At 50.2% G+C, this 232,335-nt stretch overlaps 14 protein-coding genes across 38 annotated transcripts; 5 read left to right on the forward strand and 9 right to left on the reverse strand.

Annotated features, from left to right (window-relative positions):
* Positions 1–4,401: 4,401 nt before the first annotated feature.
* On the reverse strand, positions 4,402–72,013 carry Ptk7 (protein tyrosine kinase 7 (inactive)). The gene is made up of 20 exons (XM_041655712.1): positions 71,822–72,013; positions 26,860–27,147; positions 26,227–26,329; positions 25,692–25,882; positions 25,448–25,598; positions 23,426–23,574; positions 22,925–23,191; positions 18,760–18,893; positions 18,468–18,603; positions 18,229–18,348; positions 16,233–16,382; positions 15,987–16,137; positions 15,762–15,889; positions 14,126–14,329; positions 13,177–13,332; positions 12,523–12,755; positions 11,591–11,671; positions 7,903–8,054; positions 5,955–6,133; positions 4,402–5,230 (listed from the first exon to the last, which is right to left on the reverse strand). Exons 1-20 carry the CDS (start codon positions 71,874–71,876, stop codon positions 5,073–5,075), a joined length of 3,186 nt encoding a protein of 1,061 aa, XP_041511646.1. The 5' UTR covers positions 71,877–72,013; the 3' UTR covers positions 4,402–5,072.
* A 1,167-nt stretch (positions 72,014–73,180) lies between these two features.
* Klc4 (kinesin light chain 4) lies at positions 73,181–87,649 on the reverse strand. Of its 12 annotated transcripts, none has more exons than XM_041655435.1 (17): positions 87,578–87,608; positions 86,588–86,665; positions 85,658–85,943; positions 84,082–84,312; positions 82,592–82,673; positions 81,882–82,101; positions 81,405–81,492; positions 78,674–78,775; positions 78,374–78,547; positions 77,964–78,063; positions 77,780–77,832; positions 77,546–77,616; positions 77,189–77,297; positions 74,820–74,960; positions 74,423–74,538; positions 74,226–74,289; positions 73,181–73,609 (listed from the first exon to the last, which is right to left on the reverse strand). In XM_041655435.1, exons 3-17 carry the CDS (start codon positions 85,913–85,915, stop codon positions 73,559–73,561), a joined length of 1,860 nt encoding a protein of 619 aa, XP_041511369.1. In that variant the 5' UTR covers positions 85,916–85,943; positions 86,588–86,665; positions 87,578–87,608; the 3' UTR covers positions 73,181–73,558. The 12 variants fall into 12 exon arrangements, with proteins under 12 accessions (XP_041511369.1, XP_041511364.1, XP_041511365.1 ...); XM_041655430.1 differs by having other exon boundaries at positions 85,658–85,967; positions 87,578–87,602; XM_041655431.1 differs by lacking the exon at positions 87,578–87,608 and adding an exon at positions 87,115–87,399.
* Positions 87,609–91,665, forward strand: Mrpl2 (mitochondrial ribosomal protein L2). Its single transcript, XM_041655441.1, has 7 exons — positions 87,609–87,994; positions 88,958–89,123; positions 89,688–89,829; positions 89,942–90,057; positions 90,130–90,240; positions 90,702–90,775; positions 91,416–91,665. Exons 1-7 carry the CDS (start codon positions 87,899–87,901, stop codon positions 91,626–91,628), a joined length of 918 nt encoding a protein of 305 aa, XP_041511375.1. The 5' UTR covers positions 87,609–87,898; the 3' UTR covers positions 91,629–91,665.
* A 289-nt stretch (positions 91,666–91,954) lies between these two features.
* Cul7 (cullin 7) lies at positions 91,955–105,985 on the forward strand. Of its 2 annotated transcripts, none has more exons than XM_041656157.1 (26): positions 91,955–92,246; positions 92,959–93,639; positions 93,999–94,150; positions 94,262–94,759; positions 95,285–95,423; positions 95,511–95,707; positions 95,944–96,202; positions 97,000–97,237; positions 97,331–97,436; positions 98,442–98,669; positions 98,880–98,970; positions 99,064–99,235; positions 99,341–99,446; positions 99,722–99,817; positions 100,054–100,229; positions 100,511–100,644; positions 100,894–101,076; positions 101,293–101,399; positions 101,489–101,671; positions 102,779–102,939; positions 103,086–103,302; positions 103,379–103,676; positions 104,826–104,971; positions 105,064–105,190; positions 105,280–105,485; positions 105,595–105,985. In XM_041656157.1, the coding sequence occupies exons 2-26, from the start codon at positions 92,967–92,969 to the stop codon at positions 105,916–105,918; spliced, it is 5,217 nt and encodes a 1,738-aa protein (XP_041512091.1). In that variant the 5' UTR covers positions 91,955–92,246; positions 92,959–92,966; the 3' UTR covers positions 105,919–105,985. The 2 variants fall into 2 exon arrangements, with proteins under 2 accessions (XP_041512091.1, XP_041512092.1); XM_041656158.1 differs by having other exon boundaries at positions 91,956–92,246; positions 92,959–93,543.
* Positions 105,986–111,035: 5,050 nt separating this feature from the next.
* Positions 111,036–116,946, reverse strand: Rrp36 (ribosomal RNA processing 36). The gene is made up of 7 exons (XM_041656217.1): positions 116,815–116,946; positions 115,322–115,457; positions 115,130–115,196; positions 114,956–115,060; positions 112,991–113,065; positions 112,769–112,886; positions 111,036–111,499 (listed from the first exon to the last, which is right to left on the reverse strand). The coding sequence occupies exons 1-7, from the start codon at positions 116,897–116,899 to the stop codon at positions 111,366–111,368; spliced, it is 720 nt and encodes a 239-aa protein (XP_041512151.1). The 5' UTR covers positions 116,900–116,946; the 3' UTR covers positions 111,036–111,365.
* Positions 116,947–117,147: 201 nt separating this feature from the next.
* Positions 117,148–123,447, reverse strand: Klhdc3 (kelch domain containing 3). Of its 3 annotated transcripts, none has more exons than XM_041656215.1 (11): positions 123,306–123,447; positions 120,890–121,102; positions 120,364–120,540; positions 120,134–120,249; positions 119,916–119,987; positions 119,605–119,818; positions 119,446–119,532; positions 119,197–119,305; positions 119,003–119,076; positions 118,816–118,894; positions 117,148–117,753 (listed from the first exon to the last, which is right to left on the reverse strand). In XM_041656215.1, exons 2-11 carry the CDS (start codon positions 121,041–121,043, stop codon positions 117,687–117,689), a joined length of 1,149 nt encoding a protein of 382 aa, XP_041512149.1. In that variant the 5' UTR covers positions 121,044–121,102; positions 123,306–123,447; the 3' UTR covers positions 117,148–117,686. The 3 variants fall into 3 exon arrangements, with proteins under 3 accessions (XP_041512149.1, XP_041512147.1, XP_041512150.1); XM_041656213.1 differs by lacking the exon at positions 123,306–123,447 and adding an exon at positions 121,635–121,785; XM_041656216.1 differs by lacking the exons at positions 120,364–120,540; positions 123,306–123,447 and adding an exon at positions 121,635–121,785.
* Positions 123,448–123,595: 148 nt separating this feature from the next.
* On the forward strand, positions 123,596–125,802 carry Mea1 (male-enhanced antigen 1). Of its 4 annotated transcripts, none has more exons than XM_041656221.1 (4): positions 123,596–123,710; positions 124,219–124,499; positions 124,585–124,687; positions 125,430–125,802. In XM_041656221.1, the coding sequence occupies exons 1-4, from the start codon at positions 123,596–123,598 to the stop codon at positions 125,579–125,581; spliced, it is 651 nt and encodes a 216-aa protein (XP_041512155.1). In that variant the 3' UTR covers positions 125,582–125,802. The 4 variants fall into 4 exon arrangements, with proteins under 4 accessions (XP_041512155.1, XP_041512152.1, XP_041512153.1 ...); XM_041656218.1 differs by having other exon boundaries at positions 123,610–123,739; XM_041656219.1 differs by lacking the exon at positions 123,596–123,710 and adding an exon at positions 123,717–123,849.
* On the reverse strand, positions 125,695–148,588 carry Ppp2r5d (protein phosphatase 2 regulatory subunit B'delta). 2 transcript variants are annotated; one of them, XM_041656212.1, is made up of 16 exons: positions 148,419–148,588; positions 143,299–143,376; positions 130,651–130,843; positions 130,255–130,454; positions 130,059–130,169; positions 129,851–129,943; positions 129,383–129,513; positions 129,194–129,253; positions 128,990–129,098; positions 128,764–128,817; positions 128,232–128,402; positions 128,031–128,158; positions 127,366–127,467; positions 127,211–127,283; positions 126,970–127,086; positions 125,695–126,834 (listed from the first exon to the last, which is right to left on the reverse strand). In XM_041656212.1, the coding sequence occupies exons 1-16, from the start codon at positions 148,443–148,445 to the stop codon at positions 126,697–126,699; spliced, it is 1,785 nt and encodes a 594-aa protein (XP_041512146.1). In that variant the 5' UTR covers positions 148,446–148,588; the 3' UTR covers positions 125,695–126,696. The 2 variants fall into 2 exon arrangements, with proteins under 2 accessions (XP_041512146.1, XP_041512145.1); XM_041656211.1 differs by having other exon boundaries at positions 143,299–143,379.
* Positions 148,589–155,804: 7,216 nt separating this feature from the next.
* Positions 155,805–168,640, forward strand: Pex6 (peroxisomal biogenesis factor 6). 2 transcript variants are annotated; one of them, XM_041656374.1, is made up of 17 exons: positions 155,805–156,735; positions 158,347–158,510; positions 158,887–158,970; positions 163,908–164,010; positions 164,084–164,217; positions 164,701–164,812; positions 165,170–165,378; positions 165,697–165,892; positions 166,083–166,159; positions 166,406–166,538; positions 166,611–166,816; positions 166,941–167,002; positions 167,179–167,287; positions 167,541–167,657; positions 167,781–167,858; positions 167,968–168,107; positions 168,282–168,640. In XM_041656374.1, exons 1-17 carry the CDS (start codon positions 155,854–155,856, stop codon positions 168,416–168,418), a joined length of 2,943 nt encoding a protein of 980 aa, XP_041512308.1. In that variant the 5' UTR covers positions 155,805–155,853; the 3' UTR covers positions 168,419–168,640. The 2 variants fall into 2 exon arrangements, with proteins under 2 accessions (XP_041512308.1, XP_041512309.1); XM_041656375.1 differs by having other exon boundaries at positions 155,806–156,078.
* A 134-nt stretch (positions 168,641–168,774) lies between these two features.
* Gnmt (glycine N-methyltransferase) lies at positions 168,775–172,845 on the reverse strand. Its single transcript, XM_041656098.1, has 6 exons — positions 172,608–172,845; positions 170,238–170,365; positions 169,718–169,828; positions 169,393–169,535; positions 169,178–169,299; positions 168,775–169,089 (listed from the first exon to the last, which is right to left on the reverse strand). The coding sequence occupies exons 1-6, from the start codon at positions 172,811–172,813 to the stop codon at positions 168,918–168,920; spliced, it is 882 nt and encodes a 293-aa protein (XP_041512032.1). The 5' UTR covers positions 172,814–172,845; the 3' UTR covers positions 168,775–168,917.
* A 6,630-nt stretch (positions 172,846–179,475) lies between these two features.
* Cnpy3 (canopy FGF signaling regulator 3) lies at positions 179,476–195,308 on the reverse strand. 5 transcript variants are annotated; one of them, XM_041656102.1, is made up of 7 exons: positions 195,069–195,308; positions 190,224–190,347; positions 185,813–185,885; positions 185,631–185,759; positions 181,402–181,524; positions 180,842–180,959; positions 179,476–180,568 (listed from the first exon to the last, which is right to left on the reverse strand). In XM_041656102.1, exons 1-7 carry the CDS (start codon positions 195,214–195,216, stop codon positions 180,354–180,356), a joined length of 930 nt encoding a protein of 309 aa, XP_041512036.1. In that variant the 5' UTR covers positions 195,217–195,308; the 3' UTR covers positions 179,476–180,353. The 5 variants fall into 5 exon arrangements, 4 of the variants coding, with proteins under 4 accessions (XP_041512036.1, XP_041512033.1, XP_041512034.1 ...); XM_041656099.1 differs by lacking the exon at positions 185,813–185,885 and having other exon boundaries at positions 179,477–180,568; positions 185,631–185,727; XM_041656100.1 differs by lacking the exons at positions 190,224–190,347; positions 195,069–195,308 and having other exon boundaries at positions 179,477–180,568; positions 185,631–185,727; positions 185,828–185,846.
* Positions 195,309–197,957: 2,649 nt separating this feature from the next.
* Positions 197,958–205,458, reverse strand: Ptcra (pre T cell antigen receptor alpha). Its single transcript, XM_041655264.1, has 4 exons — positions 205,398–205,458; positions 201,064–201,384; positions 198,753–198,797; positions 197,958–198,127 (listed from the first exon to the last, which is right to left on the reverse strand). The coding sequence occupies exons 1-4, from the start codon at positions 205,453–205,455 to the stop codon at positions 197,958–197,960; spliced, it is 594 nt and encodes a 197-aa protein (XP_041511198.1). The 5' UTR covers positions 205,456–205,458.
* Positions 205,459–208,737: 3,279 nt separating this feature from the next.
* Rpl7l1 (ribosomal protein L7 like 1) lies at positions 208,738–222,311 on the reverse strand. Of its 2 annotated transcripts, none has more exons than XM_041656147.1 (7): positions 221,999–222,311; positions 220,964–221,072; positions 219,881–220,041; positions 218,836–218,973; positions 218,023–218,132; positions 217,663–217,882; positions 208,738–208,901 (listed from the first exon to the last, which is right to left on the reverse strand). In XM_041656147.1, the coding sequence occupies exons 1-6, from the start codon at positions 222,037–222,039 to the stop codon at positions 217,674–217,676; spliced, it is 768 nt and encodes a 255-aa protein (XP_041512081.1). In that variant the 5' UTR covers positions 222,040–222,311; the 3' UTR covers positions 208,738–208,901; positions 217,663–217,673. The 2 variants fall into 2 exon arrangements, with proteins under 2 accessions (XP_041512081.1, XP_041512080.1); XM_041656146.1 differs by lacking the exon at positions 208,738–208,901 and adding an exon at positions 216,757–217,128 and having other exon boundaries at positions 221,999–222,309.
* On the forward strand, positions 213,282–214,767 carry CUNH6orf226 (chromosome unknown C6orf226 homolog). Its single transcript, XM_041655121.1, has one exon. It carries the CDS (start codon positions 213,282–213,284, stop codon positions 213,672–213,674), a length of 393 nt encoding a protein of 130 aa, XP_041511055.1. The 3' UTR covers positions 213,675–214,767.
* Positions 222,312–232,335: the final 10,024 nt, after the last annotated feature.

A 232,335-nucleotide genomic window follows, 5' to 3' on the forward strand; every position in this document is an offset into this window, starting at 1 on the left:
GACGGCCTCCCATCCATGATGGGGGCAGGGCGGAGAGCGAGAGGTCAGTGAAGACTTCCAGCTGCCGGCTGTGCTGAAAGGGGGTGTTTTAGATACAGCACACCCGGGCCAGTGCGGATAGGAGGAGTAAGGAGAAAAGACGTAAAGGTTAAAACGTGGGTGTTACAAAGCCCACGTTAAGGGTCCTAGAGTCTTGAGTCTTTGCTCCAAGATAGAGAAAATAGCTTGAACGCCTGTTACTGAGATTACTCAAATCTGGCTGAAGGGGATGGTGCACACATTTAATTCCAACTTTTCCTGAGGTTGAGGCAGGGGGATTGCCCCGAGTTCAAGACCAGCCTGACCTGTGTAGTGAGTGCCAAGCCAGCCAAGACCACACAGCAAAACTACTCAAAAAAAAAAAAAAGTATTGAAATATGAAGTCTGTCTGCCTTTTGATAGTCCTGTGCTGGAACAAGAGACCTGGTCCATCTCTGGCGTTGTTTACCCATCCCTCAGGTTCTGAGTATAGATTTAACGGGGGTGGGAGTAAAGGAAACCACAATAGTTGTCTGGGGCTAATTACATGGAGCTGCCTGTCGAGAGTCTCCCAGCCCATGAATGAATATCCTGGTGCCCTTGGGAAGAAGATAAAGTGATTGGTTCGTTATACTGGTGTCAGCACAAGTATTGAACAAACAGGTTAGCCAGATGTGGTGGCTGCAACACTGAGGAGGCCAAGGCAGGGTCACCAGAAGGATGACCGTGGGTCCAAAGGCTGGTCTTAGTAACAGACTAATAATAGACTTAGAAATAGACCAGCCCACGAGATTAAGGATTTTGGTGATGGCTCACCACCCCCCCCCCCACACACACACATGAGATTAAAGACCTAGGTGACAGCTCAGTCAGTGAAATGCTTGCTTAGAAAGCATGAAGCTCTGAGTTTAAGCCCCAGAACTCACGTCAAAAAAGTCAGCTATAAATTAGGAGAAGCAGATGGTGCATGTATTGAATCCCAGCACTTGGGAGGCAGAGGCAGGCAGATCTCTGAGTTAGAGGGCAACCCGGTCTACAGAACAAGTCCCAGGACAGCCAGGGCTACATGGAGAAACCCTGTCTGGGGGGCAGGGAGCAGCTATGGTGGCACATAGTTGTATCTATTTCAGTGCTGGGAGGATACAGGCAGACACCTGGGGACCCCAGTCATTCAGGCTACCCTACTTGGCAGTTGAGTGAGAGACAATGTCTTTAAAAACAAGTCTGAGTTGGTGACATGGCTCAGTGGGTAAAGGCAATTACTGCCAAGCCTGAGTTCAACCCCTGGGACAACATGGTGGAAGGAAAGAACCAATTCTTGAAAGTTGTCCTCCGCCCTCGCATAAACACTGTGCACACACACAAATAAAATATAATAAATTTAAAAAAATAAAAAACCCAGTGGGCAGTTTCTGAGGAACGGCAATCAAGACTATCCTACGGCTTCACACCCTCTCCCAGACATACAGAAACAAAGAGCAACGTGAAGTATGGAAGTCTCAATGTTCACAGGCTGGTATTGAACTTACTATAAAGCTGAGGGGGACTTTGAACATCTACTCCTCCCCGACTCCAGCCCTCTAGTGCTCCCAGAAAGAGCGGGAGCCACCACACCCAGCTGCAAAAACCTTCTGCATGGGTTGGGTGTGGTGGAGCATGACCGTGCACCGATCTACAAAGTGAGATCCTTTCTCAAAACACATGCATGCACGTGCGTGCACACACACACACACACAAGTATAAACCAACCACTTTTGTTTTAATTATATACAAGTTGAGCCATATAGAAGTGCTATTTTATAGGTCAAGAAGGTATAAAATTGTTGATTTCATCTTTATGTTTGCACTGGGCGACAGTGTTCATCGCATTGCTTACGATGAATCACAGTCCAAACCATAGAAATATCAAGAGATTTGCGATAAAGTATGTCTATACATGCACAGACAATATAGGTTTAGTCACTAAATCTCTGAAAACAGGAACTAGGATCACTCCTGGCTCCCATTTCCCCTCTAATTTGCTCCACAGGTACTAAACCTAGGAATGCATTAGCTTAAGAGGCAGAATAGGTCAGATACATAGATTCTGGAAAGATTCATGGGCCACAGATAGAGTAGGGGTGGAGGCATGGAGGTGGGAGAGCCTGAAATCCACAGCAGCCCCACTCAGCTTCCAAAGAATTTTAAATCCTATACTGCAAGGCGCTACTCCACCATATCCACAGTGGACCAAGGCATTGTCCCATCACACCCACAGTGGACCAAGGCAGTACCCCACCACATCCACAGTTGAGCAAGGCGGTACCCCATCATACCCACAGTGAGGCAATGCGGTACCCCATCACATCCACAGTGAACCACAGTGGACTAAGGGCGCTACCCCACCACATCCACAGTGGACCAAGGCGGTACCCCATCACACTCACAGTGGACCAAAGCGGTACCCCATCACACCCACAGTGGAGCAAAGCGGTACCCCATCACATCCACAGGGGGAGGTCTGGGAAGAACCCTACCCTGTCCTTCCAAGGAGCTGCTTTCTCCTGGGCTACTGTGTTGTGTCCCAACCTACTTAGGATGACTTCATCCACACTGCCTTTTGTCCCCACTGCCTTCCTAGAAAGGCAGATTCTAGAAAGCCGTGGTGCAAGCACTAGCAGTACTTAGCTCTAGACTAGGTCTGGGACAAAAAGTACATTGTACTTTATGTACACTGTACACCAGTAGGTTTCTCATCAGAATTACACTTTTACCTATTCTCTTTTACGTTCAAGCAAAACTCAAGAAACAAAGCAGAAGTGAGTTAAATGGGTTTTGATGTTGGCTACACACACACACAAAAAAAAAATCAGGGTTAAGATTTTGAATTGGGAATGGCGACACATGCCTGTCATCCCAGCACTTGGGAGGTAGAGGCAGGAAGATCAGAGTTCAAGAGCAACCGCAGCTATGCAGTGGGTTGACGATCATTTTTGGGCCACACGTGAGTTCCTGTCACACACAAACTAACAATACTAAAGTCAGTTTTACCTCCAAATAAGGCTGACTTTCCTAACACTGGTGGCCTTCAGAGACAGTGTGTGTGTGTGTGTGTGTGACACAGAGTCGGTCCATGCAGACCGAGAGAAGGAAACAGCAAGAAGAAAATGGCTGTGGAGACTGAGGTAGTGGTCACGGAAGAAGATCCAGGAGCTACCGTTTTTTTATGTAGCTGATATGTGGGTGTTCTCTGTGTATGCTTGGTGCCATGGAGGCCAGATACTCTAGAACTGAAGTTGGAGATAGTTGTGAGCGGCCAGGTGGGTACTGGGAATTGCCACCGGGTGCTCTGGAAGAGCAGCCAGTATGTGCTCTTAATGGCTGAGCCATCTGTCCAGTCCTTGGCCTTGATCCTCCTGCCTCTACCAACCAGATTCTAGGATTACAGGAATGTATCTCCATGCTTAGTCTCTGGCTGGAGCTCTAACAGGGTTTCATGCATGCCAGGCAAGCACCCTATCAATGGAACGCTCTTATTTTTGTTTTCTTTGGGACAGAGCCTGGTATGTAGCTCAGGCTGGCCTGGAGCTCACAATTCTCTAGCCTCTGCCTCCTGAGGTACTTTCCAAATATAATATCTATATCTATATATGTATATATATATCCATAATATATACTCTAGATATTCTTTACGTATATATACTATTTACATATATATACACACACGCCCGCGCAATTTGTGTATATCAGTGTTTTGCTTGAATGTATGGATGTCTGTCATTTGTGTGCCTGATACCTGAGGAGGACAGAAGAGGGAGTCTTGCTCCCTGGAACTGGAGTTACAGGTAGTTGTGAACTGCTGCTTATGTGGGTGCTGGGAACTGAACCCAGGTCCTCTGCAAGAGCAGCCAGTGCTCTTAACCCCTGAGCCATTCTCTCCAGCCCTGGCCTTCCTAGTTTTAAAGGGACTCAGAGCCTGTTGATGTCATTAACCCCTTTTTCTGTTTTCTTTGATCGTCCTCCATCGTCCATCTACGGATGGTCCCTGGGTGTGGGGACCAAGTCACCGGCTGTCACACGGGTTAAGACGGATCACAAAACATCTGGAAACCGGAAAGCAGGGCCAGTATCTACTAGCCAGTCCTGTCCACACCCGACTAGATGAAATCACACTGCCCCTTCTCATCAGTGAAGAGAAGAAAAAAGAACATCTTTCATGAGCAAAGGAAGTGGAATCTTATGAACAGACTGTAAAAAAGGCTTCTTTATTGAGAGCAGCGAGTGTAAAAAAAACAAAACATAAAACAATAACAACAACAACAATAAAAGTATGAGGCAGGGGTGGCCCACCCTCCCCAATTCCTCTAGGGTTCACCCAGACCTCCCCATGCCCACCCACCCAACGCTGCAGTTACATAAAAAAGCCGCCCACGGTGCATACAAAAAGGGCGGGCTATATAAGTGTCAAAAGCCCCTGAACACTTCATCTGCCAGGCACTTGGGATGAGAAAAGGAGATGGGGGCACAGGGTCTGGTTAGTGTGCACAAGTCCACAGTGGGGAGGACTCAACTTCTATGTCCTCCACAACCTGCTAGACCCCCAGGTGGGACCCATGAGCCAAGCGGCCTGTTGGTCTGGTGTGCCCGAGCTATCCTGGAACTCGCGTATATTAGTATAGTAAAGAAGTTCCCCAAACCTAGCTCGGCCCAAGCCCAGCCCTCCCTAGGCAACATTGGCAGATGAGTGGCAGAGCTGGACCTGGCCAAAAGAAGTCTCAAACCAGAAATTGGGGTTACCTGAGGCACCCATACTGTCCCTGATGAGGAAAGGGGTGGCAAAGAAAGATGCCCAGTCCAATGTCTTAGCCATCCAGCCTGGGTTTGCATAAGCCTCCCCAGGGGCTGAGGCAAAGAACCGCCTAGGCACTCCCTGCCCACGACAATGCTCTGTGCTTGGGTAGGGACCCCAGGCCAAGAAGGACAGGGTACTCTCGTCCATCATGCTTCAGGCTCCCCTCAAGAGATGCTCTTCCCTGTCCATGCCATCCTGAAGCGCAGCCTGCAAGGCTTCCTCACTACTTGCTGTCTGCAGGGCTGTCTCCCAGGGTGCTGGCGATCTCACTGAAGGAGGGTCGGTCCTTGGGGTTCAGGGCCCAGCAGCGCTGCATCAGCCGATAGAGCTTAGAGGGGCAGCCTTCGGGCTGTGGAAGTCGAGCCTTCCCAGCCTGCAGGTCTGCAGGGCAGACAGGAGGCAGAGTGTTAGTGTGGATGAGTGTGCAGTTCCCCCAGCAGCCATGCACGGGTCGCTGCTCTGGGGAGTAGTGGTCATTGATGGGTGGGTACCACATTCTAAGGAGTATGGCAGACATCACATAGCCAAAAGATAACCTGCTCCCCAGTTCACTCTGGTGAAGCTGAAGTGACTGACAGAGGCACTGAAGATAAGTGTTATTTGCTATCCAGTATGAAAGTATCCCAGTAAGTTAGTTTTGTGTTTTGTAGACCTAGGGAAGAACCTAGGGCTTCTCATATTCTAGCCAGGGTCTATCTCTTCCCATTCAACCTGAGCCTGCTTCTCAGTATTTTTTAAAACTACTTTGCTTGTTTGAGACAGGGTTTTTCTGTCTAACTCTGGATTTCCTGAACTTGACTTTGTAGACCAGGCTGTCCTCGAACTCACAGAGATCCGCTTGCCTGTGCCTCCCTAGTACTGGGATTAGAGGCATGCTCCACCACACCTAGTTAAAATTACTCATTTATTGGTGAGCCTTCTAACTGTACCATATTTCCATATTTATGTACTTTTAACAAGTAGAGAAGTCAGATCTTCCTAACTGATAAGTACCACCCCTAAGGGAGGAAGTAGGCTCAATAGCCCTGGGGGCTGAGCAAGCAGAGGTGGGATGGGGAAGGTGGGGTCACATCCAGAATCATCTCTCAGGAACACGGCGACTTACCCGCCAGCACTTCATCATCTGCCTGTCCGCCATGGGGCATCTCTCCGTGAGTGAACACCTCCCACATCAGCACACCAAAGGCCCAGACATCAGACTTAGTGGAGAAATCGCCCTCCAGGATGGCCTCTGGGGACATCCAACGCAGAGGCACCCAGGCCTGGCGGAAGTGGTAGTACTCACTGAAGCAGAGAAGCAACACAGGGAAGGAGGTCAGAGAGGGCCAAGGCTGGCCCGGCCTCATCTCAAACTAGGCCTCCCCCAACACCGACTTCAAAGGAATCAGTAATGCGTACACTGAGCACAGGGGCATGCTGGATCAACTCTGGACGCGGATCCATTTGAGTTGAGGTTTGAAGGTTTAAAAATTCCTTTAAGAGGGGCTGGAGAGAAGGCTCCCTGGATAAGAGCACTGGCTGCTCTTCCAGAGGTCTCGGGTTCAATTCCCAGCACCCACGTGGTGGTTCACAACCTCCACTTCCAGGGGCCCAGCTCAACTCTCTCTTCTGGCCTCCATGAACACAAGATACCACACTGGTGCTCAGACATACATGCAGACAAAAAACCATCATGTAAAATAATAAATATTCCATTAAGAGGGGTTGGAGAGATAGCTCAAGGTTAAGAGCACTGGCTACTCTTCCAGAGGACCTGAGTTCAATTCCTAGCACTCAGATGGTGGCCCACAGCCACCTCTACCTTCAGTTCCAGGGATCTGAGAGCCTCTTCTGATCTTGGCACTAGGCATGTACATGGTACATATATATGCATGCCAGTAAACACTCATAAAAATGGGTAAACATATAAAAAAAAAAAGAAAAACAAAACCCAGGCCTAGTGATATAAGCCTTTAACCACAGCTACTTGAAAGGCTGAGGCAGGGGGATCATGAGTTAAGGCTTGCTTTAGGCTACAGAGTGAGTTCAATCAGACAGTGTCAGTCTGAGACACTTAGCAAGATCCTGTTTCAAATTCTTAAAAATTGATGGGACTTTGTGTAAGATCTTGAGTTTGATCCCCAACACTACAAAAAAGTAATAATAAATAAATATTGATAATAATAAATATTAATAATAAATAAAAATTTAAAGCAAAAAAGGTTTAATTAGTAATAAAGTTAAGACCAAAGCGGACTTGGGCACATTGGGGTGGGCTGTACCTGGGGTGGCTGGGTACCCCACAAAGTGGCATATGTAGGCAATCTAGAGCATCTCTGACTGGTGGCTATACTTCAAGCTCAGGCTATACAATAATAGCTCCCGAATTCAAGAACTTACAGAGGGAGCCATATGCCATATTCACAGTTAATGACATATGAACTAGCTATAAAAAAATTCTCTCTCTCGCTGACCCCTAAAACCAAACTGGTTCCAGGATTATAACACTGGGGTTTTGTTTTGGGGGTGTGTGTATGTGTTGGTTTTTTGGGTATTGTTTTTTGTTTTATAAGACAGGGTCTCACTGTGAAACCCTGGCTGTCCTGGAACTTGTTCTGTAGACCAGGCTGTCCCGCTACCACCTGGCTTTTATACACACACACACACACACGAAATCACTACAGGAAAGTCATGGGTTGGAGAGATGGCTCAGTGGTTAAGAGCACTGGTTGCTCTTCCCGGGTTCAGTTCCCAGCACCCACATGGCAGCTCACAAGTGTCTCTAACTTCTGTTCCAGGGGATCCTCACACAGCTGTACAAGCAGGGAAAACACCGATGTACATGAAGCACAAATAAATAAATAAATTAAGTCATATCCAACAGCGACTTGGAGCCACTCTGGCAACCTGCTGTGCCTTTAGAGAGGGGATGGTTGCCCCTGCCCCTCAGCATCCCCCCCACCTCTACTTTTCAGCTAAGCAGCCATGAGCCCTTTGTTCCCCCTTCATACTGTATCTATCCTGTGTCCCCTTCTCTCTTTGGAAGGAGCCAGCAGCCCCCCAAGCCCTTCTACCTGTTGTATACGTCCTTGCTGAGGCCCAGTGCTGACACCTTCACCTGCCTCTGGGCACTGACCAGACAGTTGCGAGCAGCTAAGTCCTTGTGCACAAACCGGTTGTTGGACAGGTGCTCCATACCCAAGGCCACCTGGGCACACAGGGCCACCTGGTGAGAGAGCGAGCAGCCTGTCAGAATAGCTCAGGACCAGGGATTACGGGAACCACCATGGCAAATCCTTGTCTACTTCTCCCAGTACCCCTGGAAGGCTGTTTAGGAAACCCCACATAACAGCCTCAGCTGCTTTCTCCAGAAAATGGGATCTACTACCTGCTCCACGAGGTTGTTCAAAGGTTTATTACACTAAGGGGCTGAGGAGACGGCTTGGTGGGTAGTGCCTGCTGGGCAAGCACAAGGACCTGAGCATGGATCTCCCTGGCCAGCTGGGCTAGCCAATCGGTGAGCTCCAGGTTCAGTGATAGAGTCTGTCTCAAAAAATCAGGCTTGATGGATCAGGCCTTAGTTCCAGTGCTCAGGAGGCAGAGGCCGAACAATGCATCAGCTCCCCTGGAACTGGAGCTACAGGGCAGCACTGATGTCGCTCAGTGTTGTCAATGCTGAGAGCCAGACTCAGGTCCTCCAGAAGAGGAGCAAGCCGCTGAGCCATCTCTCCAGCCCTGCATCGACACTTCAAAAGTGCACGGCTAATGGACAAACAAACACTAGGCAAGCATAAATGTTTTATATACAACAGGTCCTAGTAAAATATACCAAGACTGGCCAAGATGGGATTTAGGCAAAAAGACAGACTCCAAGAGACCTAAAGACTGCTCCCGGAGAAGGGGACAACGCTAGAGACAGCTCAGCAGGCAAAGGCACATGCCACCAAGCCTGATGACCTGAGCTTTTGGAAGGAAAGAACCAACCTTTTCAAGCTGTCCTCTGAACTCCGCATGCAGGTGTGTGTGCAGATGCAGACACGCACAGAAACACCAATTATAAATGTTTTTCAGAAGAAGACTCAAGGCTAGAGAAATGAAATGGCCCAGTGGTTCAGAGCCTGGCTGCTCTTGCAGAGAATCTGGGTTCAGTTCCCAGCACCAACGAGGTGGCTCAAAACTGTCTACAACTCCAGCTTCAGGGGACCCGATACCCTCTTCTGGCCTCCGCATGCACACATAAATACATGCAAAAATATCCATGCACATCAAGATAGATAAAATTTAAAAGAAGATGTATGCTTCTATCACCTCGACGTCCCATCTAAATAGTGAAAGGAAATGCTAGGAGACACAGGGGCCCTGTAGTGGCTGTGGGGTGGGTGGCTCAGCAGGGCGCCTGTCTAGTGTTCACGAGGTTAAGTCTCAAGTCCTTCACCATTAAGGTGCTTCAGGAGGCAGAGAGAGGTCCCCAGAGCTTATGGTGGGGGGACAATGGCATATGTGCAGCAAGTCACACGAGCACACAATAACAACAAACTTTTGGAAGTGGCAACTAAATATACATGAGTAACAGAAAAGTGGAGAGGTCCCTTTGACCTGTGGAAATTACAGGACATGTGACTGGCTCCTAGCTGTGTCTTCCCTGGCACAAAGATTCACTGAGGACCCCCAAGGGGAGTCATCAACCACAATACAACCACGGAGGAATGAAAATGAGATGGTGGACTAGTGAGGTGACTCAGTGGTTAAGGCAAACCTGAGGACCTCGAACCCCCATAAAAGTGAGAGGGCCAGGCATGGTGGTGCACGCCTTTAATCCCAGCACTCGGGAGGCAGAGGCAAGCAGATCTCTGTGAGTTCATGGCCAGCCTGAACTACAGAGTGAGTTCTAGGTTGTTACACAGAGAAACCCTGTCTTAAAACCAAAAAAGGAGAGAAAAAAAGGTGGCGGGAGAGACCCAACTCCACAAAACTGTCCTCTGACCTCCACACACACACAAATAATAGCAAATTTTTTTTTGTTGTTGTTGTTGTTTCTCAGACTGGCCTGAGATTCACAATGCAGTCTGTATTATCCTCAAAGTCTCACGATGTCTGTGCCATAGTCTCTTGGATGTTAAGAATACAGACTGGAGCCACCAAGCCTGGCTATACCTGCCTTTTCTCATTAAGATTTATTCCCTCTTTATCGGTGTGTGTGTGCCTGTCTGTGTGGATCTGTACATCTGAGTGCCAGGGCCCGGTGATGTGGGAAGGTCATCTGTCTATCTGTTGCTTTCATTGGTTAATTAATAAAGAAACTGCTTGGCCTGATAGGCCAGAACATAGGTGGGTGGGGTAGACAGAACAGAATGCTGGGAAGAAGGAAAGTGAGCCAGACGCCATGCCTCTCCTCTCCTGGTTAGATGTGATGGAGCCAGCCACCAGGTCAGACATGCTGAATCTCTCCGGTAAGACACCACCTCGTGGTGCTACAGAGATTATTAGAAATGGGTTAAGCAAGATATTATGAGAGTTAGCCAAGAAGAGGCTAGATATAATGGGCAGGCAGTGTTTATATGAATACAGTTTGTGTGTTGTTATTTCGGGTGTAAAGCTAACCATGCGGGAGCAGAGCAGGACGAAAAACAGGCCTGCCCGCAGCCCTTTCTACAGCCCAGGAAGGTTGGAGGCTCCAGATCTCCATGGAGCTGCAGTTACAGGAGGGCTGAGTCACCTGATGCTGGGAACCGAACCTGGGTCCTTGGGAAGAATGGAAGGTCTCTTGTCCCAAAGTCTGGATCTATGAAGCGGTTCTCCTGTCTGACCTGACAGGTTCTATGTTCTAGAAGGGCATGGATCCCAGTTTCTAAAAACTTGCTCATCAAACTAAAGATGAAATGCAAGACCATGCAGGACGGTGTTTGGCAAAGGTGATGGTTGTCAGAGCACCTTGGTATCAGACAGAGGTACCAACTTCCTTTCCGTCTGCTTTCCTTTCTCTTTTTCTTAAGTCAGGGTCTCACTATATAGCACAGGTTGGCCTCAAGTTCACCATGAATCCCAGACTAAATTTTGCCTCAAAGCCTTCCTTTGCCCCAACTTCTGGATTATAGATATGAAACATCACACTCAGCTGTCAGCCTGTCTCCATCCCTGTCGCAGCCACTTACCTTGGTCCCCTCTCCTGAAGCCATCCCCTTCCTGTCATTCAGCTACTTCCTGTTCTTGAGAACTGAACTCTGATGGCTTTCTCCATCAGGAAACCTTCTTTGTTAACCACAGCTGCCTGGCTACCTAAGGGCCTGGATGTCTTCCACATCTCCCACCGAGGCCTCCCACTCGCTTCCCGTGTGTGTCATGCCGAGTCCTTCAGCCTGCAATGTCATAGTCTCCACAGGCAAGTTAAAAAAGCCTGCTCAAGGCCACGCCCAACCCAACAGCCTCTGGACTTGGGGTGTTCGCTGCTGCCTTTGCTCAGAGCTGCAGGAATGCACGTGGGGGGGGGGGGTTGCTCTAACAGAAGCTCCCACAGAAAGGGCAAGGGCCGGAGCCGCTACCTCTGTGAGGCCAGCATGACAACAGGCTACCTGCAGGCTACAGAGCTGGAACCTGTCACTTTGTTTCTTGGTCCATGAAAGAAACACATTTCAGGGCACTGCTGTGCTAACGAACACAGGTGACGGACTTGCATGAGGCCCGGCTCCAAAGGACGCTGAGCGAAGGAAGCTCAAGTGTGCCCCTACTGCGGCCCACTCGGGTGATCGGCCTCCTCGTTCTTACCTTCTGCTTGGTGCTGAGGGGCTGGGACTTCAGTTTTTCATCCTTACTCTGGGAAATCCTCAGGAACTGTTTGAGATCTCCCTGAGGGAAGGGCCAAACACCTCTGTTAGACATAACCCAGAGGTGGGCTTTAAAGCATCAGACCAAGCCGGCATTTGCTGGGTCCCTGCTGGAAGACAGCAACAAGCCCTGACCTAAATGCGCACCCAGTCCTCACCCTGGTAGGCATAGACCATATGGAGGGTGCCCTCTCTTGTCCGAGTTGCCCTTCCCACTATGGAGCCAGGAGGAAAACACAAACCCTTCCCCTGCCCTCATGGGCTACAGAAGGGTTACAGTGTAACACACACACACACACACACACACACACACACACACACACACACACGATGCTTGGAAGTAGAGTGAGCATATCCCCACCCCGCTGCTGCCTGGCAGCAGTGGAAGAGCCAAGGAGACCAGGACCTAGCAAAGATAGGGAAGGCAGAGGCAGGAGCGACTCCAGGAATGATAACTTGGTGGAGAGAGGCTGATGGTGGGGCTGACACCTGAGCCAGCAGAGGAACTGGGTGAGGGGAGGAGAGGGGAAGAAGGGAGGGTGGGAGACAGGGAGGGAGAAGAGGCCTGCCAGGTTCTGACAAACTTGTTCTCAAGTGGTGACAAGCTACGGGCCGAAAAAAAAAAATAACAAAGCAAAGAAACCCAGTTGGCAGAAGGACCTGAAGGGCATCCAGGCAGGGTAGAGAATGAGACGTCCCAGAGCTAAGGACTGATCTCCAGAAAGACAGGAGAAACTGAACAGTTAAAGGGTCGGCGGGTACCAGAGAGCTGGGAGGGCGGGTGGCTCAGGTAGCAGGAGGCAGCAAGACCTCAGCCCCCAAACCCTCCTCCACCGGCACACTGCCCAGGCAGTGCTCCAGCCTACAGCATACCAGGTCTACGTATTCCAGCACCATGTAGTGGGGCTCGGCCTCCCGGCACAGCCCCAAGAGCCGCACCACATTGGCATGGTTCAGCTTCCCGAACATCTCAAGCTCCCTCCGGAAGTCCAGCTGCTGCTGCTCGTCCTTGCTCTGCAAGCTCTTCACAAGCACCAGAGTCTCTGCCACGCCCTCCTCTAGGCCCTGCGCCTTCGCGAGGAATACCTCCCCAAACTCGCTTTTCCCTGTGGGCAGAGGGCCATGCTGGTCAGCTGCCTCGCCCAGGCAGAGGGAGACTGACTGGGGGAGACACGAGGGTGGCCTCTTTGCTGTACCCCACCCGTTAGGCAGGTGAGCCATTTCTCCAGGCCCCTAAGTTTTGAGGTACCTTAAGAAAAAAAATCAGTACAAAACCATAATTTCTCACATTTTTTCCCCTAAGGAGGGGGGAAAAGCTAACTTTAGTTCTTTTTTGAAAAGGACCACTTTCGCGAAGCATAAAGAAAATAATACGACAGGAGGGATACGGGACTTGACACCATGTGGGGGTGTGACTCTGCACAGGGGACAACCTGCACCCCGATACCTCTAACATGCTAGGCTGTGAGAACCACCTCAGCCCGTGACCCAGCCTCCAGACCAGTCTTCTGAAGCAAGGCCACATACCCAGGGTGGTGATGGGCTGCAAGCTGGCCCGAGGGAAATGCATCTTGTCGCCCATGCTGTGGCGCTTGTTGGTGGCCATGGGGCCGGAGCCCAAGCTCGTCAAAGCCACTTCCTCCTGGACCTCTGCTGATGGCTGTCCGTTCTGCAGAGGCCCACCTGGGAACAAGGGGTCAGGTCAATATCCTAAGATAAGAACCCTGATTACCAGAGCTCAGTCCCTAGGACCCGTGGGGCAATGTATCTCCTGTCATCATCCACGACGCCCACTTGGCTTCATTCCACAAAAACTGGCTATTCCCACAGATAAACTGCCGGGGTTTTGGAGCAGGTTGAGGCAGACCTTAGAGTGTGGCCATTTACGGACACAGGTGAGTAGGAGCTACGACAGGAGCTTGCTATGGGAATCGAATCTCAATCACAGGCCTGGAATGTCAAACCCACACGAGCTCTGTGACTTGCACTAAACCTTGTGTGCAGAGGGAAATCACTGAGTAGAGTCACGCAAATGCCTAAACTGAGTGGAGACCAGCAATGTCCTCAGGGAGCTTCTGATGATGGGAGGGGCTAGGAAAAAAGATGGACAGATTGCCCCTGCAGGCTGACTATTGGGGGAGGAGTTGAAGCAAGAATATGCATACCAACTGTATCTGTGCTTTAAGAGTTGGGAGAGAAGGCTAGCCCAAGAGGTTCCAATGAGGGAGACCTGAGTCAGAGTTCAGAAGCCAGGCTTGCAGTCAGAGAGACACACCCCCCACCTCCAGCCCTCTATCTCCAGCAGTACTAGGTTCTTCCTCCACAGTTGCCACAGGAGGGCACTCATGTGACCCACCTTCCCCTAGAGGGGGTCCTCACCATTGAGACACCCCATCACTGGTTCCTTGCCGTCAGGCTGCCACAGAAGGGCGCTCTGCACTCATGTGACCCACCTCCCCCTATTGGGGGTCCTCACCGTTGAGACACTCCATCTCTGGTTCCTCGCCTTCAGGCTGCTTCTGCAACCTCTTGGCTTTACATCGCTTCTTGCAGTAGAACATGAGGCCCAGGACAGCGATGATATAGGCCACAGCTGCGCCCACTGACAGCCCAATGGTCTGGATCATCTTGTACGGGGGAGGGCTGCCAGGGCCCTCCGAGTCCTCCATCACTGGCTTGTCTGAGAGACACATGGAAAGGTCAAGCCAGGGCTACTCAAGCAAACCAGACCTTGCTGGCTGACTCAGCACTGTGAGCTAAGCCTGGGAAGCCCCTCCTTAGATCCCAGTTATCAACCAGCTCAGAGTAGGTTCCCTGCGGCTGGCCAGTCACTGGCTTTCAGGAGCCCAGGAGAGAGAAGTCCCATGAGTCATCGGGTGAGCTTCGGGGGAGAGGTTGAGAACACAGACGTCCCACCTCAACAGCTTCAACCAAGGGATCCCTCATTCCATTTTCTACAAGGTAAGTTACTCGGAAAGCAGTGCTGCTGGGTGGAGAAGTGTGAAGAAGGCTGTGGGCTTCCTTCCCCTTCAAATCCTCTCGCCAGCAGCCACAGCAACAACTTCTCAGGGACAGAGATCACTAGGGCAGGTCTGGCCTGGGGCTGTTAACCTGTCTGTCACATCTCCTCTGGTCATCCTGCATCCTGACCTGATTCCCTCCCTGCCTGCAATAGCTTAGAGTTTTTGTTTCTTTTCTTTGGTTTGAGACAATGTCTCATTCTGTAGCCCAGGCTATCTTGGAATTCACTATGTAGCCTTGAATTCATGACAATCCTCCTGTCTCAGCCTCCAAGATCCAGGATTACAGTAATGAACTGTCAAGCCTGGTTTATAAGTTTGGACTTGTTTGTTATTACTTCTAAGTGTGTGTGTATGTGTGTATGTGTGTGTGTGTGTGTGTGTGTGTGTGTGTGTGTGCGCGCGCGCGCACACGCACGCAGATCTGTGCCTGTGAGTGCAGATGCCATTGGAGGCCAGAGGCCTGGGGTCATCGGCAGTTGTGAGTCACCTGATGACGGATGAAAAAGACAGAGCTTGGATCCTCTGACAGAACAGTAACCTCTAAGCCATCTCTCTAGCCCTAAGCTCGGCTCTTAAGTGCTTCTCTCCCAAGGACCACATGTTAAGCCCTATTCCCCAGCCTCTGATGCTATTAGGAAGCGGTAGGAACTTCAGAAGCTGGGGGTGGGGGTCCTTGAAGGGGAAATTAAGGCCCAGTCCGCTCCTCTCTCTTTTGCCTCTCACTCAGCATACGATAAACAAGACGTCCCCTGCCGCATGCTCTGAGCACCATGTACTGTGTTGCCACAGACTCAAGGTAACCAGGCTCTCAGCAGAAACCTCCGAGAGTGTGAGCGGAAAGAGTTCTTTCCATGTGTGCAAGAGAAGGAGGCATTTCAGGAAGAGCATCCTTCAGCCGACCAAACGCATCTCATCTGTGGAATGTCAAGTCAGTGACAGCCAGCCAGGAATCTAGGGCTGTGATGGCACACTGGAAAGGACACCCCAAGTCCCCCCAGTTTGCGTGTCTTCTCTGTACATACAACACTACATGGAAGAGGAGAAAGACTTCTACCACTTCCTGTGCAGGGCGCCCTTTCCTGGCCATACCCACGACAAAGAGCGGGGCCTCTGTGTGCCTGATGTTACAGCTGTTGCCAGCGATGCAGGTGTAGGAGCCCGAGTCCTCAGGGGCCACATCGTGGATCACCAGGGAACCGTTCTGGAAGATGTGCATCCTGCCACAAGAGAAGTCACCTTAACGCTCACCTGCCAGCCCCCAGGGAGCAGCCATGGCAGGAAAGGGAAAGTCAGTGCGGAGGGGAGGTCACCTACCTGGGTCCCAACTTGGTGGGGTCCAGGATTCGGTCTTTGCCTTTCCACTGAATAAGAGGCTTGGGGTCCCCCTGGGCCTCACACCGCAGCAGCGCTGTGTGGCCCTGGTATACGGTTGTACGCTCTGGTTCTACCTTGAAGGTGATGAAAACTGGATAGGGAAAAAGACCAGAGAGCATCATGGAGCTGTCACTTCCCGAGCCCTGCCAACTCTGGCTCCCATGCTACACCGGTCACCGGTCACACCTGCCACGGTTAGCTGGACATGGGCACGGATCTGGCCCTGTGGCTCGTTGGACGCAATGCAAGTGTAGTTGCCAGCATCGTCTCGGGTCACTCGGGCAAAGTGTAGGGTCCCAGCATTGTCTGTCACCCACTCAGGGAGGCTGCTCCCATCTGCAGAGACAATCAGGAGAAATTATGGGATGGGCTAGACTTACATAGATAACTGACAAGGCCCTCAGTTACTCATTTCTACCCCAAACCATCGCTCCTTCCTACTCACGGGCAAAGTCCAAATTCAAAGTCCCCACTATTGACTTGTTTCCCCAACGTTCCAGGCTCACAGACTTCTGACCGGGCCAAGGGCTGGCCTTGTCCTCGCCTCACTCCTGATCCCCCATCATAGCTCCACCTGAGCTCTCCCTTCTTCCAGAAAGATCCCAGACCTGAACGAGGGAGTCCTCTGTAGAAGCCACAACCCGACTTCCATTTCCACAGCTGGCACAAATGGGAAATTGGTCCAGCCTTGTAGGAACAATTTGGCAAGCTGTACAGATGATTATAAAAATGTTCATAACCTAGATATATAAAACCCCACTTCTGGAATTCTTTCCCAAAGGAAACAAACTTAAATCCAAAAAAATAAACCTCAATAACCTTGGGATTAGAGATTTATTAGAGCAATAAAAAGAGGGGTTAACAATCCAAGTCTCTAACTCAGAGAATTTTTAGTAAATGATAATGAATCCAATGAGATTATCATGACAGCAGTTGAAACTGATATTAGGTACACCATATACAGACAGGAGAAACACTAATGTCAAATTAAAAACCACTTAAGTGCTGAGTGTGGTAGCATACTCTAATCCCAAAACTCAAGAGGCAGAAGCAGGGGGATCTATGTTTGAGGACAGCCTGGTCTACAAGGACAGCAACTTCCATGTCAGTCAGGTCTACACAGTGAGACCTTGCGTGTGTGTGTGTGGGGGGGGGGGGGGTTGGGGGTTGGGGGAAGGGGTGAGCTGGAGCGATAGCTGTATTAGTTAAGAGCACTGGCTGCTCTTCCAGGTCTCAGGCTTGAGTCTTAGCATCATTTATAACTCATCCCAATGGATCCAGCGCCCTCTTCTGGCCTTTGCAGCACTGTGCTCACATAGTATGCAGACATGCATGCAGGCAAAACACCAATACACATATGTAAGTAAAAATCAAACAACAAAAACCATCTAAGCTCCAGACGCCGTGATACATGCCTTTAATCCCAACGCTCAGGAAGCAGAGAGGTAGGAAGATCTTTAGGAGCTGGAGGGCAGCCTGGTCTACAGAGTGAGACTCTTGTCTCAAAAAATGAAAAACAAAACAAAAAAGGTCAGGTGTATTGGTGCCTATAATCACAGAACACAGGGAGCTGAGGCAGAGTGATCCTAAGTTAAAGTCAGCCTGGGCTACACAGTGAGTTAGTTCCAAGTCAAGCCAGCTACGACTATACAGCAAGACCTCATAGATGACAAACAACCTAAACTAAGTAACTAAATAAATAAAAAGTATAAAAAGTGGCCGGGGATGTAGCTCAATGGGGCAGTTTGCCTAGCATGTGTGAGGTCGTGGGTTTGAGCCCCACTACCCCCAACAACAATAAACAAAATAAGCGTGTCTTTGCTCGGGAAGTGTAATACATAAAATTATTATGGAAGAGTAAATAGAAAAAGAAGACAGACATAAGGTTGGCAGATGGGAGTTGGCCCACACCCCTCCATGTTTGTCAAAGAGTCCGTGCTACTTTGATGCTGGCAAAGAGGGGTCTCGACAGCACACTGCTGCCTGGAGTCACCATCTGCGCTGTCCCGTGCTGTCCTCGAGCCCTTTGAGGTTACAGCTTCCCCCTCTCTACTGGACTATCAATCAGTCCTACATTTCTGGTTCCCCCCACAATTCTGGGTGCAGGCTGGGCACTTCCCTGTCCCTTAGACACACCCATCTGACAAGCTACCTGCCGTAGTCTATGTCACATGGTACCCACCTGCCCGTACCCACTTAATTGTGGGCTTCTCTCGGCCAGTGGCTGAGCAGGGCACTGTGGCCTCCTTATCAAACTCCATGCACTGCTGTGGCTGCGGCGGGGGCGTGAACTTGAGTTTCTCTGGGTCGGTGAGGGAGGAGAAGAGGAGGAATTGAGACAGGAAGACAGGCCAGGGCCATCCCCGCCGCCCCTCCCCATCGCTCCTCCGCCCAGGCAGGCCAGGTACTCTCCCAACTCACCCAGCACCTGGACACGGGCCTGGGCCTCAATGCTGCCGGCCGGGGTGCTGCTCACACAGCGGTACAAGGTCCCATCATACACCTCCACACTATTGATGCGTAAGGTCCCATTCTTAGAAACCTCAAACCGTGAGTCCTGCAGGACACAGACTTGCGTGAAAAAGGGCTAATAACAAGGGCTCCACACACATCTCCCCGAGACCAGCCTCAGGGGTTTGGAAGCTCTGGGGTAAGCACCGAGACGGGCTGTGGAGGAAAACTCTCCCAGCCACACAAAGCCATCCTCTCTCACCTCCGAGATAAGCATTTGGTTCCTGTACCAGATGACAGTAGGCTTGGGTGTGGCCTGTGTCAGACAGTGCAGATAGCCGGGTTTGCCCTCCTCCAGCTGGCTGTCTTGGGGCTTCTTTAGCCACGTGGGTACAGCTGGGGCGGCAAGGAGAAACCGCAAAAGCTAAATAACAGGTTTGGAAACCAAAGGACCCAGTCCCAGAAGACTAGACACCAGGTTCCCCGGATGACACCCAAACTTTCCAACACCTTCATTTCGTCCACAGTAAACACCCAAGGTGCCTTCCTCCACCCATGCTCCAGCTAGGAAACTAGGCGCTCCAAGAAGCAACATCGACTGCTACCCCAAGGCAGAGGGCCTGCAGCTGGGGTTCACAAGGCCCCACCAGAGCACTGGCTGCTCTTCCAACGGCCCTGGATCTGATTCCCAGCACCCACATGGCAGCTCACAACCATCTGTAACTCCAGTTCTGGGGGTACAGCACCCTCTTCTGGTCTTCACAGACCGCAGACACGCATATAGTACACAGACATACAGACAGGAAAAACCATTTTACACATAAAATAAAAATAAATTATTAAAAAAAAAAAAGGACCCCACCATCCTGGTTCTTTTTCACATCACATACCAGGCCACAGTCAGTGATATAGTTCGAATATGAAATGCTCCCACAGGTTTATGTGTTGATGCTTGGCCCCCAGCTGGTGGCACTATTCTGGAATATGGCAGAACTTTAGCAGAAGCTATGTGGAAGAAGTAGTCACTGAGGGTCTGCAGGTCAAGTCGCCTGTGTCTGTGTCCCACACCCATCCTCCTTGGACCCCACTCTGCTTCCTGGCCTCTTTGAGATGAGTAGCCTCTGACTCGGGCTGCTGCAGCCCTAATATTCTGCTCCCCTTAGGCCCACAGCCATAGAGCCAACAGACCAGAGCCGTACATCAATCCTTGCCCTTTAAACCTAACTCCTCAAACATTTGTCGTAGTGTGACTTGGTCCTTGAAACTGTTGCATTTTAGGGGCACTGGCTCCCTGAATAATCTCCTCTCTGTAGGCCAGCCTGGTCTACAGAGAGAGTTCCAGAACAGAAGAAAACTGTCTCAAGAGGCCTGGTGTGTTCTGTGTGTCTCTCTCTCTCTCTCTCTCTCTCTCTCTCTCTCTCTCTCTCTCTCTCGTATTCTTCCACTTAGAAGCCTACAAGGACTTGCTGTCTGCCCTGGTGAGACAGTGTTTGCAACAGCAGCAGCTGGTAGCCTGTGAGACCCCTTTTATCTCTCATTAATGTCACAGTCACACATTCTCCATCAAGAGGCAGTCTCTCTCTCTCTCTCTCTCCACTTCTTGGAACCTGGGTGGCCTGAGACTGGCCTTGCCTTCTAGAATATACATTTGCCCTCTCGGAATCCAATTTCTATGTGAGGAAACTTGGCCTAGCTAGACATGTGAATAAGACTATCAGAGACCAGCTAGTTACTGTCTGTGGGTTGACTGACCACCCTCCAACAGCCCCGTGCTCTTGAGCCCTCGAAGGTGACTCCCACCTACTTCAGCGGCTGTTCCAAACCACCAGGTTTAAGAGCTGCTTGTTAGGGCGGTGGGCAAGCGGCACCTGAACAAGAGCAGAAGGCTGTGTTCTTACAGGTATCCATACCTCACACAACCTTAGCCACTCTCACTAGTATTCAAATGAAGCCCCACAGCCTGCTGCTGTCTCCCAATTCACCCACCCACTTCTAGCCATGATTCTTCCTTAGTTACCAGCTCAAACGTCACCTTCCACAGAGGTCTCCCCTCATTCCCATCCCTCCGATCTCATCATTCACCAGGTTATTTTTCTATGTAGTTGTACCAAAACCTAAAATTATATATTTAGGGGTCTGGAGAGATGGCTCAGCAATTAAGAGCACTTTGCGCCATTGCGGAAGATCTAGGCTCAGTTCCCAGCACCCACATGGCAGCTCACAAGCAGCATTAAACTCCTAGGGAGGGGATCCAATCCTCCCTTCTGGCCTCTGTGGACACCAGGCATGCATGTGCTGCAAAGACAGAACCCCCATATACATAGATGGAAATAAGGTATTAAAAGTCTAAGTTGTTTCTCACATTTGCTGTCTCCCCTGCTAGAATAGGCTGCATGGGATGCATGTGTGTGCGCTGCTTACTGATACATTCCCAGAACTGGGAACTGTATGCCTAGCATGAAGGGGTCACCCAAGAGATCTCTGCTGACTGAATGAGGTCCCAGAACTCCAGCTCCTGACTCTCCACCCGGCATCTCCACCTGGCCTAGTGTGGCTCCTGACATCTCCACCCTGACCTAGCGTGGATCCTGACTCTCCACCCTGACCTAGTGTGGCTCCTGACTCTCCACCCTGACCTAGCGTGGCTCCTGACTCTCCACCCTGACCTAGCGTGGATCCTGACTCTCCACACCTGGCCTAGTGTGGATCCTGACTCTCCACACCTGGCCTAGTGTGGATCCTGACTCTCCACACCTGACCTAGCGTGGATCCTGACTCTCCACACCTGGCCTAGCGTGGCTTCTGACTCTCCACCCGGCATCTCCACCCCGACCAACAATGGCTGGCCTCACGTGCATACTGCTCTCCTATCCCTCAGGTCCCTCCAGAGCGCGCCCAGCACAGTCTCATCACTCTGCCTCGGGACTGACCACAGCCAGCAGTTCCCAAGCTGAACATGTTTAAGCATGAGGTCCTGAGTCTGTGTGTCCCGAAGTGCCCTTAACAAAGCAGTGAGCCTCGAACCCCGTGAGGGGTGGCGGTGCAATTCACACCTGTCTATATGCTGTTGCATAAACATCCTCTGCATCGAACTAAGTCCTTGGAGATGTCAGTATTTTTTACTTAGAAACAGGGATTCCTTCAGCTGAGGATGTCCTTGAACACCGATCCTCCTGAGGCTCAGATTATAAGCGTGGGCCACCATTTCCAGTTTATGTGGCACAGGGGAGCAAACTCGGGCTTTGTGCATGGCTGATGAGCCCTCTACCAGCGGAGCTACATCTCTAGCCCAATTTCATTATCTCTACAGGAAGAATCACCAAGATGTCTGATTTTTAAAAAATGTTTAAAGTGTATTTGTTTTTATTTTACACAGAGCAGTGTTTTATTTGCAAGGACGAATGTAGACCACATGCCTGGGGCCTGTGGAGGTTAAGGGATGGCATCAGGTCCCTGGAACTAGAGTTACAGAGAGTTGTGAGCCCCCACATGAGGGCTCTTACCCACCGAGCCACCGCCAGCCACAAGCCTGCAAAGTACAATGAACTACAACAAAACTGTCATTTGACCACTGCTAGTTCTCAAAGAGAAAGAGAAAGATGCTGGCCAGCTGGCTAGCTGGCTCAGTGGGTAAAATGCATGTCACATGCGCATGTGGATCTAGTCTGCAGCTATGGGACTCATGTGAGACCCGTTATAGCGGTACACATCTGGAACCCCAGAACTGAGCAGCAAGGATGGAAGGATCCTGGAACCTGATGGGGAAGCCAGTGCTAATAGCAAGCTCTGGGCTCAACAGTGAGAGTCCATGTCTAACAGTGGACAGTGAGAGAAAGGCACACTGACCTCTGGCTTCCACACACACACACACAACACACACAGGTAAACGCACACACACACACGAACACACACACACACCACACACAGGTAAACGCACACACACACGAACACACACACACACCACACACAGGTGAACACATATACACAGGTGAACACACCACACACACACACTACACACACAGGTGAACACACACACATACCACACTGAGAATGAGAGAGATCTTTTTCATCTGCAACATTTGATCTTTCCAACTCTCTTGTTATGGATAAGGAGACAGCCCTGCAGCTCAGGGAACATGATCCCAGTGGTTACTCTGTGCACTGTGTATAGAATGGGATCCAGGTCTCCAGATTCCCAGACAGTGTTCATCCTCTGTGAGCAGGGGACTACTCTCCAGGGAGGGCTGGTTTACTTCCTCTGGTGTACCACCTCTACTTTTGTGTCTGGCACACTACTGCCAGATGACCAACATTCCCAAGAGCCCAGAACCTGGAGCAGTGTACACCAAGGAAACCTCGATCCATCACACCCTCACCCCAGACCTCCTAGGCTACTAATCCTCACCCTTCAGGGAACAAATACTCACTGGCCACAGTGATGTTGACGTCCTGTCGCCGCTGACCAGCAAGGTTGGCTGCATGGCAGGTGTAGATACCAGCGTCACTCTCGGCGATAGCGGCAAACACAAGCTCATGACCCTTCTGGTAGACCTTGCCATAGGTAGGAAGCCGGACTCCGGCATGTTCCCACCATACACTGGGTGCAGGCAGACCCTGTGGGACTAGGCAGGCAACATGCTCCTCACCACCAGCTGTGAATACCCGCGGTTCAAACGGCAACATGTCTTCGATCTCTGCAAGGGCGTGAGGAGAAGGTAGACTGCCTGACTGCCTTGGGCGTCTAGGGACAGGGTGCCTTACAATAAGCCACCCCTCAGCCACAATTCCTCCTCTTGGCATCCTCTTTGAGCCCAGAGTCCTTTTCCTCTCTCTGCACTCCAAGCTGGTGGCTAAGTCAAACAAGGGTCCTAAATCTCCAGGAGCCACCAACACTGGACACAGTGCCTACCTCCACACCAGAGACCCACCTGCCAGGTGAAGCGTGGCTTCCAGGACGATGGGTGGGCCCCTCTGACCCTGGCCAATACAACGGTAGACTCCTGCATTTCGCGGCCGGACCTGGGTCAGCAGCAGAGAGCCATTGGCGAACACCACAGCTTTGCGGAGGTGAGGGGGGCTGTGGAGGAAGGGGGCACTGTTAGATGCAGCCCTAGGCCTCCTTCTGACACAGGATTCCAGGCATCTCAAGGGCCTGTGTTGTGGGAAGGGTGCATATGTGCACTTATTCATGGGTATGTGCAGGTTGTAATTTCCTTTTCTTATTCTTAAATTTTATTTTATGTGTGTATTTGCCTGTGTATCTATCTGCACCATGTGCATGCTTAGTGTCAGCAGAGGCCAGAAGAGGGCCCCAGATACTCTGGAGTTAGAGACAGTTGTGGGCTGCCTCGCGGGGGCTTAGAATCAAACCCAGATGCTCTGCAGGAGCAGGAAGTGCTCTTAACTGAGCCATCTCTCCAGCCTCTCTTTCTTTTCCCCAGGCAGGGTTTCACTGTGTTCCCCTGGCTGGCCTGCAATTTTCCATGTAAACCAAGCTGGCCTAGAACTTACATAGAACCTCCTGCCCCTGCCTCTGAATTCTGGGATCAAGGTGTATACTATCAAATTTGGCAGCCTCTTTCCTTTCTCTCTCTTTCTTTCTGTTTTTATCTTTCAAGACAGGGCTTCTCTGTGTAGCACTGGCTGTCCTGTGCAGACCAGGCTGGATTTGAACTCAGGGTTCCACCTGCCTCTGCCTCCCGAAGGGATTAAAGGTGTGCACCACAGAACCACTTTTTTTTTTTTCTAAATCCTTTTTATTTCATGTATACTGGTGTTCTGCCTACATGTATGTCTGGACTCTGGACCCTACCTTTTCAGATGGACGGCTGGCCAGCCCCAGGTCCACCTATCTCTGCCTGTCACCACTGGGGTTCCATGCACACTGCCACACCTTGCATCCTCACACGGGCGCTGAGGATCTGAATATAGGTCTTCGTGTTTCTCAGCAATCACTTTACCCACCTCTTCAGTCTCTAAACTCCAATTTTTCATCCCCCTGCCTCAACCTCTTAAATATTGGGATTGCTAGCACAAGTTGCCACGCTCAGTGTTAGGTGCTTTCCAACTGCAGAGAGCTCAATTTTGGGGAAGGAGGGTGAAGCAGAATGCAGTGTAAGTAAGAGAAAGTCAGGATAGTGAGGCCACCTTCCTGAAGACACCCCAGCTTCAAGGACAAGCGCCTCCAAGCTAAATCAGATGGCCTGATGATGTCCTTAGGACTAAAGCCCCTAGCCTATGGCACCATGTCATCCCCGTCCCCAGTCCCCCATCCCCGTCCCACCCCCCACCCCCATGACCACCATTATGTTCAGTACCACAAAGGCTTTTTCTCCTCTCCTACAGTCTAGACAAGCATCCTGATAGAAGGACAAACCCTCCCCGAAGTTTCAGAGACATTTGCCTCCTCCTAGAAAGTGTGTGGTGATGTCAGCATCATCTTGGACCTTTCTATGAAGGCTGTGATCACAGGCCCCTCTCCTCTCCACACCCACCTCCCCTCTGGTATTCTAAACTTTCTCAGCTACTTCTACAACTCTCGTCCCAACTCTATCTCCAATTTCTTCTCAAACAGCCTGCTGAATAACGACACGGCTTTTAGCCTGTGTCAATATCCTCTAAAGCACTGAACACGACAAGCAGTCCAGCCAAAAGGGATGGGAAGGCCGTAGACAAAACACAGGATTGGGGTCTAGGTTAGGCAGCACTTGGCCTCTCTGGCAACACCTGTGTTCTCACCCGAGTCTCTACTCTTCATCCCAGACTCACGTGGGCAAGACCTAAAGGTAATTATGACACAGTCATGGCTAGATCATGGAGTGTCTATGTGGGAATCACAGAAGGCACTTCCTAGAACTTCCCCTTTGGGACTCTTTCAGGCACACTGCCATCTGCTGGAAATGTGCAAAAATACAAGTTCATGACGCACAAGTCTAATGTCCACGTCTTACCGGCTGCGGTTAGTGATGGGGGTCTCATCTTCAAAGACCCACTGGAGGCTCGGGGGTGGCTGGGCTGAGAACTGGCAGTGGAACATGGCCTCCTCATTCTTTGCTACGACAACATTCTGAGGAGCCAGCACCACCCTGGCAAAGCTTTCATCTGTGAAAGGGGAAACCCAGAGGGGTGAGCAGGCAGGACAGAGAGCCCCCTCTTCTCTCCCCCTCCACTCTTCTCTCCCCCTGACAGGCTCACCTGCGATGCTCAGGGTAAAGTTCTGACTGCTACAGGCTTGGCCAAAGGCATTGTGGGCACAGCAGGAGTAGAGGCCACTATGCTCAGGGCTGGCCGGCCGTAGGGTCAGGTTCCTCTCCTTGCTACTGACTGTGTGGGTGCTCTGATCATCGGAGAGGGGGGTCCCATCTCGGAACCACTGGTAGGTAGGCCTGTCGTGGGAATGGGGGTCATAAGCAAGCAAAAGTGGATCAGACTCAAAAGTCTAACCGAACACTCCAGTTTACAAGAGGAGGAACGGGGGCCTGAGGAGGGGAGTCATAGTGCAGGGACAGAAGCAGAGAGATGGCAGGTCTGTTTGGTCCTAGAATCCAGGTCTTCCCACACAGTGCTAACCTTCTTCAGCCACTAGAGGCTGCTGGGCGCACTTAGGGCGGGATGGAAAGCAAATTTGGGTCGGAGGGGTTGGTTACGGAATAAAGCAAAGTAGATAAACACAGACGCTAGGACTTGGGGTGACATCGCTACCTGTCTCCCACTCTCCCTGGCTTCTTACCGAGGGTGCCCGTCAATGTGGCAACGAAGCGTGACCTGGGTCTGCGGCTGGATCTCAGATTCTGAGGCTGGATGCTTCAGGACCACAGGACCGGCCTCGATCCCTGGAGCAGAGGCCACACAGTGAGAGAGAGCAACAGGGAAACGTGGAAGGGGAGGAGGACACCATGGAGCCCGCAGGCTCTGGAACCACACAAGCAGGTGGGTACTGTGAAGCTACGGTGATACCACGGCAGACACAGGTCACAGGCCCTGTCCCTGGCAGGTCACATTTAATACATGCCAAGGACATCCATGAAAGCTTCTGCAGATAAATGGAACTTGAAGCAGTTGGGGGAAGACTGGGAAAATAGCTGTGGTAATAGCATATGCTCAGCATATGTGGGACTCTGGGTCCGGCATACAGCAAAGAAAGGGGAAGGGAGGGGCTGGGAGGATGAAGGGGAGAGGACAGGGTGGGGAAGCAGAAGATGGAGAAGGAAGAAAAGTGAGGAGAGAGGGAAGAAGGCAAGTCCCTCTTCTCCACGCAAGCAGTACCACAGCTAAACTCTGAAAGTAGGAGAAACTGAGGCACAAGGCTCCCGAGTCTGCTGGATGCACAGGCACAGTGCCCGCCCTCCACACGGGCTCTCACATTTGATGTTGAAGGAGGCGTTGGCGCTGCGGGCTTCCTCTCCAGTGATGTTATCCCGAGCCACACACTGGAAGGCACCAGAATCCTGAAGCCGGTCCACAGCTGCAAAGCTCAGGCTGCTGCCCTGGGCAAAACGTCGCTCCGTGTCCTGGACAGGCACTCCGTTGAGCAGCCAGTGCACCTCCACTGGGCCGGGGGCCTCAACTTCACAGCGGAGCAGCGCCCGGCGCCCTTGCAGTGCATCCTGGGAAGACGGCTCCTTGATGAAGACGATTGCTGCCTGGGCACCTGCAGATGTGGGAGAAGCAGGGTCAGGAGGAGTTCACATCTCCATCCTAACACAGAGGAGAGGGGCTGTGGACACAGCTGGCCAATGAACACAGGATAAAGGACAAGGGTAGAGCTGCCAACAACCCACTGAGGAGCTCAAATTGCACTGGGTGCTCTGCAGAATCCAAAGACAAACCACACTCTGGTCAAGGGACCTTGAGTTCTGAGGTCACACAGGACCAACACACAAGACGTGACAGTGGCCATGTAAATGCTGTGTAGACAGCACACCTGTGGAGTACAGGTGTGGAAGGGAGCCTCGAGGTCTGGATGGGGGCCGACTGCATCAGGCTTCCCAAAGAGAAGGGCCCCAGACCTACAGGACCAGATCCTAGGTCTTGATGCTAAATGGGGAGCAGGGGACATTACAAGCAACCCAACCCTCCCTTACCGACCCCAGAATCAAGGCACAGAACGAAGTTCAACCTTGACCTAAAGAACATCGTGGAAAGACGGTGACTTAGTCTGAAACACCTGAGAGTAGCAGCAAAAGAGGTGGTCAGAGAAGCTCTGGAGCCAAAGGCAATGCTTTGGGAGACACCATCCTTTCGCTGGACACAAGCCACGGCAGACATGCAAAGGCCGTCCTAGCATCCTCTACTATCTCTAAAGTCCAGGAGCAGCCAGAGCCACAGAGTTCTATGTAAAGATGTTTGCTTTCCTGCACCATGGTCCCTCACCTTTGGTCACAACTAGGGGAACAACCAGGAACAAAGAGGGGCCCCACAACCAAAGGCAGAAGCACGCCAGGGAGAACAGGGGAGATCAAACACCTGTGCTGAGCAGATGGCCTGGAGAGGCGGAGGGCAGGGCTGGACACGTGGGTGGTATGGTTAGAGCAGTTGGGAGGAACACACTGGGCTTTGTTCCTGCCCCGTGTGGGTGCTGTGCAGAGCCCTGGAGCCACTGGGCTTGAACACGGAAGAACTTCTTGGTTCCCAGTCACCAAGAAGAAACAGGCTGAAAACCACGTAAGGGCAGGGGGACAGTAGTAGGGTCACTTTCCAAGTCACTGGGGATCAGTCACGACCTAGCAAGCACTTTCCAAGGACCCCGGAGTGGGGTTTGGTTCTTCCAGGCTGAGACTCTGTCTTCTCATAGAGTCTATGTCTAGACAAGTCCTAGGATCCAGGAGGGCTGGGTCCAGATGAAGGGCTAGTCTGGTACCAGTCCATCTCCCAGTCTCCCCAAATCCCACATCTCCTGACACAGTCACAGGGAGCTAGAGGTGTCCTAAAGTCTCCTTGTTCCTTCTCAATGGGGCCCTGTTGGTTCTCTGGCTAAGAAAATTCTCTACCAAGCAGGGTGATCCCTCCCATTGTGCCAGTTAACAAATATGCCTTCAGGCACGGCTGAGCAGCCCCAGTTACCATGCCAACCCAGACACTCCCCTATACACTTCTGAATACTCCGCAGGGGTGTGGTCCTGCCCCTGCTAGGTATCAGGGTACAACCCCTGTGTCATACCAAACAGTAAGCTCATGCCCAGAAATATGAAGGATAACTCACATGTCCAAAGCTAGGCCAGTAACTCAAAGAAGCCAGGCTCTTCCCAGCCTGCCCTGGAAATACCAGACCCTATAAAGGGGAGTCAGTTTCCACAGTCAGGTAGTGTGGCACACACATCTCCCACAGACAACACCAGGCTCACAAAGACACTCAAAGAATACTGGTTGACCTGAAGAAAATTCCTGTCTGGGACAGGCTTGACATCAGGAACACTTGCCATCCACCTCCTGAGACCAGTAGATTCAGCTGTAAATACAATTCATCAAAATCTTGGGACCTTCAACCTGTAACACCAGGGTGCTCCCCAAAGAGCAGAGAGATCTTTGTGGCAGCCAGGGTATCCAACTTGTTCCTCAGAACAGCATGAATACAGGGCAACACGAGACTGTAAACCTGCTTAAAACATCGTGAGTCTAGAAAAACCCAAATGCGTGTGCTTGTGTGTGTACATGTGCACATGCATGAAGAGGCCAGAGGTCAACCTCAGGTATCATCCCCCAGGAGCGTCTGGCACAGGGTCTCACTGATCTGGAACTCATCAAGTAGATCAGGCTGTCTGGCCAAGGGATCCCCAGGGAGCCTGTCTTATGCCTCTCTGGTCCTAGGATTCCAGGCAAATGGCACCATACCTGGATTCTTATGTGGCCTAGGGACTGAACTCAGGCCTTCACGCCTGGGTGCCAAGCACTGTACTGAGCTGTCTCCTCTGGTTTGCGATTGTTTTATTGATTTGTTTGTGTGGGCGGAGATCTGAGGACAATCCCTTAGAACTGGTTCTCTCCTTCCACCATATGGGTTCCAGGAATTGGACTCAGGTCATTTATCAGGCACGATGACAAGTGCCTTTATCCATTTAACCATCTCACTGTTTAAACCCATGAGAATTTTTTTTCTTTTGTGGGAGGTGGGAGCAGTCTGATTGTGTGAGGTTTTTTTTCCTTAAAGGTGTATTTCCTTTTCAAACATGTGTGTGTATCCAGATTCAGACAGATCAGACTCAGATCTGTCGTCCTCCATGTGATGAGCCATGATGCAGCTATGTATGTAACGTGCCTTGGCCAGAGTTTGCCTTTCGTAAAAGGCAGCTATTGTTAATCCCATGAACTCTCTTCCTGCTCAAGGACCCAAATTCTCAGAACATTAGAAAACTCTCCTCATGCCACGGTCCAGGGATATGCCCAAAGCAGGGGCAGCAGACGGACCACCACCGGAGAGCAGAAGACAACCAGATGGTGGCTAGGACGAGGGAATAGGCCCTGGGGGTGCAGGAACCACAGACCACCTGCCGCAAAATCTGAGAGGACAGCAGCCCAGTCACCCCGACCTCGCTCCCCACATCCTCTCCTGGGGCCGGAGCTAAGCTGCTCTAGAGCAGTGACCAGAGATGCTGCATTCCCAGACTGCCACTCAGAGCGCCCTATCCCGCACCCTATGACATGGCCTGGGAAACATCAAAGCTAGGCCCCCCAGGGGCCTCGGTCCTGACGTCAGCCCACAGCAGGGCCTGGTTAGTGCTTGGCTGGAACAGACTAATGTTTCAAAAACCAGCAGAAAGGAGCCTCCAGGCTTATCTGAGCCCCAGGTCAGTGGCCCCACATTGACTCAGAAGGCAATGGGAATGTGCCCAGACTGCCACCCTGCGTGGCTTGTGATAGGCGTTGTTCCATTAATGTTTCTGGGAACCAGAGCATCCCTGGCAGCAATGTCAGGCCCCAGGGGCTCTTAGAAGGTGTTTGTGCAGATAGTAGGAAATGGAATACAGCCAGGCAGTGGTGGTATATGCATTTAATTCCAGAACTCAGGAGGCAGAGGCAGGAGGATCTCTGTGAGTTTAAGGCCAGTCTGGTCTCCAGAGTGAGTTCCAGGACAGGCTCCAAGCTACAGAGAAACCCTGTCTCAAAACCCAAGTGATACAACAATGACAGAGCGGGCTTTCAGAGACTAAAGGCCTATCTCAAGATGTGCATTTTGTCCCTTACCTCCGACTTGAGGATGCCCTCAGTTCTGCAGTCTGGGAAAAGCCGCCTCTGGTGACTCAACGGTCCCAAGTCTCCTAAAGCTGCACTGTCACAGGGCCTTGTGGTGGAGCTGCATGACAGCAGGCAGCCTTCCTGACACAAAGTGGTCCTATCCTGTTACAATCTGGGGGTGCGGCCTCGCTGTACCCCCGGGGCCCTTTTTCCCTACTAACAATAAAGACACAAGGCTACCATCCAGGCTGTACGTGGATTTATATTTACTAAGTCCACAGACATCATGGTGCATCCAAACGGGAACACTGGCCAGGCAGGACTTTGCCCATGGGCGCAAGCGTCCCAAGAAGCAGCTTGGCAACAACATGCAGGCAGAGCCATCTCCCTCCACCAGGCAGAAACCCCAGCAGAGCCGAGCTGTGACTACCTCACAGGACATTTCCCAAGCCCTATCTTTGGGTGTCTAACAGGCACTATACAGACATGACTGCATTGTAGTCCCAACTTCTCAAGACAAGGCCAGCTTTCACACCTCTCTGCCTGACATCCAGCTGTACCCCATGAACAACCCTGGTCTGACACCCACTCCCTGGATCATTCTCTGAGCTCCAGACCAGTCTGTGTTCATGAGTGTGTACACATACACGTGTTTACACGCTAGCTGCATGGAGCAAGGAGCAGCAGTAAGCTTAGTTTGGGGATTTTGTCTTGTGGTACTGGGGTTCAAACTCGGGGCCTTGAACATGATGAGCATTCTACCATGGAATTACACTCCTAACCATAGAGGTGTGTGCGTGTGTGCGCATGCTTTGAAACAGGGTCTTACTATGTAGCCTTGACTGGCCTGGATCTTGATGTATGTAGACCAGGCTGACCTCCATCTCAGAGAAATCTGTCTGCCTCTAATCTCCCAAATGCTGGGATTAAATGAGTGTACCACCACAGCTGGCCTTAGTTCTTGGTTTTTTAGACAGGGTCTTCCAATGTAGCTCAAGCCAATCATGAATTTGAGATTCTCCTGCCTCAGCCTCCCAAGTACTGAGAGAACACATATATGCCTCCACTACACACTGCCAAGCAACAGGACACTTTACATTTCAGCTCAAAGTAATCGGAGCTAGGTCAACTGCCCATCTCCCAGGGCCAATTCCTCTGACTATGAAGGAAAAACAGCCTCTAGGACCTGAACAGGCTTCAGAACCTGCACATGACCAAATAATTTTAATTTCTTCTTCTCCCTCTTATTAAATAAAATCCCATTCTTTGGACAGGTGTCTCAGGACCAGGCGAAGCTACCGTGTGCCCTGCCAGCCCAAGCATCCAGGAGTATTTGACATGGTGGTGTATGTTCGTGACAGTGACTGTGAGCCCATCCTCAGACTTGGTGCTGAAATCACACAGAGAACCCTCAGAGTAGGTGAAAAGGGTATTTCAACTCCCAGCCACAAAGAACAACCTGGGTGAGGTGAACTTCCCCAAGGCCCACCAGTCAGCCACACACACCTGGCCAGCTCTTGTACACCAGACCAAAGTGGATCCTGTTGGAGCAGATAGCGACAGAAATAAGGGCCAGTGTGCCAAGTTTCCATGTCCTTTCTGGAGCGACAACACGAGGGCACAGGCCAGGACAAGCAGCCTTCGACGTGAGAAGCACAGATGCTCCAGGTACGGGAGCCAGTGAGTCTCCAGTCACACACGAGGACGGTCCCCAACAGACTCTCCATATTTTGTTCTTTCTCTTTAAACTTATAATATGCCTGCCTCTGAGTTATGCCGCATGCATGCAGGTGCCCTTGGAGGCCAGAAGAGGGCATCAGATGTCCTGGACCTGGAGTTAAACATGGCTGTGAGGCACGTGCCTTCTGGAAGCCGAACCCAGCTCCTCTGCAAGAGCCGCAAGCACTCAACTGCTCAGGCGCCTCTTTGGGCCCCTTGTGCATTCTTTTTTTTTTTTTTTTTAATTTATTTATTAAAGATTTCTGTCTCTTCCCCACCACCGCCTCCCATTTCCCTCCCCCTCCCCCAATCCCGGGCTTCATGCAGCCTAGGGTGGCCTGCCAAGCAGTTGAGGATGACCTTGACCTTCCAGTCCCCTGCCTGCTGTGATCATAGGTCTGTACCACCACACTGAGTTTGCAGGGTGTTGGGGGTCAAACCCAGGTCCTTCAGAAAAGCAACCAGTGCTTTTTAACTGCCCAGCCATCTCTGCAGGCCCCACTGGTGAACTTTTGAGGACTGTGTCTCCATTACTGTGGGAATAAAGCACAGGGATGGATGATCACAAGCCCAGGCATCTCCAGCTCCCCCGGGTTGGGACTGGTGGCTGGAGCTGAAATACCCACCTACTCTAAGGGAGTACGTGCAGGTTCGGTACCAAGTCTGAGGAGAGTGAGCACAGAGTACACGGCGTCAGGGTCACTGACATTGGCCCACAGCTAACTTCAAACCCCACACTTCTCTATATGCCCCAGGTCTACAAATGGCCTGTGGACTGGTCACTAGCTGAAGCCCTACTGTCCCCAACAATCCATTCCTGCAGAGCGGAGGGTAACAGGAGAGCAGTGTGTTGGCCTTCGCCCCTGAGCAGGCTCCCTCAGCAGGGACTGAGGACGAACCTAGGGGGCCGGTCCTCCCCCTCCAGCCTCAGAACTGCACGGCCCACCTCCAGGGAGGCCACGTGTCTAGTACCATGTGGATGCTCCACAGCCCCTGGCCACACTACAGGTGTGGCATTCTCTGTCTTCCGGCGCGGGGGGGAGGGGCGCGTGGAACTTGTCAGGTGCCACATCCCGAGAGACCCTCATGCATGTCTCCGAGGAACCAGCAATGCATTAAAACTCAGAGAGAAGTAGTGCAATTGTGAGGAAGAACCATGGTTAGGGAGCCCTGGTTCTAGTCCTCCTAGACTGTAACCCTACCTGACCACCCCCACCAGCCTCCAAGACACAACTCTGAATGAATTAGTTCCAAAGATGGGGAGCATCCGAGACTCAGAGGCCCCACTCCACAGGCTGCTTCCGCACCCCAGCCTCCAACTGTACAGTTGGCTCCCATTTGGCAAATGTGGGGAGGGATTGTGACCCTCTACACGGCAGGTGCATGGAGTCCGAGGCAGCTGGGGACAGAGGAGGATCTGTCATCTCTGCTGTGACCCTCCCTTTCCTAGGCTCAGCCTCCTTATGCTTCTCTATGCCACTGAGGCCATGTGCTACACCCAGAGGGAGGGCTGACATTTGTGCGCATGATAACAACTCTGTGTCCCCCTGGTGACTAGGACATTAGGAAAAGTGCCCATGAGCAAGTACGGCCGTGTTCTCAACCCTCCCAACGCTCCTACCCTTTAATACAGCTCCTCATGTTCTTGTGACCCCAACCATAAAATCGTCTTCATTGCTGCTTCATGACTGTAATTTTGCTACTGCTATGAACTGCAATGTAAACCTGTGCTCTCTGAAGGGACGAGAACAGTCTGTGAATGCCGAGCTCACCTGAAATAGCGGTCTAGATCTATCTTCGTCTACCACAGTCACTGCGAGTTTTCTCTACAGGCCTGAGTTGCCCATCTGGAAGAAGGACGTTTACACCACCCCCATCTTACATGAGGCCGTTTAAATGTAGTTTAATTTGAACTGAAATCCATGTGGGCTGGAGAGATGGTTCTTTTCTTGAGGACCCAGGCTCAGGTCTCAGCATCCACAGCCGGCAGCTCACAACCACCTCTAACTTCAACTCCAGGGACCTGAGCTCGGCGAACCCTCTCGGCACTTAGTGGGGTACATAACATCACGCTGCTGCCGCCGGTGGTGGTACGCACCAGGCAGGCAGAGCTCTGTGAGTTCAAGGCCAGCCTGGTCTACAAAGAGAGCTCCCTCTGGAGGATACACAGAGAAAGCGTGTCTCAAAAAAACAAAAAATGAAACAAAACAAAAAGCATGGTCCCCATACCACACCAAGTTTTAGAATAATAAAAATAAAATAAAATATAATTAAAAATTCTCTTCCTCAAGCCACATTCCAAGTACTCAGAGTCACATCCAGCCTGCGGTCACCATACTGAATGAGTGGTCTAGCCTGCAGTCACCATACTGAACAACCAGAGGAAAATGCTTCACTCTGGAAGAGTGAGCTCAGTGGTCTAGCCTGCGGTCACCATACTGAACGACCAGGGGAAACTGCTTCACCCTGGAAGAGTGCGCTCAGTGGTCTAGCCTGCCTACCGCTGCAGGCTCTGAAAGACGATGTGTTGTTTCTGGCCCAAGGAATTTAACGCTGGTCAGCAGTATTTATTTCTGTATCTGTACATATATGATAGTGTGTGTATTGTGTATGTGGTATGTATGTGTGATGTGTGTATGCGGGTGATATGCATGTGCTGTGTGGTGTGTTGTATGTGTGATAAGTGTTGTGTGGTGTGTGTATGTGGGTGATATGCATGTGCTGTGTGATGTGTGTGTGATATGTTGTGTGGTGTGTGTATGCGGGTGATAGGCATGTGTTGTGTGATGTGTTGTGTGTGTGATAAGTGTTGTGTGGTGTGTGTATGCGGGTGATATTCATGTGTTGTGTGTGTATGGGAGAGAGAGAACACAAACCAGAGGCTGACTCCTGCTATCTTTCCCAATCAGCCTCTACCTTATATATTGAGGTGGAGTCTCTCTGTTGAACAAGAAACTCTTGACTCAGCTTGTGTAGTTAGCCAGCTTACCTCCTGTGCACGCCACACCTGTCTCCCAATTATACAGGTTCTGGGGATCTGAACTCTAGTCCTCATGTTCATGCGACCCTCAGCTGGCTTTTATAGACAAGGACCCTGAAGTTAGGGTCTCTTCCTAAGTGGCAGAGGGAGCGCCTGCTCCTGTTCACATCTGGTTCTCAGGTCCATCTCCTCTTCCTAGTCACCCAAAGAAAGCCATGGCTTCTTTTCTGTCCACTGAGTCCCCTTCAGCACCACTCCCCACCACCATTCTGTTGGGTTCGATATAAATCCTTTTGTTAGGATTATTCTAAACTATAACAGTTGTTTTATATGTAAGTACTTTTTAACAGACTCTTATTTTTAACTATACATGTATGTACGTGGGTGTGTGCATGTAAGTGCAGGTACTAACGCAGGCCAGGAGGGGGCACCCTCCTGGAACACGGGTGCTGGGAACTGAACTCAGGTCTGCTGCAAGAGGGCCAGTTCTCCAGCCATGCGCACAGGTGTTTCTAACATGTAAATGGTCTCGGATTGTATCTTCTCTGCAGGCAGTTTTCACTTCCGTTTACCATAGTTCTGAGGCTCCTTTTCTGTGGCCTGCACCTGCACCCTGCTGTCCTCGTCTGCAGGAGAAGCAGAAAAGGTTCTTGTTTAGAGGGATGAAGAGATGGCTCGGTGGTGACTAAAGAGGACTTGCTGCTCTCCCAAAGGTCACTTCCTAGCACTCACATCGGGCTGCTCCAGGGAATCTGATATATCTTTTGCTTTTGTGGGCACCTGAACACACATCACACACACCACACATACACATCACACATACCACACAAATACACACACCACACACACTCACATGTACATACATCACCCACACATCAATCAATCGATCTTAGGCCTGGCATGGTGGCACACACCTCTTTAATCCCAGCATGCAGGAGGCAGAGGCAGGAGGATCCATGAGTTCAAGGTCAGCCTGGTTTACACAGCAAGTTCCAGAACAGCCAGGGCTATATAGTGAGACCATCTCAACAAAAATTGTTTTTTTTAACAAGCAGGCACTGAGCACAGTTGTCCACACCCTGACATTCAATCTTTACCACATACTTTCCTCCCCACATGCAGAGGAACCCTTGTTTCCCCCGCAAGTGTCTGGGTATCCTCAGGGCCTGAACACACACTTCTCCTGTTCTCCAGTCTCCATACACACACACACACACACACACACACACACACACACACACACTTCTGTTCTCTAATCTACACACACACACACACACACTTCTGTTCTCTAATCTCCACACACACACACACACACACACACTTCTGTTCTCTAATCTACACACACACACACACACTTCTGTTCTCTAATCTCCACACACACACACACACACTTCTGTTCTCTAATCTCCACACACACACACACACACTTCTGTTCTCTAATCTCCACACACACACACACTTCTGTTCTCCAGTCTACACACACACACACACACACACACTTCTGTTCTCCAGTCTCCTCGCGCGCGCGCGCACACACACACACACCCTCCCCCATTCTCCAATCTCCTCGCTCCAAAAGTTGTCTAAGAGGCTTGACTTCAGCCGGATTCAGAGAACTAGAGCATCGTCATTCTCCTATTTTTATATTCAGAAATGTTCTGCAAACCACATCCCCAGCAGCCAAGGGAGCAGAATATGAGGAAATCGCTTTGCTATGTCATGATGTGGAAGGCCTCCGGCAAGCTGCATCTGCCACACGGCCGGGGCATGCAGTGATGGCGAACACATGTGCAGCAGGCCAGGGCACCCCGTGGCAGTCGGGCTGTCCTCTAGAGGGGTCAGTTCACACATAGGCCCTTGCCTGCCTTCCTCCTGGAGAGTCACCCCACCTGCCTTACCAACCTGCCTCAAAGATCTAACAAACCCGGTCAAGTGTCAGGACATCTAGGACACAATGGAGGGAAGGAAAACCAGGGCCGCGGGGAAGTGCTGAGGGTTGCGGTGAGGATGCTGGGGCAGGACTGCCCAGCGCCCTGCCATCCAACACTCTCCTCTCTGCCACTTCTGCTGCCACAGTGGCTGGAAATGGTGACAACGGAGGTGGGCGAAGCCTTTAATGCCATTATATGCAGCATGGCTGCTGTCAGCTGTCACTCAAAGGCAGAGCCCTGCCTGCCCATACTACATTGAGGGACACCTGTGGCCTGGGTGGGCCAGCTGCTTGGTTAGCGTCAAGCCATTGGATGTCTCCATCCACTTCGTGACCGACAAACACCATCGTACTGCTAGTATTACAAACTCTTTCCCACATCACAATGACTTAGGACTTTTAAATTTTATTTATTTATTGGTTTTCTCTGCAGTGCTGGGGATGCAGCCAGGCGAACAGCTTATTACTGGGCTGAGGCATGGCTCTGGTTCCGAGCACTGGCTGCTCCAGCAGCAGGCCCAGGTCCTTTCCCAGCTCCCACACGGAGCCTAAACCTACAGTTAACTCTGGCCCCAGGGATCCAGTGTCCTCTTATTTTAAATCTGTATTTATGTTTGTGTATGTATGCCACGGTGTGCAGGTGCCCACGGAGGCCAGAAGAGGGTGCCAGAGCTCCTGGAGCTGGAGCTCTGTGAGCCACTGATGTGGGTGCTGGGACCTGAACTCAGGTCCTCTAGTCGAGCAACCAGTGCTCTTAACCACTGGGCCATCTCTCCAGCCCCTCACTACTCATGACTTTACCAAAAAACAAAAACTTTCCAGATTTGATCCCCAGCAAAACACACACGCACGCATGCGCACTTTGCCTCCCAAAAGCAACTTTAAAAATACATCATTTAGAAAATGCATTCTGGCTAAAGATGGCAAAGTAAGGATTTTAATTTCTAAATCAATAACAAAAGATGAAAAAATCAGCTGATGAAGAAAGAACAGAAACAACTCCTTAAAATTATTTTTAAAAAGCAGCAAAAGCTTGCAGCGCAGGGCCAGATGCTCTCAGCCTAGGGCGGCCTACCCTGGGGGCAAACATAAGATAGCACACACACAAAGCCCAAGAAACAAGAGCTCTTCAGAGCAGCTGATGCAATAACTGGTTTGAATAGCAAAAAAAAAAAAAAAAAAGACAAAGACCTGAGGTTTACTTTGTGCTTACTCTGCCAGTCTGTAGTCAGGCTCTGGAAGGCCCCAAGGTCTGGCTTTACTTAAGCGTCCCTCGGTTCTTAGAGAATTGCCTCTTACCGACCAGCAAAGCCAGAAATGACAGGCAGACCCAGAGGAGACAGGAGGAGAGGGAAAGGGACAGGGAGAAGCTAGCAGACAGAGCTGCGAGAAGGGGACAGAGAGACTGAGGAAGAGACAAAGAGAAAGTGGGACCAGGGCAGAAAGAGAATGGGGACCAACAGGCAGAAAGATCAGACGGGCGAACTGAAAGACACAGGCAAAGATGGAATATCAGCTGGGGAGACACAGGAGGAAGACAGACAAGTCAGGGTAGTTGTGAGCCACACAGGGCTCCCTGTGTCTGCAGCACTGGTCCTGGTCTCCTAACTGACTCTGACTGCCCCTGGCAGATCTGCCCTGAGTCTCCAGGAAGGGACTCTGCGCAGAGACTGAGAGGGCACTAGACCCAAACAGTCGCTGGCCACAGGCCCCAGGGTTTGTCCAGAGTAACAGCGCACAAAGAAGGTGATAGCTTTGTCTATGGGGGAAACAGAGTTGGGGGAGGATGCACCTGTGCAAGATTCCGACGTTTATAATGGAGAGCCCTTAATTTAGAGGCTCCTGGTGAATAATTTACCAGGAAGAATACAATGCCTTCCCTGGCCTCATTCATTATTCAGCATAAAAAATGTGCCATGTTGTTACACTTCCTGACATCTAAAAGTGGTTTGAGCCATTAGGCCAGGAGCAAGATGAAGGTGGGGCCATTTCTACCCAACTTTCCAGAACCCTTGACCCAGCAGACCCGCAGCTCTGGGACCTTATGAACCACGTCTCAAAGCCACGGCAGCTGTGCATGGAGGCTCAGGCTGGTAATCACAGTTACTTGGGAAGCTGAGGCAGGAGGATTACATTCAAGGTGAGCTTGGGCTGTATGGCAAGTTTGAAACGAGCTTAGTCGACTTAGCAAGACTGTCTCAAAATAAAACTGTAAAAGGCCTGGCAATTGGGGATGGAGAGAGAGTTTAGTGCTAAGAGCACTGGATGCTCTTCCAGAGGACCTGAGTTCAGTTCCCAGCACCCACATGGTGGCTCACAGTTGTCTCTTACTCCAGTTCCACAGGAACAGAACCTCCTTGGGCAGCAGATATATGTTGCGGGAGGTCCTCCCTCCTCCAGCCTGTAGCCACTGAGATACCAGTCCATTGGGGCGTGGTCTCTCTCCCTTTAAAAAAGCGGCCACTTCCCTCTCCTCTCTCTCTTCACTTCCTGCTCCGCTGGCGACTAGACTCCCTTCCTGGTTGCGCAGAGGGCTGACGGTGATCTGTAAGTTTTTTCCCCTTTAAATAAATACCACCCTATTAATCATAATTCCAAACTGGTGTGGCATTGTTTATGACTTACGCCTTCAGATATAGACTTGATATACAGAACATATATGCAGGCAAAGAGCCACACACATGAAAATAAAAAAGGAAGTTAAGTAAATGGCCTAGCATATCCAAGGTCCTGGGTTCAATTCCAGCATAGGGATGAGGAGCGAGAACAACTTATCTTCCAGAGAAGGCCAGGTCCAGGTCAACTGTGAGAGCCCAAGGGCATCCCGGTCCAGGCACCAGGAGCACACAATTGTGATCTGAACCATCAAGAGTTCATCCTCTCCCAAGAAAGAAAATCCCTCACTTGAATCTCAGGCAACAGTTCCCAAAAGGTTTGACAGATCAAGTGAGTGTCCTGGGTACTAGGTGCCCGGCACTGCACACAGTATCTTCTTTAGGCCTCCATTTCTCATTGATGTCACTTGCTCTCTACTTTGCAAACCCATGACCAGGACAAATGGCCTACAGGAAACCCGGAGAGTCACACTTCAACCCGGGGGTGGGGCGGGGTGCACAGAAGATGAGCAAGAGTTTAGAGACTGGTGAGTTCGCAAAGGAGCTCAGTGGGTAACGGTGCCAAGCCTGACCCAAGCCCTGTGACCCATGTGGAAGGAGACAGGTGACTTACACAGGCTGTCCTCTGTCCTTCCTTTCTGCACCACAGCACAAAGTGCCCCCATCTATAACATAAATAAATCTAAAGAAAGAAAAGCTCATGGGAGAGCCATCTCCCCCACACAAGGACAGGAGGTTCTGCCCATAAAACTACCTGGATTTAAAGCACGTGAAACAGTTTCAAACCTACTCACTCACCAACAGACACACACATTTGGTCTCCACTCAAGAGGCAGAACTCAGTAAAAATGGGATTTAGAATCACCTAGGAGATCAGACTGTGGGCGTGTCTATGAGGGTGTTTCCAGTCAGGGGTAACCGACCTTCAGAACCCCACCCTGAATGTGGGCAGCACCATCCCCTGCACTGGGGTCCTGCACTGAAGGAAAAAGCAAGCTGAGCGCCGGCATCCATTTCTCTGCTGGGAACGTGGACATGAGGTGACAGCTGCCCCCGTTTTCCGCACCCATGCCTCCCTACTACGATGGAGGACTGTACCCCCTCAAATTGTGAAGCACAAAACAAAAAAAACAAAAACAAACAAACAAAATCCTCCTCGTTGAAGTTGTTTTTGTCACAGAGAAATGGTACATATTGAGTTCAGAGTTCAATGCCAAAGCCCTGAGGGCGGACCCATGCCAACAGCTGCAGCCCTTGAGAATGCTGAGACAAAGATCAGGCATTTGAGTTCAGCTTGGGCACTGTGGTCCAAACCCTGTCTCAAAAAAAAAAAAAAAAAAAAACAAGCCAAATCAACAAAAAAAATTCATGAATTCATGATAGTATTGTTAATGATGCTGGGTTTTTTTTGGGGGGGTTGGTTTTTTTTTTTAAATATTTATTCATTTATTATGTATATAATATTCTGTCTCTGTGTATGCCTGAAGGCCAGAAGAGGGCACCAGACCTCATTACAGATGGTTGTGAGCCACCATGTGGTTGCTGGGAATTGAACTCAGGACCTTCGGAAGAGCAGGCAATGCTCTTAACCTCTGAGCCATCTCTCCAGCCCCATTTTTTTTTTTTTTTTGGTTTTTCAAGACAGGGTTTCTCTGTAGCTTTGGAGCCTGTCCTGGAACTAGCTCTTGGAGACCAGGCTGGCCTCGAACTCACATAGATCCGCCTGCCTCTGCCTCCCGAGTGCTGGGATTAAAGGCGTGCACCACCACCGCCCAGCTTGCTGCTGTTTTGTTTTTGTTTTTTTTTTAATTATTTATTATGTATACAATATTCTGTGTGTATGCCTGCAGGCCAGAAGAGGGCATCAGACCTCATCACAGATGGTTGTGAGCCACCATGTGGTTGCTGGGAATTGAACTCAGGACCTTTGGAAGAGCAGGCAATGCTCTTAACCTCTCTTAACCTCTGAGCCATCTCTCCAGCCCCCTTGCTGCTGGATTTTTATGCCCAAAAGTGTCTGTCTGATTGCTCACCCATGAAGGATGCTAGAAAAAAGTACGTAATTATTGTGAAAACTGGTGATAAATAGATGAATTTATTTTCCTTTTTTATTTATTTTTATTTATTTTTTTATTTTTTTGAGACAGGGTCTCACTATGAAGCCTGAAACTCTCTTTGTTAACCAGGCTGACCTTGGACTCACAGAGATCTGCCTGCCTCTATTTCCAGAGTGCTGGCTGGGATTAAAGGTGTGGCCACCACAGCCAGCCATTCTCCTTTCTAAAGAACAGCTATATCTCAGGATAATGAAGCTAATAGGAGGTTTGTCTTTGCAGAAATATCTAGCTAATAAATAGAGAATCATCATTTTACAGTCCTCTAATGAGATCACGGTTCTAGAACAATTACTGATGGCTGCTGACCTCAGAAAGACAAGCAGATGTTACATGTCTGCTGAGGGAGACACACACAGAATAAAGAAAATCAAATCCAGACGCAATAAAGCCTGGAGACCCAGTGTTCATTACTAACAGGCTCAGGAATCGCTCTAAACTAATTTGGAAGGAGGAAAAAAAAAGATGTCTCAGTGGACAACCACCTGCCACAAGCCTGGTGACCTGAGTAGATTCCACATGATGGACAGCCGCAATGGACTTCACCACATGCCCACTGTCCACTAGCTACAGGGGAGCACTGTGTAGCCCAGGCTGTCCTGGAACTTTCTACTTAGACCAGGCTGACGCTGAACTCACAGAGATTCGCCTGCCTCTGCCTTGTGTGCTGGGATTAAAGATGTGAGCCATCATGCTAAATTTTTTATTTAAAAAGAAAAAAAAAAGTCAAAGCTGGATGGCAACTGAGGACAGTAATGAGAACTAAGTCTCCACATCTATCCTGTAAGTCACATTCTCCACACTATCCCGTAGTCACACCATCTCCACACCTCTCCTGCAGTCACACCGTCTCCATCTCTCCTGTAGTCACACCATCTCCATCTCACCTGTAGTCACACCATCTCCACACCTATGCCATAGTCACACCGTCTCCACACCTATCCTGTAGTCACACCATCTCCACACCTATGCCATAGTCACACCGTCTCCACACCTATCCTGTAGTCACACCATCTCCACACCTATGCCATAGTCACACCGTCTCCACACCTATCCTGTAGTTACACCATCTTCACACCTATCCTGTAGTCACGCCGTCTCCACACCTATCCTGCAGTCACACCGTCTCCACACCTATCCTGTAGTCACACCGTCTCCACACCTATCCCATACTCACACTTATACAGTAGTCACACCATCTCCACACCTATCCCATAGTCACACCATTCCACACCTGTAACATGGAGGGCCCACTTGGTGGAGTTTCTCTCCTGCCCATTTCCCACAGCCAGTAAACCCCCAAGGAAAATCACACAGAGGTCTACATAAGTTATAAACTGATTGGCCCATTAGCTCAGGCTTCGTATTAGCTCTTATAACTTACATTAACCCATTATTTTTATCTATGTTAGCCACATGGCTCAGTACCCTTTAGAGCGGGGAAGGTCACATCCTGCTTCTTCGGTGTCTGGACAGGACAGCAGAAAGAGCTTCCTTCTCCCAGAATATTCCTTTTTTTTTTTTTTTTTTTTTTTTTTAAAAGATTTATTTATTTTATTAAGTATACAGGCCAGAAGAGGGCACCAGATCTCATTACAGGTGGTTGTGAGCCACCATGTGGTTGCTGGGAATTGAACTCAGGACCTTTGGAAGAGCAGGCAGTGCTCTTAACCACTGAGCCATCTCTCCAGCCCCTCCCAGAATATTCCTGTTCTCATTGCTCCACCTCTACTTCCTGTCTGGTTTTCCTACCTATACTTCCAGTCTGGCTACCAGCCAATCAGCATTTATATAAAACATAATTGACAGAATATAGACAATTGTCCTGCACAACACACCTATTCCTTAGTCATACCATCTCTACACCTATCCCGCAGTCACACCATCTCCACACCTCTCCTGTAGTCACACCGTCCACACCTATCTCGTAGTTACACCGTCTCCACACGCCTCCTGTAGTCATACCATCTCCACACCTATCCCGCAGTCACACTGTCTCCACACATATGCCATAGTCAAACTGATGGAGGAAGGTCATTGGCTAATAAAGGAACTAACTGCCTTGGCCCATTTTATTGGTTAGAAGATAGGTGGGAGGAGTAAACAGAACAGAACGCTGGGAGGAAGAGGAAGTGAGCCCAGACTCCACAGCTCTCCTCTCGGGAGCAGACGCCTGAGAGAGACGCCATGCCCTGCTCCCAGGCAGACACACGCCATGAAGCTCCGACCCAGGATGGACTAGGCTAGAATCTTCCCAGTAAGACCGGTTCTCATAGATTATTAGAGATAGGTTGATCGGGATATGAGAATTAGCCAGTAAGGGCTAGAGCTAAAGGGCCAAGCAGTGTTTAAATGAATACAGTTTGTGTGTTGTTATTTCGGGGCATAAGCCGAGCAGGCGGCCAGGGTGCCAGGGAGGCAGCCCCGCCGCTCCTCTTATTACTACAGATTGGCGCCCAGACGTGTGGACAACTGAATCCACTGAAAGCCTGAGAAAGCTTGGGAAAGAGAAGAGCATGTTTTCTTGGTAGCTGCAATTTAATAGAGGCTTCCTGACTCAGCTTTAGCTGCAAAACCCTGCAGCTCATTAAGAGGTCCTGCCACGAAACACTTAAATGGTGTTGATGAAAAGCTGAACACATGCTTTTCGGTTTTCAGCCATAGCAGGAAAAAAGCTGCGCCGTTTAAAAATGCCAGCTTTCTGAGCTGTCCTGCCAGGGCAAACTCTGACTCTTTTACGCAGGCGGTTCGTGCGGTTTGCAAGCACAGGCTGCTGAAGCTCGCTTGCTGACAGGGACCTTGAAATGCCATAGAGTTGTGGCAGTAAACATGGCTATAGCCAGTACCTCAGCCATGAGGCTGGAAAGCTAAGGAATGGGCTACATCTATCCGGCAAAGCCACGCCTTTAATCCTACTGATATTGCTTGGTAAATTAAAGACTCATGTGGTCAAAAAAAGAGAGATATACAGTAAAGAGAGATTCAAAGACACAGAAAATTTTTAAATGGTTTACAATGTGTTAAAAATATATTCAGACTAAAAGTTAAAGTTCTTAAAGTAACAAAAAAAAAAGGAAGAGAGTTGTTGTGTGTGGTACACACCTTTAATCCCAACACTTGGTAGGCAGAGGAAGATTGACCTCTGTGACTTCAAGGTGTGGTAGCACACGCCTTTAATCCCAATGCCTGGGAGGCAGAGACAGGCAGATCTCTGAGAGTTCAAGGACAGCCTGGTCTACAGTTACTTCAGGTCAAAGATACAGAGAACCTATCTCAAAAAGCAAAAAGTTAAAAGTAAAAATAAACAAAATAGAGGTTAAAATAAAACGAACAAAGATGAAAAATACACAGAGAATCTTGATACTGTATGCTATTATGCTCTCTTTGAATTATTTAAATGCTGAGGAAGGAGCAACAGCTGCTAAAAGATATTTATTTATAAATGCTGCTAAACTAATCCAACATAGATATTTTGAATTTGGATCTAAGGATATGATACTTTGGAAAAGAGATTCTTCTTTTGTTTTCACAGAGGATCAGACCTTATGGATTGCATTTATCCCAATATGGTATGATAGACCACGTCCTCCTGAATGGTTCCTGTGCACGCCTTCAAAAAAATTGCTTCGCTCAACTGCCAACTGAGATGAAACTAGCACACAGGTTATACCATGAAAGACCTAATTAACGACGCCCCCATTCAGCAGAAAGCAGTTTGGAGAGGAAAAAACTGCGCCCATGTTCCCAAATATGGTTTATAAACGTTCTTTTACATTTAAAGGGGGATATGATAGAGATATGAATAACTTACATTGATATGGACTTTGTTTTAGTGATTTAAATTTAAGGTCAATTTTGTTATATGTATATGTGTTTCTGATCTTGATTAAGGAACTGTGATTGTGTAGTTCATTTAAAAATGTAATGTATAATTAGAAATATAGATTGTTAATAGATAATCATAATAGTCAAGTTTGTAGTCATGTTAGTTAAGATTTTCTAGATGTACATAGATATATTTTAGATATGCATTCTTCATATCTTTCAAAGATTATAGAATATGGCATTTTAAATGTTTTAATAACTTAGGACTTTTCATGACAATGAGACACTCTGCTCCTGGCAGCACCAATCTACTTCAAGAGGAAGATGGGCATCGAAGAGGCTCGTTATGGAGTTTGATAGCCATTTGGGCAAGAAACTGCTCTTGCCTGGACTATTGCATAAACTGGACACAGAGAACCCACAGAGAGAGGACTACTGAACTTGCCTAAGGTGAGATGATCTTTTGGGGTTCCTGATTCATGAAAGAGTCTGTGAGACATTCTGCAGGACACAACAGATAGTGACTGAACTGACTTTGAATTTTCCTGCTTTATGGAAATGTCTGCTGGATACCATGGGCCTGAAGGCTGAAGATGGATGCCCCAACGGTACAGAGGAACTTTGGGTGACTGTCCAGGCAGCGAGATGTCTCTGTCATTTCTAGAGTTTTAAAAGTTGCTTTTTTCTTGTTTGCTTAGGTAGTATTGTATCTTTCTGGAGTCTTTGATGGAGTTAAGAATAGTTAGTTATAGTTATAGTTTTCCTTAGTTATGATAAAGATTATTGTAACTTTTACTTGATAACTGTTTTGTTATATGTAATTTTGCTATGTTAAAGTTAAAGCCTTTTTTTTGTTTAAACAGAAAAAGGGGAAATGATGGAGGAAGGTCATTGGCTAATAAAGGAACTGCCTTGGCCCATTTTATTGGTTAGAAGATAGGTGGGAGGAGTAAACAGAACAGAACGCTGGGAGGAAGAGGAAGTGAGCCCAGACTCCACAGCTCCCCTTTTGGGAGCAGACTCCTGAGAGAGAAGCCATGCCCTGCTCCCAGGCAGACACACGCCATGAAGCTCCGACCCAGGATGGACTAGGCTAGAATCTTCCCGGTAAGACCGGTTCTCACGGATTATTAGAGATGGGTTGATCGGGATATGAGAATTAGCCAGTAAGGGCTAGAGCTAAAGGGCCAAGCAGTGTTTAAATGAATACAGTTTGTGTGTTGTTATTTCGGGGCATAAGCCGAGCAGGCGGCCGGGGTGCCAGGGAGGCAGCCCCGCCGCTCCTCTTATTACTACATCACACCGTCTCCACACCTCTCCTGTAGTCACACCATCTCCACACCTATCCCGCAGTCACACCGTCTCCACACCTATCCTGTAGTCACACCGTCTCCACACCTCTCCTGTACTCACACCGTCTCCACACCTATCCCGCAGTCACACCGTCTCCACACCTATCCTGTAGTCACACCGTCTCCACACCTCTCCTGTAGTCACACCGTCTCCACACCTCTCCTGTACTCACACCGTCTCCACACCTATCCCGCAGTCACACCGTCTCCACACCTATCCCAGTCACACTGTCTCCACACCTATCCCACAGTCACACTGTCTCCACACCTATCCTGTAGTCACACTGTCTCCACACCTCTCCTGTAGTCACACCGTCTCCACACCTATCCCGCAGTCACACCGTCTGCACACCTATCCTGTAGTCACACCGTCTCCACACCTCTCCTGTAGTCACACCATCTCCACGCCTATCCTGTATATTCACCGTCTTCTGATGTCCATACACCCTGCACCTTCAGCACTTCCTTAGTGGCTGCTCAGACCTTAGTGGTCCAGTAGCCCTGGACCAGCACGTCCCAGATAATCACCATGCCTGCCCCAGAGAGAGCACATAGAAGGTACGAGCTGTGCTCACACTCACCCAACTCCATGGCAGGCGGCTCCATGGGAGGTGGGTGTACAGGAAACGGCAGCTGCTTTGTGGGGTTAACTGCACCAGAAAACTTGATTTTGTTCTCCCTACCCCATGTGGCACCAGCAAAGGGTCAAAACCTAATATGGGTTCCGGGTAGGCAATTACATTAATTATCATCATTAATTCAACAAACATTTATTTAGAGCCTACCATGTGCCAAGTACTTCGTAAGTCACTGGAGATGCAAAAACACACAATTACTGTCTTTAAGTGTCTCAGCTCCGCGGGGGAGTCAGACAAGTAAGCGTATAATTACAGTAATAGCTAACACTCGCTGACCCTCACTACGCACCAGGCGCCGTTCCCAGCGTTTTAACCATCCTATCTTGTTAAGGCTCGTGCCCACCCAGTGGAAGGGGTGCCATGATCCCCATCATGCAGACGAGGTAACTGAGGCACAGAAGCAAAGCTACTTGCTGAAGCTCACGAAGCTGGTAAGAGACAAAATGCAGGGGTCGGATCTCAGGTCATAGCTAGTTCCCGAGGAAGGCCTACTGTGATCACTAGCCTTGCCTGCTCCGTCACTCGCTTTGATGGGCCGTGCAGAATTCTTAGGGTAGGCTTCTTCTAAGTCAGAGGGAGGGGATATAGAAACAGAGAAAACAGAAAAAAACTAGACATCTTTAACACAAGGTTTTAGGAGGATGAGGCTTGGAAAGTTGAAAGTCAGAAGCTAGAGTGCAAGCGATAAAACTCTACTGTAGAATGTGACCATGCACCAAGTTCTGTGTTCAAGCACCAGCTCAGAACAACAACTAGGAAATACAAAGCCTGAGACCAGAAAGTTCGGAGGTCATGGCCACACTGTTTTGGGGCAGGAAGGCAAAGGAGGCAAGATGGACATTTACCCTGCTCAAGGTGTCCCCAGTGAAAGACAAATGGCCGCCACAGAAAGTTCGCCTTTCCCAGAGGGAATCTGCCACAGCAGAAAATGAACTGAAGCTAAGCTCTGTGACGGGGAGAGAGGCAGGCACAGCCACCGAGGCCCTGACACCACACACCTCTCCTACAGTTCTCAAGGCTATCGCCATAGCGACAACCAAGGTGCTTCAACAACAGAAACGTCCCGGTTCTGAAGCTCAGGAGTTCCAGACCATGGCCTTGGCCAGTGGGTTCCTTCCAGAGGCTCTGTGTCCCATGATAACCCCTTGGTGGCAGCTGCAGTCACCAACATGACTTTGGCTTGTGGCTTTATCACTCCAGTCTCTGCCCCCATCTTCCCTGTGACTATCAAGGGCTGTTTGTATCTCTTCTCTTTGAAAAATGCTACTTTTTAAACCTTATTTTATGTGTGTGTGGGTGTTTGACCTGTATGTATGTACACCACATATGTGCCTGGTGCCCACAGAGGTCAGAAGAGAGGATGTCAGGTCCCCTGGAATGGAGTTACAGATGGCTGTGAGACAGTGCATCGGTGCCAAGAGTCAAACCTAGGTCCTCTGTAAGAGCAGCCAGTGCTCTTAGCCACTGAGTCATCTCTCCAGCCCCTCTTCCTTCTTACTGAACACGGGAAGTTCTGCAGGATTAGCTGCCCACCTCAGTAACTTCATTTTCACCTGAATATACGTGTAAAAGGCAAATTAATTCTAAACCAAATCACATTCACAGGCCCCAGGGTTAGGACTGCAGAACAGGGTTGGGTCCTGGAAATGTAGCTCAGAACTAAAGCAAAAGAGACCAGGCTAGCCCGACTGTGGAGCCTCGGCCTCAACTTCCTGTGTGCTGGGCTTACAGGCTCTGACGGGCACTCAGGTGCCCACTGTGAGCCAGGGGCCACTCTACATGCTGGGATACAGTGGTGAACAGGACAGGAAGGTTTCTGTTCTGTCTTTACACAGCTTCTCTGAAGACAGGAAAAAAGCAGGAGGGTCTGGCCTGGAAAGGAGGAGTCTGCTTCACCCCTTGGCTCAAACACTTAGATCTGTTTGAGAGTCTGTTGAGGGAAATCTACTCTGTTCTTCAGAGAGCGCTGGAAGGTTCTGCCTGAGCAGGGGTGTGGCTAGGGAAGGCGGAGGCCCGCAGAGCCTCACCCAAGGGGTCCAGGATCATCAAGGTTAAAACCTTCAGTTCACAAAGCCAAGGGCACCCATCACAGCATCCCCATCCCAAGAAGAAGGATCACCCAAGTATACCTACCACCTCCCTCCACAGGCCTCTGGGGAAGGGCAGGGCAGGCGGGGGTCTGACTGGCCATGTTTTGCCCTGACTCCCCCCCCCCATTTGGGGAGTAGCCAGTTTCTGCCTGGCTGCAGTCAGTGCATATTTAAGAAGATTTTTTTAAAGATTTATTTATTTATTCTATTACACACACACACACGATACACTAATATATTAATTAACATTTTGCCTTCATATATATCTGTGCACCACATGAACCTGGTGCCATTGAAGGTCAGAAGAGTACAATGGATCTCTTGGAATGAAGTTATATTGTGAACTGCCACATGGGTGCTGGGAACTGGATCCAGGTCCTCTGCAAAAGCAACAAGTGTTCTTAACCGCTGGGCCACCTCCCCAGTCCCTAGCACAAACAGCTGTCACACAGGCAAATGCTGCCTGCCAGGACTTCAGCACAGCGAAGACAAAGGTGAACTCACCTAATTCAAGGGTGACTAGGAGAAATCTGTCCTCTTCAGACTAGGCCTTATCAATCAGCCTTGCCTTGATCATTACTGAAATGCATTCTGGGATCTGCCAGGGTCAGCCTCGCTCCCCACCTCCCACCCTCTCAGTTGGTTTCAAACCCTGGAGGAAGAGAGTAGCTCATGTCTTAGCACGGAAATAAAGGACACACAGAGAATAATGGACATTGTTTCCAGTGTGCTGGACTGGGGATGCACACATTCCCTTACGAAGGCGTTCTCAGCACGGGGCGTCCCCCCTGGCCTCAGCTTTTTGTTTTTGTTTTTCAAGACAGGGTTTCAGTGTTTGGTTCTGACTGTCCTAGAACTCACTTTGTAGACCAGGTTAGCCTCGAACTCCCAGAGATCTGTCTGCCTCTGCCTCCCAAGTGCTGGGATTAAAGGCGTGCACCACTACAGCCCGGCTCAGCTGCATTTTCTAGCCCCATTCCTGCACCTTTGATATCTGGCTGGGAGTCTGGGGGTAGGGAGGTTCCGGAGCTTGAGCTTGTGGCTCCTGCATGCTAAACATGCTTGTCCACCACTGTGGTCTGACACCCTTAGGCCCTGGTGCTTTGTATAGATTTTGATTTTGGACAAATCAGTCAATTTTCTTGATGAGACCTGAGTATTTTTTGAGTTGCTAATTGAATTTGCCACATTAAAAAAAAAAAAAGTCTGTCCCAGCACTCGGGAGGCAGAGGCAGGCGGATCTCTGTGAGTTCGAGACCAGCCTGGTCTATAGAGCTAGTTCCAGGACAAGCTCCAAAGCCACAGAGAAACCCTGTCTCGAAAAAAAAAAAAAAAAAAAAACAAGCCGGGCAGTGGTGGCGCACGCCTTTAATCCCAGCACTTGGGAGGCAGAGGCAGGCGGATCTCTGTGAGTTCGAGACCAGCCTGGTCTACAAGAGCTAGTTCCAGGACAGGCTCCAAAACCACAGAGAAACCCTGTCTCAAAAAACCAAAAAAAAAAAAAAAAAAAAAAAGTCTGCAAAACCCATTTATTTTTATTGTGATGAGGAGGAGGGGAAAACAGGATCTCACTACATAGCCCTTGGCTGGATTGGAATCACCCCATACACCAGTTGGCCTCTATCCCCCAAGATGATTACCACTGCCTAGACTTGGGGTTGTTTTCCGAAACCCAGGAGTGGATTCCAATTGTATTTCACATTCTTTTTGTCTCTTGTGAGAACTGTATGTCTTTATGAGATTAAATAAAGGAGGCACAGAATTTTTTGGACTACATCCTTGTTTGTGGCACCTTAGCCTCTAATGCAAAATTAGATTTAATTTGCCAATTCCTTATATTAGACTTTACAGGGACACCTGGAAGAGGTGTTGTCAACCAATGCCTGGGGACAGGTTCTGGGCCCTGGGACGCACACAGGCTGCTGTCCATCTGCTTCCTGGCTCTGTGCCAGCCTAGAAAACATACTGGGCTCAACATTTTTACAAAATTTGAAGCTAGGTGGTGGTGGCACACACCTTTTAACCCAGCACTCAGGAGGCAGAAGCAGGAGGATCTCTGTGAGTTCGAGGTCAGCCTGGTCTACAGAGTAAGTTCCAGGACAGGCTGGCTCCAAAGCTACACAGAGAAAACCCTATCTTGAAAAAAGAAAAAAAAAAGCCCAAAAAACCAAAGCAAAACAAAAATAAACAAAAGAAAAAACCCACCATCAAATCCACTTGACATAACAAGTTTGGAAGGTAATTAGTAACTACCTTTTAACTTGATTTTTAATAGTAACTAATCTATTCAACCATTTTAACAGTTCTTGAATATATTTCTTTTTAAATTTTTTATTATGTTTATTCATTTATGTGTGCGTGCACCCATGTGTACTTGTGGGGAAGCCAGAGACAACTGTCAGAAGTATATTCTCTTCTCACGTGGTCCTGGGGCTTGAGCTCAGTCTGTCAGGCTTAGCGGGAGGTACTTAACCCACTGAGCCATTTGCCAGACCTTTTTTTTTTTTTTTTTTTTTGGTTTTTCGAGACAGGGTTTCTCTGTGGTTTTGGAGCCTGTCCTGGAACTAGCTCTGTAGACCAGACTGGTCTCGAACTCACAGAGATCCGCCTGCCTCTGCCTCCCGAGTGCTGGGATTAAAGGCGTGCGCCACCATCGCCCAGCTCAGACCTCTTTTTTAAATTCTCCGAGTGTGTGTGTATGTGTGCACACATGGAGGTCGGTAGCCAACCTCGGGTATCAGTGCTCACCATCCTTGTTTGAGAAGAGTCTTTTGGTGTTCTCCGCGTATGCCAGGTTGGGGACCTGCCAGCTTCCTGGACTCTCCCATCTCCAGCTGGGTTTACAACACACACTACTGGGAGTTTGCACTTGGTCTTTCATGGTGAGCACTTTCTCCTCTACTCCATGTCCCCAGGCAGCAGCTACCAGGTACCCATCCATTCTTCTCCTTTGTATTTCTTCACAGCTGCTGGTCAGCTCCAGTTACAACTGTGGGCTTCTAATCTGTTTGCTGTTTAGGGAGGTACTTGCGAAGTTCATATCTTATTAGTTTTTTTAATTTTCTTTTCTTTTCTTTTTTTGAGACAGGGTTTCTCTGCGTAGCCCTGGCTGTCCTGGAACTCACTCTGTAGACCAGAGTGGCCTTGAACTCACAGAGATCCTCCTTGCCTCCCAAGTGTTGGAATTAAAGGCACGCACCACCACTGCCCTGCTCTTACTATTTCTCAGGGAAGAAATATGCTTTTTTTTGTTTGTTTTTTTCTTTAAGTTTTTTTATTTATTATTTATTTATTAAAGATTTCTGCCTCCTCCCCGCCACCGCCTCCCATTTCCCTCCCCCTCCCCCAGCCAACTCCCCCTCCCTCATCAGCCTGAAGAGCAATCAGGGTTCCCTGCCCTGTGGGAAGTCCAAGGACCACCCACCTCCATCCAGGTCTAGTAAGGTGAGCATCCAAACTGCCTAGGCTCCCCCAAAGCCAGTACGTGCAGTAGGATCAGAAACCCATTGCCATTGTTCTTGAGTTCTCAGTAGTCCTTACTGTCCGCTATGTTCAGCGAGTCCAGTTTTATCCCATGCTTTTTCAGACCCAGGCCAGCTGGCCTTGGCGAGTTCCCGATAGAACATCCCCATTGTCCCAGTGTGTGGGTGCACCCCTCGCAGTCCTGAGTTCCTTGCTCGTGCTCTCTCTCCTTCTGCTCCTGATTTGAACCTTGGAGAAATATGCTTTTGGAGACAGTGTCTCATCATGTAACACTGGCTAGCCTGGAACTCATTATGTAGACTAGTTGGCCTGGAATGCAAAAAGAGCTGCCCGCCTCTGCCTCCCAAGTGCTAGGATTAAAGACATGTGCCACCAAGTTTGGTTAAAAAGGTTTTGTTTTTAAGTGTGTGTGTGTGTGTGTGTGTGTGTGTGTGTGTGTGTGTGTAGGTGCCCTCTGAAGCTACAAGAGCGTGTCAGATGCCCTGGAGCTGGAGTTAGAACAGCCATGAACCACCTGGCATGAATGCATGGAACTGAACTTAGACCCTAGAACAGCAGCACACAGTCTGCTGAGCCACCTCTTCAGTCCTTTATTCTAATTTTTATGAAGGTTGTGTGGGAGTGTCCTGGCATATGCACGAAGGTCAGAGGACAACTTGCAGGAGCTGGTTCTCAACTTCTACCGTTAGGTCCTGGGGATCAAACTCAGGTTGTCAGTCTTGGTGCAAGTCCTTTGCGCACAGAGCCATCGCAGCAGCCGGGCTTTTTAAAACATTCATTTTTTTTTTTTCAGAATTCAAAGAAGAAAGAAATTACAGGAGCCAAGCCACATCCAGGAAAATGGGACTAAGAAGGGAACACAGATAAAGACACTCGGGAGGACAGTAGTCAGTGGCTCCAGCCACGTCTGTCCCAGGAAGGGGTCTCTTGCAGCTCAGGCATCCAAAGTCACAACACACTTGAAAAATCCCTTTGAAAACCACCTGGCTAGGCCCTCAGTGTGAGCACAGGCAAGGGTGATAATCATTTCCATGACACAAGAAGAAATGCAAACCCCTCTAAGGTGGGAATTCTGGTCTTTGGAATCCAACAACTTGAGCAACCACGGGGGCCTCTGGGGTAGGGTTGGGCTTGTGGGGAAACAAAGGTAAGGCTGACCCGAATACCTAAGCTCATCAACTTGGGGCAAAGAAAGCTAACACACCTGACAGAGAGGAAAACGCACAGGAGCAGGCAACTCATTGGCTAAAGTGGTGCCCAAAGAGAGATAAACGACCACAGAGATGGAGCAAGATCTGGATGGATCCGGATGGGCACCCAGCCACCGCACCACCTGAAACAACTTGGGCACATGCCGGCAGGCTGGTCTTGATTATAAGTAATGGAGGTGGGAATGTTTGAGGGATAAATACCTGGGCTCCCCAGCAATGAACCGCCCTTGAACTCTCTCTCCAGCTTCCACACACAGAGCCGGTGTGATCTGGACACGCCCACCGTGACAGTGCTGACCCAGGAGCCGGTGAAAGCGCACTGAGAGCCACACGCCTACAGTTGGACTCACACATGTTCACACTCTTTACACACAAAACACTTGTGCGCAATTCTGGTAAATTCATAGCCTCTGACAGAAATTCCAGTCAGGAATGATCCTAAAGACGGACAAGCCCAAGGTGATAGTGGCAGTGTTTAAAATAGGAGACCCTGGGGCTGCAGAGATGGTTCAGTCTCTAAAGTGCACTGAGCTGCTCTTCCAGGGACTGGGGTTCCATTCCCACACCTACGTGGAGGCTGCCGGCTGTCTACAACTCCAGCTCCAGGGGATCTGACGCCCTCTTTCGGCCTCCTCAACACGAGGCACATGGCACAGACATACATGCAGGTAAAATGTCCATACACATTAAAAAAAAAATAAATTAGGAAACCCTCAAAGCAGCCTAAAGAGCCCGAAGGGAACTCATGAAATAAACTAGGGAAGGGGGAGAGGGGTGGGTGGGGTGCAAGCGGTGCTCGCTTTAAACTTCCCCTTAAAAGTGTGTAGGAACCTTCCTGCTTTATCCCATGCCGTGCCCCCCAACTCAGGAAGGTCCCAGGGGAGGAAGGACCTGGAGCAATCACACAGGAGGAGGCTACATAATGAATTGTAAGGGTGTGTTTTCTTTGGCCAGGGCAGTCAGGCCAAGCTCGGAGGCTGCTGGACAAACATTTTTCATATTTTAGTAGTTGGCCTATGCCCAAGGCAGTCAGAAGTTAAGTAAGCTGAATGAGCTGCACCCACCCTCTCCAAGGCCCCAAGAATTCGTAATGAGGCTTCTGCGGCAGCACTTCAACAATATCCGAGGCTCCCACGAACCTGCCCCGTGGCCAGAAAAACGCGAACCCTTCACTGCTTTCAATGAATGCAAATGATCCAGCAGCAGCGACAATGAAACACTAGCCTGGAGAGAAGTCCAACTTTGTGTGGCTGTCTTCATCAACTTACAGCCCAGGCAGATGGTCCTGCGGAGCCTCGAGTGCCCAGGCTAGCCCAGGCAGCCCCCGTATGCGCAGGACAATGGGGACAGAAGGCAGGAAGTGCCCTAGGAGGACAGACCCACCCTCCCTGGGACCAGGTGCAGACCCTCACATCTCAATCTCTTTACGACTCTGCTCCAGGGCATAGAAGAAAGTGTGAAGGGGTGGGGGGCAACAAAAGGTATTTCTTTGATCTGAGCAAGGGACGGATCCCAGGCACCTCAAAGACCTGTCTGGTAACCACACATCCTGCATCCAAGGGCACTTCCCTAGAGACGTGCACACCCCCACTGGAGTCCACTGATGCCAGGGACCTGAGGAACTGGAAGCAACAGCATCACAGACTGTAAATAACCCAATTTACACCTTGTTTGCAGAATTCTCAGTTTGTCAGGAGTCTGCAGAGCAACTCTAAAGCCATTTACTTCCAGCCAGGGCTCAGAGGGATTCTTGTCCCATCTCTGGGGCTGAGGTATTGGCTGGCCCAGAACAGCTACTGTGAATTCAGCTGCCCCTGTCTTCACCTACGGCGACAGCAGCTGGCAGGAGATCCACAGAAGTCCACCCAAATTCTCCTGGCCTCTCCTAGCTGCTGATGTACAGGAGGCTGTAACAGGCTCACTAGATCTAAAATAGGCAGCTAGTTGAGCTCAGGACAGCTAAGGATCCAAAGTCTGGCGTAGTCAGACACAAAGAGCTTCTGGGCTGAGGACGCAGCTCCGCTGGTAGATGGCTCGAAAGTCGGCAGGTAGCCTGCGGGAAGCTCTGGGTTCCGGCTCAGCACTTTATAAACCAGGCATGGTACACACACACCTGTAATCCTAGAATTAGGGAGGTAGAAGAAGATCAGGGTTCAAGGCCATCCTTGGCCACACTGTGAGGTCCTGTCTGTCAGGCCAGCACCACCTGTGACCTTGTCTTCAAAAAAATTGTAAAGAGGGTGGGTGGTAGTGGAGAGACTGTATGGTGGTTAAGAGCACTTGCTGCTCTTGCAGAGGACCCAGGTTCGGTTCCCAGCACACACGTGGCAGCTCACAATTGCCTATAACTTCAGTTCTAGGGGATCTGCTGGCATCCTCAGGCACCAGGTGTGCATGTAGTGCACATACATACCTCCATGCAAACTGCTCAAACCCATAAGAATAAACAAATCTTTGAATAAGGAGGTACAGGGTCTTCAGCATTGGCAATCTATACCTGAGCATTCAACCCACCTCACAGAGATTTTTTTAGGTTTATTTATTTTATTATTTTATGCTTATAAGTGTTTTGCCCCCACAGATACGTGTGTACCATTGCATGCCTGACACATGCTGCAATGAAAGGAGAGCGTCAGATGCCTTGGAGTTGGAGTTCCTGATGGCTGTGAGCTGCCATGTGGGTGCAGGTTCTCTGCAGGAGCAGCAAGTGCTCCTAACCACTGAGCCACCTCACCAGACAGCTGCATTTTTCCTAAATGCTTCTTTACTCAGCATTAATACACACAAATACACACATGCGCGCGTGCGCGCGCACACACACACACACACACACACAGAAAGGGAGAGAGAGAGAGAGAGAGAGAGAGAGAGAGAGAGAGAGAGAGAGAAGGCAGATATCTGTGAGGCTGGGTCAGCATGGTCTATACAGAAAATTCCAGAACAGCCAAGGCTACTCAAAAAACAAACAAAAAAGGTCCTTTGATAGTATCTCTGAATAATGTGATAATGGTATAACGACTCCACTGTGTTAGATAGTAGAAGTGATCTAGACAGGGTTTAAAATCCACAAGAGACTGCACAGGCCCAATGCAAAAATCATGACATTTATTTTTACTTTTTTTTCTAGCTGGTTGGTTTGGTTGGCAGAGCTAGGAGATGACCCCAGGCCTTGTTTACCAAGCACTGAAAAGCACCATGCTAATGAGCTATACCCCCCCACACACACACACACCCGCGCCATTCACTATGATGGACTGGGCACCGATGCCCATGGAGGCTGAGGGCCCACTCAACACTGCTGAGCTTGTTTGATTTTTGGTTTTGTTTATGGGAAATTAAACCCCATACCTCACAGTGCTACGCAAGTGTCCCCCCATTTAGCTGTATTCTCAGTGTTTTTTTTTTTTTTGATGTTGACATGGTCTTACCACACTACCCAGTCTCGGCTTGAACTCACTCTGCAGTCCAGGCTTGCTGACTTCCCACTGTTTTAGAAGCTCTCCAAAAGGAAGCTGTCAGTCATCCAAGGGCATCGCAGGGAATGCGCAAGGAACGCGCATGGAAACCTTCACCTCTGTGATTGGAACAGACCATCTGCAGCTCACGATTCTTCAAAACTCTCCTAATGCTACAGAAGTGGCTTAGTGCAGACGTGAGACCCCAGCACCTACCAATGTTTATTTATTTGTGTTTGTTTATTGGTTTTTTTGAGGCAGGGTTTATCTGTGTAGCCTTGGCTGTTCTGGAACTCATTTTATAGCCCAGGCTGGCCTAGAACTCACAGAGATCCACAGTGCTGGGATTAAAGCCGTGCACCACCACGTCTGGCCACTCTAATTTTTAAAGCTGGCCATCGCTGCACACTTTTAACCCTTGCTCTGGTGGGAGCCAGTTTCAGCGAGAGACCCCGCGTCAAGGGAATAAGGCAGAATGAGAGCAGAGGGCTCAGCGGCCTCCACACACATGCACCCCAACATACACACATCTGTACTCCAGGTCTCCTGGGCCCTAGAACAGCATGCTACATGCTTCCCTTCCAGGTGACCTAATCACCCCCTTACTGGGGAACACCTTCCCAGAGGTAGAATTCTGAAACCAACAGAAAGAATCCATCCTGCAACCCCTCATTTGGTGGAGAACCCAAGCCTTACTGAAGTGACCGGCGTTCTGGTCTTGACACTCAGACAAAAGGGGCAACCTTTCTCTTTTCACCCCACAACCTCTTCATTATATGAATCAGAACTCAACCAAGCTAAGAATTTCAGTAGGAAATAAACCTAGTGACACAGGCCTGTATCTCCAGATACTCAGGAGACTGAGGCAGGAGAATTACACATTAGGGCTTGCCTGGACAAACAGTGAGTTCAAGGTCAACCCAGGCAACTCAGTGAGACCTAGTGTCAAGAGAAAAAAGGGGGAGGAAGGCTGGATGTAGTTCACTGGTAGCTCAGGTGGCATGAGGAAGGTTCCAGGTTCTACCCCAGTGTCACCAATAAAAACAAATGTAAATGCCTTTTTCAAATGACAGCAACCCACCCCAAGAGTTTCCAGAAGGGCTGAGGGTACGGAGCAGTGGTGGAGTGTTTGCCTCACGTGCACAACATCCTGTATGACCCCCCCCCCCCCAGGACACACCCTTCCTGAGCTTTTGGCTACTTTTGGGCTATCTTTCCTTAATGTAGTAAAAATTCAATCGTATAGATTGGGCACCCAAAACAGGGCAGACAGTACCAGCTCTGTCAAGGTCAGCCCCACAAGTGTGACCAAAGGGAACCAAGGGCGCCTCCTGCCTGCCTTAGGCAGGCCTTCGTCAGGTCTTACACTGTACTCCCTGATGCTCATCCTGGACCTCTCTGAAGCCCTGGCTTGTCTACTAATTGCTCTGTTCTCACTCTGGCCTAATCCACCCACAGGACAGTCATTCCTGGAATCAATCTCCAGTCACCGCCAGGAACAGCCCAGCTTTTAAAATGAAGACTGCAGTCACAGGTTGAATCTTAACAAATGGTTTTGCTGGCTTAGGAAACACCCATTTCCTTGGCTGGACATCTCATGAGTCTGGGGGCTTCAGTGTTGTCTGGCTTATCTGTCTATCTGTGTGTGTCTCTCACATACACACACTAACACACACCACACACGTGTGCAGAGCACACTCATACACACACAAACACACACATGCAGTGTGAACACACATACACACACGTGTGCACACGCACACACTCACGTGTGTGTACACACACGTGCGCGCACACACACAAGCACAGACCTTTAGAGGAAGCCTCAGGTTTTCAGGCTCACTTGTTACTTACCTGTCAGATTAGAGGAAACAGCTTCCAAACAGCCTCCTCGGTGGCAGCCCTTCCCTGCCCTCACTAGGCCACTCACACACTAGGTCTGTACCATCTCTCTCAGTTCCATCATACAACAGAGGAACACTAAGTTGGTCTTAGTAAAGAAACCATGGAGCGAAGACTAACAAGCTGTAAAGGCGCTTGCTGTGTGAGCCATGAGTTCAGTCTCTGAAACTGTTGGCACGAGGAGAAAACTGGCTGCTTAGTTACTGTCTGACCTACACGCACGCTGGGGCAAGCAAAGCTCCCCGCTCGTCTCCCTCCCCACAAATATATAAAAAGAAAAACTATTAAAAGAAACCATGGAGCCAGGGCTCAGTTTCTGAACAGATTTCGGCATTTTCCTTGGTGCTGCACGGTGGGCGGGCGCTCTCACAGACCCTTGCGGGTGAGCTGCCCATCAAAGGCCAACAACACTGGTTCGCCCGTTAAATACCAGGTCCTCTCTCAGTTGCACCTTTGCAGATTCTACTTCCAGCAACAACAAAAGGGAAACAGGTTTTGCTAGCGCCTCCCTCCTGGCAGAGCTGGCTGGAAGCTGGGGGGACTTCTCAGCCAACTTACTATATATAAAGCACATTTAACGATCCTTTCAAGTCCTGAGAGTGAGAGGAGGAAGGGTTCATTGGAAACCTGATACTTTGGCAGCTAAGCGAGAGGGATGGGGCCCTTAGCATCAGCCCCAGGGGATAAACACCCTCCCAAACCTCTTTGTCTGCCAGACAGATACTTCCTGGAGGGGCAGGAGACTGCAAAACTTTTTATGGCAAGCCCACCTAAGGACACTCCTCCACCAGAGACCTGGCCGGGATCTTTAGCCAACCCACCTAACCATAAACCTTCTATCTCTCCCAGACCTGCTGGGGTCCCTCTCTCCACAAATACCTGTGACCGCCATAAACGCCCTGAAACAGCCCGGTTTACTGCCCGGCCTGCCTGCTGCTAAATGAGGGCATTTGTTTCAAATCTGCAAATACCGACAGCAGTGGAAACCTAAGTCCACCCCTAAAATGCAATGTTCTGCATTCCTCCGGGCCTGAAGCACCGCGCTTCAAAAGCTTCGAGAGGCCCTGGCTGTTTACTCACTGGTGGGGCTATTGGGTGAGGTACTTCCCTACTCCCTGAGGAGGCTCCTTTGATCCGGGCAGAGTGGGAATGGCAGAAAGGGGTGCCACCCTCGCCCGGGCTAGACCGGGCCCACGCTCTCCTGCCCCTTGGGTCACTCACAGCAGCACTGGAGCGCCTGGAAAAGGGAAATCTCGTGGGAAGGCCCAAGTAGAGACTCGCCTAAAATTGCTGCCTGGAGACAGAGCAGGCCCATCTTCAAAGGGCCCTGGAGACAAAGAAGGCTGGGGAGGCAGGCATGGGAGGACCTCTTCCTCTCCCACAGCAAACCTTCCACCACCAAAAACAAAAACCATGAAGCAAATAGGGTCACTGTCAAAATCAGGCTGAATGTTTACTAAATATAAGCCTCTTGTTTGGAAAAGGCAGGGAGAGAAGGTTCCTCGGGCCTCTGCAGCTCCCCAAGTTCCCCAGGGCAGCTGGGACACTCACATCGGTCTTCCCGCTGTTTTCTAAACTAAGTATTTTCTTTAAGTCGATGTGTTTAACGATTGGTTTAATCTCTTAAATTAACCAAAGTGGGAAAATGAAAGGTTCTTTCTGGCTGGAATAAGGCCCGCAGCACTTCCTTTCTTGTCTGCAAGACAAGGTGTTCTTTGTTTTTAATGGGTTTTGTTTTCAGGTGGCAGGGAACAGACATGGACTCTCAAATGTCACCCTAACCTATCATCTCTTCTAAGGACCCCTGGTCTGAAGGAGCCTTTCGTGGCCTGGGAAACAGCTCGGCTTTGTTTTCCTAAGAGGTGAACTAGCCAGCAGTTCAAACCCCCAGAGTTGCTACTTTTTACAGCACAGAATGTATGCTTCCTGGTGGAACATAGGAATTTCAGATGCCAAGGGCAAACCTCAGCAGAATCCTCTAGAAGGCAAAGGCTCAGCTGAGGAGGGAACTTCCTGGCGCATAGCCTGTACCTCCCAGAATGTCAGAGCCTTTGGTCCAACCTTGACTCTCACTAAGGTCAAAGGGCCCAACTCTAAAGTCACCAGGCCCCTGCTAGGTGTGCCTCGGAGCACTGTACCTATGGCACTGTGACTCCGAGCCCACCTATATGGTATCTAGCCCAGTGTAGCCCAAGGTGCACTCCTAGCAAGCAATCATGGTCTGGAGTTGGGCGGCATCCTACAGCCTCGGCCTTCCACAAGCAACAGGAGAGAAAAGGACGCATGAGCCAAGAGCAAACCACAGTGCTCAGGACGGCGTCCCAGACCTGTACATCACACAGCGTCTGACTGTAGCTCTTGAAACATTTATGATCTACACAGACCTCCGAATGGGTCGTTGAAAGTCTTACCCCCATTGTCTGATAAACAAAGCAGGGAGGAGGGGGCAAAGAACCCAAAAGATCTCTCCAGGAAGGGATTTCTTCATACACTCTTTGTCCAGCAAGAACAAAATTTACTCCACTCTCTGACTGCAGCAGAGTCTTCTTACAGTACTTATAAAATCCGGTCCCCAGACCGCCTCCATTTCATAGCTTCTGGTAACAATGACTGTACCCAGGGACTGACGTGGAAGCCAAAGCAGAGACTTGGTGCTGAGCAGATATTTATGTGCCTCAGTTTACCTGTCAAGTGCACACACTCACCCCTCCAAAGACACCCTTGTCTGACCTACATTGAGCCCTGGTAAGGACCCAGTGTCAGCAGTGGTGAAGAAAGGCAGTCTGTGAAAAGCAAGGGGCAGTTTGGGGCTGTTACAGACGAGGCCTTTCTTGACTTCAAGGCCTACTTCGGATGAAAAGGGGACTAACCAGGTATAAATCTGGGCCCGTGTTCAAAGAAAGGCTCGCAATTTTCTCCCCACCTAAAGAGCTCTTCCCCTGGGCATGGTAACACTTGGGAGGCAGAGGCAGGAGGATCTAGCATTTACGATCAACCCCAGCTACACAGCGGACTCAAGACAAGCGAGCATGTCTCAAAATAGCGCCAAGGCAGTGAGCAGCTCAGAGAGTCAAGTCACCTGCTGACAAGGCTGACAACCCAGATTCCATCCCTGGGACCATCATAACAGAAGGAGAAAACTGAGTCCCACAAGCTGTCCATCACACCATGATGCAAGCCCGTGCTCATAAGCACACAACAAACAACTAAAAAAGCATTTAAAAAATTAACAACTCCCCCATCAAACATCCCCTCAAACACATGTCTCCCAGGCTCAGAAGGCATGGGTATCCCCAAGATCCTGAGCTGGAACCCTCAAAGCCCACATCTAAGACTGTGGCAAACACCTCAGGAATCCCTCTGCTGTCAGTGTATTGCCTGTCCCCAGGGAGAGAAGGGAAAGCCTGGGGCTGCGGAGCAGAATGTGATAAGCTCGAAGCTGCTTCTCTAGACTGAGCCCGCGTTCTGTGCCAACGCCATCATCACAGGAAGCTAGAAGCCTGCATCTGCCAGGCAGCAAAATCTTCTGGCAGGAGAGGAGCCAATAAGCCTGGGTCTCAGAAGTTCCAGACAGAGACGCACAGGGTGGGTACGGTCAGTCCCAGGACTCAGCCCAGAAGTCTCTATCAGAGGCTTTAGGTGGTAGTACCCATCGCACACCATATATGTCAGGCCAACGGTCAGGTCATGAGGAGGGCTCCTTTGACACATCTGAGTACAGGTCACTAAAAATCATCCTTTGTAATCGGACGAAAGACACAGAGCTGCTGATTCCAAAGCCTTCGTTCCAACTGGACAGCCATGAGTAACTCTGGACTGCACGCCACTCAAAACGCCCGGCAAGCGTGCTAACGGCAAAACAGAAACGGACCCAAGTCCAGCGCTCTCCTCCAGGGTTACATTCACCTGCAAGGAAGGAGCCCAATGACTTTCTTTCTTTCCTTTTTCTTTGCAGTGTTGGGAGTTGAACCCAAGGCCCTGTGTGTGACAGGCGAGTGTCCTTCCACGGAGCTACCGCCCCAGCCATAGATACCCATTTCGAATGCACACAGAGACGCTATTGAAGCTGGCTGCAGGGACACCTCAGCAGTCCCCAGAGCATATGTGCACCCTCCTCCCTGCTTCACCTCCACCCCTACTCCCAAGAAGGGGGACACAAAAGAGCCAGTATGTCCCCTGAAGGAGAGCCAATGCATAGGAGTCTCACTCCTACTGGAGGCCTCCATCCCTGACCACAAAGCACCTCCCACCTCCTTGGGCTGGCAGAGAGAAGTTCCCACTTGTTACACAGAGCCGCTGACTAGGGAAACCCACAGAGCCACTGATGACAGAAGTCCTTCCTTTGGGTACCGTTAGCATCTTTCTGGGCTGCAAGAAGCCAGAATAACAACTCCCAGGGTGAACCTCAGCTCAGCGTGCTGAGAGAGATGGTGGCCCTGAACCAGTAACGATGCCCTTAGGACAGGGTCAGAGGAGTCCCCACCAGGAAATAGTGGCTGTGCCCACATTTCTAAACTGCAATTGGAACGTTGAGACCTATTAGAAAAATCAGGTTTTGGGGCTGGGGTACAGCACAGTGGTGACCCCTTCTGAGCATTTGCCTGGCAATCACGAGGCCTGAGTTCCACCCCAGTGCCACAAAAAAATAAAATAAAGAAACTGTGCTGCAAAACAAGGACACCGACCCTAACAGTGGGGCAAGGTTTGCAGCCCTCAGGACGGGCCAGGAGCTGGACACCGACCCTAACAGTGGGGCAAGGTTTGCAGCCCTCAGGACGGGCCAGGAGCTGGACACGACCCTAACAGTGGGGCAAGGTTTGCAGCTCCTCAGACATTAGCACCCTGTATACCTCAAGGATTGCTGGGTGGGTTAACAGTGACCAGGGTGATGCCACTACACAGACAGGGAAACTGAGGCTCAGAAAGGTTAACCAGTTCATGGCCAGCGCGGTTAAGCAGCAGTAGTGAGGACTAGAGTGTGGAAAATAGGTTCCAGCATCAGCAAGCAGTTCTTCCCTTCGCCACACAGAGAAGCTATGTAATCGTGGCAAAGAGCCACCCAAGTTTTCAGAGCCCATCTGACGCCTTAACAGCAGTCTAAGTCCGTGACTGCCGCTACGTCAGCTCTTTCCTTTCTCTTCTCCATTTGCTCCTGCTACTTCTTGGACTTACTATCCCGTACATTCTGGAATGTTCTTCTCAGTCCTTAACCAAATGGTGTCTTTCATTATACTTCACCTGATAAACATCCGCCACCTTTCTCTTTTGCTTTTGTTATTTTTCGGTTTCTCAAGATAGGATCTCACAACATAGCCCTGGCTGTCCTGGAACTTACTCTGTAGACCAGGCTGGCTTCAAACTCATGAGATCTGCCTGTTTCTGTCTCCCGAGTGCTGGGATTAAAGGTGTGAGCCACCACCTTACATCACCTTAGAGATGGCTGACGAAAAGTGTCTCCTCCCCAGCTCCTGGCTCCCGGCTGCCCCAAGCCATACCCAGCCTTAGAAGACATTCAGATACTGTAGCAATTTACTTTCTCCTCCCAAGCCCCTCAAGACCAACAGCACCCCCACTTTGGACTGACAAATCTCCCTCCCTATACAGACATGATGGTACATGCTTATAATCCCAACACTCAGGAAAACTGAGTTTGAAGCCAGCCTGAGCAAGTTTGAGGTTTGCCTGGCCTGTTAATAATACCCTGTCCCAGCTGGGCAGCGGTGATACATGCCTTTAATCCCAGCACTTGGGAGGCAGAGAGAGGCGGACCTCTGTGAGTTTGAGGCCAGCCTGGTCTACAGAGTGAGTTTCAGGACAGCCAGAACTGTTTGTTACACAGAGAAACCCTGTCTCAAAAAAGAACAGACCTGTCTCATGTGGTGGCACTTGTCACTAATCCCAGAACTTGGGAGGTGGAGGCAGGAGATTCTCTGAGTTCAAGGCCAGTCTGGTCTACAGAGAGAGTTCTAGGACAGCCAGAGCTACACAGAGAAACCCTCTTTAAAAAAATCAAATAGAGGGGGCTGGAAAGATGGCTCAGAGGGTAAGAGCACTGGCTGCTCTTCCAGAGGTCCCGAGTTCAATTCCCAGCAACCACATGGTGGCTCACAACCATCTGTAATGAGACCTGGTGCCTTCCTTGCCAGCAGTACATTGTATACTTAATAAATAAATCTTTTAAAAAAAAATCAAATAGATAGATATATAAAGTAAAAGAATCTTTCCCTCTACTCGATGTAAGAATTTTCTAACAAGCTCTTTATAAATGCAATTACCCTTTGAAATCTGGATTGGCTATTCAAAAATTACAATATAAACTAATAAAGAAAAGAAGAAAAAATCCTTTCGTGCCCCTCCCCCAATAATTCTGATTGACGGGTCTGTGGTAAGGCCTACGCAACTCAAATTTTAATAAACAACTTGAGTTACCTACCTCCCCAGATCCACACACTTGCCTTGCTCTTCACCTTGCCACCCCACCTCAGGATCCCTACCACACAATTTGCAACCCCATTTTCAGAAGTTCCGTGTTCACTTGAGAAAGGTTACACACACCCTGATAATGCACTTCCAGGAGGATGGGCCAGGACCGTGCAGGACACCTAGCAGGTAAAGTCCACGCCCCTGTGCTTCCCACTCCAGGCATGCTCAGTTCAGGCAAGCAAGGAGACAAGAGCATGGCAAGCCAACGGGAAGTGTGCAGCCCTAAGACAGCCTTCCCCAGTGCTGCTCAAAGCAGCATTCCTGAGCGGGAAGTGGAAAAAGTGACATGTGCAGAGGGCTTCCTCAACCGCTGATTAGCTGTGGCAACAGCAGCGCCAGCTCCACCAAAGCCCAGGGGGCTCAGCAGTGGTGACTTACGCACTTGGCAGTGAACTAGGAGAAGCCCAGGATGGAGGGCTAACCCAGCAGGCCATAATGGTAGGGCTTCCCTGCTAAGCAGATGGGCGCCAGAGAAGAATGGAGGAGCAGGGTGGGCAGCATCTCCAGGGCAAGTGAGGGCCTGAACCCGCAACCGCAGCCCAGCCTGTAAGCCAGCAACATGGCTCCAGCCAGAGCTAGCGCCTGGGCACAGCAACAGAGAGGCGGCTACTGAGGTTACAGAAAGCAGAGGGAGTTGAGACCAAGGATACCCAACCCTGCTTACACCCTTTCTTCCTCAGGAAAACACCTAAGCCCGTGGCCCTAAACTGCTCTTGGCTCCAGTGGTAACCAGTCAACCCAGATGAGACTCCCAGAAGCTCTGGGGGCTTAAATACCAACTCACACAACCCCCCACCCCTACCCCGAATTCCCAATATGGAAGTGTGAGTCCCGACAACACAACAGCTGCTGAAGCCAGCGGCAAAGCTCCCCTCTATGAACCAAATGGGTCCTGAAAAGTGCCCTTCAACAGCAACGCCTCCAGGAAAAGCAGTAATTCTAAAAGGAGTTAAAACTCATATTATTTAATGTTATAAACCTCCCAGAGTTGACATATATCAGTTTCTTAAGAAAATCAAATTCAAACTAAACCCAAAGTTCAGTCATTTTAAAATTTACACATCAGGAGCAGGAGAGGTGGCCCAGTGGGTAAAGGCACTGTTAGCCAATCCACACGACCTGAGTTCCAATCCCTCGGGGCCACGTGGTGGAAGGAGGCAACCAAATCCCCAAAATTGCCCTCTGACCTCCACAAATACAATAAATAAACAAATAAGTAAACGAACAAACAGTAAAATAATATATGCATGAATCATGGCAATAATTATTCAGAGAAACAAAATTATTTAATGCATGTTTTTAAAACTTCACATACTTACAAAGTTGGCCCCTCTTCCATGGTTGCCACAGGAAAGCCCAGTTTTTGAACTTCTATTATATAGGAAGAATGTCAACACACTCATGGAAACACACACAGCAGTTGACCATGCTCTCGCAGCCCCGCTCTCCCAGCACTTGAGAGGCTCAAGAAAGAAAACCATGGGTCGGAATCAGCCTAGCCTACAAAAAGAAACCCGTTTATGATTCTGACGGGATGCCGATGTCACCTGGCTTGGGACTTTCTTCAGAGCAGCAAAGTTGCAGGCTGTCTGGTCACACATTCGCTGCATGAGTTTCTCCATCCATACCATCTCGGGGCAGGACAGCTCCGCACACAGAGGCGGTTGTCAATGCCCAGAAACATCACATCAAAAATCAGAAAAGTCAACCAGGAACAGGGAAAGAGAGTCTGGCCCCTTGACTGCGCTGTGATGGAGCAGATCAACCCCAGGGGGGCTGGACTGGACACACAGACCTTCATTCCCCTTTCCTTCCCTTTTCTAATGGGCCTGGGTAAGGACCCACCATAAATAAGATTCTGAGCTAAAGGAGTTCTACAAGGGGAAATGCAGCTGGGACGAAAATACAGACGCTATCGTGTAAGGATGAGAGCCTATGGGAGCTCAGTCAGCAGACTGCTTGCCTAGTATGCTGTGAGTCCTTGATTTCAACCCCCGTACTGAATAAAACCGGGCACGGTGGCACACCTGTAATTCAACAGGCAGGAGGGCATCCCTAGCTACACAGCAAGGCCCAGGCCAGGACGGGTTCCAGGAGACTCTGGGGATCTCGGGAGCTGCAGAGGTGGGCGGAGGCAAGCCACACACAAGAGTGCAGGCCTCGAGTGGAGAACACAGGATGTTTTAGGAGATGGCAAACAGGCCAGCTGTTGGTTGTTTATTGTTGAAGATGACTGTAAAGATGGAGATACAGGGGCGGTGGTGGCGCATGCACACACCTTCAATCCCAGCACTCAGGAGGCAGAGGCTTGTTCCAGGGGCAGGGAATGGGAGGAAAAGAGGGGAAAGTGTAGTCGGTATGTAAAATAAATGAAAAAAAAATTAATTAGAAAAGAAAAAAAGCAAGTTCCAGGACAGCCAGAGCTACAAAGAGAAACCCTGTCTTGAAACCAAAATTAAAAAAAGTGAAGAGAAAAAGAAACTTGTCTAGATCACAGGAGCATCATAGTATGAGCTCTGCCGTGAGTCACTGCTGCTCTGATCACACACACACACACACACACACACACACACACACACGAGAGATGTGAAGGGTTAGCCTCGTCCTCCCATTGCTAAAGCCACCACTGATAGAGGCAAGTACTAGGTCTGAATTACAGGCTGCAGCATGTTGAGAATCCAGTCCTTAGAACAGCAGATCCCAGAAAGTGAGGATTCAGTTTCCAGAGATGCAAAAGCCTGGAGATCCAAGGACCAGGACAGGAAAGAGGAGCAGGTACAAATTATATCCGGCCAAAGGTGGGTTAACAGGGAGAGGTACCTGCCACCAAGCATGACAGACTGGGTGTCGTCCCTGGAACCCACATAGTGAAAGGAAAGAACAGATTCCAGTCTTCTGACCTCCACAAGCACGCCGTGACATATGTAACCACGTGAGCACATATACACACAAATAAATGTAACAAATAATTTAACAACAACACAGAAAAGAATCCCGGGTTTGGCCAGGTGTGGACCTCCTATTCTCTAGTCTCACCATTCAGGAGGCTGAGGCGGGAGAATCCAGAGAGGGTTGCACAAGGAGTCTAGGGCCAGTCTGAGAGCATATAAAAAGACTCTGTCTTCAAAAATGGCAGTTGCGGGCGTGGAGGGGGGATTCTAGTTCCAAACCTTTTTCTTTTTTTTTTTTTTGGTTTTTCGAGACAGGGTTTCTCTGTGGTTTTGGAGCCTGTCCTGGAACTAGCTCTTGTAGACCAGGCTGGTCTCGAACTCACAGAGATCCGCCTGCCTCTGCCTCCCGAGTGCTGGGATTAAAGGCGTGCGCCACCACCGCCCGGCTCTAGTTCCAAACCTTAAGCCTTCTCTTCCTCCACCGGGTATTTATCACACCAGGGATCTCAAGGTTTGGAAAGAAACTCAGACATTTACAGCTTCATTACCCAAACTTCAAAATGGTTTAATCCACAAATCCGACCAGGCTAGGTCCCTAGCCCCAGCCTTATTAACATCGAGGTCTGCCTACAACTTCAGTTAATGACACTGTTAAACAAGAAGGAAAAACGTGCTGTGATCTAGTAAAGAAATCCTTGCCCCCTGAAGACATGCATCTGGGGTGGGTAGAGCTCCTGGACTTCCCCAGAACAGCAGGCGCCACAGCACAGGGACAGGTTCCACACCAAGGCACGTTTGCTAGAACTGATTTAAGGCTCTCATTAAAATGTTTCTTTGCAGAGCACAAGATACTCCCAACTCCCTCTGGTCCAACTTCCGGCTCACACACCCCCTCCCCAGGACACCCATCGCTGAAGTTCAGAGTCCTCACAGAAGAAATTCAGCAACTGGTGTGGCCAGGGCCCCATCTCCATCAGACTTCATAAAGATGAACCACAGGAGCAAAGACAGGCACAGCCAGCAGGCAAAACCCACCAGGCAGCCCAGGAGGCCTGTGAGCTGGGGCTGCTTGCCCATATGGCTGCACCCTCATCCTGGCTGTGTTTAAAAGAAAAAAAAAAAAAACTTCCACACTTCCTCCAGGAGCAGATGTGGGACTTCGCCATGAGCAGTAACTACCACACATATACCAGCTAGGAATTCCCAGGACGGGTTCTTTCTGGACTCTGCTTACCTCTTTTTTTTTAATAACTAGAGTGGGAGAGACTTTAATTCTCTGGCCCCTAAACCCTCAACAGCTGGTCAGGGAGATGACAGCAGACAATTCCCTGCCCCTGCCCGCCAGACTGGCACTCTTTAAAGGAATGGTTAAGTGATCACCTAAGACAGAATGGGCAGAATGTCCCCCTAAAGAGGGCTGTTTGGCGGAACACCACAGAAGGAGTTGTTGTCTCGTAAGGTGAGGAGCCGTCTTTTGGTCCTTGCTGACTGGGACCAGCAGAATACGTTATTTGAGTAGCGTGGCGATTTCCGGTTAAATCACTTCCAACATCTTTAGTGGTGACTGACTTTCAGGTGTGATCAGCCGGGAACTAATAATCTGCAGGATGTGGTGCCCCTTGTTTGCCCTGGAGACGTGGGCCACACCCTCATCAAAGTGCATAGGCCCTCCACTAAAAGCCAGAGTTGAGCTTTTCTGCCTTTCTGCCCTTAGGAAGACAGATATTTCTTTCCTCCCAGAGCACCGGCAGGATGGAAATCCAGGAAACAGCAGAGCAAAGCCCGTCCGCACCTTGGCAAGCCGGCCATGCCCGATTTTGGCAGAGGCCTTCAACACATTAGTCACTACTACAGCCTGGGACCCTCCGCTCCCGGGATACGACCCTGGCACCGAGTGGGCTCAAGGCTCGGGCCTAGTTGGAGGAGATGAGGCACCCCTCAGTCTAACCTGCCCTCACGGGCAGGCCATCTGGGGTTCCAGCTTTGCCCCGGAACTTTACGGGAGGGAGCCAGGCGCATCAGGCCGGTATAGGTAACAAAGCTCCGCGCCAGGCGCGCCCTAGGTCAAGTCGGTCGGGATTGGGACCCAGGCCGGTCTCCCTCACCTGGGCTCCAAGGCCCGGGACCCTCCCAGGGTGTCGGCACCCTCTCACGGGATGGGAGGGCGCTGTTCCCCAAAAAGGAGCTCCCCAGCAGGGCTCGGGAGCTGGCGACTCCGGACAACGCTCGAGCAAACTCTCGGATCGGGCGGGCGGACCGGCCGGGAGAACTCGCAGCAAACGCGTCCCCGCGCCCCAGGGCACCGCGCGCGCACGGGGGCGTCGCCAACCCCTGATCCCCAAACTCCCAGCGAGCCTCTCCACTGTCCCAATCGCCCAGCCCACCTCTCCAGGGCCCTTCCAGCTCCCGGGACTACCGCGCTTCTCAAAGCCTAGCTCGGTACCCCTGGTTCTCGGGAGACTCACCGGCCAGCAGCGGCAACAGCAGAGTACTGAGCAGAGGTCGCGGGCGGGCTCCCATCGTGGCGGGCGGCAGGGGAGCAGCGAGATTCAAGGCGCACGGACGAGCGGGAGCGCAGACCGGAGCGCGGGGGCCGCTGCAGCAGCCGCAGCCCGAGCCCGAGGCGTCCCGAGCTGGAGCCGCGCGCGCCCCGTACCTCCGAGCCCTCGCGCGCCACCGCGGCCGCCAAGCCACGCCCCCGACGCCCCCTCCCCTCCGCCCGCACGGCGCCCCGCCCCCTAACGCCCCCCTCCTCGCCGTCGAGGGGAGGAGCTGGCCATTGAGGGAAGGAGCAGGAGAGGGACGGGGGACAGTGGCGGTCCCAGGGGAGTGCCAGAGACGCGGATGTTGTGCCCACCGCCTGGTTTGTCCACCGGGACGCAGGAGAACCAAAGTGACTCTCTTTCTGTGATCATCCTTAGGAAAGATGGTCACTATGGACCTACGTGTAGGTCTAGACCAAAAGTATATGCCCCGTATTCTCCAAGTTGGTGGAGACAAGCTACCCAAAGAGCTGGGATGCAGACCAGCATGGTGTCACAGGCGGCCACAAAGAAGACAACGAGGGCATAACTGTGGTGCCCTGCGGAACAGATGTAGCTAGAGAGAGGGGGAGGGGGCGTGACTGGAGTTAGCTTTGGTGCTGGCCGAATCTGAACCCAAGGTAGAAATACTGGACTCTGGGCGCCAGTGAAGGCTATTAGGCAGACATTCATCCCAAGTCCATCTCCAGGCAGTCTGGGCTGTGTCAGGGCATGGCCAAATCTCCAGCTGTGGGGAGGCCCAACACAGCCCTTGTTCCAGGCACCCTCCACCCCCAGCGCCACCACCCCCACATTCTTTCTTTGTTGTGAAAGCAGCAAGGGGTGTGGGAGGCGGGTCAGGAGAAGTCAAGCTTTAGAAGATGGGCCCCAGCTGCTGACAGGCCTCCAGGATATGCAAGAGGGGATGGGTAGTGCCTTGTCCCCCTTCTGGCTCTGGAGGGCCCCCCAGGCCTGCTTAGACATCCCTTCCCCCAAGCAGCTGGGAGGAGGGAAGGAAGCCACAGAGGGCCTCACAGGCAGGAGAAGTGGCGCCAGGACTCCAGGGTCCTGCCACATGGCCACCACATGTCCCTGACAACCCAGTCCACAGCACCTTCTCCTTGTAGGCCTCCTTCCCCATCCCCCAGATGCCTTCCTCCAGGCCCCACTAAAGAGGGTACAAACACAGGGAGGAAAACAGGAAAAAGCCAAGGATTCACAATCCTGCTGTCCCATGTACCATTGCCCTCACCCTGTCAAGGGTCCCAACACACCCATTCTTCAATCAAGACTCGAGCAGCAAAAGGTTACCTGATTCTTTTATTACAGAAACATCGTGAAATACATGGACCTGAAGTGAGGCAGCAGAGGGCAGGGGATGAAAGAAGCCAGCCCCAAACCCTCTGACAGAAAAACCAGCAGCAGGCACACCCTGGAGGTGCATACCTGCCTTTCACCCACCTTGGAGCCTCAGTGAGCTACTCTAGAGGACTCCAAAGTAGAGAACATAACCTGAGTCCCTTCCAAAGGGGCATTCCTGAGGAAGGAGCCTAGACTCTGGAGGCAGCAATCTTCCGGTTAAACTGCTCCTTCTTCACCTTCCCATTTGGGTTGGGGAAGGGACAGGAGCAGTGGGGGATTGCTGTGAGGGCTGAGGGGAGCATGGGGGTTGTTTGAATGTCAGCTGCTTGAAGAAAGGTCCATCGTGCTGGCACTGAGGCCCCGGGAACCCTGAAACAGATAAGACCAGCCACCCCATGAGCACAGGGAGCTCCTGGAGCCTGCCTGGCCCATAGCTGTCCTTGGCCTCTCTGGACCTGGGCTGGGCCGCCTCACCTCCACCCAGGAGCACTGGCTTGTACTGTGAATGAGCCGATACAAGAGGCTGCTGCGTTGAAAATAGCATTGCTGTTTCCTCAAAGAGATTTAATACCTTTTCTGTTGCTCTGTTTTAATTCCTTACCAGTTTGGAGGTCCTCTCCTGATTAACTTGCTACTGTCTAGCACTAACACTCTCTCTCTCTCTCTCTCTCTCTCTCATTCGCTCTCTCTTTTTAGAGACAGAGCTTCTCTATGCAGTAGACCTGGCTAACCTGGAGCTCCCTCTGAGACCAGGCTGGCCTTGAACTCAGAGAGATCTGCCTGCCTCTGCTTCCTGAGTGCTGGGATTAGAGGCATGTGCCACCAGTGCCCAGCATCTGAGACTGCCCCCCTATGCCCAGCACCTCCATTACCACCCCATCAGCTGGGCTCCTGAAGGGCTCTGGTCTCCTAGGCCAATTTCCTCATAGATAACCCTTTCCCCTTCCTGCTGCCCTGGAGCTGCTTTCTGGAGCCCTTTGCTCACCTGGAGTGGGGCTGCACTGGGTTGATTCAGGTAGTTCAGCGAGGCTGCCCGCTTCATGTTGCTGCTACAGGAGAGAATGAGAGAACTGAGGCCAGTCCACTGTCCCTCCGTGTAGGACACGTCTAGGACATTGCTCCAGCACCAAGGGGAGCTGCAGCCACCGACTTGAGGATGCTTTGCTTAAGCTTGTCACTTACCTGGATGGCCGAGGCTCAGTCCCTTGGAGCTTCCTCACCAGGAGTTCGCTGCTTCTACGAAGCACATCCCGAATCTTTCCCAGAGAGCCGCTCCTCTGCAGGGCGCCACTGCCATCCTAGCAGAGATTGGCAGTAGGAGCAAATGGGGTTCCATGTAGCCTGGCTTCCAAGTCTACTCCTGCCATCTATTCTGCACCTGCCCCCGTCCCTGAGGCCCAGTGACTGAAAACAAGAGCCCCCTCAAAAGCAGATTCCCAGGGACAGACCTAAAAGGATGAGCTAATTGGTGGAGATAATACGATTAATACCCTGTATGAACTTGGAGAAAGAAGCCTCGGAGCTTCTCAGTGCCCAGCAAGAAGGGAAAAGGCTGGGCAGTGGCAATGAGCAGACTTACCCCTGACCACTCGACAGCCACTGATGCATCTTCACCTCCCTCGAATTTCACACTGTCCCTAGGGCCCTCCTGGGAGGTCCTTCTACTATCGCCTTCCCCAAGCAGCTCTGCCACCTTGGTCTGACTGATGGGGTCAGTACCCTGGAAGAGGAGGAGATGCTAGAAGATGGCTCAGCCATAAAAGCACCAGCTGCTCTTCCAGAACACAGGTTACGTTCCCAGTACCCACATGGCAGCTCACAATGCCAGTAACTCTAGAGCCAGGGATCCAGTGCCCTCTTCTGACCTCTGTGAGCACTGCATGCATTTGGCATACAGACACACATGCAGGCAAATTACACACACACAACATACTAAAATCTTTAAAGGAAAAAAAACAGAAGGAAAGAACTTCATATTCCTTAAATCTCAGGATGGGCTTTTGATCTTTCTTCTATCAGGTACTGCAAGGACAGCATTTCCCTCCTTATGATGGCCCTGACACAAACACAGGCAGGACATGCTTTGTGTGGCTAGTGCATCCTAACACAGGCTTCGTGTAGCTGTGTCCCAGAGTGAATGGACGACTTACTAAGTCAGTTGAGATCTGCAACCGAGAAATCCTCAACCTCATCGGCCTGTGGAAGGGAAAGCTGCCCTTCTACAGTTTCACCTAGTGAGGTGAGTCCAGTTTGCATTGTTCTGTTTTCTGTTGTGTGTATTTGAATGCGTTGTTGTAGGGAGCAGCGACTGTCCTCCCGATTGCTCTTCACACTGTCTTCTTTGAGACGAGCTCTCACTATACTTAGAGTTCGCCAATTTGGCTGGACTGGCTAGCCAGCAAACCCCAAGGATCCTCTTGTCTCTGCCTCCCAACTTAGGTCTTCCTGGTTGTCTTCCCACACTACTCACCCCACTCGATTTCATCATTATTGTGCATGATGGGAAAGAGACATACACATTGCCACAGCTTGAGTGTTTGGAGTAACGCCCCTCCTTCCACTTTTACAGAGGGGTTGAACTCAGCTTCTCAGGACTACATAGAAGCTCCTTTTCCCACCAAGCCAGCTTACCAGCTCTGTTCTGTTTTTGAAACAAGGCTGAAACTCTGTAACTGAAGTTAGCCTAGAACTCATCATGTAGCCCAGGCTAGCCTCAAACTCACAGTAATAATTCTGCCTCGGCCTCCTGAATACCAGAAATTCAGGCATGAGCTACCATACCAACTGTGAAAGGAATCTGAATCTGTGCCATGACAAGAACGACAAGTTTGGAGTGAAAACATTCTTAAAAACCACCACAGCTGGGGCTGGAGAGATGGCTCACAGGTTAGAGCACTGGCTGCTCTTCCAGAGGTCCTGAGTTCAATTCCCAGCAACCACATGGTGGCTCACAACCATCTGTAATGAGATCTGGTGCCCTCTTCTGGGTACAGGCACACATGCAGGCAGAACACTATATGTAATGATGATGATGATAAAATTCTTTTAAAACCACTACAGTCACAATACCGCCTCACCCTCTTCAGCACACGCACGAGAAACCCCAGCAGTTCCTCGTGCATGAGAAACCCCAGCAGTCCCTAGTGCCCTGGCCCTTCCTTCTTGGTGTTCCCACTCTGGACTGTCATTTCTGTTTGAGACAGCACTCACATTTGAGACAGCACTCACTCTCGCTCTCTCTCTCTCGCTCGCTCTCAGATTTATTTACTGGTTGGGTGTGGTGGTACAAGCCTTTAATCCCAGCACTCTGGAGGCAGAGGCAGGGGGATCTGAGTTCAAGGCCAGCCTGGTCTACAGAGTGAGTTCCAGGATAACCAGGGCTACACAGAGAAACCCTATCTCAGGGTGGGGAAAAAAAAAGATTTAGGGCTGGAGAGATGGCTCAGTGGTTAAGAGCATTGCCTGCTCTTCCAAAGGTCCTGAGTTCAATTCCCAGCAACCACATGGTGGCTCACAACCATCTGTAATGAGGTCTGGTGCCCTCTTCTGGCCTGCAGACATACACACAGACAGAATATTGTATACATAATAAATAAATAAGTAAACATTTAAAAAGAAAAAAAAGATTTATTCATCTTATGTGTATATGTGTCTGCCTGAGTAATGTATGTGAGTCACATGCATGCTGATACCCATGGAGGTCAGAAGATGGCATTGAATCCTGTGGAATTTGAGTAACAAGCAGTTGTGAGCTGCTTGATGTGGGTGCTAGGAACTGAACCTGGGTCCTGTGCAACAGCAGCAAGTGCTGGCAATTGCTGAGTTATCCATTCCTGATACAGGATCTTACTAAGTAACCATGGCTAGTCTGGAACTCCCTCCTGCTTCAGCCTCCCAAGTGCCAAGATCACAGAGAGGCACCACTGCCCTGTGCTGTGAGCTTCTGACCTGTTTCCGGGAACGCAGGGCACATTCCTCCAAGGTCTCAGCCGCCTCCAGCTTTCCTTGGCGCCTGTACAGAGCCCCTAGGTTTCTTAGAGTAGTGTTCACTGTGGGGCTGCAGGGAGATCGGAGAAGGCAGGGAGAATGATTCAGAGGTGGAGTGAGAATGTGGCCCAACAGCGGAACACTTGGCAAGCATATGCAGGCTCTGCAGAAACCCTTAGCACCACAAAAACAAGAGAACAGAAGAGGCCAGGGGAGGGGGCAGGGGAAAGGCTGAGAGACAGTCGAAGGGAAGCAGGTACTGGCATCAGGAGCCTGGACAGAGAAGGAGCAGAGACTACAATCTCTCCAGCAGCTCACCTGCTTACTTTGCAGGCCTTGTACCACCCTCCATACTCCGCATAGGGTATGCCACTCTCCCGGTGCCGTCTCTGGGGATAAAGTACAGAGATGCTGGGAAAAGGAGAGCACAGGGCTAAGATGCAGACTGGGTTGGGAAAGGCACTGTACACTGAGGGCCGGGGCAAGAAGGGAGTTGCTAAACTAACAAGGACCGAGCCAGAGGTGGTAGTGCGGGCTGGATCCCCTACTCACTTTGCTCATTTCCTCCCGCTCCTCAGCATGCATCCAGATAGGCTTGTGGTCATCTGTGGATGATATACTGAGTGAGGAGGTAAGATAACAGATTTGGGGACTATGTGGGGAGTCAGAACCCACAGGCATTGGAGCTGTCCCTATCAATCTATGTGTGGTCCCCTTCCCAGACCTTACCACTCACCATCCACAGATCCAAACTCCTGCACGTGGGCACGGGTCAGGATCTCTTTGTACAGAGTCTCAGCCTCTGAGTACTTGCCCTGCTTTAGGTAACAGGACGCCTAGAGACAGAACAGACACATAGGAGCAAGAGGCAGAAGGAAGCAGGTCTCAGCCAGACTCAGGGAGTTCTACCTCTTGGTGTCTGTCCCTGAGACCCTCCTTATTCAATCTGTTATAGCTGAGGGTTAACGTTATTCCCACCCAACTCCCAGTATGACCGGGAACCTCTGGTCCTGAAAGGCAGCCCTGGAGATAGGCATGAAGTTGGCAAAGGCATTGCCTCATTCTGATGTTTTCTGAGTCCAGAACCCACGTGGGAGTCCTTTTCCTCCCCGTCTGTCCCCACCCACCTGTCCCTTCCTTCCTTACCAGGTTGTTCTTGGTCCGAGCTACATTAGGGTTGTCAGGCCCTAGCTGGCTCTCATAGATAGCTAGCGCCCTCTGGTAATAGCGTTCCACTGCCTCGTACTTGCCCTGGTTTTGACACAGGAGGGCCAAGTTGTTTAGCTGCTTTGCCACATCTGGGTGGTCAGTGCCCAAGACCTGAGATCGAGCAAAAGAACAGACAAGCGACTATGATTATGTGTGTGTGCACATGAGGAGCAGAAGGAAAAAAAGGAAGAAGGAAAGTCAGTAGCGGACAGGGGAGGGGGAGGATGAGTGTGGCACCTTTTCTCGGATCTCCAGTGCCCGCTGGCACAATGGCTCTGCCTCCTTGTATTTACCCCTTTTGCCATACAGCACAGCCAGATTGTTGAGGGTGGCAGCCACCTGCAAAGGAAAGCAAGCCCCATCACACACCAGTGTTGCAAATGAATCTCCAGTTTTCTCCATGCACAGCAGAGTCCAAGGCAACAAGAGATACAGACTCCATATTGGTGAGATTGCTCAGCAAGGAAAATGCTTGCTGTCAAGCCTGCAGACCTAAATTCACAGAGAAAGGAGGGAACCAACTCTAAGAACTTGGTTGTCCTCTGACCTCTGGACTGTGTTCATGCTCTCTAAAAAGGACACAGTCAACTACCAGAGCCAGAGGCTAGAAAAGGGGAAACTACAGAATGGCTGGAACTCTTTGAGGGTGAGGGTATCGCCCTCTAGAGGAATTTCTAAAAATTTATAAAGGTGGTTTCTGGCAGCATTTCAGTGCTATCCACAAAGGGAGGCAGGAAAGCTGTGGATAGTGTGTGTGTGAGTGTGTGTGCGCGCGTGTGTGAGTGTGCATTGTGTGTGTGCGCGCGTGTGAGTATGCATGTGAGTGTGCGCACGCACTGTGTGAGTGTGCATGTGTGTGCATGCGTGTGTGAGTGTGCATGTGTGTGTACGTGTGTGAGTGTGCATGTGTGTGAGTGTGTGCGCATGCACGTGTGTAAGTGTGCATTGTGTGTGAGTGTGTGCGCGCGTGAGTGTGAATGTGCATTGTGTGAGTGTGCGCGCGCACGTGTGTGAGTGTGTGCGCGCGCAGAAACACTGCTATCACTGGGAAGGGGGTCAAGATCCCAGTGCAGCTGAGATGCAGCAGCCCTGTCTAACTAATGTTACATCTCAGGGACTGCTCTCACAAGGTCACCTCATCTCCAGAGACGTTACTGCTCGCTTTCTCAACCATGACAACCCGCCAAATGCTGGCATTCTGTCCCTACTCAAGGCTAGTACTAGAACTTTCTCCTTTTAAAAAAAACTCTTAATGAGGGGCTGGAAAGCACTGGCTGCTCTTCCAGAGGGCTGAGTTCAATTCCCAACAAGTACATGGCGGCTCACAACCATCTGGTGCCCTCTTCTGGCCTGCAGGCATACATGCAGACAGAATAAATCTCAAAAAAAAAACAACAACAACAAAAAAAAACACCTCTTAATGAAGTGGAGACCAGAGGCAGAGGTGGCAGATGCTGATTGCTGTGAGCCACCTGACCTGGGTGCTGGGAACTAACTACAGTCCTCTGCAAGAGCAGTACACTCTCTTAAGTGCTGAGCCACCTCTCCAGCCCCCAACTCCTTCTTTACAAAACAAGAAAAAATTCTAATTTTTTTGTTTGTTTGTTTGTTTTTGTTTTTGTTTTTTTTAGACAGGGTTTCTTTATGTTGCTCTGGAACTCACTCTGTAGACCAGGCTGGCCTCGAACTCACAGAGATCTGCCTGCCTATGCCTCCGAAGTGCTGGGATTAAAGGCATGTACCACCGTGCCTAGATGGCTTTCAATTTTTGTCTTAGCACTTCTATGATAAATCCAACGTTAGATTATTTTGTTTTATCTTCTAGTATAGTCATATTCAGCTATTTATTTTACATCATATTATATGTACTATGCAATTAATTACATTCTGTCTCTTTTGCTGTTGTTTATTTTTTCCAGACAGGGTTTCTCTGTGTAGCTCTGGAGCCTGTCCTGGAACTCGCTCTGTAGACCAGGCTGGCCTCGAACTCACAGAGATCTTTGCTCCCAAGTGCTGGGAATAAAGCATGCACCACCACCGCCAAGCCGTTCTCTCTTTTATATTCACTGGAGTTATGTTTTAGTCCTGTTACCTTTTGGGGGAAATCTTATGTATGGGTAGGATATATTAGTTATAAGTTAAATTTCAAGAAAAAAACATTGTCATAAAAAGAGCATTGCCAGGCGGTGGTGGCGCATGCCTTTAATCCCAGCACTTGGGAGGCAAAGGCAGGTGGATCTCTGTGAGTTCGAGGCCAGCCTGGTCTACAAGAGCTAGTTCTAGGACAGGCTCTAAAAACTACAGAGAAACCCTATCTTGAAAAAAAAAAAACAAAAGAGCATCAAAGGTCTAGGGATACTGAGTCAAAGTTCAGTGGTAGACTGCTTCTCTAACATCCTAAGAAAACATGAGGAAAAGGGGAGAATGAAAAGAGAGGGAATAGGGAGGATGAATGCGGTCAGAGTAATTTATATATGTGCATGAACTGACTACCAGGGGCTGGAGCATGGCTCGGGGGCTAACTGCAACCTGCTCTTCCAAAGGACCTATATTATATTCCCAGCACCCAGATGGAGGATCTGATGCCCTCTTTAGCCTCATAGGCACTATATACACATGGTGCACAAACATACATGCAGGCAAGCTACCCATACACATAAAATTAAAATAGAAGAAAAAGATTTTTCTTCTATTTTATAAAATAGAAAAAAAATGATTTTTTCTAAGAAAATGTCATAATTAAACCTGTTATTTGTACAATTACTATACACTACTATAAAACGTAAGCAATGCAAAAGGAGTGACTAGGTCTCAGAAAACTGAGAAACACTGAGATGGCTGGACAGAGCCTGGAAGCCCTCGAGCCTCCTTATAGCAGCTGGGGTGAGCAGACCCAGGGCAGCACACAAAGGACTGAGAGACCCAGACAACGGAGATGAACGAGAGTGAGTGGACCAGGAATACTGACGGCTGGGTGGTCCCGGCCCAGGGTGCTCTCCCGGATGCTGAGGGCATCGTTCAGCAGGTGGGCAGCCTCCTTGTACTTATTCTGGTCCCTGGAAAGTAGCACAAATAATGTGTGTTAGCATGCACTGTCCCCATGCTCTCTCCTTCCCTCCCGCAGTCCTTTGAGAGGAGATTAGGGACTCCCCTGAAATCAGGGAACACGCTGGGGCAGGAATAAGCTTGATAACACACACCAGGCTGCAGAATACTACAGTCCCAAGAGAAAGCCAACAACCTGAATGAGACACACACACATACACACACCCTTCAGAGAGGCCAGAGAAACAAAGAGCCTGAGAGATTAGTATTCTCTGAGGTCAAGGGTTTGGGATGGAGAAAGTGGGGGACACAGCCTTGCAAGGTGTCTCTGGCAGGCCAGCAGAGAGGAGGGGAGACAGCAAGTGAGCTGTTGTAGACAGTGGAGGAGAGCAGTGCTCACCGGTACACCAAAGCCAGGATGTTGAGCATAGTAGCCACATCAGGGTGTCCTCGGCCGGAGGTGCGCTCCAGGTCCTCTAGTGCCTGCTTGCAGAGGGGCACAGCCACCTCATAGCGTCCTTGAGCTGCATACTGGATGACCAGGTTGTGCAGGGTCCGCAGCCTTGCTGGGATCTCATATCCGGCCTGCTGGGCTGCTGTAGCACCCTGGCCACGGGACACTAACTCACCGCAGAAAAGACAGGGCATTTCCTCAGAGGACTCCTCCTTTCCCTTTACCACATGCCTTCCCCTCTGCCCACCCTTTGTCCCAAAGGAGACCTGCCACCACTGCTGTCCTTTTGCCCACACCCTTGCTTGCACCTGTGCCTGTCACAATCCTATTTATTCTCCCAGTAAGTCACTAGGCTAACATTTACTCAATAAGCATATGCTAGAAATACCCAGCAAAGCATATAGGAGAGGCTGGGGGAATCCATGGGGCTCCAGCCTAGGGTTATCTTCCACAGACTGTGAACTTACTGATGGAACCAGCATCTTTTTCGTCTTGGAATTGCTATTGCCTGACACGTTAAATGTTGATGGGCACAAAGAAGGAGGGGAACTCATGTCCTAGCCTGGGACCCACCCAGTCCCCAGAGGAAGTGGAGACTCTAGTCAGAGTGGACTACAGCTTGAGGCAGCTTCCGGCAGTCCCACAGGCAGACTCACAGTCGTTGTTGGAGTCTTCCTCCTCCTCGTTGGGGAAGAGGTCATCCAGGGAATCCTTGGTGGCATCTCCTTCCTTCTCCTCCTGGAAGAGAAAGGACAGCATGCCAGCCACAGTGGCCTCTTCCTTTTTGTTGTTGCTGCTGTTTTGTTTTTCGAGACAGGGTTTCTCTGTAGCTTTGTACCTTGTCCTGAAACTAGCTCTTATATACCAGGCTGGCCTTGAACTCACAGAGATCCACCTGCCTCTGCCTCCTGAGTGCTGAGACTAAAGACATGCACCACTATCACCTGGCTTAGGGGTTCTTCTAAGCCACAAAATCAACAACAGGGGAGCCAAAAAGACTCTGTTCCAACCTCTGCCCTGGGAAAAAAAAATGGCTGACCAAGTCACACAAGGCCTCTGCCCCTGGGAAGGACCAGTAACTGACCCAGCCACACACAGGTGTCTTAGATGTAAAAGCCAGAGACATCTTAGACAAAATTTCATGACTCTGCTTTTCATCCAGAAAGTTCTCTCCCTAGCACCCTTATTCTCAGCCTCCCTGCCTCCGACACGCACCTCTGGTGATTATAGCCCTGTGCCAATCCCTCCGCGTTTACACTGATTATACGTCTCTCCTGAGGAGGAGTATGTCTGTCTGCTCTTACTGACACGTACCCAGAGTCTAGCTCAGCCTGGGGCTCCCTGGTTCCCTTTGCACAGTGTGGGCTTAGGGCCCAGCCCTTGATATCTAACACATTTCCAAAACGAAACATCATTTTTCTCCATCAGGGATGACAACCTTACACAGAACCTTCAAACCCTCCTATCAGACTGTCGTGTGTCCCAGGCAAATTATCTCCTCACTGTCCCTGGACAGAACAGCACTCTGGCCCTGGAGCCTTAAATGTGACCCCCTCCATCCCAGAAGGTTCCTCTTCTCCACACGATCTGTCAAAATCCAGCACAACTCACTTCCATGAACCCGCCCTGCTGTCTGAACCCTTCTGACTGTTCCAACCCTCAGGGACCTATCTCTGTGGAAGTCCCTCTGTGCCGACTAGGCCACATGCAGGCTGTGCACTCCTGCTTTGTCCAGTCACACCCGCATCCTCGTGAATGAGCCCAGCTCTGCACAAACGCTAGAAGCCTGAGAAGGCAGGTGCTTTTCTCTCCTCCTCTGTACCCATAAGCACCTGCTCAGGGGAAGTCCCCTGCTAAAGTGGGCTATGCCTTCCCCGGCCATAGATTCCCGGCTTGAGTTGTCCGGCTACTTATCTCACCCCACATCCTGCTTACTGGGGGAACAAGAACTTCCACCCAACTCTCTAGGGGAGTACATATTGAATTAAAGTTGACTGAACAAGTCGAGATTACTTCCCCCCTGCTGTCATCTGGAGCTGCTATCAAAGCTGAAAATAAAATTTCTTCAAGTGGGAACACGCTAGCCATTGGTGATCCCCGTGGGCCCTGCCTGTGGTGCCAGCCAACCCTAGCTGTGTGTGCTCACCATGCTGTGCCCATCCTCGTCGTACTGGCGCAGCTGCCTCAGGAACTCCAGGTGCTTCTTTTCCTCCTCTAGCTGAGCCACAGCCTGCTCACTGTACTGCAGCCGCTGCTGAGTGCCTGCCAGCTCGTCCCGGAGCCACTGGTTCTCCTGGCACAGCCGCCGGACTTGAGCCCGCAGCTTCTGCTTCTCCGACTCCACCATGCTCAGGTGGCTGGCCAGAGCCAGCATCACCTAGGTGGGAATGTCACATGAGCTACAGTCTCTTGGAGAAGAGCACCCAGGGGACAGTGGCCTTCTGAGCGATGGCCTGTCCAGGAGAGGCATCAAGGAAGCAACAAGCAGGAGTGAGTAGCCACAGCTCTACCATCAAAAGATACTCAGGGGCTGGAGCGGCGGTTCTCAACCTTCTTAAGGCTGCTGCCCTTTAATACAGTTCCTCGTGTTGTGGTGACCCCAACCATAAAATTATTTCGTTGCTACTTCATAACTGTAATTTTGATACTGTTATGAATCAGAATGTAAATGTCTGATATGCAGCTTATCTGATACGAAACAACCCCTATGAAAGGGTTGTTTGATCCCAAAAGGGATTGAGATCCACAGGTTGAGAACCATTGGGCTGGAAAGCTGGCTCAGTGATTAAGAGCGAACTCTGGTTGTTCTTCCAGAGGGGTAGGGTTCAATTCCCAGCACCAACATGATCGCTCACAACCACCTCTCCAGCCCCAGGGGATCCAATGGGCTCTTCTGGCCTCTGTGGGCACCAGGCACATACATAATCTATATACATAAATTATATAGACAAAAGACCTGTATTCATAAAATAAATGAATTAAATTTAAAAAGATAATCTGAACCCCATTTCCACCACCTCCATTGTCTTCATCAGATGCCAAACCACAGTTCTCACCTAGAGAAAAACCTCTCACTGGGTCTCCAGCTTCTGCCCTTATTCCCTTGTCTACTCTCAAGTCAGAAGGAAGAGGCGCTCAGGTTGAATCCCATCACTTAGAACATAACTCCCATCTCTCTCAACGGGAAAGCGAAGAGTCTAGGACAGCTCACAGGAACTGTCCCCACCTCCAAGGGCAGCCCTCTCCTCCTTCGCTTTCTGTGCTGTCTCCCTTCACTCTGGAGACAGTCACATCAGCACCAGACTCAGAGGAAGGCCTCTGACTTATCCTCCCTGCTTGGGACCCCTTTCTTCCACGGCTCGTTCCCTCACCCTCAGATCTCTGCTCAGATGTCACCTTCTGAGAAGGCCTTTTACGACCATACCACATAAAACTGCATCTCTCTCTACTTCTTTCCTTTATTTTATTTTTCTGTCCTTAGCAATCACCACAATCAATCATTTACCTATTCACCTGTGTCCTACCTGTCTCTCCCAGCTACAACATCCGCTCCAAGATGGCAAAGGATTATACTACTGTGTTCTGCGTCACTGGCATGCAGAAGAGCTGGCACACAGTAGCCACTTAATAAACATTTAATGACCGAACAAACCTAAGTTTTTATGACAAGGTGACCCCCAACTTGCGTCAGGGGAGTGAGCCGAAGAACACGTGACTCTCACCTGGGCCTCACTCAGTCCCAGTTCGATGTTCTCCATAGAGCGCCGCAGCTGCCGGGCCTTCTCGTGCACCAGCCCTTCCTCATGGCCTCCCTGCTGCAGACACTCAATGGTATGGGACAGGCTCTGCAGCACAGCCTGGTGCTCACTGCGTAGGGCCTCCAGCCCTTGGCTCACCAACCTGGTACTGCCCAGGATCTCCTCTTGGCTAAGCCGGTGTCCTGCAGGCTCATCCCGCTGCCCCAATACCAGGCCTGACATCCTGGTGGGGGCGGGGGTCTTGCCTGGGCTAGGGAGAAACCACAGAGTTCAGCTGATAAAGACAAAAGACACATGGTTAGAGAGTGTCAGGGATCCAAGCGAAGGGGAAAGAACATGGCCGAGCTGATGAGAGAGACCGAGTAAGGGGGGTGGACGCTCTAGCACTGGACATGAAACTACGGTGAGCGAGGCGTTAACGACTTAAAGGTCCGTAGAACAAAACAGGTGTGCTTCAAGCTAGAGAATTTACAACTCAGCAATTGAGAGAGCATGGGCTGGGAGCGGGGGTCTACAGCATTCTGAGGATCACAGAGGGCACACGAGAAAACTGCTACAGGAGCGGGCTTAAAGACAACAAAATCTCAGCCGGGCACTGGTGGGCATGCCTAGCACTCACGAGACAGAGGCAGGAGGATCTCTCTGTGAGTTCTAGGCCAGCCAGAGACACACAGAGAAACCCTGTCTCGAAACAAAAACAAAACCAAAAAGAGAGCAAATTCTGTGCAGAAAATAGTGTCCCAATACAAGGGAAGGACCCAAGGTTATGGGAAAGGTGGGGGAGGAAAGAGAGTCCTCACGATGGGGATCTGGAAGGCTGAAGGTCTTCAGGCTGCGTCAGCAAAGGAGTTAAGTCCAGCATCTCCCAACCTGGTTAGCTCCTTTCCAACTAACCTTCAGGCCTCACTTGCCACCCCCAGGATTCAGCCTTGTCTTCCTACTTCCTCAAACTCATCTCGGAAGTCTTCTTACCTGTGTACAGAGCAGAGCCCTTGGCTTCAAGCGGTTCCCAGGCCTGAGCCCGGAAGAAACTCGAAACTGCAGCTAAAGATTTAGAAAACTCGGCACTGCCCAAAGTCCACAAGTCCGGCAGTCCCACCCCCTTCTCTCTCGCCACTTCACAGCCACCCAGAGGACCTGGCACAGAGCCCCACCCAGGACAAACACCCTCCCTCCTTCTGCCTACAGGTTCTTCAGAAACCAGGGCTAACGTCCTGTCTTCCTCAACTCCGTCTGCTCATTCCAGGCCCGAGGAGTTAGTTTCTCCCAATAAGGGAATGAAAGACTGATTTAATCTGAGACCTGCGGCCAGGGGTGTGTCTGTGAGGGGCTGAGCAGGGAGACCTGGGTAGGAGTCCCACCTGGATTTCTGCAATCGCCTCCCTTCACGGCTTTGTCTGTCATGATCACCTAACCGGTACCTTAGGATGCCTCTCAAGTGTCTGCTGGTTCAGGAGAGCATAGCAGATCTGCTGAGCACTGTGTGGTCACAGGGAGAGGCGCTCAACGCTGGCTACCCTGGCCCGGGTTCAGGACTGCTTAAGGTTGCTAACTTGCGCTGGGACCCCGGGTTGCGAACAGAGTGAGACAGGCAGGGGCTTGGGGGAGGAAGGCACGGGTGAGCGCACAGTCGCTGACCCAGACCCAACAGCGGACAAGCTCGAGGTCACAGAGTCAGGCCGTCCCGCCGGGGGCGGGGCAGGCTGTCCTGCGGTCTGTCTGGACGCCGAGGGGCGGGGAAGAATCGCGGGGGGCGGAGTTTTTGAGTCAGTCTGGAGTTTTGTGAGGTTGGTCGGAAGGGGTTTATTCATTTGTCCCTGAGTGCGGAAATAAGAGTTGGTAGAATCTTAACGCTCAGCCCCTGGGGTACTCCCGAAGACTCACCTGCAGTCTGTGGGTCCGGCTGCCTCCTTGGCGGCTACTGTCCCTTTAAATTCATCATGGCTGCCGCTCGAAGCAATTGTTTTGACGGCTCTGAGGGGCGGGGCCTGGCCTCCAGCACGCGACCTCAGTGGCCGCCGATAATTGGCTGAGAACCCGATCGTCAGGGGAGGAGAGGAAGTGTGTCTCTCGCGGCGCTCCAATTCGGTGTCTGCCTCTTGCGTCATCTGAAAGCGACAGTGACAGATGAAATGTCATCCAAGAGCGCCAAGCTCTAAATAAAGGTATAAGCGTGCCGGGTCCGGAGGACTCCGAGGACTCCCCATGGCCCTGTGCGCGCTCACTAGTGCTCTGCGCTCTCTGAGCCTGGCATCCCCGGTCATTACCGCCCGGACTCCAACTCTGCTCCCGGCTGCCCAGGTAATCAGCTTACCTGGTAACGTCACGATTACGTGACCTTGGGTAAACTCGCCTCGTCCTGTGCTCTTTCTAAGTGTGCTCTCTTAGAGGGCTGATTCGTCAGACCAGATACTGGCTTGTAAGTGCTTTTACACGTCTCTGCTACACAGGTAGCAGTGGTAACGCCATGTGCCTACTGTAAACCAGGCAAAATAGACGGCGGCAATGAACGAGCTCCTGTCAGCCAAGCTATTATGCCCATTTTGCAGATGAGAAAACTGGTCAGCAGTCTAAGGTCATACACCTTTTGGGGCTAGACTGGGTTCAGAGCTTGCTTTTCGTTTTGTCATGGTGCTGGGAATTAAACCTAGGACCTCAGTCAAGCTGCGCACTCCCACCCCAAAGCCAGGGCTCTTGACCACTCTGATGTAACGATGGCTTGTCGCTGAGATTAGAGAATGCAGAGTTTGGAATAGTAATGGGCCATGGTGAACCACAGAAAAGGAATTACGATCTTGCTTTTCTGAAGTTCTCAGGCTGAGTGTAGCAGAATTGGGCAAATGTATATTTGATATTGCAAACTAAACCAAACTGCTCTGAAGCCTTGGGACTACAGGAGGTGGAAAAGCAAAGTCATATGTGGCACTCTGGGAACGATGCAGAGGGCAGGAGGTACTGATGGTGGCATATAGGTGTGTGGCATTCACCAGCTCTGCAGAAGGGAAGTCTTTAGGGAAGAAAAGGTTTCCTGACAAAAGCTTGAAACAGACTGGAAGATGATGAAAGGGGGAACATCACATTGAAGAAATATCTCAGAGGGAGAGAACCAAATGATTACCACTCAACACCCACACACCTGGATAAACACATGCGCTGATATTTGTGAAAGTTGGAGGATGAAGGGCAGTGGTCTGAGATGCTTCTGGGAGGAAGTGGCCTACAGCTAACCTTGGTCTGTCTGAAGAGATCGTTTTTTATCCCTAGACGCTGAGCAATGCCCTTCAGCAGCCCTCGGCTGTGGCATTGCCCTCTCAGCACTCGGTGCATACATCTGTGGACCTTAATGCCAAGTTTGTGTCCTGGAAAAGTCGTACCAAGTACACAGTCAAACCTGTGAAGATGAGGAAGTCTGGGGGTCGAGACCATACAGGTGGGAGAAAGGGGGGAAGTGCACTAGGATCCTGGGTGTCTATAGTAGTACCCTACAGCTTGTAACATGTCAGACATACAATCAGAAAGTATTCATTGCTTTGCTTCTCCTTATGTGGTTCATTACTGAAAAACAGGTCACATAGAAACAGTGAACTCGTTTTACCCAGGAGGCGCCATGGTGTTTTAACCTTCCCAAAATTCCTAACAGTTGAAATTATGTGAGTCCAATGTATATCCTTCTCAGTAAACTTACTGAATTCAGCAACTTGAGAAGACTTTATACAGTTTCAGTCATTATATTTTTTTTTCCAGTCATTACATTTTTATTGAGTCATGTGCTGCCCCATCCTTTTTGCAAGGATGTTGTGGCTCCCATCTACCCACATGCTGTAGGTCAAACATGGGGCCGCGGTGCTAACAGGCAAACTCTCCAGCACTGATCTACACGCAGCCTTTTGTCATTTCTGTTTGTGATATAATATTGAGGAGTACTACTGTTTAGTCTGGACGAGGCCTGTTAATACTGAAAGCTGATCACATCCCTGAACTGTCTTGACTGTAGGCCGCATCCGAGTACATGGTATTGGTGGGGGCCACAAACAAAATTACAGAATGATTGACTTCCTGCGGTTCCGGCCAGAGAAGGAGAGCAAGCCAGAACCCTTTGAGGAGAAGGTTGTCGTCGTCCGCTACGATCCATGCAGGCAAGTTTGGGGTGTGAGGCGGTGGTGGTGTGGTCTGAACTGTCATTTGGTGTCGTCTTAGAAAGCAGGGGCCTTCTTGATGGTCCACTTATTTGCCCATCATCCTGAGCAGGTCTGCAGACATAGCCCTGGTAGCTGGGGGCAGCCGGAAACGCTGGATCATTGCCACAGAAAACATGAAGGCAGGAGATACAATCCTGAACTCTAACCACATAGGCAGAATGGCAGGTGAGAGATGACTGCTAGATGCCTGGGGTGGAGGTGCAGACGGTCTAGTGCTAATGAGATTCTCTCTTGCAGTGGCAGCTCAGGAGGGCAATGCGTATCCTCTTGGGGCATTGCCTGTGGGGACCCTCATCAACAATGTGGAAAGTGAGCCTGGCCGAGGAGCACAGTATATCCGAGCTGCAGGTATGGGAAAAGAATCTACCCACATCCCAGACTCCGGGGGTACCTGATATCACTGTCTTCAAACCCTTAGGACCACAAGGAACAAGAGAATGAATATGTGGAATATGTGCTTTGGGTTTTTTGTTTAGTTTGGTTTGGTATTTTGGGGGTTTTGGTTGGTTGGTTGGTTGTTTTTGCTTTGTTTTGTTTTGAGGTTTTTTTTGTAGCTTTGGAGACTGTCCTAAACTCAATCTGTCGACCACACTGGCCTGGAACTCACAAGAGATTCGCTTGCCTGCCTCTCCAGTGCTGAGATTAAAAGCACGTGCCACCGCTGCCCTGCTGTGCTGTTTTAACCTAAATCCTAGCGTGTGGTCCTCTGTGTGTCCTGCACTTCTAAAGGGCAAAGGGCAGCCTGTGGCCTAGATCCCCATGGGAACCTCCCTCCCCTGTGGAGGTAAAGCTGCTTCCTCCTTCCCTAGGGACGTGTGGTGTGCTGCTTCGGAAGGTGAATGGAACAGCTATTATCCAGCTGCCCTCGAAGAGGCAAATGCAGGTATCTGCGGGCCAAGTGGGAGGGGTCAGCAAAGAAGGAATTTTTGGAATGTGCCTCACCAGCTCCCACGTGTCTGAGATGCCAGGAACTGCCTCCAGCTGTGTCTGTGCAGTTTGGCACCTGACTAAGCATGCCTTGTCAGGTTGGCACCTTAGTGCAGTAAGTCAAAATGCCATTTCCCAACTGGGCATGGTGGTACATGCCTGTAATCCCAGCATTCCAGACTGAGTCAAAAGAATCAAGCCACCTGGCCTGCATGAGACCTTTTCAGGAAACCAGGAAAAGATAGATGTGGGTTAAACAGTCAGGTTGGAACTGGTTTATAATCTCATCGATTTTGTTGAGTTCCGGGCCAGCCTGGTCTACATAGCAAGTGCCAGAACAGCCAGAGCTAGATACCAAGACCCTGACTCCAAAAGAAAACCTCAGAAACAAACAGAAAAGGATGGAGTCCTTTTCTTTTACTACTCAGTCCGTCCTGTTAGAGCCGGGCCCGCTTGTATTCTCTGTTGTGTTTTCTCTGTCTTCTCCCATCCCTCACTGAGTGTAAGAAGCCACCAAGCAGAGTTGTACTCCCATCAGTGTTATGCCCGCCTCTTGTCCTGCACCACGGTGCATTCTCATCTGCTTCTCTCGTCAGGTGCTGGAGACATGCATTGCAACTGTAGGCCGAGTTTCCAACGTTAATCATAACCAGCGGATCATCGGCAAGGCAGGACGGAATCGCTGGCTGGGCAAGAGGCCTAACAGTGGGCTATGGCAACGCAAGGGAGGCTGGGCTGGCCGAAAGATTCGGCCACTGCCTCCAATGAAGAGCTACGTGAAGCTGCCCTCTGTCGCTGCCCAACTTTGACACCCCTAGATTCTAATAAAATGCCCCTTGTTTTTAATCTGTTACTTCCTTTTCACTTTCTGAGGGCGGGTCCAGACTGGACGAGTAAACAAGGACAGCGGGAAGATGTCGGAGAAGACAGCGTGGGGAGGGGTAGAAATGACCTCGCAAGGTCCTTTCCAGTTCTGGCTTTGGGAAATAGGAAAGTACTTCCGGCAGCAGGAAGGAGGACCAAAAGGAAGAGGAAAGGGCGGTGCAAGGTTGGAGGGCTGCGGCGTCGAGGTGGCATCCGCAGCTCCGCCCGCCGCCGGCCCCCCGGCCCCCGGCCCCGAGCTTTCCTCTAAGTCTGGCGGAAACGCGCGGTGGCGGAGTACAGGCAGCGGAACGTCTGCCCGCCCTAGCCGGGACCAGACTCCGCCCTGCAAACAGTGAGCCTGCGCCGCCGCGAAGTCCCCGCAGGCCCCGCCCTCTGCCCGCCTGCCTCCTGCAGAGGCACGCCCCCTCCTCTGCGCCTAGACCCCTTCAGGGGGCCCAGGCGGGGCCCAAACCTTCGCCAGCACTGCAGCCGCCATCGTGTGCCGTGCGTCCCTAGCTCTGCAAAGGACAGGCCTCGCTCCAGGATCCCGGCGGATTTCTGAGGTGGCCAGAGCCCCACCGCGGCCCCTGCCCCTATTCTTGGCTTCCGATCGCTCGCCTGCGGAGCCGCTCGTCCCTTTCTCCACCATGCTTTAGGACTCTCCTGTATTGGGCCTAACCCCCACCCCCACCCCATCCTATCCCGCCGCGACCGCTCCCGATCTTATCCACCAAGCCCCGTGCCCCTTACCCATCGGACCCCAGGTGCACCTTTCCCCTGACCTCGCGTCTTTCCCCAGCCCCTTTCTGCAGTTACTGTGTTCATGGATGTCTCCATTCCTACCCCTTCTCCCAGTCCATCATGCTTTGTTGATGGCTACTTCACCGTCAGTGCTCTCGCCTTTGGGACTCACAACACAGTGCTTAAATTTAGAGATTGCATTCCATTCTGACTCAATCCTGTGCCTTCACACACCCCTTTCTCTAGGCTACCTTTATCTGTCCCAGGATCTTGGGCTTCTTTTGTAAATCCAACATCACCCTATACCATTGCCCCTCCGAACCAACCCACTTGAGGCTGAGATTTGTTCTTGAAGAACAATCTCCGCAGTGTTCTGCCCAGTCCTGGTCTCACCCAGCCTGAAGCAGGCCCAGCGTTACCCCACCCATGCTAACAGCTGTTGCTTCATTTGCTCCTCAACTCCTGGAAGCCCTTGGCTTTCTGACCTCCGGTCTCACTCAGGCTTGCCTTTTCTCTCTTCCTTGTGTGTCTCAGGTGCCAGGATGGTGGGGGAACTCCGCTACAGGGAATTCAGGGTGCCCCTGGGACCTGGCTTGCATGCATATCCGGATGAATTGATCCGCCAGCGGGTAGGCCATGATGGGCACCCCGAGTACCAGATCCGCTGGCTCGTCCTCAGGCGCGGAGATGATGGGGACGGGGACTCTAGCCAAGTGGACTGCAAGGCTGAGCACATCTTGCTATGGATGTCTGACGATGAGATCTATGCCAACTGCCACAAGATGCTGGGCGAGGATGGCCAAGTCATCGGACCTTCCCAGGAGTCTGCAGAGGCTGGGACCCTCGACAAATCTGTGCTGGGAGAGATGGAGACAGACGTGAAATCCTTGATTCAGAGGGCCCTTCGTCAGCTGCAGGAGTGTGTGGACACCGCTCCTCCTGCCCCTCTCCTTCACACTGTCCACGTACTCAGTGCTTATGCCAGCATCGAGCCCCTCACTGGAGTCTTCAAAGACCCCAGAGTCCTGGACTTGCTCATGCACATGTTGAGAAGTCCGGATTATCAGATCCGCTGGAGTGCAGGCCGGATGATACAAGCCCTGTCCTCCCACGACGCTGGTGAGGGGCAGTTTGGGGAGGAAGGGAGAACAGGAGAGGGTCTGGGTCGGCTCAGGGATTCACAGCACACTGTGACAGGAGCTTCTGACCTCATCAGTACGTAAATGGTTCTGTTGCCCTTCACTTTAAGATGGAAGTAAAGAAGTCGGGGGAGGAGTTGGGGGGATGTTTGGGGGGAAGACTGACTAAGCAAGAATGTACTCATTAGCTTTATATGCAAAAGAAAAACTTAGACTGTTGCATTTTGTGTGTGTGTGTGTGTGTGAGAGAGAGAGAGAGAGAGAGAGAGAAAGAGAGAGAGAGAGAGAGAGAGAGAGAGGAGTGATAGTAAACTTTGGCTCTAAAAGCAAATCAACAAAATATGTCATTCCCGATGAGCGCTGGCAAAGGATTGTTATTAAGTAGAAAACTAGCGAGCTTAGGGCGCTGTTTCTGATCGGAGGTGTGGGTTCCAGGGACGCGGACCCAGATCCTTCTGTCATTGAGCCAACAAGAGGCTATTGAAAAACACCTGGATTTTGACAGCCGCTGTGCGCTCCTGGCACTCTTTGCACAGGCTACTCTCGCCGAACACCCCATGTCTTTTGAGGGCGTTCAGTTACCGCAGGTATCTTGTGAGGGTATGGGGTAGTGGGAGCAGCGCACTTGTCACAGAGGATGCTGTGGAAGGAGGGACAACAGATGAAGACATGGGTGAGGCTCAAAGTGTATCCTACAGGTCCCAGGACGGTTGCTCTTCTCCCTTGTGAAACGCTACTTGCACGTCACCTTCCTCCTGGACCAGCTGAATGGCACTGCCGGGGAGAAAAGAGCCAAGAACAACTCTGTTCCCAAGGAGTCAAATGCAGGAAGGGGTCGGCTGGAACTGGAATTCAGTATGGCCATGGGCACTCTGATCTCTGAACTGGTGCAGGCCATGCGCTGGGACTGGGCCTCCAGCAGATCAGGGAGGTTGGCACGGTCCCCCTCTTCCATTTTCCAGCCTCAGCCCACAGATGCCAGCTCAGAGTTTTCCCGCCCCCACACCCAGCTTATCAGGAGGTCAAGGCGGTTTCGCCCCCGCACTGAGTTCGCCAGTGGCAATACCTATGCCTTGTATGTGCGGGACATGCTGCAGCCTGGGATGCGGGTACGGATGCTGGATAATTACGAAGAGATCACCGCCGGGGATGAGGGCAAGTTCCGACAGAGCAACAGCGGTGTGCCCCCTGTGCAGGTGAGGCTTCCCCGTAGTGGGACGAAAGGTTTACTCTGGGTAGGGCATAGCTTCTGTTCAGGGGGCTCTTATAAGCTAGCTCAGTTAAGATCTAAAGGGCAAAGGGGTCAACAGTTGAAAGGGAGGGCTACTTGGAGAGCTTGGGATATGTGGGTATAGGAGGTTCAGACCCAGGAAGAAGCTGATAGGTCAGAATCAGGAAGATAAGCCATTTGGGGCTAGATGGAGGCATGGAGTCATGTTGTATCAGAGAGAGGAACCAGGCACGGAAGCACAGGTTTGTAATCCCAGTACTGGGAAAGTAGAGGCAGGAGGATCAGGAGTTCAAGGCCAGCCTTGGCTACTTAGCAATGTTGAGGCCAGTCTGGACTACGTGAGGCCCAGTCTGAAAGATATATAAAATTAGAATAGATGGAGAATAGGCACAGAAGAATTGAGGCTGTCTATATTCCGTATACCAGTGTTTGGCTGTTGCGAGGTGCTATGGACTGTGGTTCCCCTTCCCTCTTTCCCCCCACTCTCCAGGTGTTGTGGGAGTCAACTGGCCGTACCTACTGGGTACACTGGCACATGCTCGAGATCCTGGGCTTTGAGGAAGACATTGAGGTTGTGGTTGAGACTGCTGAGTACCAGGGGGCAGTGGTCAGTGGCGCACTGGGTGTAGGTGAGCTCTGGGAGAGGTCAGTTCTGAGCAGAGAAGCAGCGTTCTAGGTGGGTGGTCAGTGACATGGCCATGCCCCGTTTTTTACAGCCCCGCCCTCCAGGCGCTGGAAGCCCATCACTGAGCTCTTTGCTCTGCCTTATGTGGTACCTGAGGAGGAAGACACGGAAGAGAGTGAGCACCTGACCCAGGCTGAGTGGTGGGAGCTCCTCTTTTTCATCAAGAAGTTAAGTGCAGCAGACCGTCAGCAAGTTGTACAGCTCCTGCAGGACAACATGGATGGGGAGGTAGGCACTCCACAGCAGTGTCCCAGCAGGTCTGGAAAAGCTTGGGCGGGGAAGCCGAGGTCAGACAGCATCAGGAAGACACAGGGGAGGAGTCCAGAGTGTTCAGAGACAAGTGTTGGCGGGAGCCAGTGCTGAGATTCAGAGTGGCGGAAGTGTGTGTAGAGATCCCCATTCCTACAGGGTGCCTCTCAGCATCTGTCCCTTCAGCAGCCTGCAGGGTGACTTTCTCCCCGTAGCATATTCTGCACGATGAGATCCTACCTGAGCTGACCGTACCCATTGAGCTGGCCCAGGACCTTCTGCTCTCTCTGCCTCAGCAACTTGATGACAGTGCCCTGAGGGACCTGTTCAACTGCTACATCTACAGGAAGTATGGCCCTGAAGCCCTGGCAGGGCAGCTAGGTTACCCATATCTGCTAGATGCCCAGCAAGATGTATTCCTGTTCAAAGCGGAGGCCCGGCCTCAGGGATCTGAAGGTGCGGCTAGTGCAGAAGGTGGGTGCCTTCAGGAAGGTGTCCTCGCAAGGGTGTCTCTGCCAACTGTTGTGCCATCATGTGTGAAAGACATATCCTACCCAGAATCCCATGCGTGCGAGTGTGTGTGTATACACAAAAGGACAACTACAGATGTTACTACTCAGCTACCATTTATCTTTCTATTTATTTTAATTTTATTCTAGCCAGGGGTTGGTGGCACGTGCCTTTAGAGGCAGAGGCAAGCAGGTCTCTGAGTTTGAGGCCAGTCTGTTCTACAGAGTGAGTTCCAGAACAGCCAGGGCTACACAGAAACCCTCTCTCAAAAAATACCAAGCAAACAAAAAAACAAAACAAACCTCTTAATATACACTGCGTCTGTGTACGGTGTGCACGCAGTGACTACCACGGCCAGAAGACAGCATCAGATCTCCTGGGGTTCAACAGATGGTTGTGAGCTGCCACATGGGTGCTGGGAATTGAACCTGGATCCTCTGGAAGAACAGCCACATTGATTCATATCTCTCCAGCACCACTCCCCCCCCCCCCCTTTTTCCCTGGTTCTTGCCAAATAGGCTAACTGGTCAGCAAAGCCCAGGTGGCACCCATCTCCACCTATTACGTCCTGGAATTACAAGCATGAGTTGCCATGTTTTTTCTGTAAGATTTTATTCATGGTTATATGTATATGTGGGGGTATACATGTGTGTGCAGGTATCCTAGGAGTCAAATGAGGGTGGAGTTACAGGTGGTCACGAGCTGCCTGACACGGGTACTGGGAACTGGTCAATTCTTACCACACACCCCTGTTCCTGTAGCCAAAGAACCCCCGTCTCAGAGTGCCAGCCCTGCCCTGCAGCATCTGGTGGAGGGCTTGGGCCCATCCGGGAAGCTCCTTGTGAATCTGGAGAGAGCACTGAGCTCTGAGACTCCCCAGGAAGACGAGGTCAAACCATGCCTGCTGCAGCTTCAGCGGCAGCCGCAGCCCTTCCTGACACTAATGCAGAGTCTGGACACTCCGGCCACCAACAAGGCCTTGCACCTGGCTGTGCTGAGGTGAGGGGCTGAGTGGGGCGGGTTTGGGAACAGGAGCGCCTCAGGCCAGGCCAACTCCGTATCTCTGTGCTTTCCCACTCCTGTCGCCCTCAGAATCCTGACAAAGCTGGTGAAGTTCCCTGAGGCGCTGCTGCTACCCTGGCATGAGGCCATGGATGCCTGCATGGCCTGCCTTCGGTCCCCCAATACTGACCGAGAGGTAAGCCTGTCTCACTCTGAAGAGGTCTGGAGGGGGAGACAGCAGTGATGCCGATGTCTCAGGCAAGGCCTGGGGGCACAGCAGAGCCTTTGTGCTCTTGGGTTGTTTTGCTTTTAAAATGAAATTTTATCTTTTTAAATAGGAAATACATTCACAAAGCTCACAAATCAAAATCAGACAAGGTATTCATTGAGAATGTTGACTGTCTACCTAATTTCTGTTTTCTCAGTGTCCCCCACCACACTCCTGCTGGTAACACACCTGTATTAATCTGTACGCCCATCCTGTGCTTCCTTGTGCAAATGGAAACAAGAGCTCCAGCGGCTCCTTTAAGAGGAAGGGGAGGGGGCTGGAGAGATGGCTTGTAGGTTGAGAGCACTTGTTGCTTTTGTGGAGGACCCAGGTTCAGTTCCCAGCACCAACATGGCAGTTCACAACCATCTGTAACTCCAGTTCCACGGGACCAGACACTCACGGAGTAATATATACATACACTCAGGCAAACCGTCACACACATAAATAAACTTTTAAAAGAGGAAGGGGAGTGAAGGAGGCAGAATTTTCTACAGGAAGTTCTGGGTATAGAAGACTTCAGCAGGTCAGAGGTCGGGGTATTAGTGAGTGCCCCAAGTTTTCCAAGCCACAATTACTGCGGGTCCACAGGTTCAGGCCTTCTCTGTTTCCTTCCGGCCCCCTAAAGCATCCGGGCTGGGGCCTAGTTCTTGGGAGCCACACCTAAATCAAAAGAACCTAGGGTTCTCTGGACCTGTTCCCCACATACTCACTGGGCCAGAATGGGGAGGGGAGGGGGCGAGCAGGCTCTTCCCCTGAGTTTGTAACTTGATTCTCTAACTCCACCTGACTTTTGTGCCTCTCCTGTCTTGTCACTTTCTGCCACACTCGGCCTTGCTCAGCCCCTGGCACAGAGTGGGCGTGTACCACCGCAGCTGTCCACGTAGCCCATACTCCCCTCTTCATCCTCTGCTCCCTCACACCCCCTCCCAGGTACTCCAAGAACTCATCTTTTTCCTGCACCGCCTGACCTCGGCGAGCCGGGACTATGCGGTGATACTAAACCAGCTGGGAGCCAGAGACGCCATCTCCAAGGCCCTGGAGAAGCACCTGGGGAAACTGGAGTTGGCTCAGGAGCTGCGGGACATGGTGTTCAAGTGTGAGAAGCATGCCCACCTCTACCGGAAACTCACCACCAACATCCTGGGTGGCTGTATCCAGGTCAGGAGAAAGGGCAGGGTGAGGTTGTAGTTCTGAGCTGCAGAAGAACGTGGATCCTGAGCAGTGGCAGGGGGAGGGGAAGGAATAGAAAGAGGCTTGAGCAAGCCTGGGGACATCCGTTCCCTTACTGTTTCACCTTTCCTCCACCTGCATTTGCGTGAGTCTTGTGTCCCTTTATGCACCCACCTTTCTCTGCTGTTCCGGCTCCAGATGGTCCTGGGCCAGATTGAAGACCACAGACGAACCCACCGGCCCATCCAAATCCCTTTCTTTGATGTGTTCCTCAGATATCTGTGCCAGGGTTAGTGTCTGTCTCTGAACTGTTTGACGTCAGCCATGTTCCCCTCTATACCGACCTGACTGAGACCTTCACCCCCTTCCCACTTCTTCCTAGGCTCCAGTGAGGAAAGAAAGAAAGACAAGTACTGGGAGAAAATGGAGGTGTCCTCCAACCCTCACCGGGCCAGCAAACTGATAGACCGCAACCCCAAGACCTACTGGGAGTCCAGCGGCAGTGCCGGCTCCCACTCCATCACCTTGCACATGCGCCAAGGTGTCCTCATCAGGTAGTGAGTGAGCTCGCACGCAAAACCCTCCTGCCCAAGCCTCTTGGGCCTGAGTGCAGACATGACAGGATCCAGTTCCCATCGGTTCTTCTTCCCCCCTCCCAGGCAGCTGACTCTCCTGGTGGCTGGTGAGGACTCCAGCTACATGCCAGCCTTGGTGGTGGTGTGCGGGGGTGACAGCATCAACTCCGTTAACACGGAACTCAATGCGGTAGGGATCCTTATGCCATTGGCCCACCCTTTGCAGGATCTCTCCTCCTGCCCCATTCTAAACTCCTAGCTCCTCCCACCCATCACGTGCAAACTAGAGTCTGGCATCCTTGAGCCTGTGCGATGGCATTAGCCATGGAGTGGTGGGAGTAGCAGTAAGCCTCTTTGTCAGGAGCCCATGTCCCCGGGTGGAGAAGGGACTGATCTGGCAAGAGGGTAGAGCTGATGTGGTCATCTACACACATGGAGGTGACAGCTCTCTCTGCCACTCACCAGGTGAACGTGATGCCCTATGCCAGCCGGGTAATCCTTCTGGAGAACTTGACACGGTTCTGGCCCATCATCCAGATCCGCATAAAGCGCTGTCAGCAGGTGGGACTGGGGTGTGGGGAGTGGCTCCCGGGTATAGGTCTCTGAGCCCCAGCATACAAGGATAAAACCCAGGTCTCTATCGCCAAACTACCTCACACCAGCCCTGAACCTTGATTCCTCTATAGATCTTGAATCTGGGTCTGGGGTAGTTCAAGGGGTGAAGCTTGAAGTGTAACCCACCCAGCCTATCTCAAGGAGGGTGTGGGGCCAGCAAAAACAGGTCTCGTGTGCAACAGGGTGGCATTGACACACGCATCCGGGGACTGGAGGTCCTGGGCCCCAAGCCCACCTTCTGGCCAGTATTTCGGGAGCAGCTGTGCCGGCACACCCGCCTCTTCTACATGGTTCGGGCACAAGCATGGAGCCAGGACATAGCAGAGGATCGCCGGAGCCTCCTGCACCTGAGTTCTAGGTACGCAAGAGCTTGCGTGTGTCTGTGTGGAAGATCAGGTTCGGGAAATGAATTGTAGGTGGGGTTCTTAGGATGTCATGAGATAGATCTAGTCTAGGGCTTGGGATGGTCAAAGCCTTCTGAGGTGTGGGGCTGATGGGAGAGGGACTTCTGAGGGCTGGAGTGGCATCCCCTGGCAGGGCAGGGCTCTTCTGGAATACTGAGTTGGGAGCTGGGCTGGCTGCTAGGATGCACACTGAGTAAGGTAAGCCAGAAGGCCTGCACCTCCTTCTTCTCCCCAGACTAAATGGGGCTCTGCGCCAGGAGCAGAACTTTGCTGATCGCTTCCTCCCTGATGACGAGGCCGCCCAAGCACTGGGCAAGACCTGCTGGGAGGCCCTGGTCAGCCCGCTGGTGCAGAACATCACCTCTCCCGGTAACCACCCCACAGTACCGCCCACTGCAGGGCAAACCCTGCTCCTCAGCTCCTCCTCACCAGAGAAACACCTGGCTTCGGCTCTGCCCTTAGGCTGTTGTCACCTTTGTCCCCTTTTTTTCCAGCCAGGATTGCTCCTATACCCGTCCGTGTCCTTCTGTCTGGTTGTTCTTTGTCCCTTGTTCAGCTCAACATCTCCTCTTTCCCAGAGTCAAGCCATCCTTTGCTTTGTTTTTCCTCCACCTCCAGACGAGGACAGCACCAGCTCTCTGGGGTGGCTGCTGGATCAGTACCTGGAGTGCCGGGACGCAGCCCACAACCCCCAGAGCCGCGCGGCGGCTTTCTCCTCCCGGGTTCGCCGTCTCACCCACTTGCTGGTTCACGTGGAGCCTTGTGAGGCAGCAGCTCCAGTAGTGGCCATCCCCCAGCCCAGTGAGTGCTCGGATTCCAGCAGGAGCCTCCACCCAGCTCATGAGCCCCGAGATTGTCCCCCCTCATGCCTACAAGCTCAGTCTGCCCATCTTCCATTTGCCACCCCATCCAAGAAGGTCACTTTGAGGGACAGCCTGTTGGGAAAGGCCTCAGGACTTGTCCTCAGGGAGCTGAGGGTCTGTCAGCCCTGACTCTGCCATTTCTCTGTCTCTGTAGAGGGCAGAAATAGAAGCCATGACTGGAGCTCCTTGGCCACACGGGGCCTTCCGAGCAGCATCATGAGAAACTTGACCCGCTGCTGGCGGGCTGTGGTGGAGGAACAGGTGGGCCGCAACAAGTGTGGCGTTGGGGGCGGGGCGCTCTCACAGCTCCATTTTGGCTGCCCCTTCATGCTCCTGCCCCTTCCTTTCAGGTGAACAACTTTCTGACCTCATCTTGGAGGGACGATGACTTTGTGCCGCGCTATTGCGAACTTTTTTATAAGCTGCAGAAGTCGAGCTCTGAACTGTTTGGGCCACGAGCAGCCTTCTTGCTAGCGATGCGGAATGGCTGTGCTGATGCCTTGCTGAGGCTCCCATTCCTCAGAGCTGCTCATGTAAGTTCCTCCCTTACCTCACCCGCTTCTCTTCCTCTCAGCTTTCTCCTGCCTCCCCAGAGTGGACCACCTCAGTCTCGATGCTGTGATCAGCAGTAGTTGTATAGTAGTTGGCTATATATTGAAAACTAGGAAAAAATCATTACATGTACCATGTTAAAAGATAGATAGGTAGGTAGATAAATAGATAGATAGATAGATAGATGAGAGATAGATGGATGGATAGATAGATTGATGGATGGATAGATAGATAGATAGATGATAGATAGGAAGATAGATAGATAGATAGATAGGAAGATAGATGATAGATAGATAGATAGGAAGATAGATAGATAGATAGATAGATAGATAGATAGATAGGAAGATAGATAGATGACAGAGTCTCAACTTGTACCTCTGGTTCTGGCTGACTTCCTGGCCTTGAACTCAGAGGTCAGCCTGTCTATGTATTCCAAGTACTGGAATTAAATGTGTGAGCTACCACACCCAGCATTTCCTTTCTTTTTTTTTTTTAAAAGATTTATTTATTATGTATACAACATTCTGCCTCCATGTATGCCCACACACCAGAGGAGGGCACCAGATCTCATTACAGATGGTTGTTAGCCACCGTATGATTGCTGGGAATTGAACTCAGGACCTCTGGAAGAGCAGCCAGGGCTCTTAACCGCTGAGCCATCTCTCCAGCCCCCACACCCAGCATTTTCAAAGGTCCACGTAGCCCAGGTTAGCCTTAAATTCACTGTGTAGCCTAAGAATGACTTAGAACCTGGCGGTGATGGCACACACCTTTAATCCCAGCACTCAGGAGGCAGAGACAAGCCAGGTCTACAAAGCAAGTGCCAGGACAGACTCCAAAGTTCCACAGAGAAACCCTGTCTCGAAAAACAAACAAAAAGAATGACTTAAAGCCTCTGCTCCTCCTGCTTATTTGAGTGCTGGAATTTTAGGCCTGGACCATTACACCTGTGCTTCTTCATCCTGATTCTACCCCAGTACCTCCTAAAAGGAGGGTGGACGCAGGTGGTGCTCACCCATTCCTGCCTTCTCCCCTTCTCACTCATCACTGACTCACTCACTCGTGGTTTTCCTGTGCTCTCCACGCAGGTGACTGAGCAGTTTGCTCGGCACATTGACCAGCGGATCCAAGGCAGTCGGATGGGTGGAGCCCGGGGAATGGAGATGCTGGCACAGTTGCAGCGGTGCCTGGAGTCTGTCCTGATTTTCTCTAGCCTGGAGATAGCCACCACCTTTGAGCATTACTACCGGTGAGTTTAGATCCGTTGAGTGGGATGTGGAGGAGGCAGGTTGTCTTCTGGGCGGGAGGGCCTGAGTCTAAGATACAGGCAGGCAAGAGTGAAAACCTGGGCCAAGCTGGCCCCACTGAGACCTGGCCCGACTGTGTGTGCTGCAGGCATTACATGGCTGACCGTCTCCTGAGCGTAGGCTCGAGCTGGCTGGAGGGGGCTGTGATGGAGCAGATTGGCCTCTGCTTCCCCAACCGCCTCCCCCAGCTGATGCTGCAGAGCCTGAACATCTCAGAGGAGCTGCAGCGCCAGTTCCACGTCTACCAGCTCCAGCAGCTGGATCAGGAGCTCCTGAAGCTGGAAGACACGGAAAAGAAGATACAGGTGTGTTTGGGGAAGGGACGAACAGGGCAGAGGTAGGAGGAGGCCTTCAGCGTTTGTGAACCTTATTTCCTTTCAGGTGGCCCATGAGGACAGTGGCAAGGAGCAGAAGAGCGAGAAGGAAGACACAGCTAGGGAGAGAGCATCTGTGGCTATGGCAGAAGAGGAGGAGGAGGAGGAGGAAGAGGAGGAGGAGGAAGACGAGGAAGGGGAGGAGGAGCTCTATTATGAAGGGACAATGCCAGAAGTGTGTGTGCTTGTCCTGTCTCCACGCTACTGGCCTGTCTCCTCCGTCTGCCACATACTCAATCCTACAACATGCCTGCCCTCGTACCTGAAGGGGACCTTAAACCACTACTCCACCTTCTACAGCAAGAGTAAGCAACTGGGAAGAGGGCTGGGCTTTGGGGACAGGAGCTGAAGCTAGAAGCCTGTGTGGCTACAAACATGGCATCCCAGTGTGCCATCATGGCAAGGGGTACAGGATAGAAGAGAGAAGATTCCCTTATAGGGACAGGATGGATCTGAGGGAAAATGGAGGAGGTTTAAGTTTTAGCTGGAAATGGGGCTGCTGTTGGAATCCAGACCCCAGGAACATCTGTGGGAATTAGGGAGCTAGAGGAAGAAGACTTTTTTATTTTTATTTTTTTTTTAAAGATTTATTTATTTATTAAGCATACAATGCTGGCAAGGAAGGTACCAGGTCTCATTACAGATGGTTGTGAGCCACCATGTAGTTGCTGGGAATTGAACTCAGAACCTTCAGAAGAACAGCCAGTGCTCTTCCCCTCTGAGCCATCTCTCCAGCCCCGAGGAAGAGGACTTTTAAGACAGGCCACAAAAAAGGGCTTTAAGAGTGGGTGTGTGGCCAGGCATGGTGGAGTACACCATTAATCCCAGAACTCTGGCGGCAGAATCAAATGGATCTCTTAAGAGTTTGAGTCTAGCCGGGCGGTGGTGGCACACACCTTTAATCCCAGCACTCGGGAGGCAGAGGCAGGAGGATCTCTGAGAGTTCGAGGCCAGCCTGGTCTACAAGAGCTAGTTCCAGGACAGGCTCCAAAAGCTACAGAGAAACCCTGTCTCGGAAAAAAAAAAAAAAAAAAAAGAGTTTGAGTCTAGCCTGATCTGCTTAGCGAGTTCTGGGCCAGCCAGAACTACTTAGGGAGACCCCGTCTCAAAAGCAGAACATAAGAGTGGGCGTGTGCTCCTCCCGCAAGGTCACGTGCACTCAGGTGAGACTCTACACTGGGCAGCAGCAGAAGGTGAAGAGCAGGGATCTCCAGGAGTCCCAGACAAGCGGGACAAGCCTCCCTAACTCGGGGACATTGTCTCTAAAACAAAGAAACCTGCTTGGCACAGACTGGCATAAACTGGCACCTTGACACTCAGGGCTCTTAAGGGAAGCTGAGATTAGGAGCTACCATTCCCAGAAGGCCTGCCTAGGGTTGCGCACTGCAGAGATCAGCAAGGCGAAGCTTGACTGATGGTGCACAGCCCCTCCCTTCCCTTTGGCACTTCTCCAGGTCAGAGCCACCTCGTCTCAGAGAAAGGTGAACAGAGACGACTGCAGTGGACCTGGCAGGGCCGGGCAGAAGTGCAGTTTGGTGACCAGCTTCTCCATGTGTCCACAGTGCAGATGTGGTTGCTGCTGTATTTCAACGACGTAAAGGTGGCCTGTCCCGTCTTACTCACTTTCCTTTGCCCCCATCGTCCCCAGCTCACCCCTGGGGGAGGCCCTGAGTGCTTCCCACATCTTCTCAGGTGTTGTCTGTGGAGAGCCTGCTGGCGCTCTCGGAGCTCCCTCCAGATGTGCTTCATCGGGCAATTGGGTCCCTCACCTCCTCAAGAGGCCCCTTGGACCTTCAGGAGCAGAAAGACGTACCGGGAGGTATGCACTCAGGGGCCAAGGAAACTGTTCTGAGCCAGGGACAGGCTTCTCAGGGCCCTCCCCAACCAAGTGACCAATGTTTATTTCAGGAGTGCTCAAGATTCGAGACGACAGTGAGGAACCCAGGCCAAGGAGGGGCAATGTGTGGCTCATCCCACCTCAGACATACCTGAGAGCTGAAGATGAAGAGGGCCGGAACTTGGAGAAGAGACGGAATCTTCTAAATTGCCTTGTTGTCCGAATCCTCAAGGCTCATGGGGATGAGGGCTTGCACATCGACCAGCTTGTCTGTCTGGTAAGCAGGGTGGGTATGGCCATGAGGTGCCACCCTTGATCTGCTAGTGACTGGCATGGAGGACAGACAGCTCTGTGGTTTTGACCTGTTATTTCCTCTCCCATCTCAGGTGCTGGAAGCCTGGCAGAAAGGCCCATGTCCTCCCAGGGGCTTGGTCAGTAGCCTTGGCAAGGGAGCTGTGTGTAGCAGCACGGATGTCCTCTCCTGCATCCTGCACCTCCTGGGCAAGGGCACACTGAGACGCCATGACGACCGGCCACAGAGGCTGTTCTATGCGGTCCCTACAACTGTGATGGAGCCGCACACCGAGTCCCTGAACCCTGGCTCTTCAGGCCCCAATCCACCCCTCACCTTCCACACCCTGCAAATCCGCTCCCGGGGAGTCCCTTATGCTTCCTGCACTGGTACCCAGAGCTTCTCTACGTTCCGGTAGCCTTGGCGATGGGGTCCAGAGTAGGTAAGGCTGGGCTTTCTACAGAAAATAAAACCTGGGAATTTGATGATCTGACTTGTGTGGTGACTGCCAGAGGCAGTGAACAGGGGTGTCTGGTGATGGGAGGAAGTCCTCCGACATTCAGGCAGTATTCTGACAAATCAGGAGTCTTGTTAAGGTGAGGAAGGTGGATTGGAGAGCAAAGGAAGTTATCAGGCGTGCCAGGGAGGGGGAATTAAACAGCCAAGAATGGATCTCCATTCCTGCTCAGAGGGTATGGTCAGACAGATACTGACTGGCAGGTTGGACACCCAAGCCCACTACACTAGGCCACATGGTTTGTAATTTGGGCAGGTTACCAAATAAGGCTCCATTTCCTCATCTGTGGAGCTGGAGAGGAGTGGCTAAGGGATCTTGGCAAGTAACAGATGGAACCTTTAACACAAGGAAGGCCCCGCCAGCCCGTCCACATCCGCTTTAGCTACTATTTCCCAGGGCCAATACAGCCATTCCCTGAGGGTGACAAGGTAGAAGACCTTTGTGAGTACCCCAAAACTTGACGGCTCAGGACCTGGAAGGAACTGGAGCATCTCTCTGCTCCTCACAAGCCGTTCCACGGTCGCCCTCTTTACAGGGCCCTTCTCCTCCAGTCAAACAGAGCTGCACAAATGGCTGCCCTTGGGCCCCTGCCACTAGCTAGCCCCCAGGGCAAGCCTGTGCTTCCAGGATTGGCTACCCTGACCACACCCACATTGGACCAGGGAAGAAGTCTAGAAAACCCCCTTGCCAGAGGTAGACCCGTTTTAACAGGGGTACAGAGGAGAAAGCAGTCTCTGGCCCTTAAAGATAAGGAGGGGAGGGAGACAAGGAAGAGCCAGGTGGTGAGGGGCACAAAGGCCAAACAGAAGGATCTGCATGTGACCCAGAACAGACTTGGAATGGAGGCCAGGGTTTGGGAGAGAGTATTCGGAATAAAGAACAAGGCATGAGGGTGAGGGCTGAGCTCTAGCAGACAGAGGCTAGCTTGCTTTCCTGCCCTGGTCCCATGATAGCTCTGGTCTGTTAGCCCATGACTGTCCAGAAAGGCCAGAACATATTGGGTTCAGGGTACATGGGGTTTATTGTCATTTATCACCTGGGAGCCTTCCTCCATAGCAGAGATCATGCCTTTTTAAATATATAACATTTTATTTTATATCCATTGTTTTGCCCGCATGCGTGTCTGTGTGAGGGTGTCAGAAGCTCTGGAACTGGAGTTGCAGACAGGTATGAGCTGCCATGTGGGTGCTGAGAATTAAATCCAGGTCCTCTGGAAGAGCAGCCAGTGCTCTGAACTATTGAACCATCTCTCCAGTCATGATATCATGGCTGTTAAATGGCCCAAGTCATATTTTTTTTGGACACAACTTTGCAATGTTAGCCCAGGCCGCCCTAGAACTTACATACCCTAGGCTAACCTCAAACTCGGCCTCCCAAGTGCTGGGATTACAAGAGTATGGGGCACACCCAGAGTATGCACTTCAGCTAGTGGCGAAGTGCCAAAGCTTTGTCCCTCTCTGGGCTCCGGTAGCAAGCCTGCACACTGTCCACAGGCGAGGCTATGCCTCACTTCCCAGCACTGCCACTGCCCCAGGAGCACAGCGCGACTCACCAGCAGTGGCCACACTCTGTCTAGCTGTGTGTGTGTGTGTGTGTGTGTGTGTGTGTGTGTGTGTGTGTGTGATGCTAGGTGTTTTTTTTGGGGGGGGGGTGTTTTTTTCGAGACAGGGTTTCTCTGTAGCTTTGGAGCCTGTCCTGGAACTAGCTCTTGTAGACCAGGCTGGCCTCCAACTCACTCCTGGCCTCCAACTCCTGAGTGCTAGGTATGAAACTCCTGCTAGGGAGCACACTGTGATTCCTCTGTGTCTCAAGTTCATTCCATGTAGGAAGTCCCTCAGACACACAACACTTGCTTTGGTCTTAGAGTCCCAGGGTCACTGACTCCTCCTGAATTGCTGGGTCCTCCTAATCACACAGCTCACAGCCCTCCTAAGTACATGGCCTGGCTGATTTGCCTATATCCAGAGCATCGGGTCTGACTCCAAGGATAGCCCACCCTCCTGACCCACCCTCACACCAGATGTGAGCCTCTTCCTCTGGATCACCCATTCCTGGAGGGCAGATGGACCTTCAACTCCAGTGATGACTTGCGGGACAGGTCGGCTACAACAACAACAAAAGACCCACAGGAACTGGAAAGATGGCTGAACATTAGGAACATGCCAGGCAGTGGTGGTACGCACCTTTAACCCCAGCACTCAGAAGGAATAGGAAGGCCAGCCTGGTCTACAAAGCAAGTTACAGGACAGCCAGGGGCCAGGACTGTTACACAGAGAAACTCTGTCTCGAGGAACCAAAAGAGAGAGAGAGAGAGAGAGAGAGAGAGAGAGAGAGGGAGAGGGAGAGAGAGAAAGAGAGAGAGAATTCAGAGGTTAAGAGCACTGGCTGTTCTCCCAGAGGTCCTAAGTTCAATTCCCAGCAACCACACGGTGGCTCACAATTGTCTATGAGATCTGATGCCCTCTTTGGGTGTGCAGGCATACATGCAGGCAGAACACTATACATAGTAAAATAAATCTTTAAAAAAGAAAAACCAACCAACCCAGTTAGGAGTGCTGACTGCTCTTCCAGAGGATCCAAAGTTGGTTCCCCACGCCCATATGGCAGCTCACAACCACCCATAACTCCACCTCCAAGGAATCTTATCCCATTCTGGCCTCTGTGAGCTTCCAGGAACATATACATAAATACAGGCCAAATACCCACACCCATAAAATAAAATACTTTTAAAAGTTAAAAAGTAAAATTCTCAGGGCTGGAGAGATACCTCAGCAGTTAAGAGCACTGGCTGCTCATCTAGAGGTCCTGAGTTCAATTCCCAGCAACCACATGGTAGCTCACAACCATCTACAATGAGATATTGTGCCCTCTTCCAGCCTGCAGGGATACATGCAGGCAGAACACTATACATAATCAAATTTTGAAATATAATTCTCAGTTCATTTATCATTAAAAAAAAAGAAGAGGAAAGAAACTCCACCTATACACATAAAATAAAAAAAAATAAATCCTAGATGGTTATTCTTTACCTGAAAATATTTTATGTCTTAAGAGAAATATCCATCATACCAGCTAGTTTTTATGCACAAGCATACTGTAGGACAATGGTCTTGTACCCTGTAAAGATTTGTCATTTGTATTGGTTTAATAAAATGCTAATTAGCCATTAGCCAGACAGGAAGTATAGCGGGGGCAACTAGAATAGAATTCTGGGAAGAGGAAAGGCTTAGAGAGTCTGCAGTCATCACCCAGACCAAGAGGAAGCAAGATAAGAATGCCTCACTGATAAAAGGTACCAAGCCATGTGGCTACCACAGACAAGAATTATGGGTTAATTTAAGATGTAAGAGTTAGTTAATAAGAAGCCTGAACTAATAGGCTAACAACAAGTTTATAATTAATGCAGGCCTCTGTGGTTTTTTTTTAAGATTTATTATGTATACAACATTCTGCCTACATGTATGCCCACATGCCAGAAGAGGGCGCCAGATCTCATTACAGATGGTTGTGAGCCACCATGTGGTTGCTGGGAATTGAACTCAGGACCTCTGAAAGAGCAGCTAGTGCTCTTAACTACTGAGCCATCTCTCCAGCGTCGTGTCCCCCCCCCCCCCCCCCCCCGTTTCTTTGGGACTGAATGGCTGTGGGACCAGGCGGGACAGAAACTCTTGTCAAACTGAAGTAAGATCTTTTGAGAAGGAACCTTAACTGAGAAAATCCGTAGGACTGGCCTTTAGGCGAGCATTGTCCTGACTGATAGATGATCGATATAGGAGGGCCTTGCTCACTGTGGTGGTGCCACCCCTGGGGAGGTAGTCTCAGGTGGTATAAGAAAGTAGTCTGAGGCCAGGTATGGCAGTGCACTCCTTTGTTCTCAGCCCTGGCAAGGCAGAGGCAGATGGATCTCTGAGCTGAGACCAGCCTGGTATACAAAGTGAGTTCTAGGACAGCCGGGACCACACAGAGAAAAAGAAAAAAGCAAGCAGACTGAAGCAGCCATGTAGAGGAGGCCTGGCCTGTAAGCAGAGTTCCTCCACAGCCTTGAGTTTTTCTCCTGACATCCCTAACAAGCTGTTAATGAAATAAACCCTTTCCTCCCCAAATTCTTTTGGTTGTGGTGCTTTAACACAGCAGTAAAAATTAAACCAAGACAAACACATACAAGCATAGTGACTTCCTTTTTAATGTCCTGGATGGGTGTGATGGCACGTACCCATAATCCTACCAGGAAGCAAGACACACTGCGGTTGCAAATGCTCTGCCTCACTAGGTACAGGCCCAGGGGCAAGGGAGCAATGGTTAAACACTGAAGTCCCTTCTCAGGTAGATGCTGAAAAATGTGGACTCACTACCTCCCACATCCCACTCACCGAAGGTCAAGTGACACTTAGACATCTTCTCAGAGCCTAGACTTAAGATGGAGAGGGCCCTGATCTGATCTCTTGCACTGTGGACCACAGACAGCCCACCAAACAGTAAGTTCTAGGTCTCCAACTAAAAACAAAATGGGGCCGGGTGGTGATGCACTCGGGAGGCAGAGGCAGGCGGAGCTCTGGTTCTGAAGCCAACCTGGTCAATGAAGTGAATTCCAGCATGGCCAGGGCTGTTACATAGAGAAATCCTGTCTCAAACAAACAACAAGGGGGTGGCTGGAGAGATAGCTTGGTGGTTAAGAGCACTGATTGCTCTTTCAGAGGACCCAGGTTTAATTCCTGGCAACCATATAGCTCAGAACTGTCTATAACTCCAGAATCCAACACCCTCACACATACATACAAGAAAAAACAAAACAAAATAAGAATGGATAAGCAAACAGAAGTGGGCGACTACAGCGATGGCTCAGTGATCAAGTGTGGTTTGTTCTTGCAAAGGACTCATTTGGTACCTAGCATCCACACTGGGCAGCTTACAACCATCTCTAACTCCAGTTCTAGGGGGACCCTTCAAAGGTCCCTGCATTCATGCGCACATATCCCTACACACAGAAACATTCACACAATTAAAAATAACAACAATAAAACAATGAGTAACAAGCATGTTGTCAAAGTGGCTCTTCTGTGAAGTCCCTTCCCTGGAGCCATGAACGTGTACCCCATGTCATAAGGAAAGAATGGAAGGAGAACATGAGACCGTGATGAACGAGTCTGAGAAGGCACTGTGACATGACGGAAGGCTGGGCTTCTGTGGCTGGACAGCCCTAGCACACCCAGGGGCACAGCACACCAGTCCTCTGAGGCAGCTCAGTTCAGGGGGAGTGTGATGCTTGCCTTTCACCAGGGAGGAACCAGAACTGGCCAACCCCAGCCTTGTCCCATAGACCCAGGTCTCCCTGGGACAGGTCCTTAGTACTAATTGCTCAAAGGGAGATGCTTCCTGTCCTTGCCCGCGTTTCGACGCCTCTTTCGGCTCAGGAAACTCTCCAGCTTCTTGCTGCGTTTCAGCTCCTTAAACTTCTCAGCTAGGGCCAACTGGCGCTGCTCAGCTAGATAAAAAGAAAGCAAGCTGGTGAGCAAAGGAGGAAGACCTTATTTCCTAGTCCCACATCCGGGACCCCTTATGCTGGGCTGTGTTGTTAAGAGCCATGGTGTACGAGAGACACAATAACTGTGTTGTGTGTGATCAAACAGCTTCATGGATGCTGATAGCAGAGGCCCTGCCTCTACTAATGAGCTACAGCCCCAGACACCGAGCAAGCTTTTCCTTTAGTTAGGAAATGAATCCAGGGCATTTCTCATACTAGGCAAGTCACATTACCCCTGAGCTATCAAATATTCCTGCCAAAAGTAACTTCTCTTTGTTTTTAGAGACACGGTTTCTCTGTTCAACAGTCCTGGCTGTCCTGGAACTCGCTTTGTAGACCAGGTTGGCCTCGCCTGGCAACCTTGAACCCTCTCTTTTTTTAAAAAAAATATTTATTTTTATTTTATGTGCAGCAGTGTTTTGCCTGCATGTATGTCTGTGTGAGGGTGTCAGATCTTGGAGTTAGACAGTTGTAAGCTGCCACATGCATGCTGGGAATTGAACAGGGAACCAGCCCCCGGCCTTGAACTCTTAAGAGCTGTTGAGTGCTCCTTCCTCCCAGGTGCAGGGACTGAAGGTGTGCGCCGCTGAACCTGGCCTCTGAGCTTACGCTTTATGACTCAAGTCTACTCATCGGAACCAAGATGGGCAAACAGTAGAGACGCAGTGATAGGAGATAAAAGTGACAATCTCCAGCTTTGGTTTTTTGTTTCTTTTGTTTTGTTTTCAAGACGGGTTTCTCTGTAGCTTTGGAGCCTGTCCTGGAACTCACTCTGTAGACCATGCCAGGCTTGAACTCAGAGATCTGCCTGCCTCTGCCTCTCTAGTGTTGGGATTAAAGGCGTGTGCCACCACTGCCCAAATGCTTTTTGTGGGGGGACAGGGGCTCTAGTCCAGACCAGCCTCAAACTTCTACATATCCAAGGACAACCTTTATCTTCCCATCATCCCAAGCGCTGAGACTGCAAGCATATCCACTATTCCTGTTTGATGTAGTAGAGATCAAACCTAGGGCTTAATAAATGCAGGCGAGCACTCTACTCCCTAAACTACCCTCCAATCCGCCCACAAACATCATTTGAGTGCAAATACAGATGGACCCCAAGTACCACTTCCCACTGTTCTCACTTCCCCAGTTAGGACAGGTCCTCCTCAAGGACTCGTGAACCCCGGGACAACAGCCACACAAACTGGCCCCCTCGTAGGCTTTCAAGAGTGTGGCCCCACTCACATTTTCTCAGGAAGTATGGCCGGTGGCCCTGCTGTGCCAGAGCCCGCCGCTCCTGCTTCAAGGCCAGGCGCTGCTCCTGCAGCTGCTTACGCTCCTGCTGTGCCATTTCTTGCTGTTCCTGAGGATCCGAGGTGAGGCAGGACGGAGGTGTGAACAGGAGGGACTCTGAATCACACCTGCCTTAGACTGCTCCCATCACCCACCTACAACTAGCATCCTCACCATTCGCCGAAGCAGCTGCTGCAGCTTCTCACGCTCCTCCCCTGATCGGCGCTTCTTCAACTGCTTTTTCACAAGCTCCACGAGGAAAGTGAATAGCATAGTTAACATTCTGTGCCAAGCTTTATTATAACAAGTTCACACAAATTAACACGAAATCAATGAACAATGTGTGTGGTGTTGGTGTCTGAGGATCCAGCACAGCATTAAATCTCTATTCTAGCACTGGGCTATAGCTCCCAGCCCCTGGCCCTTTCTTTCTCTATCTTTCTTTATAAAATAATTATACTTTTAGCCACTGAGCCACACTTTCATGCCTTTTTATCCTTTTTGTGGTTAGAAGACTAAAGCAGCCAGGTGTGGCGGCTCACACCTTTGATCCCAGAGAGGCAGAGGCAGGAGGACCTGCAAGTTCAAGGCAAGCCTGGTCTATGTAGTGAATTCCAGGAGGGCTAGAGCCACAGAGAGACCCTGTCTCAAAAAAAACAAAGGAAGGAAGGGGGGGGGAGGAAAGGGAGATGGATGGGGAAAGGGAGGGATGAGGGGAGAGGGAGGGAGGGATGAGGGGAGAGGGAGGGAGGGAAGAGGGGAGAGGGAGGGAGGGATGAGGGGAGAGGGAGGGAGGGATGAGGGGAGAGGGAGGGAGGGATGAGGGGAGAGGGAGGGAGGGATGAGGGGAGAGGGAGGGAGGGATGAGGGGAGAGGGAGGGAGGGATGAGGGGAGAGGGAGGGGGGGAACAAAGTAAAGCAAAGCTGGTAGGAGGCTTCAGTGAGTTAAGGTGCCCGCCACACAAGCCTGAAGTCTGAGTTGGACCCCTGGAGCCCAGAGTGGAAGGAGAGATGGGAAACTGCCAAGTTACCCCCTGTCCTCCGCATTCACAGGGGGACACGTGCAGAACTACGCACACTAATAAAAAATACTGAAGCAACATTATGTTACATGTAGTCAGTTAGGAACAGAAAGACACTGATATATTCTTTTGTTTTTTGAGACAGGATCTCTCTGTGTAGCCCTGGCTGTCCTAGAAACTTGCTTTGTTGACCAGGCTGGTCTCGAACTCAAAGATCCGCCTACCTCTGCCTCCTGAGTGCTGGATTAAAGTCATATATAGTCCCCACCCACCCACCCACTTTGGGTTTTGGAGACAGGGTTTCTCTGTAGTCCTGGCTGTCCTGGAACTCACTCCAAAGACCAGAGTCCTCAAACTCACAGAACTCCACCTGCCTCTGCCTCCTGAATGCTGGGATTAAAGGTGTGCGCCATCACTGACCCGCAGTCTCATGTTCTTATATGCAGATGTCATAGTCAATTTCAAGGAAGTATAGAACAGCGGCTGAGAGCCTGTGGAGGGTGTGGGGAGGGGGGACAGGCAGAGACTCAGTCGTCCAGCACAGGGCTGCAGCTGGACAAGGAGGACAATTTCCAGGGTTTGGCAGTATACCAGATAACTAAGGCTCACAAGTAACTCAATCTATGGTTCTGTTCACTCTTCTTTTTCTGGAGGATAGAGAGATAAGGTCTCATGGCCCAAGGTAGCCCAAATTCTTCCTGCTTCCTGCCTCACATCCCAAAGTAGCAGGGATTAGAGATATGTGCTGCTAAGCCTAGCTTAACTGAGGATAGCCAACAAGAGATTTTGACTGTTCCCAACACAGAGATGATTCTATGCGAGAAGTGATACCTAAAGCAATTACCTTGATCATTAAAACACTAAATACACGGACTGAAATGCTATCCTACCCCACAAATGTTACTAAATACTATGAATCAACTTAAAAATATATTCACTTAAAAAGAACCGCAGCAAAGGGGGCTGAGCAACTTGATCACACGGCCACAAAACTGATGGACCAACTAAGAGCAGAAAGATCTGCCTACCAACATGCTTCCATTCTCATTCCTGACTGTCCAACATGTGCTCCAGCCCCCACCCCCAGGAATGGATAAACCAGCTTCATATTACATACCACTTTCTCCTTGGCTCGGATATCGTTCAGGAATTGGTAAGTCTTGTCAAATATCTCGGGGTTATATTCCCCTGACAGATCATCAAAGCGGGGGTCCCGGGCTACCTTTGGGAATAAACAGCTTGTTCAGTCTCCTTTCTCTAAGGAAGTGCTCACTCCCTGCCCTTTCCTCACCTTTTTACTGATGGGAACAACCTGGCGTAAGAATGGCACTCGGACTTTGGCTGACATTTCCAGAGGCCTAAGGAGCAATGAAAGGTCAGGGTAAGTACACTGCAATCCTGGTCAAAGACCGGCGTCTTCCCACCCAGGAAAAGACTTGAGTCAAGGTCCTGAGTATCTTGACTCTGAGGGCATGCTCCTCACCGGTGCTTATCAGCAACACACACAGGTTGTCTGGGGCTTTGCTTCGGAGCGCTTCTTCCAGCCAACTGTTTGCACACCCTGGGTCCCCCTCGGCTCTGCAACTCCAACAGCTCCTCAAAGGACATGGCAGACGTGTCTGCGGGAAGGGAAGGGCACAACTCATAGCAGTCCCTCTCAACAGCAGCAAAGACTTCATCAGCCAAGAGTTGGTTCAGCAGATGAAGGGACATCCTGCCAAGCCTGACAACTGGAGTTAGAGCCTGGAGTCACCATGGTTAGGCGGAAAACAAAATGACTAAGGTGGTCCTCCAACCTCTACACCCTCACTGTAGCACATACGCGCACGCACACACACACACACACACACAAACACCCAGAGAGCAAAGACTCATTCTACCCCATCCTTTCCAACCTTCTCCATCACAGCAGCCGTCTTACTGCTGCTGAGCAGCACAGGCTGCAATGCTGCTACACTGACATTCAACTCTCCAATAATGTTGGCTACTTGATATATCTTGTAGAGACAGAGGTAAATCAATCCACAGCCCATTTCTTTTCTTTCTTTTTTTTTCTTTTTGTTTTTTCAAGACAGGGTTTCTCTGTAGCTCTGGTGCCTGTACTAGCTCTTGTAGACCAGATTAGCTTCGAGATCTTTCTGCCTCTAGCTCTCGAGTGTGGGGACACCACCGCCCATTTCTTTTGCACACTAAAAAGAAATCTGATTGTATCACTCCTCACAGTAATTATCATGTCACCCCTGAACTCAAAAGCATTCCAGTGGCGTGTATTTTGCTCAGCTAGCCCGAAACTCAACAGAGACCAGGCCATTTTGGTGCAACGAACCTGGTAGCCTCTGCCTCGGGAGTGCTGGAAGCAGAGCTGCAGTGCGCTAACCCGCCTGCCTAAACACCAGTGTTGTTTTGAGACAGGGTTTTTCTGTGCAACCACCTTGACTGTCCTGGAACTCACAGTGATCCGCTTGTCTCTACCTCCCAAGTGCTGGGATTAAAGGTGTTTGCTACCACCGCCTTTGCTACCACCTCCCGGCTCTAAATACCTTTTCTTACAGGAAAGTGGCATAAGAACGAACTTTTTGCTTTGCTGTTTGATTATTCTTTATCTCCAAGTGCCTGAATACAGCGCAATGAAGGCTCGATTTGTTACATCCCGCTCTACTCAGCCTTCTAGGAAGAGCCCTCATCCTACTGTTACGAAGCTACCCAGGCCAGGCCTGGAGGCTTATGTCTAGAATCCTAGCATTTGGAAGGCTGAGAAGACAGGACTGCCAAGAGTTCGAACTTGACCAGGACTACACCTTAATACACCCTCCACGTATCCCTTTCCCACCACGCTCTAAAGAAAACAAAACCAAGAAAGTTCCCTCAAAGTCGTAATGCCGGAAGCACTCCCTCTCACCCGCCTACTGCGGCGCTCTGTGGCTTTCCGTTCCCGCAGCCGAATGCGGTGCGCTCCCGCCAACCCCAGGCCCTCACCCTTCTGCTGGTCGTCTGCCATGCTCCCGCTCTGCAGGGCTCCGTGGGAACCTTGGGACCTAGCCCTAACGCCAGCTTTTGGCATGTTTCGCGTAGTCCGTAGAAGACACCACTTCCGTTCATTGCAGCTATTCTAAGTCCCACCCCTTCCGGAAGCCTGAGCCAATGTGGTTAAGGACCCTGGCAGAAGCGCTGCTAGGCAGACGTCAGACTAGGTTCTCGGGTGGATTAGGCACTTGGTGCCATTGGGTTTCTTCAAATGCGAGGCTGCGAAGCCAGAACCTGAAGTGGCCCCTCTACCAATTCCATCTTAGTCCAAAGAAACACGACACGTTTAGAGGCTTTGCGTTTTATAAAACCAGAGCTGGCTGATCTTCGGGGGTACAACAGCTAGAGGATGGGTGAAGCTGTCTGTTGGTCCCCACCCCCGAGGGCCGGGGAAGGGAGGGTTTCATGCCAACAGCTGAGGCTCCTCTCAGCTCCCAGGCGGATGCTCAAGCAGGGAGAGGGATGGTCACGGGGAGAGGGAAGCTCCTGAGGCTCCGACACTGCTGGCTTCTTCTCCCCACTCCTGTCCCTTTCCAGCACAGCCTGGCTACCCAGCTGGCCTGGGTCAGAGCAAAGGTCCAGGAGCAGTGGAAGGGAGGTGAATGGGAACAGAGCACCAAGGGAAGGGGCCCTCGGCCCAAGGGAGGAGAATGGCCCTCCCCCCAACAACTCCCCACTGAATTCACAGCACAGAAAACACCTCTAGTCCATCAACTCCACGTGGAGGTATACTGAGTCCAGGGTCCAAAGGGGCAGGCAGGTGAGACGGGCAGGGGCAATGAGACAAGAGCAGGCTCAGGAGGGGAGGCAGCAGAACTTTCTTCCTATCCATGGGAGGAGACAATGGGACGGCTGATATTGCTGTTGGTGGTCATGGCATTGAGCTCCCACCTGGAAGGCCAAAGACGGGCAGAGAAGACACAAGAGGTAGTCTCTATGGCAAGCCCAGAATTCTTTGGACAAAGCCTGAACACAGCAGCCCCTCCAATTTCCCACAGCTACCTCTTCCTTACAGCCCTTTTGGGTTTGACCACCAGACCCCACCCACCCCTAAATCCAACACCACCTACTCATCCACTTCCAAGCTCTTGCGGATATCCTGTTTATGTTTATACAGATTCCTGAGTCCAAGCACCTGGATTATGTGTACCCATCTCAGTAAACATCTTAGCGTATCTCTCCTGCTCTTCACAGACCCAGCCTAGCAGCCCTTCCTCCTCATCCCACAGGAGCACCCTTCTTGCTGTCTATTTCCACTGGCTTAAGGTCGTGATTCCCTCATGTTCTCCCTAAACTTTAGGGCCTAAGACCTTTCCCATCTGCCCCAGCAAATTAAAAGTATGCTTTGAGCAGCTCTTCCACCCCACAAAGACTCAAGAAACACTCCCCACTCTGAGACGCGCAGCCAGGTGCTCAGCCAGGTGCTCAGCAGGAAGGCACCTGCACCTGTGTCAATCTAGAGTCAGCCTGGGACTCATCAGGTCAGCGGATAAGCTCGGCTCGAGTAGGGACCGTTTCAAAATAACCAAGAGTAAGTGATTCATGAGTGACATTAGGGGTTTAATTAGAACTCAATAATGGAATCCAGAGGCAAGAACCCAGGACCTCTCTCAATTTTGGAACTGGGGTGGGGGGTGGGGGGTGGGGTCCACAACTCTTCAAATTTCTACTTGGCAGTCAACCCTGAGATATATCCAACCACTCTCAGTACAGCACCAAAACAAACTGCACAAGGAAGCAAAGCTTTTTCTAAGCATGGCTCCAAAAACTCAAAGGTTTTCTTCATACAGCTGACAGCTGTCACACGATGGCTGCACCTTTATGCCCTTGTTCTCATAAACACTTCCTCTCCAGCACACAGAAATGTCTGAAATGTCTGTCTTCTGCATACTGAGACACCTGTGCTGGCCCTGCACCCTCAACCAACCCCTCCTCTGCAACCACTTGCTGTACCTGATATCATGGGGCAAACAGGACTGGTCCAGGTTATACTGAATCACGGCCAGTTTGCACAGAGTCTTCAGACTAGGGCCTTTAATGGAAGCATGGAAAGACAGTCAGAGCGGAGGAAAGGTCCTACCCTGGTCACTACCCAGAGAGAGAAGCTGAGAATAGGAGCACTTCAGAAAAAAGTACTTACTAAAGTCCAAGATGTGTAAGTCAGAATGATCTATGAGGTCAAATTCATCTCCCAGGCCTTCCTCGGGAGAGGGGCTGTAGAGACAGGAAGAGGAAGAAGGAGGTGGTACAACTACCCACAAGACCCCTTACTCAGATGCCTCCCTCTCTTCTGTTACAGACGTAGGCCCGCTCCTGAGTACTCCCTCTCCTAACCTGGTACCCCCAAAGAGGACAATCTTATCACCAACAATACAGCAACACTGGCGCCGGCGGGGACATGGTCCTTTCCCCTTTGGTTCAATCTTCTTCCAGGTAAAGGACCCTAAAGAGAAGTTCACAGAGGTTCAATATCTAGCCAATCTAGACACCACACACAGCCCAACCCAGTCCCTCACCCAAGGTTATTCTTTCCCTCCCACCTCAACTGTTCCTTGTCCCTCCCCTAAGGGTAATGCTTTTTACCAGGGTTAAACTTCCAGAGATCATGGAAGTGCCGGTTCAGTCTTGCATTATAGCCACCAAAGATGTACAGCTCCCCGTTGTAGCCAACTGGAAGGGCAAAGACATGTCAAGAGGGAATGGGGTCGCACAGGGGGTCCACAGAAAATAACAGATACTCACAGGCTGAATGGCTCCTGCGCCCCTCAGGCAGCACCGGAGTATGTGGACAGTCAAGCCAGGCCTCAGTTCTGGTATCAAAGACTCGAATTCGGTTGCAGTAAATCTCATTGTTGGAATGAAAAGGCCCAAAGCGGTCAGCACGGCCCCCAAAGACATACATATGATTGCCCAGCATTGTGGCTGAATGGAAGTCCCTCCAGCGTGCAGGGTTACCCTAGCCAAGAGCAGAGAGATGGGGAAGAGGGTCAACATGGGTTCATAGAGGAAAAGCTAATTTAACTTCCTAGAATCTGACAGAACAAAGGGCAGACCTTTGTGCACACAAGGGTCCATGTCATGGTGCTGGTGTCCAGCTTGTGAATGTCATTGGAAAAGCAGTCTGCCTGAGTGACGAGAGAAAGGAGGGAAGCAGGCGCGTCAATGGTTAACTCCTTGATCCTCTACCCTTCCTCTCAAAGCCGCCTATTCCACCATGCTAAATTTTCCTCTCTTCTTTTTGGTATAAAACCATGTTTTTTTCCAGACTTACCAGCTGCTCATATCCCCCAAAAATGTACATGATCTTGCCTAAGACACAGGCTGAATGTCCATCACGGGCCCCAGGAACTGTTCCTGACACTCGGGGTGTAGACCACTTGTGAGTATCTTTTAAAAGAAGTTAAAAGTAAGTAAGGTCAGGTGACATATCCACCTTAATTCTGGCCTTCCCTTCTCCAATACTCCCCCAGCCCCAAGGCATCATTTGAGACCCATACTCACTGACATCAAAGGCATAGAGCACGTTGCAGGCCCCTTCAGTGTCATTGCGCCCACCCCAAAGGAAGACGGTGTCATCGATGAGGACGGTTGAGTGTCCATACCGCATATAGGGTACAACAGGAGCCTGCCCTCGGATGGCAGGCCTCACTGGGGGCAGCTTTGTCCAACGCAAGGACACTGTGGGCACAGTTCTGCTCAGCCCTTGGGAACCTCCCTCCAGGCTGCCACCTTATCCCAAACCAAGCATTTTTGTTGTTGTTGTTTCTTCAAGACAGGGTTTCTCTGTAGCTTTGGAGCCTGTCCTAGAACAAGCTCTTGTAGACCAGGCTGGCCTCAAACTCAGAGATCCACCTGCCTCTGCCTCCTGAGTGCTGGGATTAAAGGCGTGTGCCACTACCTCCCGGCCCACAAACCAAACATTCTTATTCAACCCCCCACCTACACAGAGACCACCACCAAACTTTATTCAGCTGCCCACTACCTCCCCTGATGTAGAAACCCAACAAAGGTACCAGGACTGGCTTACCAGCATTGAAAATGTGCACATCTATCTGACGGAGTGTCTCGTAGTCTTCACCAGAGCAGTAACCCCCGAAGGAGTACACTCGGTGCCCAACAGCCACTGCCGCATGGTTCACCCTGCGTGGCCCGCCCTCCAGATGCACTGTCCACCGTAACATCCCCTGGGTCACAGGTTACAGGAACATGCCCCCCCGGCACGGCCTGCTGCCTCTGCTACCTGTACACAAGTCGGGGCAACAGGTTCCTCAGACAAGGCTTCTGCTCGGCTCAGTGCGGCTGCCCTGGACCAGTCTCTGCCTCCAAGTGTCACCCGAGTGGCCCTCCCACACCACCCCTCTACAGGGACACTAGTCACAGTTCAGGTGGCTGGCTCTGTCCCAGGGGAGCTGCAGAGGTCAAGAAGCTATGTTCTCCCACAGTGAAGGGTGGGGCCACCTTCACCTGACTGCCAGCTCAGAAGCTGGTGGTCATGATTACCCCTACTCATGTCAACTCCACCCTGTCCCTGGCCTGGAACAAGCTCCAAGCCCCCAGCCTCTGAACCCCTGCCCATACTGGATGTGTTCTAGCTTCTGGCTCTGCTTACTGCCACCTCTCTAAGAATTTCCTCCATCTCTTAAAGGTAGGGATCTCAAAATCCTCATAGCTATTAATAGCTCAGCTAGCCACAGCCAGTCCACTGAGAGCTGGCAGGGGTACTGTAAAGTAAAAAAAGCTTTCAGGCTTTTAAAGTGGAATAGTGTCCCTACCTAGGACAGGGAACTCCATGTAACCATGGTTGATTAGCCCCTCACGGGGAGTTCTTGTCAAGCTGATCCGTTGTCCCGGGGTCACCCAGGGTGCCACGGGCACGAGGAGTCCCCTTGACAGCTGTGGCTCGTCTGCTGCCAGGACTAGAAACTGAAGCCAGAAAAGTGTATGTTGGGGGTTGGGGCAGGGAAGAGGAATCTTTTCCCTTGCCACTTGCCCAGGTTGTCTATCATAGGGAACAAGCCACTTCCAGCAGCTCTTCCTCTGTTAAGGTATCTAAAGGAGGGATGGGGCGGGTTGTACATTGGAAAGAGGACGAGAGCAGAAATGCCTTTGGGCAGGACAAGAAGAAGGTCCCAAGCATGAGACAGGTCATGGCCTCTTAAAGACGGCTTGCCAGCCTAGCGATAATGGGTACAGTTGAGGGCTCTTTCAGGTTAAATCCTTTGGCAACTGGCAATGCCTTTGCCAGCTGATATCTGCTGAGTTTGGGCAGATCATCTACTCCCTATTCAAAAAGCACTGGTAGAAAGAAGAAACAGGCAAAACCTCAGGGGGTGGGGAGAGGGGGCAACAAGGAAAAACAAGGTTCCCTTGCAAGAGACAGACGTGCCTTTCAGTTGGTTTGACACAGCTACCTATCCAACTTCCCCAACCCTACACTGTATGCTTTAAAGAGCCACCTCTCTCAACCTGAGATAGCAGCTGCCAAAAGTTACTCTCAATCCTCTCAATCTGTGCTTGGCAGAGAAAGCACATTGAAAGCTTTAAGGTGTGGTTGGGGGGCATGCTTTTAATACCTCAACACTGGGGAGGCCGGGGGATGTAGATGAGGTCAAAGCTGGCCAGAGCTACGTAGTAAGACCCTGTCTCAAAAAAAAAAAAAAAAAAAAAAAACAACCTGGGGGACGGGGGAGGAGAACCTATCATCTGCACTCTTCCTTGAAATAAGTCCAGAAAAAATGAACATGCACAGATGAGACTATCAATCCCAATGAGAGATGGATAAAGACTCCCACCGTCTTCATACGGTTAACTCAAAGGCAGGGGCTAACAGGATCTCTGGGTCTCCCGCATTCTCCACCACTACATTTTCAACCTTCCATCCACTGATGTACGCTCCCCCTCCGTGACACCTTGCAAATGACTCCCCCCACTTGCGACCCTTCCCTTCTTCATCTCCTGAAATATTTGCAGTTCTCTTGTCTTTCCTTCGCCCATCACTCCAAGGTCCACACTAGAGCTCATTCGTCTACTTCCACGAAGGGAAGAAAACGTTCATTGTCCCCTTCCAACCATAGATGTTTCTCTCCGAGTATGACTCGACTCTGTTTCATTCCACCTTTCTCATCCGCCCCTCCCCCACAACGCCAGACACTGTCCCCCTCCCCCTGCCATTATGCCCAGCTTCCTGATTCTCTTCAGAACCCACTCGCCCAGTTTCTTTCAACGCCTCCTCCAGCCACCAGGTCTCTCCCACCCGTCTCCAGGCCATTTCCCCCAAACCTTTCGCAGTCCATTAACACTCCTCTTTCCCAGCATCCCCCTAGCTCCCTCCCCACCCCCATCTCATCCTTCTCAGCCCCTCCCCCCGCGACTCCAGCGGTAGGCATGGGCGTCGCCAGACCCTCCAATACTTCTCCTCCCTCACCCCATCCCAGGCTACTTGCCAGGCCGGGCCGGGGTGGGGCCACGGTTCCTCGCGCTGCTGGCAGCCTACAACCAGTTGCGCGCCAACCGATTCCTCGGTCCCCAACGAGATAAACACTGCCAGGCTCTGTCCTTCCGGCGGGCAGCGGGACGCGCACGTGCAGTGGGAACCCTGAGCCCGACGCCTTCGGGGACTTGTAGTCCATAAGTTACCTCAGGGCTGGGAGCCTGGAGGGGGTGCGCATGCGCAGATCACGTCACGATCCCAAGGGTCACTGGGTAATGTAGTTCTTTGTGGTCTGGGCAGGGGATGGCGGAGGCGGGGCAAGAGGTTGACTTCTCGTCCTCGCTTGCGTCAGTCTTGGGCACGGGGCGGGGCTGGAGGACTAAGAGCCACAGCACGTCCTGCCCCGCCGGAAGTGAAGGTGCGGGTCCGGCTGTGGGCTCTGAGAGGGTGAGGCGCGAGGAAACACCAACGCCGAGACTGAGTGGGGGCGAGTAGGGGACGCTGCAGCTGGGGCCATTGAAGGGGCACCTCTGGGCTTGAAGGGCGCTTGTCAGGCGGTATTGTGGTACCCCGGAGAGAGGGGATGAGGGGCGGGGACGCGCTCTCGTGGGTAGTCTGGCGACCTGCAGTTACTAAGCCGGGGAGGGGCTTAACGGGAGGGGAAGAGGTTCTGGAAAGGGTCTCTTCCGAAGCCCTCCGGGTGTCTGTTTATTCAGGAATCGGGAAAGTCAGAGACTGGTGGGCTCGAGTTCAATATGAGAACCTTGACTTAAGACGGGCAGGCGTGAGAGACGGGAGAGGGGAGGAAGACACAAGACCCTGAGAGAGGGAAGTGGGTTTTATGAATGTAAAAGGAGACTGCAAATCGCGGGCTGAAAGCGGACTCGGTTTCATCCAGTCCCTATCCTGCCTTTCTGTCCTTGCAGCCCCTGCCCCGATGGCAGCAGTAGTTCTAGGGGGAGACACCATGGGCCCTGAACGTATCTTCCCCAACCAAACTGAGGACTTAGGGCCACATCAGGGTCCTACAGAAGGAACTGGGGATTGGAGCAGTGAAGAACCCGAGGAAGAGCAGGAGGAAACAGGAGCAGGCCCAGCAGGCTACTCCTACCAACCTCTCAATCAAGACCCTGAACAAGAAGAGGTGGAACTGGCACCAGTGGGTGAGGGAGAAGATGGAGCTGCTGACATTCTAGATCGGATCCAGGTGTGGTGGAGGGAATTGTTCCTGAGCAAGTGAAACAGAATGTACCAAAAGCTGGATGCAAACTATCTTCTCTCCGGTTCTGCAGGCCCTGGGGCATCATTTGCCAGACCCACCATTAGATAGTGAGGATGAAGATGAGGAGGGGGCCGCAGCATTGAGCAGCCACAGCTCTATCCCCATGGACCCAGGTAAAAAAGCTCATCCTTTCATTTGGGAATCTTTAAGAAGGAAATAGACTGGATTAAAACCAGTAAGAAGAGGGGCTGGAGAGATGGCTCAGTGGTTAAGAGAATTGCCTACTCTTCCAAAGGTCCTGAGTTCAATTCCCAGCAACCACATGGTGTCTCACAACCATCTGTAATGAGGTCTTATGCCCTCTTCTGGCCTGCAGGCATACACACAGACAGAATATTGTATATGTAATAAATAAATATTTTTAAAAAAAACCAGTAAGAAGAGTAACAGAGGACCATCTTACCCATAAAAAGAAGGAAGTGTGCTAACAAATGTTACCTGTATCCCCATCTTAGATAGGGATTCTAGTGCTGTGAAGAGACACCATGACCACGGAAAAAAAAATTTTTTTTTTTTTTTTTTGATTTTTTGAGACAGGGTTTCTCCATAGTTTTTGGTTCCTGTCCTGGAACTAGCTCTTGTAGACCAGGCTGGCCTCGAACTCACAGAGATCCGCCTGCCTCTGCCTCCCGAGTGCTGGGATTAAAGGCATGCGCCACCACTGTGCTAACAAATGTTTGCAGACTTCAGAATGTAGGTGAAATGCTAATTAGCTAGATTTGGGAATGGGTAGGTTTGGCAATAATGTGGAATTGGTGACTCCATGAGTCAAGGGTTCCGGGTTGGTGGAAGGAATAGGGAGGGAACCGGCCCTGTTGTCTCTATCTCCTAACCAGCCTGTGGCTCTGCTTTCAGAACACGTAGAGCTGGTGAAAAGGACCATGGCTGGAGTAAGCCTGCCTGCACCAGGGGTTCCTGCCTGGGCTCGGGAGATATCGGACGCTCAGTGGGAAGATGTGGTACAGAAAGCCCTCCAAGCCCGGCAGGCCTCCCCTGCCTGGAAGTAACCACACGGAGAGCTGCCTTACCTCCCTACATTCCAAAGACCAGCACAGGACTGACGCCGCTCGGGTTCTAACACACTTTCCCATGTCCCTTTCACATCAAGGCAAACCAGACCTCTCAGAGACCCACTTTATTCGGTTCTGTACATATAGGGACTTTGGCCCGAGCCCAACCCACCGTAGCATGTATCACTCTGTGGAGAATAAAGCACCCTATGTACACAGCCAAAAGCCGCACTGCCTGTGCCCCTGAAACCTGGTCCAGCCCTCCCCACTTGTTGCTTTTCTGAGTGCCCAAAGGGTACAGGTGAGGGCCTGCCCAGCATCAGCATGAACAAGGAAATAAATAGGTGTCGCAGGGAGCCATGCTCGGGGCACTGCTCCCGCTTCCCTCTTTACAGCTTTGGGACCAACAGCACAAAGAAAGCAGTCAGTCACAGGGTGGTCCCTTCTGTATTTGTGATCCCAGGACTGCTGCTTGCCAAAGAGGGGCAAGGTAGATGGTTCATTCTCCCCATCTTGGTCCACTGGGCCCTATATTCATCTAGTGTCCATAACATACTTTTCTGGCCTCTGTGTTGTCCTGGTTAGGCAGAGGATAAAGGGAATAATACACCACCACCCCTGCCTGCATAATGCTAGGGCTAGGGGCCTATTTGTGCTGCTGGGGGTTAGTCCCCTCCAGCTCTTCACTCCGGGGCCAATGGAGCTTGATGTAACTTTGGTGACAGTCTCCTGCTTTACCTTGCAGGGGAGAGGAGAGACACCTCAAGTTCAGATGAGGATGCAGGGGAGAGGAGCATGTGATTCCTGTGTTTGTGTTTCTCAGAACAGTTTCAGGTAGCTGTGGGGTTAGGAGCAGGGGGACAGGCACCCCCAGGTTGTCTAAGCACTGAGCACTCAGTGCTCAGCCTGTCTGTACTAGCCACAGGGAGGCATGAACACATTTAGGGGTGAAGAGGGAGCACTCTGGGCATCCCTGCTTCCAGTGCCTGCATCCTCTAGAGTAGCCAGAGAGGTGCTGTTGTGCCCCAGGTCAGCCAATAAGGAGCAGAGGGTGGAGGGCCGGGCTGAGTCCCAGGGCTGAGTGGGCTGTAACCCTGTGGGAAGGGGAGGGGTCAGAGAGCCTCCTGGCTAGCAGTCAGGAACTCTTCAGCCCGCTTGTGTGCCTCTAGTGCCTTGATGGTGTACACGTCCTGTGGCAGCTCTGACTTCCTCCGAAGCAGCACTTTCTCCTTCTTGATGTCCTTTAGCATCTGTGTATGAACAGGGAGAAGGCCAGGAATGGTGACCAGTCCCAAGAGTTCTCTGTTTCTGCTGGCCTATCTCCTCTCTCTCCTAGAACTGTTACTGCTATCCCAACCTGCCCCCTGCCCCTGGTAACCTCTCACCTGCACAGCCTCTGTTTCCACTGTCCTCTTCAGAAGCTGGATGTCCTCTGCCGTGGGGGTCTCTGTCTCCATGGAGTACACAGGGGGCAGTGGTGGAGGAGCTCGGAACATAGGGTACTGAGAGGGCAAGAGGTGTGGACAAACGGTGAGCACTTCAGAGCCAATCTGCCTCACTCTTCCTCCAGAATCTCCCCAACTTAAAAGGACTGCCTGAGCTCGGGGCAGTGGCATAAAGCCTCACCTGGGGATTAAGCCGTGCCAGTTCCTCAATCTTCTGCCACATTTCCTCTCTTTCCTTCATTCGGAACCGGCCCCTGTGGGAGGGAACAGTAGGGTTGGAATTGGGGACAGTGAGCCGAGGTAGAAGGGAACGATCCTCGTGGGAAAGAGACTCACTTCTGCTTCTCTGCTTTGTACTGCTGTGTACAATCATCAAACAGCTTCTGGTTCATTTCCATGAACAGCTTCAGGGCATTGTAGATCAGTCCATGGATTGTCCTGCCATCCAGAGAGAGATGGTGTGCAGGAGGCCAGAGCCTGCCGTCTGTGCCACAACCCAGTTTGCTTGTTTTCACGTCTCTGCCAAAAGCTTTTCCATCTACTAGTCCTTTTCACAGATCTCTACACCGCAGAAGCAGCTAACTCTTGACTAAGAGCAGCTGATGGACCTTACAAATGTGGTCCCCACCCTAAGCCTGCCTTGGCTCACGTCCATGGCCTCCCAATAGCACAAGGACTGTCAGCACCACACTCACCCTGCCTTGTGCAGGAAAGCCTTTCTACGACTTTGACTTTTTATACAGTCTTTAAGCATATCACATAGTTCCCTCCAGCCTAGAATGTCTCCAAGGCTGTGTTATGAATCAGGTCAGCTATTTGGTACTGCAAGGAGGTCTCATTAGCACCTTTTCTTGCCAGTCAGCTCCTCAAGGACCCACTTAGTAATATTTGGTGGGCACTGGCTTTGCTTACTGCGTGGCCAGGTGAAATCCCTGTTTAGAGTTCTACACCCACAGTTTTGAATACCCGGGTCCCACATCAGCCCACACTCAGTGGCCTACTTGTTCCAGTGGCTTTTGGAGTTCCTATAGAGCGCAGGAAACATGATAGGGAGGACACGGGCAGCGTTGTCACTGATGAGGCTCATGATGTACTCATTGTTCCAGTAGTAGAGGGCGCGCTCTGCCACCTGTCAAGGAGAAGTGCAACTCAGCACTCAAGACCTGCGCTGCCATCTTTAGAGACAGTGGGTCTGGTCTCACCTGGAAATGGGGGCTGGAGACACACTTGGCAAGCTGGCGGAAGAGGGGCTCCATCACTTTGCTGAACTCTGAGGGTTCAATGACATCCAGAATCTCCTCTAGCTCATTCAGAAACATCACTTCCTTGGGGCTATGGGTCTTGGGCCAAAATTTGAGAAGTCCCACAATCACCTGTGAAGATGTGAGGATAAAATTGCTAACGCTGCACAGTTCCCTGGGAAGCCTTTGGATTGCCTGGTCTCACACTTACCCTCAGCTAACCAACCACATGGCTTCTCTGACTTGGATCAGAAAAGTTTCCTCAGTATGTAGGTTTTGACTGCCTTGAGAGGAACCCGCATCACCCAGTCCTGAGCACCCACTTAGAGCACTACTCAGTAGGTACCGACTGGAGCTAGGGACGCTGCTCAGTCATAAAGCTCTTGCTTGAGATGCCCCAGGTTTGCTGGCCAGTACCACAAACAACAGAAACAAAACCAACAGGTCGAGATGGGCAAGCACTGCTGATGACGGGCCCCGGAAAGGAAATTACCGGCTCAGTGAGACTGCTCTCCTTCTCCAGGAACTGGACCACACAGTATGCCAGCTGTGAAAGGTGGAGGATGGAAGTGAAACGCAGCTCTCAGGAGGAGAGCACTCAGTGAGACGAAATCCCAGAACGGAAGGGGAGGTGTAGATTTACCATCACCACCCTTCTGTGTCAGCAGAAAACCCTGATGCTCAAGGGAGGGAGAGATCTTCAGAGGCAGGCGGCTTACCTGAGGGTGGTACACACTCAGGGACTTGACCTTGTGAAGTGGAAGCAGGACACGGATGAGAAACATCTTGTGCTCTTCCTTAAGGGGCAAGGCAAAGCCATTGATGATGCTAGAAGTCAAGGGACATTTTTGGACCAAAGGCTTATGCTCAAGCCCAGTGTACACATCCCCCAATCTTCCATGGCATCTGCATTCCCCACTCACCTGCCGAGGATCTCCAGGAGCTCGGCGATCCCATTGTGATGTTCAGTCTCATAAATGAACCTAAGGGAAGAAGGCCCTCTTAACACTACCTCTCCCCTCCAGCATTCTGCAGTCTTCCCTGCCTTCCTGTTCCCAGCCCAGCACAGGCAGGGGCATGCTGTGCTCCCCAGCCTGGGCTCATTGCCTCACCTGTAGAAGATGTGGTTGATCTGCCGACGAATATATGCCCGGAGCCCCAAAAACTTGCCGTAGATACGATGCAAAATGGTCTTGAGAAAATCCCGCTCTCGAGGGTCCTCGCTATCAAATAGGTCTAGGAGCTAGGAGCAGGAGGTTAGGAAAGGCAGACAATGAGGCAGCAGACAGGAAGGCATGGGCTGGGGTCACAAGTTCTCTGGGGAGTGGGGTTAGGTTTCTGAAAAGCAGAGTAATTTTATTACTCTCATTCAACCTGCTATCTGGGTATGCACGCTTATACTCCACTGAGTGGAGAGGGACACTTTGTCGTCGTCATCGACACCCCTGCCCTGCCAGTTACACTGGAAGCCTTGTACTAGACACAGCTGAACTTCCAGTGTATCAGAATAAGGGAAAAAACAGGCAGGTAAAGGCATGGGAGACTACAGTTCATGGGAAGGGCAGAAAGCTCAGACTCACAGCAAGCACAAACTTCTGGTCAATGTACTTCTTGGCTATATTTGGCTGGAAATCTGGAGACTCCAAGAAGCGTAAGAAAAACTCATAAACGAGCTGTGGAGGAAAGAAGCTTCACTGAGACTGACCCAAGGACTGGGAGATTCCCTTACTGCAGTCCTAAGGACTCTGTGTCCCATAGCCAGACCCACCCTGTCCCGTGCACTGGTACCTGGAGATGTGGCCAGGCAGCTTCCAAGGTAGGCTCATCTTCCTCAGGGTCAAACTCAGCTCCTGTGGGATTCGATGAAGGTGGCAGCGTCCGGAAGAGGTTCACTGAAAACTGAGGGGTGAACCCCACTTAGAGCACTGTCTGGGCTTCCCCGGGGGCTCCCATCCTCCCCCTTGTATCCTCTCCCTATGCCCACCATGGTGACAGCCTCAGGGTAGATTGCCTCAGTGACAACATCACGGCTGTGGGTGATATACTCCACCATCTCATTCAGTCCTGCCCGCTTCACCTCCTTGAATTTGAGGTCACTGAGTGGGTCTGACACGAAGTCAAAGAGGACACAGCACTGGCGTAGCTTCTGGATAAAGAGCTCCTCGCGCTCCTGGGTTGGCGAATCTGTGGAGGTCTCAGCAGTCATTCTTCACGCATGTCCCACTGCCTGTGCAGATTTTCCTCTCCCATCCTGCTCCCTGGCACCTTGTCACAGTTGAACCCCATGTCTACAGAATACTCTTTTCCCAAAGACAGACTCCTAAACCAATCTTCACGGCCCCCAAGCCCAGCTCATCAGTCCCTGTCCATCTGTGGGTACCTTTCAAGGCAGGAAGCTTTTGTAGCTCTCTATTCTTGCTGAGGTTGAAGCGGGAGGAGCTTTGCCGTCGTTCTTTCTTGACAATCTGGGGTCCCCCTGAGTACTTGATTTTGCTGAGCTGTGTTGGGGGTGGTGTGCTGTTGCTGGGACGCTTGTTAGATGATGGTGGCTGGGGCTGGGGCTGGGGCTGGGCCTGGACATAAACGAGATCTGTTGAAGCCAGCTCTGTAAGGGATGGATGCCCTTAACCCTGGCCTTGGCCATCCCATCCCTAGTGTGTTTGTGCTTGTAGAGAGGCAGTGAGCTGTCCCTGCCAGGTAGGCCAGGAGATAACTGTGGTTATAGCTCCAGAATACAATGGCCAAGAATTCCTATTTGGGTTATCAACAGCCTTCAAAGTGTTCACGTCTTAAGGAGGCAAAGTGGTTGGATGGATAGTGAGAGAAATCAGAAAAGTAGTTAGCAGGGCCAAAGACCTAGCTTAGTGGTAGAACACTTGCCTAGTATGTGTAAGGCTGAATTCAGTTCTTAGTGTGGGGGGAAAATTCAACCCTAGCTGCAAGCGCTGACTAAGGAGACACAAGGCACCTTCTGAATAATGAAAACACTATGTCTTGAGGACATCTGGGAGGTAGCCCAGTGTGTGGCATCCCTAACAATTCACTGAGTACACTTCAGATTACTGAATGTTCTATACCCTTCAATTCAAGAGGAAGACAAATTCATTCTTAAGTCTTAGCAGCTTACCAGAAATTTAGTTTAATAAAAATCCTAGCCAGGTGGTGATGGCACATGCCTCTAATCCCAGTACTTGGGAGGCAGAGGCATGTAGATTGATGAATTCAAAGCCAGCCTGGCCTACATACCAAGTTCCAAAGTTCCAGGCAAGCCAGAGTTGCATAGTGAGACTTTGTCTCAAACAAACAAAAGGAAGAATGACTGGGCTGGAGAGATGATAGAGCAGTTAAGAGCAATGGCTACACTTCCAGAGAACTCCAGTTTGATGCCTAGCACCCCCATAACAGCCTATAAATGCCTATAACTCCTGTTCCAGATCCAAGGGCACCAAAAAATGCCTATGGTACACATACGTGCATACATACATACATACATACATACATAGAGACAGGCAAAACAATCACACACATAAAAACATTCAATCTTTCTTTCTTATCTGTGTAGCTGTAGCTCTGGCTGTCCTCCCTAAAAATAATAAAGAAAAAATAATTGGGTATTATATACACCTATTAATGCTTGAATTCGGATGGTGGAAACAAGAGGATCAACTTGGACTACACAGCAAGACCCTGTCAGAGCAACAACAAGCCCCACTAAACTGAGTGAGTGTGGCAGCACACACCGGTTTCAGCCATTCAGAGGAGGAGGCCTGAGCAACCAAGGAGACCGACTCAAAGCTAAAAGGTGCAAACACATAGCTCACAGCCTAGCCCTAGGTTCAATCCCCAGTCTAGCAAAAAATCAATCAATGCTGAGACGACTGAACTCTATCTGGATACAAGAGGATGAAAGGCAGTAGTCTGGCTCAGGCAGGTTAGTGGGTCCAGTGCCTCAGTCCACTTTGGTCATCTGACTCTCTCTGCATCAAACAACCCTAGTTTGTTAGACTGAAGGTTTGATCCTGGTAACACAGGGAAGGGCGACAGAGTAGGCACCATACACCTCCTGTTGTGACCAGTAGGAGCCAGTGTCACTAGACAATGTAAGGTGTGCCAACTCCAGGGTCTCCCTTTCTATATTCAGGGGCAGGTCACACCTTGAGGGAAGAAGAGCAGAAGAGGCTGGAAGGTCACCTGTATCTCGCTTCCCTGCCTGAGGTCAACCAAACTCTCATCTATGGCACTGAATGTTCAAGAACACACTAACGGCTAGATGTGGTGGCAGGCCTTGAATCCCAGTACTCAGGAGGCTGAGGCTGGTGGTACTGAGTTCAAGGCCAGCCTGGTCTATGGTAGGAGTTCCAGGGCAGCTGGGGCTACACAGAGAAACCCTGTCTCGAAAACAAACAGAACACATTAAGCCTAGCATGTTGGCTTATAGTTGTAATACTAGCTAGTATTTGGGAAGCTGAGGTAGGAGGATGACCATGAGTTCCAAGCAGTCCAAGCTAAGAATGAGACACTGTTTCCAAAACAACAAAACAAACAACAAACTACTGGGGTGTTAGAGACGGCTCGGGGTTTAAGAGTACTCACTACTTTTTAAAAAAATTATTTATTTTTAATTTATGTACATTGATATTTTCCTTGTATATATGTCTATATGAAGGTGTCAGATCCCCTGAAATAGGAGTTACATACTGTTGTAAGCTGCCATGTGCTGGGAATTGAACCCGGGTACACTGGAAGTGCTCTTAATTGCTGAACCGTTACTGTTCTCAACCTCTGATTCAGAGCACCGGAGTTTAGAACTCAGCACCAACATCAGGCAGCTCTACTCTAGTTCCAGGGGATCTGAAGCTCTCCTCCTAACCTCCTTGGCAACCTGTATACGCACACACTGTACACACCTTTAGTAAAGCCCCTGAGCCGGACTATCTTGACTCAGCCCTTGCTCTGGGACTTCCTAGCTGAATACACAGCTTCTGTAAGATCAGGCTGACAACAGTGCCCATTTTATAGGGCTACAATAGGAAAGGCAGCAAGGAGTACCTGGCACACAGCAACTGCTCTCTAGTGTTTGCTGTTCTTGCTGCTACTGCACCTGTGATCATTTTTATTTCTGTGCCTGGGTCCTAGGAATGCACCTTGGAATGCCTCCCAAGCCAATCCATTCAAATGTTCCTTTGAGTCCTCCATCCTCTTTGTTTGAAAACGCAGAGACCAGGAAGTCGCTGGACCTTTCAGGGAATCAGCTCATGGTGGCCCTTGGGGCTCACCTCAGCCTCCTTTAACCATTTGTCTGTTCCACTGTCTTTTAACCACTTGCTCCCTAGTGACAACTCTTGCTGAGTCTATTTATGTGTCTGTCATTCCCTTCAACTAAACCAGTGGTGCTCAGCCTTCCTAGTGCTGAGACCTTTTAATACAGTTCTTCAGGTTGTGGTGACCCCCAATCATAAAAGCATTTCCGCTGCTACTTCCTAAAAATAATTTTACTACTGTTATGAATCGTAATATAAATATCTGCAGGATATCTGATATGTGACCCCTGCGAAAGGGTCATTCTGCTCCCCAAGGGGTCGCAACCCATATGTTGAGAACCAATGAACTAGATGATGAATTTCTTGAAAGCCAGGGCTCTGATCTGTACCCTCTGGGCACCCTCAGAAGTAGCATCTAACAAGCATCCATGGGTGTTTGGTTGGGTGAACAGGAACCAAGACTCTTCTCTGCAAGTCCGCCTTCTCATATCTCCACAGAAGTCCCCAGAGCTGTGGCTGGGGTCAGCACAGCATGCGGAACTGTACTAAAGGGTCCAGCTTTGGGAAGGTTGAGAACCGCTTTCTCATAGCACACTGCACTGCGTAAAACCGCAGCAGCAGAGTAGAGACTGCATGGGGGGCCACTCAGAAAAAAGGTGCTCTAATCCCAGCACTCGGGAGGCAGAGGCAGGCGGATCTCTGTGAGTTCGAGACCAGCCTGGTCTACAAAGCTAGTTCCAGGACAGGCTCCAAAGCCACAGAGAAACCCTGTCTCAAAAAAAAACCAAAAAAAAAAAGCCGGGCGGTGGTGGCGCACGCCTTTAATCCCAGCACTTGGGAGGCAGAGGCAGGCGGATCTTTGTGAGTTCGAGACCAGCCTGGTCTACAAGAGCTAGTTCCAGGACAGGCTCCAAAACCACAGAGAAACCCTGTCTCGAAAAACCAAGAAAAAAAAAAAAAAAAGGAAAAAAGGTGTTCTTCCTAGGGAGGGAAACGCAGAATCTCAATTTTCTGTTGACAAGAAGTGAAGTTAAGTGAAGTTAGCTAGGTCAGCCAGTCATGATGGTGCACACCTTCAATTACAGCACTCGGAGCAGGAGGATCTGTGAGTTTGAGGCCAGCCTGGTCTGCAGAGTGAGATCCAGCTAGAGCTACATGGTAAGATCCTATCTCACAGAAAGAAAAAAAGTTAGCTAGACAGTAATTTTTCAACCTCTGTCTAAGTAATATCTCAAGAGAACATAGAGTTGTATGGCTTAAAAATACAATGTCCAGGGCTGGGGAAATGACTCAGTTTGTTAAGAGCACTGGCTGCTCTGCAGAGGACCTGGGTTCAGTTCCCAGAACCCATAAGGCTGCTCACAATTATAACTCCAATTTCAAGGGACCCAACACCTCACACAGATATACACGCAGGCAAAACACCAATGTAAATAAATAAATAATTTAAAAAAATAAAATAAGGGCTGGAGAGATGGCTCAGTGGTTAAGAGCTTTGCCTGCTCTTCCAAAGGTCCTGAGTTCAATTCTCAGCAACTACATGGTGACTCACAGTCATCTGTAATGAGATCTGGCGCCCTCTTCTGGCCAACAGGCATACATGTAGGCAGATCACTGCATATATAATAAATAAATAAATAAATAAATCTTTTAAAAAAAGTCAGGCGGGGGTAGCGCACACCTTTAACACCAGCACTCGGGAGGCAGAGGCAGGTGGATCCCTGACCTACAAAATGAGTTACTGGACAGCCAGGGCTGTTACACAGAGAAACCCTGCCTTGAAAAACCATAATAAATAAATAGATAAATAATAAATAAGGAAAAAATGTCCAAAGGCAGCCAACAATTTGAGCCCTAAGCATCCCTTCCACACAAAGACTGTACTGCTGAATGCTGGCATGGCCGAGGGGACTGTTTCATCTCACTTGATCACTCCAGGTTTTTTTTGGGTTTTGTGTGTTTATATGTTTGTTTTTCGCAGGGTCTCCGTATGTAACAGTTCTGACTGTCCTGGAACTTGCTCTGTAGACCAGGCTAGCCTCGAACTCATAGAGATCCGCCTGGCTCTGCCTCCTGAGTGCTAGGATTAATGAAGTGCGCCACCACCAGCTTCATTCCAGTTTTTGGCTTAGCTTTATATGTATCTGTACATGTGTGACACGTGTATGTAATGTTCATGTGTGGGAGTGCAGGTGTGAGCACATGAGTGTCACAGTGTGCATATGGATGTCACATGACGACACACCAGGCTCGACGGCCTGGGAGCTAGCGGGAATTGTGTCCACCGCAGTTTGCTGGAGGCTCCCTGGCATTACCTCCCCAATCTTTACATGGTTCTAAGGATGGAGCTCTATGCTATGTGTAAGCACTCATCTACTGGACCATCTCCCTAGCCCCCAGTTCTAGTTTCATAAGGACCACTAGTGGACCCCCAAATGCAGGAGACATGTAAGAGACAGCCAGCCCATCTAGTAAAGCCCCTAACAACCAAGGTCCATGAGGCCATCCCCTCTTTGTCTACCTTCCTATGCTTGTTAGAAAGCACATGTGTGGATATGCCAGCCACTCACTTCACACTCAAACATTAATTCCAAACCCTCCAGTTCTTCTGATGTCTCCACTGTCCTTGGGTCTTGTTAGAAAGCACATGTGTGGATATGCCAGCCACTCACTTCACACTCAAACATTAATTCCAAACCCTCCAGTTCTTCTGATGTCTCCACTGTCCTTGGGTGAGTAGGAGACAAGTGAGCAGCCATCACAAGGATACCTGACAAAGGCAACCCAGCCACTCTGCCTTCCAAATGTACTTTGTCCTATCCAGTGCTACTGAGACTCTGCAGAGACCTGAAATACTTTCTACAGAATCTACACCCACTCAGGAAGCCTTCCTATAACCCAGGTCTCCTGCCTCTACCTCCTGAGTGTATATACCATACCAGTATACACCACCACTCCATTAATGAGCCACTGGGCATAGAACTCAGGGCTTTGTGCAGGCTAGGCAAGCACTCTACCAGCTGAGCTGCATCCCCAGACTCACTATAAAAAGTATTCTAACAAAAAGATGGAACATAAAATAGTAGGAAAAGAAGCTGGGCAAAATTGTACCTATCTCTACTCTTAGCTATGCAGGAGGCTAAGGCAGAAAGATTCAGAATTGGAGACAAGCCTGGGCTACACAGCAAGACCTTAATCTCAAAATTAATTACAAAATGCACAGATAGAACCAAGCAGGGTTCACACCTGTAACTCCTGCAAGACACTGGTACAAAACACGATTGACAAGGGCTAGCAGGGTGGCTCAGGGGGTAAAGGCACTTGCCCCCAAGATTGACAACCTGAGGTCAATCCCCAGGACCCAAATGGTAGAAAGACAGAATTCTCACCAAGCTGTCCCATGATCACTGTACAAACACACAACAAATACACAAATAATTGTAAAAAAAAAAATCAAGACTGGAAAGATGGCTCGGCAGTTAAGAGCACAGACTGCTCTTTGTCCTGAGTTCAATTCCCAGAACCACATGGTGGCTCACAACCATGTAGAATGAGATCTGGTGCCCTCTCCTGGCCTGCAGGCATACATGCAGACAGAACATAATAAATACATAATAAACAATACATAATAAATAAATAAGTAAATCTTTAAAAAAATAATTTTGGGGCTGGAGAGATGGCTCAGCCGTTAAGAGCGCTGACTGCTCTTCCAGAGGATACAGGTTCAATTCCGAGGACCCACATGGCAGCTCACAACTGTCTGTAACTCCTGTTCCAGGGGATCTGACAACCTCAAACCAATGTACATAAAATAAAATTAAATAAATCATTAAAAAATTTAAAAAGAAAAATAATTTTGCCAGGTGGTGGTGGTGCACACCTTTAATCCCAACACTTGGGAGGCAGAGGTAGGCAGATCTCTGTGAGTTGGAGGCCAGCCTGGTCTACAGAGTAGGTTCTAGGACTGGCTCCATAGCTACTGGGAAACCCTGTCTTGAAAACAACAACAACAACAAAAACGAAAGCAAAAAAGTAAAAAAAACAACTGGGCAGTAGTGGCGCACGCCTTTAAATCCCAGCATAAGGAGACAGAGGCAGGCAGATCTCTGTAAGTTTGAGGCCAGCCTGGTCTACAGAGAGAGAGTTCCAGGATAGCCAGGGCTACATAGAGAAACCCTGTCTTGAAAAACTAAAAAAATTCAAAAACAAAAAATCAAAAAAACAAATTACATGCTGTATCTACTGTATCTAGAAAATGAAGACCACTTTAATTTAAACCCTGAGAACCACAGAGGTGGCCTCTCCCGTCGTCACAGCAGGAGCTCCATCTAATCCTATTTAATTCTTCCCATCCTCCCTTTCTTCTCTAAACACCCTGCTAAGCATTACAAAGGAAAAGGTGACTAGGACAAGGCCCTGGCTTCAAACAGCTTGAAGACTGGTAGGTGGGGCAGCCACAGAAGCAGCTAACAACACAAGGGAAATACCAGAGCGAGACCACAGAGGCTGTGGAAACACAGAGGAGTGGACTACAAATTGCCTGGAAGAATTATGGCATCTCTCAAGGGGTGACTTTAAAAAAAAAAAAAGATTTATTTTTAAATTATGGGGTGCGTTTGTGTGTAGCTGAATTACGAACGGGTGGTTGTGAGATGCCCACCATAGGTGCCAAGATCCTAACTCAGGTCCTCTGCAGGATCAGCAAGGGCTCTGAACCACGGATACGTCTCTTCAGTCCCTGAAGGTGTGAGTTTTGATTTAGCTCTTTTTATTTTCCTCTTTGTTTTTTTTTATAAATAAATAAATATTTATTTATTTATTATGTATACAATATTCTGTCTGTGTGCATGTCTGCAGGCCAGAAGAGGACACCAGACCTCATTACAGATGGTTGTGAGCCACCATGTGGTTGCTGGTAATTGAACTCAGGACCTTTGGAAGAGCAGGCAGTGCTCTTAACCACTGAGCCATCTCTCCAGCCCCCTTGATTTAGCTCTTAAGGAGTAAATGTGCTGGGCGGTGGCGGCGCACGCCTTTAATCCCAGCACTCAGGAGGCAGAGGCAGGCAGATCTCTGTGAGTTTGAGGCCAGCCTGGTCTATAGCGCTAGTTCCAGGACAGGCTCTAAAGCTACACACACACAGAGAAACCCTGCCTCGAAAAACCAAAACAAAACAAAACAAACAAACAAACAAACAAAAAAAGGAGTAAGTGTGAGTTTAGGAGAGGGAAATCAAGCCGGTCCAGACGGGTGAAGCGAGGCCATACTATAGGGGAGCTTGCTGTTTTAGGAGGTAACTTCCACAGGGCAGATGCTACAAGAACAAAGTGAGGCCCGCTCAGACTCGTTATGGATGTTGGGTTTTAACTTTGGGAAATTCCAAAATTAATTTTATATTCTATTTAAACACTATAGTCTAAGCTGGGCTGGACTTTAATGTGCAGACCAGGCTAGCCTTGAATTCACAGCAATCATCCTGCCTCTACCTTCCAAGGGCTAGGATACCGGCATGAATGAGCGCACCTGGCTCAGATTAGATTTTGGTGGGTTTTTGTTTTTAGACAGGGTCTCTCCATGTAGCCCTGGCTGGCCTGGAGCTGACAGCATAGACCATGCTGGCCTAGAAACCACAGAGATCCACCTGCCTCTTCGTCTGGAGTGCTGGGACTATTGTGAGTCACCACACCCAGCTCAAATTAGTTTTAAAGTAGAGAATTTGACTGAGGGCACAGCTCATGACGGAACACGGGCTTTGCCTGAGTGATACCCAGGGTTCAGTCCTCATTACTGGAAAGAAAAAAGGTTTGAGGATAACATCTGTGGCCTTTAAGCTGAAGTTGGGGAGACTGGGCTGTTTCTTCCTTCCTCCGCCCCCATCCAGAACTCAGGACAGCAGTGTGCTGGAGCCCATTTTTTCCTTAAACCCAGAGGCAGGACACAGTGAATCTCACCTGCCTCTCAAAGCCACTTTCCACCCCAGGCTCCTGTTTTAAGTATCAGAGACAATACCTTACTTAGCCTATGAACCCCAGCTCTGCCATTATTCATGGGGTAAGTGTTGTTCACTCCGAGCCTGACTTCAGTGACAGGTAAGTGTGCATGCAAAGATTTAGGGACGATATATGCAGGTTGAACAGTGTCCCAAAGAATCTCTGAATATGGCCTTACCTGGAGTAGGGTCTTTACAGACATGCACCATTAGTGAAAAGGAGCATTTCAGAGTTGGACAGGATATCCCTAATGAAGGGTATCCTTCTAAGAAGGAACTTCAGAGAGAGACCAAGACACACAGAATGCTGTGTGAGGGTGAGGAGAGGAACTGAGGTGCTGCACAACACAAGGGGTGCCAAGGACTGTCAAAAGTCGGTAGCGATGCACTAGGGAGGCAGAGACAGGCAAATCTCTGTGAGTTCGAGGCTACCCTGGACAGCTAGGGCTGTTACAGAGAGAAACCCTGTTGGGAAGGTGGGGGCGCCTGCAGAGGAGCCGGAGTTCAGTTCCCAGCACCCATGTGAAGCAGCGCGCAGCGGCTTCTAACTCCAGCTGTGAGGATGCGACAGGCACACAACACTGGCTCCTGGACTCTGCAGGTATCTGCACACACACGTACATGACTTCTGGCCTCCAAAAGCGTAGGAGAATTCACTTCTGCTGTCTGAGGCCACCTGCTATATGGTAATGTTTTGGCTGCTTTGGAACACTAATACAGAATAACTGGTCAATAAAGTAAATGTCAGCTGCTATAATTATTAGGATTAATTGAAAAACACTTCTGGCAAATGCTTAACACAGTCAGGTTTTGGCCAGAGGAGCTCAAAATTGTACAATAGAAAAAGGGGCAAGGGAAAGATACAGTGAACAGTACTTTAAAACCATGGCCTCTGCCCAGCAGTCATGGCGCACACCTTTAATCCCAGCACCTAGGAGGCAGAGGCAGGAGGATCTCTGTGAGTTCAAAGCCAGTCTGATCTGCAAGAACTAGTTCCAGGACAGTCAGGAATGTTACACAGAGAAACCCTGTCTCAAAATATCAAAAACAAAAACAAACAAACAAAAAGTCATGGCCTCAGGGCTGGAGAGACATCCAACAATTTAGAGCACTGGCTGCTGTTCCAGCAGACCCAGGTTTGATGTCCAGCACCCACATGGCTGCTCGCAACCACCTGTGACTCTGTTTGGGGATCTGATGTCCCTCCACCGATACCAGGCATGCCCATGGTACACAGACACACATGTAGGTAAAACATCCATATATGATGTGGGAGTGTCATATATCAATCTGTTGATTTCATTGGTTAAGTAATAAACAAACTGCTTGGCCTCATAGCTTAGAACATAGGTGGGTGGAGTAAACAGAACAGAATGCTGGGAGGAAGAGGAAGAGAGGTAAGACGCCCCAGACAGAGACACCATGCTCCCCTCGCCCAGCCAGACGCACGCGATGAAGCTCCAACCCAGGATGGACGTAGGCTAGAATCTCCCTGGTAAGCCACCTCGTGGGCTACACAGATTATGAGAAATGGGCTAGTCCAGGTGCGAGTGTTAGCCGAGAAGAGGCTAGATAGAAATGGGCCAAGCAGTGTTTAAATGAATGAATACAGTTTGTGTGTTGTTATTTCGGGGCATGAGCTAGCCAGGTGGCTGGGGTGCTGGGGATGCAGCCCCGCCGCTCCTATTACTACACATATACAAAAATAAAAAATACATGAAGAAACAAAGATCATGGCCTCCCACCCTGACTCTCGGCTATCACGGCATCTCTGCGACATCCATACAAGAGGACCTTCTGAAAAACTAAGAAGGAAAATTCCTGTGGCCATCTCACACAGAGAAGCCCTGGAGGCTTTTGATAAAACAGAGTCCAGGGTGAACCTGATGCCCCCCTTTTCTAGAGGGACTAAGACAAATGCCATGTCCCTGAGCAGAGCCTCCTGAAGAACTAGAAAAGCACAGCAGCCGGCCCCAGCGTGCTGCTCGCTTTAGCAGCCTGTCTCATGCACTGGCTCACCCTTCATCACTGTGACATTCAGTTTAACAGTGTGTGCGGGCGCCCACACTGGGCCAGGAGATCTCCTGAAACTCACAGTGTAAAATACAGCCCAGGGACCCTGACCATGCCCTTGGGATAGAGGTGAGTGGTCAAAGCAGGTCTGTCTAGGCAGATAATACCCAGGATGCCTAGGAACCAGAAGGATGTTAGTGAGAAAGGAGCAAGGGAGGACCTGTAAGTCCTGGTTCTGACTGGTCACTAACTCTCAAGTACTTGCCCAGTGGAAAGTGCTGATGGGACCATCAATAGCATCACTTGGAAAAATAAAAAAAATAAAAAAAATAAAATAAAATAAAAATATGTTTTATGGTTTAAAAAAAAATAGCATCACTTGGGAAAGGGTGTGACCCATAGTGAGTGCCTAGGTGTGAAGTGGAAGCCATACATCATACAGCTGTTCCCCTCAGTTCACAGCCCGGCAGGAAGACCATGATGGGAACACGGACCAGTCCTTGTGAAGATTACTGTGCAAGAGCCCAGACGAGTCACGACTCTGCTGTGGTCTGCAAATCGGGCAAGAAATCTAGCCTTGGGGCTGGAGAGATGGCTCAGAGGTTAAGAGCACTGACTGCTCTTCCAGAGGTCCTGAGCTCAATTCCCAGCAACCACATGGTGGCTCACAGCCATCTGTAATGAGATCTGGTGCCCTCTTCTAGTCAGCAAGCATACAGACAGAACACTGTATATATAATAAATAAAAAAATCTTAAAAAAAAAAAAAGAAATCTAGCCTACTTCTCCTGATTACTTTGCAAGTCCTGAAACAATGGTCACCAATGCAAACAATAATTGGATCGCTTTAGAGGGGACAGGAACAAGTAGTCTGGAAAATCTAAATCCATAGTTAACCACAAACACTTGTCAATCAATCTCCTTTCTCAGGAAAGGCACAAGACCAGCCAATAACTAAGACTTCTGCTTCCTGAACAGTTTAGAGGTGGAAAAAGTGGGAAGGAAAAGCAGAGAGAGAATGACAGCAGCTCCCACACATTCACAAGGCTATTCAGCAAACGAAGCACCCCACTGGCCACTGCCATACACCAGATGTTCAAGGACATCCCTCAACTTCCCTAAGCCCCTCTACTCTCTGGCTGTCTTGTTTGCCTGTTTATTGCTTTATAGCCCTAGATTGTTGAGCTATGCTGACCTCTGTTCTTGACTGTCCTTTGGTCACACACTGCCCAACTCAGGGACACCAGCCACTCCCAAGCCCCTGCCCCACCCAGATCCATACCAAAGTGACTCGTCATACTGCGAAGCACTTGTAGACTTTTCCCCTTTCCCCAGGACCACAAGCCTCCAGCATCCCACCGCCACCGCCACCCCTCTTGGAGTCAGGCAACTACGTCACACAGGCTGGTCCTAAACGTGTGATCCTCAGCTTCCCAAATGATGAGTTTACAGGCAAGCATATAAGCAGACCTCACATCTTTCCATGGTTCTTAACCTAAGACATCCGCACAACACACACTTGAACATGCTGGATATTAAACCCAAGGCCTTATGCACACTAAGCACGGGCTCCACTACTAGCCACACCCCTAGCCACTGAGAAAGGAGTTACCAACGCGGGAAGTTCAGGAAACAACTTCCACAGGAATCTAGCTGTAGGAGCCTTTGCCTATGGAACTGTCCCCTCAGACCCCACCCCCCAGCCACCAAGGAGCTGTATGTAGGCAGCACCTGTACTGGAACCCGAGCCATGTCTACATCTTTACCTCGTCTGCATTCTCCCCTCCACCATCTTTGCTCGAGCTGCTGGGCTTGGCTGTGCCTTTGGCAAGTTTGGGAGGTTCCTGCTGGGAGAAGACGGAGTTAGGGTTAGTAGAGGCCACAAGAAAGGAGAAGCCTTACCCGAACCCCTTAAATCTTTCTTTTTTTAGTACTGGGGATCAAACCAAGGGCCTTGTCTATGTTAGGCAAGCACTCTACCATTGAGCTATATCTCCGAGCCCCTCCGAGGTCTTTGTTTTAACCACACACTATCTAGCTAATTCAGCTGGTAATGGTGACGTACGCCTTTCTTCCCAGCACTCAGGAGGTAAATCAGCAGGTAAATCTGAGTTTGAGGCCAGCCTGGTCTATAGCGCAAGCTCCTGGACAGCCAGAGCTACACAGGAGAAACCCTGTCTTGAAAAACCAAAAATAAAATTTAAAATCCTACTGTATCGACCCTGGGACACACCAAGGAGACTCTGCCCCTCCAAGGAGTTTAGAGTCTGGTTAGGAAGCCAATGTTCATCTAATAGGTAAGTACGACAGTCGTCTTCACCTGTCCCCTCCCCAGGCTAGTCACTGGGTTAGGCTTCCCTCCGTCAGGAAAGAACTAAGGTGAGCTGGCTTACTGGAACAGCATCAATAACGAAAACAAGCGGGTCAGACTGGCTTCTGGGCAACTTGGTCAGAGGTGCCAAAGGCTTCTATGCTAAAACACAGCAGAAATCACTTCTCTCCCCTAAGGGCCATCCAGACAGACCCAGAGGCATTTGTATAGATGTCATCAGCAGCACCCAAACAAGAGGGTGCTATGGGTATTTAACAGGATGCTAAGGGATCAGAAGGCTTCTCCCTGAAATGTTAAGACCGCCTCAGGCAACAAGCAGTGGGCTAGAGATGGAGGTGAAGCCCTGAATTGTTAACAAACTGTGAGCACCAATCTAAAGGTTCCCTTGGGAACCTGGCAACTGGCTCAGAGCCCTGGCCTGTCCAGCATCTCTTCCCATGCTCTGGGCCAAAACAAAAGCAACCACACAGGGACAGGATGGGGAGACTGTGAGAGACTTGAGGATGCAGCTCTGACTGCACACTCAGCACAAACCAATGCTGTGGCATCCACGGGAGGTCTTGGGAACTTCCATCCACCTGTGTGGAGTGCCGGCCCTGACAGAACCAAGCTAGTGGGTCTGGTTTAGTGATGAGAATGAGCCTGTGGAGGACCGATAAGAAATCCTTACTTGAAAAAGGAAATGCAGCCCATTCTAGCAGTGTATTCAAAAGCTCAGCCTGAAGTGCAACAGCTGCAGGAACTGGGATCTTTAGCAATAGAAGGGAATGGAAGGGAGAAGGGTGGGGAGGGAGCAAGATGAAGCTTAACCAGCAAGGAAGGGCTGCCATGTGTACTAGAGATACAACTTACACCCGCGGACCCAGAGAAACCAGAGAAATGGGTCAACACTGAAAGCGGATAGGCGGAGGCCAGCAGGGATGGATTTTCTCACAGTGCAGTTGTATGGAAACAGACTGCCTAGTGTAGCTGAAAGCTCCCAGTCCTGAGCATTTGAGCAGAGGCTGGATGACCTCCTCTAAGGCTTGTTGCAAAAGGATTCAAGCCTTAGATGAGAGCTGGATTGGAGGACCTTGGAAATCACTCCCAGCTCTGAGAGTCTGCAATTCAATAGCAGCCAAGCCCCTTCAGGAAGAAGTGTTAAATCCGAGGACTGTGACTATGGGGACAAACGGAGCTCAGGGAGAAGAGAGTTCTGTGTGGGCTGGAACGGAGAAGGCTTTCTGGGGGTGGAGAGGGGAAGCCATTCTCAGATGGGGAGCAGCTTGATGCTCTTTATAAGGGGGAAGGGGCTTCTTTGGGCTGAGTACTCTCCCGCTGCCTGGGCCACACCGACTCCAGTCAACTGCTCAGAGCAAGTGGTGGAGGACAAAGAAGAAAGGATGCAGCCAGGACACAACACCAAGGTGACTGACAGCACACGACAGACACGGCCTGCCAACAAACCTGACCATCTTCACTCAAGTCTGCTCTCTATACTTGGTCATAAGCTGCTTACTTTTCTTGTCCCCTCCACCCACCTTATGGCACTCAGCACGACGCCTGAGAAACATCTCAGGGAATGTGCCTGATTTCAGCTGCCTTGGTGTGTGGGTGTGAGTGGGTGTAGGGGAACAGGGCCCACAAGCCTTGCTCTCTGTCTTCTGAGAACAGGTGAAGCACACACACTGGGGCCCGGCCCAGCTGTCGCATGTTGTGGGGCACTGGGGTTTAGAGCCAGCACTGTGTTACTGTGTTTTACGCTCAATTCTTTTTTTTTTTTTTTTTTTTTTTTTTTTTTTTTTTTGGTTTTTCGAGACAGGGTTTCTCTGTGGCTTTGGAGCCTGTCCTGGAACTAGCTCTGTAGACCAGGCTGGTCTCGAACTCACAGAGATCCGCCTGCCTCTGCCTCCCGAGTGCTGGGACAGACTTTTTTTTTTTTTAATGTGGCAAATTCAATTAGCAACTCAAAAAATACTCAGGTCTCATCAAGAAAATTGACTGATTTGTCCAAAATCAAAATCTATACAAAGCACCAGGGCCACCATCGCCCGGCTTTACGCTCAATTCCTACCAGTCGTGTGAGAGTAAAGAGGTAACTAGCCTCTCTGGGCTTCACTGTCCTCAACTACTAAACAAAAACAAAAAACAGGACCCACTTCGCTTAGCCCAATGTCTGGCACATAAAATCCTAACAGAGGTTAGTTCTAACATTATGAATAAGAAAACAGGAGGGAGCGGGGCTGGTTCATGCAGGCAAACAAAAGACCCAAATCCAGTCTCACAAGAGAAGGATGCAAATCTCCCCAAAGATGGACTCAGCATCTGCCTACTGTGTGTAAGGGAGATGCCAAACAGCAAGAGTCAAGGAGGAACACAAGACTTGTCCCCAGTTCATTCGCACCCAAGGTGACCAAACAGAGTCTGTAAGTGGGCCCAAGTGCAGGCTCAGGACGACTTCAGAGGAAGCACTGAAGAATACAGCAAGGACTGGGACCACAGACATAAAGGAGAAAGGGGACAGGTGATGGATGAGCAATAAGAGCCTCCACCCACCTGTCTCTGTGCCTCCATCCTGGTACACCTCAGTCACATTGTCATCTCTCTCCCCCTCAGAACTTTAAGGAGGCCAAATGCAGCCCAAACTCCAGTGCAGGAGATTAAATCTCATCAAGGGCCCCACGCCTGCTTCCATGTATCCCGATCCTCCCAACATCCTTTCTCAACCAGATCACTCGTGGCCTAAGGAAGCCTAAGAATGTCTCCCCCAATTCTCAAGCAGCCAGTGGGCAAAGGCCTTCTACAGATGGGACAGGATCTGGTCCACAGACTAAAAACTACGGACAGGTAAGAAGCTCACTGCTTCCTCTGAACTCCACACCCCTCAGATCCCAGGTTAGCGACTTGAGTGTGCAGTTTCTACAGGTGAATGACCCAAACCATATTGGCCAACTCACTCCCAAGGACAGGACTGGGTATGGGGCACACAACTCCGCTCAGCTCGCCACCTTTAAGAGATTCAGCACCCAGTATGTCACCACCAGCCCTATGTTCTAAATTTCAGACTCTGGGAAGTTACAGTGACAACCCACAGTCAGAGCTACCTGGCAAATACACAGCAGCCCCAGGATAAGGAGTTTGATTGATAAGGTGAGGTGGTAGCGCAGCAAGGCGACCAGGGGAAAGTGAATGCAACCTGCATCTGGGGTCTTCAGGAGGGCAGACCGTAATACCAGGCCAGAGCCAGCCCCAAGACAAGAAAAGCTGGGGGAGGCTGGAACTGGTATCCTAGCATCCCTGGATAAGTCTGTACCTCAGAGGAACCACACCTCTGAGTCAGATCTCAGCAACAGCAGGAAACAAAGGGTAGGAAACGGCAGGGATGAGGAACAGGTGAAGGCGGACGGCATGGAGACAGAAGAGGGTGAAAGGTGGTGGCACCATCAATCAGCGGCCGTGGGGCTGGGAGTGTAGCTCAGTGGTACTGGACAAGCTCAGCGTGTGCAAGATCTCGGGTTTGACTCTATCAATGCAAACGATAAAGAAATGGCCTGTGGAAGGACATCATGACAAAGTATGAATGTCCAGGGGTAGCTGGACTGCAGAGGAAAAAACTAAATAGAACAAGGCAGATTCCTGCTTTAATATAACTCATGAAAGAGAGAGATCCAGCACGGGTGCAAAGAGGAAATGCAAAGGTTATCCTAAGGAATAAGGGGAGGAGCCTGTGCAGATCAGAACCGGTGTCTGGTTTAGGGTGAACATGGAAGCCAGCTGATGCCAGTTAGTCACTTGCACAGAAGAGCCCTCCAAGTCTGGAGACCTAATATTGCAGCTGGGCCTCCAGCAGGATGTGTGACCTTGGACAAGTCCCTTCTCTTGACTCGGTCTCAGTCTCCTCATCTGTACCACCAGGGGCTGTAATGCATGTGCTCAAAAGCACCCTTCCAGCACCGACGTTCTGGGGTTCCATCAAAAGAAGGAAGGGCTCAGTCCTGGCTTACAAGTTTGTGTGTAAAGGAAGACTCGAGGGAGGGGCCTAGGCCAGATTTGGGCGGAGGAGAGAAAACGCAGAGCGGTTCTAGGTCAGGGGCTTGTCATGGACGGAGAAGGGACCGTACAGAACTGTCTGTGGAGAGGCCGTTTATAGGCTGCTGAGGAAAGAGGGAAGGGGCTGCTCAGGGCGGGGGTGGAGGGAGTACTGGAGGAAGATGCAGTCTTAGATGAGGACTGTCCCAAACCCGTGGGGGACAGGGGACAGAGAAAGGCGGGGAGAGAAAGCAAGGGAGTGAGCTGGGAGTGGAGCAGAGCTGGAGGGGGCCGGGGGTCGGAGCAAAGAGGAACGAAAGAGAGAAAGGTGGGGGGAATCTGTCCGGGGCAAAGAGGGAGAGCTGTCCCAGCTGCTGCACGGGCTGGGGGTGCTGCCAGCCGCGCGGCCCAGGGGCTGGCCCCGGGAGTGCTGCGGGGGGCCAGACCGGAGGGTCAGTCTGAGGCTGTCCCGGGCCTGCTTCGGGCCCCTCCCAGAGCTCCGCGCAGGCCCCGCGGCGGAGGCGCAAGGGCAAAGGCCACGCTCACCTTATCCTTCTTCAGTTTATAGGGCATCTCGGCCGGTCCACACCCGGCCCGGCTCCTGCGGCCCCGCTCCGGCTCCGGCTCTGCTCGGCCGCACTCGGCCCGCTCGGCGTCTCTTCGCCACCGCCTGCGCGCTGCGCCCGGGCCGAGCGGTGGCTGCGCCTCCAATTGGCCCTAACTCTTACAAACCTGCCTGACAACCAGGCGCCGCCTCCTCGGATTGGTCATTGGAGCCAAGCTGCTTCCTTTTTTTCTCATTGGAAAGAAAGAGTACAAACCGCCAGGGTTCGGCTCCCAGAATTGGCTGGAGGAGAAAGTCCCGCCCTAGAGAGGGTCGGGCTTCGCGAAGGAGGCGGGGCCATGGGGAAACCCGAGCTTGGCTGGCAATGCTGCTCTCCGGCGTCGCCTGTGCGTCGTCCTCTGCTATTCTTCATCCCTTGAAGCGCTGCTCCTTCCCTCCAGAAGTGGCTCTCACATTTTCCCCTGCTCTGCTACCCGCCCTGCCTCGTCCGAACTTGAGGAAAGAGGCCCTAACACGAAAGGGCACCTTTCTTCACAGGAGTTTAAGTAGCTCAAATTGCACATGTCAAATTGATAGAGAAGGCTCCCAAGGGTCCTCCTGTGCATTCATCAAAGTCTGTCCTAGTTCACAGTTGCAGAGGAGAAGAGGGGAAGTCATTCAGCGGTGAACCCCACTAAAACAAAATGAGAATCCCTAGTTCGCGGCAGCTTCAACACATGGGTCCCGGTACCTACTGCGAGAATGCTGGAATCGGTAAACCAGTTGAGTTTGAGCCACTGAGAATGAAATGGAAAAGTAGCCCCATGGTTCAGTGTCCCAGAAAACCTACTCCTTACCTGTGCCGCTGCCGCACCCAAGCTGGTGTTCTAGTAGATAAGACTGGGTTCTTGCCCTCAGGGATTTCCCTCTCTGATGAGGAACACAGATTTGTATATGATGATTAAAAGACAATGCCATGAATTACACAAACCTGAGAGTGGTATGGAGGAATATATTTTAGTTACCCCAGGAGCCAACAGACTACATTAAGCAACTGGAGGTCCATCAAAAATAAGCCTGTGGGAACTGGGTGTGGTGTCTGGAAGGTGCAGGAGAATCAGAAGTTACAGACCAGCCTTAGCTATAGCTAGTTCAAGACCAGTTTGAACTACACTAAGACCTTGTCTCAAAACAACAAAAACAAAACAACAATAACAAAAAACTCAATGTGACCGGGCTATGGTGGCGCACGCCTTTAATCCCAGCACTCGGGAGGCAGAGGCAGGCGGATCTCTGTGAGTTCGAGACCAGCCTGGTCTACAGAGTTAGTTCCAGGACAGGCTCCGAAGCCACAGAGAAACCCTGTCTCATAAAACCAACCAAACAAACAAAAAAACCCTCAAGGAGTAAAAAGTTAAAAATAAGCCTGTAGCTACTTGTCCCGAATGTAAGAGGCCTTGGATTCCCGCGCAGCACAAATAACCAACTAAAAGAATAAGTAGCCAATGACCCCTACATAAAGAGCAGTAGCCGTAAGAATTGGACAGATGGAGGCTAGAGAGATGGCTCAATGCTTAAAAGCACTTGGTGTTCTTCCAGAGGACCTGAGTCCAGTTCCCAGCACCCATATTAGTTGGCTCACAACTGCCTTTAACTCCAGCTCGAGGGGATCTGATATCCTCTTCTAGACTCTGTAGGTACCTGCACACTTACACACACAGACACACACACATACACACGTATGTGTGATGCATGCATGCACGCACACACACATACACATAATTTAAAATTCTTTAAACAGACCGGGAAAGATCGGCTAGAGACATGGTTGGTGGTTAAGAGTACTTCCAGAGAACCTGATTTAGGTTCCAGAACCCACATCAGTTGGTTCACGAAGGCCTGTACTCCAGCTCCAGAGGATCTGACGCCCTCTTCTGGCTCCCATGAGCACCTGCACATAGGTTGCATACACTCACATGAACACATTTTAAACAAAAATTTTGAAAACAAATGAAAATGAGGTGATGGGCTCAGGAGATGTGTACAGTCAACAAGATTTGGTGAGTCACTGGATGGGGGGGCGATGGTACAAGAGAAAGGATAACTTTCCTGAGTGATGAAAGATGGCCAGAGGAATCATAATGGTGTCATAATGACAGAGGCAGACAGAGTGTGCTAAATACTGAATAGTAACACCTTGATTTTGCAATTTGGAGGTGTCTGGTGATCTTTGCCTGAGAAGTTTATAGTGGGTTGAGGAGTGAGCTTGAGGGAAGGACAGCAAGTGGGATCCTGGCTCTCATACACAAACGGCTTTTCGCTTTACCACTAACAATGAGTTCAAGGCAACACACAGTGACCTGCCTTTCTACTATTATCTGCAGGGGGAGCATCCTGGGACAGAAAGATGGTTATTTGTATCTGGAGTGTAACTGAAGCAGGGCAACAAATCTCCTTGTCCATACCCAAAGCCTCAAGATGCACCGTAGTCCTGAGGCATAGAGCTTACCTGTAACTATGTATCCTCTTTAAACCTACAGTCCTTGGTTTCTCTAGGAAGCAAGGGACAGAGACATACAGTTAGGCTGAAAATGAAATTTTCCATCTGTGTGAATCCCAGTCCCTAGCGTCTTTTTATAGCTCTTGCTACAGGGTCTTGCTATGCATCTCAGGCTGGCCTTAAACTTGAATTCTCTTTCCTCAGCCTCCAAAGTGCTGAGTTTACCAATGAGCAGCACCATATGCAGTCTTTAGTAATGAGGCAACCAGGCTTGCTTTCCATCCCGCCCAGCTCCTGGCTAGCTTATGCCCCAAAATAACAACACACAAATTGTATTCATTTAAACACTGCCTGGCCCATTAGTTCTATCCTCTTATTGGCTAATTCTCACATCTTGCTTAACCCATTTCTAATAATCTGTGTGGCACCACGAAGTGGTGGCTTACCAGGAAAGATTCAGCATGTCTGACCTGGTGGCAGGCTTCATTGCATCTCTGACCCAGAGAGAAGAGGCATGGCCATTGTCTCACTTCCCTCTTCCTCCCAGCATTCTGTTCTGTCTTCTCCACCCACCTAAGGGCTGGCCTATCAAATGGCCAAGGCAGTTTCTTTATTAACCAATAAAATCAACACAAAACAAAATACCCTCCCACATCAGCAGTCCTAATACCCTTTTTCATGCTGTTTTGCAATTTGAAATGAGGGACTGGAATTGCAGCTCAGTGGTATAGTACTTGCCAAACATGTGTGAGGCCCTGGGTTTAAGCCCCATGTGTAGGTAAGCAACAATTTACCATGCATGATGGTGCACAACTATGAGTCTCCTACTCAAGAGGCTGAGGAGGGATTACCATGAGTTCAAGGCCATCCAGGGATATATGGTAAAACTCTGTCTCCTGTCTCAAAACATAAGGAAAAGGCTGGGCATGGTGGAAAATGCTTTTTTTTTTTGTGGTTTTTTTCGAGACAGGGTTTCTTTGTAGCTTTGGAGCCTGTCCTGGAACTAGCTCTTGTAGACGAGGCTGCCCTCAAACTCACAGAGACCCGCCTGCCTCTACTTCCCTAGTGCTGGGATTAAAAGCCTGAGCCACCACTGCCTGGTGAAGCATGCCTTTAATCCCAGCACTCAGGAGGCAGAGGTAGGCAGGTCTCTGTGATCGAAGCCAGCCTGATCTACAGATTGAGTTCTAGCCAGAGCTGTTACAGAGAGAAACCCTGTCGCTAAAAACCAAAAGAAAAACAATTAAAGGAAATTCAGGCATGGTAGAGCATAATTCCAGTCCTTGAGAGGTGGATGAGGAAGGATCATACACAGTGAGCTCAACACCAGCCCTCAGGAACAGAGAAAGAAGAGCTGTGAAGCAGAGGAGCTCCAACTCCTCTCTACCTAGCTGAGACAAGGTGTTAGAGACGGGTTCCAAACTAGTTTGTATTATGCTAAATAAACCTTGCTTATTACAGTCTGGGCATAAAGAAAAAGAAAAAGATGGGGGGGGGGGCTGGAGAGATGGCTCAGAGGTTAAGAGCATTGCCTGCTCTTCCAAAGGTCCTGAGTTCAATTCCCAGCAACCACATGGTGGCTCACAACCATCAGTAATGGGGTCTGGTGCCCTCTTCTGGCCTGTGGGCATACACACAGACAGAATATTGTATACATAATAAATAAATAAATATTAAAAAATATAAAGAAAAAGATGGGGAAGTAATTTTCATCACTAGCGCTTGCAGCAAAAGCATGAGAACCTGAGTTCAGTATTCAAGAGGTCACCCCAGCATCCACTTAAAAACCCTGGGATTTGGTGTCACCCATTAGTAATCCCTGCAATGACAGGGTAGAGACAGAGGATTCCTCTGGTTTGCTGCTCAACCAGGCAAGCAAAATCATTTAGCTCTAGGTACAGTGAGAAACCCTGTCTCGAAAAAATATTGTAGAAAGCAATTTCAGAAGATACTTGTGTTCCATAACAGTTTCCTCCTAATGCCAGGAGGTGGTGGCACACACCTTTAATCCCAGCACTCGGGAGGCAGTGGCAGGCGGATCTCTGTGAGTTCGAGGCCAGCCTGGTCTACAAGAGCTAGTTCCAGGACAGGCTTCAAAGCAACACAGAAAAACCCTGTCTCAAAAACCAAAAACCAAACCAAAACAAAACAAAAACAGTTTCCTCCCAAAATAAAACATCCCATCCTGACCTGGCAGTGGTGCCCCATGTCTCTGATCCCAGCACTTGGGAGGCAGAGGCAGGTGGATCTCTGTGAGCTCAAGGGCAACCTGGTCTACAGAGCAAGGTCCAGCTAGTCAGCGTTACATGAAAAAAAAACTGTCTCGAAAACAAACAAAACAAAATTTTTCATCCTGTAGGAAGCTCTGTAAACAGGAAAGTAAACAACTCAAAACAGCTTCAGGAATTCCCTGAAACTGATCAGATTCACTAGGCCCCTCCCTGCCAAAGCAAGGCACAAAATCTGGGCGACCCTCTCAGAACTGAAGCCAAGTTGCAAAGACGACTCTCAGACCTGATCAACTGCCTGGAAAAGAATCACAAACCAGCCAAGCAACCTCAAAGAGGTTAGGACCAACTGAGGCATCCGGAAAGGACATTCCCCCACTTCACCGTTGAGCTGCCTGCATGCTGTGCAGTGTGCTCCAGGTTCCCAGTTCTTGAGTGAGCTTTGGTGATGCAGCTGTCTTTAAGTCATTTCCGCTCATGTAAGTAACCCCTCACTAACACTTCTGTAAGCGACTACAGTAAAGCTTATTGGTTCACCAAGCTGGCGTTTGTTGGTGTCTGTGCCTTGGTCTGTTGGGGGATCCCTATATGGCATGAGAAGACGTGTGTTGTGTCTCCCCAGGAAAAGTTTTGTCACACAGCCTGATCTTAACACTTGGCCTCCACATGAATGTTCACATATGTGCATATGTAAGATTACACACGAACACATGCACATACAAAAAAGAGAATGGGCAATTCCATTTGAGACAAGTTCTCATGTATCCTAGGGCAGCTCACCTACCGCTGTTACCGCTACCTGTCAAATGCTAGGAAGACAGGAGTATACTGTCAATCCTGGTTCCAAACCTAGGAAGACAGGACTGTACAGTCAGACCCTGTTCCAAACCCAGGAAGACAGCAGTATACTGTAAATCCTGGTTCCAAACCTAGGAAGACAGGAGTGTACTGTCAGACCCAGGTCCAAACTCAGGAAGACAGGAGTATACTGTCAATCCTCGTTCCAAACCTAGGAAGACAGGAGTGTACTGTCAGACCTGGGTCCAACCCAGGAAGACAGGAGTGTACTGTCAGACCCGGTTCCAAACCTAGGAAGACAGGAGAAAACTGTCAATCCTGGTTACAAACCTAGGAAGACAGGAGTGTACCGACAGACCCGGGTCCAAGCCCAAGGCCTCCCCATTGCCAAATAAGCACTCCACCGACTGAGTTACACCCCCAGTCCAATTTCAATTTATGAACTAAGGTATTTCCAGGAACTATAATTAGAAATCTAAGTATTTTCTCATCTTTTTTTTAAAAATATTTGTTTATTTATTATGTATACAATATTCTGTCTGTATGCCTGAAGGCCAGAAGAGGGCGCCAGACCTCTTTACAGATGGTTATGAGCCACCATGTGGTTGCTGGGGATTGAACTCAGGACCTTTGGAAGAGCAGGCAATGCTCTTAACCACTGAGCCATCTCTCCAGCCCGTATTTTCTCATCTTTCTGGGGATAAAGACATCTTAATATATGTAATTCTAATACTCAGCCTTCAGGTGTCTGACATTCTGATTTTTCGAGAATGTATACTGTATAAAACAGAAGACTATCTCAAGAAGCTCAACTGTAAAGAAAGGGAGAGAATCCGACAGTAGCTGGAAGACAAGATTCAGAAAAAGGAAATGGCCACCATCCAAAAGATTGATTAAATATATTTGTTTGTTTTTTCAAGACAGGGTTTCTCTGTGTAACAGTCCTAGCTGTCCTGGAACTAGCTTTGTAGACCAGGCTGGCCTCAAACTCACAGAGATCCTCCTGCCTCAGCTTCACAAGTGCTGGGATTAAGGCGTGCACCACCACCTTAATATCTAATTAATAGCTTGTAACTGTTAATTAGAAATATGACCTATCACTGAATATAATGGAGCAGTAGCATGAAGACAGAGATGAAATCTAAGTAACAGTACAGCTGTTGCCTCAGGTCCCATCACAGAAGCCTCCGACCCTTTCCTTTTGCCTTCCCTCCTCTGCGGAAGAAACAGAGTGAGTCTCCGAGGGTTAGTAGGACAGAGAGAGCAGCGGGTCGGAGGGCAAGGGTGAACTGCTCAATCTTAAAGTTTGGTGGGAGCAGAACAGTGAACAGGAAGGACCCACGCCGCTGGAACGTGGGGGGCTCTGTCTGTGTCAGCTGTGTGGGGACAGATGTGGCAGCACCAAATCACATGCAGTAATTCAGTCAGCAGCCACTACATAACTGCATACGTAGAAGTACAAGCATGTTTGGGACCGTTTTATAATCCTGCCACTCCCTCTTACAACGTTCCTCGCAACCCTCAAGCCTCAATGCCTACAGCTGAGTGGGACAAATTAAGATTTCCTCAGAAAAAAAAAAACAAAAACGGGACTCCTTCCACTTTTCACACCAGTTACTCTTGATCAGTAAAATACTGAGTGCGTGTTACAGGGCATGCTAACTGAGAGGGCGTTAGCTCCCCTACCGAAAAGCAAAAGCAAATTCTCCTAAATGCAGATTCAAAGGACGCATGCGTAGGCGATTACGGAGGCGGGCGGTGGAACCAGCCGGCTCACAGTCCATCTTCCCAGGGGCCGACTCAGTCATCGACGCCCCGCCCACTTTCCTGCCGGAAGCGGAAACACCCCTCGTGCCCGGGAGTTTTCCGGTCGCCAGTTCCGGAAGTGGAGGCGCTCACTTCTCAGTGGCCATGGCGCTAGCTGTCTTACGCGTCCTGGAGCCCTTCCCGACTGAGACGCCACCGTTGTCGGTGCTGTTGCCGCCCGGGGGCCCGTGGTCTGCGACAGGGCTGGGCCTGGTGCTGGCGTTGCGGCCGGCGAGCGAAAGTCCTGCGGGGCCCGCGCTGCTCGTTGCGGCCCTGGAAGCTCCAGGCCCCCAGAACGAGCAGCGCGGGCCCGGGCCTCCGCAGCTGCTGGTGAGCCATGCGTTGCTGCGGCTCCTGGCGCTAGGCCCCGGGGCGCGAGTGCGAGCGCGGCCTGTGCGGCGGCCTCCAGCGCTAGGCTGGGCGCTGCTCGGCACGTCTCCCGGACCTGGGCTTGGGCCTCGGGTCGGACCGCTGCTGGTGCGCCGCGGGGAGATCCTGTCCGTGCCCGGTTCGCGAGTGCTGGAGACGCGGCCGGCCTTGCAAGGGCTGCTGGGCCCAGGGACGCGGCTGGCAGTAACTGAGCTCCGCGGGCGAGCCAAACTGGGCACTGAGAGCAGTGACCACAGCCATCCTCCACCCCCGCCCGTGGTATCCTCTTTTGCCGTTTCCCACGCAGTCCGGCAACTTAAAGGAGTTTTGGGAGGGACTGGAGACGCACTGGGTGTGAGCCGAAGCTGTCTCCGGGGTCTCGGGCTCTTCCAGGGCGAATGGGTATGGGTGGCCCGGGTCGGAGAGTTACCAAACCTTTCCCAGCCGCACTTGGCTAAAGTACAGGTCCTAGAACCTCGCTGGGACCTGTCCGAGAGACTGGGACCCAGCTCTGGGCAGCTGGGAGAGCCACTTGCTGACCAACTGGTGTTTGTGCCGCCTACTCTGGCTTTTAATCTCGGCTGTGACCCCCTGGAAGTGGGAGAGCTCAGAATTCAGGTCAGGAGTGCTTCCTTTTCCTCTGCTCCCTTACCTGCCTTAACTGAAGTGGAAGGCTAGCTGTAGAATTTAGGCCCCCTGTGCCTTAGTCCTAGACTTCGCACATACAGTCTCTTGGCCTTGTTTACACATTCTGTATTATCATACTGTGTCTCCCCAGCGTAGTGGTTCATGGGAAGAGCTGTCATGTGTTTAGGTGAAAGGTGAGGTTCACTGCCAAGTACCAGATGTGCATACACTTGCTTACACTAATCGGTAACTGGGTTGCTACGTTAGGACGGTGCCTTGGTACCTTCGCCTTATGCTTTTCCTTGACTTCCTATTCTAACTGTCTGATAAAATTTTACCTAAAAATGAAAACCTAAATCCTTTTATGATCTCGGTGCCATAGCTTTAACATCATTTCTTTCCCCCTCTAGCCGTTTGAGTCTTTGTTAGGATATTTATCTTATGCTTTTTATGATTACATAATCCGTCCTCAATCACATTGTAAATTCCTTGAAAGGGTTCTTTGTTATCTTTGGTATCTGGTATTTAATATCTTATTAAATATATTTAAGAGATTTTTTTGAAGTGTTTTGGTTTCTGCCTTTACTTTTAAAAATACAGTTGTGCTTGGGAGCGGGGCACAATACAGTTTAGTTTCTAAGCATAAGTATACTTGAAATTAGTTAACTAGCTAAAACAACACCAGTTCCTGAGTTGGTTTAACTCCTCTCAGGTGCCCAGTGGTTATGTAGAAACAGCACACGTCCATCAGTGTAGAAACTTGTGAGTAGATATTGTGAGATGGGGCTAGGGTGTGGCTCAGTGAAAGAGCACTTGTGTAGCCCCTGAGGAGTTCTGGATCTATTCCTAGCACCCCAGCACACCAACCCAACAAGTCCCCTCAGAAGTCCCTCTGTGAGTAAGTGGGTGGTGGGTTCCTTCTGACTGAAGAAACAGCTGAAACAGCCCTCTAGCTTGGTAAGGCTGTATCTAAAGCTGGCTGTGGTGGCTCATATCCATAGTCCGAAAACTGAGAAGCTGAGGCAGGAAAATCGCTGAGTTGATGGTCAACCTGAGCTGTGGAAAGAGAGAACAAAACCATATCCTTTTCCCATAGCCAGAATCATATCTCCTCAAAGAACGCTTAGTACCAATTCCAGCAGCTTCCTAGTGGCATTCAAAGAGCTTGTTGGGGCAGGGCATGGTGATGCTTGCCTGTAATCCCAACACTTGGGAGGGAGAGGCAGGAGGACTAAATTCAAGAGCTCCCCCACCAACAGGTACCACAGGCTCCTTGAAACCCTGTCTCAAAAACAAACAGGACTCACAGGAATGCATTTCTTTGCCCTCACTGGCTTTGGGCTAAGTGACAGGTTTCAAAGAAAGGCCCAGAAAGTCTCTCTTTATAGATAACTTTTTGGAACCAGAATCATGAAGAGTAAACATGGCTTCTTAGTACACATTAGAAGGAGAACTTTAGGTTTTCTAAGGACAACAGAGATATGCAGTTTGGCGACATCTGGATGCTAGGCTTGATATTGTAAACACAAAAGTCAGATGTAGACACTGGCTGCTAAGGGTGAAACCTTGGAGGTTGTAAGGTGGTAATTGTCTTTCCATCAGAGATACTCAGAAGGCTCCAACAGTCCTGAAGACAGAGGAAGCTGTTCACTGCTGGCTGAGCCTCCGTTTGCTAGAGAGTTACACATTGAAATTGTGTCCTCACCTCACTACAGCGCTAGTGGGAACTATGACCGCGTTCTTTACCGGCACTTTCGCACACCCAGGTTAGCCTCTTCTCACCTTGTGCCTCTCCTCCCATCCTGTTCCTCAGGTCCAGGTACCCCAGGGCTACCGGCTTTAACTGCATCATAACCAGCCACTACTGTGTCAGAGAGCCTTGGAATGGCCATGAGCTGCCTTGAACACTAAGAAAATAGGACTGTTTGGTCAAGAACACTCCAAAAGAACCAGGCGCACTTTCCATCTCTAGTCTCTGACCCCATTTCTAGTTCACCATCATTTCCCCAACTCAATTTAAGTCTTAATTGTTCCCAAGATAACTGGAAGCTTTGGTCTTATTGGGAATAGGCCCAGGTGTGTCAGGTACGGTCCTGACACACCCACCATGAGCTGACTGAGGCCACTGATGTGTTGTTGCAGGGTGGTCCAGGAAGGGGATGTTCTGTGTGTACCAACAGCTGGGCAAGTGGAGACTCTGGAAGGACGCCTGGAGAAACTGCCCAGGTACACACCTGCCTCCTCATCTGTAGTCCAGAGTCGTAAGCCAAGTGCAGTCAGTGCACAGTCTGCCCAATCTGTATGGAATACAGCTTTTGTGCTAAAGGATGTTTGTTCCTGCTGGAGAGAGGGAAAAAACTCTGGTTCCCAAGTGGACATGACCAAAGACAGGTTAAGAATCACTGCCTAGGGCTGGGGTGAAGTACTTGCCTAGCATGTGTGTGTGTGTGGATGTATGATTCCTAGCACGCACACGTGCGTGCACACACACACCGAATGAACAACACTTTAGTGGAGCTGGAGCTGCATTAAGTGTGGAGTACTTGCCTGGCTTGACTGGAGGATCGGGGTTCAATCCCCAGCACATACAAGTTGGTGATGGTGGTGCACATCTGTGCTTGTAACACTTGAAAGATGGAGGTAGGAAGGTCATGAGTTCAAGGCCAGCCAGGGTCTCATGAAACTCTTCATGGGGAAAAGAATAGAGAGGACTATAGCCTTCTATAAAGGGAAGAAAATGTGATTGTACCACAGGCCTAGTCCTCTATCTTTTCTAGACTTGTTTCCCATTTCCTGTAGTGTTTTTTTTTTTTTGTTTTTTTTTTTTTTATAGTTTCTCGAGACAGGGTTTCTCTGTGCTTTGGAGCCTGTCCTGGAGCTAGCTCTGTAGACCAGGCTGGTCTCGAGCTTCCTGTAGTGTTTTTTTCCCTCATGTTTATCATGTGGTGTGTGTGTGTCAGAGTCTGAGCACATGCGTGTGCACTCATGGTTTCATGCACATGGGTGCCACAGTGCACGTATGGAGGTCAGAGGACTACTCTCAGGAGAAGGATCTCACCTTTGACCTTACAGGGTTTGGGAATAGAACTTAGGTTATCAGGTTTGGGCGCCAGTGCCTTTATTTGCTGACCTATCTTGTTACCCTTCCCTGCTTTTTGTTGTTTTTAGGTTTATTTAAAAGACTTATTAAGTCAAAGAAAATCCTCGAGAGTGCCAGAGACTCTAAGGGAGGACGACTCCCCTCGTGTTTTCATAGGGAGCACGGATAGGCTAGCCCAACTTTAACAACGATCATTCACAACTTTTAGGTTTTCTACCTCATGCCCTATGCCAAGAGATAGACACCCTGCCTGCCAGGAAAGCCTGGCTCGTCTTTGTCAGCATCCAGAGCTTGATTCTTGGTGCCTGGTGCGCCCTGTGATAGTAACCCTAGTCCACATCAGGCGCCTGGCATCTAGGCTGCTACTTAGCAGTCTCTCCTGCCTCTGGCTCTCTTGTCTAACAAATGCCTAAGAGCCAGTGCTCTGTGTGTGGTGTTGGGGTTGTTGTTAGTGGTGGTGATGAGAGTTTATCTGTGTAGCTTTGACTGTCTTGGAACCTGCTCTGTAGGCCAAGCTGGCCTTGAACTCACAGTGGTGGTGTATTTTTGAGTCAAGGCCTTACTCTGTAGCTCAGAGTAGCCTCAGACTACTATGCAATCCAGAATGACCTTGAACTTGTAGTAGTTCTCCAGACCCCAATCCTGAGTACTAGGATTACGATGCCCGATTTAGCTGTTTTGTTTTGAGACAGGATCTCACTGTGTATCTCTGGCTGGCCTGGAACTCACAGATACTACCCGCCTCTACCTCCCAAATTCTGGGATTAAAGGCATGTACCATCACGCCCAGTTTGACTTGGATTTTTTTTTTTGACTTGGATTATTTTTTGATAAAGGGTTTCATGTAGTCCAGGCTAATCTCAAAATCTACATGTGAATGATGGCCTTGAACTTCTGATCTTCCTGCTTCTGCTTCCTGACTCCCAGTTTCTGTGGTGCTTTCAAACAGACCCAGGGCTTCATGCTAGCTGCTAGCCACACTCAGCCTCTTCCCAGTTAGTGACTCGAATTCCTCTGATTCACAGTAACACTGGTTAGGCTAGGCAAGCATTCCACCAACTAAACTCGCAGCCCTGACTTAGTTTCTGTAGAACTGAAGCCCACCTATACTTCATACTGTCAAAGGAAGCAGGGGGTGGGATATCCTGAGGCACACCAAGAGGTCAACCTCTGGACTGCCGCTGACCCAGCTCTAGAAATCTGCCTGGCTTCTGGGTGCTGAGTGCAGAGCTCTTCATGAGCAGAGCTCAAAGAAAGAAAGGTTGGGACAGGAAGCAGGTGAGTGCAAGGGCACCGGGGGGAAACCCAGGGAACTCCTTGGATTCCCTAGAAAGGAACCCCGTCATTGATGGGCCTTCTTCAGCTTTCCTGTGCTGGGCTTCAACCAGAGCTACCTGGGAGTTAGCAGTTCCACTGCCCCCCAAGCCCCTGCTCCCTGGTGTTTGGGGACACAACCCAGCATTCCCTCAGAGATGCTCTGGTAGTCTAGATCCCTGAAGTGGAGCACCACCCTTCCAAGCACCCCCAATGCCATCCCCCATTGCTTCCCTGTGCACTGCTTCAGGATGTACTGATGAGATTTCTGGTGTGACAGAGGTGTGAGGCTGTACACTCAGCTACAGTAGGCATGGTTTTCTGAACTAGAACTCTGCTCAGACACTGAACTTCCACCTTCATGCACCAAGCTCTAGGTTGGATACACAGCACATACTTTCCCTCATGTTTTTGTTTTGAACACAGCTTCTGCCAACCATAATGCTTAGAGAAAATGTATTTGTATTGGGTATGTGTTTGTGAGCATGGGTGTGGAGGTGCGCGTGTGTGGAGGTGCGTGTGTGTGGAGGCCCCGAGGTCAGCATCAAGTGTCTTCAATTCCTCTCCATCTTATATCTTGAGACAGGGTCTCTCTGTACTGGGAACTCCATTTAGGCTAGTCTGGTCTGTCTAACCAGCTTGCCCTGGAGTCCCTGTCTCCTTGTCCTGTGCTTGCTGGGGTTATGGGCAGGTGGCTGTACCCACCTGTCTCTTCTGTGTTCTAGGACTCTGGACTCTGGCTGTGATTTTGGTAGTCCTTCACCAGCTGAGCCATCTCCCTTTATAACACACACCTCTGCTTTAAAGCACTCCCTCCCACTCACCTTTGCTGCCAGAGTGGGCAACCTGGCAACAATATGACATTTTGAGTAAAGGGGTTTTCATCGTGAAGGGTCTCAGAGGGGTCTAGAGTATAATTGTTCCTGGTGTCTCACTGCCTAAGAAGTAAAGGGAGGAGTATTTAACCATGTCTCTGTCTGGGAGACTGACTTACTAGCTGCACTTACCCTCTTCCCTGTTAGTAGCATAAGTACCTCTGATTCCCAGTGACCCTAGGTGTGGCTGCTTAGCCCTGGTTATGCCTTCAGAATGCATAAAATACGGGTGCCCAACACACCTAGACCCACTGGACTGAAATCAGGATGAGCCTGTGCTTCGTGGTCTTGTTCTTTCAGAGGATGAAGTAATAGTTTTAACTGCATTTAATTATTATTATTTTTTTTTTTTTTGGATTTTCGAGACAGGGTTTCTCCGTAGCTTTTGGTTCCTGTCCTGAAACTAGCTCTTGTAGACCAGGCTGGCCTCGAACTCACAGAGATCCGCCTGCCTCTGCCTCCCGAGTGCTGGGATTAAAGACTTGCGCCACCACCGCCCGGCTCTGCATTTAATTATTTATAAAATGTGTGTTTGGGAGCTTATGGAGGTCAGAGGACAACTTGTAGGAGTCAGTTCTTTCCTGCCATGGACGTGCCGAAGTGAACTTGGTCAGGCTCGGTTGTAAGTGCCTTGGTTTGCCAAGCTATCTGGGACAGAGACGGAGAGTTGTGATTCTGAGATAGGAAGACCTGAACTACAACTTAGCAGCCTCTTATGCGTTTTGGGAGTGGAGGAGTTTGAGAAAGGGTCTCTCTACGTAGCCTTAGCTGTCCTGGAACTTGCTGTGTAAACCAGGCTGGCCTCGGACTCACAGAGATCCACCTGCCTCTGCCCCCAGAGTGCTGAAATTAAGGGCGTACGCCACCAGTTGAGGCCTTTCTTACTCTTTTAAAGTGTACGATTCAGCTTATCATAGTGGCATATACCAATTATTCTACCTACTTGAAGAGACTCAGACAGAAAGTCACTTGAGATTATGAATTTGAGGCCATTCTAGAAAACACAGAAAGATCTCTTTCAAAACAAATGTATAACTCGATGGTTCTTGTTGTAGCTACAAAATTGTGCAAACAATTCTAATTCTTGGACTTTGCTAACCACACAAACTGCCCACTGGTCATCATTCTGTTTCTTTCCCTGTCCCCAGATCTGGCGGTCCCCAGCCTGTCAAAGGAACTCAGAGTACATGAACATTATTCACTTCTACAGCTTCACAGATGATTCCAGAGTAGAGAATCACTTGTCTCATATAGCGCAGCCTGCCTGTCTCAGGACTAGAGTTACATGGCACCATTAAGGAATCTAACTTCAATTAGCATTTGTTGAATTACTGAATCAAAACCAGGGATACTTCTGTCTGAGATCCAGACCCTGGCGCAGAGGTATAGGAGAGAGACTGTTCTGAAGCGAGGGAATGTGGCCGTAGGTTGCAGTGCTTAGTGATGGTGGCTTCACCTTTCAGAGTGGGTGGCTAGGACGTGTGCCTGGAGCTGATGGCTGTAATGGGTGCAGACAGGTAAACACAGCTGCCCTCAGATGTGCTATGGTCCAGTCAGAGAGAGAGGACCACCTGCTTTCATCCTCCTCCGGCCCCCACCGGTCAGCATCAGGGTACCTACCTGTGCTGCTCCTCAGTCCTTTATTTATTTATTTATTTATTTTTGGTTTTTCGAGACAGGGTTTCTCTGTGGTTTTGGAGCCTGTCCTGGAACTAGCTCTTGTAGACCAGGCTGGTCTCGAACTCACAGAGATCCACCTGCCTCTGCCTCCCAAGTGCTGGGATTTCCTCAGTCCTTTATGAGAAAGCCACTTGCTCTTGCAGAGAGGCAGATGTGGACTCAAGGTCTTGGTTCCTTGGCCCTATTTCTTACAGGTGGCGGGAGGTGTTTTTTAAAGTGAAGAAAACAGTTGGGGAAGCCCCAGATGGACCAGCCAGTGCCTTCCTGGCGGATACCACCCACACCTCTTTATACATGGTACGGCATCGGGTGGGAGAGGCTGGCCAAGGGGGAGGAGCGCTGAAGCACCGTGGGCTTCTACCTTTCGCAGGCAGGTTCTACCCTGAGTCGTGTTCCGCTGCTGCTTTCGGGAAAGTCCACTCCCTGGGACAGCTTGTCTCCTCCAGGCCTAGAAGCCCTGGTAAAGGAGCTCTGCGCTGTCCTGAAGCCTCGCCTGCAGCCTGGGTGAGTGAGGTGTAAACCCAGGCTGTGAGAAGGGCCTGCTCAGAGAGCATCCCTGTGGGGCAGCATCCGGGGAAATAACTCCCGGTAGATAACCACGGAGTTGGAGGCCACAGCCAGGACACCTAATCCAGGCCACCAGCAGACTCCCAGGCGGCTCTCTCAGAGTCTGCTTTTCTGCTTGGGGAGCTCATGATCCATCCTGGCCTTTACCAATCCGTCCCCAAAGAACACCCTGTTCTGTTCCAGTGACCCAAGTCTAAACTCCAAGTCCTCCCTGTGCTCTGCAGACCAGTGTATGTGGCCGCAAAGTGTGCTCGGTGCTTCTGCATGAGCACCAGAGATGACTTCAGAGTGGAGACAACCTTAAAGGGGGTCAGGGAGGCACAGGGAAAAACAGTACTTTTGAAGTCCAAGGATCTTTGTGTCGCTGGGGTCTTAACATTTGGCAGAAGGTGGGGGACAGTGTATATTCCTTAATTGCAGAGGAACCTTGCTCACAGGAGCCAGCTGTGTGCTTCTTCGAGGCCCCCCAGGCAGCGGGAAGACCACAGCAGTCAAGGCTGCATGTAATCGCCTTGGACTCCATTTACTGAAGGTGAGGGCCTCTGGAGAGAACCCTGACCACTTTCCCTCAGCCCAGACTCTGGCGCTCGCGCTCTCTCTCTCTCTCTCTCTCTCTCTGTATTCCCTCGTACCATCTAGCAGTCCTACCCCATGAGCCCATTAGTCTGGGCTGGCATATCACCCATGATGCTCAGCTACTCAGACGGCCTCTCCAGGCTGCCCATCCCAAGATGAATGGACAGGGTGAACAAAAGCAAGAGCTGGCTAGTGTCCCTCCTTCTCTCCCATCCCTGCTCTCCACAGAAGAGATGGTCTGCTTCTGACTCCCCACCTCTTTGCCCTGGTCATGCCTCCGCCTTCTCACAGACCCATCTGTTGTCTTCCACAGGTGCCCTGCTGCAGCCTCTGTGCAGACAGTAGTGGGGCTGTGGAGACAAAGCTGCAGGCCGCCTTCTCCAGGGCCCACCGCTGCAGGCCTGCTGTCCTGTTGCTAACAGCCGTGGACCTTCTGGGCTGGGACCGTGACGGGCTGGACGAGGATGCCCGCGTGGTGGCCACACTGAGTCACCTCCTCCTTGATGAGGACCCTCCCAGCAGGTATTTATAGAGGGAGCCCCTTCTAAGTCTTTTCAGCCCTTTATCCCTCATTTCCTCACCCCTGCGGGCTTCTCAAATCTCACCTGCCTGTCCCAAGGCTGAATTCTTGGAGTCTCCAGAGGTAGGAGGTGCAGTTTAGCATTTTGGAGGAAATCCTAGGTTGAAGCCCTTGTCCTCAGTGAGCTCCCCCTTCATGATGTCCTCACAGCTTGTACTGGGACTTTGGATGGCACTTAACACCGATCCTGACCCTCAACCATCCCATCCCTTGAGAGCTGCCAACCATGTTCTCACACCATGGTGCCCATTCCTCTGCAGCTGCCCTCCTCTGATGGTGGTGGCCACCACAAGCCGTGCACAGGACCTGCCCACGGATGTGCACACAGCATTTCCCCATGAGCTGGAGGTGCCAGTGCTATCCGAGGAGCAGCGGCTCAATGTCCTGCAGGCCCTCACTGGCCACCTTCCCTTGGGCCAGGAGGTGAACCTGCCGCAGCTGGCACGGCGCTGTGCGGTGAGTGTCTCCTCAAGTGCCTTGACTCTGGGAGATCATAGTTTCATTGTCACACGTAGAACTTTGGTCCTGCGTGAGGTGGTATCCTGTGAGACAGGAAACCACCAAAACCTCTGCTCAGCTGGAGTCCGGACCCCACGGGCTCTGCCTGCTGCGCCATGCCCATGTGTCCTTTTGTATAATTCCGTAGGGCTTTGTGGTAGGGGACCTCTATGCCCTTCTGACCCACACCAGCCGGGTAGCCTGCGCCAGGATCAGAGCCTCAGGGTAAGAGAAACTCACCACAGGGCAAGGTGACTGGGGAGGTGGGGAGAAGGCAGTGGGACCTGCAGAGAGCTGGTCTTGTCTCATCCTCTTGTTCTCTCTGTTTTGTGACAGTCTTAATCCATAGCCCCGTTAGCCTGGTCCTTTTTATTTGTTTTGTTTTGTTTTTTTGTTTTTAAGCCTTGGCCGCCTTGGAACTCACTGTGCTGTCTTACAGGAGTAAGTCCAGCCCCACGTTTCTCTTTGTAGTTTGGCAGGTGGCCTGAGTGAGGAGGATGAGGAGGAGCTGTGTGCGGCTGGTTTTCCCCTGCTGGCTGAGGACTTTGGGCAGGCCTTAGACCAACTGCAAACTGCTCACTCCCAAGCTGTGGGCGCACCCACGGTGAGAACCAGGTCCTTAAGGTGGGGCAGGCGCTGCCTTCCTGCGCACTCCCTGGACTCCTCTGTCTCCTAGATCCCTTCGGTGTCCTGGCACGATGTGGGTGGGCTGCAGGATGTGAAGAAGGAGATCCTGGAAACCATCCAGCTCCCTCTAGAACACCCTGAACTGTTAAGCCTGGGCCTGAGGCGATCGGGCCTTCTGCTGCATGGGCCTCCGGGCACAGGCAAGACCCTCCTGGCCAAGGCAGTGGCCACCGAGTGCAGCCTCACCTTCCTCAGGTGGGCAGGACTTGGGGAAATGTGGGGGTTGGGCTGTAGCAGGTTTGGGGGGAGGCAGGGAGGAGAGGACAGCTGTATGCACTACACACGTCTGGTTGTCTCACTCACCCATTCTGTTGCTCAGTGTGAAGGGACCAGAGCTCATCAACATGTATGTGGGCCAAAGTGAGGAGAATGTGCGGGAAGGTGAGTGAGCGGGGAGAGGAGCCTCGGTCCTTCTCCACCTTCCTCCCCCAACTGCTGCTGGGCAGCCCCACTGGGCAGCTGCCTGAGCTGACCTGTCAGCCCCACCTCCCGTCCTTTGTCCTTCTCCCCTGGCTGCAAGCTCCCCGACACCACTCTCCCGGGAGCCTCTTTCTCAGTGTTTGCCAGGGCCAGGGCCGCCGCTCCGTGCATCATCTTCTTTGATGAACTAGACTCCTTAGCTCCAAGCCGGGGGCGCAGCGGAGATTCTGGAGGCGTGATGGACAGGTCAGGGGTTCAGAGTGGGAGTGGAGTCTGGGGTCCCGCATGGGAGGGATGTGAAATTAGTCCTCAGATTGGGGGTCTGTCTGCCCTTCCAATCTGGACAACATAGAGTTGTGGGCGGAGCTCTGTGGAGAGCTGCCTATGTTGAGCCGCACATGTGCAGAACTCAGGGAGGACCTGGCTGAAGTAGCCTTCAAAGAGAAGCGCTGGAGGCCGGAAGGCAGACCAGGGACTCTGCTTTGCTCACTCCCTTCAGAGTGGTGTCTCAGCTCTTGGCTGAGCTGGATGGACTTCACAGTACTGGGGACGTGTTTGTGATTGGAGCCACCAACAGACCAGACCTCTTGGATCCCGCCCTTCTGCGGCCTGGCAGGTAGATATCCCGGCCCTCTCTCTCCAGCCAGACCCATTTGGGCTTGTTTCTTGACCTTTCTTCTGTATGTTTGTCACCTCTCATGGCTGGCAGCCCTGACACTCTGTTTCTGTCTCTTGGAAGATTCGACAAGCTGGTGTTTGTAGGGGCAAGTGAGGACCGCACTTCCCAGCTGCGTGTTTTGACTGCCATCACACGCAAGTACGCCTTGTCAAAGGGCTGGGGCCTGGGGTGGCTGGTGTGCCAGTCAGTGTGGCTTTGGACGGGGGAGGTGACGCCAGATTTAACATTTCTGGTATGTGTGTAACAGGTTCAAGCTGGAGGCCTCTGTGAGCCTGGCGAGTGTACTGGACTGCTGCCCGCCCCAGCTGACGGGTGCAGACCTCTATGCCCTCTGCTCCGATGCCATGACAGCTGCCCTCAAACGCAGGGTTCAAGACCTAGAGGAAGGTGAGCCCACTCGCCAGCCCCAGGTAGGAACCCAAAAGCTAGTGGGAGACAGGCCTGGCCCTGAATTTCAGAGGGACAGCTGAGCAGGAAGGTACCTCCACGGGGCTCTCCTTCCTAGGCCTCGGTTCTTCAGCTAGGGCGGGCCCTGGCCTTACTCTTCCTTGTCACCCTCAGGGCTAGAGCTGGGGAGTTCAGCACTGCTGCTCACCATGGAGGACCTGTTGCAGGCCGCAGCCAGGCTGCAGCCCTCAGTCAGTGAGCAGGAGCTGCTCCGGTACAAGCGCATTCAGCGCAAGTTTGCGGCCTGCTAGGAGCTGCCTGCCATCTTTGTCTGCATCTTCCCACATGGCTGAAGGTACCTGCTGCCATGTCACCTGAAGGCTGCCGTCCTCCAGGAGATCCCTTGTGAGCCATGGTGGAAGGCCCTTGTGTTCAAGAGGGGAGCCAGGCCTAGCAGCCTTGGAGCTTGGCAGCCTGGGGATCTGTGTTGAGGCACCAGTTCTGTGACAGAAAATAAAGTCTATACTGCCCCCTGCTGGTGTTGTGAGAGGTTGCGGTGCAAAGGGCAAGATTATGGGAGGGGTGAGGTCTAGGGCAGGGGAGGGGGGACGGACACCATGAGAGTGGTTTTTTTTTACTTCTGAAAGAAACACAAGGCACGGGAAAGTTGAGAAAGGCACAGACTATATTGCTGACTCCCGTTTGCCTGACCCACATTCCTGCACCCAGATGCAGTATCTGTGTTAGGTGGTGGTCTTGGGGTGGGGACACGTTCCCTGGGCTGGGGACTTATAGGAGCCAGAGCCACATTCAGTTGGTCTTCTTGAGCACGTGGATGAAATAGCAGGGAATGTAGGCCTGGCCAGGCTTGTAAGGCTTGAAGTCGCCTAGGACGCTGTGTTGGCACTTGCCCCCGAAGGCTGCTTGGAGCAACTCCGTGAAGGACGCCAAACAGTGTGGGTAGTAGGAGAGCCGGAACTTACTGCAACAGGGCCCCCAGCCAAGCATGAGGGCTGCTGGCCCAGTCCTCCCCACCACCATCACCTCACTGCTGCCAAACCATGCCATACCTGTAGCCAGGAGAGCCATCTCTGCCAGAGCCTGGCACCTGCACTGTGTAGTCCAGGGTTACCATGTGGGCTTTGTTGTTCACTGCCAACACTGATGTCGTGATGTCCTTGGTGAGGTCACTCTGTAAGCAGTGGCAGCAGTTCCTTTAGCTTCCCTAAGCCACCGTGGGCTTCTGGCCTCCCAGCTCACACCTCCCACTTGGGGCTGTCCCAACCTTATAGTAGATGTTCTTCCCCGGGGGCGCGCAGCCTGTGCTGAGGATGTGGTCGTAGTTGCGGTGATCGATGACCAGCAGGCCCCCAGGCCGCACCATGCTTGCGATGTTCTTCAGCGCCAGCCGGTGCTCACTCTGGTCACCTGTGTGTGCCAGGCAGGGCCACAGACACCATCTGCTTGGGCCTCCAGCACCACTCTCCCGCCCAAGTACCAGCATTAAGGAAGAGAGGCAAAAGGCAAGTCTGCGTCGTCAAGGCAACCAATCAGCCATCATCAGAAGTGGGGGAGCTCAAGACAAAAGCCACACAAGGCCACAAGCTCACCTTTGCAGTCTGGCAAGTGAGCAAAACTGTTCCCGAGGCAGATGACAGCATCGAAGCCATCTCCTGCTGGCACATCTTTGTCCAGAGTCAACCAGTTGGCTTCTTCAATGACTGGAGGCCAGGGGAGGAGTACAGGGTCAGTGGCTTCACAATATGACAGCAGCCACCTCCACCCAGGGACACATGGGATTGGTTAAGGACAAGGAGAGTGGTGCAGGAGAGAGCCACTGTTGGAAAAGCCAGCTCTCTTAGGGGCTCTGACAGGGAGGAGAGATGCTGCTGCAGCTCTGCAGAGCCCAGGTACTGGCGTGCACCACTAGTTCCTATGGATGGGAAGCCGAGAATCATTTGACCCTGGCCTAGGCGAAGCAGGCAGCGTGGGAAGACATAAAAATGCTGACAGGATAGCTCAGTGGTCAGTGTCTGCTTAGCATGCCAAGTTCAACCCCTGGCACCAAAAGCACAACCAGCTCATCCTTTTTTTTTTCTTTAAGCTTATTTATTTACTTGTGTTGCCTACCCCACTTGTCGAAGGCTGGCTCCTGCCTCCGGTTCCAGCGCTCCTTAAGGGCATATTTCAGCATCTTGTCACTGGCGTCCACACTTGTCACGCTAAAGCCCTCTTCCACCAGCATAATAGAGTCCACTCTGGGGAGGTCAGAGATGAGGAGCTGCTAGAGAAGTTAGCAGCCTGGGGGGGAGGGGGAAGTCCAAGGAGGAGCCGTGCTCGGAGCGATTCTCCAAATCTCTCACTCCATGGTCCACTGCTCTGCTTCCTCTCTGGTCACTTCCACTGCCCTCCTCAGATGACCCCATGACTATTATTTCTCTTATTTATTTATTTATTTATTTGGGACAGGACTTCACTATGTAACCCTGGCTGTCCTGGAACTCACTCTGTAGACCAGGCTGACTTTGAACTCACAGAGATCCGTTTGCCTCTGCACCCCAAGTGCTGGATTTAAAGGCGAGCACCACCACCATTGGAGATGAATATATTCCTTATCACCAGATAGCAAAGAGATTTTTTGTTTGTTTGTTTTTTGTTTTTCAAGACAGGGTTTCTCTGTGGCTTTGGAGCCTGTCCTGGAACTAGCTCTGTAGACCAGGCTGGTCTCGAACTCACAGAGATCCGCCTGCCTCTGCCTCCCGAGTGCTGGGATTAAAGGCGTGCGCCACCATCGCCTGGCTTGCAAAGAGATTTTTTAAAAAGATTTTTAGCCAGGTTTCCATAGTAAGTTCCAGGATAACCAGGCCTACAAAGAGAGACTCTGCCTCAAAAAAAATTTAAAAATTTTAACTTTATGTGTTTTGTCTGAACGTGTATATCATATGCATGTCTGGTGTCTGCAGAAGCCAGAGGATGGGCACCAAAGCTTGGGCATAAGTTCTCTTACTAAACCGTCTCTCCAGCCCCTCTTATTAGAGATGGGGTCTCATATTGTAGCCAGGGTGGCCTGGAATGCACCTATGTAGGCCTCCCTGAGTGCTTTTTTTTTTTTTTTTTTTTTTTGGTTTTTCTTTCTGTTCTTTTTTTTTTTTAATATTTATTTATTTATTATTTATACAGTATTCTGTCTGCTTGTATGCCTGCAGGCCAGAAGAGGGCACCAGACCTCATTACAGATGGTTGTGAGCCATCATGTGGTTGCTAGGAATTGAACTCAGGACCTTTGGAAGAGCAGGCAGTGCTCTTAACTGCTGAGCCATCTCTCCAGCCCCCTTTTTTGGTTTTTCGAGATAGGGTTTCTCTGTGGCTTTGGAGCTTGTCCTGGAACTAGCTCTGTAGACCAAGCTGGTCTCGAACTCACAGAGATCCACCTGCCTCTGCCTCCCGAGTGCTGGGATTAAAGGCCTGCGCCACCACCGCCCGGCGCAGCAATACTTTTTAAATTTAAATTTAGACACCCCACCCCCCAAGACAGGATTTCTCTGTGTTGTATCTCTGGCTCTGAGTTGCTGTCCTGGAATTTGCTCTGTAGACCAGGCTGACCTCAAACTCGCAGAGATCCACCTGCCTCTGCCTCCAGAGTGCTGGGATTAAAGGCTGGAGCTACTGCCTGGCTTCAATTTTAATTATGTTAGCCTGTGTGCGTGTTGAGTGCAGTGCCCTCCAAGGTCAGAAGAGGACATTTAATTCTTCTGGAATGGAGTTGCCCGCTATTGGGAACCACCTGATGCAGGCGAGGAACCGAACACCTGGCTTGGCTTCGCAAAAGTAGTGGGCGCTCCTAGTCGCTGAGTAGTTTTCACCGGGACAGTGGGAGCCAGGCACTCTACAGATGCCTGTTTGAGAACTAGGCATACCGAGACTCCTGGAAATGAAGTAACTTATCGAGAGGAGGCGGTGTGTGTCCTGCCCTGAGCTGGAATTTGGACCAGACACTAACTGTCCTGGTCTGTGTTTGCGCCACCAAATGCTGGCCTTTACTTCTCGGGAATGAGTCTCCTTGGTACCAATTGGACAAAATCACTACTTACCTCATGGGTTTTTGTTACGATTTGAAACACATGTACCCAAACTCTTGGCACAGCACTTGGCTGTGCAAACAAGGCACAAATGTTCTGTTCACACTGCCCGAGGGAGGCTGTCACAGGAGGAACAACCTTAGGGCCAAGGATTCAGCTTGACTCCAAGTCCCGGCTTTTGTTCTGTCCCAGGAACCCTTCTCTGCTCACACCCTCGCCCTGGGCCTAGTCTTCTCCGCCCCCTCCCCGCACTGTCTGGTAGGTGCTCTCACCATGCCCATTCCACCCCATGGGCAGGGGACTCCGGACTCGCCAGTGCTGCCCTCCAGACTCCAGCCCGCAAAGGCTGCCCCCACTGGCCTTCCTGCGGTACAGCAGTCCTGGCCCTGGCCAAGCCAGGACTCAGCTCGTTTGGACTCACCCTGTGCCACAGGCCACGTCCAGCACCCGATGGCAACCATGCTGGCGCAGCAGCCCAAGCAGCCAGGTCTTGTACTCTGCGGTGCGGCTGCGGGTGTCCCCGATGTACAGCTGCCACACACGTGCGGCCTCCCCGTCCGCATACTGGTCCGGGAGCCCTTCTGCCGCCACCCCCAGGGAGCGGGTACGGTAAATGCTGTCCACCATCCTGACCTGCGCCTGGCTCTCAGGCCTCGAGCTTGGTTCTTATAGCCCTTAGGCAGGGCAGCCCTACCTGGCCAATGGCAGGTGAGAGCGGGGACACGCCCCTGCTGGGCCCTGAGCCCTGGGACCTGAGCCAGGCTGCCTCCGCAATGGGGATGGCTCAGCCAGGCAATCCTGGACCTGGTTTTTCCCCTAGTAATACATGGAACGCAGCTCAGCGGCCAAGAGCTAGGAGGAGCCGAGAGAGGGTAGATCAATGAGAGCCCACTCCATCCCTACCCAAGTGGGAAAGGGAAGAAGCCCTTGGAATCCGGGCAAAGCAGAATTAGATCTCGTCCAGTACAGAAGGGTATCCCATTACTGTACACTGAAGGACCACCGCCCTGAAAAAGGGTCACTTTGTCAGCGTGATGGGAAAAGTCTCTGGGAGAGATGCCGATCTACCCATTCAAGTGCAAGAGCCGAGTCCACGCGAAAGTATGTGTGTGTCTCTTACGTGACAGCATCAGGTCCCATTCTGTTCTCGGGCTAGGGGCCTCCTAAGGTAGTCTGGTCCTTCCAATCCCTGAGCTATACCGAGCGCTCTCCTAAATGCTGGGTGCGGTGAGGTTGAGATGGAAAGATCATTTATGTGCAGGAGCTGGAGGCCAACCTGGGGATGTACGTAAGACACACATCCGCTTCCATGGGGTGCCTTCAGGGAGAGACGCTAGGGTACCAGGAGGGGAGGTGCCTGGTGCCCTGGCTCTAACTAGCTTCCCTTCACAATATAGGGGTGATTGGATTCATCTACCACATTCTAGGCCAGCCAGGTATCCTAGACTTCTCTCTCAAGGACAAGATCCCAGCAGGACTAAAGTAAATTCTGAAAGATGTGTCAACAGACTCAGAGGTGGAGAAAGACCCTCCCACAAGCCCATACACTTCCACACTTCCAACTTCACTTAAGATTGGTCGGGGGGTGGGGGTGGGGGGGAACAAAGGGGTTTCCTCCCTTAGCCGTTCTGATGCATGGAGAGTCCTAGGGCTGAAGACCACCCACAACTGTGTGCCCGTGTTTAACTTTTTTATAATGGGTATGGTTGTTTGGACCGCATAGATGTCAGTGTGTCTGTGGAAACCAGAAGAGGCCATCAGATCTCCTGGAAATGGAGTTACAGACAGTTGTGAGCCACCTTCATGTGGGTACTGGGATATGGAACCTAGGTCCTGTGGGTTTTGTTTTGGGGTTTTATTTATTTGGGTTTTTTGTTTTGTTTTTTTCAGACAGGGTTTCAATATACAGAGTGAGTTCCAGGACAGCCAGGGCTATGTAGAGACCCTGTCTCAAAAATCAAAAAATTGTGTGTTCTGAAAAAAGCATGCCGCAACATGCCCATGTGAGAGCTGTTCCTAAGTTGAAACTGGGGTCACCAGGCTTTGCAGCAGGCACCTTTACCTGTCCAGCCATTCCTGCTGGCCTTTGCTTTAGACCAGTGCTCCTCAATCTTCCTGATGCTGCAACCCTTCATGTTGTGGTGACCCCAACCATAAAACTATTTCGTTGCTACTTCATAACTGTAACTATGCTACTGTTATGAATAATAACGTAAGTATCTGATATGCTGGATAGTTGAAAAGGTCCTTTAGCTTCAAAGGGGCGTGACCTACAAGTTGAGAACCATTATTTTAGACAAAGTCTTCTTATGGAGCTCTAGCTGGCCTGGTATTACATAGTCTAGTTTGGAAAGCAAGCCTCCTGCCTCAGCTTCCTGGATGCTAGGGTTATAGGCATGAGCCACCATACCCAGCTTAAATGACTATATTCATGATGGGCCCCCTTGTATACACCTGTTTAGTCTCAGCTACTCAGGCAACTGAGGCAGGAAATCATGAGAACTCAGGAGTTCAAAGCCCACCCATGCAACAAAGTGAAACATCTCAAAACTCAAGAAAGGAAAAAAAATTACCTGGACTCGGTGGCTCGGGCTTTAATCCTGGAGTTGGGAGGTTGGGGCAGAATTCCTGCTGAGTGAATTCCAGCCTAGCACGTGCTGCAGGGTGAGACGCCGCCTCAAACGAGACTCGTCTTCTCAACGGAAGCAGCACTTGGTGTACTTTCTTTTCAGGAACGCACACCTGACCACTTCTGAGGTCGGGAATTATTTTTGTGGGGGTGGGAAGGTTTTTTCTTTTTTCTTTTGGCTTTTTGAGACAGGGTTTGTCTGTAGCTTTGGAGTCTGTCCAGGAACTAGCTCTATAGACCAGACTGGCCTCAAACTCCCGGAGATCTGCCTGTCTCTACTTCCCGAGTGCTGGAATTATAGGTGTGTGCCACCATCGTTGGGCAGGAAGGTTATTTAGTAATGTTATTGAACCCAGTGTCAGATGTTTTTTTAAATTTTGTTCTGAGACAGGGTCTCACTAGGTGGGTCTGAAATTCCAGGCAATCCTGCCTCAGTTTCCTAAATGCTCTGATTACATGTATCTAACCACAAAAAAATTGATACATTTTCTCTTTTTTGTGGGGGAGGGGAGTCTCACTCTGTAGCTGGCTGACCCAGACTGGTATTGAACTTGCAGCTCCTGCCTCTGTCTCCTAGGCACTGAGATTACGCACTACCACACCCCACTAAAAGACACATATTCTTCACAAAAAAAAAAAAGTTTGCTACTGAGCTTACACTAAAAGAAAATAATTCGCTGGCTCTAAACTGATGAGCACAAATCTGTTAACGGACAATCGGAGCCTAAAGCGTGGAGCTTGGAGCTGGGTGTGGGGGGGCAGGAGGTTGAGGTTTCCCTCAGCTACAAGATGGGGGGCCATGGGCTGGAGAGATGGCTCAGTGGTGAAGAGCACTGCCTGCTCTTCCAAGGGTCCCGAGTTTGATTCCCGGCAACCACGTGGTGGCTCACAGCCATCTGTGGTGAGGTCTGGTGCCCTCTTCTGGCCGCAGGCATACATGCAGACAGAATACTGAGAATACTGTACACATAATAAATAAATAAATCTTTAAAAAAAAAAAAAAAGAAGGGGGGCGAAATGCTAACTAAAGGGCAGAGAAACTGAGCCACCTTGCTGCCCAGTTCTCTCGATGTAGCCCCAGCTGCCTCTGCTGCCCACGTGGAGATAAAAGGCGTGCGCCACCACACCAAACCTACTCTGTCTATGTAGCCAGGGTTTGCCAGAGCAATCTTCATGCAAAAGGACCGGCTGGATAAGTTTGAAAAGCTAAGTGGTATAGGGTACACACACACACTCCCATTACTCCCACCACCCCCTTCCTGGGAAAAGAATGCTTCGGAGGGCAAGTGGGTCTGAGGGCCTGGGAAGTGCTGGGGGGCGGGGGTTAAAAGCTGCTGGAGAAGTTTCACCCGTAGAACAGCCAGTGAAGCCGGGGATGCAGCCCAGAGGTAGAACCTTGCATGGCGAGGCCCTGGGCTTGATCCTCAGCTCCACAGTAAATGAACGGGTTTGTGCTGAGGACTGGCAGTCAGGGTCTGGCTGGTCACTTTTGGGGACAAGCCCTGGACACAATGTGACTTCACTAGAGTCCTGCTCCTTTATTTTCAAATGGTGGTGTGGGGTGGGCTCCACCTAGCTTCACCTTAAGGTTCACAAGAAAAGGATACGCCAGGCGGTGGTGGCGCACGCCTTTAATTCCAGCACTGGGCAGAGGCAGGCAGATCTCTGTGACTTCGAGGCCAGCCTGGTCTACAAGAGCTAGTTCCAGGACAGGCACCAAAGCTACAGAGAAACCCTGTCTTGAAGAAAAAAAGGACATGACACATGCTTGTACACAGCTGGTTCACTGCAGGGCCAGCCTTGGCTAGTAAATTCTACCTAGGTCAGTCTGTGCTGGAGATACCTGTGAACACACGCATGCATACATATGAAACACAAAGCGTGGAGCCTAATGGGTCCTAGTCCAGCTGGTCTCCAGGGGACCCACCCGATAGGCACTTCAGGCCATTCTCCCGCCCTCATCAAAGGTTTCTGAGGGGGGCCTCAACCTAACTCCAGCTAAGTTTTCAAAGTGTGGTCAACACCCAAATGGAAAGGTTTCTATAAATGGGAGAGCAGCCCGGGCAGCCAGATCCTGCCCTTGCCCGTCTACACTGGACCAGGTCCGCCTGCTGGGGTGGGTGGTGGCAGGGGAGCCAGTGAGGATGCAATACCAGGTCCTTGGGAGGCAGGGAACAGTCCCTAAAGAGCTCAGGTCAAAGTGCGGCAGTCCTCAGCCACTGCCCTTGCGCCTGGACCAGACTAGGATTGGGTCTCCGGGCCGACACCCCTGGACATTGATAGCTCTTTCTTCATCGTGCTCTTAGAATCGATGATGCTCGGGACAGATTAAGATATGTCCTGAGGGCTGTGGGTTAATGACAGGATGGTCAGAGGCTGAATTCCCTGACTCCAGGGCCCCAGCCACCCTCCCTACCCAAGCCCTAAAGTCAGAGCCAAGTCGAGGACAAGTTCTGACTCTAGCCTGGGATCTCCTAACCACCAGCCCCTCGGGATGGAAAGGAGGCTGACAAAACCAGGATGACCTCAGGCCTGCTCCAGGCCCCAACATGAAAAGCATTTCCTCTCTCCACACTAGTGTCCCAGCCCAGAGGACAGGGCCTCCCCCAGGGGCTTTAACACTGGAGTCTCTGCTCTAGACCCAGGGAGTCCTAGTCAGAAGCTGCTTGAGAACTATAGAGTCTGCGGAAGTAGCCTCCTGCAGAGGGCTGCCTTCTGAGGGTACTTTCTGGGCTCACTTTCTGCGAGTGTGTGGGGGTGGATTGAACCCAGGGCCTCCTGCGCCCTGCCACTGATCCATCCCAACTGAACACAGGGCTTCTCTGGGCTCAGCAGGCTCTTCACCTAAAAATGTCTCCCCAGCCCTTTCATGATAGGGTCTGAGTTGCCATGGCTGGCTGGGAACCAGCTCTGTAGCCCAAGGAGGACCTGAAATTGCAACCTTTCTGCCTCAGTCTCCCAAGCTGCTGGGATCAACCATCTCGGTATTTGGGTCAAGACCAAGAAACCACACCAGTTCAGTATGAATTATTCTGAGTGCCAGGTATGGAAGGAAGCCTTGGTAGCTGTGGGCACTGAAAAATGATCTTGGAGTCTGAGCCCCTGGCTCTACTACTTAGTAACAGGACGGCCTTAGGTTCACTGGCTGAGCCCATCTTCACTCAGAATGCACACTTGAGGAACACACACTGCAGGAACGCACACTGCAGGAACGCACACTGCAGGAACGCACACTGCAGGAACGCACACTGCAGGAACGCACACTGCAGGAACTCACACTGCAGGAACGCACACTGCAGGAACTCACACTGCAGGAACTCACACTGCAGGAACGCACACTGCAGGAACTCACACTGCAGGAACTCACACTGCAGGAACGCACACTGCAGGAACGCACACTGCAGGAACGCACACTGCAGGAACTCACACTGCAGGAATGCACACTGCAGGAACGCACACTGCAGGAACTCACACTGCAGGAACGCACACTGCAGGAACTCACACTGCAGGAACTCACACTTGAGGAACTCACACTGCAGGAACGCACACTCGAGGAACTCACACTGCAGGAACTCACACTGCAGGAACGCACACTGCAGGAACTCACACTGCAGGAACGCACACTGCAGGAACTCACACTGCAGGAACTCACACTGCAGGAACTCACACTGCAGGAACGCACACTGCAGGAACTCACACTTGAGGAACGCACACTGCAGGAACGCATACTGCAGGAACTCACACTGCAGGAACTCACACTTGAGGAACTCACACTGCAGGAACGCACACTGCAGGAACTCACACTTGAGGAACTCACACTGCAGGAACGCACACTGCAGGAACTCACAGTGCAGGAACGCACACTGCAGGAACTCACACTTGAGGAACTCACACTGCAGGAACGCACACTGCAGGAACGCACACTGCAGGAACGCACACTGCAGGAACGCACACTGCAGGAGCGCACACTGCAGGAGCGCACACTGCAGGAGCGCACACAGCAGGAACTCACACTGCAGGAACTCACACTGCAGGAGCGCACACTGCAGGAGCGCACACAGCAGGAACTCACACTGCAGGAACGCACACTGCAGGAACTCACTGCCCTAAAGCTGGGAGTGACTGCTCACACAGCTGTCAACACCTGCAACCTTGACATGTTCCATCCCGGGTCTTAGGACAGAGTCAAAGGTGCTCTCCCTAGAGGGCAGCCCTCCAATTCCTCTGTCTGGGGGAGCAGGGCTTAACTAGGCCTTGTTAGGGGACTAAGTGCCCAGGTACAACCACTAGAAGACGGGTCAGAGGGACCAAATGTCATCAGTTAGGGAGCAAAGTCCAAAACAGGCAAGGCTGAAATGCGGCAGGAGGGGCGGGAGCTGGTGGTGACGTGAACACTCTTTACACAACGGACAGCAAAGCCTTGGGGTAGAGAGGGAGGGAAGGAGGGCAGCCAGGTGCCCAGGACACAGTGCACAGGAGGCACCACAGACAAGTGGGAAAGGCCCTGGGAAGCATGGCAGCTGCTGCGTGAGGGTCAGCGGGGAGACAGGGTCAGTCCAGGCACGGCCTCACCCATACCACCTACTTTTAACCTGGCAGTTTCTCGACCGTGGGTCGTGACCCCTTTGACAAACCTCTATCTCCAGAAATCAGATTCATAAAAGTAGCAAATTTACAGTTAGACAGTAGCAATAAAAATAACTTTATGGGTGGGGGGGGGTCACCAGAACGTGAGGAACTGTATTAAAGGGTCGCAGCGTCAGGAAGGTTGAGAACCACTGCTCTAACCCAAACCAACCCTGGGCATTTTCAGCACCCGCTCCTCCTAGTAACTGGCATCCAATAAGGGTGGCAGCCGCGCCACTTTCCCTGCCCCAGGACTGGGGGCACAGGCAGAAAAGAGCAACAAGGGAACACTGAAGGCTGAAGAGGACTCAGGGACCAGAGTCCTCGGGAGTGAGGGAGCCACTGCAGCTGCAGTCTTGCTTTCCTGGGGGTCAAGGGGGTGCCCTCTCCGCCTGCTCTGCAGGGGCTCAAGCTCTGGCGCCCAGCCCCTTGTGCCACACCGCTGAGCTCATCCTGAAAGTTCTGAAAGTCATGCCCTGACGAAGGACCCGCAGAAGAGAACAGTTGGTAGACGAAGAGGCAGGGCTGGCTGCCACACTGCGCTAAGTCCTTCCTGGGGCCGTGCCCATCCTGGTGAAGAGGGTGCAGGTGAGTCGGAGACCTGACGCTGGAGGAGTCATGGTATGTGCCTTGTGTTCTTCAGCCTCACAGTCAGGGGGCTCAGTTTGGGGATGCTGGGTTGGACCCAGAGCTCATGAGGGCTGTGTAGAGAGAGAGCTGCCTTCTGCATACCTCCCCCTCTTCCCTTTGGGGGTGGGGTCTCAGTCCACTTCTTGTTGTTGCTCAGGGCAGGAAGAGGGCACAGTCAAGGTCAGAGACCTGAAGCTGGACAGTAGCCTCCTTGCTGGAACTGTGTCCCATGCTCTTCAGCTTTGAAGTCAGGGGTCTTGATTTAAGGACATGAAGTTGGGCTCACAGCTCATCAGGGGGGCTATGTGGGAGTGGGGATGCCTTCTGCACACCTTCCTCCTCCTCGGGGCTGGCATCCCCCTCCAGGCTCCTCAATTCCTTCCTCTGCTTGCTGCTGTCACTGGAGCTCTTGACCCTACCGCGCTTCTTCTTCGATTTCTTCCCTCCCAAGGAGGCTATGTCCCCCTTCTTGCCAGACCATCGCTCTGCCAGGCAACCTGAGAAAAGGTGCAGAAGGGTCTCAGGGGCAGTTTGCTGGTGAGCGGCACTGGAGGGGAGCTGCTGGGAGGACAACTACAGCGGACACCTCTCACCCACTTCCACATCACTGGGGTTATTGGGCTCACTGCTCCTGTTCCTGAGCCTGCGGCCCTCCCCTCCCCTCACCAAGCTCCCTGAGGCAAGACGCCTCTTTCCCACCCTATGCTACTCACTTCCTGGAGGGAGACACTGCCCTGCGCCCCTCATCCCCCCCCCCCGCCCTCACTCACTGGTATCCTTGCCCTTCAGCACGTGGTTGGCACAGAGGAACTCAGTCAGGTCTTCCTCCTGGTGGTTTCTGTACCAGTCCTCAATCACCTCTTCAAACTCTTCCACCAGCACGTCGCACTGTGAAGCAAGCACCAGGAACTGGCAAAGCACAGACACCCAACTCTCTCCCGGGCCCCTGGCTACACCATGACCCACGAAGAGATAGGCAGGCAGGTATGACTCGCCTGAGGAAACTGAGGCAAAAGTAAAAAGGTGCCAGAAATGGTGGCGCACACCTTTAACCCCAGTATTCTCAAGGCAGAGGCAGAGGCAGATGCAGGTGTGTTTCTGTGAGTTTGAGCCCAGCCTGTTTTACACAGTGAGTTCCACTATGTAGCCAGGGCTACATAGTGAGAACCTATCTCCAATAGATAGATGGATGGGTAGACGGATGGATGGATGGGAAGGTAGGTAGGTAGGAAGGATAGATAGATAGATAAAGAAATGGCTCTTGGTAGCCTTTCTCAGGGCAGAGCTGGCCCTACCCACCCCACTGAGTGCAGCAGGCTCAAGGTCTTACCTGCTTCTTGAGGTCAGCCACCTCAGCAGAAGTCTCGTTCCACAGTTCATAGGGGATGTCCATCACCACCTTGACACCTTTGTGGACCAGGTTGTGCAGCGTCTCAAAGGTTTCCGACATGCCCTGGAAGAGGCGACCAGATACGGGATGCAGCACCATCTATCTACCTCCCACCATTTTCTCTATGGTGTCTGAGAACCTGAGTCAAAGATGTCCATCTGTCCAGGGCTTCTTGCCCTTGGCCCTGACCTCTCTCCCTCTTTTAGGCTGGCCTTCCACCACCCCCAACTACACAAATCCTGACCTGCCCTCACCGCTGTGTGCTCAAAGATCCTGACCTGCCCTCACCAGTGTGTGCTCAAAGATCCTGACTGCCCTCACCGCTGTGTGCTCAAAGATCCTGACCTCCCTCACTGCTATGTGCTCAAAGCTGGCTACTGTTGCTTTCTTTCCCAGGAAATAAGGTATCCTTGGCTCCACCCCTTCAATGTAGCTGGACACTATTATGCAAACAAAATGGCTTAATTCTGGAAAATAAAGACTTCAAATATTTCCCCATCACCACTGTTTATCCTACAAGCACCAAATAAATATTTTTTTTTGGTTATTTTATGTCACAATGTTTGGTTTTCTTTTTAATTGCAGTTTGAGGCTGGGAGTGGCAGCTCACACCTTTAATCCCAGGATCCCAGAAACAGAGATAAGAGGCAGATAGATCTCTGTGAGTTCAGAGCCACCCTGGTCTACACAGTAAATTCTAGGCCAGAGAGGGCTATATAGTGAGACCTTCTCTAAAAGTTAAAAAACAAAAATAAAAATAAGTCCCAGCACTTGGGAGACAGAAGCAGGAGTTTGAGGCTAGCCTGGTTTACATCTGGTTTACATAGTGATCTCCAGGTCAGCCAGAGCTACACAGTGCTGTGAGATAACCCTTCTGTACTCTGTGACTATATATCACTATCATTGGTTGATAGTAAAGCTAATTTGTCCTATAGCAAGGCAGAATAAGGCTAGGTGGGAAAGCCAAACTAAAAATACAGAAATAAGTGTGGAGTTGAGAGAAACAAGCCAGTCACCAGGTAAAGCCATGAGCCATGTGGCAAAATATAGATTAATAAAATGGATTAATTTAAATTGTAAAAGCTAGTTAGTGATAAGCCTGAGCTAAAGGGCCGGGCGGTGGTGGCGCACGCCTTTAATCCCAGCACTCGGGAGGCAGAGGCAGGCGGATCTCTGTGAGTTCGAGACCAGCCTGGTCTACAAGAGCTAGTTCCAGGACAGGCTCCAAAACCACAGAGAAACCCTGTCTCGAAAAACCAAAAAAAAAAAAAAAAAAAAGCCTGAGCTAAAGGTCAAACACTTTGTAACTAATATAAGCTTCTGTGTGATTATCTGGGATCAGATGGTTGGGACAAAAGAAAAGTTCTGCCTCTGTAGAGAGACTCTGCCTCACAATAAACAAACAGATAAATCAAAACTGCTGTTTGAGTTTCATAGAAATGACCTGAATTTCATAAAAAGCATTCAGTAAAATCGCAGACTTGGTTTGAAGATAGAATTCCAATGTTCTTTTTTTTTTTAAATTTATTTATTTATTATGTATACAATACTTTGTCTGTATGCTTGAAGGCCAGAAGAGGGCGCCAGACCTCTTTACAGATGGTTGTGAGCCACCATGTGGTTGCTGGGAATTGAACTCAGGACCTTTGGAAGAGCAGGCAATGCTCTTAACCACTGAGCCATCTCTCCAGCCCCTCCAATGTTCTTAAATGGCTCTACACAAACTCCTGCATGCTGGATACATATGTACATAAAGCAGAAGCTCTCAGCATTTATGACTACAAAATCAAAATATAAACCAAAAACGTTGAAGATGCTGTCCTATAGCACCAAATGCTCAGCCAGCATTTAGCTGTTTTTAGTCTCTGTGCACGCTGTGGATGTGCGCGTGGAGACGGAGAGCCACCCTGGGTGCTGCTTCCCTTCAGCCTTGTTTTTTTTTGTTTGTTTGTTTGTTTGGATCTGGAGTTTGGTTACATTCAAGACTTTTTTTTAATATTGAAAAAAGGAGAAAAAAAAACAAGTTTCCACCTCCTCCCAGCCTCCCATTTCCCTCCCCCTCCTCCCACCCTTCTCCCCCTCCCAACACTCCTTTCCCCCTCCCTCCCTTCAGCCTTGTTTTGAGACAAGGCCACTGCGCAGGCCAAACCCTGGGCCCACAGGCACATCCTACTGCATCTGTCTTTATGGGGCGCTGGGGATCCAAACTCAGTTCACACTTCACTCACTGAGCCATCTCCCTCGCCTAAGAACTGTCTGATGCCTACACTTATTTGATGTAACTATATACCTAGGTGACATAAAATTTTTTTTTTTTTGGTAAAAAGGGGTTGCAAGTGTTTTTTTTTTAATTTTTGTTTTGTTTTTCGAGACAAGCCCTAGTTGTCCTAGAACTTGCTTTGTGGACTAGGCTGGCCTGGAACTCACAGAGATCTGCCTGCCTCTGCCTCTCAAGTGTTGGGATAAAGGCATTTAACACCACACCTGGCTTTATAAATTTTTTTTATCAGATTCAATCATTTTATTTTGTGTGTGTTTTTCCTGCACCATGTGCATGCTTGGTGCCCACAGAAGTCATGACCCATCATAGTACAGAGGGCTGTGAATCACCACATGGGTGCTGAGACTCTGCAAGAGCATAAGTACTCTTAACTGGTGAGCCGTCTCTAGTACCAGCAAGTGTTGTAGCGTAAGGAGCCCTCCCCGGTACCCAGGCCCACTCACCACGCCATGCTCTTCCTAGCTTATGTCTTTCCTTGGCAGGAAAAGCAGAGCTGTGGCCTAAAGCATTCTTTATGCCATGAAAAAACTAGACTGGCTTCCCTGCTAGCTTCTGTCCCCAAAGATGATTCACTACCACTCTTCTCCCTTCCTAGAGATAATACACACACACACACACACACACACACACACACACACACACACACGGACTGGGTATAGCTCAGTGGTAAGAGTTTTGGCCTGGCTTGTGCAAAGCACTGACTTAAAATCCCATACCAGAAAAAACAAACAGAAACTCCGATTCATGTCCCACCCTGCTTTTCTATGTAAGCAGTAGTACATCACAGGATCTTTGCTCTGTAGTCCCCACACACCTGTCCTGGGATTAGCAGTGTGCACCCCCACACCTGTCCTGGGATTAGCAGTGTGCACCCCCATACCTGTCCTGGGATTAGCAGTGTGCACCCCCTGCCCAGCTCTAGTTTTTGATTGCACTGTACCACATCAAATGCACAACCCAGTATAAGCCGTGCTCACGGATTAACATAATGTTTCTAAGAGTTTGCTACCAATATTTTGGTTTTTGTTCTTTATCGCCTATGTAGTCAAGATCTTCCTGCCTCCTAAATTGCCGGGCAAACGGGTGTGGGACACACAGCACTCAGGCAGGAGAAAAGAATTTAAACACTTTTTATGAAGGCGATCATGGATCAACTAACTACATCCATGTCCGTTTTAAAAACAAACCTAAGATTTCGGCTTGAAACACTTGTGGGTCTCAGAGGCTCTGCCTGATGTCCTTGGACAGAAGGGAACTTAGGAGGAAAATGTGGGTGGCAGGTACAGAAGACACAAGACAAATAAGAACCTACCAGCTCCTTCTCCAGAGAAAAGCACCAGTGTACACAGACGCCCAGCAGGGGCCTGAGGGGGTGGATCTGGGTGGCTCACAGGAGGAACTTACAATCACTGATTTTTTTAATTGTTTAAGACAGGATTTGATGTAACCCAGGCCAGACTCAATCCGACTGTTTAACTGAAGCTAGCCTTGAACTCCTGGCTTCTGATCCTCCTGCCTCCACCTGGGAAGGAAGAGCTGGGATTACAGTGCATAACGTCTGTCTTCTGCCATCTCCCTGGCACACTGCTGTGGGAACCCTGCTGAGTCCTAGTGTTTTTGATACCCCTGTAAGCTGCCAGCCTGGGGCATTTCTGCCTGTTTCTGCCATGGAGGTGGAACCCGGGGCAAGCCCAGACCATCATAAACACAGCTTCTGACAATGCAGTCAGTGCTCAGCAAGAAATACAAACGGCTATCCAAGAATGCGCGAGAGGAAAGAAGGAGGGTTCTCAGGCATGACCTGCCAATCACCCACATACGCCAGCAGACACACTGAGATTCACGAGGGCCCGGCCCAGAGGGAAGGAGGCACAAGCACAAAGCCAACCTTGGCAAACCGGTTGCTGCCAGTCCTCTCCTTGTGCAGGCTGTAGTCCAGAAGCCTCTTGCAAATGGTCTCAGTGACTTCAATTAACCGTAAGTCCCTGCCGAGACAGCAGCAGAGAGGAGCTAAGTTCTCCCCCCAACCCCACGGAGCAGCGGTCCATCCCTCCAGCCCTGCTGCCCAACGCCTGCACATCTCACCAATGGGAAGGCAGAGCTGGAAGGAAGACAGATCATCTGGCCTGGGGGCTCTGAAATGCTGGAACACAGACCAGAGAGACAAGGCTTTAACAGATCTAAGGGAAGGATCTGTAGGGGTGAGAGGGGCTTATTTATAGCCGCTGGATCAAAGCCAGTGCCCGCACAGACCAGGCAAGAGCTCTACAACTGAGTCTCAGCCCAAACCAATCTATTTATTCTACTTTAAAAGTGTGTTCGTGTATGTAAACACACATCCACCTGTGTGCAGGCACTGGCTGAGCTCAGGCGGCACTGCAAGTCCTGGTGAGCTGCCTGACACAGGGACTGGGCACTGAATCCGGGTCCTCTAGAAGAGCAGCAAGTACTCTGAGCTGCCGAGCCATCCTTCCACCTCCCACTTTTAAAAAAACCTGTGCTGGGCTGGAGAGATGGCTCAGTGGTTAAGAGCTTTGCCTGCTCTTCCAGAGGTCCTGAGTTCAATTCCCAGCAACCACATGGTGGCTCACAACCATATGCAGTGAGATTTAGTGCCCTCTTCTGGCCAGCAGGGATACACGCAGGCAGAATACTAAATACATAATAAATAAATAATTAAAAAAAAATTGTGGTCAGTCGGGTGGTGGTGACGCACACCTTTAATCCCAGGCAGAGGCTGGCGGATCTCAGTGTGTTTGAAGCCAGCCTGGTCTACAGAGTGAATTCCAGGACAGGCTCCAAAGCTACACAGAGAAACCCTGTCTCAAAAAACCAAAACCAAATCCAAAACAAAACAAAACAAAAAAAAAACCCAACAAACAAAAAACCCCTGTGGCCCTGGGAACCAAATCTAGGAGGTCATGGCATGGCAGACAAGTGTCTGATAATTCCACTTTTTCCCTGTAAAGCAAAATATATCTGTCCATTGTTTTTTAAGTAGTACTTTTAATTTGTTACCATTAGGGAAAATATCATGAACAGATCTTTCCTAGTGCTCCCTGGAAACAGCTTATTAATCACTTTTTTTGTTATGTGGTATATGTGTATACTTGTTCATGTGTGTGCATGTATGTGCAGGTACATGTGTATGCACACACACATGCAGAGGTCAGAGGTCAACGTCTTTGATCACTTTCCATTTTTTGAGACAGGGTCTCTCTGAACCTGCAGCTCACCTTCTGGGCTAGACTTAGGCATGGAACAAGCCGCAGGACCCCTCCTGGCCAGCCCTTCTGTCAGGGGCTCAGAAGTGAGTACCACTCTGCCTGGCTTTTTATGTAGGTGCTGGGAATCAAACCAAATCCTCACACTTGCACAACAAGCGCTTTCCCAACCGCCGCCCCCCAACTCCTATTAACCACTGCTTGCTTTCTGTGTTTTGGTGACAAGATCTCACTATGTAGACCTGGCTGGCCTGGAACTCGCCATACAGACCAGGGTGGTGCTGAACTCAGAGCCACCTGCCTCTGCCTCCCAGACGCTGGGATTGAAGGGGTGCACCACTGCACGCAGTAAACCATTTCTTTCATGTCATTTGTCTGCACCTCTCGGGTCATGACTTCATCGTCTTTTCTGGGATCTGGCAGCCCTGTCTATACTGAACATGGCAAAGCTTACCCATCTGGTTTAAAGTAAAACCAACATGGAACAGATGAAGCAAACAATGATCAAGAGTCTAGATATCAATATGAGCACCAATCACGATATAATAAATCACCATGTGGGGGGCTGGAGAGATGGCTCAGCGGTTAAAGAGCACTGGCTGTTCTTCTAGAGGTCCTGAGTTCAATTCCCAGCAACCACATGGTGGCTCACAACCATCTGTAATGAGATCTGGTGCCCTCTTCTGACCTGCAGGTATACATGTAGGCAGAACACTGTATACATAATAAATAAATAAATCTTTAAAAAAAAAAAAAAAAAAAAAATAAATCACCATGTGTTGTTTGGGCTCACTGAGACATAACTCTGGAAGCAGGTTTGTCCCACCAACTGTACTCACCGCGCCCCTGCCCCTTTCAGCACTTTTTTTTTTTCTCCAAATGTCTTTAAGGCATTGTGTTTCCGGCATGGGTGGCAGGGGAGGAGAACACAATAAAACAGGCATGCCCAGAGCTTTATCCCCTGGCTGATTTTGGACCCTGTGCCTAGAGCACAGCTGGAAAATGAACTATTTCCAGCAGAAGCTATCACTGCTTATCCCATGACAAAAGAATGCCTGCAGTGGAAAACGGAAGCCGGGAGTCCAGTCATGACTGGCTTGCCCATATGAGGTGCTCAGCGGGACCCCTCTGACTGCTTCAGCTCCTCTAGTTTCTGTTGGATGTTGGTGAGAGCTTGATTTGACTTGATCTCTGTCGCTGTTCCTTTACTTGGAAGCCTTGCTTAAGGGACACTGGTCTAGAGGGACTTCTGATGGAGAACTCTAGCTGGCTGCTTCACTGGGCTTCCCCAGCTCATTTCTTCCAGATGCTTAGACAGATGGTTTAATGCTGTTGGTCCATCCTTCCTTCCCATCCATCCATCCATCTATCCATCCATCCATCCACTATTTATTCTTTTACTTTGGCTTGCTGTGTACTTAATAATTCACTTATTCAGAACTGAAAATATGGCCAGGCAGTGGTGGCACAGGCCTTTGATTCCAGCACTTGGGAGGCAGAGAGGCAGGTGGTTCCTTAAATTTGCAGCCAGTATGCAGCATGGTCTACAGAGTGAGTTCCAGGATAGTCAGGGCTACACAGAGAAACCCTGCCTAAAGAAAAAAGAAGAAGAAAAAAAGAAAAAGTCTTGCCACTTAACTAATGGTTTGTAATCAAGATAAATCTCTATATGCATTCTCAGAGGCTAACCTTAATCTAGATAATCCCTTGCGGACATGCCCAGAGGCCAATCCCCCAGGGATTCCAGAGTGTATCAAATTGGGAATTAACACTAACCATCGTGCCCGAGTAGGGCAGGAATTTAAACTTGTCTCAGGCCTGCCTCGGCCTCCCAGCAATTGTGATGTCTGGTTTGAGATACCATGCCCAGCACATATCTTTTTTGTTTGCCCAGGTTTCTGTTTTGTTGCTGTGTAACTCTGGGCAGCCTGGAACTCCCAGGGTAGACCAAGGAGGAGGCCTCAAAACTGCAATAATCTTCGGCCTCCACCTCCTCCCAAGTGCAAGGACTATGGGATGCCTAGATATGCATCATTCTAATAGCAAAACTTGTCTTTCTTTTTTTTTAAGATTTATTTATTTATTATGTATACAACATTCTGCCTGCATATATGCAAGCTACCATATGGTTGGGTTGCTGGGAATTGAATTCAGGACCTCTGAAAGAGCAGCCAGTGCTCTTAACCGCTGAGCCATCTCTCCAGCCCCACGTGTCTTCTTTTAAGTTAAAAAATTTGTTTTATAATCTAGGCTCCGGGGGACTAGAGAGACGACTCAGCTGTCAGGAGCACTGGCTGCTCTTCCAGAGGGCCCAGGTTCAATTCCCAGCACCCACATGGCAGCGCATAACTGTCTGTAACTCCAGTTCCAGAAGACCCAACAAACTCTCACAGACATACATGTAGGTAAACACCAATGCAAATAAAAATAAATAAATATTAAAAAAAATTTAGGCTCTGTCACCAGGTAGTGGTGGCACATGTCTTTAAACTGTGAGTTCAAGCCGGGCGGTGGTGGCGCACACCTTTAATACCAGCACTTGAGAGGCAGAGGCAGGTGGATCTCTGTGAGTTGGAGACCAGCCTGGTCTACAGAGCTAGTTCCAGGACAGGCTCCAAAAGCCACAGAGAAACCCTGTCTCGAAAAGCCAAAAAAACAAAAACTGTGAGTTCAAGGCCAACCTGTTCTTACAGTGAATTCCAGGACAGCAAGGGCTACAAAGGGAAATCCTGCCCCCCAGCCCAATAATTAATTAATTAATTAAAAAATCCTCTAATAATCCTATGCTAGTAATTTTTGTTTGTTTTGTCTTTTGAGACAGGGTTTCTCTGTGTAGCCCTGGCTGTCCTGGAACTCACCTATTCACCGGGCTGGTCTGAACTCAGAGATCTGCCTGTCTCTGCCTCCTAGGCGCTAGAGCTAATGGCATGAACCACCACCATCCAGCAATATTTCTTATGAATTACACTGGTCACGAGGTCTTGTGACTTCAGGAACTAACCAGGGACTCGCCTGGTCATGGTCGCTTTCCTAGATGAGGACTCTGAGGCACAGAAAGAGGATTTATGAAGATCATTGGCCTTTACTGGCAGAATCAGTGGACAAACTTGAATCTATTACTATGAACAAAGTCTTTGTTGTAGGTTTGCCTGGATGGAAGGAAAACAAGAAGTATAACACTCAGCCCTCATTTTCCAACCCCCACCACATAAAACCCAAACTGAAGCAGGCCAGACACCAGGTCCCCATTCACTTACGACTTGGTGTACTTGACTCCCGAGGCCTTCCGGTCCAGAATGCCGTAGCCTGTGTCAATCACTTCCTTGGTCTTCCCAGTTTCTTCAAAAGCTGACTTCAGCTCCACTGCAACATACTTGCACACTGGAGAAAGAAAACATGGGGAGCCCACTGAGTACACACAACTTCTGGAGGCCAGCACCAGCCAAAAAAACCCAGGAGCCTGGGCCAAACCAATATTCGCTCTGGAAATGAGGCCCAGGCCACAAATGAAATTCATTACTGCACGCCCATTCCCAGCCTTTATCTATATACCTCAGCTCCCAACACCTTATAATAAATAAATAAATAAATAAAGCACAATGGCTGATATTTCTAATCGGAACTATTTGGGCACCTGAGGAGGAGGATTGTAAATTTAAGACCAGCCTGGGTAACACAGGCAGCAAGGAATAATTTCAAAACATAGCCAGGCATGGTAGCACACACCTTTAATGCCAGTAATCAGGAAACAGAGGCAGGAGGATTTCTGTGAGTTCAAGAACAGCCTTCAAAACATAATAAATTCCAGGACAGCCAGGGCTACACGCTAAGACCTATGTCTCAAAAGATAAACAATTAGTGGGGTTGGAGAAATGGCGCCATGGTTAAGACCACTTGCTGCTCTTGCAGAGGACCTGGGTTCCGTTCCCAGCACCCACATGGCAGCTCATAACTATCTTATCACATGGAATTCTTGTTTCATGCACACTTTCCTCTGAGTTCTACAGACACATTGTCCTCTACACACATATTGTCCTCTACAGACAGACACACCGCCCCCTACAGGCACACTGTCCCCTACAGGCACACTGTCCCCTACAGGCACACTGTCCCCTACAGGCACACTGTCCCCTACAGGCACACTGTCCTCTACAGGCACACTGTCCCCTACAGGCACACTGTCCCCTACAGGCACACTGTCCTCTACAGGCACACTGTCCCCTACAGGCACACTGTCCTCTACAGGCACACTGTCCTCTACAGGCACACTGTCCCCTACAGGCACACTGTCCCCTGAGCTCTACAGGCACACTGTCCCCTACAGGCACACTGTCCCCTGAGCTCTACAGGCACACTGTCCCCTACAGGCACACTGTCCCCTGAGCTCTACAGGCACACTGTCCCCTACAGGCACACTGTCCCCTACAGGCACACTGTCCCCTACAGGCACACTGTCCCCTACAGGCACACTGTCCTCTACAGGCACACTGTCCCCTACAGGCACACTGTCCCCTACAGGCACACTGTCCCCTGAGCTCTACAGGCACACTGTCCCCTACAGGCACACTGTCCCCTACAGGCACACTGTCCCCTGAGCTCTACAGGCACACTGTCCCCTACAGGCACACTGTCCCCTGAGCTCTACAGGCACACTGTCCCCTACAGGCACACTGTCCCCTGAGCTCTACAGGCACACTGTCCCCTACAGGCACACTGTCCCCTACAGGCACACTGTCCCCTGAGCTCTACAGGCACACTGTCCTCTACAGGCACACTGTCCTCTGCCCCTGTTCACCTCTTCCGTTTCCCAACAAATAAATGTAAACAAAATTTTAAGATAAAATATTCATGCTCATCACGCTGAGAGAATAGAATGAAAAATTTTATTCCTCTCACATTCAACAGCTGTTAATGATCTGCCCTGCAGTATCTAATATTTAATAATCTATCTCAACAGTTATACATTATGAACAATTATACATCACCACATACTTCCTGTGAGCATGAACTTCTGTACAACCATGAAACAATTGGTACTTGGGAAATTAATGGAAATCTTCTTGATTTCATGTGTCCCCCAACCGCTTCTCTCCGACGGCCGAGTACTTGGCTCCAGAGAGGCCTATGATTGTGTGCAGGTACTCTCTTACTCCTACCCTGCCCAAGCAACTGCTGTGTGCTGAGCACTGGGAACAGGGACAGGAAAACTGGGTTCCCCCTTTCTATGCTCACTATGAAAGAGCAGAGGGTGTTAACAATTAACCAGACAGCCACCACCCTCAGCGTCCACCACCTTCAGGGTGTGCCGCACCCCGGCCCTGGAAAGGGCTTAATGCCTTCTCGAGGCTCCTTTGACCCATTCTCCTGACACTCCATTAAGTCTGCTCCCCAGGGAAGTCCAGAACTAGTCTCCCGTGCTCCTGCCATCACCAGGCCTCTCAGAGAGCCGGCTATGATCCCTGTAAGACCCAGCTGAGACACACCGGGGTCTTTGAGGGCGAGCATTGCTGATGGAGTTCAGTGGGATTTTCTGGATGGACTTTTGTCTGCAGGCTGTGTCACCTGCACTGTTTTATCAGCGAGAGTGGAGTTACACACACACACACACACACACACACACACACACTAAAAAAAAAAAGAGGAAGATGATGACGACACTACCCCCGAAGGCTTGTTTAGTGTAATTTCATGTAACAAGCACATTAATTGATGCTTGGAGAACTTGGAACACAAAGTCCCAATTATAAGTTGGTGATCTCAGCATCTCCGGTGTACCAAGGTTCTCACCTCTCTGCCTCTGCATCTCCATCCTGGACCATCTGGGCTCCCTCCCCATCCTCCTCTGCACCTCCCTGCAAACTCATCGTTGTTCTGGCTCCTCTGCCCGGTTCGCCCACAGCCTCGGCATGTGGTACTCCAGAAGCGGGGAAAATGAAGGTTTCAAACATCCTTTCTCTTATCCCATCAAGTACACCTGCTTTCCCAATCTTCCAAATGTCAGTTCTTCAAGACCACCCGAGGGGGGAAGAACCCTCTCAGAGCCAACCTGGGGGAGACTCATGGCACAGACCCCAGACCCTTGTGGACAGCCGCCCACTTTTTCTGGGCAGGTTCTCCTTCTTCTGTGCTGAGGCCTGTTCCACTCAGACTACCAAGCCCGAAGGCAGGCTCTGTGAGCCAGGTAACAGTCAGCAATTAATAACAGAGATGCAACATAATAAACACAAGTAAAACAGTATTAAGAGGAGCCTAAGGGCCAACGTTTGCCAAACCACTCCGAGCCTCAAAAATCCTTTGTAATTTACTCTTCACTGATTACGGAATGAGTTCAGGCTTGATGATTGCTAAGATCCTTGCCAACTCTAAGCATAGAGTTTATAAGGGAAAATAAATGAGCTTGTGAATAAGAAAAAAAGAAGCAACCCCCAGGACTAGCGGGAAGCAGGCAAAAGCATCCTGGCACAGGCAAGAACCCCCACTTTTTACCTCCCAAGACAGGGTTTCTCTGTGTAGCCCTGGCTGTCCTGGAACTCACTTAGACCAGGCTGGCCTTGAACTCACGGATCTGGAGATCTGCCTATCTCTCTGCCTCCCAAGCGCTGGGATTAAAGGTGTGAGCCACCACAGCGTGGCCAGACAAGACTCTTTAACAGGTACCCTTCCAGTGGGGTCTGAAGAGTCTCTAGAGAGTCTACTTAAAAAACAAAAATTCTGCCAAATGCCTTTAATCCCAGCAGTCAGGAGACAGAGGCAAGAGGATCTCTATGAGTTTGAGGCCAGCCTGGTCTATAAAGAGAACTCCTGAACAGCCAAGGCTACACAGCTACACAGAGAAACCCTACCTTGCAAAACTAAAAAAACAAAAACAACAACAAAAACAACTCCTGTGTATTTATAGACTCACCTAAAAACAAACCAAAAACATACTGTATTTATAGTGTGTGTGTGGATTACACGGAGGCCAGAGGCTTTCTAATACTGGTCTTCACCTTACTGTTTTTCAGACAAGGTTTCTCACTTGAATCTGGAGCGTGATGATCTGGCTAAACCGGCTGGCAAGCAAGTCTCCAGGGTCCGCCTGTGCATGTGTGTTGTGGGCAGAGGAACATTGCAGCACCTGGTTTTTCACATTTGTCCCGGTGATCTGAACTCAGGTTCTCGGGCACCTGTGCCAATCATTTTACCCACTGAACCATGTCCCCTGCCCCCATCCTCATTTCTAACCGCTCAAATGAAGGGATTATACACCTCAAACCAAGCGCTCCACTTCCCAGTGCTTAGGGAACATCTGGCCCGGGGCAGATCTGCCTTGGTGCAGGCTTTGAAAGAACATGAAGCGGATTTCCAGAATAATTGGGGGATGCGTGGAGCTAGGACGAAGAAAGGAAGGGGATGACTGTAAAAGTTTGCGAGGAAACCTGAAAAACGAAGCGCAGGAAACAAGGGAGGTCTCAGACCCCGAACAGCTCTCAAAGCGCCTGCCCCCACTCCTGGCTCCGGGGTTCCCTGTCCTCCCAGTGTATAAAACCTTCCTCCTTCCTAATCTCTCCTGGGCTCTATGTTTCCCCAAAGTGACCTCTTGATCCTCTGAGCCTCCTCTCTCCACACAGATAATCATACGTATTCCAAAATCTTTTTTGTTTGTCAATAAATATTTGCAACCAAGTCCCTGTCCTCAAGAAGCAAAAACCATTCACACATTAGGTTGCAGTGAAGGCACATGGGGACTATTTCAGGTTCCTTTTCTGAATCATATGGATCTTTTCAGTTCCTCAAACTCGCCCTTTGGCTTCTCGGTTTGCAGAGCCTCTTCATTTGCCTCTGTTTCTGTGGTTTAACGGGGAATGGGTTTTCTGTACTTTCCTTTTCCTGACCAACTCTTAATTTCGCAGCAGGCTTCCTATGTGAAGCCTTCCCTCCACCCCCACCTCCAGGCTAGACAAGCAGCTACGCCTCGGACGTCTAGCTTATCGAGAGTGCCAGCACCAAGCAGTGCCAAGCACGCAGCAGGGTCAGCGAGACCCCCGAGCGAGACCCTGCCCCACAGGCCCCGCCCCATCCCGCCCCTCGGCCTGGGTACGCCCGCAGCCCCGCCCCCTCACCTTCGCATTTGCTGGGCAATCGTACCCAGTCGGTCTCCTCCGCCCGGGCGCGGCTCGGGCCCAGCTTCGGGGCAGGCAGGAGCAGCAAGGACAGCAGCAGCAAGGGGAGCAGGAGGCAGCGGGGCGCGAGCTCAGACATGGACTCCATGGCCCAGCCGGACCCAGAGCGGAGCGGACCCGGCAGCGTTTCCTCCAGCAGCGCTCGCGGAGCAGCTTCCCCCGGCCGCTTCCGGAACTGCACACGTGCCTCCGTGTAACCACGGCAACAGCGAGCCCCGGCCCGCCTCCTCTCTCACGACCGAAACCCGCGGGCGACGCAGCCAGTGTGTTCTTTGGCGTTTGCTTTCTAGCGAATAGGAAAAACGACCTTTTTTTCCACCTTGGCCAATCAGAGAGTGGATAGTGGCCGTGGCGACCTATGGCGAGCTCCCCGCTTTCTAACGGAGGCTTGGAGAGGCAGGAGCATCCGATCCTCCAGAGTAGATGGACCGGGTTTGGCCTCTCTAGGCCTGTATAACAAGGAGCGGAATATCTTTCATAGTTTTTTGGGTTTTTTTTTGGGGGGGGGGGAAGGGGTGTTGTTTGTTTTGCGAGACAGGGTTTCTCTGTTGTATAGCTCTGGCTGCCCTGGAACTTCACTCTGTAGACCAGGCTGGCCTCAAATTCTTAGCTCCACCTGCCTCTGGCATGCGCCTCCACACCGGGCCTCATGCTTTTCTACTTGAAGGTATAAAAAGTATTTTTAACATCTATTTTGCGTTAGGGAACAACTAAAATCAGTTGCTTTCTTCCATCATGTTGGGCCTGGGCATCAAACTCTTGCCCTTAGACTCGATGGGTACCTCTTACCTGTTAAGGCAGTTCGTCAACCCTCTTAATTCATGGTTTTCTTTGCAAACCTTCACTAAACACCTGCTCTTAAATGTTATTATTGCAGTCACTCGCTCTAACGCGTACTTAGGAACTCATAACAGCCCTGATAGACACTAACCTTGTATTTTTCCGTAAGCAAACTAGCATTAGTGACTTCTCCGACCAGAATCTATTTGTTTGATGGCAGAGTGATCCTCCTGTTATCTTCCTCCTCCAGAGGTTAACGTTCTCACTACACAATCATGAATCCTCGGAGCCCATGTAAATGCGATCCCACTAGCAGTTCCAGTGTCGTATGGAGACAGGATCCCCAGAGCTCGCTGGCGAGCCTGTCTAGTCTTTATCTGTGAGCTCTAGATTTAGTTAAGAAACTGAGAGACCCTGTCTCATTATATATAGTAGACATTGATTAAGAAAGAGCCTTAGGGCTGGGTAGGTAGCAGGATATGCTTTTAATCCAAGCACTCAGGACTGGAGAGATGGCTCAGAGGTTAAGAGCACTGACTGCTCTTCCAGAGGTCTTGAGTTCGATTCTCAGCAATCACATAGTGGCTCACAACCATCTGTAATGAGATTTGATGCTCTCTTCTGCTGTGCAGGCATACATGCAGGCAAAATACTGTATACATAGTTAATAAAATTTTTAAAAATCCCAGCACGCAGGAGGCAGAGGCAAGAGTATCTCTGTGAGTTTGAGGCCAGCCTGGGCTATGTAGTAAGATTCTTTTTTTTTTTTTAAGTGTATTGGTGTTTTACCTACATGTGTGTCTGTGAAGATGCCAGATCCCCTCTAACTGTAGTTACAGACAGCTGTGAACTGCCATGTGGGTGCTGGGAATTGAACCTGCAGTCCTCTGGAAGAGCAACCAGTGCTCTTAACCTCTGAGACATCTCTCCAGCACCCAAGACTCTATCTTGAAGAAGCAGAAGTGGAAAGAAAGAAAGAAAGAAAGAAAAGAAAGAAAAGAAAGAAAGAAAAGAAAGACTCAAGGAATGAGGAGCTGGTCTTCCAGAAGCATGTGCTGGGTACCCAACAGCCACATTAGGTGTCCCACAGCCATTTCTAACAGCTCTGCCCCTGGCATCCGTGGGCATGGGCACACACACACTCGCACACACACACACACACACACACACACACACACACACACACAGAGTACATGTGATTGGAAATAAAGCCTTCTCCTCTGTGGGAACCTTATTCTCTGTCCATGCAGGAACTCTCTTTAGGAACAAGGAAAAATCAACAAAATCAAACCTCTTTACTACCTGGCTCCCAGCTGATGCTGAGTTAATATTTTTCAAATGAATAATGACCTTTAATTAATAGCGTGTAGGTTTGCAATTACCATCTTATGCGCTAGCACTGGATGTGATCCTGACGCCCGGGAATCCTGGCTCTGCACTCTTCCCTCAAGTCTGCACAAGCATTACCTCCCTGGCTCTCTGGCTCCACTTTGCCCTCTCAGAGAGGCTGAGCCAGGGTAAGGAAACGGAGAGATTGATAGTTGGGGAAGGAGAATCCCAGCAACCCTTCCCCAGTCCCGAGACCCACCAGGCAATTGCTAGGTTCCCACTCTTCTTCCATGGAGCCTTCCCAGATCTCCGCTTCCTCTTTATCGGGCACACCATCTCCCACGGGTGCACAAATGAATGGCTGTGCAATGTGTTAGTGTCATCTAACCCTTCTGTATTGTGCCTGTCACACACACCAGGGCATACCCTCGCCTCCTTCCTTCCCTGTCTCCCCAAAGCCTCAGGCTGACAAGGGAGGCAGAGCCCAGTCTCAGATAGTCCTGTTCACAGGAAGAGGCAGATCACATACAGGAGAAAAAAATTCTGCATCTTGAGAAAGGGGCGGGGTGGGGGGTCAGGAGCTGCGGGCAAAGCTGGCCTCCTCGCAGCCTGGGCTTTGTACTCCTGCCCCAGGTGGCAGAAGGGTCCAGCATCACCATCTTGGCCTCAGCACAGAGCCTCAGAGGGTTGGATCAGATCAAACCTTGATGTCTCTCATTACTATGTCCAGATTCGGTGGGTGGGAGGCAGGGACTTGCGTGGGCGTGGTGGCAGTGGGAGCTGGTCCGCCAGCACACAGAGGCGGCCGCAGGTCAGAAGCACGTCCAACAGAAGCAGCTTGAAGAGAAGCAGTCGCAGAGCACTCAGCAGCAGTACCTGACCCGATGTCCCTGCGGAAGGAGGGGTGGGAGGAGTCCCCAGCAGCCCTAGACCTCCCAAAGGACAGGAAGGGCCTGTCCTCTGTTGGCCAGTCTCCATCTGTCTTCTCCTCCAAGGAGATTCCTTCCTAGTGTCTAACCTGTTTCTACTGGTAATGACACGTACCTCCTACTTTCCCCTCACTGGGTTTCATTTGCCAAGAGAAGCCAGCATTCAGGAAAGAGCATGGAATGCAAAGAGTAAATGGCTCAGAACATCTGGACGAGAAACAGACCTTGGGATTACTAGCTCAGCGCTCTTCTCGCCACCTCGGGTAGTTAAACAATGCACAGGCTCTCAAACTGGGACCGCCTGCCACCCCCTACCCAAGAAGCCATCGGGCTCCACACGTTGGCTCTGTGCAGCTCCACTGGTGTGCAGGAATTAGGATGGGATCTGAAAACCCCACCTTATCCCGGGGACGTCTGAAGCCCAGACTAGCTCTTGGCAAAGCAGTCCCTTAACTGGAAACTTCTCAGTCTCCCAACTGCATGGGACACATGGTCAAATTAGAGCAGACTGCCACCCCCAGGTACCAGTCAGTCCTCAAACCGTCGTTCCCAGGCACCGTCCCTTCCCTACCCACTGACAACTCACCTCTGAGGGGCTGCTGAACGCAGGTCCTGCCTGTGGACACTTCCGCTGTGAGCCAAGAAAAAGGAAGTGAGTACGATGTGGTGGGTGGCACCTCATAGTCCCAGACCTGTGCCTTGCCCCGGCCAGCTTGCAGGGCAGAGGGACATATTGGTAAGCCCCAAGGAGTCCCCTCCCTGCCTGAGAGTTCTGTCCCCAAGAGGCCCCTCAGTCTCTTCCTCCAGGGAGCCCATTCTCTTCCAGCTTTTGCTGGAAGGCAGGGCATTTTTTTAGGAAGCAATTCTCTTTGAGAGGTGATAAAACTGAGGTGACTCAAATGGCTGGATCGCAACACAAGCACAGGACCCCAGTTCAATCCCCGTGCTAAAACACAGAAAAACAGAATAACCCAGGGCTGGGGAGATGGGGACGGGTAGACCCTTGGGGCTCACTAGCTAGCCAGCAAGGTCTGCCGGGCTTAGGACATGGGTTAGTTGGCAAAATGCTTTCTTGAGTTGGAACCCAGCACCCTCGTTAAAAAGCTGGGAGCGCCAGGCAGTGGTGGCGCACACCTTTAATCCCAGCACTCAGAAGGCAGAGGCAGGCAGATCTCTGTGAGTTCAAATCCAGCCTGGTCTACAGAGTTAATTCCATGACAGCTAGGGCTGTTACACAGAGAAACCCTATCTTTTTTTTTTTTTTTTTTTTTTTTAGTAATAAAAGGAGTATTTATTGTAGCATCATCAAGACTTATTGAACTGAGAAGAGTAATACAGGAGCCATCTCCCAAAAGTCAATTGATCATCGCCATGCACTCTAGATTGTTTGGCCATTTTATGTAGGGAAGAAAACTGTCATCTAATCCACAGTTAAATACTCTATAATTGGTTCTTCCTGCTGTTCGTCTAAAGAGGCAACAAATGGGAGGTGGGCAGGGCCCTTTTAAAAGTGAATGTGCACAGAAAGTGCTCTTAGTGATTGCAGCTGAGGATGCATCCTGTCAGAAACCCAAGGGCAGGCCAGCACAGATGCCTGGATACTAGCAGTAGCCATGGTTATTGGGCTACAATATGTACTGGCAGATTCTAACTTTCCATACTCTGTCTGGGCTTGGTTTGCGGGTAACTTGGTAACTTTTCAAAGGACTGTTTGTCATGAGTGTGGTGAACTCTCTGTTTATTTGAATATACTTTAATGCTAGCCCTGAGTTTTATTGTCAGGATCTTGTAGGGTTGCTTGTGATGGTGGGTCTTGCTGTCTTTAATGCCTTGTTATTCATGCATGCCAAGCTGTATGTACGCAGTTGTCTTACATGTGTATTTATCCTCAATCACATGCACGTGTCTTACATTAGTCTTTTTTTTGGTTTTTCGAGACAGGGTTTCTCTGTGGCTTTGGAGCCTGTCCTGGAACTAGCTCTGTAGACCAGGCTGGTCTCGAACTCACAGAGATCCGCCTGCCTCTGCCTCCCGAGTGCTGGGATTAAAGGCGTGCACCACCACTGCCCGGCTGAGAAACCCTATCTTAAAAAAAAAACAAAAAACAAAACAAAACAAAAAAAAAAGACCGGAGTTCGGTTCCCACCCTTGTTTGTCATGAGGCTGTGAACTGCCAGTCACTCCAGCTCCAGAGGAATCCAATTATTGTCAAGCACTCACATGCACGTGCACACACACTTCAACACAATAATCTTTAAAAAATTTAAAATGAAGCACTTAGGACAGTGCTTGGCATACAATAAACATGGTAAGGGATAAGGGTTTATTTATTTATTCATTTTCATGACAGGGTTTCTCTGTGTAGCCCTGCCTGTCCTAGAACTCACTCTGTAGACCAGGCTGGCCTCAAATTCACAGAGATCCACCTGCCTCGCCTCCCAAATGCTGGAATTAAATGCATGCACCACTACTGCCTGGTGATGAGGTTTATTCTTTAATTATTGTTTGGTCTTTTAGGGTTTGTTTATGTGATATGAACTGTTCATAAAAATTATTATATAAAACATATGTATATATGTACCTATGAATAAGCCATTAAAAGTTATCAATATCTCTTAGCAATCACACATCTAAGCCTGGATTTGCTTTTGTTTTGGTTTTTTAAAAGTTTCATGGAGCCCAAACAGGCCATGAACTCACTTGTAATCAAGGATAGCCTTGATCTTCCTGTCTCTACTTCTCAAATTCTGGGATTGCAGGTTTAAGAGAAAACCTGAACCATTTACCCCAGCTGTCAGTCCCAGGAATCATGGCCTCAAAACCACTCTACCAGGAGCCAGGGTCTACCCTTACATGTCGTTAATGCCTCATGCCTGGAACCCAGGCTGCATTCCTACCTGACAGCTGGAGGGGGAGCGTGCTCCGGCTCTGGCCCCCCACCCCAGGCCTGGCATGGCAGACCAAGGGCTCCCAGGCTTCCAGCTCTTCAGAGGGCAGGGAGAGCTGGGCTAGGCTGGTCCAGGTGCCATCCGGTGCTGGGGAGGGCCCATAGGAGAAGGCGTCTAGTGCAGTGCCGTTGCCAGCTGAGAACCAGACGAGGCTGTCAAGGCCAGGGGGTGCCGCATCGAGGACCAAGCAGACCACCAGCATCTGCTGCCTCCCATCCACCAGCAGGGTGATGGGTGGAGCCAGGGAAGGAAAGGGGATGCCAGCTATGCCTGCAAGAGAGAGGAATGTCTGTGCTGGCTCAATTGGCCTGTGCCTCCAGACTGGAACTCTCTTGAGTGTTGGAGTTCTGGGTTTCTGTCATCCAATGCTGTCGAATGTCCCATCCCATTGCCGTTCACCGTCATATTCTTCAGTCAACCCTCTGACCTTGAATTTACTAATTTCATTTCCCTTCTATCAAACTCTTCTTTCTGGGCTGGAGAGATGGCTCAGAGGTTAAGAGCATTGCCTCCTCTTCCAAAGGTCCTGAGTTCAATTCCCAGCAACCACATGGTGGCTCACAACCATCTGTAATGAGGTCTGATGCCCTCTTCTGGCCTGCAGACATACATGCAGACAGAATATTGTATACATAATAAATAAATAAATATAAAAAAAAACCCTCTTCTTTCTTTCCTTTCTTTTTGGTATCTATGTGTGTGTGTGTGAATGTGTACATGAAAGTGTATATGTGGTATGTGTGTTTGTATCTGTGCAGGTGTGTAGATATGAAGGCCTATTCGTGCATGGAAGCCAGAGGAGAACATTAGCTGACCGGTTCTATCACATGTCACTTTACTCCCTTAGGGAGAACCCCTGGCGCTAGTTCTGCCTCCAGAGAGCCCCAGAAATGCTCCTGTCTCTGCCCTCCCCAGTGCCGGGGTGACAGGCTCACCCAGAGTCAGGCGCAGGGTTCTACATGGGTGCTGAGAAGATGCACTCAGGTCCTCGTGTTTCTGCACAAGCATCCTGGCCCACAGTCGTCTGCACAGCCCCGAGCCAAGCATCCATCCACCCATCCACCCACCCACCCATCCACCCACCCATCCATCCATCCACCCATCTACCCATCCACCCATCCATCCATCCACCCATCCACCCATCTACCCATCCACCCATCCATCCATCCACCCACCCACCCATCCACCCATCCATCCATCCACCCATTCTCTACCATTCTGCCCACTCTGTCCACTGTCTACCCACCTATCCTTTCTGAGCCCTTTCCTATGCCAGGTGCTGTGTATACAACATTGAGGAAATCATTGCCAGCACTTTCGAGGAACTCCGTCCTGTGGGAAGGGCAGGAGTGTCGTAAACAACTGCTTATAATCCCAAACTGTGCTGACTGAAGAGAGCTGTGCCTCTGGGGAGGAAGGACGGGAAGAAGAGCAGAGGAAGCTTCAGTATACTTGGAACTTCCGTTCCGGGACAACTACTGAAGTCTGCTGTAGTTGCTCACGTCTGAAATCCCAGAACTTGGGAGGCTGAGGCAGGAGTGTGGGTGAGTGAACTGTAAATGAGACCGATATCGAAACTAAATTGTTTAAAGTGGGGGAGGGGAGCTGACAAGATGGCTCACTGGGTAAAAACGTGTTGCCAAAGCTGAGTTCAATCCTAGGAGCTCTCATGGTAGAAGAGGAAAAAAATGACCCCCCGAAAGCTGTCCTCCGACTGCCACACCCATGCCGCACACACGCATGCACGCACATGTGAAATCTAACACTTAATGTAACCAAAATAAAAGGAGGAAGAGATGAAACCCAGAGGAAGGGTGCTTGTCTTTACCTCATGAAGCCCTGAGTTTGGTCCCAGCACCATGGTGGGATGGAAGAATGAACTAGCAATCGACAGACAGGGATGAACTAGCAATAATATAAGTTAATAAATGGTTGTCATTTTACTGGATTTGAATCAGATTTTTTTTTCCTTGACACAAAGTTTCTCTGTAGCTTTGGTGCCTGCCTCCCGTGTGCTCGGATTAAAGGCGTGCACCACTACTGCCCGGTTAAATCAGGTATTTTTTACTTCATTTTGAGGCATCCAACTCTGGATCCTCTTGCCTCCACCTCCAGAGGACTGGGGTTGGAGGCATCCACACAGCCCACGCCATAGCGTTAACGAGTCGAGGGGGCTTAAACTCTACCAATGGAATTACACTCCCCAGCATGTAGTCTTATTCTGTTTGGGTTTTTTCTTTCTTTTTTGAGATTTTATTTTTATTTTATTATTTATGAGGGTTTTGACTGCAAGTATGTCTGTACACCGCGTGCATGCTGTGCTTTCCCAGGTCAGAAGAGAAAGCATGAGATACCTTGCGATGGCAGGGGTCTGATCGCGGATGGTTGTGAGCCACCACATGGGTGCTGGGAATCGAACCTCTCTGGAAGAGCAGCCAGTGCTCTTCACTGCTCAGTCCCCCCTTTTCTTCTTCTTCTTCTTCTTCTTCTTCTTCTTCTTCTTCTTTTTTTTTTTTTTTTTTTTTTTTTTTTTTTGAGACAGGGTTTCTCTGTGTAGCCCTGGCCTGGCTGTCCTGGAACTCACTCTGTAGACCAGGCTGGCCTTGATCTGCCTACTCTGCCTCCCGAGTGCAAGTGCTGGGATTAAAGGAGTGTGCCACCACTGCTGCCGCCCCTGCCGCCGCCCTTCTTTCTCTCTCTAAAAAACATTTCGTGTGTGTGTGTGTGTGTGTGTGTGTGTGTGTGTGTGTGTGAGAGAGAGAGAGAGAGAGAGAGAGAGAGAGAGAGAGAGGGAGGTGGGGGACCAGACTACTACAAGTTGCTTTCCTTTCACAGTGTGAGCCCCAGGGTCCACACTCAGGTTGTTGGGCTGGCACTGAGTGCCTCTGCACATTGAGCCCTCTCCTCTCACCTTATTACTATCAGTAAAGATGACCCATTCAGTATAGAATTGAAGGTTATTTTTAAATAGGATTTTTAAAAAATATAAATAGAATTTCAAATGTTAATAGCAGAAAATAAATTCACATTATGAACTCTGTGTGGCTAAGATAAAGAAATGGCCCAGGGTGCCAGAGAGCCTCATGGAAATGAGGAGGCCAAATAACTGGTCTAGGGACACTAAGCAGATGTCCAGTCAGCTTTGGACTTGAACCTCAATCACCATGAATCTCATAGTCTTCTTTGTCTTGGAAAGTCTCTATCTTCTGACCCAGGAGATCAAGCCTAGGACAAGGCTTCAGACAGAGCTGAGGTTAGCCCCTGTCTCAACCCCTTAACTGACTGAGAGTCAAATGTCCTGACAATATAATGGCCAATTGAATCTTTGTGAAGAATATAGATAATATAATGCTTTGCTAAGCAAGTTTGAAAATATTATTTATATTTATATTAATGTTAATATTACTAAAGCCTTGCAAACAAAGGGATAAAAGGAAGCCAAGAGTGAACCCCAAGACCCCTCAGGAGCCCTTCAGGAGCCCCTCAGCCTCCTGAGCTGACCCAACTTACACCTCCACTATGAAGTCCCCCAGATTTTTCATTCTTACCCCCAAGTGTTTCCTTCCCAGAGCTCAGGCCTTAAGCTGCATGCACCTTCTCTCAAGTCCCCATGACACACTAGAAGTGAATTTAGATCAAGTAGACCCCCTGACTCAAAAGTCCAAGGCCTTCCCCCACCATGTACGTCCATGACAGAAGAACTGGAATTCTCTGGCCTTGCTCCTTGGATAGCTGGAGCTAAATGCTTGGCAAGTCACTGACGCCTTGGGGCCTCACGTGGGTTGGAAGTGAACTTGAGACACCCTTGTCCTTGTTGGAAGAGGGTGCTGTGAGGCCAGGAAGGACAGCCCAGGAGCTCACAATGTTGCCCACAGTGCGTCACCCTGTATCACACAACACGGCCCAGACTCCATGAATCTCCAGCTTCCGTGGGTTCCCATCCTGCTTGCTTTTTTCTCTTTTATGATTCAGTTCTGGGACTGAGCTTAGCCCTCATGCAGGACAGCAAGGCAAATGCTCTTCCACTGAGTGATAACCACAGTCCTCTTTTGACCCTTGAACTTGGGTTCTCCCGTCTCAGCCTTCTGACTAGCTGGGGCTACAGGCCTACACCACCAGGCTGGGGATGCTTCCAAGAGGGACAACGGGCCCTGCTGACTCCATCTGGAGGACAAGAAGTCTCAGAACCAGGTGGCCATGGATCCCATCATCACTGTAGAGGCTCAACTGGTCCCAGGGGATGGGACCAGCGTCAGCCAAAGAGGGAGGCAAGAGGGACTTACCTGTGGGCAGGGTCTGACCCCTGAGGGCCAGGAAAAGCAGCAACCACGTCCTAGCCATGACCCACTCAAGAAGAGACCTGACTCAGCTGCAGTTCTGAGGTTTGGGCTCGGGGAGGAGGCTGCCTAGACTCCCTCCCAGGCCACAGGCCCAGCTGCAGCCCTGAGGTGTGGGCTGGGGGAGGAGGCTGCCTAGACTTCCCTCCCACAGGGCCAGCTGTGCCTCAGCTGCTTTGCCAGGGCCTCTCTGGGGAGGAGGGGTGTTAGGGAACACAGCTGCCACTCCCATCCCCGGAGCTGGGTGCCCACCCTAGGGGGATGGCGGGATCTCCACACAGAACGGCTCCATGCCATCCTTCAGCTGCTTCAGTTCCCAGAGGAGGCAACTGAGACTCAGATTGAGTGCTCTGCTCAAGGTCACAGCTGGCAAAGCCAAGGTTGAACTTTTTATTTTATTTATTATTGTTTTCTACTTTATGTGTGTGGGTGTTTTGCCAGTATATGTCAGTGTGCAATGTATGTGCCTGAAACCCAAGAGAGATAGAGGCAGGTAGATAGATCTCTGTGACTTTGAGTGCAAAGTGAGCTCCAGGACAGCCAAGGCTACATGGAGAGCTCCTGATTCAAACAGGCACGAGCGCGCACACACACACACACACACACACACTGTTTTTTTTTTAAATATTTATTTATTTATTATATATACAATATTCTGTCTGTGTGCATGTCTGCAGGCCAGAAGAGGGAACCAGACCTCTTTACATATGGTTGTGAGCCACCATGTGGTTGCCGGGAATTGAACTCAGGACCCTTGGAAGAGCAGGCAGTGCTCTTAACCACTGAGCCATCTCTCCAGCCCCCCCCCCCACACACACTGTTTTTAATTGTGCGTATGATCCCTGGAGCTGGAGCTACACAGGCTGTGAGTCACCTGACGTGGTCCTAGGAACCAGACTCAGGTCCTCTGTGAGAGCAATACGTGCTCTTAATTGCTGAATCATCTTCCCAGTCCCCGTTTTGTCCTTTTGAGGCAGGGTCTCATGTAATCCAGACGGCCTTGAGTTGGCTATGAGACTAAGGATGGTCCTCCTGTCTCCATCTCCCAAGTGCTGTGTTACTTTCTTAATGTATTTACTTATTCTTTGGCAACTTTATTCATGAGTCCACCCCGAATCCCCCCTTTCCACTCCCCTGCACATCCCCCCAAGCTGTCCTCCTATAATCTTTATAACTTTTATGGGGGCCCAGAGTCCAGATAGCAGTGCTTGGGGAAAGGAACGTTGACTAATCTTGTCGGAACCGTGTGTAGTAGGCACGGCTATAGTGAGTCTGTGAGTGCAAGGCCGTCTTATGTCTAGAAGACAGCGACTCCCAGCATTCCTCCCCGGGCTCCGGCTCCTGTGTTCTCTCCTCCCCGGGCTCTGGCTCTCGTGTTCACAGGTCCTCTCATACCCCATGCTCTGCCTCTCGTGTTCTTTTTCTTCCATGATGTTCCGTGAACCTGGTGGTGAGGTAGGGGGTGGGCGGCAGGTTGGGGGTCATGGGAGTGAGGTAGATGTTCCATTTGGAGCTGAGCACTCAACAGTGTTTTTTTGTTTTGTTGTGTCTTTTTTGAGACAGAGTTTCTCTGTAGCTTTGGAGCCTGTCCTGGAACTAGCTCTTTTAGATCAGGCTGGCCTCGAACTCACAGAGATCTGCCTGCCTCTGCCTGCCGAGTGCTGGGTTTAAATCTCTGCACCCCATGCCTAGCTGTAGTTACTTTTTGACATGGGGACTTGTTGTGTTGCCCCTCACCCCATGGCCTCAAATAGTCTGAGCAGGAGGCTGGAAAGCGCTTGCTTGTCATCCGTGAAGTCCTGGATTCCATCCCCAGCCTGCACACGCCAGGTAAGGTGGTGTACAGGGAATCACAGCTCTGAAGCAGAGGTAGAAGCTTCAGGAGTTCAAGGTCATCCTCATTTACAAAGAGGAATCTGAGACCAGCCTGAGGTCTCAAAAAACCAGCAAACAAAAACAAATTCTGGTCCTTCAGAGGAGTAGCACATGCTCTTAGCCACCAAGCCACCTCTCCAGCCTTTCTTTTTTTTTTTTTTCTTTTATGTTTTTGAGACAGGATCTCAAGGTATTGCCCAAGATGGACCCAACCCTCCATCCTCTTGCTTTAAATCACCCAAGTGCTGGGATAACAGGCCCCCTTGCAACCATGACCAGCCCATTTCCTAGGTCTAGATAGCTCGCCTAAAGGGTTGGATATGGGGGTATCTAATTACAGTGTGGTGGGGAAGACTGCTCACCATGGGTTTGAGCCAATAGAAAGTCTTTATTTTTGGTTGTAAGCCTAGCCTTTAACAATTGAGTCATCTCTCCAGCCCTAAGGAAATTTCCAGGAATCCACATGGATGACTCCTAGCAATAGTGGAGAGGGTGTCTGAACTGGCCTTTTCCTGTAATCAGATTGGCGACTACCTTAGTTGTCATCATAGAACCTTAATTCAGTAACTGATGGAAGCAGATGCAGAGATCCACGGCTAAGCAATGGGCCCGAGCTCCTGGGGTCAAGAAGAGGAGAGGAAGGAGCAATACGAGCGAGGGGGCCTTTAATTCCAGTACTCAGGGAGGCAGAGGCAGGCAGATCTCTGTACGTTCAAGGCCAACCTGGTCTAAAAAGTGAGTTCCAGGACAGCTAGGACTGTTACATAGAGAAACCCTGTCTTGAAAAACCAAAAATATGGGGGCTGGAGAGATGGCTCAGAGGTTAAGAGCACTGGCTGCTCTTCCAAAGGTCCTGAGTTCAATTCCCAGCAACCACATGGTGGCTCACAACCATCAGTAATGGGGTCTGGTGCCCTCTTCTGGCCTGCAGGCATACACACAGACAGAATGTTGTATACATAATAAATAAATAATTTTTTAAAAAAAAGAAAAACCAAAAATAAATAAATGAATGAAAGCTCATGAAGGGGAAAGCTGCAGTGACAGCTGACAGGAGCTAGTGGGAGCTCAAGGACTCTGGACCCACAGCTGGGGAGCCTGCATGGGTCCTAACTAGGCCCTCTGCATGTGGGTGACAGTTGTGTGACTTGGTCTGGAGTGGGACTAGGATCTGTCCCTGGTGCATGAGCTAGCTTGTTAGAGCCCATCCCTATGGTGGGATGCCCTGCTCAGCCTTGATGCAGGGAGGAGGAGCTTGGTCCTGCCTCAACTAGATATGCCAGGCTTTGTTGACTCCCCATGGGAGGCCTTACCCTTTCTAAGGAATGGCTGGGGGGTTGGGAGGAAGGTATGGGGGTAAAGGGAGGAGGTGAGGGAGGGGGAATTATGGTTGGTATGTAAGATGAGGAAAAAAATTCAAAAAGAAAAAAACGTTTTTATTAGCTGACCAGCAACTATACCAGGTGTTCTGGATCCCGGTTTAATGGTGCCTTTCTCAGGGGAGCTTTTCAGCACAAAAACCACGTCCTGGGCTGACATACTTCAGTTGTCGGGAACAGTCGGCCAGACGAGGAACTGCAGAAGTCAAGAAGCAAAGTCAGTACATTTTGAGACTTTTTCAGAGCTATAGACTGGACAGGTTAGGTCTTTGTTTTCATTTTGGCAGGTGCTGTCTACATGCTGAGCTTTACCATGGCACTTCCAACATGGAGTCAGTCTGGAGACCTGAGGTCTGGCACCCTGTTACAACAGTTTTGTTGCATATATCTAGTGTTTGGTAATATGGAGAATAAAGGCCTTGATTATTTAGAAAGGGAGTGGTGGCGCACCCCTTTAAACTCCGGCAGAGGCAGGTGGATCTCTGTGAGTTGGAGGCCAGCCTTGTCTACGAAGTGAGTTCTAGTACAGTCAGGGCCACACAGAGAAACCCTCTATCCATTATTATTATTTTTTTTTTTTTAAAAAGGCAAATGGCAAAGAAGGAGCTCATGTACCCAGGATAGCCTTGAACTCCAACTCACGAGCCACCACATCCAGAGTGCTGATGCCTTCCCTCTTTTTTCAAACCTACAGTTTTTTGTTGTTTTTTTAGGGACCAGTAAGTGGATTTTAAGCCTAGAAAGCCCGCCCCAGCTAGAGAATGTATTTCTTTCCAGTTCTGCTCTCTACTGGAGCTGAGCACAGGCGAGGTTGTGCTACCTCAGTAGGTCAGAGGGCTCCAGGCCAGCCATGACTGCCCAACCTCAAAGAAGGAAAGAAAAATGATGGTCTTTATTGGAGAGGGCAATCACACCCACTCCGCCTTCTCTCCCCGGAGGGAGATCACTTTGAGGTGTGTTAAGTACACAGGTTTTCCAAAGAACTAATTAATTACCCAGAATTACTTGCTGAATAGCCCTTCCTGCCCCTCGACGGCTCCTCATTACAGTTTGGTGTCTCTTCTGCGCGTGGCTTTATTTCTTCCTCGTCTATATTCTTGCGCCAGCCTCACCCCACCTTTGTCATTGTGCCTCAAGGGCAGTTTTAATGGCCACTTGCCTGCCCTCTCCTGGCTCTGTGCAGGGACCCAGGGGCAGCCTTGGGTGCTGTGGGTTCCACGTGTTCCCAGGCCCTGCTGTGCCCAGGTGCAGCTGCAGTGGCTTCCCGCCTGGGAGTGGGAGGAGGGGAGGCAGGTGTCCTTAACGACTCTGTCTCTGCGTTCTCCAGACTGGAGGAAGTGCTGGCTCAGGCTCTGTGACCACACTGCAGATGGGAGAGGGCCCTGGGGACACCTTTAGGGGACTCAAGCGGGAGGGGGGGCATTCGCAGCCCTAGCGCTGCTGGCGACCCCGCACCCAGCCCAGCTCCTGCCTCCCTCTTGGACCTGCTTTCCCTGCCTATCTTCACATCTTTCCTCTCTCTTGAAGCTCCGGAAGCAATCCCTGCTCCCACAATCTTGTTGTTCTCAAGAACTTTGCCCAGGGCAAATAAGGATGCCTGGATACACTGGCATGAGCCTGTCACTTGCAGGTTGGCCCAGAGACCCAGGCAGCTCACAAACCCAGCTGAGGAGCCCCAGGCTGAGGAAAACCAAATTACATCACTGAGGGTATTTATTCTAGCAAGCTGCCAAGGGCCTTGGGTGTGCTAGGCAACCCCACTACCTGTCTTTGGCTTCCACATGACCAGATGACAGTAACGTTGTCCAGACTGGGAGTCCGGTGCAACTGACCTGTCCAGCAACTCCGATCGTCAGAGCAAGGCAAGGATGCTGGCAGTCCTCCCCTTGCCTCTTTTCCTTTCCTTCCTTCTCTCTTTTAGGGGATGTGTATTGTATGTATGTGTGTATTTATGTATGTGTGTATGTATGGTCATATATGATGTAAGTGTGCACACGTGTGTGTGCACAGAACACACATGAATGAGTCAGATGTCCACCCTCACCCTCCACCTTGTTTAACACAGGTTTCTCTTGTCGTCTGCATTTCTCACTCCAGGTTAGTTCCACAGGCTTCCATGATTCTACTGTTTCCACCTCCCATGTTGCCTAGGGTCACTAGGAATCTAGACACATGCTACCATACACCCGACTTTTTAAAAAAGGCTTTTTTACTATGTATACAGTGTTCTGCCTGCAGGCCAGAAGAGGGCACCAGATCTCATCATAGATGGCTGTGAGCCACCATATGGTTGTGGGAATTGAACTCAGGACCTCTGGATGAGCAGTCAGTGCTCTTAACTTCTGGGTCATCTCTCTAGTCCCCATATCCAATTTGTAGGAAGGTCTAGGGATTCGAACTCGGGTCCTCATGCTTGCTGGGCGATGCTCTAACTACTGAGCCATCTCTTCGGCCTTCTCCCCTCCCTTCCCTTCTCTTCTTTCTTTTTCCCTCCCTTCCCCCTCTATTGCCCCCCTCCACTTGAGACATCTTGCTGTGTTGCCCAGGCTGGCCTTAGACTACTATTCTCCTGCCTCAACCTCTCCATGTGCTAGGATTACAAGCATGAGCCACATGTGGCTCACCTCTACCTTCCTTCCTTCCTTCCTTTCTTTCTTTCTTTCTTTCCAAGACAGGGTTTGTCTGTGTAGCTTTGTTGCTTTGTAGCCCTCTACCTTCCAAGTGCTGGGATTAAAGGCGTGTGCCACTATCCCCCTGCTCACCTCTACATTTTTTTTTTATTGATTTTTATTGAGCTCTACATTTTTCTCTGCTTCCCTCCCTGTCTCTCCCCTCCCCTTCAACCCTCCTCCAAGGTCTCCATGCTCCCAATTTACTCAGGAAATCTTGTCTTATTCTACTTCCCATGTAGATTAAATCTATGTAAGTCTCTCTTAGTGTCCTCATTATTGTCTAAGTTCTCTAGGATTGTGATTTGTAGGCTGGTTTTCTTTGCTTTGTTTATTTATTTATTATGTATACAATATTCTGTCTGTGTGTATGCTGCAGGCCAGAAGGCACCAGATCTCATTACAGATGGTTGTGAGACACCATGTGGTTGCTGGAAATTGAACTCAGCACCATTGGAAGAGCAGCCAGTGCTCTTAACTGCTGAGCCATTTCTCCAGCCCCGTTTGAGTTCCCATCCTGAATTCCTTCAGTGACAAACAGCAATGTGGAAGTTTAAGCTGAATAAACCTTTTCCTGCCCAACCTGCTTTTTGGTCATGGTGTTTCATTGGAGCAATAGAAGCCCCAATTAAGACACGGGATCCCTAGAGCAAACTGGCTAAAGAGACTAGCCATATCGGCAAGCTCTAGGTTTGTTTGAGAGGCTCTACATCATTAAATAAGGCAGAAGAACGGTAGAGAATGACTCTGATATCCACCTCCACACGCATGTACATTGTGTGTCCTCACCACACACACACTGAAAAAAAATCAAGACTACCTCGTGATATATTGTAAGTTCAAGGCTAGCCTTGCCTACATGAGACCTTGAAAAAACCATGGGGCTGGGGATAAAGTTGCACAGTCCTACCTGCTGAATCATCTTAGCCTCCTGGTGGCTTCATAGGTTGCTTAGGGTGAGGGTAGTCAGGCTGTGTCCTTTTTTTTTTTTTTTTTGGTTTTTCGAGACAGAGTTTCTCCGTAGCTTTTGGTTCCTGTCTTGTAGACCGGGCTGGCCTCGAACTCACAGAGATCCGCCTGCCTCTGCCTCCCGAGTGCTGGGATTAAAGGCGTGCGCTGTGTCCTTTTTAAATTCCGCCAGTTTTGTGTTACTTACTGATTTTTGGGGGGTGCCAGACTAAGCTATTTATTATTTATTAACCTCTTTCAGTATGTAGCCCAGGCTGGCTCCACGGCCTGGGCATATGGTGTTACAGGCCACGGCATCCTATTCAGACTAGCTTTGATGACTTTAGAAACCTGATCATCAGAGCCAGATGTGTAGCTCAGAGACACTGTGGGAGACAGTGAGAGTCCTTGTCTCAATACCAAAGCAGGCAACAAACACCCAAGCAACAGCAAAAAACAAACCAACCAACCCGTGGGATTTGATCCTTAGTACCACAATTACCAAAAGAAATATAAAGAGAGAGCACGCGGTTGGGAGCGGCAGACAGAAACACAGCCTGGACCACTGACTGAGGCTCAGTCTCAAATACAAACACTCAGCAGAAGCCGGGCGATGGTGGCGCACGCCTTTAATCCCAGCACTCGGGAGGCAGAGGCAGGCGGATCTCTGTGAGTTCGAGACCAGCCTGGTCTACAGAGCTAGTTCCAGGACAGGCTCCAAAGCCACAGAGAAACCCTGTCTCCAAAAACCAAAAAAAAAAAACACTCAGCAGGTCCTGCTGCAGCCTGTGCACAAGGGAAGTGTGATTTTATCTTTTCCTTCCTTCCTAGCTCCTGGGATGTGAGCTGGGGGTTAACTGAGTCTGCAGCTTCGGCAGGAACAGCTCGGGTTCTGGAGATCTAACCTGGGCTAGACCCTTTGGTACAGTCTGAGCCCCCCCCCCCCCCTTTTCGTGAAGATGGTTGCTCCCATATCTCACGGAAGAGCTTGTGGTCCGGTCCCGGGGTTGAACTGGTGGCGGGACATGGAGCTGCGGACTTCTGTCGGCAGCCCTAGCAGAGCACCGCCTTCCGCCGAACTGGCTCAGACCTCGGTGACCCTGGCGCAGCTCCTGCAGCTGGTCCAGGAGGGCCAGGAGCTGCCGGGTCTGGAAAAACGCCACATTACTGCCACCCACGGCGAACCGACGGCGTCGCTGCTTCCGCGGAGGCCCAAGCCCTGGGAGGACGCAAGCTCGGCCGTATCGCCCCGCACCACCAACCTAGATTCGTGCACGCAGTCCCCGACCGTGGGGGTACCGGCCCCTGGCAGCCCAGCGGCCCAGCGTGTCGGAGGCCCAGCGGATTCCTGAGCTCCAGGGCTTTCGGAGCCGAGATCCGGAGGGCATGACTGGATCCTGCACGAACCTGAGGATCTGGACAGCTGCCTCCTTTACTCATCTTTCTGCTTCTGCTCTGACCTGTCTCAGCCGGACCCAGTCTTCCCGGGAGACTGAATGCTGCCCAGGAATTTTGGTTTGGACGCTGAATCTCAACTGCATACCATGTTCTGTGTAATTGAAACAAGTCTGTTTTACCACCTGCTCACTGTAACGGGCCACCTTCAGATGGTACTGATAAAGTAAACCAGAGAGCCAAGTCATTTCTAATGTTGGGTTTTATGATAGAACTCGATTTTCTAAATGATGCAAGTGAAATTCATATTTTTTGAGACACGGTTTCTGTGTAGCCCTTGCTGTCCTAGACCAGCCTGGCCTCCTGAGTGCTGGGATTAAAGGGGGGGGCGTCACCCCCACCCGGACCCCCTACTCAAAACTGAGCGACAACAAATCCTAGAAATCCAGGGTCGTAATCAAGCTCTGGCTTGGCAGCAGGAACCTTACCTACTGAGCCATCGCCAAAGTTACAATTAGAGTTATCAACTGTCTTGTAGGTGCGGGAAGGACAGCGCCAATGCTCTCTACCAGAGAGTGGTAGGTGTCAGATGCTGGAGCTGGCTGAGGTCGTAGCCACTGACTGACCCATGCTCAGGGTCCCTGAAATTGCGTTTGAGAGGGTCTCTCAACACAGCAATGGTTGGCCTTGAACTCACTCTTCCAGAACAGCCTCTGCCTCCTGAGTGCTGGGATTAGGGGTATGCATCAGCACACCAGGCTTCCAAGCAGTCTTTGTTTTTACGAAACCGCTGTCTCTGTAGTGTTGGAGCCTGTCCTGGAACTCACTCTGTGTAGACCAGGCTGGCCTTGAACTTGGAGATCCGCCTGTCTCTACCTCCCAGTTGCCACCACTGCCCAGCCCAGTCTTTCAAACAGGCCCGGTGGCTCACTACATTCTCCACTGGCAGCAAGGTAGAGCCATGAAGTGTATCCATGGTTTATTTATGACTAAATAAATGACTAAAATAGCAAGGGCAATGTAATCCCCACACCAACTCCAGTGTCATCTGTGTGACATATGTCATTATACCAGATGGGAGCTACGTGTCCTATGGGACTAGGCTTCCTGGAGGTCAATGGCAGATGGCCTGGTATTAGCTGCCCTTGGGGCATAGACAGGTTTCTCGAGTAGCTGGCTATGCAGGATATGGGCTTTGCACAATCTCTTTTATAATAATGATATTCTATGTATCTACAAGACAAGGAATATCTCTTCAGGAACAGCTCTGGGATAGGGAAGCACAGTATGGGAATGTATAAGACTACAGCAGAACCTTTGTCATACACAGGGTGTATGATGAGCAAGGGAATAGATGGGTTAATGTTGATGGACAAAGAATGTTACTTTGAACTTTATGGATAGGCTTGCTAGATCCCAACCCCCATGGTGTCTGCTGCATAAGAAGGTACTAAAAAGTATATTTCAACAGGTGCAGAGAATGATTAGGTATATTTGGTCACTAGATGAAATAAAGGGTAAGGAAGAGGAAGGGCCATGATAGCGATGAGACAGAAACTTTCTATTCGTAAGATGAAACCACTTGTCTGAGGTTTACATTCCCAAGGACAAGATTTCCTCTTCTATGGGGCTGGAGAGATGGCTCAGCGGTTAAGAGCACTGACAGTTCTTCCAGAGGACCCGGGTTCAATTCCCAGCATCCACATGGCAGCTCACAACTGTCTTAAAATCCAGTTCCAGGGCATCTGACACCTTCACACCAATGCACATAAAATAAAGATAAATAGATTTCCTCTTCTAAGGATGCTTTATGTCTAACACCTGTTCCTGATAATGTACTTTTTTTTTCTATCTGTGTATGTACTTTTTTTTTCTATCTGTGTGTATGCCTGCAGGCCAGAAGAGGGCACCAGACCTTATTACAGATGGTTATTCACACACAATAAACCTTAAAATAATCTTTTATTTTAAAAACTTGCTTTAAATTCTGAGCAAGGCAGACACTTGGGAAGATACTAGCTCCACCGTGTAGGCCAGAAACGGAAGCCATGCTCCCTTAGCGTAGATCTCAGGGCCTCACGTAGTAGGCGAGCACTTCATGTGTTCCCTCATCTCCCAGTGCTCTACAGCAGCAGAGTTACATGTCCTCTGGCAGATTCTGGGCCCCGCCGACCTTGTAACCAGCATGCATTGAGGCACTGTTAAAATGTTTTCCTCTTTTTTAAAAATATTTATTTATTTATTATGTATACAATATTCTGTCTGTGTGTATGCCTGCAGGCCAGAAGAGGACACCAGACCTCATTACAGATGGTTGTGAGCCACCATGTGGTTGCTGGGAATTGAACTCAGGACCTTTGGAAGAACAGGCAATGCTCTTAACCTCCGAGCCATCTCTCCAGCCCCTTTCTAACTCAGCTTCACAGTGAGGTTCCAGGAAAGCCCAAGGGAAGGAACTGTTAAGAATGTGAAGCCCTGTGTGGGTTGTAAGGAAAGGCTGATGAGGAGGAGGTTGGTTTGTGTGTGTCCTTGAGCTGAGGAGCTCTACTGCCTCTGCTCCCAAGCACTGGGATTAAAGGGCTACCTACCAGGCCCAGTGCAGCGAGGCTAAACTTTAATCTCCTCTACAACAGAATGCTCACTCATATGCATCCTCATAGAAGAGGCCTGGTGCCAAGAGGGTGTCACCACTACAGAGATCCAGCACAGTGGGAGCGTGTGTGTCTTCGTAGCGTAGAGAACCCGTCTTAAACTGGTCAGGGTACAAATGCCATCACTGACTCAGGGACAGGCAAGCCTGACCAAAGCTGACACTGAAGTTGCAACATGGCCTCACAGCACAGACTAGGCAAAGCTTTCGCTACTTCTGTCTGAAGTGTAAGTTCCCAGGCTGGGGGCGCACACACCTATAACCTCAGCATTAGGAGGATGAGGCAGGATTGCTATGGAGTTTAAGGTGAGCTGGATTTACACAGTGAGACCCTGTCCTAAACAAACAACAAACAAAGACACCGGTGCTGACAAAAAACACAATACAAGTAAGAAACAAGAGTTTCTTTTTCCAGACTCAAGTATGCCCCTGGGTCTGGACCATGGCCTTCCGAGAACTGGAAGGGGTAGGAGGGATGTTTGGATTATTTGCCCACCCAACATTAAACACCAAGATATCAGACAGGACAAAGTAGGGCAACTCTTTCCTCCAAGGCCTGCATTGATTCAGGAGCAGGGGCAGCCACTGTGGAGAACTTCCTTTTCCATGAAACGGGGCTGTGCTGAGGTTTCCAATGCTCACACCCTGTTGTCTTTCTGCCGACCACTTCCAGGTTTTGAAGGCAGAAAATAGTCTTCTTTGAAGACATTGATAATTTTAATTAACAAATGCACACTTCAATGCACTGCCTTCTGGAAATCCTAGGGAAGGAAAGCACAACTGCATCAAGGCAGACAATGGACCTGGTGTGGAAAGCAAGGGCAGCAGCAACACAAATGATCAACCAGGGTAAGACCCTTTCAACACAACAGCTTTTCTAGCAACAGCAACAGTTTTCTAGCTGTAACCTAACAGTCAGGGATTCATGTCGTCATCAGGCCTTGACCCTTCCCAGGTAAGCATGCGCATTCCCATTTGAACACAACTCTAAAGGACTGGCACACACAAGAACTTGTATTCCAGTGATGCTAGTTCTTACCACTAATTATACCTACATCTCACAGGGACTTTTAATGGACAAGCATGAACCATCAAAAGTCAGACCAAGGGCTGACAAGATGGCTCAGTAAGAAAGGCTTTTTGTCACCAAGACAAACTGCTTTGATCTTTCAGGAATGGGAGGAAAGAACCAACTCCCCCTTCCCACACTGTCCTTGACCTCCACATGAGCATGGTGGGGAGGGGCAGGGAGGGAAGGAGGGAGGGAGCGAGAGCAATCTGCAGCAGAGTCGCACCTGGTCCCAGTTTAGTTCAGCTGGCGGATGAGCTGATTGATGCGTTCACCCCGATAGCCAGGAGAGCCCATCTCCTTGAGGAACCCCACTCTGTTCTTGGTAGCGTGACGGGCCACAGAGAGGTGGAATGGGCACAAGAATGAAGAGATTGCCTGGAAATGCTTCCCCGGGAAGGCAATTTCATGGATGAGGTCTTCCAGGCAAATGACACCAAATCTCCCTGAGAAATAAAAGGTGTAGATTTCGTTGTTCACCATCAGGCCAGTGCTCCCATGACAGAGGGGCCTGTAAAGCCCAAGAACACACCCTGGTCAAGCCACAGCCACCAACACCCCTGCTGGCCTCAGCAGCAGCACTCACCCAGGTGCTCCTCAATCACCGTGTTGTCGGTTAGAGGGACAGTCTTATTGTTAATCTTCGCTTGTCCACGTTTCAAGATGAGTTCCCGGACAGATTTCAGATTTGGAAATCTATGTAAGGCACAGTAGAGCATCCTGCATCACACTGGCTGATGAGAGGTAAAGGTCCTCTCACCCCAACGTCCTACAACCTGGGTGCAGTGAGTCTGAACTGGGCTTGGGTTGCCCAGCAATGTCTTGACTCAAGCTAAGAGCAAATCAACCCACCTGCCAACTGAAAATCCTAGAGTGGGCCTGAGTATATAATTAGACATTTAGATTTTTTTTGAGACTTGGTCTTATTCTTATGGCCTATGCTGGCCTCAAACTTGCAGCAATCCTCCTGCCTCAGCCTTTGGTTCATAGGGATTATGGCCTGAGGCACCAAGCTCTAAATTTGCACTGGTTTCTTTGAGAAAGAGTCTTACAGCTTAGCTCAGGCTGACCAGGAATCCACAGCAACCTCACTGCCTCTGCCTCCCAAGTGCTGGGATTAGAGGTCTGAGTCACCACCCAGCAAAGACCACTACTGTCACATAGGCACTGACTTACTTAGGCCTGGGTGTTACCCTCTCTGATCTTCACTTTCTAAGTCCTGACTTGACTCTGTAAAGACCACCATCAGCATCACTGCTGCCTCATACCCCAAGGTTCTTTATTTCTGGTGAGTGACCACAGCAAAATGCCCAACACAACACAAACCTTACGAAAACAATATCCCGTGTGTCTCAAACACTCAAAGTACAAGGGAACTCACATGGAAAACTGTACTCACCCCCAGGTCACATAAGGCTCCACTGTACGCAGCATTCTTACAGTCTGAGGGGTGACATTGATGAAGACACCACTGAACAATTTCTTCAGGCGAAGTTTTGCTATGGTGTTCTGTACCAGAGAACTCACTCCTTCTATCCTGAAAAGAGCAGCTATCAGTTTATTTGTTGTTGTTCTTGTTTTTCGAGACAGGCTGTCTCTGAAGCTTTGGTGCCTGTCCTGAAACGAACTCTTGTAGACCAGGCTGGCCTCGAACTCACAGAGATCCACCTGCCTCTGCCTCCCTGGGATTAAAGGCGGGCGCCACCACCGCCCAGCCAGCTGTCAGTTCTGACTCCAGCCTATGCCAGTCTGTTTGGCAGGCAATCCTGAAATGCATGACTATTTACAAGATCCACAGAATTCACCTTAGAGCCCTCCACTCTGTGGAGCCATCCCCGGATGCTACAGAACAGTCTCTGAATGACGGACCGGCAGGGGTTGGCTATAGGATTATGTGTTTATCTAAGGAAGCTGAATTGCTTTAATGGGTGGTAGGAAAAGCAAAGAACATGTTCACATTTCCTTCTGACTATCACCAATGGGGCAGAGCTGAGGACTGACATCAGTGCAGGAAAATCCAATCCAGGAAAGAGATTATGGGTAGTGGCAGGAAGGTTAAAGAGGATACAGGTCATAAATATTTAAATCTCAGAGCTTTTATATGGAGAGGCACAAAGCTGTATTTCACGGTAAGTATGGACTCTGCTTCCCAGCCCTGCACATCCTGTACAGCAGGAAACATGCCCCTGAGCAGCACTAAACTCCTTCTGTCTTTGTTTCTCTGTGCTTCAGTGCTGGGATTAAAGGCACACGCCACCACGACGGGCCTGCTCTGCCTACTTTCATGTATGTGTCAAGCTGCTGCTCCTGTTTTCGAAAGGGCATCTATCACTAAACAACCCGACCCTCATCCTAGATTAACCCCATTTCACCCGTCGTCCTCACACAGAACCCAGCACAGTCTGCTGGAGCAGCTCAGGGACTGAAAAGGAACCGCACTCTACCTTTCAATGCGCATGACGAAGGCCAGGGAGTGTTTATCAGGCGCTTCCAGTGCACGCGGCTTCACCTCTAGTCGCTGGACTCGCACCACATCACGCCTCTGCCGCCAGGAATCATGCAGGAATGACTCCAGTCGCTTAAACCTGAACTGTTTTGATTTTCCCTAGACAGAAGACAGACATCACCATCTCTTCCACGAAGAAACACTTTTAGCTAGGCACAGTGGCACACGCCTTGGATCCCAGCACTGGCAAACGGATCCCCGAGGCCAGCCTGGTCTACAAAACAGAGAAACTCTGCCCCTCCCCAAAGAAAAGAAACACTTTCACGGAGGAATCCAAGCAAAGATAGAACTAAGAAAATTTAGGTATTATGAAGAAAAGCTGTGGTAAATTAGTTTATATATATATATATATACATATATATATATATATATATATATAACAATTACTGGTAACAATATATTGGTAAACAATTACTGTGTTTATGAAATCCAACACCATATTAGGCATTATTAAAAACAAGAGGTCTTTCTTCTGTCCTCAAAGCTGGTATATACAACATGTACAGTTCACACATACATTTTCTAAACAAACATTAAAAATTGTTGGATACTTTTGGTTTGAGACAGGTTCTCATTATCTAGCCCAAGCTGACCTTAAACTCTCCACCCTCCTGCCTCAACCCTCCAGAGCGCTGGAATTATACTAGCGTGCCACAGTTGGCAATTTAACCCCAGTACCCGGGAGGCCGATGCAGACGGATCTGTCTGAGGCCAGCCTAGTCAGCATTTTCAAACCAGCCAGAGATGTACATAGACAAACCCCGTTAAAGAAAAAACCTCTGCCAAAGTTGGTCTCTCATCACTTAATTTGAATTTAGAAAGTCTTGACTTTCCCCTTAATTGGGATACCAGCATTTTGCTCACAGAAAGATGTTGGGTAAATCTTTGCTGGACTGTACCGTATAGAAGAACAAATGGGGGGGGGGGGTCCTGATGATAACAAATCTATTTCAACATATGCTCAATAAAATTCACCCACTGCAAACCCCAATATCCCATACCCTCTGCTCCCCATAATTACCTCTCTCCTTGCCAAAAGTGCCTGCTTTGCCTGGGTGGCTTTGAGGGCCTGATAAGCCTTCCTCTTTTTCAGGAGATTTTCTGGAACCAACGGGATCTTTTTTCTTTCTCTGATAAAGAAAAATTGTTATCAAGGAAAATTATGAAACGAACATTCAATGGCTTTCCAAACCAATGCAGGATCCTGGTCTTCCAGGCACATGCCAGTCTTTCTTTTTTTTTTTTAAAGATTTATTTATTTATTGTGTATACAACATTCTGCCTCCATGTATGCCCGCACGCCAGAGGAGGGCACCAGATCTCAGTACAGATGGTTGTGAGCCACCATGTGGTTGCTGGGAATTGAACTCAGGACCTTTGGAAGAGCAGCCAGTGCTCTTAACCTCTGAGCCATCTCTCCAGCCCCCAACGCATGCCAGTCTTTTTGAGATTTTCCGGAAGCCTATGGTTTCTGACCGGGCTTCCCTAGTCCTATAATGCTCATTCGTTGCCAGGAAACGCTTGGTCCCTGGGTTTGTTTAAGTCAGTAGAGAGTTGTGATAGACAACCGTGTCTATTACAGATACTAGTGGCGAAAAAAAAAATTCTAGTAAAATACGTAAAGATTTGGCGAGGTTACTGATCCACACAGGAGAATAACGAAAGTCGGGCCAGGGTGGGGAGGGGAGACTTGGTGAGAGAGGGAGGCTAAGGTGTAACGGGGAGAATTTATGGTCAAGAAACACTACACGTGTATGAAACTGTGAAAAACACACTCATGACAGCCAAGCTGAGCAAACCCACGAGGGCACTCGCAAACCACTCTCTCCCCTTCCGAACCATAGTTTTCTCACTCGCCGCCCCAAAAGTCGCTCCAGATAACCGAACCTCGGTTGTGGCCGACCCGCAGGCCCAGACCTACATTCCTGAATAATATGAGCCTTTTTTTTCTTTCCACAACGGACAAGTGTCCTGTTGTCGCACTAGAATATACACAGAAAGGATGGAATCGGATACTCAAAGCCCCACGCGAGGGTTTCATCGACAAAACACTTACCCTTCCTCCGCCATCTTTCCGGCTCTACAGCTACTGCTCATGCGCAGGAGGGAAAGAGAGGCCCGCTCTATGGCTCCTTGATCATAGAGATGCCGCTCTCGCTCACTCTGGAGGACTCGGGCAGTATGCGATCCCTACTCACTGTGAACTTCCGAGAAATGGTCTTGCTAGTCCTGAATCACCCCCCAAAATCCCAGTTTCCTTCGCAGCCCTTCGAAGCTGTCTAGAATCTATGACATTCATAAAGAGCCAGCCCTTTTCAGTTAGGCTGCAGTGCCTGAAACCGGGAGCTAGGCTGTCAACAGTGGAAACGCTTCCCACAATGCACCTGCACTTCCGGCGCCGACCCGGCGGAGGGCACCGGCGCGACGGTGTTTCGTCTGCACGGAGACTTGAGAGACCGATCTGGTGCTCACACTCGGGTGGCGATTATTTGTGGAGAATTTGGGAAAATAAAAAGGGGTCTGGGACGCTGAGCCTTTGCTCTTCCTACCTTTCTGCACCTCGGCTTCCTCATCAGCTTTCCCCAGTAGCCGCTAGAGGACCCTTTGAAAGTTAGTGTTGGCACAAGGACTGTGAAGTGGACATCACAGATGCTACCGCCCTAAACTAGAAATACTTCATCATCTCAGAGCCTTCCCTTGGCGTCTGCCACACGTCTAGCACAGTGCGTTTATCTGTGCTGTAGTCTAGGACAATGCCTTTATTTGACAGCACTTGAAGCCGTCACCGCATTTACGATTTTTGCTTATGGTTCCCTTAACTAGGCTGAGTGCTCTTAAGTCCCGTGTCTCTTTTACACCACCTCACTACGTGTGGTTCCCAACCTCCTGTAACTCCATTTCCAAGGAATGCGATGACTTCCTCTGTCTGGCCTTGGGCATCAGGCACACCGTGGCACACCGGCAAAACATGAAATAAAGGATGCTGGGCATGTTGGCACTCGCCTTTAATCCCAGCATTTAGGAGACGGAGGCAATGGATCTCTGAGTTTCAAGGCCAGCCTGTTCTACAAAGTAATACCCTGTCTCAAAATTAAATGTGGAAGTCAAGCGACAACATGGTGTCACGGATGGTGTCCTGAAGCCCACTTCCACCTTGAGTGGTTAGAACAAGGGGGATTTATGGTTCTTTAGTACAAAACCTGGGGCCTGACAAGTTCCAGCTGCCCAAAGAAAATGGCGAGGCTTGTCCTCACGGCAGCTGTGTGTAGGGATGACTTTTCTCTGGAGCTGGCTAAAATAAACAGTTTTTCCCCTGTTATCTCTCAGGGTTAGGACACAGTAAATTTCCTAGCTTAAAATCCTGCATCAATAAACTGAAGTGAGGGTAGGTGTAGGAATTAAAAACTTGTAAATTGGTAGAACGAGGGTTAACGGAGGTTACCATTTTCCTAAGTTGGCTGCGGAAGAATTTAGGGCACCCAATCTCGTTATCAGAAGGAACAAGAATCAAACAAGTTTAGCCGTGCTGACCCCTTTATCTCTGAAGGTCTCCAATGTGATCCACGCCTGACCAGACGCCCTACTGTATGGGAAACAATTGCAGCGAGCTGGCTTCTGATGTTTATCTCAGGGAACACAGTGGAGATTAGACTGTAGGAACCAAGGGTTTTTTTTTTTATTTTTTATTTTTCGAGACAGGGTTTCTCCGTAGCTTTTGGTTCCTGTCCTGAAACTAGCTCTTGTAGACCAGGCTGGCCTCGAACTCACAGAGATCCGCCTGCCTCCTGAGTGCTGGGATTAAAGGCATGCGCCACCACCACCCGGCTAATTTTTATTATTATTATTATTATTATTATTATTATTTAGGAACCAAGGTTTTTGACTGCATAACTAATTTCTCACTGAAAGTTCCACAGAAACATGGGGAAAACTGAGCTCAATAATTTATACACTGTTGAATCTTTTGGGGAGAGTCCTACATAGAAAAAGAGAGTACTTCTGATTTCACAAGAAATTTACTGTAAGAACAGCCATTATACAAAAGGCTACTCCCAGCGTCTTGCATCTGGATTTCCTCCAGCAGAAGGCATTCATTCTGGTGGGTTGGCCTTCTGGTTTTTTTTGTTGTTGTTGTTTTGGTTTTTGTTTTTTTTGTTTTTTTTTGTTTTTTTTTTTTTTTTTTTTTTTTGGATTTTTCAGGACAGGGTTTCTCTGTAGCTTTTGGTTCCTGTCCTGAAACTAGCTCTTGTAGACCAGGCTAGCCTCAAACTCACAGAGATCCGCCAGCCTCTGCCTCCCAAGTGCTGGGATTAAAGGCGTGTGCCACCACCGCCTGGCTTTGGCCTTCTGTTTTATCAACTGAAATCTCCCTGCATCTTGTGGACCACAGCAAATGATCATTCCCATTTCCTAACATTATTCCACGCCTCTTGTGAACTGGTCTCTCCCTCATCAGAATTACACCAGCAGTCCCCTCTCTGTACCTACTGCCCCTCTTAGAGTGTGGTCCTCCTTGTAATAATCTGTCCTGTCCCTTTAAGAGACAATCCACACCCCTCCCCCCTCCACTGAGGCAAGCTGGTCATCAGCTTCCAGTCTAAGTCCCTCCCTCAAAGAGGCAGCTTCTGCCTTCTCTCTTTCCCTTCCTTAACACACTAAATAAATATCCAACCTCACTCTGCATGGCATGCCTATCCATGTCTCTGTCTCTCACCTGCCGCCTCTGGCAGGTACCAGCTGCCTTCAGAAACCTGTGGTGTGGTACTGGAAAAAAAACAAACAACAAACAGACAAAAAAACAAAGACACAGCCGGGCGGTGGTGATGCACGCCTTTAATCCCAGCACTCGGGAGGCAGAGGCAGGCGGATCTCTGGGAGTTTGAGGCTAGCCTGGTCTACAAGAGCTAGTTCCGGGACAGGCACCAAAGCTACAGAGAAATCCTGTCTCGAAAAACCAAAACCAAACCAAACCAAAACAAAACAAAAAACAAACAAACAAACAAAAACCATAAAAACACTCAGCCTTGTGGGTGTGAGCAACTACTAGATTCTTGGACTTTCCATTCACAGCTATCAGTGTTGGGTAGATAGAGTGCAGCCTACAAGCCATTCCAATAAAGTCCCTTTACACACACATACACACATCACACACACCACACACACACACCACACACACACACACACCACACACACTACACACTCCCCACACACACTACACCCACACACCCACACACACCCACACACCCACTCCCACACCACATATACACCACACACTACACACACACATCCCCCCACACCCCTACCTCCCCACACTACACACACACACACCCCACACACTACACACACACACCCCACACACACCCACACCCACACATACACACCACACACACCATACACACACCTACACATACACCCACACCATACCCATACACACACACAGTTTCATTCCATAAGTTCTGTGACTCTAGAGAACCCCATACATTGCTCCTGTCATGGTGGCCCATCACAGTAATAATGACCCTAACTAAAACATCTACCAAAAGTGACAAGCGACTGTCAGGCACAGGCAAGAAAGAGAGATCAACTGGGCACAGTGGTGCACAGCTTTAATCCCAGCACTCGGGAGACAAAGGCAGGCAGATTTCTATGAGTTTGAGGCCAGACTGGACTGCAGAGTGAGTTCCAGGGCAGCCAGGGTTACACAGACCCTGTTTCGAAAAGTGTATGTGTTAGAGAGAGAACGAGAGAAAAAAGAAGATGAGCTTGGAGTCAGGGAAATTGTTATCAATGAGAGTTATTGATCTGGATACCATGGGGTAGTCAGGGGCCAAGTGATGATTCGGCCATTAAGAATTAGCACTGCTTTTCTAGGGGACCTGAGTTCCATTCCCAGCATCTGTATCAAGTGGTTCATAACTGCTTATAGCTCCAGCTGACTGGACATCTGCAGCCTTCTTCTGGCCTCCACTGGAGGGAAGCTCATGAGAGGCAGTAGGTTTCTGAGGACAGAGGACAGAAAACGAGGACTTGTGGGTGACAAGTGAAGCTAAAAACGAAAGAGAAAACCCCAAGCTGCTTCCACGTTATTTCAGATTAATGGAACATTGGCTCTTTATTACAATCTGTCCTTCATACACTCCATTTATATCCCAAATACAGGGCAAGGACAAACTGTCCTACTTAATAGGCAAAGAAACTGAAACGGAGAGCAACTTGTATGGCTGATTCTTTAGGGGAGTGAGGCCCTGAATTCCGTTCGATTCTGGTGTCCAGGCTTCCTGCCTGCACAGTTGTTTGGTTCCCTGGTTCTTCAAAGCAATGTTTTCCCCAACTGATTCAAAATAACAACAAAAAAATTTTAATTTATGTGTTTTTGTCTGCATGTATATGTGTGTACCACGTGTGTCTGATGCCTGCAGCGGTCAGATTCCCTGGAACTGGAATTACAGATGGGTGTGAGCAGCCTTTTAGATGCTGGGAATTGAACTCTAGTACTCTGTAAGCGTTTACTCTTAACCCATGAGCTATCACTCCAGCCCTGATGTGATGTGGGAGGATGTTCTGTCTATGTGTTGATTTTATTGGTTAATGAATAAAGAAAACTGGCTTGGCCTATAGGATGGGAGAAGGAAGGCAGAATAAAAAGATGCCATGGAGCTGCCGCTGGAGATAGATGCTGAAACTTTGCTGGTAGGCCACGACCTTGTGGTGATATACAGATTAATAGAAATCAATTAAATTAATATGTAAGAGTTAGCCAACAAGAAGCTAGAGCTAATGGGCCAAGCAGTAATTTGATTAATACAGTTGCTGTGTGATTATTTTGGGTCTAAGCTAGGGAAGAACAAGTGGCCTCCTTCCAACAAATTGGCGCCAACATGGACTAAATCCATGCAAAACCTGAGAGGGCTTCCAGACTAATGTGGTTTGATAGACCACGACCCCCTGAAAGGTCTCCGTGAACACCCTCAAAAAATTACTGCTGCCGGGCGGTGGTGGCACATGCCTTTAATCCCAGCACACGGGAGGCAGAGGCAGGCAGATCTCTGTGAGTTCCTGCAGAGTTCGAGGCCAGCCTGGTCTAGAACAGCTAGTTCCAGGACAGGAACCAAAAGCTACAGAGAAACCCTGTCTCGAAAATCAAAAAAAAAAAAAAAATTACTGCTGACTGAGATGAACCTAGCATACAAGATATATCATAAAAGGCCTGATTAACAGCACCAAATCAGCAGAAAGTAGTCTAGAATACTATGTACAAATTCTCAAATATTGTTTATAAATGTTTGTTTATATTTAATGGGGGATATGTTATAGAGATGGATACTTTGCATTGTTATAGATCTTGGTTTATTGATACAAATTTAAGGTCAATCTTGTTATATGTATATTTCTGCTCTTGATTAAGGTATTGTGATTGTGTAGTTCATTTAAAATGTAATGTATAATTAAGAAATATAGGTTAGGGCTGGAGAGATGGCTCAGAGGTTAAGAGCATTGCCTGCTCTTCCAAAGGTCCTGAGTTCAATTCCCAGCAACCACATGGTGGCTCACAGCCATCTCTAAAGAGGTCTGGTGCCCTCTTCTGGCCTACAGACATACGCACAGACAGAATATTGTATACATAATAAATAAATAAATATTAAAAAAAGAAAGAAATATAGGTTAATAGTCATCTATAGTAGTCAAGCTTATAGTCATGTTAGTTAGATTTTCTAGATATATAGAGATATATTTTAGTTGGGTATTCTTCAAATCTTTCAGAGATCTTCAGAATATGTCATTTAAATGTTTTCATAACTTAGGAGTTTTCATGACAGTGAGACATGTCTGCTCCTGGCAGCAACAATTACTTCAAGAGGAAGATGGGCATCAAAGAGGTTCCTTATGGAGTTGGTTAGACATTTGGGCAAGAAACTGCTCTTGCCTGGACTGCTTCATGAACTGGACATGCAGGACCCGCAGAGAAATGACTGCTGAATTTGCCTAAAGGTGAGATGATCCTTCTGGGTTCCTGCTTCATGAAAGAGTCCTTGAGACGCTGGGCGGTGGTGGCGCACGCCTTTAATCCCAGCACTCGGGGGGGGGGGGGGCAGAGACAGACTGATCTTTGTGAGTTCAAGGCCAGCCTGGTCTACAGAGCGAGTTCCAGGACAGGCTCCCAAGCTACAGAGAAACCCTGTCTCAAAAAAAAAAAAAAAAAAAAAGAGTTTGCTAGACATTCTGCAGGACAGATAGAAAAAGTGACTGATAAGCTGCCAATATAGTAGGAACTGTCTTTGAAATGTTCTGCTTCACCGGAAAGTCTGCTGGATACTATGGGCCTGTAGGCTGAAGATGGATGCCCCAAAGGTACAGAAGAACTTTGGGTGACTGTACAGGCAGCGAGATGTCTCTGTCAATTCTAGAGTTTTGGAAGTTGTTTACAATGAATTTCATGTTTACTTAGGTAATATTATATCCTTCTGGGGTCCTTGATGGAGTTGAAGAATAAATGGTTATAGTTATAGTTTTCCTTAATTATGATAAAAGATGAAATAGATATAAATATTGTAACTGTAGTTCTTGTTTAATACCTGTTTTGTTATATGTGATTATACTATGTTAAAGTTAAAGCCTTCCTTTTTGTTTAAACAGAAAAGGGGAAATGGTGTGGGAGGTCCTTCTGTTATGTGTTGATTTTATTGGCTAATGAATAAAGAAAACTGGCTTGGCCTATAGGATGGGAGAAGGAAGGCAGAGTAAAGAGATGCCATGGAGCCGCCGCTGGAGATAGATGCTGAAACTTTGCTGGTAGGCCATGACCTCGTGGTGATATACAGATTAATAGAAATCAATTAAATTAATATGTAAGAGTTAGCCAACAAGAAGCTAGAGCAAATGGGCTAAGCAGTGATTTAATTAATAGAGTTTCTGTGTGATTATTTTGGGTCTAAGCTAGCCAGGTGGCCAGGAAGAACAAGTGGCCTCCTTCCAACACTAACGATTACAATTTGTTTGCTGTTGTTGGCTATAGAGGCCGGGTTTCTCTGTGCCTGGCTGTCCTGGAACTCCGTTTGTAGACCATGCTGGCTTTGAACTCACAGAGATCTGGTGACCTCTGCCTCCCATGTGCCGGGATTACCAGCTCTAACCAGTCTTTTAATCCATTGTTATTACAGGGTTACTGAACTTTAGCTATGGAGATACACACCTGCCACTCCGATTATACTGGACAGTGAAGATCAAGCCTGCCCCATTCAACATGAAATAGTCTAATGATAACACCACCCCACCCTTTCCAATCCCTGACTGTTTATCAGTAATAAACAAAAAAGGAGGACTGTAAGAGCAGGTCCAGTCCCCTAGGAGCTCCAGCTGCCAGGGTCTCCCCACAGAACAGTGCAATGGACAAAACCAACATCCCCAGCCCCTGAGACACAGGCATCCAAATTCTGTCCTACAGAGCAAATGCCCAAGCTCAGAACGTGAAAACTCAGCCGGGCGATGGTGGCGCACGCCTTTAATCCCAGCACTTGGGAGGCAGAGGCAGGCGGATCTCTGGGAGTTCAAGACCAGCCTGGTCTACAGAGCTAGTTCCAGGACAGGCAAAAAAAAAAAAAAAAGGAACGTGAAAACCCATAATCCCTGCCCTAGACATCTCCACCCTGGAAACCTTTGCCTCCGAGAAGCCCTATATAAAGCCTGCCTGTTGTCCAGTATTTCTGTTTCTCTCCTAAGCAGAGGCAGCCACCCTCTTGTGTCTTCTCTATTAAATCTGTGTAAGGTTTGTTGTGCAGTGTGACTGTGTGGTATCCCCTGGCTCCCAACTGCCAGGATCCCCCCCCCCCCCCCAGAGCTGTAACAGATAGAGTCTGCTGTGATGAGCTGCTCCAGAAATGAGTGCTGGTTAACTCTCTCCTCTCCAGGTGGACAGAGAAGCCCTAATTCTGCCTAGAAGAAAACACAGAGGGGAGGCATAGACACACTCTGGAGCTCAGTGTTTGGTTGAAAGTGTCACCTCAGCCCCTAACATCCTTACCCAAAATGTCTGGGATTGGTTGGAAGCATCACCCCAGCCTCTGACACCCATTTTGGAAAGTTGGGTGGAAAGCTCCATTTCAAGCCCCCTCCCCTGCGAGTTACCTCAGTCCAGACTCTATCTCCTAGAAAGCCTGCCAAAAGGTGAGCCCTCTCCCCAGAGAGGGTCAAGACCACTCCCACAGGCTATTTAAACTGCCCCCCCCCCCAGAAGGAACACATGGTCTTTCCAGTTCTTCTCTCCCTACCTCTCCATGTTTTCCCAGAGGGCCACCTGGGAGTGTTGGCATCCATTCAACCTGGGCTTTTTCCCATTCGGTTTGATTTGGTCTGATTTGGATTATTGCATCTGCAGAGAGGCTTGTCAGGCTGGAAAAACTTTACACCCAGGTACTACTCCCTACTGTGCCAGGGTCCCCAGCTGTAGAGGAAGGTTCCATCCCCGTAGCTAGCTAGCTAGCTAGCTCTCTCGCTGCTGTCTCTGTCTCAGGAAGTGCTGGGATGCCATTTTTTGGCACGTGACTCCCCTGCCATACTGAAGCTTTCACTACCTCAACTGAAGCCCTGATTTGTGGTGGGCATGCCCCAAGGGGATGCAGAGACATTGGCCCTAACTGAGCAATCAGAAAAGACATCCTAAAAAAAAAAAAAAAAAAAAAAAAAAAGAAAAGACATCCTTTTTAAAATTTACGACATTATTATTCTAGGGCACAGCCATGACAAGGTCAAGAGAGGCCTGGCTTCCATTTACCCTATGGCTGTACCTGGTTCCAAGAAAGACCACCCAGGGAAGGATCTTCCGAGAGAAAATACCTAACAGTACAAAGCCCAGCACACACCCATCCCCTTTCACCAAGACAGCCCTAGACAAATGTCAGCCAATCAGGGTCCTGAACCTAAAAAAATCCCTCACCCCCGACCTCTGTTGTTATATAAAAACCCAACTCCAGCTGCTTCCGGGGCTCTCTGATCGCGCCAATGCGCGGGACACATAGAGAGTCCAAGTTCGAACTTGAATAAGAAAAAAGGTTCTTTGCTTTTACATACAGGACTCGGTATCCTTGTTGGTTACCTGGCCATAACAATTATTATTTTGATTTTATTTACGTTATGGTTGTTTTGTATGCATGTTTGTGTGTCACTCATGCCCTCAGAGGCCCTGGGCCCAAAGTAATCGACGTGAACAACATGGATGCTGGAAGTTGAATCTGAGCCCTGTGAAAAGCAGCCAGGCTCTTAACCACTGAATTAGCTCTCAAAATCCATAGTATTTTCTTTTTCTTTCTTTCTTTCTTTCTTTTTTTTTTTGAGACAGGGTTTCTCTGTGTAGCCCTGGCTGTCTTGGAACTCCGTGGACCAGGTTTTCTTCAAACTCACAGAGATCCACCTACCTCTGCCTACTGAGTGCTGAGATAAAGGTGTGTGCCACTACCACCACCCAGATCTTTCTTCCCTCTTTTAGATTTATTTATTTATCATTCACTGTTCTGCCTGCATGTATGCTCACTTGCCAAAAGAGGGCACCAAATCTCTTTATAGATAGTAGTGAGCTCCTATGTGGGAGCTGGGAATTGAACTCTGGACCTCTGAAAGAACAGTCTCTGAGCCATCTCTCCAGTGCCCCTGCTCCATATTATTTTCTTTAAAAAATTATTTTAAGTTTATTATGAGTTTTTGCCTATGTGTATGTCTGTATAGCATGTTGTCTGGTGTCCTTGGAGGCCGGCCAGAAGAGGGGTTGGATGCCTTGGAATTGTAGTTCCAGGCAGCTGTGAGTCACCATGTGGGTGCTGGGAGCAAACCCAGGTCCTCCGGAAGAGCAGCCAGTGCTTATATTTGTTGAGCCCTCTCTTTAGTTCTGTATTATTAATTTCTAAATATTTTGTTGTTGTTGTTGGCTTGAACTTGCTCTGTAGACCTGGCTGGTCTCAAACTTACAAAGATCCGCCTGCCTCTGCCTCCCAAGTGCTGGGACTAAAGGTGTGCACCACCACTGCCTGGCTTTAACGGTCTGTTTTTATTTATGTGTGTGCACGTGTATATAGTGCCTGTGGAGGTTAAACCCGTGTCAACATGCTCTAACGTTTGTTTTTATTTACTCGTCTGTGTGTGTACGTGTGTATAGTGCCTGTGGTTAGACAGCATCAAATCCCTACAGCTGGAGTCACAAATGAGCGTGCACTACCCAACACAGGTGCTTCGAATTGAACTGGGGGCCTCTGGAGGAGCAGCCAGTGCTTTAAACCGCTGAGTGTCTCTCCAGCCTCTAGTCTTCCTTTCCAAAGCCTCGTTTCTGGGGCGATGCCTGATGCAAAGGGGCTGACCAGGAGCCATGGTGTGACGCTGAGTACACACATACATTTGCCATGCAGAGAA

The sequence above is a fragment of the Microtus oregoni genome, unplaced genomic scaffold, assembly GCF_018167655.1.
Source record: "Microtus oregoni isolate MIOR12 unplaced genomic scaffold, Mior012 000007F_ref0000211, whole genome shotgun sequence".
NCBI classification, from domain to species: domain Eukaryota; kingdom Metazoa; phylum Chordata; class Mammalia; order Rodentia; family Cricetidae; genus Microtus; species Microtus oregoni.

What these genes read in the sequence shown, in the direction of transcription:
- Mrpl2 (XM_041655441.1), top strand. Translation starts at nt 87,899, where the DNA reads ATGGCCCTGTGCGCGCTCACTAGTGCTCTGCGCTCTCTGAGCCTGGCA. An exon ending in CTCTGCTCCCGGCTGCCCAG is followed by an intron (nt 87,995 to 88,957) that starts GTAATCAGCTTA and finishes TTTTATCCCTAG; the next exon opens with ACGCTGAGCAATGCCCTTCA. An exon ending in TGGGGGTCGAGACCATACAG is followed by an intron (nt 89,124 to 89,687) that starts GTGGGAGAAAGG and finishes TCTTGACTGTAG; the next exon opens with GCCGCATCCGAGTACATGGT.
- Klhdc3 (XM_041656215.1), bottom strand. Translation starts at nt 121,043, where the DNA reads ATGTTACGGTGGACAGTGCATCTGGAGGGCGGGCCACGCAGGGTGAAC. An exon ending in GGACCCTTGTGTGCACAAAG is followed by an intron (nt 119,819 to 119,915) that starts GTCTGCCCTTTG and finishes GCTCTTGGCTAG; the next exon opens with GGTAACCCTGCACGCTGGAG. An exon ending in TCTCTGGAAGTTTAACCCTG is followed by an intron (nt 119,306 to 119,445) that starts GTAAAAAGCATT and finishes ACTTCTCTTTAG; the next exon opens with GGTCCTTTACCTGGAAGAAG.
- CUNH6orf226 (XM_041655121.1), top strand. Translation starts at nt 213,282, where the DNA reads ATGGTTGCTCCCATATCTCACGGAAGAGCTTGTGGTCCGGTCCCGGGG.
- Cnpy3 (XM_041656102.1), bottom strand. Translation starts at nt 195,216, where the DNA reads ATGGAGTCCATGTCTGAGCTCGCGCCCCGCTGCCTCCTGCTCCCCTTG. An exon ending in ATTGCCCAGCAAATGCGAAG is followed by an intron (nt 190,348 to 195,068) that starts GTGAGGGGGCGG and finishes TTCTTTCTCCAG; the next exon opens with TGTGCAAGTATGTTGCAGTG. An exon ending in CATTGGTGAGATGTGCAGGC is followed by an intron (nt 185,760 to 185,812) that starts GTTGGGCAGCAG and finishes GGTTGGGGGGAG; the next exon opens with AACTTAGCTCCTCTCTGCTG.
- Ptk7 (XM_041655712.1), bottom strand. Translation starts at nt 71,876, where the DNA reads ATGGGAGCCCGCCCGCGACCTCTGCTCAGTACTCTGCTGTTGCCGCTG. An exon ending in GGCCCGTGTCCAGGTGCTGG is followed by an intron (nt 18,349 to 18,467) that starts GTGAGTTGGGAG and finishes TCACCGACCCAG; the next exon opens with AGAAACTCAAGTTCACGCCC. An exon ending in AGATGATGAAGTGCTGGCGG is followed by an intron (nt 5,231 to 5,954) that starts GTAAGTCGCCGT and finishes TCTGCCCTGCAG; the next exon opens with ACCTGCAGGCTGGGAAGGCT.
- Ptcra (XM_041655264.1), bottom strand. Translation starts at nt 205,455, where the DNA reads ATGGCTAGGACGTGGTTGCTGCTTTTCCTGGCCCTCAGGGGTCAGACC. An exon ending in GGGTCAGACCCTGCCCACAG is followed by an intron (nt 201,385 to 205,397) that starts GTAAGTCCCTCT and finishes TCTCTCTTGCAG; the next exon opens with GCATAGCTGGCATCCCCTTT. An exon ending in GCTCCCCCTCCAGCTGTCAG is followed by an intron (nt 198,798 to 201,063) that starts GTAGGAATGCAG and finishes CTTGGCTCACAG; the next exon opens with CGGAAGTGTCCACAGGCAGG.
- Cul7 (XM_041656157.1), top strand. Translation starts at nt 92,967, where the DNA reads ATGGTGGGGGAACTCCGCTACAGGGAATTCAGGGTGCCCCTGGGACCT. An exon ending in CTCCACCTTCTACAGCAAGA is followed by an intron (nt 103,677 to 104,825) that starts GTAAGCAACTGG and finishes GCACTTCTCCAG; the next exon opens with GTCAGAGCCACCTCGTCTCA. An exon ending in TCGACCAGCTTGTCTGTCTG is followed by an intron (nt 105,486 to 105,594) that starts GTAAGCAGGGTG and finishes CTCCCATCTCAG; the next exon opens with GTGCTGGAAGCCTGGCAGAA.
- Ppp2r5d (XM_041656211.1), bottom strand. Translation starts at nt 148,445, where the DNA reads ATGCCCTATAAACTGAAGAAGGATAAG. An exon ending in ACCAGAAGTTTGTGCTTGCT is followed by an intron (nt 129,514 to 129,850) that starts GTGAGTCTGAGC and finishes TCCTGCTCCTAG; the next exon opens with CTCCTAGACCTATTTGATAG. An exon ending in CTCCTGGAGATCCTCGGCAG is followed by an intron (nt 129,099 to 129,193) that starts GTGAGTGGGGAA and finishes CTTGACTTCTAG; the next exon opens with CATCATCAATGGCTTTGCCT.
- Gnmt (XM_041656098.1), bottom strand. Translation starts at nt 172,813, where the DNA reads ATGGTGGACAGCATTTACCGTACCCGCTCCCTGGGGGTGGCGGCAGAA. An exon ending in GGAAGAACATCTACTATAAG is followed by an intron (nt 169,300 to 169,392) that starts GTTGGGACAGCC and finishes CACTGCTTACAG; the next exon opens with AGTGACCTCACCAAGGACAT. An exon ending in GATGGCTCTCCTGGCTACAG is followed by an intron (nt 169,090 to 169,177) that starts GTATGGCATGGT and finishes GCCCTGTTGCAG; the next exon opens with TAAGTTCCGGCTCTCCTACT.
- Klc4 (XM_041655436.1), bottom strand. Translation starts at nt 85,915, where the DNA reads ATGTCAGGCCTGGTATTGGGGCAGCGGGATGAGCCTGCAGGACACCGG. An exon ending in ATCCTGGCTTTGGTGTACCG is followed by an intron (nt 81,493 to 81,881) that starts GTGAGCACTGCT and finishes GCTACTTTCCAG; the next exon opens with GGACCAGAATAAGTACAAGG. An exon ending in CCCTGCGTTCCCGGAAACAG is followed by an intron (nt 74,961 to 77,188) that starts GTCAGAAGCTCA and finishes CTCCTCTTCCAG; the next exon opens with GGTACTGACCCCATCAGTCA.
- Rpl7l1 (XM_041656147.1), bottom strand. Translation starts at nt 222,039, where the DNA reads ATGAGCAGTAGCTGTAGAGCCGGAAAGATGGCGGAGGAAGG. An exon ending in GGAAAGATGGCGGAGGAAGG is followed by an intron (nt 221,073 to 221,998) that starts GTAAGTGTTTTG and finishes TTTCTTTATCAG; the next exon opens with AGAAAGAAAAAAGATCCCGT. An exon ending in CACTTTTGGCAAGGAGAGAG is followed by an intron (nt 220,042 to 220,963) that starts GTAATTATGGGG and finishes TCTTCTGTCTAG; the next exon opens with GGAAAATCAAAACAGTTCAG.
- Rrp36 (XM_041656217.1), bottom strand. Translation starts at nt 116,899, where the DNA reads ATGCCAAAAGCTGGCGTTAGGGCTAGGTCCCAAGGTTCCCACGGAGCC. An exon ending in TTGTTCCCATCAGTAAAAAG is followed by an intron (nt 115,061 to 115,129) that starts GTGAGGAAAGGG and finishes TTATTCCCAAAG; the next exon opens with GTAGCCCGGGACCCCCGCTT. An exon ending in TCCGAGCCAAGGAGAAAGTG is followed by an intron (nt 113,066 to 114,955) that starts GTATGTAATATG and finishes TTCCTCGTGGAG; the next exon opens with CTTGTGAAAAAGCAGTTGAA.
- Pex6 (XM_041656374.1), top strand. Translation starts at nt 155,854, where the DNA reads ATGGCGCTAGCTGTCTTACGCGTCCTGGAGCCCTTCCCGACTGAGACG. An exon ending in CCCACACCTCTTTATACATG is followed by an intron (nt 164,011 to 164,083) that starts GTACGGCATCGG and finishes TACCTTTCGCAG; the next exon opens with GCAGGTTCTACCCTGAGTCG. An exon ending in TCTGGAGGCGTGATGGACAG is followed by an intron (nt 167,288 to 167,540) that starts GTCAGGGGTTCA and finishes CACTCCCTTCAG; the next exon opens with AGTGGTGTCTCAGCTCTTGG.
- Mea1 (XM_041656221.1), top strand. Translation starts at nt 123,596, where the DNA reads ATGGCGGAGGCGGGGCAAGAGGTTGACTTCTCGTCCTCGCTTGCGTCA. An exon ending in CTGCCCCGCCGGAAGTGAAG is followed by an intron (nt 123,711 to 124,218) that starts GTGCGGGTCCGG and finishes CTGTCCTTGCAG; the next exon opens with CCCCTGCCCCGATGGCAGCA. An exon ending in CTCTATCCCCATGGACCCAG is followed by an intron (nt 124,688 to 125,429) that starts GTAAAAAAGCTC and finishes CTCTGCTTTCAG; the next exon opens with AACACGTAGAGCTGGTGAAA.